Raw genomic sequence first — 252498 nt, 5'->3', positions numbered from 1 at the left:
CCTCTCTCTCTCTCTCTCTCTCCATTCTCTCTTCATCTGTATTTTTTAAACAATAGAAACAATAAAAACAAACCCCACAAATATGGGAAATAAGTAAAAGAAAAAAATTCACAATCCAACCACCCGAACATGTAATTACTTTAGTATCATTTAATTGTCATTTATTAGTTCTTTATGCACATACTAATTCTAGGTTACAGACATTTTTATTATTCCCCCTTTGAAGACAGACAAACGTATGTCTAGAAAAATCATGACATGTTTTCTCATTTTTTTTTCTTCGCAGGTCTCACTCACGGTTTTAATCACATGTTAAAAATTATGAAATTTAGTCCTTAAATTCGGAATCATGAGATACCCAACTTTATTTACTTTTTCCTGACTCAATATATCAATTTCTGCTTCAAACTTCATTATCTGGGTGTAATGGAAAAATAATTTTGGTCTATTTTCCATACCTCTCCCTCTCCTGGGTTGCATCTATGCTCTAGGGGACATGCATGGGATTCTCAGTGTCATCTAGCCACCCTGGCATCAGCTGAGGTGTATTATCACCCTGATTGTTCCTCGAGCACTGTTTAACCTCAGCCATTGAAGAGAGCCATGTAATAACCCACATAGTTCATGCCAATTTCGGGTGTAGGGGGCTCATGGTTAACACTCACACCATGGCAGTGCTGGAGACTTTCAGCCACCATTTCTTCCCTGGGGTCTTCCTCCTTTCCAGAGCTCAGCCTGTGGAGTCCCCTCTGATGCTTAGCAGTGTCTCTGCTTTTTGAGCTTCTCGACACTTCTTTCCTAATCTTTTCCTAGTCCGAGTCCTTTCTGTTCTCCTAAGGAACTAGACTCAGACATCTAAAAAGACTCCTTTTCTCCACTTGCTGCTATCCTGATCTTTTCCTGAGACAAAGAAGGTCTAATCTGGTGTTTGCACAGAGGGAAGGGTCAAGGCAGAAAAAGAATTACTGGGGAAAATAGATAATATTTCAAAATACTCTTCTGACACAATGGCATAGCTAAAAATGTTTTCTGCTTTTTTTTTTTTTTTTTAACTGGCCCTAATATGTTGCTTAAGGAGGGTGTGGGGTTTGTTCTTCTCTTGGTTATCAAGGACAGTTGAAGCTAGCTGCAGTAGGGCTGGCTTCATAGAAAAGGCTAGAGGACAGGGACTCTGTCTTGAAGATAACTTTAGGATCCTCAGCAGCTTCTTATTGCTGCTAGATATAGTACTTTAGAGATATGAACATAAATTGTACATATTTTATTTGGGTTTCCATCCCTGTTTATGTTGAACCAAGAAGCTCTATAGTTATGGGCTCCCCAAGAGACTGATGTTTCTGAAAGATCAATATATACCCCATATTCTAATGCAGTTCACAGTTGGATGGATAACATCAAATAAAAGCATTTTGGATCTATAGAAAGCTGGATAAAATAAATAAAAAGACTCTATGTGCTGTTTAAAATATTTAGTTGGCTGGCAATGATGCAATGAATACTAGGCTTTGAATCCAATGGTTTAAGTTCAAATTTTCATGGTACTTTATTTTGTTTGCATGTAATATGACATGTTGTAAAGCACTGTCATTCCTAGAATTTCTATATAGAATGACCTCAGATGTGGCAAACTTGTTGGAAGTGGGGTGAGGGGATCAAGCAAATTATTCTGAAACAGGGTATGCATAGCAAACTCAAGACTTTTCTTTCTTTAGATTGTGTATTTGGGTTGGTGGAGATCAAGAGTGTGGGGCAGAACTAAAGTCCCACCCCTAGCCACCCTAGGGCACAGACACTGGTGTTAGGTACAGCTTGGATTGTCTGACAGATGCTTCTTGTTATATTGTCTTAGGCAATATACTTAACTTCTTTAAATGTTAATTTTCTCATTTAAATATTGATAACCATATATACCTATTAAGGTTGCTGTAAGAATTAGAGGCAATGTAAAGTGTCTGGCACATAGTAGGCGCTCCATAAAGGGTAGGTATTTCTAGTACTGTTATTATCTGTGAAAGGGTCTACGAGCATAAACAGTATGATTAAAGAGGAAAGAAGAGGCTAAAAAAATTAGTACCAGCAACAGATCACTTAGCCTGTAATAGTCATCCTTTGGGGAGTTTTAAAAGCTGATCATTGCTTGATTTCATGATATTACCCTTCCCTAGGCCCCACAGAGTATTGTGTGACATGTTTATTAGTTTAAGTGATTTAGCTTTTTGAGACTTTAGATTTTGTAACACCTTTTGTGCTACTGAAGTTTCTCTGGGGAGTTACAAAATCAGGGACTTACAAAACAAGGATTGGGATTTCTTTTAAAATATTAGCAAGAAAAAAAGTAAATAAATACAGTATATTTTTCTTCCTAACACAGATAGGATCTTTCTCTTCCTAACATAACATCTAATAAATGGCTGGCTTCATATCTAGACTGACAACAGAATGCTATTAAATTACCCTGTTCCTTCCTTCCATCTTGCTTCCCCTGCCCCCCAAATAAGTGCTGGAAATGAAAAGCTGGAATTCCATCTTAAATCAATGGGTGTGGAGCAAAGATAGGACATTCCACAGTGCAGAGCAGAACGTGTGCCTAACATAAGAAAAGAAGAGAAACCAAAGAATAAGGACCATCAACCACAACATTTGAGTGTAGCTCTGAGAGAAGAGAGAGGAGTGACGAGTGGTGACATGGTCAAGGAAAAAGGATAACTGAATATACAACCCCGCTCGCCCTCCTGACACCCCTAGGGTGGTCAGCTTCACTCGGCCTCATCCTGAAAACTTTTTCTCTCAGTGATCTCTCCAAAAGCATGAACGTCAACTGAAGACACAACTTTTTTTATAAATGTTGATGATAACTCTTACCTGAGTATTCCAGCTGAAAGAAACCAGAATTTTCAGGAAACCTGAGTGATCAGCATAGTTCTTCTATTAAAGATTTGGGAGAGCTGTAGGAAATGACCTCTTTTGACCTCAAAGTCTTCATTTATATTCTTTTGCTTAACAAATTTTTATATTGCACCTTTCAGCTAGCTATCAGATAAATCCTGATGATAGAATGAAGAACAAGATGTGATCTTTGACTTTATGATGCTTATTGTGTAGTGGAAGTAGACCAAAAGCAAATAAACAACAAAAAGAAGTAATTCCAAATGACGTGCATCCAACAGAGAGGTGAAGAAAGAGCATTTAGGCCCAAGCAGCTTGATGGACAGAGAGGCCCTGAGGCTGGCAGGGTAGGTGAGCAAAAGGACTGACAACAGAGGGAATGCTGGGGGCGATAGAGGGAGGTGAAGTGGGAGAGGCTGCCCTGTGGGGTGATGCTGCAGGGACAGGTAGACTTGAGAAGGCCAGGCTAGGGTTCCATTTGAAGAGCAGTGGAAAGGCTTTGGAGGATTTTCAGCAGAATGAGGTGATCCATGTATGGTATATGTTCTGACTGTCCCCTCCAAGTACTTATGGCCCAAGTAGTCCTTTCAATATAAGAGAAAATTCCACATTCTGAAGAATAGTTCTTAGTTTAGAAAACTCCTATCTAGGTACCTGCTGATCCCCCTTCTCACCACTCTCTCATTTGCCTGGAATGTTAGCTTCTCTGCTACTGTAATACATCCCCACATCTAAAACTTCTTAGTATCTTCCTGCAAGTCCCACATAAGGTGTGTGACCTGAGCCTTCTTGACTTTTGACAAACTATGTTCCAACTTGCCTTTGATTCCCTGTAAATCTAGAATGCCGCCTGACTGAAGCCTCTAGCCTTAGAATTCTAAACCACAATAACTCTTCTCCATGAAATCATTAACTTTCCTAACAATTTTCTTAAGGACAGTTTGATAAGCTCCTTGTCAGAGAAGAGACAAGGAATCCAACAAACATTTGTATGTGTCCTGTGTCTCCCACAAAGATAAAGCTGTCCTCTCCAAATTACAGCCTCCAAAGACATCCTAAACCCTTTAGGCTTAAGTGTTTTAAGATATGCAGTGAGAACTCAGCAGACAGCATATGGCAAGGAACCATAACCACAATGTCTGCTTTTAAGCAATTTAACTCATGGGATCTGAGCAAAGAACTGATCTTTCAAGACTCCCTTTCTCACAGAAGTACATGTAATTTCTTCCTCATGCCTTAATTTAGTTTGGTAATAGAGTGCAGCCATTGTGCCCCTTTTGTATTTTACAGCTTGACATGAAAAAAGGAGAAGGGATGCTTCTAATACCTTTGGATTTTGTGTGGATCGATGGTTCCCAAAGTCGACCTTTTCCAGCAGCTGGTAAACAGCTTTAAGATTCAGCATCTCTTCTTCTTGCTTTCATTTGCCTAGAAAGCTATAAATGTCAGTCTTGTAACTTCCTCACAAACAAAGCCTATTGGTGAATAAAAGCAGGCGGGATGCATGCTCCTGAGGAGCATGTTAAGACACTTCATTACCTTTTCCTGGTGACAGCACAAAGACGGAGCACGGAAAAGAGCCTGCATAGCTTATGGATGAACTGTGTTTTTAAAGCTTAGTTGAAAGGTATACTTAGTATTCAACTGCAACATGCAAGTCAAATGAGAGCTATTTTCATCAGATTTTCCTATAGTTTGAACAATTTGGAATAATAAGGTTGAATTGTTAGGTCAGATATGAGGACAATTACAATGCATAAGCCATCTTCTTAGGATGGGTGTACTTACTGAGCAGGAATTAAAAAACAAAACCCCTTTCCTTGCCCTTTACATTTATTTTCTAAAAACTCCCACTCTACACGTTACCTTTTCCTGTAGGATTATGTCTAAGTTAAGATTATTTTGAAATTTCAATCTCTTCAGAAATATCTGTTAGTTTTTTTCTTTTTCTAGAGTACTGAGTTCTCCAGGCAAAGTCTTACAATCTGTTTTCCTTGAAACTATAAGAACTTTTGTTAACTGTGTGATATGGAGTAAACCAAACATTTGTGTAGTGTCTGTCTGCCTAGGAGATAAAGCTGTTCTTGCAATTAAAGTCCTGGAAGACATCAATAACCCCCTTTTGCTTTAGGCATTTCAGGAGAGTCGTCAGAAAAAAAAAAAAAAAAAAAGAAAGAAAGAAAGAAAAGACAGTTTTATAAACACTTCGGATGTATGGAGAATCTCAATGTTTTTCGGTAAGATAATAAGTATACTCAGGCAAATGAATGGATTGAAGAAAAGACTGACAAAGAAACGAACATGACTATTTTTATTCTTTAGCAGTAACATAGCAATAAAAATGCTTCAAAATAAATCATTTTGATCAGGCTTTTAACATAACAGTACTGCTTGAGCTAATTAAGCAATTTTTTGATTTTATAATTTTAGTTTCATACGTCGAATTTTTCTAAAAGAAAACTGCTAATTACCACAAATTAATAGTTAGAAAGGAACATTCATTGATAATGTCTGTAGATTTTGCCAAAGGGTATGGAAATGATAAGGCCTTATTTTAGCTTTTAATAGACTATTTTTTCAAATGTCACAAATCCAAGTGGCTAAAATTAAATTTTAAAGGTTTCTATACATCACTGAGTTTTGTTCTAAACTTTTCTCCAGGGTTATACTAGTTTGTAAACTGTCCTTAAAGCCACAATGACCACAAATCCCCCTTGAGAATTGTAAAGCTTTGTAAAAGGAACAAAGAATATCTTTTGTGAAAACTCTTAGATTGTGGAACACAATTATTATAACAGAATTATTACAAAAAGCAACTCATCTATTGTTTAGTGAATTCTAATGTTCTCTTATTCCAGGAATGAGTCTCAGTTTCTTCATTTTCTAGATTAGAATCTCCCATACATGTAATGTATAGTGATGGTGGTAGTCTGTGTGTGGTGGGAGGGAGGGCTTGAGGGAAACGGTTAGATAAAATATTATACGGTCAGTCAAGTCTAGGTAATTTGTTTTATTTGAAATGAAAAGAACATATTATGACTTGTGAGATTGTCAAACCTGGAAAAGCCAAACTATCATTCTCATAAATTAAATACTTGGCAAGTTGGTTTGGCTGTTATTTGTAAGTATAACATAACATGAATGTAAAATAAGCATATGGACACCCTGGCACCTCAACTTACTTCTTGGGTAGTTTTTTCAGGGGAGCCCTTATTTAAAAGCATTTCGTTCCTGCCTTTTTCTTTCTCTCCTGTTTCTCCTTGACGTCTACTGGACAGAATCAGGGAAGGCACTATAATGAATGTGGCTGGTTTCTGCTATTGGAGTGAAATTAAATCTTCAAATTAGTGCTATCAGCATTTTACCAAAATACTTTACTGATGTGTTATTACTCATTTAATACAAACAATGGGGGGAAATTTGGGGAAAAAAAATATCTATCACGAATGGAGAGACTTAGATCTAATTTCGAACCAGAGTAAGTTGAAGGATCCCAGAAAGTTATTTTTTTCTAACAGCATCAAAGCCTTATTAGGAGTGACCCAGAAAGTCATGTTAATTGTTTTCCAAAAGTGGCTTTTGAGCTCCTTTGTCAGTGGGATTCTGTGAATTTGAGAACTGGAAGCCTTGGAATTCCTCATAGTGCCTCAAGACAGTTGAAAGTGACCAGTCCTCAGCCAGTGACCACTAGTTAACTCTCATAACTGTGCTATTTTGTTCTGTTTATAGATTCTTAAAGAGATAAAGCATAGCAAATATATCTTTCTTTAAGGGAAGGGAGCTATTCCTGAAAAAGATTTCAAAAGGAAGTAAAAGACACTGTTAAAAATGTGACCCAAAACTTGAGAAAATACTAAAATAACGAGCTACATTTGTGACAATTAAAAAATAAATTTACTCTTTAATCCTAAGAAAAGTGTCCAGTACTCCAATTCATGATTAGATCAGGGTTAGATAACACTGAACAGATTAGGGTTAAAGGAAGAAGAAATAGAAAGAAAGAAGGAGAAAAGAGAGAGAGGGAAAGAAGGGGGGAGAAAAAACAAGGGCAACAGAAATTTGTTCAATATTTGAAGGCCAAAAAGTATGGTTAATGACCTGTCTGAGCACTTTCTCCCCTTATATTTTATGTGTATGTGTATGTGTGCACACACGTGTGAGAAAGGAGAGAGGAGAGGAGAGGACGATGGATATGATTGGCTTGTATTTTACTCTTCTTATGATTTACTTCACACAATCGGCTTTAAATTCCTTCTCCTTATTTCCCCCCACTGCCACCCCAATGCTCTAGAATCCAGCCAGCGCCTATCCTGCCTGTCCTCAGAAGCCTTCCCTGACTTCCCCAGCTGAGGGAAGCTCGTCCGCTTGGTCTCTCACTTATTATTTGAACTAGCCATTTGGCTCATATCTATGACAGCCTGGTGGTGCCACTTATCTCATCCCATGTACATTTCTTATCTGTCCAATTAAATTCAGAGCTTTTAAGAGCAAGAGTGACTATCTTTTGTTTTTGTTTTTGTTTTGTTTTTAAATTGTATCCTACACAGGAGCTGAGCACAGTGCTTTAAACATAGTAGGTGGTCAATAACTATTTGTTGGTTCATTAAACAGTTGGGAAAATAACATGTTTTTCAAGACCACCTTGTTAGCTAAAAGAACAACAAGGTTTAACGACCTTCCTGAGCAGGAAATTTTTCTTTATGGACAACTGGGCTCCTTCAAGGTTCAAATTTGTGTGACTTGGAGTTGAGGATAATTCTGCTTCTGCTCTTTTAGTAATGCCTTACATTTAACAGACAAAAACCCCCACTCTTACTGGAGTATCCATTTCAAGTTATATATTTTAACAGAGAATTTTTGGAGAGATGTATTGAACTGGTTAGAAGGAAAGAAATAAATCAGTTGCTAGAGTAGCTTTATTTGTGCTTTCAGATCTCCCTTCAATATATCAAAATTTCTTTCTTCAAATTTCTCTCCAGAAGCACCATTTTTCACGGTTGCAAAGGTCTATTTAGGACTAATTTTCCTTCCTGCTGTATTTTTGTCCAGATCGTACCGTTCAGCTTAGATTAGCAGTCAGGGGGTATTTTCTGGTATCCTGGACAGGTTTGAAAATAGAGTTTGTCACAACAAGCAGTAATTACAAAGCACTTAATATTTGTAAAGTGCTTTTCAATCTTTTACCAGCTTGCCTTTGAAATAGTATTGTTGATGTGGGCTACTTATCTTCTGAATTTCCAGATGGAGAAAGGGCAGAAAGGTTAAGTGGTTTGCCTGAAATTTAATAGTATGTTGCTAGTAGTGCTACAGTATTAATGCTCCACAGTTTCTGAATGAATAATGTTATCCATGTTTCCTTTCTAATTTTGAAAGAAAATATAATCCTAGAGCTACTCATTAGCCACTGGTTTGTAAGATGGCAGAAGTCTTTGATTTGTGGTTTTATTTGTTAAGAGACTAGAAGGAACTTTAACAAAATAAGACTAATTAAAGAAGTTCGAAGTCACATAGTAAATGAAAAAAAATCATTTTGTGATATAGAAGTGCATATAAAGCCACAATAGAACTTTTTTACCACAGTAGCCAAATAGTCAAAATCTCAATTTAAAAGCTAATGATAAACTTCTTTTTCTAAATACTCTTTAGGCATATACTTTCTGTTTTATTTGAGATAATTCTATGCCTTGAGAGAACTGGTGGATGGGGTCTGACTGCTGAGATGGGGTGGAGGGTATTAGTAAAGGTGACCAGCTCCTACATGATCTTGGTTTCCAGAGGCCAACATCAGGACTCCATCCTACTGACTTATCACTCCAAAACTCAGTGAATAATCTGGAATGACCTGGAGCCTTAGATTTTTTTCTTCCTTAAATCCATATAGGTGAATCACAGATGCTGCTTTGCTCACAACCAGAGAAAGCTGTCTTGGGTGCTCTTTTGCTCTGAGTAGGACTCTTGAGTTGTGATTGTTTTCCCTCTTGGACTGCAACAGAACAGGTGCAACTGTTAATAAAATGGATTTTTACCCAAGTTAATTGCTACCTCTGCTCATATATGCCTGTTTTCAGTTTGTTGTTTGCCTGCATAGGGAGCAGGGTTACATGGTTCTAACTTAAATGTCATTGATGAAGCATTATTGAGCTCCTGCCATTATTTAAATTCTTGTCCCACAAGCCAAGGAATACCTCACTTTCAAGCTCGCTAGCCAAGAATCAGCTCTACCAGGCATTAAAGAATACCGTCTGTGGCAGGGATCTGGAAAAGCTGGATGGAGAGTTACTCTTATCCTTCCTCTGCTTCTCAAGAAATGCTTTAGAAGGAAGAGAAATTTGCACACCTAGTAAGATCTGTACAGTTCAGATATTCTTGGCCTCCTCTTTGAAACTGCTTATCAGGTAGGCATTGTGAACCCTGATATATTTGGAGAAAAAAGATTAAATCAAGCAAACCAAAAAATCATTCAAAGTTACTTATAGGGAAGAGATAAGTGTACTTATTTGAAGTAGCCAATCTTCATTTTCTGAGGAAAGACTTAATGGCTACTTTATTTACTTAGTTAAATAAATTCATAGTAATTCCTAGATGCTATGTAGAAGAAAAAATAAAAGAAGTTGTCTTTAGCCCTTTTGGTAGCTACATTTATGTTATGTTTGCATACAACCTAATCTTTAGAAATATGGCCTTTAGTCCCCATTATTATTATATCAATTGAAATCTAAAAAACTTTATAATATTAATATTGACTTGTTTCTAATGACTATAATTATTTTCTCCCCTACATAGTATTATGGGCCTATTCAATCAGTGAAGACTTCCCTGCCCCAGGAGATTTAGAGTCAAATGAAAAAGTCATTTTGGAAGCAACACCCCAAACCAACATCACTATGATAATCCAAGAAGAATATAATCATAGAACACATTTTTTTTTTCATTTCACGGCTGGCATGTTTATTACCTATTTATTTCACTCAGTTTATCTCTGGAAAATCTTAACATTGAAGATATTTTTCCTTTTATCAAAGTATGTCTTTGGACTATGAGAAATAAACCTGACAACTTATGGTGGGGCATTTGGCTACATGTACACAAATGAAAACCATCAATTTCACTTCTTGGTATCATGTTTTTTTAACTCTCTTTTATAGAGGGCCTCTAGGATAACAATTAGTTAGTGGAGCTTCTGCATTAATAGCAGAAAATAATAATAGACAACATTTATCAGGCATGATCTATATGAGAGGTAGTGAGACAATGACTTTACATGTAATATTCTACACAACAATCTTATGAAATACTAATATAAAACTCATGGTAATACTAGAGAAATCTTATCCTGAGTGAGCAGATGAATGAGACTGAGTTCAGGATGGTTAAGGAAATTGCATGTGGTTTCACCATTCATGAGAAATAGAACTGGAATCAAAACCTAGGCAATTTTTTTCAGAGACAGGTCCTTGGCTCTTTCATGAGCTGCATCTAGTTGCTTGTAATGGGTCAACATTTGGTAAGGTAGGAGAACATCTTCCCATAGCTAATAGGCTGTGGTTTACTATTTGCTGAGTACTCACTCAATGTAGATTACGAGAACAAAATAATATGGCCACAAAATATTGTGGAATATAATGAAATTTCAATTATGGTAAAGAATATATGTATGCTGGTATCAAAAAAGAAGGGCAGAGTTTCTTTATTTTGATGAACAGAAATTATTGTTATTTCCTCAAAGCCTTGAAATTGCTGGTTAAGATCTCTAGGATAAGAAGGTATAATGGTCTATCCCCACCCCCCACCAGTAAAATGATCTCAGGAAACCATGAGGAGTTTTACTAGATCACCATCTTAAAGTTAATTATTTTGGAACCTCAAGAATGATATAATAACCTTAGGGAAGTTGAGCTTTGAGAAATAGTTAATCTGTTTAATAGATCAAATTATATTAAGATTCAGCGTTCTTATATGTACTGGATATATATGTGTGAAAAATGAATCTTGATCCCCATCACACGGCATACTAAAAAAGTAATTTCAGATGGATTATAGAATGAAATATGAAAGGAAAAACAATAGAGTGTTTAGAAAATAACATAAGAAAATATCTTTTTGACTTGGGAGCAGAAAAATATTTCTTAAGCAGGACACAAAAATATACTAACAATAAAGGAAAAGATTGGCATATTGAACTTTGATAAAATAAGAGCTTCTGTCATCAAAAGGCACTCTTAGGAGAATAAAGAGGCAAGCCACAAAATAGAACTCACAAATGACTCACAGCCAGAATATTCATAGAACTTCTATAGATCAGTAAGAAATAAAACAGATGATCCAGTAGAAATGTGTGCAAAAGACTAGAGCAGGGATGTCACAAAAGATTTTCAAATGGTCAATAAATATTATTAGCCATCAGAGAAATACTAATGCGATTCTACTACACCTTTACTAGAATGATTAAAATTGAGAGGATTGATAATTTCATAATTGGTATCTTACTCTATATCTTGATATAGAGTAACATACACTACTGGTAGGAATGTAAGTTGGTACAGTCACTCTAGACAACAATTTGGCAGTATCTAAAGCAAGACATATGTATATCCTATGACTTCACTTGAAATGCATTTGTGTGTTTACAACAGATACGTTCATAGCAACATTATTCATAATACACAAAACAACCCAATTGACTACCAACAGGAAAATGGAGAAATTACTTGACAGTTCATTTATACAATGGTATGCTACAGAGCAATAAAAAGGAATGTTCTACTAATTCATGTGGCAAAATGGAAGAATCTCATAAATGAAATGTGGAATGAGACAAACTATACGCAAAATAATACATACCATAAATTTTTATCTATATGAAGTTCAAAGATGAGTAAGACTTACTGATAGTAATGGTAATAGAAATCAAGATAATGGTTATGCAGCATATTCTCATCTACCCTGAATGGTATACTACCAAAAATGCCACCTTCTTTGTGACCATTTCTGAGTGAAAGCTCTACAGTTTAGTGAGATTGGCTATGTCAGTGGTTGCTCTGACAGTCTAGAGTAAAGATGCTGTGGACTAGAGCCCCCACTGAAACTATTATGGATAAGTAGGAGGATGAGAAATAAATGTAGGCTGTCTTTATGTAATAAAAAGTCTGACTCCATTTTCTTTTATTAGATTTAATTATTATTATTTGTTGTTATGATGACATTGGTTAACGAAATCCAGTAAGTTTCAGGTGTACTGACTCCATTTTTTGATGTTGGACTGCTGAGATTTTTTAAGTCTCACCTTCCAAAGCAAGTCACATGGCTCTGTGGGAAATACTTGATAAACCACACTGTTGTCTACCACAGGTGACTCTTAAAGGATAGGTAAGGTATTGATAGATAAAGAGAGAAAGCTGTTGAAATTGAAGGAATAACATGAGCAGAGTTGTGAAAGGGTGGTTAGTGCGACTGAACTAGAGAATACTTAACATGAACATTTGGGAGATGAGTTTAGAAAGAAGAATCGAGTTTAATAATAGAAAACCTTGAAAATTAAGAATTTTGGACTGATCACATGTGACAAAACCAATAATTTCATGAGTATTGGACATCTATTTTCAATATAATGGTTAAGATAAAATAAATAAGAAATTGGGAAGTCATCATGATAAGGAAGAGTGGATAAAGATCTGACCTAGGTCAGTGGCAGTGGGGATAGAAAAGTGGATGCTGAGGTCTTTGGAGATCTAATTGGATACAAGGTGAAAATAAATAGTGCAAGTTATCTTACTTTCTTCTATTCTAGATGGCTGAAAGAATGGTAGTGACATTTTATAGGGCACAGAGGACCACATGGGTTAAAATGACAAATTTGCTTCTGAAAATACCTAGTTCAAGATGATGGAAAGACATTACTATTTAACTGAATGTTTGTATTCTCCCCCAAATTCATATGCAGAAATTCTATTGCGGAAGATGATGGTATTAGGAGGTGAGGCCTTTGGGAGATGATTAGTTCATGAACATGGAGCCCTCATAAATGAGATTATAAAAGAGACTCCAGAGAGCTCCTTCACCCCTTCTGCCACGTGAGGATACAACAAGAAGGCTATCTATGAACTAGAAAATGGGTCTTTACCAGACTTAATCTGCTGACATTTTGATCTTAGAATTCCCAACCTCCAGAACTACTGTTTATAAGCAACTAAGTCTATGGTATTCTGTTATAGTAGCCTGAATGAATTAAGACAGACATCCAAGTGCAGAGGAACTCTCAAAATTATAGTCTAGCAGAGAGAAGACTAGATTTATAGATCCTAAAGTCAATATCAGAAACTGATTGAAGTTGCCTGATGAATGGCTATAAAATTAGAAGATAAGAAGAAAGACCAAACTTTGGAGAACATCTATTTTTAGGGAGCATGCCACATATAACAGACGGTAGTAAAGAAATCCAAGAAAAATCTATTGGAGACAAAGAACGAGCACAAGCTTCAGGAATAGAGAGATCCAAGAAAAAGGGGAGTGGCTCATAGTGTCTAATGCTGCCAAGAGGACAAGCTGAAGGAGCACCAAAAAGACACCAGTGGATTTGGCTATTGAGAGGTGAGAGTGATGTTTGGGAAAGCCATTTTAGTAGAGAAGTGGGATTAGACTTCCGGAGGAGTATAACAAAAAAGGGGAATAAAAAAATATAGATTAAGTTTTTGGTAAATTTGGGATTTTTTAAAAAGGCGAGATATGCATAGGAAAATCGCTTCAGAAAAAGGCAGCATTTCTGGAAGGCTTAGCTGTATAACTTGGCACGTCATACACTTTGTTTAGGGCAAGGTTTTAAGAATATATTAAGCTAAAATCTAACTACAGTTCTATGCAAATTCTACATCCTTAGTTCCTTATAGGTGTGGTCAAGGAGAATTACACAAGGGTGGGCACGTGACTCAAGAGGGACAAGACAGAATCAGCCCTAGGATGTGTCTGCAGTGATCTAGAATTCTGGTGGGTTTGGAATCTGCCCAAATGTAAGCTGAGAGCTGCCAGTGGCCATTTTCCATTACACGGGTTGAGCCTGCCTGAGAAAAGTGCCAATGCTGAGGAAAACAGAGTGAGCAAGACAGTCCGAAGGTAGAAACTCAGCCTCAATTTGCCTCCTCTTCTAGCTGTGCCCGAAGCAAGCTCTAAATTTGTACATTTCTGTTAGGTAAGCCAGTCAATTTCACTTTTTTGTTAAAACCAGTTTGAGTTGGGTGTTCTGCCTTTTGCACCTGGGAGAGTCTTAATACCTAACATCACTTCAAGCCCAGTACACACACCCTCCACAAGTACCCTCTATAACACGAGCGGGATTTTAAAGGATTAACGTTTGTTAAAATTTGTAAAGCTGCGCTTATGAGAAATCCTGAATAGAACTGATTTAAACATCAGTCTTTCCTTAGATTTTTGATGAGTTTCACTGTTGGAACAGGAAAAATGTAATAAGATAAGTATTAACTTGAGTCATCAGTGTGCCGTTTTCTTTGCGATACAGTTATGAAAAGCATATGCATTGGATTATCTAGTTGTTATTTTTCTCAAATGGAGTCTTTAAAAAAATGACATCGCTGCTAACAAAAGGATAATTAATATCTTTGATCTTTTTAAGGGAGAAATTTTCCATCTTTATGATATAATTGCAAAGTTTACAAATCTAAAAGAATCTTTTCCCAAACATGCTGCATGAGCCAGTCCTTATTTGTTTTTGGATTAGTTCCCAATTGCCATCAGACACAGCAGCACGACCCTTTTCTTTTTTGTGTGGTATCAGGCAGCATCAATTTGTGAGTTGTAAATACCCAACCCTCTCCCAAAGATTAGCCTTAACTAAATTGCCCTGGGGACAAGAGATGAGGAATTCTTCCTCCACTTGCAGAATTAAAAAAAAAAAAAAAAGAAAATCTAACTTTCAAAAGAAGCAGGAAGCAGCTTGTCCATAATAAATCACCAGCAAGCAAGTGTTCTAAGGAGGAAAAGGTTGATATTAATAGAGGAGGTATTTTTCTTTCAGCAGAAAAGATCATTCAGTGAATGTGGAATTGACAGCCTTGAAGACCTAGTTCACTAAGAATCCGAGTGCCACAAACTTAAGAAGAAATGTTTTAGTGTTTTATATATTTGAGCATGCTTGTTTCTCTAACTGGGAGATAGTTGTATTCAAATGTTCAAATCATCTACAGCAGTTGTAAGCTCCACACATGTAAGGCCACAGTTAACTTTTTTTGTTGTTGTTTATATTGTCAAGGAGATTGACTAACCCACTTAATTATCAAAGGGAATAAAGCTTCAATAAGGATAAAATTGTGGGATGACAAAGAGTTATTTGGACTCTGCACGTAATTGTACAGAAATTTTCTTAACTCATTATCATATATTAGAAAGGAAAAGGCAATGGTCTGGGGGTCAGAAAACTGATTCCTAAGTCTTGCTTTCTGCCACCAATTCAGAACCATGGATAAATTAGCTAGTTTCTCTGGATCTCAATTTCCTCAGCTGTAATTGGGGAGGATTCTGTTGAGACTTTGGTTAATGTCCAGTACTATTGCTATGTGTCAAATCATCCCAAATTTACTGGCATAAAGCAACAACCATTTTATTGTGCAAACATTCTTTGGGTTAGATATTTAGAGAGGACTCAGCTGGGCAATTCTTTTGCTTCCTAAGGCAATTACTGAGATCACTCAAAGGTGCTCAGCAGACAGATGAAATAAATGGTCTAGAGGGTTGAAGACAACTTCACTCACATTTTTGGGCAGAGATGAGCTCAGCCTCTCAACTGGAACATCTGCATTTGGCTTGTTCAGCATAGTGGCTTCTCCAGTCTGGTGGTCCCAAGACAAACTAGTTACATGGTAGCTGGCTTCTCCCCAAGCTAGCATAGCAAGAGAACCAAGTGGTTCCAACCTACCCTTAGAAATCACATATCGATAACTTTACTGTATTCTATTTGTCATAAAGTTTTCCAGATTAGGGAAAAGGATTAAAATCCCCCCTTTTGATGAAAGTAATGTCAAAGAATTTTGCAGCCGTATTTTAAAACCACTATACCTGTTTATAAAATCTCAATTATTTATCATTATTCTCTTTCAACAATGTATTCATTCCCTTCTGCTCCCTCCTTCCTCCCTTTCCTCCCTCTCTTCTCTCTCTCATCGAATATTTTAGTCCTTACTTTGGTCAGACATAATTGGATAGCCTACAGTAAAATCAAAGGGGAAAACAGAAACATAGTCTCTGTTCTAATTCAGTTTATAGTCCAATGAGGGACACACACATTAATCAAATGCAAGTAAGTATATAATTACAAACTTTGCTAAGTGCTACCAAGGAAAGGTACAAAGATCTCTGTGGTTCCACAGCAGAAAGGCATGCTTCAATCAAGATGCAGGGAGGCTTCCCTGAGGAAGAAATGTTCACTTCTGAGGTCTAAAGAACGTGTCGGAGTTCGCTAGGTGAAGGGTATCAATACATCCCCACTCAAGACTTCCTCTGGTTGCCCCATTGCCCCTATAGCTCTTCATTTAGAAAATCCTTTCTTTCTACCCTACTTGATTGCTCCTCAGCAATTGTTCATTTCAGAAGTGTCATGTTTGATATCAAACAAGTACCCAGCCTCCTATTTGTTGTTGCTCTTGTGAATCTCCACTGGCTCCTGACCATTAGCTGAATAGAATCAGTAGGTTTAATATGGCATTGGAGGCCCTCTGTGAGCTGGCTCCTTCCTACCTTCTTGGCCTCATCTCCCTTTACCCATTTTGGATTCCATGCTCCAACCACGCCACTCTACTTGCTATTTCCAGGGCATGCATTAATTTTTAGACTTCCAATCTTTAGTTCTCACTGATTTCTCTTTCTGAGATGATCTATCTTCCCCTTTGTCTCTACCCTTAAAATGCTTTTTATTTTTCCAGATCATTGTCAAAGGCCACCTCCACTATGAAGACTTTCCTAAACCCTGGGCATCATTACTCTATTCTGAGTGCTCTCGATAGCTTACTGATACTTCCTGTCCATTCTACTTTGTTAGGTGTTTCCTCACTCCCACTAAAATTTAAGATCCTTGAAGGCAGGAACCATTAAGAAATGATGTCTCTGTTTTCTAAAGTGCCTATATCAGTGATTTTCCCCATAATTGTTTGCAGAATGAATGAATGAATAAATTAATGAATGAATATACCATTTTGATCAGCTTATAGGCCTATAAAGTGCAGAGAATTTTGCTACCTTTTTGTGTACTCAGCATTTAGCATGGTAGGCAGTACCCAATATTGATTTTCACTGTAAAAAACTTGTAGTTTTCATAACTACATATATTCTGAATGTATCAAAATGTTTTACACACAATGTCGGTTACATTTTTAAGCCCTTTCACTAAATTATAAATTATTTGGAGCAGAAACTGTGCCCTCCCTATATTTGTGTATTTTCTATTCCCAGATACTTATTTTATATATAAATCGCTAATATGAAATTAAAATGCTTATAAACTATTTTCCTAGTTCAAAAGTTATTAGAACCTTTTTATGTTTTTTATACACACATCACTATGCTAAGCAAACGTAAATATGGGTGCATATAAACATACCTATTAAAACTTTGTGTAAACACAGTTCGCCATTGATTTGGATATGCTATGAAGGAAGTGATCCAGCTTGAAAAGGAACCACATTAGCAAGTCTTTGCTATAACTCAACAATCATTATGCAGGTCTCAATCATGTCCTTCAGTATTGCCATGACACAAGTTTTCCTACTGTACTTCTTTGCATATTGTTTTTTGTTACTTTCAATGAGGATGATAATGACTCTTTATATGGAGTGGTAGAACCAAAAAAGCTCTAAGTAAAATTGATAGTCATAAAATGACAAATGATTAGACTAGAATTGGCCAGACTAGTGAGTCCAGCTCCTTTATTCTATAGATGGGGAAACTGAAGTTCAGGTTCACACTCTTGCCTTTATACCCCACCATGCTCAATTTTGGGGAAACTAACTTGAAAAAGGAGACTTCACAGATTAAAGGAAGCACAAAATTTATTGACTTTTTCCAAACAGCACTGTTCTGGAACACACATATTGGATCCCAGCCAAAGCTTAGTAAGTGCATGCTTATTTGTACCACACACGACATCGGCCATCCATCTTGGAAGCCACAGTGCTCACCTTCACCGGTCCTCATCGGTTGCTAAGAAGTCCCCTGATTTTATTGACCTTTGTGTGTCCTAGAGTCTTGACCTGTAAGGCTCCCTGGTGCCAGAATGTCTGCAGCTATAGGATCAAAGACCCTCAGGGGAAAAATCCACTCTTAACTGAGATGAAGATGGGGCGAGTTATTAGGAAAACCAGCTATATGCCCCAGAACCCTTGTTCATCTGGCAAATGCTTGAACTGTAGCCCAAATATAAACATCAAGCCCTATGACTTAAATATAGCACAATCAAAGACAGAGTCTCCTGCCTGCCAGACCAGGCCACATTCCACCTGCCCTTCAAAAGGACTCATACATCTGGCACATAGTAAATGCTTAATAAATAATCTGTGAAGTAAATGAATGAATGGCGTAGCATGTAATGAAAGTTACAAAGATAGCAAAATTGTTAGGAGCAAAAGATCAAGTAAGAAGCTAAAACTATAAAAATAGGGTGTTAGATATTTAAATGTAAGTGCTAAAATTGAATCTAAATTCTGTTTCCAGCTTTCCTGGCAAGCAAGGGAAAAAGGGCCATGGAGTAGGTTTTACCTAGTTCTCATTGTGGAAGAGAACACAGCATTCCATGTTTTCAATTTCTGAGAGAAATGAGTTTGGTGGGAAACCTTTCTACTACAACATAGTCTCATTTATGTCTTGAGGACATGTGAAGATTCTTCCTTGATTCAGAGCCAAAGTGATTGTTTGCAACAGATTGGTAATACCCACCCCCAACCCCCAAATGGTGGTTGTCCAAAGTCTCTGCTTACAAAGAGTAACTGTATTTTCATTACCACTCCCTGGCTGCCTGTAACTGCTGTTTCTTTACAATCCTCAGCCAGGACCCACCGTTTGAAGCTGAACCTCAGAGCATTCTTAAAATATTTTCTAAGCCCTCTCTACTTACAAATGCCCTTCCTCCAATAGTCTTATAGAGCTAGATGCTAGGATATTTTCGCAGACTGCTATACTTAGCATGGCTCATAATCCTTGGCCATGTTATCTCAGGCGCCCCCTTAAGAATGCCTTAACAAATAAAGTAACCTGAGTAGAATAAAATCCTTGATGATTGATTGATCTGAGATTCGCAGTGCACTACAGCTCTCTGCTCTGTCTCCCTCCTGTCCAGTCTGTCCATTCTATTTAGATATTTTTCTCCTATTTACGGCTAAGCTCCATATTTTTTTTCTCCTGTTGTTTGCTATGTCTATAATAGCATTCATCTCCCTATCTGCAGTCATAATTCAAATTTGAGCTTATCTTCCTCGTGGTATTTGCCAAACAAAGCATGTGCAGGGTTGTGTAATTTAAATTCGATTTTAACACTGGCATGTATTTCTTTTTAGTCCCAGAATTTTAGAGCTAAAGAGACCTTACAATTAATTTTTTCTCCTTCATTTTACAGATGAGAAAACTGAAACCCCAAAGGTTAAACAATTCGCTTTGCAGTCCTCAACCCAGTAAGTATTGACCCATTCGAACTTTTTTACGGTATTTATTTCTGTATTACCTCTGTTTCGTGAATTAGAAGATTTCATTTCCCAATTCATTTTACCTTTCCCCTTGGCAGGCATTCTACATATTTTTAGTTGACAATAAATTAATGAACTAATTGAAATAATGTCAACATTCATTTTACATTCTATTTCAACCTCAAAAGAATTACTGAATTAATAAATAAACTAGGGTCACTTTAAAGTAAAAATAAAATATATAGTCTTTCAGTCATGTTATTTTATAGCAGAATTGATAACATGAGTTTTTCCATTGTTCTATATCAATTTTATCATTGTAGCATATCAGTTACAAATAACTTCTAAAAAATCAAATTCTGATGATTCTTTCTACTAAAAAATATCTGTTTTAATATTATAATTTAAAAAAACCATCATAATATAAAGACTCTTATCTATATAGGTACATTCTCTCTTCTAGGATGCAAAATGAGCAGTGAGGGTCTTCTGTATAAGAAGTAGATTTATAGAATAGAAAAACAATTCAGTCTTTGCAGAAGCTTCTACAAACAAGAGATGTGAGAAGTGTTCAGAACAAAGACGGGGTCATCCCTAAAAAACACAGGAAGCTTTGATCTTTTTCCTTGCCTAGAGCAAGGTGAAAGGGTAGAGTCTTAAACAATTCTGATCTGTGTATTTAAGTTAAATGACACTTTCAACATGTATGGGCAAGCGAAAGGGTTACTCAAATGGTGAAAAATACGGGCTCCAGATCTTGTGACTATACAAATATACCTAATGTAAAATAAATTCCTTTTTTAAATAGGCTTAACTGGAGAAAATAATCACCCTCAAGAAAGGGTGATTAGATAGCATAAAAATGCAAATTTGGCAGAGTAAAAAAACCCCAGTAATTTCGGACAGTTTATATTTTTGCTCATAAATTAAAGTTCTATTTTCTTTCTCGACTTGTTATGCTTCCTAGAGTTGTAATCACTGACACCTTTGACAGGCCTGGGAAAAGTGACTCATTTATGAAGACCCATACATTTGAGAGAACACCCACAGGATACTGAAGGAAAGGTATGAGGACTGTGCTTGTGTTTTGACTCATCCCAGGAAAATGTTAAGCCATTCAGATATTTGCCTATTTTTTCCAGAGAGGGCATATTTGCAAGGTCCATCCAGTTACTGTGTAATGATTTGTAGAAACACTCCCAATTTAAATGCTGTGTAAACAAGTGGCTGAGAGCATCCCTGACACCCACCAATTCAACTGCCAAAGAGAACTTGAATCTGTTTGGCAAACCTAGCACAATACCTACTAACATTGCTTCTAGGACATAAATCCATCATGGATACTAGGATTTTTACCTTTCTGAAGTTATTACTGTTTGATTGGTTTGTTGTTTTTTTTTTTTTTTACCCCCCTCTTTAGTTGCCCCCACCACACTTCCACTGCTAACCTATGGATATTGCCGTCTCCCTTTTAAGAACTGGGTCTCTAAAGGCAGTTACTGTATTTTCATTACCACTCCCTCATGCTCTTGCAGCACACACCTGGGCATGGTGCACTAGGCCCTGGCGTACCTGGGGCCTGGTGCATCTGCGGCCTAGTGCACCTGGGGCCTGTTCTGTGGCTCCACCTGGGACACAAACCCAGGACCTTCTGCATGTAGAGCAGACGTGCTAACAACCACTACAATATGGAGTCATCCCTGACTGTTGTTTTTAAAGTAAAAACTTCTCTCTCTTACTCACGTTCTTCTACTGACAGAAGAGTGACTTAGTATTAATTTTGTTTTGAAATGGGCAAATGAAGCATCAGGAAGCTGTTCCCTTCTGTCACATCTGTAGTCACAGTCATTGCTTAGCAGATTCTGCTAACTCCCAGAATACAAGTGAGACAACAAGAAGAAAAATGACAACAAATTTTAAGACTGGACCCCTCATTCCATTGTTAATGAGGTAGACATTTTGTCCCTAATGGTAACTGTTTTGTGAAGGAATAGATGTCTACCCCAAGGCAGCACTCACCAGGCACCTGAGCAGGTCTGTCTGCATGTGGAATCCAGAGCAGGATCTACTATTGTGAGGACTGGTAGTGCCACTACAAGTCATACAATTTGTCCACAAAATCACCTGACCAGGCTGAAACCTAGCCCATAGCTCATACTCAACAAGCCAAATGTTGGCTCCTTAGCAGAATCTATTTGTAAATCTCCAAAAGGCTCTCTTTATATGCTGTGGTGACCGTGTCAGGAGGCTCATCTGGCCCAGAACTCACAATCGGGCTGCTCTTCAAATTTACACTTCTGGAAATATCCCCCAACAAGTTATACCTACAGTTATTGAGACACCCAGAATTGAAAGTAGAAGACTGGGTCATCGTTTGACTTAAACCATGTGCCATTACAAGACCATCTATCTTGTCATGAGACATTCAAGTGAATCTGAAAAAGGCAGATACAGCCCTGAACCAGGAAGCATGGTTTGACAACTGGAGGGTGAGCCAGATTTTAATTTCCACTCTTTCTTTTGGTCAACCTGCACAATTACCCCTGTTGGCTCTGCCTATACATCACTTTAAAAAATATTTCTAGTGAATATAGTCAATAATATTGTGATAAGTTTGCATGGTGACAGATGATTACTAGAACTAGTGGGGTGATCACATTGTAAGGTATAAAAATGTTGAATCACTATATCAGATACCTAAAACTATTTTGTAAGTGGTAAAATTATATATTTTTTCCTTAAATTGTTAATTGCCTTAAAATTTAAAAGTTCTACATTTCTTTTTTGTAATTAAGTTTTAGCATACCTGCATTTTAAATATAGCAGGACTATCATAAAATAAAAGTGACCTGGGTCTCTCTCTCTCTTTCTCTCTCTCTCTCTCTCTCTCTCTCTGTCTCTCTGACCTCTGAGAAGCCCCAGCCAAGGAACAGGAGGGAGGGAGGCATGAGCTGGAGTAAGGCAGGCCTGCCACCTTTCTCTACAAACACTGCAGCTGAGGCTGCCTGTCTGCTCTAATCATTTTTCCTACAGGAAATGTCATTGCTTCATTGCATTGCAAGAAAATGATGTCATAGTGTGGGGCCCTGATCCATTTCCTGACTTTTAACCTGAGTCTTGTAACCTTTTTCAGCTGTACTGTACCCAGAGAAAATGAAACACATTGAAATGTAAAGGCCAGCATGTCTCATAAAGGCCTTTGAGGCCCCAGGGTGGGGTTAACTTCTGCGTATATATTAATGATCAAAATACAGTTTTGTTTGGGTGTCACATCCTGGATATGGCACGGACCCAGTACTTAGGGAAGTAAAGGGAAAGGAAATAGTTTTCAGGATGTGTCTGTAATTTCTTGGCAGAAACCTTTCCTTTCCTATAAGGTGTTTAATTAGTGGAGATAATCTTTAAATTAATTAGGACACCTTGCTTAGTTTTTGTTGTGGTGGTGGTTTTTGTTGCTAGATTATCTATGAAAATAAATAATGGTCCCCAAACTGATATTTTAAATCTTACATATTGCATTTGTGTCTCTATGTCTTAGGGTTCTTACAACCCCAGCCTAAATGACATTATTAAGCTATTTCCTGGAATGTCAAGGGCTGAAATTGCCCTGTCAAGAACGACTCTGTTCTTTTAGGGATTTCAGAGAGCAAGGGCTCAGATTGCATTCTTGCTCTGTTATTATAAGTTTTTCCCTGGCAGGAAACCACTGGGTCTCAGATAATTTGCATATATCCAATGAGAGTGATCTACTGTTCTATGGAGGTTTTCAAGATTGCATGACAACACCAGGGAAGAATCTCATATGGGGAAAGGGAAATTTTTTCCCCCTTCTTCTAAGCCCCATTTTAAATAGTTTCCTTCCCACAAGCTGATGTGTCCACATTCAAAGAATTATAAGTTACCCAGCCTATTTTCCTGACTTGGCCTCTGTCACTAGTCCAGTAATATCAACAGCCACATAAAACTGGAAACAGGCTGTTTAAACTGGCTGTTTAAAGTAAAGGTACCTTATTCCTTCCGGTCTATAAAGCAGACTTTTTGTCACGTGATTATTAATATAAAATATCCATTAACCATTTAGTTCTCCCAGGCAAGGGGATAGAAAAATGGCTGCTCATTTCTTTGTGAATGCAAATGCAAAGGCAAGAAATAACCCCCTATGTTTCTTCATATCTGTATATAACTTTGAACATGTTACACATGGGATTCCAGTTAACCTAAAGCACTCGATATTGGACCACTTCGCTTAGTATCCATTTGAGATCCTTGGAATTCTACACATTTTGCTGGGATCCTCTTGCTAAAGTTCTGGGAAGCAACTATTGGACTGCGCTGGTTTTACAGTTGGCACCACAGCAATGGGAACGCCAACTCTTGGTAAAATGCCAAACAGTCACCTTAAATCTTTTCAGAACAGAGCGGAATTTACTTAAGAAAACAAAATGTACATAAGAAAATAAATAGCAGGATGCCCAATACTAGATGGGAATGGTCAAATAATACTAAAATTAATTCAGACAGCGTACTGATAAATTTCAAATCTCTACTTATATAATCACCAGGCCCAGGACTAGATAACTTTTTGATGCGTTAAATGATAAATGTGTTGATTGGAAAGCTAAAGACTGGGAGGCACCGATAGGACTTCCAGATACCAATAGTTGAGCTGTGTCCTTCAACATGTCACTTAGCCTCTCTGAATATCATATTTTTTTGTGATATGTCTAAAGTATTTATGTATAAAACTTTTATTCTGTATTTGTCCATTCTCACTAATGAACTCTATATAGACTGATATTCAAAGGTATCTAATGAGTGTGTTGAATAGACACTATTTTTGAGTGCTTAAGATGTGTTAGATTTTCTGCTATGTGTTTTACCTATATAGTATTATCGAATTCTCTCAGTAGATCTGGGAATTAGTTACCTCCATCAGCTCTATTTGACCAGCGAGAAACTGAGGCTATTGCCTACAGTGACAGAGGGCCAGGATCTGAATCCAGAGGTTTCAAAGCCCCGCCAATTTTTCTGTTACACTATACCAGTGCTCCTCAAACTTTAGCATGCATCAGAAGCACGTGATGGAGGGCTTCCTAAAACAGATTATTGGGATCCAGCCCCAGAGTTTCCAGATTTTACAAGTTCTCAGGTAATGCTAATGATACTGGTCTGGGGATCACATTTCAGAGTTACTCTGCTGCTCTATTAAGAGCTACAGGTGGGACCAAGACAGCAAAGATGAGCAGATGTCTAGCCAAATTATGATAAATCTTTTACATTTAGAGACACTAGACAGCTGGATGGCGTTGCCTCTGGTTACTCTGTCAGAGGCATATAGATTTTGGGACATGTGAGGAGAAATTGGCCTAAAGGGCCTCTGAGTTTCCTTCTAACTATTAAACTGTTTGTCATAAGTGCCAAAGACAAGCTACAGAGAGACCAGGAGGGAGGGTCATACTCTCCCTGCAGGGGACCCTTCTCATTATGGCCACTACTCAATGTTTTAATTGTATTTAAAGATCTAAAGACACTTTAGTAATGACAATGAAGAAATGCTGAGAAAATTTTTTTTTTAATTTAAGTAATACAGAATTATAGTTTGATGAAACATCATACCGAGCAAGAAGAATTTAAAGAAAACATTAATTCACTGCCAATTTATATTTTAGATTTAAAAATTTCTATGCCAATAATGATAGAATTTCAATTTCAATTTCAATTTTTTTTTTTTTTTTAAGCCTACAGCACCTGGTATTTCTGAGTGGTCTCCCATCCAAGTACTAACCAGGCCTGACCCTGCTTAGCTTTTAAGATCCAACAAGATTGGGCAGAGTGGCATGGCTGTAGACGCAATTTTTTTTTTTATCATAACACATAAATCAGAAAAAAAAAACAAGATTAACAATCGAAAAGGGCTAAAATGTACAGTTACTTAAGTTTTTTATAAGAACAGAAAAAAATTTTAAAGATCGAAATTCTTTGGATAATATTTCAAAATAATGGCCACAAATATAACACATTTAAGAGAATCATTGCTTCAAATTTGTTGTCCATTCTTTTGACCCTAGGAAGAAAAGAAAAATAAAGTAGTGTTTATTTCTACAATTTATCAAAGAAAATAGAGTGTCACTTCTGACATTTAATTTAGCCTTTTTTATGTCACAGAAACCCAGTGAAGGATGACTCAAGTAACAGCATCATGGTACTACTTAAGGATTTAAGAGGAATCACCAGAGAGAACAAAATTGGTGATACTGGTGAAGGGGGATGGCAAAAAGATATAAAAAAGAAATATATTTGTAATAAAATATCTGGCATAAGCATAAAACAGTCAAGAAGAACCATTACTTTTGTGTGTAGGGGCTGTCTAAGGCAGTGGTGATCTCTCTGTCTACTATCTCTTTTGGTCATTTGCTGTTTGTTTTGTCTGGTTTGGATTGTTTTGAGGACTTTTTGAAAATTAACAGAAGAGTAAAAGGCACCTTCTGAAATCTTTGAATGAGAGCCAAGAATTTAAATTTGATTAGAAGAAAGGGGAAGATAGCCAACATTACTTGAGTACTTATCAAGTGCCAGTGCAAGGCTCTTAGTAGTAATTACATCATTTCATTTTGCAACATGTGTGGTAGGTGTTATCTCCATTTTACAAATGAGGAACATTAGGCTTAGAGAGGTTCAGTATTGATTTTCTCAAGGCTACTCAGATAGTAGATGATAGAGGAAACAATTACAGCTTAGACCGTCTGATTTCAAAAGTACCCTGGCATTATCAGTTTCTGCGTGTGTCATAAATCATGCTGAAAGCAATTTTTCTTCAAGAAACCCCTGTTCTTTGGTATGAAAATTCAAATCTACTCTTTCTCTCTATTCCTTCCTGGAGATTCTTCTTGAATTCCATGATTGTAGTAAATTCCCTCATGACATGTGTGTTGTTTTTAAATCGGAAATACTCCTGCTATAGGTTTAGATAAGATTTTAGCTATGGTTGGAAAGACAAAATGACAACTAGTATTGCAACATGCTGCTCTACTACTTTTGACTACCACATTCCTAGTCTTACCTTTCCTGCTTACCTTAGAGAGTTCCTATACTCAAGAAACTCATATTCTTAGAGAAGAGCTGAATGCCTGTGGATGTCACATGAAGGAGGCTGGCTGTAATCTCAGTATGAAGGGGAGCCACAGAAATATAATAATAAAAGCAGATTTGAACTCTAGAGAGCTCAAATTAGAGCCTGTGTGTAGGATACTTTTTAAGAATGACAAGACTGCAAGGGTGGAAGCAAAAAAGTCTGAGTGAGAGAAGATGGAGGGCCAAACCAGGGCCATCATGGTCAGTACGGAGAGAGGGGAACATGATGGAGAAATATTTAAGAGGTGCAGTTATCAGGTTATGGTGATTGACTCAGGTATGAGGAGTCCAGGATGACTCCAGACCTTAGGCTTGTACCAAATGTCCTGAGTACTGGCAACTGAGCTGGAAATATAAGAAGAGCAGGTATTGGGGACAAGGAGATCATCAGCTCCATTATGAACATCTTGAGTTTGATGTGTCTGAGGGACACCCAGAAGTGTCCAAAAAATGGTCAGATGTAGAGCTCAATAGAGCAGGAGAAGGAACTGGGCTATAGATATAGGTGTGTGAGGTACCAGCTCAAAGGTGGTAACTGAGGCCACCAGGCTTTAAGGGGTGAGCAGAACAAGGGAGTCTTCAGAGGAAACCAAGGAGGAACAACAAAGTAGGAGGAAGAGAACCAAAGCAAAAGGTGCATGAAATTCAAAGGAGAGAGGATTTCATGGGGAAAGTGGTCAATAGTTTCAAGGCTGTGGTAAGGTCAAGGAAGATGCAGATTGGAAAGAGTTCATCGGGCTTGGCAATCTACAGGTCATTTGTGGACAATCTTTGTCACAGGAGATTCAGTAGAAGAAAAGGAAAATTGTTAACTAAATATGGCCTAGATTGAAACTGTCTTATAGCCCATGCCCTTTGGCACTAGGTTTATTATGAATTCAAAGCAAGGTATCATTTGTATCTGATATGTGACCAGCGAAAGCCGTGGAATGGCCAATGGCAAGCTCTAGTAACTGGCTGGAATCTCATTGCTGCTCACGATGACTTTTCATCATTAATAATGAAATGTGAAACTGAATATTTCCTCTACGTGATAAGAGTAGAACTCACGCATTAAATCTAGTTGCTTTGTATTGTCTCTCATGGTCCAGAAACCCTTTCGCATCTTCCTGGGCTCCTCTCTTGTCCCATTGCCAACCGTTTACAAGTTCTGTTGATTCTACCTCTTAAATATCTCTCACATGTGTCACTTCTTCTCCATGCCCACTATCACTCTCTACTTTAGATCTTGTTAGTCCTCGTCTGAGCTCTGATCCTTCTTCTGGCTCAAGTTCCTATTAGTCAATAGAGAACTAGATTGTGTCTTGCTCATCTTTCTGTCTCTACCCTTTAGCCTTTAACATAATATTTGACACATAACATATGTTCAATAAATGTTAAGGAGCAAGTATAAATAATGAAAACTGTGTTCGGGGCTTTGGGCTCATACTCTTTGACACATAAGAGAAAAGCCATGTATAGTACTAGTGAACAGAAGACACTCCTCTTGTCAAATAGGTACTAATTACCGTCCAGCGCCTAGTAATTCGATTGCTTTAACCAGCAGCTTTCCTGTTCTTTTATGACATTAGGTTAGTTATGTGATGTAAGAGAAGAAAAACATTTAAAAACAATTTTTCTACAAATAAATTGGAGTTATAAGTTTCTTATTTATTCAATAATATAATGATAAGTTATAAAAATACAGCCAACGAGATAATTCTGCTTGGTTTCATATGTCAAATTGAATATTGAGTGAAGAAAGGCATTTTTCTAAAGTGGTTAAAGTGATCTGTGACAACTTTCATACCATCTCTTATGAGGAATATTGCTGGCGTATGTGAGTTCTTAAGCTCACACAGCAAGGCCATGTTGTCTACCCTAACAACACTTCAGAGAAGCACAGGACAGGTAAAGAGCCAGGCGTTGCTGCTCACACCCTTCCCTCCTGAATGTTAGTCTACTCAACTGGGATAAAGTTTTATTTCAAAATCAGACAGATCTGCAAAGGTCTTAGGAGGCTGAGTAGCCAATCCCTGTGGTCCTAGATATGAGGAAGTGCAAGTCCATGACTACTGACTTGTGCAAGGGTGAACTGCTGCCTTGTCCACAGTCCCTATGGCTCCTAGGACCAGTCTGGGAGGGAAAGTGTCACATGACCCCCATTGTTTTTCACCCTAATTACTTCCTCTGTTTCTCTCTCTTTTTTTTCCTATGAAGACTGAACTCAGGTATCCAATAATAGCTATCAAGTATTTTCCTTTTTAATTAATAAAATTTAAAGAAACCAACCAACATTGTTACATTTCTAAATGGTTTTGTACTCACATATTGCACCATTTAAATCATTCTGAAATATTTACTAGTATAAATTCAGTTTTCTTTGTTGAAAACTAAATATATATGGTTATAGAGAATGGAGGCTTCTGATTTCTACTCAAATTTCCTCCTTTTTATAAAACAAAAATTTCTTCTTTTTAAAAATATATTTCTTATTTGTTTTAAATATAACATTTAAAGTGTGTTTTAAAATATATTGATAATGATAACATTTCAGAATAAGAGTAAGGAGCAGGGAAAAAATCTACTAGGATATTTTATATTGAGAGACTAAATAGACTGCATGTCAAAAGGAAAATATGTTGAAAATAATTTATAAAGTAAAATTTGACAAAAAAAAAGTTTTCTGGTTACTTACCCCTTCCCACTTACTGCTCCCTCTCTGACAAAATATTGAGCTTATTTTAATATGTTATAATAGACACCTTAGTCTTATTTCCTCTCTTTATAAGTTGCTATCACCTTTGATGTGGTCCCACTGATTAAATAAAATAAAAATATCCTGGGAAAAAATAACTTCCATTTCTAAAATATGAGTTAATGTTTTAATTAATGAGAAACACTAGAAAGATTGTCCATGAAAAGCATGACTATGCAAGGTCACTCAGGATAGGTAGAACCTAAGAGGTGTGACCTAGTCGTGAGGAGCCTGGGCTCCAGACCCTGCAAGACCTGGGAGCAAATCCTGGCTCCACATGGCGATGTCGACATTCTCATTTGAGAAATGGGGATGATGAGTTGAGTGTTGTGAAGAATAAAGGAGGTAAAGCACTTGACAAATAGTAACTGCCCAATAAACAGCACCTACAATTATTTTTCTGTTATCCAGTTTAATGTCACTGCTATTATTATTCCAGAGAAAATAATGACATAAAAAGAATGGTAATGCCCTGACTGTGATTATTTTTTGAGAGTCTGATTTTTCTACTGACCAATTTAAATAGATTACATAATGGAATTTATGGGGAAGAAATACGGTAGATTTTTAATATTCCATCATCCTGCTTGAGTTTTTCTTGAGTCTAACACTAGGGGAAACACCAGAAAGATCTTACTATAGTTTAGGATGAGAGTCACAGGTACATTTGTCGCAAAACATATTTCTATTGCTAATGATGCAGTGTAGGTCCACTAGAAGTATATTGCTGCTTATTAATTCGCTCCAGTTTGGAAGAAGAGGGTCCTCTACTGAAAAATATTCTGTCCCTATATCTTTTAAAACTACATTTATAGATTTTACCTACATCTTTGATGGGAAGCGACATTTCTTAATTCATTAAAAAAATAATAACACCACTTTCTCATATAATTAGGGGAAAATATTTTTCTCTTTCATAAAAAGAAAAAAAGAAGAAGAAGAAAAGAAAAAAACCTAAACATAACAATGAATAATGAAAGGAAAACAAACTGAGCCATTCCATTCCGTGGAGGAGGGGCAGAGTAGCTGCGGGGGACAGCTGTAGTGCGTCTGGTGTCCCAGTTCTTTTCTTTCCCATCACTTTATTATTTTCCGAACCAAGAATGTAGACAATTCTGGCTAAGGTTGTTTCGCGTTTCAGTTTCTCGGCTTGAATTCTGTGTTGTGCTCATTTGCCTCCTGCACTGTGTCCTAAGTCAACAGGATCTTTCCAACCCTTGTGTGTGGAGCTACAGAAGAGGGAGGCTCTTACTCCTTTCCCAGCTCCACCCCTTCCCATGAGGCCCTTGAAATTTGGAAGTGCTCACTGTCTTAGTCAGTTTGGGCTGCTCTAACAGACTACCATAGTCTAGGTGGCTTAAACAACAAACATTTATTTCTCACAGTTCTGGAAGCTGGAAGTCCAAGATCAAGGTGTTGACAGATTCAGTGTCTGGTGAGAGCCCTTTAACTAGTTTTCAGATAACTGCCTTCAGAGAGATCTCTAGTCTCTTCATTTTCTTATAAGGGCGCTATTCCCATCATGGGGACTCTATCCTCGTGACCTCATCTAAACCTAATTACCTCTCAAAGGCCCTGCCTTCAAATAACATCACAGTGAGGTTAGGGCTCCAACATGAATTTGGGAGATGACACAGACATTTACTCTAGCACTCACACAAGGCCTTTGTGAGTGTTAATCAAAATCACCAAAACCTTTGTGGCTCTTTCAAACATTTCTCACCGTGGTTTTGGTTGGGAACGATTGACTGCACGCTCACATACCATTGCTGTTTGACCTTCAACAAGATAATAATAACTGTGTTCCCCCACCTCCCAAATCCATATGTTGAAGCCCTAATCCTTACTGCGATGATATCTGGAGGCGAATTATTTGAGAGGTAATAAAATTTAGATGAAGTCATGAGAATAAGCCCCCAATGGTGGGATTAGTGTCATTATAAGAAGAGAGAGATCTTCCTCTCTCCATGAGCAGGCATAGCAAAGGCCATGTAAGCAAAAGGTGAGAAAGTGACCATCCACAAAAAAGAGAGGTCACACCGAAAACCAGCCATGCTGGCACCTTCTTCTTGGACTTCCAGCCTTCAGAACTCTGAGAATAAATGTGTGTTGCTTAAGCCAGACTGCGTATAGTATTTTGTTATAGCAGCTTGAGTTGACTGGGATACAAGGTGACTTAAATTCCACTAACTGAAAGGCAGGAAAAAAATCATGAATGTGGTGTTTCCTAAGGGGGTGCTCAATTTATCTCTAAAAACATATTTTTGAACTTATAGATAAACTCTTAGAAGTAAATATTTTCCATCATAATATTGACTACTACATATGAATCTAAAAAAAATTATTTTGTTCTATAGTAAAATAAAGTACAACTACAATTTCCCTCAAATCTTCCTTCAAACCATAACTTTTTTAAAACAAATTTTCATAGCTCTCAAGCTTCCTAATATGTACTGTATTTATATAAGAGAATTTTAATTTTTAAGCAGACACTTAAAAGTACAGCTTTTAAAAGCATTTTAGTGTTTTGTTTATACATGAAAGAAGTGTGAACCAGCAGCACATTTTACAATATTTATTATAGTTTTTAATAAAATTTTAAAACATTATTTATCCCTTTTAGGATATGGGAAGTCTAACAATGTAACTACGTGGAGGTTTCTTAAATATAGAATCACTATGTAGTATTCTGTATTCCAACAAATGATCCATCTTTTCATCTAAGAAAGTTGTGCATTTTCTACAATTTTGATAATACATTTATCTCACTGTTTGAAATTGTGTCTAATATAGCTGAGATTTCTACATACCATAAAGGATTTGCTCAGGCTGCATATACTTGTTGTGGGCTTGGGGCAGAGGTGTATTTATTAATACGTAACATAATATCCCATCTTGTCAGTCACTCATCCTCCCTAATGAAACATGATCTGCCACCATTACAGACTAAGTGGTGTCACGTTATCCAAAAACACTCACCTGCTTATTAAACTTATTAAACTTATTAAATTTATCAGAAACTCTCATCCAAACTAGTGCTGCATTATATGCACACAGAAAAATTGAGATACTGTCCAGAAGTAACACAATGATAATCTTGTGCCAGGAAGAGAGTTTTCATCATAATCTCTTGAATCATGTGTTAAAAATGCACATTCCCCGCCTGCAACCGCAGAGCTCTTGACATAGTAGGAATGGTCTGGGACTGGCTCTGGAGATCTGGTTGAACAAGAATCCTGGGCGATTCTGATGTCATTGGTCACCTTGAGAAATATATACTAGTTGTGTTGGATCCGATACCTAGCTTAGGAATCACACAGCAAGAAACCATATTCTGAGCAAGATGGGCAAAGGCAAAATTCTGAAGTTAAAAAACTTTGCTTTGTTTTCAATTAATTTTCTCTTTCCCCAGGTAGTTTAAGTGGTCTCACTGTTGGGTCTCCATGGGGCTGGCATACCAAGTTCTGCACATATTTTTAATTTTTTTTTCTCGCTGCTTTCTATCCTGTGTTAAACCTAGATGTTATCAGTGGCATGCCTAAGATGAGAGCCAAATAAGTGTCTGATTAACTGTCCATGTTGAGGAACAAGTTATGACTGCCAGCACTTTAAGGTATGATTCTCCTAGGCATATGCTCCTTTTAACAAAGGGCTCTAGGAACTTAGGATGTTCATCATAAGGGAAAAATATCAAATAAGTAAACTTCTAGAAGTCTGGCAACATAATGGGGGAGGTAATTTTGATCTGCTCATCTAAACTCTTGGCAACCCTTATTGTAAAATCAACTCTGTTCCTAAGAATGTACAGAATCTTCTTTGCAGGCTTATGTAAAAGTTCAAGAGGACAAGATTGACCACAAAAGGTACTGAAAACATCAATTCTTATCCCCCAGCTTTGCTTGTTGGTGTTGACAAGATCAACTTGGAAAAAAAAAAAATGACTAACATTACTCAAACTCACCTGACCCTAATATAATACTGACTTGAATCATAAAATCAGTATAAGAGTTTGCAGTGGGAAATATCTCTTTCCAGAGGTAAGCTGTTTAACCCGCAAAGCAGTGACCTAATATCAATACCTGTAGGGATTTAGAATCAGAGATCACTTGTGCTCTTCTCCTAGTGACCTTGCTCTAATCCTCCTGGAGGTCAGAGCCATGTATATTAATGGCTGAGCAGAGGAGAAGAGGTTACAAGGTGGGTGGGAAAAAAAAGGCTCAGAAATCTGGCCTGATTAAGAGAAATGGGTTTGCTTTCTGAATCTGGACCTACTTACTCATTAGTTGTGCGATCTTGGGCAAGTTCTATAAAACTCTTTAGTCTCAGTTTGCTATCTGTAAATTGGAATGTACATGTACACGTAGTAAACATTCAGTTTCTATGTCTATTATTATATCATGAATATTATTACTAGCTCTCCTGGAAAAAGTTAGAAAATTAAATTTTGATGTTAGCCTACATCAGCCTCTCTGCTGGAGTAGGAGTAGAAAGAGTAAGAGAATTTTATGTATCTTTTCTAGCCAAGGAGCATGTATACCTTTCTGAATTCTGTATACCTTTCTGAATGGGATAGAAGCTAAACTAAGGTATCTGTAGTTGACTGATATTAAAAATACTATGTGCTACTTTTGATTTCCACAAAAAGCTCTTAGTATTTATCTCTATTAGTAATTTTTTTAAATTGTGAATTGGGATAAAAATTATCTGGTGTTACCTACAGCCATATCTTCAGTTATTACATCAACATATTAACATTCATGCATACAGAAACAATTATTGAGCACCTATTATGTACCAGGCACCGACTTGCATGGTTATACAGGATACGGTGGTGAATAAGAGAGACAGATTAAATATTAATATATCAGACTTTCCACTTCAGCATACAGGATAAAATAAGAACTGGCTCCCCCTTTCTTGGAACTTACATTTATATGTCCATTCCAGAAAAGTCTTGCACAGAACTTAAGAAATACTGTTAGGGATGCACAGAGCATGGCAAAGCTCAGGCACAGGTCAAAGGCTTGAAGCATCAGGTGGTACTCTTCATAGTGTGGTGGGTCCACGCAAACTGATCGGAATTTTGCATATGGAAAAGGAAAGGCAACTGCATAACCAAGGTAACCGGTCCCTGCAATCCCTGAAAATGAGTAAAAGCAATATGGGCCGAGAAGAGCCGATTCCAAGGCTAATGTAAAATGAAGTGGACATCCCATAAGACTCAGAATCACAAAGGTGAAACTAGCTTCCCACTGAAAATAAAGCAGAGACAAGATGTTACTTTAGGAACTAGATTTTTCGACTGCTTCTTAGAAATATAAAGAAAGAAAGAGATGCCTCGTATTAATCTCTCCTACTGGGAAATGAAGGAGAAACTGGTTTCGAACTTTTCCTTAGTTCCTTGGGTTCTCTTCTCCAATTTACAGTGTGGGAGAATAATGTTAGCCAACTGGGGCAACAATGAAATCAATTCCATTCAACAAATATTTATTTCCTGCTGAGAATCAGACTAGGATGGGAAAAACAGTTGAATAAACAGTATCCCAGCCTTATTCCAGGACCTTGCTAATCAGGATGTGGTCCAGAATCCAATGACATCCCCTAAGACATTGTTAGAAAGGTAGAATCTCTGCCTCACCAAGTTCTACTAAATCAGATCTGCATTTTAACCAGATCACCAGATAAAGCCCCCAAATTAAAGTGTGAGAAATACTGCTATACCCATGGAAGACAGATCGATAATCAAATCAAGATGGTCTATCTATATTGTGAGATTACTTGGCACTTTACCATTGAAATTCAAGATATCATGACTTACAATGATTTTTTAAGGGAGAGATAACAGGGAGATTGAAAAGAGATCCCAAACTGAGATGTTGAGACTTGAAAACGCATTATTAAAAGCGGAGGCATCTACCAATCCGTTTCTTCAAGATGAAATCCAGGAACACTAACATTGGCTCTATTCTTCCCAAATGACTTATAATAATCACAGAGACTTATAGAAAATGTTTAGATTAAAAAAATTTCATTGAAAACATGGTTTTATTACTGAAATCCATCATAGTAAGACATCAATTAAAATTCAATTATAATTGGAAATCACATTCCTTATGTTACATCTTAATCTAGTAGAGATTTAATCTTCAAACACACTCTACCAATCTTCCTCTACATTGTGGAGAAAAAAGAGGTTCTGTAATAAAACTGACAAGTCCAGTGATGGAGCTGTCACAAGGAGATCTGATTATAAATTCCTTATAGGTCATGGTGGGTAGTCACGGCCCAGGGATAGAACTTCTTTAGTAAAAGGTTTATCTTTGCCTTAAGCAAGCCCTGTCCATTGTTTCTGTGCATCTAGGTAAACACACCTTTGAAATATCTCTTTTCAGACTCCTCCTTCTAAAATGTAACCATCCTAAAGAGAGCAAACAATCTTAACTATCCTGTAATCCAATTCCCGCTTTACCTTCTCCTGCCTGGTAATCTTCCTTATGTTCCCTCCTTAATTTCGAATGCATAAGAAACTGCAAAACTGTCACTGTCTGAAGCATTTGAGATCTTGCTTTCCAGCAATTGTTGTCATTTTTGGCTCAGATAAAATCTTATAAAAATTCTTTACAGGTTTGGACTTTTCTTATGCTGACAACATCTACATATTTACCAAGCGTCTCTGGGCCCAGTCTTTGTGAGCCAACAGTAGGAGTGCACCAGCTGTGATGGCCTGTGAAAAGAAAATGGAAAAATAACACCCATGATAGAATGTACCTCTGGAAAGAGTTCAATCTGTCTCACAGTTTGACAACTTTATCGTGAACTAGAAGGAACAGCAAATGGCTCAGTGGATTTATGGCTCTGATCTCATTTGTGATGACAATGAGGAAAATAAGCCATCAGTGTCATAAAGACATGATTCATACAGCTCATTTTTTGATTTTCTGTGTTGCCTTTGCCGTCACAATTATAACCTTCACTACAGTAAGGTGTCAATAAAAGCTTGGCTTTAAAATCCTTGCCATATGTTTTATTTTGATTAGTTGTCTATTGTTCATCTTTCTTACAAATTGCTAAAATTGCCATTGGGAGAAACTGGAATGGAAATGTGTCACAGAACCCTAAAAACCCTCTCAGCAGCAGCAGCGCCTTTTACTATTTGCTTTCTCTGGGAAAGCCAGCTGGTGGGACACAAATACGTGATACCTGTTTCTCAAGTGACAATTATCATTAGAATGAATGCATGATGGTGCATTTATTGTTCTGGGTACAGTGGTGTCCGACTTTTCAAAAGAAAGTTATTTATACCCTTCATTGAAGGAAAAAAGCCCAAAGTACAGAATAAAAATAGTAAACAAAGGAGAGAATGGTGTCACCAGAATTGAGCAACGATAATGAAAAAAAAAAAAAATTCTGGGCTCATCTTTGATGCAGTACCGGGTCTGATAAAGGAGACCTTTGTGGTCATTGAGCCTGGAAATCACTTACTCCCAACCCATAATTCATTTGTTACTAGTTAAGAAATGTTTCTAGATTGAGAGAGAAAACAAGGAAGGGATGTGTGTGAAGTAAGATATAGAATGACAGGATTGAAAATAGTATTATTTAGGTTTCTGACAGAAATAAACATGACTGTATGTGTAGTATCAACAAATTTAAGGGGGAAATCAGAGCTTTAATCAATGTGGTTTTGTGGTAATTTACTTTTGTAGCTCTAGGTCTGGCATATTCATTGTTTTGAGACCTAGCTTTTCATTTTTCTGGCATATTTTATTTTGAATGTTGTATTTAGAGAATCTGAGAGAGGCGCGGAGAAGCACACACACATACACTCACACAAAACTTCCCATGTAGCTAAGCCTGAAATTCCAGACTTGGCATTGCCATACCATAAAACTCCTATGGATAAAAACAGAACCATCTGTAGTCAAAAGACGTTGGCTAGAGTCTGCAAGAGGAAAATTTTCAAGGGACCCTATGGAGGTCGAGCCAGCATAAATAGTATAACAAAAACAGGAGAATTATTAACAGAAACTGTAGCACTGCTGGCTAAGCCTGGGGCCAGTCTATGCTTTCAGAGGCAAGGTGCTCAAATGACACGTCACCGCTCTGCGAGAGAAACACTGAAGTGAAGGAGATAAAAGCAAAGGACACCCTTCTGCCGGTGTAACTCTAATTAGAATGCTGACATTACCAGACGCTTAGATTCCTGGTTGGCGTAACTACTTTGGCATGAACTGTTTCTTTCCTTTCAAAAGTTGAAAAATGCTGCAGAATTGCAGTTGCCTGTTATTTCTGTAGTAGCTGCCAGCTTGAATTTTGCTTTATTTACACAAAACTTTGAAAAAGATCTTTCATGGACTAGGCTGGCGTATGAATGCCAGTAACTCGTTAAATCCGCCGTACAGGGCGGTGTCTCAGGAGCCCAGTGCACCCATGGTTACCAGTGCCCAGCGCCATGCAAGGGAGATAGAGGGAGGGGTGTTCCGTCAGGAGTCACAGCCTTCTTCTTTTATTTCTTAAAAAAAATTTTTTTTTTTTGTTTTTAGATAGAGAGGGAAAAGAATAAAAAAGGAAGAGATTTGAGGGTAAGGGAGAGAGATCAAGTGGGAAAAGGAAATGTGAGGGCTGGAGTGTCTGAGAGGTGCGATGCTGGGCGCAGCGGGCGCAGCGGGCGCAGCGGGCGCAGCGGGCGCAGCGGGAAGGGCAGGTTTGAGGAAGGTCAGAGAGGGGCCTGCGCTTGGGGAGGGTGTGAGTGTGGAGGGGAGGAGGCCCAGCCATGAACAAGCGATGTCACAGGCACTGTGCAGATGATAACATTTATTGAGGGCTTACTACTTGCCGGGCACTATACCAAACACTTTACATGTGTTCACTCATTATGACCCTAAGATGTTGATCTTTTATTTTTTAAATGAGGCCCAGAGAGGCTAAATAAGATGAGCAAGCTCACCAAGTAATAATTATACAAATAATGGTTCCAACTCTCAATGGAGTTTGCAGCCCAGATGTGAAGGTAATGCACGTTTAAGAACAACCACAAAATTAGGCAAGAAGACTGAATGCTTTCTGTGTGTGAAGAGCTCAGCGACAAGATATCACTACCAGGGGTAACAAATGATGAAGCCACCGTGGAGGAAATAGGAGCTGAAGTAGGTTTGAAGGACAGATGTGATTTCTTTGGGTGATGGCTGACAGAAGGACAGTTCAGGCAGCCAGAGCACCATGTGCAAGTAATGTAGGGAGGAGGCAAGGGAAGTAAAATGTTAAATCAAGCTATATTCAGAGACTGCAATATGCTGATCAGCTCTGCAGCCAGGCCAAGAGGACACCTGCAGAACAAAGGAAGGTTTCTGCTGGGATTGCTAACAAACCATTTCCCACACCTGTGGAAGGGAAGACAGGAAAAACAAATTCTTTAAGTGGCTTCCTTATGCAAAATAATATCTTTCATTCCCTATGGCTAAAACCATAGGGAACCTAAGAATTAAAGGCTGGGAACTGCCAGCAGGCCTTTCACACTACATACAGCTTTCCCTTCCTCACTGTTTGTCCATATCAAAGGAAATGGATCAACAAAGTCTTAAAACTGTAACTCACAGGAACTAAAGAATATTATAAAAACTGAATTGCCCAACACTAGGGGTCCCGCTCACTGTCTTTACTCCATCTCTCTCACTATCCTCCTCTTCATTGTCTTTGTCTCTCTAAGTCTCTCTCAGGCTCTCACTCTCTGCCTCTGAGAGGAGACCACACTCTTTATGGAGCGTTACCCCTTCTCCAATAAACTTTCCTTTTGGCTCTAATTTTGGCGTGTGTGTTGAATTCTTTCTACACTCTCCGTCAAAGGACACTCTTCTTCTCTCAGTGGAGGGCTTGGTCTAGTCCCCGCCCCCACTTGGGGAAATTTGTCCTGTCCTGCATCACAAAGGTGATAAAATGGCAGTCATGCTTGGGAACCCATGTGAGAGGAAGCCCACGGTCCGTATTTGGCAGAAAAGAAGAGGAAATCAGGCTTGAAAGCCACAGGAGGCCAGGTTGTAGAGGTCCTCAAAATTCAGGCTAACGTGTCTGGACTCTGGACAATGAAGCAACACTAAAGTTTTTTGAAGAAGGAGCTAGATTGACACCGCAGAGGTTTAGAAAGATGAGCTGGTTGTTGCATGCATGCTTGATTGGAATGGAGTGAGGCCTCGAGGTCTCTGTAGGACCTTGGTCTTCAAACTTTTTTTTAAACCTCTACCCACATGAAAAAATACATTTCGCTTCATGGCCAAGTTATAAATATTTTTATATCTAACCAAAATAATAATACCTTTACTATGTGTAAGACACTCTAATATTCTCTATTCTATTTTGATTTGATTCATGTTTTATAAGTACTGTTAACTACTCAATAGATTAATTTTATAATCCACTACTGGAGAGATTCCAACAGTTGGGCTATGAAAGTTATCTAGGCATAAAACCTGGGTAGGGGTGGGAAGTGGTAAGGGGTGCATGGGTTGCACAATGAGAACAAGAGTAAGTAATGCATAGGGATATGCCTCATAAGAAAGATGTAACTGGTTGTGAAATTGAGGGTCCTCTGATTCTGATTTGATTTAAGATGTAGTTTTAAAACAATCATATTTTTCCTCTTCTTTTCCCAGCACACTTTACTGTCTTGAACTTAGCCTCTCCCCACGATGATGATCGTTGACCCCTGAGGTGGCAGAAGACAAATAGCCTAGTTCTGACTAATGGTCACAGGTTTAAGCCTCTGGAAGGCTAAAGATAACATCTTAATCTAAGTTACCTTTCAGCTCCTGTAAGGTGGAACTGACCCCTTTGACTACCTTTCCTTGAAATTTGTTCTGGACTCTGGAGCTGACTTCAGAGTTGTCCTCAAGATCTGAAGAAATGATATGGAATCTAAAGAATGATGTCAGTGAAGAAACAAAACAAAAACAGACTCGTAGATACAGAGAACAAACTGATGGCTGCCATTTGGGAGGGGGATTAGAGGGCAGGGTGAAAAAGGTAAAAGGATTAGGAAGTACACATTGGAAGTTACAAAATAGTTATGGGAATGTAAAAGACAGCATAGGGAATATAGTTGATAATACTGTACTAACTACGTACGGTGCCAGGCGGGTACTAGACTTAACAGGAGGATCACTTTGTGAATTATATAAATGTCTAACCACTATGCTCTACATTTGAAATTAACATATAATAATACTGGATATCAACTTTAATTGATAAAAAAACTGAAGAAATGATTTATTTCATTTCTTATATCAGCTCCTAATACAACCCTGAACCCCTAAACCCACAATGTCTTGTGGTTTTGCCTTATATAATCTGTAACCTATATGACATCAGGGGTTTAGGTCTTTCAGGTCACATACTTGCCTATCTCCGGATTGGCCAACTCTAATAAACTCTTTACTGCAAACACCTGCTCATGTATTTTTGGCCAGAGCGCTCAGGCAGAATGAACTTAATTATTGAGCTTCGGTAATAGTTGGATGTGGTGGGGTAGGAGTGGGGCTGAAGGTGGGCTGGTTTAAGGCAGTGCAGCCCAAAGCACAGTCCTAGGACACGCAGGATTGGCACCCTCGGGAACTTGCCAGACATGCAGAATCTCAGTTCTCACCCCAGATTTACTGAATCAGAGTTCGCTTTTAACAAGATCCCCAGGTGATTCTTGTGCGAATTATGGTTTGAGAAGCACTAAGAGGAAACGATTGAGTCAAACATCTCTCCAAGGTTTGAAACTGGGTTCAAAGACAAAGAAGTCAGGAGAAGAAATTGTTGCTTTTGGTGGTAAGATAATTAATTTTTTTTTTTTTGGCGGGGGTTGCAGGGAGGGACCAAGCTGAGCTTAAAGAAGCTTTGGATATCTAAGTAGAAAATTGACCATCAAGAGGTTCGAAATTACAGAACTGTTGATGCTGTAAGGGACTTGAGCGATACCGAAATCAAGTCTCTTCTCTAAAGAGAAGGAACCTGGGGCTGCAAGGGTAGGTCTAGCCTTACCTTTTTCCTAGCTTCCTGTCTCCAGGCAGGGTTCTGGCTGCAGTACTTTTGCTCACCATTGGCTAAGTCACTAGACCCTCTAGGCTTTAGATCTTGTGAAACTCACTGTACTTTGGTTTCTTCATCAGAGCTTGATCTACAGCCAGGTTTTCCAGGATTAAAGTAGAGCTAAGTCCTTAAGGCACTGTGATATCTCTGCTGCATACTTTCTAGCAGCTGATGCCTTTAAATAACTAGTTCAGAAATTCTAGGAAAACAGCTTATCATATGACTAGCAGAACAGAACTAAGAGGGTCTAAGGACCAATATTTGAAGAATTTAGAAAGCCTTCAATGAAATGCATTAAACAAATACAAAGCACTGTACCACTTGTAAAAATCTATCTCTTACAAGTCTCCAAAGAGGTATGGAGTCATTTGCAAAAAGCAATGTCAATATGATTGAAGTGTACAAATTATCTTTCCACTAGAGGAAGATACACTTTGCAGGCAAGTTGAGAAATGACTGGCAAGGATGGTTGTGAAATGAGTCAGAGATCTTTTGAAGTTGACCCTGATCAGACAGAGCTCTAGTTCACCAGGAAACTCACTAGAAAAAAAATTGTGTTTCAAATTTAAACCTTACTAAACGAGTGAGCATTCTTATTTTTCTTTTTCATGAGGGTTTTTTCCTCCTTTAGTATAAACACCAGCTTGACCTTTAGTCTTTGCAATCTAATCAGAGTTCAACTGTATAAGGAATTCTGTACCACCAGCATGGAGATCATGGGATTTATTCACTTATTCAACAATGTTTATTGAACAATATTTATTAAACATCTAGTTTGTGACTCACTCTGTTCCAAGTACAAAAAATAAGTAAATTACATAGTATATTAGATGATGATAAAGAATATGGGGAAAAATAGATCAGGGTATGAGAGACTGGGAATGCCAATTTGTGGGGGAGGTTTGCAATTTTAAATAGGATAATAAGGGAAGGCATCAGTGAGAAAGTGACATTTGTTCAAAAAACTGAAGGAGGTTAGGGAATGAGCCATGTGTAGAAAGAGGCTTCAGGCAGAGAACAGGCAATGCAAAAGCCCTTGGGGAGAAATATACCTTAGAATATTTGAAAATAACAAAGAACGAATGTGGTGGGAAATAATTGAGTTATTGGAGAGTGGTAGGAGGTGAAGTCTAGGAGGTAACAGGATGGGGGAGCGAGTCAGGTGGCAAGGGATTAGGAACAAAGAATTTGGACAGAGAGAGGGCACCAATGAAAGGCATGCTATTGACTAGCACTAAGGTCTTTAACACTGGCAAAGCTCTTTATTATACAGACTTTGTTCAAACTGTGTTCATTCTTTCTGAGCATCTTAGGGTTGGACATTTCACATAGACTCTCTTGATTTGTATAGACTCTCTTGATTTGTAAAATTCCCCATTTTATAGGCAAAGGCAATGGGGAACTGGCTGAGTGAGGGTTCTGCTCCTGACCATGTACCAAGAATGTCAAAGTCAGGACTTGAATGTATGCCCCACCTCCCCAAGTGCTACCTTTCCAACTCCAACTAGCTACATGCTGGAGACCTATAATATTATATCTTAGGGTCTAATTAGAAAACAGATATTTGTTCTATAAGAAGTATAAATTCAATACTTTGTGAACCTAATCAAATGACCGCTATCTCTTGACTGCATTATGATAAATTTTGCAGGGATAGGGAAAGAATTCTAAGAAAGTGACATAGAATTGGGCTATAATCAAGGTTTTGTTAAACTTTGGATAAGTCATGAAGTCAGAATTTTTAAAAAAATTAAATAGAATAGAAAATATCAAATTCATTTTACATAGAAGGCTAGGCAGGGGTTTTGTGAAAACTTTATTATATAGATCTAATTATTTGTATATATCAATATCTATCTATTTACCTAGAGAAGAACGTATATTCTTCTGTATATACAAATTATATATATTCCAGATGTAAAATTTTTTCTTATGGTGGGTCACCAACAAAACGTTTGGAAGCTGCTTAACTAAATGTAACTGCCATTTTTACATTCTTATAAATATTTTTTTCAATGAACATATGGTTTTGAGTAGGTGTTGGGGAGAAAAGCAAAGTGCCAAGATTAGGGTGGTAGATGTAAGAGAATGTATTAAAAAAAAAAAAAAAAAGAAAGAAAGAAAAAGAAAAATACCATCAAATGGTCTCCTCATTCAGTTCCGCCCACCCAGCATCCAGCTTGCCCCCATCTGCACTCCATCATTAAACCCCACTGGACCAAGTTCCGTTGACTTTGTTTTATTCTCCATTGTAACTCAAACATGTAGTAAGGTACAATACATATTTATTTAATAAATAGGTTAAAATTATATTTCCTAAGTTCTCACATTTAGGTACTATCCCAGTCTGATTTTTTTTTAAAGGCTTAAAATGTTGTCCCTCCCAAGAAAAACTTCCTTAACATCAAAAGGCTTTAAAATTGAATTCTCTAGTCTTCAGTGGCGAATGTCCGTTAACCTGAGAAACAATGAGAGAAAGATTTATTGTGCCCGTGGGCCTCTGTAACTTCTCTTAAGTCATACCACCTTGAAGCCACCTATTCACAGGGCTAGATGTGCTCACTTCTTTGATCCACGGAGCAGAAGTACCAGTTCGATACTTCATCTGTGCAATTATCCAGTGAGCAGACATGGAGCACCTACTTGATGCTGACTTGTACTTGACATATGCACACTTTCCTAGGGAACTGGGAAGTGGGTGAAGTCCACCACCCAGCTTCTTAAATTATTTTCAGGTTAAACAGTTGTGTACATAGAAAAAGGAGGGAAAACTAAGATTTGGGGCTTGCACATCTGGGTTGTGTTAGACACATATCAGCATTTCTAATGGAAGTGTTAGCCTGAAAGTTATTTTACTTTATTCTCCATTTTAAAATTATTTTTTGTGTTCGACATTTTATTCTAAATTCAAATGTCAAAAGAGATTCCAATTTCTCAGAATATCAAGGTGAGAAGATTAAAATAACCTTTAAAAAATTTCTTAAATAGCATTTCATGATAGCATATACATACATAATATACAGTACACATGATAGAATGATCTTTAAAAAGATCCTATATTTAAAATACAACTAAAAGAAATCAATATTCTAAGGTAAATGCTAATTTTCTGTACAATTTCAACTTTTTCTTATTATTAGAAAACTTTAAAAGGATATGTCATTCCATTTCGTCTTTCCTTTCTTCCTTCCTATATTTTCTTGACATGTGTAATAAAATCTGTTCCTACCAAAGCTCCATTCCAGATGGGACAAGCAATCCAGACACTCCATCCCGTAAACCAAAGCTTGTAAGAAAAGACTGGGAAGAAAGCAATAACTCCAGAAAAAACACTGAGAGCCCCCAGAGTAACAAGAATCCAGCCAGCAGCCTGGTATAGGCCCTGCATTTTCCTCTGTGACCTGGGTCCTTGGTCTCAAAGATGTTCTGTTACCAAAACATAGGGGTATGTCAGGGCTCAACACACATAAGTTTCTTAGAGACAGTAGCCATGACACATGTGGACTGTTGATTTACTTGGAAACAAGATTCTAGTTTGTTTGACCTGAGATAATAAAGTGTAACGAAATAATCCTTGACATAGAGTGGACAAAATAAATTCTCATACTAGTTTACTTCATAGAGAGAGAGAGAGAGAAATCGTTCCTCTTTTTGGGTTACTGCCTTCATTCCCTTCATTCTGCCCTGTTGTGGGGAGTGACCACTTCCTGGCTTAATCAGATTCAAAGGCTTGCTGACTGAGCTAATTGTTTCTCAACTCAACCTGCTTGGTGGTTCCAGCATAAAGCCAGCATCCTTTGTTCACAATAGATCCACATTCCCAGCACAATTTCCCACAAAACAAAGAAAAATAAGCACTCTGATCGCTTCTCATTGCATTTAATTTAAATGATTTAAAGCAAAAAAAAAACATGAACTCTCCCCTCTTCAAAGTTTAATTCTACTACGATTATTTTTGAAATCTTAATAAAGATTTTGATACAGACTTATCCTCAAATAGGCATAAGCTTCGTTACGAAGTTCTGCATTGTTTTCACTAAACCAGCTTCACCTTAGTTAATTAGTAATTCGATTATCAAGTAAAGTGTAAAGATAGAAATATATGCAGTTGTAAAATAAACTTGGAGGAGTAATTTATTAGTGGAATAAAATACTGATTTCCATTTATTCTTGAATCATAATTCAAATTTTAGAGGTCGGGCTTATGTACATTTAAGCAATTGAAAAATTCATCTCTTATACGCTCATGCATTTGGGGAAGTGGTGCATATTTGCTTTTGACTGATAGGACATGGTTGACTGTCTCTTCCAAGATAATATCTTGAAAACACAGACTATTTTTTGAAGCTTCTGAATAATTTTCTTGTTCAATATTAATATCTTTTTTCTTCTGTAAAATGATGAAAAATAATTTTATGGATCAAAATGCAGTGGTTTAGAACACAGATTTGGCATCAGACAGAGCTAGAATCCTATTCTCGTTCCACTACCTACCAGGTATGTCCTTAGACAAGTCGAGTTACTTAACTTTTTAGATTTGTTTCTTCATATGAAAAAATGGGAATAAAATTAGGGTTTCTCACCAGGCCACAACTGAGAGGATTAAATGAGACAATACATTTAAAATGCTCGGCAATGAGCTCTACGTAGCAAAGAAGCTCAGTTAGTTACCTGTTCCTATGTCGGGACATTTCCTCTTTGGTGTTGTTTCAGCACGCAGCAGAAGCACGGTCATTATTGTTGCTTTTACCCGTCATCTTATAAACATTAGGTTTGACTCTTCCTGATCAACCTGGTGAAAGCTCCCCAAAGACCCTCCCATCTGTAATGAGGGGTGAGGCTTCTCTCTGACTCTCTGCTTTTTTCTCTCTCCATCTTTCTGTCTTTAAAAGCCATTCCACGGTGTGACCCAGATTTCGAAGCAGTTTAATTCCTAGATATATGGAATCCTGGAAACCATCTGCTATAGCTGTTATTTCCCACCTTCTCTCAACCCGTTGGGAGTATACTCTATTTTTTTTTCGAAGTTCCACAAGGGCAGAGGCCTTCCAAGTCTTATACATCCCCTAGATGTATAAGACATTCCCAACACCTGAAATTGTGTCTGGCCCAGAGTAGTATACATTTGTTAAGTTAGTTAATTAATGCATCAGACTTTCCAGTCATGCATTTGGGGATACACGGGTCTGCCAAATGTGGATCTATCTTTGTGCGTCCACCATCACAAGGGCATGCTATTGCTAGTGTTTCTTTGTTACAGAGGGAAGGGGATCTGGACTGAAGAAAGGCTCATTTGTGTTAGTATTTGGTTTGAGCTGTTTTGACTTTTTTCTTTACTTTTATCTCAAGGTTATAGCTACATGGTATGTCAATATACTGTGGGTCAGATCACTTTCTGTTTGCATGTTTGGAAAATAAAGACTGTTGAAATACTCATGTTAAACAGTACAAAGATGGCAAATAAAGAGAATATTTTTTGTTTTAATTTGGGGGACTGTTTAGTGTTTGTAACACTGACAGGCTAACCCTGACACTGCCAGTGTGACTTGTAAACCTGAATTTATTAGTTATTAGAAGAGCTGTTGCCACTTAATATAACAAAGAAGGGACAGGTAGGACTAGGGCTTTCTCTCTCTGTTTTCCCAGCTGCACCTTCCTGCAGGGATCTTTTCACATGAATTTCCTTAAAGCAAGGAGCGTTTCAGGGAGGGCAGCTACTGGGAAAGAAGACAAAATGTAATTCTCACGTCTCTGCTCCCAGTGTCTGGCAGCTAGCAAGGTTCACAGGCTCCTCCCTCCCACTCCCATCCCCTCCCCCATCCCCTTCCAAGGCCCTTCCCTTCTATCTGTCACTAATTTATTGGAAGGTGGATCTTTCATCCCAGTGGAGGTGGTGGAGTCAAGGTCTTCGCAGGCTACTTTGCAGACCTTACCTTCCCCCCTCACTCAGGGGGATCCCACGATCATGGCTCAGGGAAGAAAGGTACAAGTCCCACCAAACTCTTCAATTCAATTCAACTTTGCCACTAAACAACAACAACAACAACAACAACAACAACAAACTAAAAAAAAAAAAAACCTAAAAAAACCCCCGATGTTTTAATTCCAACACTCACCTATCCACCCCCTGCAACAACAAAAAAATGTAACCTGGACTCCCAAAGAAGTGGGATAACATCAGAGATGCTGAGGGAGAGAAGCTGATTTGGACTTTCTCTTCCTCTTTAGATACATTCCTTCACATGTGAGCTCTAGAAATAACAGCTCTCTGTGTGCTATACTCTTGGTTTTCTTTTTTTTTTTAAGTAAGTTTTAAAGCTACAGAAGGGGCCCATTTTTTTTTCCAATAGAAAAGAAAATAAAGCTCTAAATGAGATAAAATTAAGATGCTTTATTTTCCCAGCAGCTTCATTTGTTTGCACATCAGAGAGGTTGTATCTGTAGCAGAAAGAGCATGAGCTTTGGCATCAGAAAGACCTGGGTTTGATACTGACAATTCCATCTGATATATACAAAAGGAATGAAAAAAAATTAGAAAATTAACACTCTGCTAACTCCAATGCAGTAACTGATTCGAGCGCAATGGAAAAGGATGTCTTTACGATGGCAAATATGGCAATATTACCACCTGAACAAGTGATGAGATTTAGATCACCAATACCAGGACGAACTAACATCATTGCCTCCTGATGCGATGCAATGGAAGTGCACACTATCACCCTTGTGGTGTTTTGGCAAAAATGTTGGGCCTGAATCCAATCACAAAGAAACAATCAGACAAATTCAGATTACAGAAATATTTTACAGAGCACTAAACTGGACTCCTCAAAACTGTCCATGACATGCCAGATAATAAAAAGGTTACTGGGATGATTGGGGAAATTTAACTATGGTGTTTATGTTAGATAATACTAGCGTATCAATGTTAGGTATCTTGGGAGCATGAATGACACTATAGTTCTATAAGAAAATGTTCTATTGGTGAAACTAGGTGAGTTAGTGTCCTTTAGGCTTTCTTTCCACTTTTCTGTAGGTTTACAATGTCATATTAAAAGACGGAAGGACAACAGGGGAAAAAAGATTTAGTTTTATAACCCGCATAAAATGAACAATCGAAGTTTTACTCAGACATACAGCCATGCTGGTTCAACAATCCTTGAGAATATTGATGAACATAGGTCATGGTGTAAGGAATGTAAGGCAAAAGCTGCTCTGCCCTCCAGCACCAGACAGAAATTGTCTTCCTAGAATAGGAACAATGAAACAGGTGTGTTAGATTATACTGTGCAGATAACCACTTATGCAGACATAAAGTTCTGTTTGTTTGTTTGTTTGTTTTGCTTTTTCAAATATTCCAGTTTCTTAAGTGGATGAAAAACCTTTCCAATGCTATTCATTAATGCACACTTTCCTCAGCATTTTATTAGCTGTTCAACTTCAACTTTGAGTGAACCCTCTCTTCTCATAATTACTTGGGGTTTAAGGAGAGCAAAGTTCAATTTTTATCATCCCTAACTGGGAATTGTCAGATTTAAAGCCTTCCAATCTGCAAGATGTTTGGACCCAAGTTGAGATTTGTGCATCAACTTGGACTTACCTAATTCAGATTTTATCTGCTTTTTGTATATCTGACCCTCAAAAGTGTTTTGAAATCATCTGGAATTTATCAGAATTTTCGCATGTTTTTGCAAAGCAAAACAACTTAAGTGTGTCACCGGCAAACTTGTGTAGCTAGCTGTCGGTTAGCTCTCCCAAGTCTGCAGCTGCAAGGAAATGCTCTTATTGGCAGACTGGACTGCACTAGGCAGCCTCCCACAGGCTACTGTGGAGATTGTCTGTCTTTTGGAAGAACTGCTCACTCTATCTTGTTTTATCATGTAGATAGAGGAGCCACAGATAAAACTGCGATTGTGACAGTGGCTGTGATTGATTGGTGCTTTGGCCACCAAGGAGAGGGGAAGAAACTAAGAAAACAGGAAGAGAGAAACAGTGGGGGTTTCTGGGGAAGAGAAGTGGAGAAAAGATGGAGAGGAAAGAAGGACAAGAGAGGAGTCAGAACACAGAGGAAAACATTTCCAAAGCCAAAAACAGCTTCTTGCGTCACTCACAAATCCAAAGCCCGAATCTGGACTGAGTTGATTCCGGGACAGAGGAGCAATGGAAGCTATGGGCTGTTCGTGTATATTTTACAAAAGATGTTTGTAGGGAGGACAAAAGAGAAATAAATTGAGGGGAAGGGGGGTGGGGAGGCAGAATGAGAAAGAAGCAGCTTTCAGTATCCCAAAATGTTCTCAGATTGTACTTATTTTAGTGACAAATATTTAAGTTTTCTTCAACAGAAAATGTATGTTCATTTAGTTCCTTCTCTGGGCACTTTTGAAAAAGAAAAGAACCAAAAGTTGCTTTCTTTCCACATTTTCATAGGTTTGAAAACTTCGAATTAAAAGGTGGAGGGACAAAAAGAAAAGAAAGATTACGCATTATTAACTGGATAAAATGAAAGGCCTGACTTTTACTCAGACATACAGCAGAGCAGCTCAATAATCCTTGAGAATTATTGACAACAATGGAGGCTGCCATTGTTCAGTGATCACACCTTTTGATCCAATTATGTAAAAGGCAAAGGAAGGGAAAATGGTGAGATGTGTTCACCAAAGCCCTCTACAGTTGTCATTATCATTACCATTTTACAGATGACAAAACAGGTTTTAAGATGTTAAACAACACAAGGTAACACAACTAATTAGTGCGGAACCCTGGTTCTGAATCTAGGAATGCTTGACTCCAAAGACTGTAATTTTTGTTTTTCTCTACTAGATCACTATACAGGTGTACTATGTCTTTTTAAACATATGTACATCTGAAAATTAAACTATGAAGTCTAGCAATGGATATAAGGCTGTGGTCAAACCAAGCACATAGTAGGAATGTTGATAGTGTCATATACACACAAAGACATCATTAGACCTGCTTGTTCTACTCGCAGTTACAAACAAAACAAAACGAAATGAAAACTAAACAGAGATTTCTTCTTTTGCTGCTGCTGCTGCTGCTTCTTCTTCTTCTTCTAACTAGAACAAGGGGAGAACTAAAACCAAAGTTAATTTCTGTGTGTTGGTGTAAAAATCCGAGAATTCCTATCAAGAGCACCGAGGTGGCTAGTTTTCCATTTTTCAGTGCTTCATATGTGGTCCCTTGCCTTAAATGTGCAGATGGACAGGGTAGGTGGTTGTCAGATGCTGAATGGCTGCTTTGCGGGGCGTGGGCTAAAACAAAATGAATAAGATGAGGAGCAGCCGGGTGCAGCACAAAGAGACCAGGCCTGTGTGACCTTGAGTAAATCAAAACCTCTCATAATCCTGTTGTTCTTCTCAGCAGCATGTGGACTTAGACTAGATGATTTCTAAGGCTCCTTCCATATCTACAATTCCATGACTTAAATCCCCAAAGAGCAAAAGTGCCTCTGTGGCCAAAATGCCTGTTCCTAAGAAGCCTTTATCAGCAGGAATGTTGTCTACTTGAGGCCTGGGAACCTCCAGCTAGATTCCTCTCTATCTGGGATAAGCAATGGGCTCATAATGAGCACCGGGCCCTGTGATTTGGCCAACTGGGATCTGCTGCAGAGATTTCACCTGGAGTGCCTCTAAGATGGCCTCATTTTGACGCTTCTGGCACACAAATAGGCAGTAACTAGAAGCTGGCAGTCACTGGGTAATTAACAGCCTCCGAATAACAAATTGGTGATTTCAGCTCAGCTCTACTGACTATGTCATAAAATAATTAAAATTTGTCAATAAACACACCAGAGGCCAAGGAGGGTAAGAATTAAAGGAACATAAAAATGACTCACTCTTCTTTCCCAGCTTCTTGAAAAGGGATGAAAAGCTGGGAGGTAACGGGTAACATTTGTAGGCATGGATCTGCTGGTGTAGATGAATGGAGAGGTGAGAATTCAGTGAGGATCTGGATGTGATGGAGAACTCACAGGCAAATAAATCCCCATCCCCCAGCCAGAAGTGGCTAGGTAGGGTGAACCTCTCTAAACCAGTTTCTGATTGGTCAGGAAACAAAGTCCTACTCTATGTTTTCCAAGCAACAGTTAAAATATCAGGGTCTTCAATTTTCTTTATATTTAAAATATAAGAAAGCAAGTTGAGCTAAGGATGGCACAAACGATTGATTCACTGCCTTACTTCATCTAGGTTTCTGCTCAAAAGGCCCTTGATCACAAACCTTCCCTTATCGATCCTTTTCTTTATCCCTTTATTGAGCTTACTTATTACCACATGACTTTATTCTTCATAGCTCTTGGCTTATTTGTTTACCGTATATCTTCCCAACTAGAACAAAAGCTCCATGAAGGCAAGGACTTTGTTTTGTTCATGACTGCATCCCAGAACCAAAAACAATGCCTAGCCCATAGTAGATGCATAGAAGTATTGATGAATGATTGGATGAATAAATAAATTGATGAGATCACTATTTATCACATATCAATAAACCTCTAGTTTATTCAGACTGTTTTGCTGTAAAAGCTAGCTTCTCAGGCCTTCACTGAGAAACATTTAATATTTTGGTACCTTAAATCTCTCCATCTCCTCTCTGTGAAATCCACACAGAAGTACAAGGAACATTTTCTAGGTTAGGATAACCAGACGTAGGATTGTATTAGAAATGCATGTGTATTGTGCGTAGATATACGGGAGAGGCGCTCCGAAATCACTCATTCTGGGATTATTTTAGTCTTGGTATACCGGCATGTGACATACTACCGTATGAACTTGTGTTAAGTAGAGGAAGACACCGGGTCACAGACTAAACACATGAGTCTAACAAGAATTTCCACTTTGGGAGAAAACTCTGATGTGTACCTTTTTAATCTACTGGTGATGCTGACTTTTAAAGTGGTTCATGTTCATGATGATCTGTTCATCATGTTCTAATAGTATTTTTTGTTTATCTCTGCATATATAAAGGTTTCATCTAATTCTTTATCTGACCATTTTCCATATATAAGTATTTTCCTTTAACCTATAGGAAAATGAAATAATAAAGATACTAAAATTTTTACTTGGGAGAACTTGGCTAGCAGACTATGCTCCTACTGTATTTCCATACAGATATTGTGATTTTTCCTGAGACAGAACAAATGATAAAACTAAGTGCATCCTTATGGCATAAGGAGCTGGGTAGCATAATATAAATATCATCTACTGTTAGCAGATAGATGGTATAATTTTACATACAAAGGCTCACACTTTCCTTTCCCTTTTCAACAATGCATATATCATGCCCTAGTTTTATTTACCCTTTTTTTTTTTTAAGAGCCATAATAGGAGAAAAGGGACTTTCTTGGGACTTCCCATCACATTGTCTTCGTACCCAAGCCTTTCTATTTCTTCCTCACAATCAACACAAAGTTAATTGACATAAAAGGTAAAAGTTAGGCCTAAGTAAGTTTCCTTCACCTAATGGTCAAGTTTACTAAAAAGAATGTGGGACAATGAGAATGAAAAGTACATAGTAATAACCCAACTGGAGAATTACAGACAAACAGAGCCAAAAAAAACCTTAGAGATCTGCCAGTCCATGCCCGTCATTTCACAGAATAATCTCATGGTTAATATGCCAAGTAAAAAAAGCCATTTAATTATAATATTAACCTAAAATTTAATAAGCTGGATGTGACCAGTGATCTCTCTGCTATATCTGCATTTAGCACTAGGTGCTGCTCTACTGCTATTTACAGACAAGCTTTTCTTTGATGTGCAACAAGAATTAAAGCACCTAATTTGAGTTCTATTCTGTAAATGCCGAGTTTTTAAGATTATATTTTGCCGGTATATAATATGTTACCTTGAATTAGCTTCGTTTAAATAGTGCAGGTATGGCATATTGAATCCATTGAAACAGCTGCTCTGGAATGAAGTGATCAATACATGACAGAGAAAGGCTACTCCAAAGTTAAATTTTTCAAATTGTCCTAATTCAAATATTTACTTAAACTCTGTTTTTATATTATGTGCAATACAAGGGGAATGACATTGTTAGCTGTGTGTTTCCTGGAACTGACTGTCCGCTACAAGGCCACAGATAAAGTTTGTTTATAGAAAAACAAAATATGAAAGAAAAAAAAAAGTTTAGCACTGTTGTATTGAGGTTTTAATACTCCCACACAGACCAAGTGGGAGAAAGGACAACTTCTAGAACCTTTCCTTTGCCATGGCAACAGAAGATGGAAATGCTTTAACCCCCTCTAGTGACAGAGGAGTCTGCACTTAGATTAGTTCAGTTGTTAACAATATAAATGATAATACCATAGGGAGAAACAAGTCTTGCTTCAAGAAGTTCATATTTTAGGAAGAGGGCAACTTTTCAATTCACCTTTAAGTTTACAGGGCATGAAATACAGCTATTAACTATAAATCTTGAATATCATTACTCAGTTCTTTCAATGTGGTTAAAATTCGGGATAAGCTCAGCATAAATGTCCAAGTTCTACAAGTCACATTATATAACCATCTATTGCTGCATTTAAAATCTTCTGGATATAGGTAACAAAACAATATCTAGTATGTTGCTGCTAAATGTGCTATTTTCTTTAGTTTTGATTATTTACCACCAGCTATTTGTAACACTGATAATCAGGCAATGATGCTTATAACAGACCTAAGCTTTTAGCAGAAAGGAAAGTGGAAGTCTAGAGTGAAAGCATCAAAATCACATTGCAGAGCTTTGAGTAAAGAGAGAGAAATAGTTCATGTAAAGTTAGCTGTTAGGATCCGTAATATAAACCCTTCAACCTGGTCCTAAAGTTAAGTTTTCTTCTAATATATATATATATTAATATATATATATATATTTGCCTCAGGCCAAAAAAGCTAAGTTCTTGGCTAAAGTTTGACTTTCTTACAAAGCGTTCTTTGCAGCTCTCTGCCCAGCACAAACACAGCCCTTCTTTTCTGAAGATTCTATTTCCTTTACATCCTTTGAGGATAAAACTATGCTTTGTGGGTTTTATACTGTATTCACTTAGAATATTTAAAAACAGAGTGAACTCTACTTTTTCTCCCAATTCTCTCTTCACAGAGGTTCTTCTTTCCCTTTCCCTTTCCCTGATAGCCTCAAGGACAACGTGAAGTGGTACCCACTATTATTTTGGCACTTCTTTTGTTAAGCTCTATATTAAAGATGGGCAACTTTTCAAAGGCAATAGGTCAAAGTCCTGATCCATGTTCTTGTAAACTTGGGGTGAGGTGTTTATGCATTAAGAGAATTGTTTATTTCTTATAAAAGGAAAGGGAAAGAATTTTTGAAAGACATCATTTTGAAAATCAATGTTTAGTGAATGGCAGGAAGCAGAAGTACAATGTAGTAGCTCTGAGGAAGTTTCTGGCATCTTTAATAAGAATCACTTCTATATGGACCATCCGTAGGTAAGTCTATGATCATATGTGAAGGGGTAAGACAAGCTTTGAAAATAGTCTTACCATTTATACACACATACAGATGTGCACACACAAATCATGAAATGCTTACCGTTTGTTTTTCTTAATGCTAAATTGACAAAAGTTGTTGCTTTTTGTCGTTGTTGTTTTGTTTTTAATATTGCTGTGTAGGGACTTCCAATGTCACCCATTAATCTTCTGCTTTTCTTTCTATACTCCAAGTAAGTTTCATTTGCACAGTTCTGAAACGTTGCATATGGTTTAAAAATTGTTTCCAGCCTAGCATAACAACTTCTATTTTTCAAGTTCATTCCAAGTAGGGACAAAATCACTCTACCAAAAGCAAAATAAAACCAAGTTTTTACACTTTTGCCTCATTTCATGTTTTATTATTCTATGTTTCCTAATAATACATTTGTAAATATTGATATGAGCACATATTTCGAGTACCAGAGACAAAGCTATGCAGTTAACGCAAGCAATGATCCCCAGAAGACGTCCATTTCCTACCATGTACAATTTGCATTTTTTATCCTTTCTTGATATGCAAAAAAGGAAAAAAAAAATAAAACAAAACTGGAGAACTCCAAATAGAACCCAATGATATGCATTTTGGGGCCAGTGATAAACCATGAGTTTTTGATGCCCATAGCAGGGTCAGAGGGGGCCCGAGTTGAAGCCTGGGGAAGCGCTCACTGATGTATAGATGTTATATCCACAAATTGGAAAACATAGTGATGAGTCATATCATATTATTACAAAGTGCTACTAAAAAGCTTATTAAACTCTAGCATTATTAAAGTACTAGAAATGTTTGCCTACGACCAGCTAAGTACACACACATTGTGAAGAATTCCTTTTATGTGTTTATAATAATAATAATAGCGATAAAAATTTCCCCCAAATCTGCTTACTTTGTTTCTTATTAATTCTGGATTATAGAAGACCGTAAGTATAAGAAAGTCATTTTAAAGAACACATACATTTTTGTGGAACATAAGAAGTATTGACAACATAGATTTAATTATGTTTTGAAAAATGTAATTATTTCAGGTAGGCAAACCTTGTGCTCTCCTTAGAGGAGAGATTTACAACAATTCTTTGGTGTACTTTCGGGGAGCAAAAGTCTTCCTTTTTAATATCCATATTAGAGTAACTGTAGAATAAGCAATAAGTATGTTTTCTCCAATCTAAATGTGTTGTTTGTAAACAGAGGACATTACTATAGCATTTATCAGCATTTCCTCATGAAGAATGAATAAGGAAATGTGCTCTTTGAATTACATCAGTTTTCTTTTCAAGTATTTTTTTTCAGATTTTTTTTTTTAGTTTAAAATATTCTGATTTCATAGATCACATCATTTTCCTCCAACTTTACTACCACCTGTAGAATTTTATGACTCAATCCCCAGTTCTCCAAGAGAAGGTCTCCTGTGTCCCTCTGGGTGTGAGCTATTTCGACAGCTTAGGCCCCCACACTCATTTCCTCCAGCTGCCTCTAGGTGGCCCTGTGCCCTGTGCCTTCCTCCAGCTGCTGAGTGTCTTTGGCAGACAGTCTGGTCTGGTCTAGCACATTATCTTTGGACAAATTCTCTGGCCTTGACTCTCCTTCCTTGGGAGGTTTCTTCCCTCAAGGGCCTCCTCAGCCTCATAAGATACAGCTGGCCCTGGAACCTCTCTACGCTTGTCTGAGTTTGCAGCAGTTTAGGCTAGCCCAGGCGCCTTAGTTATATAAAGACTGGGGCTATCACTATTAGTTACCAATTATTTTGTGCTTAGCATTATTTGACCTTACAGAAAAATGAAAAAGAAAGAAAGAGAGGGTGGTGGGGGGAGAGGGAAAGAGGGAGGGAGGAAGAAGAAAGAATGAGAAAGAGGGGAGAGAGAGAGAGAGAAGAGAAGGGAAGGGAAGGGAAGGGAAGGGAAGGGAAGGGAAGAGAAAAGATGGGAAGAGATGGGAGGGAGGCAAGGAAGGAAGGAAGGAAGGAAGGAAGGAAGGAAGGAAGGAAGGAAGGAAGGAAGGAAGGAAGGAAGGAAGGAAGGAAGGAAAAAATTTAAATGGTTAAAGAAAAGGACTGGAAATGACAACCTTAAATTGTAAATGTTTCCTGCCTGCAAGAAGTTTTTATCTACTTGATTATAATTATTTACAGCTAAATACACGGCAAATTTTGTGATGAGATGACTAAATCAAAGAGCATATCTAGATGCCAGCTGAAAGACTTAGCAAACCGTGTACCAATATCGATCAAGCCAGCCAGCAAGCTCCTCTTACAGGAGATGTCATTGCAGAGAACACCTTCTCTGTCTAGGACCAAATCCAAGTTCATGATTTTAGAGAATAAAAGTAGAAAACTTCTTCTGTCTATCAATCTTAAATTCAGTTGTGGCCTGGACTTCAAAAACAAACTTAGTGCTACAAATTTTGAACGTCTTTAGGCAATATATATATATTTTTACAAAAACTGTCATGAGAGAGGAAGTTACAAATTAGGGAAATTGCATAAAGTATCTGCTCTTTACCCAATCTAAGTATTGGGTCCAAAGAAGTATGCGAACCTCAAGAAAACCAGCAGCCATACTCTTGTTTTACTGGTGCTGAATGATAGCTCCAAAATTCCCTGGGATGAGAAAAATCTCTCCTCCCTTCTCACTCTCTCAATGCAATTGGGCCAATATTATACAAGTAATAAAGGATATCATCTAATCAGAGAATGGGCCAATATTCATTACCTTGTTCTAGGGATGACGTTTTTATTAATGCTGCCTAACATCACAGCAGCTTTAGGCCAGGCAGGCCATGCTCTTAGATCTTACTGAGCTTGCACTTAACTGAAGCTCTCAGGTTCTTTATTATATCAGCTCTCCCGTCGTCTCTCACCCACATATGTAGAGTTGACTTGTCCAACTGTATACTTGTCACTGCTTAACTTCTTGGTTAGAATACATTCTCTTGTTCCATTGAAATAATTGTGAATCTTGATTCTGGTATTTCTCTCAGTTTCTATCTGCAAATTTAATAAGTACAAATTTGTTATTTACATCTAAGTTATTAGGTAAAACTACCTGGAATCTCGTGGCAATTCATTAAAGGCATCGCTTCAAGTCGATAATCACATATTAAAATAAACATTTTTTGGATATGATTATTCAATCAATTTTGGTTTCATATAATAAAATAATAAAAAAAACATATATATGTATTCTCCTGATTTATCAGCCCAGTAGCTCTATGCAAATATTACATCAGTCTTGTTTATTTTAACTAATTACTAGGGCACTCTTTTTGGCTACTGTGATTCTTCCTTATCGAAGAAAAATGATAATATCCATGAGTTGTTTTCTGTTTTTAAAGTAATAAGTGGCTCTTTGTAAACAGGTTTTCAAAATAAATGCATTAAGAAGAAAGCAAAAGCCACACAGTATCTTACCACCTATCACTACAAACGGTTCAGTTAATTTCCTTTTATCTCTCTTCCTCTTTATGCTACTCTTCTCTCTCCCTCCCCTCCTATGCATACACCTTGTTCGATACCCTTCACTGTACACTTTGTGCCTTACCTTCCCCCAGTTCAAATAATTAAACAATAATCACCTGGCACTTTTAAGGGATATGGGAACACCAAAACCATACACACACAAAAGAGTGAGAAACTCTTTAAAGTCAAGAGCTGCAAGACTAACTGTAAAGTAGAAATGTCTGCACTCATACTTGTAGAGTGATTATTCTTGAAACAAGTCCGAAGAAACCAAGAAAGGCTAAGGTATAGACTTGGAGTTATCACTGCCAGGAGCAGCCAAGACCAAGAGAACACAACTTCAGCCAGTCATCTGTACCAGGGAGCCACATGGGTGTCAAGTCAGTGTCCAGTGGCCATGTTCAGTGGAAGCCATCGGTCAGTTATGACCAGCCAATTGTCTGGCAAGTTATACCCTTTCGTGTCCAAGGCTTTGCCCCCCTTAACACTGCCCTCTCTTCAGTGGACCCAAATAGTATCAAAGGAACACATAATTTTCATTAGCCTAAAGTCCTTCCTGTTTTGAATGAATTAGAGGCCCAAGTAAAACCACTGCCATCTGCCTTTGAACATAACCCCTCCAATGTTTGTATGAGGGTATATATACCTGTATACCTATAGTTGTGTCTATACAGCTATAACTATACACCTCTGCGTACCGTCATCCCAAGATTTTGCCAATGCAGCTGCCTGGTCTCTGACAAAGTGAGGCGTTGCCACCATCCCCACAGTTGGAAATCTACTGAGGCCCTCTCCAACCAACCTACCAAGGCTCCGCCCCTGAAGATCCTCTCACACTGCCCTGAGTCTTGATGCCTTCAGCCTACCCAGTACCTTCAGCTCAACACCTGCTCAAACATCATCAAGTTAGAGTACTGTTTTGTTCTATACAGCTTTTTTTTCTTCCTCAGGTCCACAGAAACTTCGATACCTTATAGTGCTTTGTTTTTATGATTTAAAACTCTCATTGAGGTAAAATACTTTTAATTTACTTTTTTGCCACTTAGACTTTTTTTTTTTTTTTTTTTGGCCAACAGATTGTGTAGCTCATTTTTCTCTTTGTTTTCTATATACCCCTAAATTATAAGCAAACACTTTTCTCAATTAGCTGGGAAACAATCCCTTTTGAGATCAGATGCCCTGAAGTCACTGAAAAGTCTTATCGATTCCCACATGGAATAAAAAAAAAATAAGTAGGTCTAACTTACATCTTCTCCTTAGCAGACTGCTTTTGGAATTTCTACTTTAAGCACTTTTCCACCAAAATTATGAAAACCTAATAAATCCTGAGGCTCTTTGTGGTTCAGTTCTCATAGTCATGGTCAAAGAATCACAGTTCAACAAACACAAACAGTAATTTTATAAGATTTCTGATATTTATAGATCATGGAACTGTAAAAGGGGATCCTATTCACACCCTGGCGACACACGGCTCAAGTCCCTTCCCGCAGCCACACCAGGCCCCCTCAGCCCCATGCTCTAACACTTTCCCTCTACCCTAGTCCCCACACAGATTTACTTCCTCTCTCTCTTCAACTCTCTCCTAGATCTTTATCCTGTAGATTGGCTCAGCCTCTCTGTCTGAGCCCTCTCCCCTTTTATATCTACCTTTCCTACCCAGTTCCTCCTACTCGTTCTCCACATAACAAAAAAACAAGTGTAAGGAAGTTGAAAAGGCACATTCACACCTTGATCATTCTATTCTTGTAAGATCTGGAACATTTGACAAAGCTCACTACAGCTTGCTAGCACTCACAGGCCACCAGTACTGCCAGGAGCCACGGTTTGTACCTGCACAGAAATAAATCTATACCAGTGAGTAAGTAATACTTCAGCCAATTAACTCCAACCTTGCCCTTGCCAATCCTCCCTATGAATGATGGCCAGCTCCCCAAATGCAAATGGATAAGTCATTCATTCTGTCATATGCTCTGTTTTGTCTGCTTTGCTTGCTTTGTCACCTCTTAGCACTGACCTGCCTCTGGAGCTTTCTTACTGTGCCCTGTTACCCTCTAAACAAACTTCTCATCCTGAAATGATTGCAGAACAATACCATGTGTCTTGCACTCCTGTGATGCTAGTCCATTCAATGCAGCTTCCTGCAAGGAGGCCACTGTGGGATTTGGAGAACAATCTTCAGATTATCAAAGTTTACCCCTCACAATTTTTTTTTTTTTTTTGGCCAACAACTCCTTGAAATAATTTTATCTTTGGTTTAGAAGTATTTGTGGCCCTCTTGTTTATGAGTATGGATTATGTGCAAAATTTACAAGGTGATAAAAAAAAAAGGCAACGCTTAATAAATATTTGTTAAATTAATAGAAATATTTGTATGAGCCAGACCAAGAATAGGTTATGAGCTTAGATGGGAACCATATCTATAACATCAAGGGAAGTCAGTGGACCAAGCAGGGTCCAGAGTATGCAGAAGGTGGGATGGGAGGGTCCTCTGATGTGTGAAAAGGGAAAACCCTCCACTTCCAGAATGGAGAAGGTTCTGAAAATAGACAACTGAAAAAGAGCTTCTGGCCTATATGTCAGACCAGACCCAATAGAGGGATTGAAAACCTCAAGTAAGCCCCTGAGCTTCCACTTTTGAACACCATGAAGAGTTTTCCTGCTGTCTGCTCGCCTACTGGTAACCCCAAGAGAGCTGTCCATGTTGTTCTTTCTTCCTCAAAGGTCCCTTAACACCCAACACACAAAGTGAGCTGCTTGTCCTTCCCCATCTCCTTTCTGTCCTGAGGGTAGGTAAAAAGAGATAAGGGGTCTATGTCTCTGCTTTTAGTTCTCAAAGATGTTTAGTGGAGAAACTGGCTGTTAAAGAGGAAGCAATAAATAAACTTCAGTAGGGCTTTAAAATTTAGATTCATCACAACCACGGGCCCTCCCATTTCCTACTTTATGTCTCTTCTTGTTTCGAACTTGACACCCCTTGCTATCCTAATACTGAAATTTTGTCCCTCCCCTTAGCCTCTTTAAATGAGCTCTCTGGTTTGATTATCTGTCAGTCTTGTGCTTTGGCTTCTTCCCCTATGCTACCTCAAAGATCAGATCGAGCTTCCAAGCTCTGCAATATTTAGAACAGCCCTGCCCCAGCCCTTGGCCAATCCAGTGCTGTGCAACCCAGTGTGAGCATCTGCTTAATCAGGAAGGTGCTGGAACAGTGCTAGGTGGTCTTGGGGCAGTGTAAGAATGATCCTAGACTCATACTCTTGCTTTCCAATGACTAGCTACCCTTTTAACCTTATTCTAAACCCCATGCTCCTTTGAGGTTCTTGCTACCTAACCACACCGCAATCTAGCCTCTTCTCACATTCAGTTCTTGACTTCTAGATTAATATTTCACTTTGAGTATGGGCTTTAGAACATGACTGGAAATTTCATAATGCCAACTCTCACCATTATCTTTAGCGCCTTCAGTATTTATGTGGATAACTCACCAAATACCCGAGCTTCATAGTTCTTCTATCTCTTCAGCTCTAATCAGCCTAAAGTCTTACTTGGCTCTAGCCACCCACCCTCATGGCCCAGGTTTATCTGTGGCCAGCTGGACCACGCCCCTTGTAAATCTGAAACAGTGCAAAGGGACATTAAAGAAAAGAGTGACAATGACAGTAGGTAAAAGAAGGTAGAGGTCATAGTCTGAGAAATAGCAAAACTTCACATCTAGGGAGCTAAAGGTATGGGCAAGAACACAGACAGCTGTTAAACTAAGAAATGAGGTATAATCATATTTATAGCTCTAGGGCAATGAACTCCAAGACATCGATGAAAATATATTTCTACATACACAGGTGTGAATGAAACTGCAAAGAGTTTATTGACCCTAGATTAAAGACTGTTGTCTTGATGGATAAAATTCAAAATAGTAGCATATATACAAGACATTTTGGTTATGGCTCTGCTCAGCCTTTCTTCCCTCTGCCCCCATTTTTTACAAGTGTTATTTTGATTTATTTGAAGTTTCCTGAATGTACCATGCTACTTCTCAATCTTTTTCTCTCTGCTTTCTCCTTATTCTTTTCTAGCATTTCCCTTCATCAGCTGGAGAATGTCACTCTCTTTATCTGCACCCAAGCCCTGCCTACCTCTCCAGTGGGGTTAGGCTGTCCCTCTCTGTGCTAACACTGTACCTATTTCCCGTCTCTACTGTAGAACTAATCTCTACTGTAGCATGGTATCTGTTCAGGTTCTCATCTGCCCCCCAACCCAACCCCAGCCCTGCAGAATGTAAGATAGGGATTCTATTTTCTTATCATTGTATTCCCCAAAACATGATCTATTTGGCATAAGTTAGGTGTTCAATAAATTATGGCTAGATAAATTTCATTAGTACATATTATCTAGAGTCATGTTTTCTTTCTTGTTGAACAGCTGGACATCAGTTTTTGTTTTCCAGTCTTCTGGTGATTTTTCATCTTCTCCATGACTCCTCAAATATTACCGACCACAGATTTTGCAATTGCATAAATGTTTTTAGTGTCAAATATGTTTGGAAACTAGAACTTAGAGAAGCCAAGCGTTCTCTTCCTAGCTGATTTTTCAGTTATTGTAGCCTTAATCTTTATGGCTGTTCTCAATTTTTTAAAGGCTTTTCCCTTGGATAAAGATAAGAGTTGTCTATAGCCATGCCACCCTAAACAAGCTCAATCCCATCTGATCTCGGAAGCTAGGCAGGGTTGGGCCTGGTTAGTACTTGGATGGGAGACCATCTAGGAAGACCAGGTGCTGTAGGTGTAAAAAAAAAAAAAAAAAAAAGACAAGACTAAAAGAGAAATTAAATACTTCTGCTTTCATTTTTTCCTATCTGACCCAGCAATGGTTCCATCTCTTGTTTTTCTAATTTCCTGCTCCAACTATTGCTTTATAAAATAGTTTTTAAACCCATTTCCCGTTTAGAAAAACAAAATGAAGCTCACTACCAGTGTTAACACTCTCTCTGAGGCTGAAGCAAATCTGACTGTTTTTCAATGTGAAAATAAAATATAAAAACTGTTTTTGGAGTTATTTCTAAACAGAACTTATCTCTAATCCTAATGTAACAGAAACATATATGACAACCAGTATTTGATAATTTTTTTCATATGCCACATTTCAAAGCACAGAACAACACAAGTGGAACATCACATTCTACACAAAAATATTGTGTTTCTTTCCAGATCTTCTTGCCATCCTTGTTGGGTGGGCAGCAAACTTTGTAGCCACCGGTTGGATTCTGTTTCCCTGCTGCTACTGTTTGCTCTTGGGGAAATGTCTTCCAGACAGGCGAAGAGGTGCGCCATCAACAGAGCACGGACAACCTCGGAGAAGTTGCTGCCCTGGCCTGTGGTGCTTTTCCAGCATTCTTTCAATCAGTGTCAGTCTGAAGTTCACATGGCCGATCGTGTGCTCAAGATTGTCCTTCTAGAACAGGGTATAGGAGTTAAGCACTGTAATGTTTAGAAGTTGGCAAAAGAATTTCTTGTACCAAAATTTGTCCCTTTTGCACTCAGTCAGATAAGAAGTGAGCATTTGATCAACCGAGTCCACTGCTCCCATATTCTCGTTGTAATCCACAGTGATACGTGGCTTCTTAATTTCTTTTGCCCCATGTCTGTTGTCTACTTCAATCACAGTATCATTGTGGCATGCTGACAACATTGTCACTTCCTTCTTGTCACACCATTTCAGTGCCATAAATTCACCACAGAATCTGGCTACAGTCATCCCCTTTGCAATCCTTTTCTTCAGATCACTTGGTATCTGTTTTCTGTTCAAACAAGCTGTTCCAATTGCACGGGGCCTGTTTCGATGTAATTCTCTGAAAAGCATGGGTGATGTATGGCAGACTTTGGGAGTAAGGTAAGGGCTGCAATCTATGAGATATCTTGGGGTAAATGCTGCGGCCCAAGCACTGCTGGTGAGTACTCTTGGGGCAAATGGGAAATGCATTAAATTTAAACTTAGTATTTGTCATGAATCTTTTCTTGTTCAGAGCTCGAGCCCATCTAATAAAACTCTTACTCTTTTGAATTTTGGGTTCCTTCCATTTTTTCTATCTGTACTTCAGAAGGCAAGGAAACTCCAAGAACATTCCTTGAAGCGCCTCTTGCTTTGTAACCAATGTCAAAATTTCTCTAAACAGTTTTTGAAATCTCCTTTTCTAATGTTTAGAGTTTGTATATAAGTAAACTCAGGGATCCCAGTTTTTAATTTTTTTAAATGCTTAGAAAAAATGGACACTTTCTGATCTTAAATCAAAAACCTATATTTACAACTTAAGGAACTAAAAAAAGAAGAACAAACTAAACCCAAATCTAGCAGAAGGAAAGAAAAAGAATAAAGGTTAGAACAGAGATGAGTGAAATAGAGAACAGAAAAACTAGAGAAAATCAATGAAACCAAGTTTTTTTTTTTTAAATTAAGTTTATTAGAATAGCATTGGTTAATACAATTATATAATTTACAGGCTTACATTATTATTTGACATCTATATATTCTATTGTGTGTTTACTACCCAAAGTAAGTTTGTTTTTAGAGAAGATAAACAAAATCGACAAACCTTCAGCTAGATGGGCAAATTAAGAAAACAAGGAATACTCAAATTACTAAAACAATAGATGAAAGTGGGGATATTATTGGTTCTACAAAAACATAAAAGAATTATAAGAGAGTACTGCAAACAATTGTATGCCAAAAAATTGGATGGCCTAGATGAAGTAGTAAATTGCTAGAAACACAATACTTACCAAGACTAAATCACAAAGAAACAAACAAAAAAACAAATCTGAATAGACTTATAACTAATAAGGAGATTGAATAAATAATCAAAAATTTCCCAACAAAGAAAAGTCTTGGACCTTCTGGCTTTACTGGTCAATTCTACCAAACATTTAAAGAGGAACTACTACAAATTTTTCTCAAACTCTTTCAGAAAATTGAAGAGGAAAGGATACTGCTTCACTCATTCTCTGAGGCAAGCATAACCTGGATACCAAAGCCAGACAAAACACTACAAGAAAACTACAGGACAACATTGTTAGAAAAATTCTTGATGAAATACTAGCAAACAGAATTCAGCAGCGTATTGTAAAGATTATGACCAAGTGGGGTTCCAAGTCAGACCAAGATATATGAATGGCCACTAAGCATATGAAAAGATGTACAACATCACTAATCATTAGGGAAATGCAAATCAAAACTAAAACTACAATGAGCTACCACCTCACACGCATTAGGACATTAGGATGGCTACTATCAAAAACACAAAAACAAAAACCAATAACAACAATAAAACAACAAAAACCAGAAAATAACAAGTGTTGGCTAAGATGTGGAGAAACTAGAACCCTGTGCTCTGTTGTTAGGAATGCAAAAATAGTATAACTGCTGTGGAAAACAGTATTATGAATAGTTCCTAAAATATTAAAAATAAAATTACCATACAATCCAGCAATTTTACTTTTGAGTATATACCCAGAAGAATTGAAAGAAGAGTCTCAAAAAGATATTTGTACAACCATGTTCATAGCAGCGTTATTCACAACAGCTAAAATGTGGAAGCAAGCCAACTGTCCACCCACTGATGAATGCATAAGCAAGATGCAGTATATACATACAATGGAATATTACTCAATCTTAAAAAGGAAGGAAATTCCATGATATGCTATAATATGTTGAAACCTTATGACATTATGTTAAGTGACTTAAGCCAGGCACAAAACAAAAACAAAAACAAAAACAAAAACAAATACCGTATGATTTCACTTATATGGGTTACTTAGAATAGTCAAAATCATAAAGTCAGGGCTGCGGGAAGAAGAGGAAGAGGAGTTATTTATTAGATATATTTAGAATTTCAGTTTTACAAGATGAAAAGAGTTGCAGGGATGGATGGTGGTAATGGCTGCACAACAATGTGAATGTGTTTACCACCACCGAATTGCACACGTAAAATAGTTAAGATGGTAAATTTTATGCTATGCATATTTTGCTACAATAAATAAAAAAGAAAGAAAATAGACTCTTTTTGCCAAGATTTTCCTCATTCATATTTCCCAAACAGTTCTTCTCATGGGTCAGAATTAAGTCTCGAATAGCAGAATTTTTCATTGCAAAGAAATTATGAGGAAGGCAAATTAACAATTTGTTTTCTATTACAGCTGACTAAGCTGTGGCCAACTGGCAAGAGAGAATGATGACATATTTTTACCAGAATTGCCAGGGATGTTGCCATTCTGTCTTGCGGGACACAGTTAGCCAGGTAATATGTAATTTACTCCTAAAACAATGGTTACTTCTTTATCTTTTTCTCCTTTTACCCTCAGCCCCTCTCTTTGGTTCAGGTACTCCATACAAGTGTATGGTTTCTTAACTTAGAGAGTTCAAGATTTAATCTTTCTATTCTCTTTATTTTTTTTGAACAGATTTTAACTCATTTATTGTTGTCTTCAATATTTATGTGCAAAATTTTGGTGATACATATGTAATTTGTATAAAACTACAAATCTGCATTGCTTACTATCCAAATGCTGTAATTGGTTTACAGCTAGCTGAATTGCGTGAAAACAAAATCCAAAGAGAAATAAAAAAGAAAATAAATTAGCATATTTCTCATTTACAATTACTGTATCTAAATTGTGTTTCAACTTTCACTACAAAAGTCAATCTCTCTAAAGTGCTAACCTAACAGATTTTCTTAAGTTTTAGTTTTGTAAACAAAGTTATAAGGAAAGATTCCTTGGTGTATATATTATATATTAATGGAACCTATTTGTATAAAATTCATGCCTATAGAAATTATTTTATTTTATAGTGGTTGACCAAAAGAATAGAATTAATGTCAGATACACACTGATCAGCATCAGAATCTCAAGCTTGCTAGAAGTGCTCTACTTCACATCTGTGAAATCAGAATCCACATTTTTAACAAGAGCCACAGGTGACTTGTATGCACTTGAAATTTGAGAAGCAATGGTGTGGACAATAGTTAGATGAAAACTTGCCTTAAAGAAAAAAACTGTATTCATTATAGGTAGTACAGACATCTGACCCCTTTATGTCTTCTAGTGTGGTTTGTTTGAGAATTTTACATAGTAAGAGGCATTCTATTTTATTAAAATTTACTCTCTTATTTCTCTTTTATTGTCAATATGTTACATGTAATTTTTGAAATTATTAATTAAATCCAATTTAGGATAGCAAAGGGGATGTTATCTTGAGTAGATATGAGTTAAGTGAGTTAAAATCTGTTCAAATATTATGTTTATTATATGTTTACAGCAAAAAGGACTGAGAGCTGCTGAATAAAGGATAAATGTATTGAAGAAGAAAAATATATTCCCATCCTATATGAATTCCATAACAAAAACAATGTCTATGGAAAGACTGTCAATGTAACTTAACCACTGATAGAAGAACATCTTTGGCTGGAATAAAATTCGGATTCTGAGATAAAGATACAGAGATAGATTCAAAATAAATTTATTCACTGCATCATTCAGAGCCAAGAAGCTCTTACAGCAAAAAGGTGAAGCTAGAAGTGTATCAATTATTACAAGATAAAGATAATAGTATAAAAGCCAGACCTTTAAACTACAGTGGACTATTCACTGTTCTTGGTAGAGTGGGTGACTAATGACGAAAACATTTGGTATCACGGACAAGGTCCCTGGTTCTATCATAGCTGAGTACCTTTCAGAGTTGTCAAATGTAAAGGAACTACACATACTTATTTTCTAAAAACACTAGTGTTCCACATTCTATCTTTTCTGTTGTAACAAGTGCCTATCGAGTGTGTGATAGTAAAGCAGAATTTTAAAATAGTTAACACTATCTTTTCAATATAAAAGTATCATTTTAATAACAAGTGGGAGAATCTCTCCTTTTGAGGGAGACTAGGGCTTATCGTAAGAGCCTAGTGAAGCAGGCCTAAGGAAATGCTTCCTTCTTAGCTGATTGACTTTAGAAAATATGTATCATCTATAAAAATTATCATGTCTGTTCACTTTTAAAAATTTGGAAATAAACATTTCTAATTCATTTAAAAAATCTTCCTCCAAATGACTGTCAAGTGTGTTTCGAATCTCTTTGTTAAATACAATTGTTAAAAATATAAAAATGCAAAAAAATAAATAAAAATGCAACATCTCTGATTAGTTGACAAAAAATGTGTTCTCTAAAATATTGAACAAATTAGTAAGGGTAAGAAAAGGCTTTTAAAGTGTTTTTCTTTGTCTGCAGAGTCTACTCAATTCTATTTTAAGTCAGGGCCATGAAGCCCTTTCTGCAACTCTAAAATCCAAAAAGCTCTGAAAACCAAAAGTTTTGTTCGTAACTCACTTGGCAGCAAAACCTGACCCGAATTGATTTAATGCTATTTACAGTCTTTATTCTTCCATACATTGTGCCTATTCACATTTTTTGTTGCAGAAATATGAGGATGTTTAATCATGGGGTGCTACCCAGGCTTCCATGGGGATGTTATATAATATAAGCTATATAAATTTTCCAAAATTCATAAAATTCTGAATATCCTAAATTCATCTGATCCTAAGGATTTTGGAGCTTGTGGATCTATGCAGATTCTCTGTAGGGAATATGAAATGAGTAAAAAATTGCAAAGTATTTTTGCTGATATACAGAGGTCTTTTCCATTGTATTTTAATATTAAGGATCTACAATTCTGAAATTTGTTTTCTAAGTTTTTGTTGTTATAAGGATAGTGGAGTTACATCTTTGGGCAGAGGATCTGTAATTCAAAGTTAGCATGGAAATCAAATAAATTGTCCCACCAATGAGATAATACACACACACACACACACACACACACACACACACACACATGCATACATAAAATATATACAAATAATATGTAACACATATAAATGCTGTGCATAAATGTATAACATGAATATAAGATATAACATAAATGTCATATAAAACATTTATGTTTTGTAATATATAACATATATAAATATAAAACATATATAACATTTATATTTTATAATATATGACATACATAAATGTAAAACACATATATTTTTTTCTTTTTTCCACTTCTTCCTTAGGGGGGTTTTGACTCCTTGGAACACTCTGAGCTGAACTGAAGCTGAGAGCTGAGAGGTTTCTGTGAGATGCTTTCACTATTTCTGGGGTATGAGAGTAGAGGTGTCTTGATTGGCCTTACAACTAGCCTAAGGAATGAGCTTGAAAGTGCACCTTTAATATGCCAGATGGTACAAGTGCAAAAACCTATACCATCAAAAATTCAGTAATAATGTCCATAAAATTACATTTCTACTGGAAAATGAAAAGTGATGCAAGGAGATGAAAATGTTTTTTCCAAACTCCTTGGTTGTTAGCAAATGTTTTCCAAGAAAACACTCCCATAATTCTCTGGAGGTTCTAAAAGATTAGAAGGCTTGTGGGCAGAGATCCAAGAGGCTCTCACCCTGAGAAATTTTGCCATTATTATTATCATTAAAGAAACCTTTTATATAGCAAGTCCTTCTATTGCTATTCTAAGTATAAACATCTGCTGGTATAAAATACACAGCTTTCTAAATCTAAACTGAAATAGGAAAGCATAAAACCAAACAAATGTTTGTAAAAACATTTTACTTGCAAAATGCAAATAATGCTAATGTGTAATGGAGTCTGAAGTTAAATGATTCTGAGACTAAAGGTGTAATATCTGATTTCAACCAGCACTACAGTTATGAACTAAAACTCTAAATTTAGGTGAAAGCTGAGTCAAAACTTGATGAGAAAGAAATCTGTCTTTAATTTTGAAATGAGAATATATGTTGTACAGGACCAGGTCTAAGGGTGGTAGAACAAAGTTCTACAGGGCATAATTGCAAGAGATCAAACTTACATTTCATCAACAAACAGAACATTTGCCTAGCTAAAGATAAAAAAAAAAAAATGCAACGGAGATGCAGCTAATTGGGCTCCACTCATGTCTTCACTAATTCATCTCTGCATGAACTTTATATTGTCAGAGTGTAACTAATGCCCTTGCTGAATAAGGCTCATCCTGAATATTGGGTTCTTCTGCCTTGGCTTTCCTGAATATTATCTTCTATCTATACCAAGATGCAGAATCCGACCCACTTTCAACACCAGTATGACTATCGCTTTAGTCCATTCTTGCTTAGATTATTTATTTGTCATCATGTTTCCACCCTCACTCCCATGCAGTCTATTCTCCATCTAGCAGTCAGCAGAATTCTTCTGACAAAGTCAGATTATGTCACTCATTGGCCCAAAGCTTTCCATATCAATTAACACTAAATTCAAACTCCTTCTTCTTAGGGACTTGCTCTCTGCCACCCCTCTAACCCATTTTCTATCACTTTGCTCCTTGCTCACCCCACTCTGTTCACCCTCGCGCCTTGCTTTCCCTTGAAACCACCAAGCACATTTCTACCTCATGACCTTCGCACTTCCTAGTCCCTCTGTCTTTCCCCAGACATCTATCTACAGGGCTTGCTCCTTCTGCTCCAATGTCACCTTTTCAGAGAAGTCATCTCTGTCAATCTCCCCAACTCCACCTCTTGTTTTTCTTTTATCCTGGTTTGTATTTCTTCATAGTACCCATTATCTCCTGACATATTTCAGATCTGTCCTCTTACAGAAAAGCAGAGGCTTCATCTGTTTTGTTCATGCAGTATCCCCAGACATGAAAAATGTACCTGTAATATACTGGGCTTTCATGATGTATGAATGAGTGTATTTGACATTAAATCTATGAGTTGATAATATGCAAATGTGTTTGGATAAAATACTTTAGCTTTGAAAAATGTTAGTTTTTCTTTATTATCTCTTTTAGAGCCTTTACACTCTTGAGATCATTTTTCCTATGTAATTTATAGATTTCTTTGGAAATTGAGTATAGTTGCTTTTATAGTGATTTTAATACAATTGTAGCAAGCAATTGATACACAATTGTTTTATTTTATTCTAAACAGCCATTCTTTTAAATGTTTTTACATATTCTCTTATTTATAATCATGCTAGTTGGTATGTATATATAAATCCATGAAAATGAAGGCAATTTAAAAAAGTTTGTAAACTTTGAAAATACAGAGATATTCTAAATAAGTTATTAGACTTATTTAATGATCATTGGGGCAACCGGACCCCTTTGGTCCTGTTGGATATGAAAATGCTTCAATGAGACTGGCCAAGGGTAATTGAGAAGACTCATCTCGGGTGTTCAGTTGGGGCGTTAGGCGTCAAGACAGCCCCTTTTTAAAGAGCCATGAAGTAAATAGCCCACAAACTGATCATTATTGGGAGAAATTGTGAAACATATGAATGGTCCACAGGAAGCTACAATGAAGGTATGGAAATGCAATGCTTCTGTATACCTTGGCAATATCCACTCTGTTTTTCATTCTCTTTTGAGATTTTTGATTCTAGCCACTGTCATGTATTTTTTTTTTTTATTTTAAGCTACATGAACCACATTGTTCTCATCTTTCATTCTGTCACTATTATGATGGCTGAAGGAATTTAGGTATGTCAGCAGGTGACCAAGGATAAAATATCTTGCTTTGTATTCTGTTTATAGAGTAGCATGTGTGGCATGGTTAATTAATTAACATTAATAATTAAATGTTTCCAAATGAAGAAATGAGATGAATGATTGCTAATCAGGGGACTGTTGAGTGTACTGAATGACAAAGAAGTCCCACAGGTTATTGGAAGAAAGCAGTGGCTGCAGACTTCTGGTGTCTGAAGGAAGAAAGCCCTAAGTTCCCACAGACTCAACGCAAAGTGTGGAGACAAAGCTGGGAATAGCAGATACCAAAGAAGCACCAGAAGGTTAAAAACAAACAAACAAACCAAGAAGTGGGAAATTGTCTCTGACTGGGCCACACGGATCAGGGCAAAACTTTTGCTGGAGCTGCTACTGTCTCTGTTAGAGAGCCCAATCCCAAATATTGCTGAGTCCCTTATTCCTTGAGATCCGGTGCACCTATCCTATGGGGTAACTGGAGTGGTAGTGGGAATAGAGAAGAAGGATCTGCTCTTTGCCATGGAGATTGCTGCCCCAAATTTCCCTCTTGCCAAGACTATGCATAATTGGGAGAGGTAATTCTCTATGAGAAAATGGAACTATCAAGAAAGATAATGAATCCTGGGCATCCCTAAAAGACCTAGGTGATTTGGATGGTAGTGTAAATATAAAACATACCAGATGGGAAAATTTAGGGGAACACTTTGGTATGCAAATTTTATAGAGTATTCTAAAAATAATAAACATATTACTATTTATTTTATAGATTATTCCATGAATACTATTTATATATACATTCAAATAATATGGCTCTATGACAAGCATTAATGCAAATTAACAAGAAAAGCAATAACACCACATAGAAAAAAACAAGCAACGGACATCAATAGATCATTCCAAATAAACAATAAACATGAAAAAATAGTATTCATTACTATGATCGTTGAAGAAATGCTGATGAAAACAAGATATGATTTTGGTCTATCACATTATTAAATTATGACTAAGATAATACTTAACATTGGAAGGTATTTTGCAGAATCTTGCAGAGCTTTAAAAATGTTTTTAAATGTTGATCCAGTAGTTCCACTTTTAGGACTCTATCCCAAGAACTTAGGATCTTAACAAAGATTGATTCCCATGGTGTTCATTCCAGCATGATTTATAAACTGCCAAAAAATCTGGAAACATCCTAAAAGCCATCGACAGATGAATAAATGTTTGGCATATTCTTCGTCCATTAAACGTTTATTTCAACAATTTAGTGACAGTAAAAAATATTCAATTTATAAATATTCAGTGAGATAGGCAGAATTCTAAATTATCTGTGCAGCATGATGGATGTTAATTTTGTAACAAACCTTTATTTATGTATAGAAAACAAACAAAAGGAAGATACGCCAAAAGGTTAACAATGGGTTGTTTGAAGGGGATTATAGGTAATTTTAATTTAGAAAAATGTGTTTTCTGTGGTCTTGAAAACTTTGTATTTTCATAACATACAAAAGTGAAAAGTATAAAAATGGGCATATGTTACTTTTATACTGAGAAGATAAAAATTAAAGAGAATTTAGAATATCACTTGTCTGGTAAAAACATTGTGTGATATATATATATATATATATATATATATATATATATATATAATAAACAGGATTTCTTAGTCATTGTTTCTTGACATTGTGGATGAAAAGGGGTTATGCAATAAAACTGACAAGTCCAGTGATGGAAAGTAACCTCACAAGGTGATCTGGTCATAAATTTCTAACTGGGCAGGTCACCGCGGGTAGTCACGTCCCAAGAATAAAACTTCTTTAGTGAAAGGTTTATCTTTGCCTTAAGCAAACCCTGTTCATTGTTTCTGTGCACCTAGGTTAACACACCGTTGAAATGCCTCTTTTCAAGAGAAACCACCCTCAAGAGACTACATACTCTTGTTAACTATCCTGTAATCTAATCCTCATCTTGCTTTTTCCCACCTTAAATGTAATCTTCCTTAAATTCTCACCTTAATTCCAAATGCATAAAAGAAGCGGCAAACTGCCGTTCTTAGAAGGATTTTCTAAGTCTGTTGCGATCTTCCTTTCAGGCCTATCCTCTGTTTGGCTCAAATAAATTTTTATTAAAATTCTCTCCAGGTTTGGACATACTTAGTGATAACATCTCGGAAGATATGAAAGATCTGGAAAAATTACAACCACCAACAATCAGCAAATCTCTCAGGGAACTAGAAATAATTACATACAGAATCATACTATATTTAAAACTTATCTATGGCAGTCCATAGCTTTAGCTTTTCTCTAAACAACATACGGCTTTTTTCTATTTTATTCTTCTAGCTCAAGAAAGTAGAAATTCAGTTATTGTGAGGACACTTAAATAATGACATTTCTAATTATAATTTTTAGAAAGACCTATTGTTGTAGGTTAGTGCCAAGTATTTTAATTATGACAGGAATTTGTGACACAGTTTTATAGCCTGCTGATTCTCAATCAAAAGCACGATAATTCCTGAAGACAAGCTTGTAAGAGTACAGTTACTTGTGTGTGTAATACTCACCAAATCATCTGTGATTAATAAAACTTGAGTAAGAAGGGGAGGAAGGGGCATTCGGCCATTCAGGAACATGCTTGTCTCACACTTGCCAAACTCCTCTTAGGCAATACTCTCTATGCTCAGAGGGCCATGTGTTTAATGGTAAAAATCTGTCAGTATCATAGGATTCAAAAGACATCAATCACATCTGTCAACAAGGAAAAAGTGACGGCTGTGTGACTCTGCTATCATTTGGAAAAGATGTGCTCAAGAGAAAAAAATGTAGTCCAGGGAGAGCTGAGCAACTATAGGTTACAGGAAAACAGAGTTTCAGACTATGAGTTCACCCACCCCACACACTTTGGACTGGACTATATTTTTCATTTCATGCAGTTCCATGTGTGTAGCAAGACATTATGTAACTTGGCCAATCTTGGCTGTGCAACATTCACCAAGCGAAGTGGCCATTGTTATTAGCGGTATGGTGTTTGTGGACGGGATTGCTTCCTTTGGCTCTAGCAGAACGCAACAGTGTGTAATGGGGCTGGAGCTGGCCTATATTCAAAACTGCATTCCAAAAGGGCTGCTAGTCAGGCCACATGACGGTTGGTTCTCTTTTTCTTAAGACTTTATTCTAAGTGGACTAAAAATATCAAAATTGTTGTATTTGGACAGTTCTGTGGGCGCAATGGGGGATTTTCCACGTTTGTTACTTTACGGTAAAATTTCTGAATCACACCTAGCTCGAGCTTTACAGAATCAAGATGCAAATTCTAGTGGCATTCTAAATTGGGTAACCTTAGGCTAGTAGTTACCGCACTTTTCTGACACTCAGGTTCCTTATTCTGTAAATTCGTGACAACACCTACTCTAGGGAGTTGGAAGGTTTATAGGTGACTTCAGCAAAGCTCTTCTTAACTGTGTACCTCAGACAAATCATTTCACCTTTGTGATCAGCTGTTTTCTCTACTTGTAAAATGGATTAATTGTGGCTATCAGCTGCAATAGATGAGAATTAGATAATAATAGGCAAAGCTCCCAAAACAGTTCCTGGGCACTTGGCGGTCAAGAGTACGTGATAATAATACTAATGCTAGTGATCATTTCTTAGGTTGATCCTGTTGATTTATTAAACTTTGGGAGAAGAGAGAAGGAACGAGGAGCAGGAGACAGGCCCAGCGGCCAGAGCCCTTCGGCCTGGCGGGGGTGGCAGCCTGCGCCGCGAGGCACCCGAACTTAATACCGCCTCGCCCCACCCCTGCCCGGGCGAATACAGGCGGCGAGTTCCGGGCGGTGGCGCAGCGCGGCCCCGGCTCACGCCCTTCCTTCTTCCCTCCGCCCGCGCTCCAGCTGTGCCAGCTGCGCCTGAGCCCGGATAATCCGCTGCCACCGCGCAGGTGCCCGCGGCCGCCCCGGCCCTTGAGGTAGGAGCCGCGCCGCGGCCCGGCTGCGAAGGGCTCCCGCGGGACCTGGTTTCCGCTGCCCTCGCCCTCTGTCCCTCCTCCCGCCAACCGCGGGCAGCGGGCCGCTCCCCGCCCAACTTGGACGGGACCCCGGCAGCGGCGGCGGGCGCCAGCGCCGCGCAGCCCGCGGGACCAGCCTTTCCTCCGCGCCTTCCTGTCCAACTCCTGCAGAGTGGACGCCGACAACTGCGCCGCGCACTTTTGCCGGGACGGGCGGCTGCCTGGAGCGCAGAGCCACGCTGGCTCCAGGCCGAGGTTGGGGCCTCCCTCGGCTGGGCGCACCCACCCACCCCGCCGCGGGGCCCCAGGTCATCTCACGCTCCCGGGGTTCTCGCGCTGTGGTGTGGCAGGGATGGCAGGGATGGCGGGCGTGCTGGGAAGTGCTGCGTTCCGAGGCCTGGAGCCCAGCCTGCCAGATAGATGGTCCGGGGACCCTGTGGCCACACAGCTGGTCACTGTGGCGCCAAGAGGTGATGACGCTGAGGTGGGGCAGGAGGCACGGGGGCCTGGAGCCCGGTGTGTGTTAAGGGGCTTGTTTTTCTCCCTCCATTTCAAAGTTACTGGGTACCTAGGTCTCAGATCCAGGAGCGTGGCGCACCAAGTCTTGGATAGGATTTTGTGACGCCCTTCAGAATTGCCCTTGTAGATTCTGTCCTGAGCTAACGCCACGCCTATGTTTGCTTCTTCTTCTAATCTCGTATTATTGCCTTCTTTTACTTCCTATGTGAAGTACTAAATTCAAGTACATTTTTAAGGACCACAAAGGTTTCGGTATATGGTCATCCCTATGTATTTCCCTAGAAGGGGGATTTCTGTTAACTTTATCTGCTAGGTCTTGTGGGCTTTGTGGCCCTTCAGAAAGTCTCTGGGATACTAGGTCCCCAGAGACTTCTGCACGGTGTTAAAAGGGCTAATTAAAGGTGGTGCGATGAAAGCCTGAAGAATGAGATGAGTCTACAGCGTGAGCTCTTAAGAGACACTACATTTACACACGGTCTATTTAAATAAGGATGTCTTTCAGTAGTGAATGTTTTGTAACATACATACAAGTGAATTTGTACACAAGCTTTTAGCTTGAATTTGTATGTAGCCTTTAAATGTTTGGGGACCTTCGAACTAATTGTTTGAACTACCAGTTTGTCTTCTTAGGATCCAGTGTAATTCACATTTCATGTAAAAAGTGTGAGTACTTGAGGCTTTGATGAAGATGTGCTTTTACCACGTTTGTCCTTGACATCAGAATATTTATGAACCATGGTAATAAGTGCTGTAATAACACTCATTTAAGTTTCTTGGGGGACCCTGCTCCTTGGAAATTGTCCGAATACTAAGTGTGTTTCTTAATAAAAAATTATTTGTTATAAATCTATTTACCTTTAATTCTTACAAGGATTTGAAAAAGTTATTTTTATTGTGGTAAAATACACATAACATAAAATTTGCCATTCTAACCATTTTTAAGTATACAGTTCAGCAGCATTAAGCACTTTCACCTTGTGTTGCCATCACCATCATCCTTCCGTAAAACTTTTTATCTTCTTGTGGGGTTTTAATAACATTGTAATGTTAATGACTGTGTTGCAGGCTTTATTTTTCTCACTATGCAGGGTTTGCATTCCTTCTCATAGCTTTAGAGAAATGCGCTTTTGAAGAGGAAAGGTGAAAAGCCATAACCGGACTGTTTAGTAATCTTATCTCCATTAGGAAAGTTCTATCTAATATATTACTATTTTAGGATAAGCTTGTGAACTATTTAAATTTGTGTATAAAGGTATTGTTAGGTTTAGCTATCCAGGGAGAAACAGGTAAGGGAGTTACTATTGTTGATAGTTTCCTCCCCTTAATATCTTACAGAAAACTGAAATTCTTTCGTCTCCTTTAGCAGTGCAGTAATACCTATTAATATTATGCTTGAGCTTAGGTTGTGGTACATATTAGTAACTAAAAGCAATTTAGATCTGGCTAGTTGGTGGGTGTAACAATTTCTTTACTCCAGATGTTTACTAAGGATTCATGCTAGGGGACGCTACACATAAGATATAACCCTTTAAACTTGCAGTTAGTCTAAGTCATTGTTTTTGTAAAAGAAGCATAGCTGTGCTAGGCCTGGTTTTATGTTTAAATTTTTTAAGGCTTAGCACCATAAAATAAAATATATTCTGCTGAGTGTGGTTAAATTTTGTTGTGAGGTTAAAATGAGAAACTCAGAATCTAAATTTCCCATAAGCCTATAACATTTCTGATTAGCAAAGGAATCATACAAATCATATCTTATGCTGCAGTAGGAACACATTCCAGAGTGTTAGTTTTCTTTAATTCACGGTGTAGTGTGAAGTCTGGATCCCAGATGTTTTAGTGTTGGGTTATCAAACAACAGTGTATGTTATATAAGAGTTTCATAGTGTCACAGTTTTTTTTTTTCCTTCTGTTGTGAACCTTTCTTAATTTTAAAATCATTAAATATTACAGCGATAGAATAAAACTATTTGTTTATTTAATCAACACTTATATGGTGCTTACTGTGTGCCAGGCACTATTCTAAGCAGTCATCCTCAAAACAACTCTGTGAAGTACATAATAGCGTCATTCCTATATTATGAATGAGGTAATTTGAGGCACAGTGAGATCATACAACTGGCACATGGCAGAGCTGGGGTTCCATTCCAGGCAGCCTGAACCCAGAGTTTTGGCACTGTTATCTCACCAGAAAATTATAACATGAGATTTCACTCTCCTAACAAATGAACTTTTTTTCAGGTTGTTTTATTCTTATCTTGTCCTTGTCCTTAGGGACACATAATTTGACATAATTGCAACCAGAGTACAACTTAATCAGTTCAACTCCCTTACTTTCAGAAGAGGAAATTAAGGTGGATGGAGTGTGGTTATGTCTGGGCTGGAAATGCTGGGGCAGGGTCCTGGAGACCATCTGTGAGGAGGCTGGCTGGGGCAGGGATCCTGGGAGGGTCTGGGGAGGTCAGGTGTTTATTCAGGAAGGGGGACAGTATTTGTCAGGAGGGAAACGTTAATATTTTAATAATCATTATGACCATCCTGGAGCTCACCTGCTGAAAGGTCAGATAGAGCAGAAGCTGGTGGCCATTTGTGGACCATGAGAAGTCTTGCTGCTTAGGGCTCTACAATCCCAGATTCCTTCCCCAAGGACTGGTCAGGCTACGACCCCTGGGCTCTGGATGAGGGCAATATTTTATTCTGTCATCAATCGTCTTTTGAGCTTTTGGGATCTAGAGTTGAGAACCTTTTGAAAGCCTCTGACGCACAAAAGGAAATCAGCCAAGAGCAACATGGAAATCAAAATAACTTCCTTTAGTTGGTTCTTTTGTTGAGAGAGAGAGAGAGAGAGAGAGAGAGAGAGAGAGAGAGAGACTTCTAAGGGCATAAACTGACAAATTTTTATTAAGAACAGGAAAATCAAAGTTCAATATTCAACGGAGATATTTTTTTCAGAGCAGGCTTTTACATACAGCATATTTGGGCGAAGGAGTATAAGGAACAAATGTGGGAAAAGTGTGGAAAGGGAGGGAGAAACCGTTGTGAGAGAGGAGGAAGAGGAAGGGGGAACGCTGAAGAAGTCAGGGCGCCAAAAACCTTGCTCAGTTCTTTATGCAAGTTTCCACGTGTGACTCACCAAGGCCCTTTGACAGCCAAACAAGGTGGAAAATGACCTGTTCTTCTGTTTATCTGGAAGTGATCTTAATGTTGTTGCTTAAACCCATTGCTAATCAACAGAGCCTGGAGGCAAGGAGATACAGGGAACTCAGGCCTTGCTTGGGATCTTCATAACCCTCTAGGCTATTTTTGTTTACACCACTTTTATATGAATGGATTTCCTATATAACGATATTAGGATCACTGGTTTGCAATTATTTTGTTTATCATCTGTCTTCCCTGTGAGAGGGTAAGGGCTTCGAGGTCACAGACTGTTTTTGTCATTGTGTCTGCAGTGTCCGTTGTAGTGTACAATAGACATGAGCTGAATGAAAGGGTGCATTGATGGATGAGGGAAGACGTTGTGATTCATTTTATTCAAAATATATAGACGTTTCCAGAAAAGGATGTTTTTATAGCTAATATTTTACTTCTTTATGAGTTCTGCTATGCTGTGTAATTATTCCTGCAAACAGATTTGTAGATATAGAGTGGACAGTCTGTGGCATTTTGATTAGCATCTGTATTCATTTCATTGTCCTTTTCCTGAAATGTTCTCTGCCCATGTTCTGATCAAGGAATCCTTTGAAAGAAAGAGGTTGGGGTGGTAGCAATGGCTTGGCATGAGGGTTCCAGGGCCTGGAGCTGGAGGACAATTCCAGATGTATGGGGGAGTGGTGGTATGAATATGCAGAACCCAAAGTGGGAAATTTGATAAAAGGGCTGGAGAGTAGAAGAAAAAATAAAAGATGACGCTTAGATATTGTTTTTTAAATCTCACCATTATTCCCACTTTGGAATAAAAACATAAGCTAAGGTTAAGTGTACAGGATTCGGGGATGAAATCGATTTTTGGTACTAACATGATTGCGCTGTCAGAAAGATTTATTTATTTTTTAGGCGTGGCAACCCTTGGTTGACCTCAGAGATTGCAAGGACCTTGTCAATTTACAAGCTCTTATTTTTAAAATTTTTACACCTACAGCACCTGATTTTCCTAGGTGGTCTCCCATCCAAGTACTAACCAGACCTGACCCTGCTTAGCTTTCAAGACCAAACGGGATCGGGTTTGTTCAGGGTGACACACCGTGAGTTTTATAAGGCACCATTGGGCTCCACAGGTCCTCACTTGAAGGAGTAATGACCATGGGCCCTGGCTTAGAAGACAGAGAGCTTAGATTCAGGTCCTGAGAGCTCTAGCATCCTGTGGCCTGTGATAACTAACTTAAAAATCCTCTATGCCTTGGTTTCCCTACCTGTAAAATGGGAGTAAAAATAGTACCTATCTCACAGGATGATTATGAGGACTGTAGGAAACAATGCCTGTAAAGAACAGAGCCTGGAGCATAGACATGACACGATATCAGGTTTCCATCTTTCACACATCACCCATCCCTCTCCACCCCAAATGTATGAGGAGTGACATCCATAAACAGCTAGGCAAACTGGAATTAGTGCCATAGTAGACATGGAGATGTGGCCCTGTGGGAGTACAGAGGAGGGAGACATGAATTTTGCCTGAGAGGAGTTCTTGGGTGAGAATGGGATTCCATGAGAGCCAAAGATGAGAAGCAGTAGGAAGACTTCTGGCAACAAAGCTGGTTACAACCAGAGAGAACGAACTCTACACCTATACTTTTTAGGGTGCGTGTTTTGACATTAGCTAGAAGTTTTGACTTTTCTTAATCTATAACCATCGCATAGCGTTTAATAGGAGCAGCATGATTCATTTAATGGGAGAAGCATAGCATTTAATAGGAGAAGCATGATTCATTGCTCTTTACCGATGTGTGTGTGTATGTGTGTGTGTGTGTGCGTGTGTGTGTATTTTACAAATGTAGTTAGAATTAAGGTAAGAGTAAACTAGCTCCTGCAGTGTTGGAAAAACACCACTCCCTCCACATTCTTTAGTTTTACATTAAATGGGAGAAGGGTGTCACTGGCATCAGCTTTATAGTGGTGTTGGTAATACATACCTTTGTGAATCATGGAGGGCAGTGTAGACCGTCAATAATCTAGACTAGCAGTTTTCACACTTAAAGATTGTGAACTGTGCTTACTCTTCTTCACCCCTAACCCCAAGAACTACTTTTCTAAATTAGCTCCTCTGTGAAATCCCAGTAGGCAACACCAGAGCTGTCCTCGACGATTCCTGGATGGAGTGAGCCAGCCGCTTCCTCCCATCTCCCCTCCCTGCCCACCTCGTGATATCAGCTGCCCCTCAGCTGCTGGCTGGAACTGTGGGGCTCCTGGGAACAGTTATGGGAGCACTGTCATACCCTTATTGTAGGGAAGAGAAAACTAACCCCGAAAAGGGGAAAGGAATGGAAAGGTAGTGAACTGTTTTTCAAACCTTTTGCCAGTGGTGTGCTAGAACTGGCTCATACTGAGAGCCAGTGTTTAAATTTCAGGAATTTCGTGAGCCAGTTGTTAAACATGCCATTATTAAAATTTAAAAGACCTTAAATTTAGATTTTAAACTTATATTAAATAACGTATTGAAAACAAAAATAATAACAAAGTCATCACTTGCTAATTATTTTACTAAATTTCCTGCTATGTATGCCCTTGAAGTTATTTGCATCTATTATTTCTATATGGCAAAAATATATATAAATGACTACTGCATATCTTTTCTTAAATTGCATGTTCAGTGACATCATGTTGGAAGCTTGAAAGAAGCCATGGTGGGAATATTTACACCATAGAAATTGGCAAACACTACAGTTGGGGCTTCTTTCCTGACGCCAGCTAATTGGTAAACATTCGTCAGCATACTACTGGCTTTGTCTTTATGGGTTATCAGAGCTTCTTCACTTTTTCCCCACTATGACCCATGAAATTTGCCCAATTCTTTTCTTTCAGCTGTCATTGTAGTTCTGAATTTGGAGATGTGGACAGGGGAAAAGGAAAATATGTAGTTATGTGTTGTCCTTGTCTCTTTTCCTAGTAGCTGGTACAGATTGGTTTCAAACATTTTTAGATCTCAACTGCATCTAGTTCTTGATTCCATTCTTTTATAGAGATAGGATTCTTCTGACTTTCTACCTCCTTCCCAAGAACTCTTCTCTCCAGTCACAGTAATTCTAAGGCCTGGCGAAACAAAATCACCTGGGTACTTATTTAAGTTTAGATTCCCAGGTTCTGTCACACACCTACTGTCAACTGATGGTTGGTGCCAATTCAATATCAACAGTAATCCCCAATTTGGGGTGCAGTGAAGAAGAAAACTTTAATTCGGATCTCACAGATCATTCACCCACAGAGCAAATAGGTGATTAATGGTGGAATAATTTTTACATCTTCCGCTCAAGTGTGATACAGCATGGCTATACAACAGCTCAATAGTGTTACAGCTCAATTGTGAACAGCACGGTTATGCAACATCATAGCTGGAGTTGGCTCTGGGGCAAAGCCCCTCTCCTGCTAGATAGCTCTGCTCTGCTTGTGCTGGTCAGCTCTCCAAGTGGGGACCCACGCCCGACACCTGCTGAGAGAAGGTTCTTGCTCCGCTCAGGAAAGAATTTAAAAGTGAGCTAGAGTTAGAGGCAAAAGTTTATTAGAGAAGGAATAATGCTCCTCTCAGAGTCAGAGAATGAGACCTCCAGTGTTTGAGGAATTGGGTTTATATCTTTTTTAGTTTCTGTGAAAAGTTACTGATTACAGGGAATAAGGAATGGAATGAATGGTGGGTTTATCTTTAACTTGTGCAAGGTACAGCTTAAAGTCTTTGTTTTTCTTTCATGGTATGGATAGCAGTTAGTAATCTCAGCAGGAATCTTCCTTTGTTCTGGAAGTTCCCCCTAGGTTTGCTTAGCTAGATCCCTGTGTCCAGCGGCATGTAGCAGGTTCCGAATTCTACTTAGTTTAATATTTAGTAAATCTGTGTAGTTCTGATGCCTCTTCCTTATATTATTTTCCCTGTAGAGGTTTTATTCCATTTTCTTGAATATCGAGTTTTCTACACGAGAATGTTAGCTCCATTGGATCAGGGGCTTGCCTGGAATATAGTAGGTGCTCACTAATTACACATTAAATGAATGCCTCTCCAAATTACTATATAAGTAGATGATAGTGTGTGAACCCAGGGTTCCCAGGTGATTCACCTGTTTCACTGGCCTCACAGATGTCACCATGTTCTGACAGTGATTCATTGCTGAGAAATTACTGTCCTTTGGAGCGAGGACTGCTCTCAACTTATGGCAAGTCAAATCTGTAACTTTTCGTGTGAATGTCACCTTTCATTTTCAGAGGGCTTATAAGGACTTGATTCAGCTGCACCTATTTATCCTGTGGGTGAATGATCTGTGATGGAATGGATCAATTAAACATGAAAGTAATGTATAATAAACCTGGTCAGTTTTGGGAAACTCCTGTTTCCCCCCCCTTTCCTCGAGTTCTGCCAGAGTTGTTTCTTGGTGGGGGAGATGCATCGCTCTGTAAGATACCAGGAGGCCAGATATGCATGTTGGAGATGTTTGTACTGTCTGATCTCACTGGAAGATACAGAATAGGCTTGATTAATGGTGAAATAATTTTTACAGATCTTTTGCAAGAAGGGCCTGTAGGAATGACAGTGAAAGCTGTTATCCAGTGTTCGCAGCGGTCCCTGGAGAGTTTATCAAGCAGAGTATCTTGGTGCCGCATCTGAGATGGGGTTTACCTGCACAAAGCTCATGGTCTAACGCATCCAGCTGAAGGCAGGACTGAATTGTGCAGCCGACTCCTGCTAGGCAGCCTGCAGTAGGCATGTATTTTGTAATGATAACATACTCCAGTTTTTCTTTATAGTGATTTTAAACTGCTCTGTCTTTCAGGGGCAGGCTAGAATTGGCGCAGAGGCTTGGCCCAGGGATATGGAGAGCAGAGTTCTGGAACTTCTCTAAACTCCACTTTCAACAAGAGCATCTCATTAAAAAAAAACACATAATTTTGTATATTTGCCTTATTACAATAAACTATTGTTTTAGATTTTTAGACAAGTCGTGAAACTAGAATACATGTATATAAACTATAGTTTCTTCTGTTATTAACATCTGACATTGGGATGGTACGTTGGTTACAATGAATGAACCATTATTGATACATTATTATTAATTAAAGCCCATAAATTATTTAAATTTTCTTAGTTTTCCTTTAATGTCTTTTTTTCTATTTAGTATCCCATCTAGGATACCACATTGCATTTAGTAGTTATATCTCCTTGTGCTCCTCTTGGCTGTGATAGATTCTCAGACTTCCCATATTTAAGATGACCTTGACTTAAAAGGCGTACTGGTTAGGTATTTTGTAGACTGTCCCTCAGAACTTTTATGATGTTTTTCTCATGATTAGACTGGGATTATGGGTTTGAGAGAGACTACAGAGGTAAAATACCATTCTCATCACATCATATCAAGGGTTCATACTATCAACATGACTTTCATCACAGCCTGGGTAGTGTTTGTAAAGTTTCTCCACTGTGAAGATACTCGCCCTTCTCCTCCCACCCCCCCCCAATATTGGAGTTTTTCGAGGGAAGTAATTACGGGTAGCCCGCACTAGTGAGATGGGAGTTATGCTGTGCCTCCTAGAGAGGGACAAGTAACCAAAATTATTGGGGTTCTTTTGCATGGGTGATTTAGCTTTTCATCTCTATTCAATTATTTACTTAGTGTGGATCTGGATATTTATCTTCTACTTTGGGTTATAATCCAATACCATGTTATTTACTTATATTTGGCTTTTTAAATATTTTATTCAAACACAAACATTCTGCTAGTTAAAAATGTTAGAAAACTATTAATATCTTAAAAAAACTTTTACTTTAAATATGTTACATATGCATTTATGTGGAGCAATAAAAAGCAAATTATTAATTTAGGATTTAATTATGTTTTCTTTATTTTTTGCAGGAGTCAATTTAAAATATAAATGTGAAGTTATTTTTTGAATGGTAGAGATCAAAGGCATTTTCCACCTATTGTTTCCTGAGTCTGTACTCAATACTTTCAGTTATTGCTGAGATCACCTGTAGGGAGATTTATAGTCATCCATCTTCCTAAAACTTCTTGGGAAGTGTAATAACATATAGGGGTTTAGGAATAACTTTTATCCTTCTTTTTTCCTTCAGATTTTCCTTAAATAGAAACTTTGCAAATACTACTCAATGTACTCTTAATTTTACTTGCTGGAAGAATGGTAGACTTGTTACAGGCATCCCCACATCAGTCTTCCTTGCTTCCTGTTTTCTAAAACAAGTTGTCTTTTGCAGTTTTTTTTCCTCTACCAAAGAATATAATTGAATGTGTATAAAATTATATTTCATCTTTTTTTTTTTTTTTAAAAAAAGCATCTACAAGTCTAACATATAGCAGATCCTGGCTTAAAATAGAAGGAAAACATCCTAAAATATTTCATTTCCTTTACTAATGTTATAGATTCTTTTTTTGTATTTTATTCATTTTCTTCTAAAATCCAGTGCTTTTAGGTATCCTTGTTTCTATGCCAGTTCAGACACACATAAATACTTCAGAGAGTGATTTTAGTTATGGGCAAGTCCCTCTTTTTTTTATCGAAGTTGTGAGTAGACAGTTAGAGACTAGATGACATGGCCATTTGGGCCAGAAAGATGCTTGTGACTCAGGTATCGGTTAGTGGTTTAGTGTGCGTGGGTGACATGTGCAGCTCTAGTGCTCTGATGCCCCACTGAGGACTCAATTCTAAAAGGAGGGTGAGGCTCATCCCAATGTGGCTGACTCCAAAAGTGTCCAAGTAAAACTCAGGCTGGTGGGTCCATCCCCAGGAGGATCAGGTTATATGGCCAGAGCTGGACCTGAAGAGTTTACTGTTGTTGTTCCATAAAGGATAATGGTGTTAATTTAGGAAGTGTTGAAAAGTCATTATTGTATTGCATGGTAATTAAGCACAAGTTAAGCATAAAGAATAAGTACTTAATTGATTGCAATTTGAATTATTTTGACATAGCCAGAGCAAACATTCAGTTCTCATTCTTTCCTAACAAACCAGTGCCCATATTGACATTGTCTCCTGATTCCATTCAGGGTTTTTTTTTTTCTCAATTTTTTTGTTTATTCTGTGGGGGGAGTTCCTCATATTTTTCCAAATTATTCAAGCTGGAATAATAATTAAACTAACATGAGATAGATTAATAGGAGAAAATGTCCAAATTTATTATGTATATACAATGAGGGTTTTATAAGAATATGAGCCCAAAGGACAGATAGGCAGTTAAGACGTATCTGCCATCATGAGCTAAAAAGGGGGCTGGGGGGCAGATGCTTTGGGATTTCAAAAGGAAGAGAGGCAATTCATATGGAGATTGAAAAGCAAATATTTGGTAAATGTTAGCCACCTTTGACAATGGAACATCAAAGGACTTCGATCAAATGGGCTTTGCTAGGTTCCTCCCTGTCTATCACTCCTAGTTCATATTAAACTATAGTTATCTATGATCCCTTCCTGGAGCAGGTCCTCCGCCTAAATTCTTTTAGGGAAGGTCAAAAGTTTTTTCTGAGTCTTTTCCTTAAACATAGCCACTTTGAAATAATATCCTAAAAGGCATATTTTGGGGTGGTAAACTCTGCTTCCCTTCAATTCATTAAATCATAGAAGACCCATAATCTGATGACTTCTATGCAGTAAAAGTGTCCTTACACCCTGATTTCCTAGGACCAAGGACTCAAAGAGTCTGTGAAATTTGTGCATAATTTAAAATGACCATATGTTTAATGAGCAGGAATGACCAGAAATGATGTATATAATTTCTCTTTGTCATGGCACACAAACCAGGCTGGGTCTGGGGCAGGGTCTGGGGCAGGGTCTGGGGCAGGGAGGGAGAAGCTGCTTTCAACAAGGCCTGGGTTTTGGCTTTGGTGTCCTCCTCTCCTCAGTCCCAGAGCTGATCTGGAGCTGGAGAGAGATCAGAGCTCTGGGGCAGAGTATATGGTAACCAAATCCCTCACCCCCAGCTGAGGGTCTTTAGGCCCTCACTTAGCCTCTGGGCTCAACAGTCACCCTGGAGCCACTTCTTCTCAGAGAGTGGGACTGAAGGACATGATTTCCCAAAACAGAGGTTTGGTTTTTTTCAAAGTGTAGGTCCACTGTTTAATGCTGCAAAGATGGGTTTAGAATTACATTAGTAGAGTACGTTTAAGTGATTGTAATTCACTGAGTGCACCCTCATCATTTGGCTCTTCTGTGCATCCCACAGCGTTTTAACAAGTTCACTTTGATCTTGTCCAAACCACTTTCCTGCCACTGCTGACTGTACAGCAATAGGACTATCTCTTAAGTCCGGGCGAGTGGTAGGTACCTGGATTCAGTGACCTAAGCATATTTTCTTTTCCTTGAAAGTTTCTCTAGGTTTCACATTTTAAGGGTCAGTGATACCTATATATATCTATTGTTTATTTTATAAATGACTCATAAAAAAATGGAAAATGGGTTTGAAAATTACTCTCACATGACAGCCATCAAGAAACTTACAAGGAAGAATGACACTTACGGAATAATAAGCCTCTAAAAATTCTAAAGACTGAGAGAAAAAAAAAAACCCTCAAAAAATTAAGTCAACTTTAGTCAATTTTAAATAGGTGGCTTAAAATAAGTGAGAAATTAAAAAACATTCACATCAGTACATACCAGCTTTTCTACATTATTAATATATTTGCATATGTTTTAGTCAAAAGCTGCTTATTTAAATATGCTTTCAAAAGAAAGACATCCACAATATGCTATAATATTTTTAAGAAGACAACCTTCTGAATTTGCCTATAAAACCATTTTGTGAGTATAACTGACTTTTTCATACTGAGTCTTGTAAGAAGTTTGAAGAACATAATTTGGTGGCCAATTTATTCTTCAGTTGCTGCAGGATCTCTCCTCTCAAACCAACAGGGCTTCTCTAAGGAAGCCTTGGTCAGCCCAAATAATTCATCCTTTTGAAGTTATTGATTGAAATGACCTGATTTGTTAATTGTATAATCTGTCATGTTAGGTAATTTCAGTGCATTTTGTACTCCACTTAGGTGTTTATGCATGAATGCAAATGGTCTAAATTGACTATTAGAAACTGTGGATATATTGGAAAAACTCTAGTGTGATATTTGGAATAACCTAAGTTCTGGTTTTGTCTTTGGAGCTAACTTAGTGTGGTCTTGGACAGTGTATTTCCAGAAATTCCACTAGTACCGTTCTGTTTCAGGCTTTGCTCTGGAGCTGGGATGAATTAATCTTAGTCTTTCTTAAATTAACTGTCCTTCTGGGATTTAAGGCAGAGGGCAGTGGTTCTTACACTCCGCTGTGCATCAGAATCCCCTGGAGGGCTCATCAGAACACAGAGTGCTGGGCCTCACCCTAGAGTTTCTGATTCAGTGGGTCTGCTCTGGGTGGAGAATTTGCATTTCTAACAAGTTCCCAGATGATGCTGATGCTGCTGGTTTGAGGACCACAATTTGAGAACCATAGTCTAATAGTTTAGCTGACACATCAGCAACCACAATTCAAAGATCAAATGCCGTGAAATAAGTAGAAGTAATGTGCAGTGGGCAACAGGGTGTGGAGAAATGGGTCAAAAGAACAAGTTGAAATCTGAGAAGCCCTAACAAGAGAGTATAAGTAGGATCTTGACAAGTGGATAACACCTTGACAGGGCATTTGGGGGAATGGCACCATCCCAGTCTCCTGAGGGAAGGGAGCGTGCAGAATGTAAACAGGAGTAGGGGTATAGTCTAGCATAGATGGAGTGGAGAGTTGGTGTAGGGGAAGGAGCGACTGGAAACAGGTGGAATTGAGAATGAGAGAGCTGGAAAGTCAAACTAAGTATTTTCTTGGGTTTTGACTTTTGGCATCACGGGAACAGCATGATCAGAGCCACACTGAAGGGGAGCAATTCTGGCACTGTGATGGATGGCTGGGTAAGAGAACAACTGCTTTTGGGAGAGCTAGTTAGGGATTATTGGGGCAGCTCAATCTGCAAGCAGGGGTAGCCTGAAGAAGAGACTGAAGGTGGGAAGGATACAGTTGTGGGATGGATCTGTGCAGAAGCCACAAATTTGGTAGTTGATAGGTTGCTGGGGAGAAGGGAAACGGAAAAGTCAAGAGAGTTTGAGGAGTCAAGTCTAAGTTGTTGGGGAGGAATGGTGGTAGCAGGGAAAATAGATTGGTTAAGAAAACGAACCTCATCAGGCCTTTGTTTCTTTAGGACCAGCTGCGCTTAAAGTCTCTTTCTGTATGGTTGTAATCAGTATTTTGACGGTCGTCTGAAATATTGAATATATTTGTATAATGAGTAAATGGCACATATATAACAGTCACTCATATTTGTTGATTGGTTGGTTGATTCAGGTTAATCATAAGTTCTGAAATATTAACATCCTTAATAGACTTCTTTTCGAGCTCTTCATTTTGCTTTTAGTTTTTCTTAGTATGTCCTCTTGCTCTGCCTCCCATTTTATATACTATGCATGTGAACAGCTTTTGGTTATGTCTTCTATGTATATATTTTAAATAGGTGTAGCAGATTTTTAAACCTCTTTGTCTATTCCATCGTAATAATCATACTGCGTATTGAGATATTAGTCTATAACCCTGTCTTTCCCCTGTATTATAAACTTTTGAATAAAGAACATATCTTATTCATGTTTGTCTTTCTCACTATACTCATCATAACTCCTTATATAATGTGGCCAGCCAATGTTTGAGGAAGTGGTTTGAATCATTCAGTAAAAGTCAATTACTATCTGGTCTTTAGTGAGAGACAAAATGGCTCAGGCAATAAAAAGTAACAGCTTAAAGGGAAATGGAGATCCATGTATCTTGGGAAATAGAAAGAGGAAACATTTAATTCAGTAGACTTTCAGGACTAAAATGAGACATTCATGAATATTTTAGAAAGCAGAAGGCCATCAAAACTAGGAGAGTGTGTTAAGCTCTGTCTTAAATTAGCTGTTAAAAACCTTGGGCCAGACCTTTCTACTCTGGGTCTCGGTTTCCTCATTTGTGGGGTTGTGGTAGTAAATTACGGATTTTTATAATTCTCTGCACACGTTTTTAGGGGAGAATTCCAAGCAGAGGGAACAGCATGAGGGAAGTATCAAAGATGGGAAGGAAAGGGGGTAAGAGGCTAGTTTCAGAGATCCATTTCTGCGAAGATAAGGAGCTTGGACTCTATCCTATAGGAGAGTCTTTTGCCAGGTAGTTTACTGAAGAATGCCATCTGAGGAAACAGAGTAAGGGCCGGGGAGAGTCATGTGGAGAAAGAGGCGTGATTGAGTTGATCATTGCTACAGGATTCTGCAGGATCTTCTCAGGGGTCTGACAAAATGTTACCTGGAGAAAAAAAGGGGAGAAGCTTTCTTATCTCCATTGATTAAAGGAAGCCCCACTTTTCTGATTGTGCATGTCTGACTGCCAGGCAGGTTCCCATGGGTACCATCTGAAGCAGTATCAGAGGAGCCTGGGCTAGAGAGTCCCAGTTAGGTAGCATTGGTGTGAAGCTGTCTGGATTCTTAATGTAACTGGCTACCATTGCAATGGCAGGAATGCAAGATGAATTTGAGAGAATTTCAAGTAGTGCATAAAAGGTGGCCAATATAGGGATCTTTTGAGGGATTTTTAACAAAGGAGCCACCTAATCAGATTTATACAATGGTGTGCTGGTAAATGTGTAATAACCAGTTCTTTAGAAAAATGAATGTGTATGTGGGTATACATACATATATAACAAGTCCTTGAATGATGTCATTTTGTTCAAAAGTTTTGTTATAATGTTGATGAGAAAAACCTATTTCCAGTGGGGGCCACCGTCTGTGGAGATTACACGTTGTCCCCATTCCTCTGGGTAGTCTGGTTTCTCCCCACATCCCAGTGATGTGCATGTGAGGTGAGTTGTGTCTATGTTGTCCCCGGCTGAGTGAGTGTGAGTGTGTGTGAGTGGTCCTGTGATGCAGGGCATCCTGTCCAGGGTGGGTTCCTGCCTTGTTCACTAAGCTGCCAACAGAGGCTCTGGCCACCCTTGACCCTGAATTAGAATAAATGAAGTGGGAAAGAATTCTCTTACTTGCTTTTATGAATCTTTCTTAAATGTATGTATAGCTCAGATTTATTTCAGCGTTTAATATTAGAAGTGTTTTGGGTCTTTATTTAGAAGTTCGGTGATGTTTTTGTGGCCAGAAATATGTTGTAGGAACTTAACTCTTGGTTGTACCAATTAGCTTTTAGAGAAATTGGTTTTGTTATACACTGTTTCACTTAACGTCAGTTTCCAAGAACCCGTTGATGACATTAATGAAGACTTACCACATATATATAGATTATAAATTTTACTGATATAAAGAATGTGTAGCACATAATTTACAAATAAGAACAAAATATACACTACTCTATCATAAATGGCTAACTGATTCTGACACTCTTCTGTCATGTTTTGCTGAACTCTTGCATTCATAACCAACCTGTGGTTACAATAGATGAAAGAGGGAAGTTGATATTTTACTGTTATAATGTGGACTAAAATGAAAATGAAACACTGAAGCCTCATGTCAGAACTTCATTTGTTCATTAAGCATCTTCTTTATGAATCAGATAATACTAGAAGAATATTCCTGCAACTTTTTATTCACAGTATAACCACTACAGGAACCACACATTTCATTAACATTTTTTCTCTATTACTTTCTTAAACCCAGACAATCACAACAAAAGTCAAACTATCATTTGTAGAGTTTCTTAGTTTCCACGAGAAAATAGTCTCATTATGTCTGATTTCAAGTTACAGGGAATTCGGAAAACAGACACAATAGTACAACATCATTCTGTATTTACACTTACAGACAGGTAAAAAAAAACCCTAAGAACTTCAGAACATAGATAGTACTAAAATGTACTAAAGTAATAAAGAAAGTGACTAATTTTGAGTAAGTATTATTTCTGGGTTTAATATAATTTCTTTAATTGAAGGTTTATATAATTTAAAGTAATTGCTATATTTAACAACTGGTTTCTAGAAGATCATTCTGGTAGCAGTCTATAGAAATGTTTCAAAGGGGAGTAGTCTGGAGGCAGGAAAAAAGTACCTGAGCTATGTTAGGGGTAAAAAGTCAAAGACAGGCTTAGGAAATGTCTGTAGGCCCTGCCAGCGTGAGGCTTCAAATGAAGTCAGGTTAATGGTTTGTGTTCAAACATGAATATGTAGACCTTTAATAAAAGTCTCCTCCAGGTACTCTTTGAGTCTCTGAGATATCTTACCTGTATTTGCAGAGCTCCACCCATTTTGTTGTCTTCTGCTTTGGTTTCCTTGTTGATAGGCCAAAGGGACTTGAAGGTGAGGCCCCACTTGCCACAGTGGCGGGTGCCTTCCTGGAGAACGGGCTCTGTGCCAAGGAGGCCGATTTCCAGGCCTCACTCTCCCAAGTTTGCAAATCCGGGGGAATGGAGTTCCAGAATGATGCTGGACCCTAGTATGTGCCCCATAGAAATTTGTCTACAGGAGCCTGAAATCACTGGGTTTGTTTTTCTGTGATTCACAGAGGCAAGGAGGAAGACGGCCCCTGACATTTTGTCTGGCTGCTGCTGCCTGCAGCAGCCTCAGGTCGCCTGGAGCTGGGCAGGGAAGCTGCCCCTCTTCCCTCTCTGGGCTTGGCCCCTGGAAGTCACATCGATCTCTGTCTCTAAGGGCTCCCTTCTCCCTATGCAGATCAGCTGGTGCAGATGAGTGAATGAAGGCCTGGAGTCCCCTGCTCATCTGCACTCCCAGAATGTATGAATTTAATTTGGGGGTTATCCAGCCCCCATTAGTCTTAGAAAAATAAAATGGAGTAGATAAAAGGGTAGATGTAGCCCCGAGGTGCATGGTGGAGGCAATAACTGAGGTAAGGGATGTGGGAGGGGGCGGGAAGGGGAAGGAGGACGGACTTGAAATGTGAGGCCGAGAAGTTTAATCATGTTCAGTTTTGAGCTTGATAAAATAGATGTCGGGGACAGTTCAGTGGGTTCTGGACATTCAGGACAAAACGGGGTAGGAGTGGTGGTACCGGGAATAGTAAAGTAGGTGAAAGCGTAATGACCATGAGACCTCCTCCCCATGAGGATGGAGAATGAGGGAGAGTCAACATGTAGAGTAGCTAGAGCTCAGAACCTCAAGGAGCAGCAGTGTTTAAGGGATAGTGTCAGGTTTAGGAGCCCCAGAACTGGATGGGGAGGAACCTCCAGGGATCTTGAAAAGGAAGGAAATGGCATGAACAAAGTTGCTGAGGCACAGCAATCGTGGCTTATACTGGAAACAGTTTGGCCCATTGTGTTTGCACTTATGGTTTCCCAAGTTTATTCAGAGTTATGATTGTGTCAACTTTGCCTCTCTTCCTCCTTCTGAGAGGTGTCAAGACACTGCAGTATCATAAACGACCCAGGATCAAGAAGATATCTGGCATTTTTGCACACTGTTAATACTTTGATCCAACCTTTTATAGTCAGTGTGAGGAGAAAACAAATTTACTTTAAACTAACTGTATGGGAAATGTCAACTTTTTTCTGTTTGATGTTTCTTACTGTGTTTTTCCATATTAATCACTTCATTTTCCCCTTGGTCATGGGCCTGATATTATTTTCTTTCCTAGTTGTCAGCTGCCTGGTGTGTCAGGCAGTTTTTCACCATGATATAGTGACGCAACACAGCTCAAGCTGGCAACGTGTGTGCCACAAGTGTGTGCCACTCTTGGTTATGTTCACGCACATCCAGAAACCCCAGTGTGCTGAATTGAATTATAGGCTTTGAGATGGCCACGTGGTTTGCGTTTAGCAAAAAATACAGCCCAGACATGTTCAAAGGTTGTTGCTGTGAGAGACATTAGATGACTCCAACGTGAAAAGACAGAGCCTATGTGAAGAGATAGTAGAGTGAATTTTCTACAGCACAAATGTGTTGAATAAGTGGATTTGGATATGACCACAGGCTTGTCATATGAAATTCTATTCCATGGGAATTAAAGTTAGTGGCTTTGTGAAGGCATTTTTTTTTTTTTTTCTTGTAGTCTTCTGCCAAAGCTTAGAAGCCTGGAGAATAAAGAGGGGCTTTTACTCTGTCTGCTCTAATCTTAAACACTTACTGTGTCCCCACGCACATAGCAGTGAAATTAAGTATAGCTATTGCTTATAATGTAGCAATTGAGGTGTATTAATCTATTGCTAAAGGAATAGGAAAACTAGAGAAAACATTCCTTATATCAATTAGGTGTTATGTTTAACTCTAAGTATCAGAGACCGATATCTAGATAGCAGCTTTATTTCTCATGTAAGAACAGTCTGGAAGTAGGCAGTTGTGAGCTGGTGTGAAAGCCACAGGAATCATTGGGTTCTCACTAGCTCCCTAATCTACCATCTCCAGGACATCTCTGTCTAAGATGGCTGCTGGAGCTCCTAACATCATATTTACATTATAGGCAAAGAGTGAAGAGGGAAGAAGGGCATGCCATCTTCTGGTAAAGGATCTGTCTCAAATTCCAACACTCTTACATCTCATTGGCCAGAGCTTGGCTATATAGCCATGCCTAGCTGTAGGCTTTGTTTTTAATCTCCAAATTTCTAAATTATTATGAATCTCAGTTTTGGAAAAATTAATTAACCCATAATTTTCTGTTCTCCTGTTCATTATTGCAAGAGATTGGGAGAAAGCTTGTACAAGAGTGAGATTCTTTGGTGTCTTTCACGACACTCTATGCTAGGAGGTCTTTCTCTGTGTTTTCTCAATAGTAATAACTGGAACAGCATGAATCAGTCAGGGTTTAGAGGCAAAGCAAGTAGGTTATATAGATTAAGGGATAATCTATTAAAGAATTGATTTACTCACTCGTGGGGCTGGTTTAGAATGCTTGAAATCCATAGGGCAAGCAGTTAAGAAATGAATATTATGGTCTGGCTGGAACCCCCAGGGCAGGACTAAAGCTTGGAGTTTCTGAATTCAGGGAGGGCCTAACCCCTCTTTTAAGGGCTTTACACTGATTTCATCAGTCTTGCTCAGTATAATTTTTTGATTAAAGTCAACTGATTAGATACCTTAATTACATCTGCCAAATTCCTTCACAACAGCACTAGATTAGTACTCCTCTGAATAACTGGTAAGAGGTGTGCGTATGCTGTGAAATGGCTGCTGCCCCCTTCTTCACTCCAACCCACAGGAGAGGATATCCCTGGTAGCCAACCCTGATAAGAAAGAAGAAAGGGACTTCTGGGGAATGTAGTTCAGCCTTGCCAAATTGACAGTCACAAAGCCGTCATATACTATTATTTAGTTGTCACCTAGAAAAACAGGGTAAAAACAAATTGGTGTTTCTTCATTTCTGATATTCTGGCAGATAGTGCACACGTGCTATGATTATTAGCTAAAATGGAGACCCGGTATTGTGCATTTTTAACTGTTTTTCTTTTCCCACTGTTTTGTTTTCTCTTTTTGTTTACCATAGATAGTTAAGGCTTTATTTTTGATGTTTTCATTATGTAAGTAAAAGCTTTGATGCTGAGCAGCCATTGTGAGCTCATTAAAATTAACAGAATTTAAAATCTGCTTTTAAACTCATGGTAAGGTGTCCAATTTTTTAATAATGCAAATATTTTTTCTCATTTTTACCTTTTTTTGTCTTGTTTATACAGAGGTGTTAATGGACCTGTTCCTTCTTTATTCAAACTAATAAAAGCTTTTATAATTAAAGCAAAAATTAGTAGCATTGTAAATCTGTTTTTGCCGATGAGACTCAGATGCTCATTAATCTTTTATTGAGAGTCGTCTTTCTTTAAACCTCTAACAAGTTTATTGAGATATAATTCATGTTCCATAAAATTCACCCTTTTAGAGTGTACAATTCAGTGATTTTTAGTATATTCACAAAGTTGTGCATAGATCATCACTAATTTCAGAACCTTTATTTTCTTTTATGTTAAATATAGATATGAATGTTGTAAAACAAGTGAAGAATTTGGAAATACTCAGTTCTGTTGTCTGATTTAAATTCTCTTGAAAAGAGAAATTGATGACTTTTGGTAAGTGCAGAGTTACAGATGTTTAGTCTTAATTTTGTGAGGAGAATACACATAAGGCCTTTACTGTGGGATTTTCTACCAGGTTTAAGTATATTATTATCTCAGATGTTATCGAAAATCAGGGTTTCCATTCATTTGTTTAGCAGGTATTTATCGAACCTTTACTATATGCCAAGCTTAGTGCTAGGCGCGGGCAGTCCCAAGTCAAATGAGACTCTCAGCAACCTTGTGGTCGGCAGGTAGAGTGACTGGTAAAATCATTCCGTTGGCCTTCATGATGCCATCTTGACTATAAGCTTGGGAAGCACGAAGCCATGGGTGCTAGCATACCCCATGTGCAGGGTTCCCATATCCATAAATTTGTGGGAGGAAAGTGACTGTATCTCTAAAGAAGGTTTTGAGAACACATCTAAACATTCCATGAGAGACCCAGGTTGTCTTAGGGATGGTTCCACAGCAGATGGGGGGAAATCGCTACACTCTTCTAAGAAGTGGATGCAGATCCTGAGGAGTGCAGTGAACGTCTCTGCAGCTAGTGAGATATAAATCGAAGGGGTCCCACTGCAGTGTGGTTTGCAGCCTCACTTCCTTCAGGTCTCTACTTAAATTTCACGTATCAGAGCGGCCCTTCCTGACCATCTCTAAAATGGCATCTCTCCAAAATAGAACCCTGTCCTGTTCCATCAGTTTGCTTTCTATCTCTTCTGAGCTTTCGTGTGTTGTATAGTTGTTATGGCGGCACCCCTCCCCCCACCCCATAACAGCAGATATTTTGTTTTGTTTGCTGCACTCTCCCCGGCACAGTGTCTTAGTACCATGCCTGGCCCCACAGTTTGTGCTAATAAAGATTCGTTGTGTGCGTGAATGAAAGTTCTAAAGCAGGAACAAATTATAGAGTTCTGTTTATGTGGCTCTTTGTGCAAGCAGAAATTAGTTTTCTTACTAAATACTTCAGATCTTTTCATATATATTTACACGTGGATAATTATTAGATGAGGCTGATTTCTCATTACAAAATCTCCTTGTTTAAGTAAGAAATGTGGCCATTTTTGACCCTCCCATCTCCCTGCCCCCTAACTCTGCTGGTTACCGAATTCTTTCTCAGTGCCTCCTTTCCATTCCCACTGTGGCCACTGCCCAGGTGGACTCTTCACTCGTGTAATACTGAAATATTGCTGATTCTCTGTCTCCTGCTTTATGGAGTAACTTTTCTAAAACACAGACTGGATTGTTATTCTACAGCTTAAATCCTTCTATGCTCCCCATCACCAAAGACCCCTTTAGTATGACATCGAAAATCTGTCTCAGTTTATTCAGGCTGTTATAACAAAGTACTGTTGACTGGGCAGCTTATAAAGAGAAATTTTATTGCTCACACTTCGGGAGGCAGGAAGTCTAAGGTTATGGCGCCAGCATGGTCACCTTCTGGTGAGGACCCTCTTCTGGTTCATAGCCATGTTCTTCTCACTGTGTGCTCACACTGCTGGGGAACTCTCTGGAGCCTCTTTTATAAATCACTAATCTCATCCATGAGAGAGGGCTCCACCCTTGTGATTTAGGCACCTCCTAAAGACCCTACCTTCTGATACAAAACCTTTGTGCCTTAGGATTTCAACATATGGATTTTGGGGAAACATAAACATTCAGATCACAGCAAGACTCTTCTCAATGTGGCTGTCACATGGTTTTTCAAATTCATTTGCGGCTTCCCCAGTATACATCCACATGTCTTTCTTATCTCTCCCTCCTTCCTGCCCTCCCTCTGGTTCCCTCTTTCATTCTCTCTCTGCAGGGGTTCTCAGTGCCAGAGCATACCAAGGCCTCTCCTGCTCTTAGGCTCTGAATAGGACGCCCTCCCTCCCTTGTCCACTCACAGAGAGAAACACTGTATACTGCTCTGACGTCTTCCCTGACTCCCACTTTTCCTGCATGCAAGTCACTCTGCCCCTCCATGTTCTCCTGGCACTTCCATGCATAGCATGGTTTGTATACAGTATATTTTTATTGGTGAGCCATGAAAGCTTCCTCTTCCATGAGTTTGCCAGCTTTCTGAGGACAGTGTCTGTTTTATTCATTCCTGAATTCTCAGTTCCTAGCCATGCATCACAGATAGTAGATATTCAGTAGATATTGGAATGAAGGAATAAAATTCCAATAAGCGGTCTTATTAATGGATGCAAACCATCCCCTGTAATGGTAGCAGGGAATTTAAGTGCAAACACGTCATTAAACTTGACAATAGAAGTGTATAAACAGAAGCGTAATAAGTGCTCTTATTTGTCTTCTTAAACTATCTTCGGCAGTGATGTGTTTTAATAAATGCGGAGAACCACAGGTCGGCAAACATGTCAAAGCTCTTTGGTCCAGGACTGAACTGAGTTTCTTCCTCTTAATAGTGCTTTCCTGGGTCAGCGTTCAAAGACATAAAAAGTTTTTAGAACAATTCAAAGAATGTGTAATACAAGTTTATTTTGTTTTATTTGTTGCTGTATTGTTTTTGCCTATTGGATTTGGTTTTTATTTGGAAAGCTAATGAGAGACAGGTTATTAGAAAATCAGAGGCAAGCTGTTTACTGACGTAGCAGCTGGATGGTTTCAGCTGTGTGAGTGATCCAGGAATCCGACGCCTTAGGAAAATTCCATCCCTACCACCTCCTTGGTGTTGTTGGTTTGTGAACCAGGCCTGGTTGTCTCAGCAGTTGGTAAACTGACAATCCTGTTTCTCTTTCTATACCCCATCTCATCTCATCACTTTATAGGTCCACGTGGCCTCTTTTCAGTTCTTACAAAGAGAAAATGCAAGTGTACTCACAAGCACAAGGTTCATTTTGTTCTTGAGGCTCACAACCAAGGACTTAAATTTTTTTTTCGCTTTTTAAAAAGCTGTTTATTCTCATGTTATTGGAATTTCATTATATTATCAGGAAGAAGATATTCCCTTTTCCCAAATGAGAATGTCGGCACAGTGTACATGGCTGCTTCATAGGAGGCTCTGCCCTTTACTTACAGCCTGTCTTGTTTATACCTGCCCCTTATATATGTACCACACTGTGAACATTAAAAAAGGAACAAATGTCCTTAATTTTATTTTCTAGGTATGCTGCTATCTAAGTGAGTTATAACATATGCCAGTAACTTTAGATTCCTTTTCTGATACATAAATTCATAACATTTTCTCTTAGGTAAATATGGTTGTGAGGTTTTTCTCGGGTGCTACATATCGTACAACCATCTTGCACTGTGAGAGAAGCATCGGTCACTTGGGGTCACCCCAGTATTTAATGAAAAAATTGAAGGAGTTGCCAGGGAAAGTAATTTAATCTCAAGGAAGGAGTAAATACTGAGTGCAGACAGGTCATTTCAGTATGAGTCTAGAAAGCATATCTGTGCTAAACATAGATTACCATATCTTAAGGAAGGAAATTCACCAGACAGACTAATATTCTGTACAGTCAGTAAAAGCCCAGACAGGTTCCTGTTTTGTTAGTGGGCACTTCTGCATAGGCACACAGCCTTGTGGGGATCTTAGGGGGACGCTTAGCGGTGGAAACGCAGAATGAGCAGTGATTGGCAAGAGAATTCAACTGTAAGCTTCCTCAGGGCCAAAACCATGTTTTCTCATCCTCGGTTGTGTGCTGGGTGCCTAGCACTCTGTTGGAAATGTGCACTAAATAAATATTTAATGATTGGCTAGATGAATGAATACAGTGAATATAAAAGGAACTAACAAAGAATGGGTATAGGTAGACAGAGGCTTAAAGCAATGATGAGTGAAAGAACTTAAACGAAAGAATACATGCTGTATGATTCAATTTTGAAAATCTTCGAGAAGAATAAAAAATATGTGGTGGGAAAAACCAGAACAGTGGTTCCTTCTGTCAGGAGACAGGAGGGTGGGCTGGAGATTGACTGAGAAGGAACATGAGGGAACCGTAGGTGGTAATGGTCATATTCCCCATCTTGTTAAGGCTCTGCATTGCAGAGGAGGTGTATGCATTTGTCAGAACTCTGGATGAGTCATTTATGATTCGTGCATTTTAATATGTACAGATTTTACCTCAACACTGAACTAAACACAGCTATGCAGGAGAGAGTGTACTGGTGCTTGCAACTTAGTTTAAAATGTATTTAAAACATAAGATGAGTAGATGAAAGCATAGAGGGATGGGTAGATGACAAAGTATGTGTTAAAGCAAATAAAAGCAAACATTAATTGTAGAGTCTAGCTTGTGGTTCTATGGGTGTTCACTTTAAAATTCTTTCCACATTTCTGTATGCCTGAAATGTACATAATCAAATGTTGGGTGGGCTGATTAGTGTGAGGAAAGGAATTGAAGGCAGCAAAAACAGACAACTCTTTCAAAGAGTTTCGCTTTAACCCATTTCCTGTTTGTCCTGAGAATACCTGCCAGCAGCGCTTGTGGCTGCAGCGTTTACCCCGAGATAACTCGCGGCTTATAGTCCTAACCTTACGCCCCGAGTTTGCCATGAAATATCTCGCTTTTATTATTTTTTTCACATTGCTCTAGTATGTAGATAGTCTTTGGAAACAAATGCTATTATTCTGTTTATAGCATTCTGTTTTTAGTAGAGGTATTTCCATTTACAAAATATAGTAATTCTTGATCGCTGTAGATGTCAAATTCTAGAAAATGTAGCATTCCTACGTGTGATGTTAACATCATTCTCAAACAGTTGTTAGCTGAATATTCCTTCGATGAATTCAATTTATGTATACATTTCTGTTACATTAGGATTAGAAATAAGTTCTGTTTAGAAATAACTCCAAGAACAGTTTTTATAGTTTATTTTCATATTGAAAACCAGATTTACTTCAGCCTCAAAGAGCGTGTTTATGTAAAATTAAATTAATGCTGGCAGCGAACTGCACTTGTTTTCCCTAAATGGGAAATGGGTTAAAGAGGAACAGAGAGGTGAGTCTAAGCTAGTGGGATGACCTGTTAATGAAGAGAGTTAATTGTCATGAGCATAACTACAAGGCATTGCACTTATCATAAGATATATTTGCTTGGCTAGACATTTGCATGACAGGAGAATTGGTAGAGAAATTCCCATGTTACCTATACTTTCACTCAGCATGATGTTTTTGAGATTGGGCCATATCTTGTGTATTAGTAATTCATGCCTTTCAATTGCTAAGTATCACTCCATTGTTTGACTATGTAGCAGTTTGTTTGTTCATTTTCCTGTTGCTGGATACCTGGGCTGATTCTAGTTTGGGGCTATTGTGAATAAACTTGCCCTGAACAAATACAAAAGTCTTTTTGTGGATATCTATTTTCTTTTCTCTTGGCTAAATCCTTAGAAGTGAAATTATTGGGTCATAGGGTAGGTGTATGTTTACTTTTATAAGAAACTGCTAGAAATTTTTCTAAAATGGTTGTACTGTTTTACACTCTGAGCAACAGAATATCAGAGTTCCATTTGTTCTACATTCTTGCCAGCATTTGGTTTGCCAGTTTTTTTAATGTTTATACCTTCCAGTGGGTATGTGGTGAATCTCATTCTGTTTTTTATTTATTCTGTTCTGACGAATATTAACATTAAGTACTTTTTCTTGTTCTTATTGATCATCAGTTTATCTTCCTCTTTGAAGTTTCTGGCCAAATGTTTTTCTCTCTATTGAATTGTAGGTATTCATGATATATCCTAGTTATCAGTTCCTCGTCAGATATATGACTTGCAGGTAAGTTCTCCGAGACTATGGGTTACCTATTCATTTTCTTAATGGGTATCTTTTGATGAGCCCCAATTTTTCCCTTTATGCTTACTGCTCTCTGTATCATACCTAAAATCTTTATAGTTTTAGCTTTTACATTTTAGATCTACGATCTATCTCAAATTAATTTTTGTGTATGGTGTGAGATTGTAGTTGAGATTTATTTTTACTGTATAGATATTTAGTTGCTTGATATCATGTTATAAAATCTTTTCTTTCTTTATTGGATTTCTCTGTCAACTTGTGAAAATTCAGATGACCACATAAGTGTGGGTTTGTTTCTAAGCTCTCCATTCTGTTTCATTAATCTATTTGTTGATCTCATGACAATATCAGACTGTCTTGATTACTGGACTTTCTAGTTAATATCTTAATATCAGGTAGTGTAAGTTCACCAACTTCCGTCTTATTTCTATGATTACTTTGGATATTCTAGAGGTCATTTGCATTTCTGTACACATTTTAGAATTGACATGTGAATTTCTACAGAAAAGCCCAATGAGATTAAATCACCACTGACCTCTGTGTCGCTATAGCCAATGGTCAGTGCAGTCTTCCTCGTTTTTCATCTCTCAGCTGTCTTCGACATAATCGATCACTCTATCCATGAAGCATTTTGTTCATCTGGCTTCTGTCTCACCACACTGTTCTGGTTTTTCCTCTTTATCTCACTGGCAGAACTCTTTTTTGCCTCCTTTGCTGGATCCTTTTCTTCTTCCTGAAATTTAGATGCTAGAAAACCCAGAGCCTCAGTCCTCACACTTCTGTTCTTTATTCATTCTCAGACCATCTCATGGTGGAAATATGTTATTGAAAGCCAGCTACCAGGTTTAAAGTCATCAGACTTTCAACTTTGTATCTCAGTCCTAAATCCCAGACTTTTATATCCAAACCCCATACTTGTGTATCCGACTTTCTACTGATCCTCATTTAGGTATCTAAAATATTCTCAAACTTAAACCATCCAAAATGGAATCCTTGATTTGCCCCTAAAACATACTGCTTGTCCTCACTCCCCAGCACCCACCGCATTCCACAGCTCAATAATTTGACTTTTCTCCCTGTTGCTCACATGCCAGTCTTAGAGTTTTCCTTGACACCTCTTTTTCTTTTACATTCCACATCTGAAAATCTTGTCTCTGTCTTCACAATATATCTTGGTTCTGTCTACTTCTTAGCCATCACTCTAGTCCAAGCTACACGTCATTTTCCAACTGGCCTACTGCAGTATTCTTCTAAGTTATCTGCTTTCTCTCAGTCTATCCTTTAGCTACACAGCCGGAGTACTTTCTGAATGTCACAGCATTTCATTCCGTGGATTAAAACCTTCCAGGGCCTGTTATGTTTAGAGAAAACAAACAAACAAACAAACAAACAAACAAGCCTGTGCAGTGGTTTACAAAGTTTTACTCGATCAGATCAGACTGCTCTGTCCCTGTTTGCTCTCTGCCTTCATCCTCTTCTGTTGCTTGCTTTCATGTTCTGACTTCACTGAACTTTTTGTTGTTTTTGAACTCACCAGCTCGGTTTAGCCTCAGGCCTTTTGCAATTTCCCTTTCCTCTGCCTGGAATCTTTCCACCAGATAAATACCTTGCTTTACTCAGGTCACTGCTTAAGTGTTGTCTCCCCAGAGTGGCCTTTTCTGATCACCCTAAGGAATGTGCCCCTCCCCCCATCACCCTGTCCCTTTCCTTTGCTCTCAGTATAATCTATCTGATTTGATTTGTTTTACTTGTTGATAGTCTGTCTCCTTTAATAGAGTATAAACTCTCTGAGGATTTCAACTTTGAATCATCAACGCTATTAACAATATTAGGTGCTCAATAAGTATATGTCAAATGAATGAGTGGGCAAGTAAGTTAACCTTGCTGGCACCATTTTCTTCATCTGAGAAATGGGGAAAATAATGGTATTTACCTCATAGGACATATGCGAATGCCAAATAAGGTATTGGGTAATAAGATATGTTGGCTGTTCTTATTGTACTTACTATTAAATAATATAAATGATTTAAATTTCTTGTAATCAACCAACAGATAGATGTGAATGCTATGTCAGGTGGACTTTGCCTGTTATAAATTAGTTGTCGAATGCTTTTGACGATGATATTTTTTCTGGGTGTGAGAAATAAAAGCGATTTTTTTAAAAAAAAACCAGGGTTGTTGTGAGAAAGCTTTATGGAGGAAATGTGTCTGGGGCTGTTCCTAGAAATTCTGGAGAGGATTTTCATCATTCTTGGCCATGCATTGCAGGTAGGGCAATGGAACAGACCCAAAGGGGAGGGAAAACTAGAGGGTTTGTTACGGGAGAATGGTAGCAAAGACTTCAGGGTTTTTATCCCTTTTTGCTGTGGGTGGTTACTTTTCCTAGAGGAATGAGCTTCCTTAATCGACAGGACTCAGTGATTCATCATTTTGCTTTCTGCACATGTTCGTTCCCAGAATTCAGTCTGTTATAATGATATTAATGAATTCTGGACATATGCATTATATTATAATGATGGTATAATGAGACTCAGGTGAGTTGAAGGTCGTTGGGGTCTTCATTGCGCAGGTGTGATTGACTGGCTTAAACTGGTACCTAAATCTCTGCCTACTGGTTTCTTTGTGTGAGTTAAAAAATGCCTTCTGGCTTGCTTAATTGTGAGCAGATTAGGGCAGACCCTTTCTAAGATAGGATGACCTCAGCGTCTTTGCAGGCAGACCTGAAACCCCCTAACTTTCCTGCCTACTTCTTTTCTAAGAGCCATGAACCCTTTTATTATTAGTATGAATGTTGAGGGACAGAAGGTCTCTTCTTCTGTATCTGCTTCCTGCTGAGAATGGCCGTAGTCCATGCCTACAGGGGTTTCATGGAGCTCTTTCCCTTTCTGCCTCATTCAGGGTGGGGTCTTGGGTTTCCTGCTGAAGTGCCACCTCAGTCCCTAGACAAGGAAAATAAGATACAAACTCTTTATTTAAATCATACATTTATTAATTTCTGTTACTGATTTGCCTATTAAGTGAGTAAAGAGAAACAGGGTTGGTTAATACCGTTTCTTAAAGAGTGAAAAGAAAGACCTTTGGCTTAAACTGTCCCCCACCCCCATACTCTAAGGGCCCGGCCTGGCTTAACACTATTTCTGCTTAACAATGGGCTGATGACCCTTATCAATAGCCAGAGGATCTGAATAGCCAGGGTAATTATCAGGATTTGAGGGAGGGGACCATTTTCCAAAGAAAGGAGAGAAGAAAACTTAACTAGGTTTACTAAAAAGATTAACTCTGCAAGAGATGTCCCATTTCATTTCCTGCTAAAAAATTAATAATTTTACAAGTGATGTCCTGTCTCTGAAAATGGATTAAACCAGTTTTGCTGGAGGGAGCAGTCTTGTGAGGAAGCAGTTTGAGAGCAGAGCAAAGAAAACAGAGTAGAAAAGAAAGCAAATGGCTTCAGGCTATAAGAACTGCCCGAGTGACAAGAAGCCCTTCCTGAGATTGGGCAAGCGAGGAAGGAAGTGCTTCTGGGTGGTTAGGAAAGAAGGTAACCTATTTTGGGCTCGTTGCTGCAGCTTTAGACGCTTCTCCCCCTCAGCGTAAGGTGACTAGGTCGTTACCCTCTGCTGCACATTCAGTGCATGGGTGTGTTGAGTCCATGTGTCCATGTGTCCGTTTGTCCAGATAGTCAAGAAGAGGAAATGGAAGGAGGGTCCCTCCTTCTGATCTGGAGGCCTGGAAACCAGTTTTGAACTTTCTTTTTTACCTGTAAGAATTCTCTCTCTAATTTTTAGGTGGCTGTGACTAGAGGCAAGTGACAATTTTCACTATGGCTCTTTATTTAAAAAAAGAATAAAGAAACTTGGGAATCCAAGGCCAATTAAAAAACACAATAGTTTACATTTTAATACGCATATTAAGAAATACTCGACTTGTTTTTCAGAAGAGCATATTATGTCAGTCCTATAAAGCCATATTCTCATTATTGAATAAAAGGAAAACATGTGTTTTATTGAGAGAGGAGAGGAGGCATCTGAAAGTAAAAACAGATGCAGAGGAAAGGGCCTTCAGAAATAACTGACTCAGCTGGTTACAACTGCTCTCTCTTCCCCCATTCTGCCCTATGCTCTTCAGTTAACATGTTTTCCACAGCTGCATCCCTCACCTCAGGGATTCTCCAGCCCCTTCCCTATCTCTGTAGTTGTATAGGCATGTCAAGACTATGGAACTGTTTGCTATGTTAACAGTGAGAGCTCAGCCTTTGGATAAGGAACCCTCTGAGCAGGTGCAGATATCAATGAATGCTGCTCCCTGCCTGTAAGCCTAGGAGTGCCATCTCTTTGTTCAAGAATCCGATAAAGGTGTTGATAACACGGAGGGTCTGGAAATTCCTCCCCTGCAGCCCCCCACCCGAAGCTGCCCCGCCCCACTCTGAGTAAGGAAGGACATGTAAAACCTCAAAGGAATCATGCGCCCCTTGCATGGACACTGTGAGGGTATATAAGCTGTAAGGAATCTAACCAAGGGGAGATCGTGCTTTGGGTTTGTTGAATGCCCCGTGCTCTCTGAGAGCCGGCATTAAATTCTCCTTCCTCTAACAAAGTTGTCTGAGCATCTGAATTCCTCCATTGGGTGTCGTTTCCTTCAACATTATGAAAAGGGGCCAAAGTAATCTGTGAACTGATCAGGTTATAAAAAATGTTATCTAGCCAATTATGAGATAAAGTTTTATATAATTTTATGTAAATTTGAATTTACCTAAAAGGGCGTCTGGGTGTGTACCTGAAGTTTCTTGTTATTACTAAGTTACAAAATGTTACTTTTTGGAGAACTAGAATAGGTTTCAGAGCAATTGGTAGTAAGTAAGAAAATGACCTTGTAAAAGTAAGAACAAAATAAAACAAATATACAGATATGAGCCATGACAGATGTTACAGAATAGGGAGTAGATATGAAAACAATAAGCAACATTGTCATTAACGCAGCCCTGGCAACACGCGTCACAGATTAAATAATGAATGCCAGTTGGTGGGCACAGCGGGGAGGGAACAGAGAGCGCCTTGTTTCAGTTTGCCTAATTTCAAACTAATTGCTTAAGTACAGGCTTCTGTTCTACTTATAGCCAAAGGAAAATTAAACAGTTGAAATATTGTAAATCTTATAATTCACCCTGAATCACCAATCAGAACTAAATAAAAGAGCTTTAAGCAAAGAATTCAAATGACTTGTTGCCTTGCCTATATAAATGGAAGCCTGATGAGAAGCAGAGTTCACTCGTTAGGGTCTTCACTCACCGTCTCTTCCTCTCCTGATCAGGTTCTAGCTCGTGATATAAGGGACTGGCGGCTCTTCATTGCACTCTTCTGACTATGGCTCCGTTGTGTGGGGTGGCAGATGCCATGGTCCACTCCCCAGGACTGGCACAGTGCTCAGGCCCCAGTGACGGGTGTCTTTTTAGGCGGTGGCTTCTCCGAGGTCTTAAGCAGGTTGGCGCCCACCTTGTCCTGCTTTGGGTCTTTGTGATGAACTAATGAGCTGATCCATGTGAATGCACTTTGTTGACACAAATGAAGAGGTTAGTATTTTTATTATTTTAGGATATGGAATTGGTAGAGGAAAGATCCTAAGTCAGAAGTTCTGGGTCATTTCATTGTGGGTCATTTCATCCTAGGTCCTTCCTTTTCTGAATGCATTTTAAAAAATGTCTTCCTATGGGTTTTTCTCCTCCCCCTTAAATAAGATGTTCTTTACATTTTGTGTGTGTGCCATGGGATGCCTTTGGCATTCTGGTAAAGCTAATGAATCCCTCTTTGGAATAATGTTTAATGTGTAAATTTAAATGCATAAATTTAAATGCATAAAGTTAGAATGCAATTATACTGATAGACATGTCCATATACCAAAAAATATACTATACTATATATCCATCCTTTATTAATGCATTATGTATCAAGAGCTTGGCGAGTCTCATAACTACTGTAATTTTGAAGCAGTAATGAGTAGAAATGATACTTTGAGATATTTTCAATAACTGTAATGTGATATGAAGATACCTTTAATTTCTATTTGTGACAAGTTACAGGTCTGGCTAATATTACTGTGGCTTGTTGCCTACATTAGCAATTGAAGGAAATGCTAAATTTCAGGTAGAGGTTAGTAAAAATTAAAATAAAGATTTTCCCCATCTATGTCTTGAATTCAGTCTGAGGTCCTGAGAAACGCCTTGCTTTAAAACTTTACCCTTTCCTCTTCTGCTGTGTGCTCTCCAGGGGCGGTCACACTTTGTGTGCACTGACTCTAGATGTGGACCTCCAGTCCAGGCAGGGGACTGGAGCGCTGGACCTGTATGTATCTTCTGCCATCAGCGGCATATCTACCCTGGAATGGCTCACAGGACCTCACACGCAGTCTCGAAAGCAAGGTCTTTGACTTGGCCATCCCACCCTACTCTTCCTACCAGCCTACTCTTCCATCTGTGTTTCCGGCTCTGGATGGCATTCATAATGTCTGCATGTCTCAGGCCCCCAACCCAGCTTGAGCAAGGGGACTAGTGAGTACTGCTGTCCCAGCCTCCTGGATAAAGATCGTGAATGTAAAGCACTGGTCCACCACTTACCTGGAATGTCTTCTAAATTTCTACTCACCCTATGAGGCCTAGTTCCTTCTTACTATTCTTTCCAACATGCGCATCTCGTCACTTTTTGGTTTAATAGCTCTTGGTGATGCTTTTTTGCCTCCATGATGTGACATCAGATGATCCTGCCTCCTTTGCAGTGTTTTTTTTTTTTCTCTCTCTCTCTCTCTGCAGATCCTCCAGCCTCCACAAGTTCCCTATGGTCCCTCCAGTGGCCTGCTCCCCATTTCCCCCTTTGCCTTAGCAGGCCCAGTGAGTGCCCTTTACCTGCAAGTCCCTTACCTTCCATATTACCTCGAGGTCTCAGTTCTGTGGCTACTTTGATGGAAAGCCTTTGCCAGCCTGCACCATTATGAAGATTGTCCAGAGAGCAGTTTTTGTCCAACCATCTCCCCCTCCCTTGCATATGCCCAGAGTCTGGCAAGGTTTTACACCTGGTATGCACTCAGGGGACAGAACATGTAAGTCCATGGTTAGAAGCACTGATTTCAGAGCCGGACTGCTTGGTTCTAATCCCAGCTCTACCGCTAGCTTTTTGATCTTGGCAAAGTCCTTATCGTTTCGGTGCCTCTATTTTCTCTTCTATAAAACTGGTACAATAATAGTGGTGGGCTTTAAGTGAGTTGATACTTGTAAAGCACTTTAGAACCAGGCTTAAGTTATACTAAGAGCTTAGATATTAGCTACAATTATTAGTTTTAGTTTCAGTTTTAGTTTGGACTCATTTAAAAGATACTTTTATTTTTGCTGGAGTTTTATTAAAGACTAGTATACTTTGAAACCCAATACTTAACAGTTCTTTATCTCTATTGAGGTTGGTATTGGACATTGATTTTAGCAGAAATAATTTATATATGACAAAAGGAAATACTTTTTGACAGAAAGGTAGGAAAACTTCTGGGGATACAGCCTTTTAACAGAATGTTGGAGACATTGTCCTATCACTAGTTAGCTAGTTGATTTGGGGATATTTCCATATTTCTTCCATTTCAGAGATTATATTGACCTCACAGGAATTTTTCTTTGGGTAAAGAACAGATCACTACATATCAAGATTCTTCTTTGAATGCAAATCATCATGTATGTTGGCAAACCAAATCCACATAAAAGAGATGGTTTTGAGTGTAATTACATTTTTTGCATGAGTATTTTAATATCTTCTAGAAATATTCTGGTCTTGTGGGAAAAAACTTCTCATGATCCTTACCACACATTGAATTTGACATTAATGTGCTCTTATAATTGATTCATTTCTTCTTTTTTTGTTTTTCTTCCAGCATCAAAGTAATATTCCCCTGGGGTTTAACAGTTCCAGCCTTTTCTTGGTTTCGCCACCAGGTGGGAGTACTGGCTCCTTTTTAAAGGCATGGACTCTATACCTTGAGACTAGTTTTTCTCACTGAGGTGACTGTCTTGCCCCTTTCATTCGAAAGTGACCCCTTGTGAAACTGTTGAGCTCTTACCCAGGAATGGCTTGGAGAGGCAGGTGGGGTGAGTGTTAGATCTGAGAGAGTCTCGGGGTTTTTCTTGCCTGATCTTCTTGAACTGATATGCTAATGGCTTATGTTTTGTAGATTCTGAGAAACTTAAATTTTACCAGAAATATATGGAAATCTACTTGTCAACAAGGGAGTCAAGTTTTTCTTGGAATATTTGGTCTGATCTTATGGCTCAGAAGAAACAATAAAATTAGGTAAACTTGACCATTATGTTAAATAGGTCTTATTTAAATAAAATAGAAATCAAGTTGTTAGAATTAAAATTGTTCTTGGAGTTGAGAACTAGGGGAAAATTATGTGTTCTGTGAATGCATTATGTTAAAAAGTAGAGTGTGGATTCTTATTCTTTCTTAAGCGAGATGCTGGAACATTATTGGCTGTTTTAAGAAATAAATGCTTTAAAGAAATTGTTAATTACATTTTTCTAGAATAAAAAGCAAATTTAAATTTCTTACTTTGAAACCATAGCGAGTCATATTAAGTTCCATTTTAAACTATAAAAAAACTAGAGAACAATCTTTTTTATCTTATAACGAATGTAAATATAGGTGGTCACACTGAATTATGAGTGATTTTCAGATTTACAGACACCAAATCAGAATCAGAAGATTCTTTGATAAATTTTCCCCTTGAACGTAAATTAAGTTTTAGATTTTAATGATTACTGAGGTTTTAGACTTTTTAAATATGATCCCCCCCCAAAAAAAAAAAAACCCAACCTGAAAATACTAATAGTATGGAATTTGATTCTCAGAAACAGTAACTTCATGTGTCCCTCTTACGCAATGTGAAATTGCAACCCAACGTAGATAACATAAAACTCGTTTCACGGCACCAACGAAGGGCAGACTGTATTCCTCTTGTTTAAATAAATGGGTCGCTTTAATGCAGTATCTGAAGGAAGACAAAGGAGTGAGAGTTTTCTTTAAGTTTATGTGTTACAGTCTTCTTGGGTAGCAGGTACAAAAAGCCTGAAGCCTCAGCTCATGCTGTCTGTGGGTTTTATTTCTCACTGCAGCCCAGTGTCTAGTTAACATATGGGTGTGGTTTCAAGTTCATTACTAGAGCTTATAGGCTAACATGCTTTGTGGGCTTGGCTATGACTTAAGTTGCCTTTAGGGAGGCAGCCAAAAACAGGGCTTGGGAGCAGACTGCGTTCCCTGTGCATGTGGATTCCCTAAGCAGTCAGTTTTTTTTTTTTTTTTCCCCCTCTCAGCTATCAGCTGCTTTGGATATTAGTTTCATAGTAAGGATTCTGTCATTAAGGCAATATGAAGCATCTGTTTTCACAGGGGCACCAGGTTAGTACACAATGTTTTGAACTTTCTGCTGCATATGTCAGATTTTCTTTCTGTGCTTATGGGGCGATGATATGACAGCGTAGTATTTGTGCTGTTGCCGCATTCTTTTAGAAAATAATGTGAGTTCTTAGATCCTATGGAGGTTTGGGAGTTATGATTCTCCTTATATGCATTGTCTGATACTCTTAAATGAAAGTGGAAGCCAAGAAGAAATGACAAATATGTGTTGGATTTGTACTCTAGAGATTTGTACTTGTTGGCATTTTTAGTTCCCTTTTCAGAAGTACTTTCTTTGTGGTCCTCGCATTGAAACTTCTGGGCGCAGCTATGATTTTACATACGGTTGATTTTACTTTGTTTTTTTAACAGCAGGCAGCAGCGTGTTGCGCCTCAGCTAGCGGCGTTGACCCTCCCACACTTTTATGCTTGCCCGATGCATGGTTTTCCCTTGGGCCTACTCCTTATAGTTACAATGAACCAGAATATCATGTTTATTTTCTCTTTGAAAAGTCTGGCATTTTTCTAGAATGCCTTATAAAATATTTATATGACAGCTGATGTGGGCAGACCGTACAGGTGGATTAAGCTAGACTGAATTCCTTCCTTCATTGTCACTGTTTTTATTCTTAAGTAATTCCTCAGAATCTGAGGTTACTCTAAAAGTAAACATGACTGTGAAAATGAAATGTGCCTTGTTAGACATAAAAGTACTGCTAATAGTAATAAAATGAAATCAAGTCAATAAAACGAAGTGTCATGAGACTATCTTCTTTATTTTCATTAACTTGCAATCCGACATGAAATTGCTGTATAAGAGGGATTCAAATTTGATGAGGTTTTAACATTTAAAACACTTTATAAAATATGCTTGATTTTATGTTATGTTAAGTATGCTTTAGTTCAAGGTAATGTACTAGTGTTTTAAAATATACTTGTCTGCTTCTATGATTGCCATTTTAAGTCGCCTCTTTTTTTTCCCCACTGAGAAGTACTGTGTTTCAGAAAGGGTCTGCTCTCTCATGTTCTCTGTTTAAAAAAATAAAATCGAGGGAGAAAGGAGACAGATGGAAATAGGTACTTAAAAAAAGACTTCGAAGTGATTGGCTAAATTTAAAGGATCTCAGTTCTCATTTCTGCTGTGGCTGAAGTTGTAACGTGATGGCTGCATGCCCTTTCAGGATCATAAAACTGTACTTTAGACTTCCAAGACACAGTTGTGTGGTCACACTATTGCCCCTGCCTTTGCAGGTGTTTTCTTTAATGGCGAATCTGCTAGGTCATTTTAGCTTTCCCCGCCCCCCAAAAAACCCAATATTGTTATGATTTGCTTAATATATGCTATTACTCCATTCATGTGCTATTAATTATTAAATGCTATTAATTTAAAATTTAAAGGAAGACTCCTGCCAATCTGATTGTAGCTGCCCCATGATTATAAAGAACAATGTTATGACATTTTACTCATTATTTGTTTGTGCTTATCTTGCACAGATGGAAGTCTTAAAAAGGTCACATAAAGCTAGTTTATATATGGTAGATCTCGGTTTCTGTGTCCCCAGTGCTTCATGGCCTTTTCTTGTAGAGGTATTAACAAAACAAAATACCACTGGTTAGAAGCAGAAATAAACAATGAGACAAAGGATAGAATAAGAGGGGAAATGCCCTAAAAAACCAAATTTTTAGGGTTTTTCCAAAGACTGTTCATTAAAATAAGTTTCCTCCAAACATGAAGTGAAAAAAAGACTGCACAGTAGAGGGTTCAAAATCTGTAGTTTTTGGATAAACTAAGCAAATCTTATTCCCGATTCTAGATTTAGAACACACATTACTATTCTTGTTCTTATCTTGTCAGACTGGTTTAGTTTTGTCACATCTCTGCCTTTTGGCAAAAATAAAATAGAGCCGGACATTTTCTCAATTTCTCTAATTTTAACTTAAGCTTTGAGTTGATTAATTTTTATCTAACAGACTTTCTCGTTAATGTTCAAAACACTCTAGAAGTCTCATTAATCTCAGGAGGTTTGTGACCCTGGATGATGATCCAGAAGTATGTGATCTTTATTTTCTTTTAAAATGAATCTGAGTTTTGACTTTGGAGATAAATCCTTAGGCAAACTATTTCTACATGAATTGGCTCAAACTTGAAACATCAGCAAAATTGAATGGCAAGTAGAAGATAAAGCTCTCTGAAGAAAGAAGTGAATAAGTAGGAGTAATTGTGATACTAGAAGTGATTTTCTGACCACTGAACCTTGATAAGTTTTCACCTATTGGCCAGTTCCACTCTTACCCCAGATCACTCGCATTCCCTCCCATGGTCTTGATCTTCACTGTGTATGTTTTGGAAGGTGTCGGCTCTTGACCTGCAGTTTCTGCCTTGTCAGATTTATGAAATGGGTCTACAGCCGTGCCACCTTAAACAAGCTCGATCCCGTCTGATCTTGGAAACTAAGCAGAGTTGGGCCTGGTTAGTACTTAGATGGGAAACCACCTGGGAAGACCAGGTGCTGTAGGCATAAAAAATAAAATATAAATATAATAAAGGATTGTAAGCTGAGAAGGCCCTTGCAATCTGCGAGATCGAACCACGGGTTGCTTCGCCTCAAAAAATAATAATAAATAGGTTTATGGAATGGTTACGGTGAGCAGTGCTACCTGGGTATTTTCTCGCCTAACCCCTAGGTTCTTGCTCTTGACCCTACTCACTGAAGGTGCCAGTGTGCATGCACCTTGTGCTTATGTCTCAGGAAGTGGGGACAGAAAGCGGGGGAGATTATGATGTTATCTACATCAGAAATTCACTGTTAGTCAGACAGTAAATGCTAACTTCCCAGTGGGGCTGCCGAGGCTGAGGACAGACTTTACTCTAGGACTGATTTGATCACAAACCTCCATGGTTCCTTCTTTCATTCCGAAGAACCCAAATTAAGTTTTATCTTCTGGCATTTCTGGGGGCGATGGTCACAGTAGTTATGGCAGGAGTAGCAGAGACAGTGGGAATAATAATAATAAGAGTAATAATAACTAGCGCTCAAAAAACATTTCCTAAGGGCAGTGCTGTTGTAAGCTTGTTACTTAATCCACAACAACCCTAAGAAGTCAATTGTCTTTATTATCCTCATTTTACAGTTGAGGAAACTGTCCCAGAAAGGTTATGTAATTTGTCCCTGAGTCCTAGCCACTAGAAAGCAACAGTGCCTCGGTGGGGTGCTCTGGTGGGGGAAAAAAATGACAAGAGAAGTTGATGTTCTTGGGAAATATAATATGATGTTTATTATTAATGAGAAGCAGCCATGTAAATACTGACGTCTGTGCCGTTCTTTGTACTCAAAGTTGCTTCCGTTGCCTTACTGGCAACTGGTAAGTAAGGCACATCCTTTGTGTTCTTGGTGCATTGGGTGAGTAGCGAGTTTGTGCTCTGCTTTCTCACCTAATCTGCTGGTGACCAATGGCAAGAACCTGGTGAACGAAGGCAGGATATGGAGGTTGCCCATTCTCAGTAAATGAGACCAATGGTGATCAGTCCACATGGAGAATAAGCCCATCGCATTGAAAACTCTTAACTACTAGATAAGCTAAACTTGGAACTTTTGAGACTTTTTAAGGCAAACGTAATAAAACCGCTAAGGCTGGGAACTTGGACCTTCTGATTGTTTAGCTTGAATTTGGCCCGTGTGTGTGCCCTCTTTATTTCTGCTCAGCATGATTTCCTGCTGATAATCAAAGCTCCGGTGATGTTGTCAGTCCTGAAGGCTTTCTGACACTTAGTGGAAAGCCAAAAATATGAGGCATGTATTTTCTTTAAAAATATAAATGTGCATTTGAAAATGTTGGGCAGATAACGTACTCTAGTTTTGGCTAAAACTTGAACATGTGACAAATAAGTTTGGAATCTTTAATAGTATATAAAAAGGAAGTCCACAGATAAGGAGCTAAATCAAAAAAAAAAAAAAAAAAGGAAAGAAAAGAAATCAAAGTAAATTCTGATCTTTGGATGGGGAAGCACTTTCTCTTTCTCAAACCAATAGAAGACGTCACAAAAGGAATAGGGCAATATGTTGAAATTTTCTAGGCAGGAGTATAAAACTTTAAGTACAAAAATTATTAATTGAAGCATCATTTATTATCATGAAAAGTTGGATGTTATCAAAACATATGGTAGTAGAGGAAGATTGCATGATGGACCATTATGCAAACATTATGATTTTACTTATGACAAATTACCATAGGATATGGTGACTATAGATCTTTGAGTTAAAACACTGGATATCAAACTATTTGTACATCAGAGACTTGGCCATGTTTAAAATACACCTATTTCTGTGTGTGCTATGCTTAGCAAGGTAGCTGAAAGGATTGTCACCTTGAGTTAACATGGGTTTAAGGAATAAGATGTACCCAAGTTTAATAGTAGATTAATATAACACCTATAATCTATTTAAGGTGATAGCTCTAAAAATGATTTTAATTTCCTCAAATAGTTTGTAAATTTGAGGTTTCCTTTAAGAAGAATTTATTATTTTTATAATAAAAATTAAATCAGAAGCATCAGGTTAGAGTTGAGGCAAGATCAATTTTGATAAAGAAGATATTTTTACTTTGGACAACAATTATTTTGCTGAATTTATGCCTTATTTTAGGAAATTGTCTTGATTTTTATGTATCAGATTGAAAATTTTAGTCAAATGTCATAGCTAATCAAATTATAAGGTAGATGGTTTATTTAATAAGAGATGTAGGAGGAAGCTCACTTAAATACTTGAAACATCGGTCCAGGAAAGATACTTCTGTGGATTTCCAGTGGATCTTGGGAATGCTTTCTTGGACTAAGCAGTTGATGATGTTTAGAAAGTCAGCCTATTGCGACAGTCCTTAGGAGAGATGATTTGACTGGAATAATGAAAATGGAAGAGAACCTAAGAGTGGTTGACTTTATTCTTTCCCCTCCTTATTTTATAGATGAAGCCCAGAATGATTGTGTCCCCAGGGCTATAGGTTTCTAGTTGATCCAGTTTGAGCCTTTTGGACTTTTTAAGGTCTTTTGACTCCTCCATTGCTAATATTTCTAACATTCCATTCTGTTCATTTAAAAATATTTTAGTAGTGATGGGAAAAAAATGTAAAAAAATAAGAAAAAACAATTTAGTGATGAATAAAATTATATTTCTATTTTTCCTGTGTTGGTAAAAATCAAAAGCTATTACCATTTCAACTAATAAATTTGCTGAAGGCCTATTTCTGCTTCCACGGAAAACTTCCAGCTTTACACGCATGGTCTTTCTTCTCATCATTGTTGTTCGAACATTTTGTTCTTTGGTATAGTCTTATTTATTGCACATCTGGTTTCCATGTTTGTTCTGTAAGACAGTAGCCATGTGGATCGACTAGAGCTCACATGATACTGTACCCTGGAAATTGTTTTTTAATAGCTTTATTGATATTCTATAATTTACATATCACAAAGTTAATCCCTTTAAAGTGCACAATTCAGTGGTTTTTAGTGTACCTACAGAGTTGAGTAACCCATCACCATAATATAATTGTAGAACATTTTCATTACCCCCAAAAGAAATCTGTATCCACTCTCCCATTTTCCATTTCTTTTTGTCCTCAAGCCCTATGCAACCACTATTCTATTTTCTGTCTAATCCCCATTTTACAGATAAGGAAATGAAGTCTTAGAAATGTCAAGTGATTTGCTTATGGTCACAAATAAGCCTGTGCTAAACATTTCAGGTGAATAGAATCATACGTGAGGTGAAAAAAACTGGAAATTTTAATTTGATGCTTAAAGACCACTTAGTCGAGCATGATCCGATTATAGTGCAGGCCCCTCCTTCTCAACAGCATCCAAAAGTATAAGATTAAGACAAAACAAACTCAGTGTGTTCATCTGTTTATTAGATTAAGTGGCTTATTTTTATTTTCTGGAGTCCCTATATTTAAGATTTAAATAAAAATACTCAATATTCAAATTAAAAAACTACGTGGGGGTACATACCCATTAATACGAGATTGTTGTAGATATATTGCAAAATTGTTAGGTTAGAGCACTACTTATTTGGGACTTTAAGTGAATTACTTAACTTTTTAAGACTTCATTTCCTCATCTCTAAAATGGGGATTATAATATTAGTACTTATGTCATATGGTTCTTGTATGAATTAATTAGGTAATGAATATAAAATGCCTACCACAGTGTTTGATTGATGCTTAATAGCTGTTAAGTGAATGTTAACTATTGTTGTTATTAGTGTCATTTGTAATAAACTATAGAATGTTATTTGATTTCTATTTTTATAACTTTATTTTGCCCTACTAAGAATTTGAGTTGGCTTCAAGACTATTTACGTACCATTAAATACACGTATACACACACACATAAACAGGAATAAAGCAAAACTAGGAGTGATAAAGTTAGTTAAAATGTAGTATCAGAGGAAAGTATAATAACAATAGTAATGATTTCTAATATTTATATAGCAAATTTTCAATAGACATTTAAGTGTCTTTCCTATTGAGCTGAGGGAATAATGCCAGATCAGAAATGGGCAGAGACGATCAAATGAGAACCCCAGGCTCAGAGGGACCTCTGATGGTCTCTAGTTATCTTCCTACTCTGTGGCAGGAGACATTACCACAGATGACAGCTAGTGTGGTGTTAGAACTCACAATGTGAAGGTGAGTTCGACATCTCACAATATGTATAACTACTATTTATTAAGCACTTTCCATGACCTGAGCTAATTAAAACCCACCTACAAAGCTATATAATTATAATGTAAACATGCCCGCTCAAGGCAACAATTTCCTTGTTAATAGTTGTGTTTTCCAGGATGTTCTTATACCTATTGAACTGAAATGTACACTCATGGAAGTACCCCTCCCTTCTTGAGAAGCAAATGTCTAGTCAGAGAGTCCCCAGATATCTGAAGACAATTATCATGGCCCTCATCCTACTTTGCTCCCTTGCTCAAACATCAGGGTTGTTTTTTATTATTCTTTAGATTACATAGTCTAACACACTGTAGTTATTTCTTTTTCCTGGAATACGCTTTTATTTCAAGTGTGCCCAGTGGACTCCTACATGGTCTTCAAGATTCCTTTTCAGTGTGCTTTTCCAGTTGCAATTTTCTCCAATCCGCAGATTGAGCACTTCCTCCTCTAGGCTTCCACTTCACTTCTCTTCATGCTCTGAGAATTAATTGTTAAAAGCCTCTTTCTTCCCCCGGACTATGAGCACCTGATGGAGAACTATTGACCTTTTTGTTCCTAAACTGCATCCCTAACACCTAACAAATGATAATTGCTTAGTGTATAGAAGAGAGAATTTTGATCTTACTTCATGTGGATTCCTAACTATATCTTGTTTTACAGAAGTATCAGTTATAAGAAATGTCTTTGGACAAAAATGTGTAGTAAACCTCGATTAACTGAGGACCAAAAATAGCATCATCTGGGGATAAGACAGTGAAGGTCTTTTATTTGGTTACTATGCCATTCATTTTTACTTGGTAAATTTATCCACTAATCACCTGATATAGATGAACAAGGTGCTTGTCTATTGGGCAAGGCTGATACCCATCACCTTCAGAGAGATTTAGATAAAATGCTTATAACATTAATGTGGTTGAATCACAAAGTTCACAGTAAGCTTAGTTTCAGTATTCAAATGAATGCCGATAGAAAGGTACAGTCCGAAGTTATGCTTCTGTTTAAATTTGAGATCTTAGCAGTTTTTCATAAAGTATGGATAGTGTTTTTTCCTTAATGCATGGATAGAGGGTTAATTTAAGAAACAGTATATAACTAGAGCAATAGGGAGCTGGTCTACATCTGAAGGAAAGAATGTGGTTCTCGCCAAGGGCTTGCTGTAATTCATAAAACTGGTCAGCATCTTAAAGAGATTCACTAGGTCCCAGCTGGAACTTTCTCCATGGAGTAGATCAGGCGCTGGTGATGTTAAGTGTCTCAGGACCTACAAAGTTCCTACTGCGAGGGCTGGGCCTCATACTTCTCCAGGCCATGGACCCCAGGGTTGCTGCTTCTTTCCACTTGAATTTGAATTTGCCAGTTTTCTCCATCCAAACTGAGTCTTTATCTTCCATATGAGTTGTTACAGACACCCCAGTGAATCCATTTTCTTCTCCCTTCACTTTTTGCTGGTTTAGTGCCAGCTTTTCCCTCCCATCAGCATGTGCTGATGGAAGCCGAAGGGGACACTTCTGCTCTGAGCGAGGTCTAGCCTGGGTCTGGAGGAGGAAGAGTCAGGTGTGGAATTTTGAAGTGGACACAGGGTGCAGCCTCTGAGACCAAGAAGGAGGCTTTTCTGGAGAGTGCCAACACGGTGCCCTCCAGGTGCTGTTGATGTGCTTCCTGTTTCAGGAAGCTCTGCATTTCCCAGGGCTCTTTCACTCCTAGAGTGCTTAGTGTTAGAAAGTTCTCCTTTATGCTAAAGTGACATGGGCCTTTCTAGAGTATCTATCCCTGTGTTCCAGCTCCAACCCCTGAAACCATAGAGGAAACATCTACTTACACCCGTAGGTCTTGATATGTTTGAAAGGCCTCTCATTTTTGTTCAGCCTAAGAATTCCAAATTTTTTCAACGGTTTCTCATAATGGTATGTTTTTCAGCCTTTTCTCCACCTGGTTCCTATTCTCTGATTGTCTGTGGTTTGTCTAGTTGTTACTGTGGTCCTCAGACTAAACATAGTACTCCAAGTGTAGACGGGCTACCAAGCTGCGATTCCCAGCTGCTTTCCTGGATGCTGCTCTCCTGACAATGTGCCCCAAGAGTGCATGAGATCTTTAAAGATAATATTCACATGTGCCACTTTTTGGACAGTTATCATCTTCAAGGAATTTCGCCAAAGTGCCTTATATATGGTATGTCATTTAATCTTTACAACGATACCGAAGTGGGTATTACTATTGTATTTCCTTGATTCTATAGTTAGTGGGAAGACAGACCATCAATTGAATTTTAGCTTCTTGAGGGAAATAGAGGAAGGAAAATGCCATCACATTAAATGTTGACATAAAGTGCAATAGTCATGTCAGTTTCTGAAAAGCTAAAATATGTGTGTGTGTGTATGTGTTTGGGGAAGGGGACAGAAAGTACCTTTCAGATTCTTAGGAATATAATATCTTCATTCTACAGATGAGGAAATCAAGCTTAAGGAATTTGAGTACTATGTAGAAGGTAGAACCCGATTCAGACCCAACATTGCCGACTACAGTGTGCATTCCCACTATTCACTCTACTACCTCCCAGGGAGGCCTAAAGTCAGGTCAGCTCATCCTGAATTCCTAGGACTTTCTCATAAAACAGCCTGTACTTGTGTGTTTAAACCTAAATGCAAATGTCTACATACATCCTTGGCAGTGAACAACTTTCTGTATGTCCCTTTCTTCATCTTTTTAGAGAGTTATTACTAGATAAAAGAGTATAAATGTTTTTATGGCTCTACAAACATATTACTACTATATTATGCCTGAAAGTGGTGTATTCATTAACAATGCTGCCAGCATTGAAGTTGGTTTAGCACACTTGTTGCAATTTCTTAATACACTCCATTCCTGGCTTCATTCAGATTGGGAATTTGGGTCTGTTGTGGGAAACTTCTGCATTTGATTCTCTCCTGGGATTCCTTGGGCCCCCTGCATCCCCCTTCCTGGGCTGCTGACTCAGGCGGGGTGGGTGAGGGGTGACTGTCAGTGTTCCTTTGTAGTTAGTATGCATCCTGTTTCTGTGGCCTCTGGACCCAGCTCTGAGTCAGAATTCTTAAGGCCGCACTACCCTAAACGTCACTCTGCTTCCTGCTTGCCCTCTGACTTTGAGCAGTTCCACGTCTTTCCTTTTCCTTTCTGGTAAAACCCTGGGTTATTTGATGCAGTGTATAGAAAAAGCGCTGAATCCAGAGGACAATTCATGACAGTAACACAACGAGTAGGTTGTGAATTAAAAGCAGTTCCCTTTTTAGATCTATTGTGGTTGAAGGCAAACCTTCTCGGGGATAACTGGATGATTAATTAGCAAGAAATGCATTCTATTTGTTCTCCCTGGATGAAGACAGGGAAGAAATAGAAAGTGTCAAGAATGTGTAATTGAAGGTTTTAAAGAGAGGAACCTGCCCAGTAGATTTCAAGTGACAGGAAGGATAGACCTGAAGAGGAAAAAGAATTCCCACATATGTGCAATACTTTTTCGTAGCCTCAGGAAGCATAGACTAGTGAGTAGGAAATAAATTATTTTACTTTTTATTTTTTAAATGGGAATAAAGGAAAAAGTCAAATATGCATCTTACCTTCTACTAAGACCACATTCAGTTATCTGCATGACTTTTGTAGAGTTATTGGATTTTATAATTCTATTTAAACAGGTAAGAAATACTGAGTAAAAATTAACCCCATCTGACCCTTCTTTAGATTCTGACTCATAGCCCAATATAACTCATATCTCTTGTGAGAGAATGGTTACGGTCCTAAACTTCTTGGCTAAAAATATAGGCCACTTCTATCTTAAAATGTATGTGTGCCACATACACTTTTGAGATAGAAAGTGACGTTAGTGTTATATTGTGATTTAAAAATATGTGTTAATATTCAAAAGGATAAAGTTACCTTGATAAGAAGTGACTCCTGGATTGTGAGCGGAAGTGGTACTATCATACAGATCTTGAATTTTATCAATCCATATCTACTCTTTGCCTGATGAGCGATTCGGTATTTGCCAAAGACTTAATATATTTTCATGTGCTAGCTACATGATACATGCTTCTAAAGACACAGGTTTGGACATTTTAGAAGGGAGTGGAACTATGGATATATTCCCTAGAGATTGAGCTATTGTCTCCATTATCAGTACCCTGGTGACTTTTTTTTATAGATCCTTTGTAAATATCTGCGTGCCATTATCTAGGTGAAGTAAGGTCCTGATACAGCCATAGCAAGCTGGTTTTGTTTTCACTGTCATATTTTCTGTCTCAAACCTTTCTTCTTGTCATTAAAGCAAGTTTATCATTTTGGAGCTAGTCCAAGCCAGTGCCTTTCAAACTGATGTCCATGTGCATCACCTAGGTATCTTGATAAAATGCAGATTTTGTTTCTGAGATGTGGCCAAGCTTCAGAATGATATCAATGTTCCAGGTACACAGACCATGCTTTGAATAATAAAGATCTCAAGGTTTTTACTATCAATGCTGCCAGGGAGACAGATGGTGAGAAAAGGTGAGCAATAAAGCAAATATTAATTGGAGGAGCCTCACATGTTTCTTGATTGCTATGGTTACTTTGGCAGGTGCCCAGTTGAGTGCAGAGAGACAGGAGTGCACATTGATTAAAAACCTTGATCCCTGAAGTCCTCTCTGTACCACCCCAGCAGTTGAGTCACATGGGCACATTACTAATCTCTCTAAACCTCAGTTTCTGAATTTGTGACATGCAGATAATTTAAAAACCTACTTTATAAGGTTATTGTGATGATTAAATGATTTAATGCATATAAAGTATTCAGTAAGTGCTTGCTAGATGTTAGCTATTAAGAGTAATAATTCAGAAAACATTTACTGAACACCAGCTGCATGCCTGGCATGTTAAGGTGGTATGTAAAGATTAAAAGGCAATGCTTTAATTTCCTTTTCTTTTTTGATATTTAAAGCAAAGTTTTATAAATACATTTTAAGTGCGCACAGATAAGCTTAATTTGTAAAGAAACCATATGTTATATATTCCAAACAGTCCAAATGACTAGAGTAATTTCTTTTTTTAAATCTTTTCAGATTATTGCTTTATTATTTTTTTCTTAAATATTTAGCCTACATTCACTCTTTCACTATAGAAGTTTATTACATTTAGTTATCTAGAGGCATATATATTTTTTAATTAATTTATTTTTTAAATTGAAGAAATGGTTAAAAAAAATTTTTCCCCGTCTACCTACCCCCAACTCTTTAATTTCAACAGGGATCAGATTGATGTATTTGGAGGGCCCCGGAGTCAAGATTAAATCTAAAAATTTTAACTCCAAGGCCAGCGCCCTTCCTGCCTAATTCTTTCAATGTGCTCTTTGGCTGTTTCCTATGATATGTATCCATATTAAAGCAAACCTGGTTTCAGACGACTTTAAGTAAGTGAAGCCCATGTGCTGAGTCACTGTGGATTTAACATGTTCTAACCTTTAAAACCAAAGGGAGTTATGTTTTGTTTCTTGGGTTTGTGTGAATTATCTCCAAGGATAGAAATTAAAGTATAGGGTTTTTTGTTTGTTTGTTTTTTTAAATTTATTTTTATTTTTTTACCAGGTGAATTATTTTGTTTGATCATCGAGATCTAGGTGATATCAAAGGATAGACATAATCATTTTCTATTTTGGTGGATCAAATTCTGAGCATACACCTGCCTTCCACTTTGGCATCTACCTTTTTAAAGTGAGTTCGAAAGGACTGTCTTTGCATGAACTCGTTTTCCTAAAACAGACTCAAAAATTTGCACTCTGCTTCTTTTCAAACGCGTGTGCCTGCGAAGAGCTGAGCCTTCCTACTTTTCTTCCCTCTCTTGTGCCTTTCTTTGGAACCCTGTCTTGGAAATGATCACTGACCCAGAATTCATCTTTTCTTTATCTAATTATTTTCCTAGTTATAGAGACTTGTGTGCTTTCTGAGCTTACAATAGTTCTCTTTGTGATACCTACTTTTGTAATTTTAAAACAAGGTACTAGTTTGGTGGAAACACCCCACTATGACTGTTGTGTTTGTGAAAACATAAACATCTCACTGAGAAGAGTTCAGATAGTGAAAACAGTGGAATTTAAGCAATATTCAATTCAGGCATTGACAGATTGCTTTCTTTAAGTACTCTGACAATGTTTTTTCCCCTTGTTTTTGGTTATAAGTAGCAATTGTCTATTTTTGTTATGATTTTTACCACTGGTTTTTTTTCTATAGAATCAAAGAAAATTACCTGCTGTTCCTTTGAATATTGACATATGTCGATTGATTTTTACAATACTGCTTATTATTCCTGTATTCACAAATTTTTTTAAAAATCAGCTTCATTGAGATATAATTCACACATAAAAAAATTCACCCATGTAAAATGTATAATTCAAAAGTTTTTAATATATTCGCTAAATTGTCTTTGCAGATTTTGCCAGTACACGTTTCTCTTTCTACTGTGTGTGTGTGCCCAAATCCCTCCATATTAACATTCATTAATGACTTTCATCACTACCTATAGTTTTGGAGAAATATAGTGCCATAACAATGAATTCTTAGAGGCTACTAACAGGGCACTTCCTGATTACACTGTGGCTTTTCATTAACCTTATATTAGTGCTGTATTAATGATGAATCAATAATCTGTCGACTATGTTATTAAGCCTGGCATGTTTCTTATGAGTCCTCTACCCCTTGTTTCCCCTAACGCTCACCCGCCTTGCATAGCCAGTTTCGCTTGTTTACCTGAAACAAGCGTTGTTTCTCAAATGTGACAGAACCGAACTCTGATGGTCCCATTGGGGCGGCACCTCACACAGCTGAAACTCATCTGGAGATCATTGTTTTCTGTAGTGACTGTATAAAGAGACCAGAGCCAGTTTTCTATTTAGCCTGGCATCTTTTTAATTCATGAAAGAACGCCATTGTTTAGCTGGGTGATAATAAAATAACCAACTGAAAGTGATGTTACTTATTCTCCGAAATCTCATTTTGGGCAGCCCAAACCTATTGTTATTAAAAGCTTTGTAGCTCTAGCCTTCCAGCATCAAGAGCAGGAGTGGGAGGGAGTGGGTGGAAACTTTGAGTTAAAGTCAAAATGCCTTCACATCACTTGCCCTGTATTGTATGCACAGCTACACTGCACCTTTTTTTGTATGTTTGTTTCCTCAAATTTGCCATGGTTATAGAGATAAAATACAGTGGTCACACTGAAGAGAGATTTAGAATTTGGCAGGACTTAATGATTAGATACAGAGAGTTAGGGAAAGACAATTGCTAAGGATGAGTTTCAGCATTTGGTTTATGCAGCTGGTAGAGGATGTTTTCAATTCATTCAAGAAGGAAAACACAGGAAGTATTTCATTTTGGGCTTTGGAAGATGATGAATTCTATTTTGAGCATATTAAGTGCACCTAATGGGGAAGTTCATAGGCAGTGGGTTATATAGATCTGAAGCTTAGGAAAAAGAACAATGCTGGAAACAGTTACTGAGAGCCCAGTAGAACTAGTGGTTGGGAATACAGAGATGGCTCTGACTTCAGGGAGTCCCCAGTTTTCCAGGGGAAACAGGGGCCAAGTAGAAGAGAAGGTACTCAACAGCGATATCACTGGGAGCCATAGAAACACTGGGGGAAAGAAATGTCAGTATGTATTGTTACCATTAGCATGAATGAGATCACTGAGAGGTGAGTAGAATGGGAAAGAATGATCCTGGGACCCTAAAAATTCTGGTGTGTACACGTTGAGCAGAACAGCCTCAAAGATTTTATGTCAGTGACTGGAGAGGGAGTAGGAAAACTAGAAGAATGTGGGAACATGAAAGTCAAGAGAGGAGACTCTTAAAAAAAGAATGGAGTCAAGAGTTATGCAGCAGAAAGTTTAAGTGAGGTATTGGTGAGACATCCTTGGGATTGCACAATATACAGGTAGTTATGAACTTTGGGAAAGCTGATAGAGTGAAGAGCTGGGAGCCAGTTGAGTGGGTTAAGAATGAGGGAGGAGTGATTAAACATAAGGAGGAAGCAGACAACTTTCATAAGAAGTTGGCCTTGAAAAAGGGATAGATAGACAGGGTCAGCTGAGGTTGGAGTCCATGAACACTAGTCCATGCAATCGAATGCTTTTTCTGCACCCATGTTTAGAAATCTTGGGGTAGAGGCCAAGAAGGCAGATAGTTGGATTAGCCCGGGATTGAGTTTTTCCAGATGACTGCAATGGAGGGACAATGGGACGAGCGAGTAGAGGTTTTCAGCAAGAGAGGAGTTAGAGTGATGGATCATGTGCTGTCAGCTGGATGAACAGGGGCGTGAGGCCTGGAAGGGGCTGAGGGAGTGCTAACAGCTTGTTGGACATGTAGGAGTTGCTGCCTTTCTAAGGTGTTCTTGGGTAAAAATTGCCTTCACTGCTGTTCCATCAGATAGGAAGATGATTTTCTGGTTTTAATAATGAGTGAGTCACAAGGCAGATCTATAGCCATTTCATCATGAGCCCTAAATTTGAGATATTTTGCAGGTTTGGTGGGACTGTATAATACCACCAATCATTTATGTTCATCCATCCCATCGAAGTGGTACCTCTGTTATTTTGGCTGTATTATTTTCTATTTTAGATTTACTTGTTTTGTTAAAATCAAACAGAATCCATTTGTGTTCCTTTCTAATAAGTAGTTTGGTTTGGCACAAGGCAAGCAGATGAGTTTCCAATATAAGGTTTTGATGAGGAGAGTTTGTATTCTGTACATCTGAGTAGGAGGAGAGTAGTTTATAGGGAATGGAGAAAGTAGGGAATGTGAAATTCAAGGGTCAGAATTTGAGTCTCATACCTACCTCTTACAGAGAATGACCCTGGTTAGACCTCTTAATCATTTTGAATCATTGCTTCTTCAGCTGCAAAGAGGGTTAAAAATAATGCTGTTTGCCTTGCAGGATTAGAAGAATCAAATAAAATGTACATATGAAAAATGTTTTGTAATCTAGATGGCATTATGCACATGTTGTTCTCTGTTTTGCCCATGTCATGAACTGTTCTAGGTCTTACTTGTATTCATTCATTCCTCATTTGGGTCACAGACAGTTACTGAGAGCCCAGTAGACACTAGGAGCTAAGGATCTAGAGATGACCTCTCCTTTCAGGGAACTTAGACTCTTTTAGAGGAGACAGAGGCCAAGTGGAAAGAAAGGTTCTCAACGAACTCTCATAGATGCTGTAGAAGCACTGAGGAAAGGCACCTAAACCAGCCTGAGAAGTCAGGAGAGGCATTCTGGAGGACGTGACCCCTGAGATGAACCTGAATGAATGATAGGAGTTAATCAGGCAAAGAAGGAAATTGGAGGAAGGCAATGCTGAGAGGGAGCAGCCTGTTGGAAGGCTGAGAGGTCAGAGAGCATGGAGCATGTTTGGTTCAGTGCAGCTGAGCAGGGAAATATAATACCATCAAAAGCTTGACTATAAAGTCACAGCAAGAGAGGTGAGAGGTAGAGGAGAACATACATGTAATTGAGATGCTTGAGAATGTTTTAATGGAAATAGGAAAAAAAACACTACAGGAGTAGGAGAGGTTGATAAGGGAGTTGATTAATGAAGTGTTGAGAGGAGAGTTGGAAATAGACACAGGTGGGAGACAGGAGACGTGGAGGAGGGGCCCTCTTTTGGGGTTTTGGTGGCGAAAGAGGCAAATACACAGGGTAAGGTGAGGAGTAATGAGAGAGTTTTTCCCGAAAGCCCCTGTTTTCATGGTGCAGTAAAATGCATGAGGTCATTTTTTACCCCCAGAGCCTACCTAGCATGGTGCTCACTCAGCACATGGTGGTTGCTCTGGAAATACCTGTCGAGTGATTTACTGTCATCAGGAGTTGCGCGAGAAGCCCGACAATGCAGCACGACTGGAAAACAAGCTGGCGTGCCGGTCGGCCCGGTACACGCCACCTCTCTCCAGTTCACTGAAGTTTGGCAGGCTGTCTTTCAGTTTGCCATTTTTTGTTTGCATTGATGCAATCCAGATGCTTCTGACCCTCAGGGATGTCACAGAGTCTGGTGTCACTAGAACAGCTCTTTTCCTTAGTAACCGTCCTGGGAGTGGTGGTTTCTTGCACAAGGACCAAACTAATTCTTTCCCAGTGAGGCTGGCAGCCTGTCCACACCTGCCGAGCAGAGTCTGGCTGCAACTGAGACAAAAGTGGTTTATCTTGCTTGTCTGATCATCCTTCTTATGCATTTTGGATATGGTTCAAATCTGCATTATAAAGAAAAAGTCTCCTAAAACAGACTTGCGTGAGCATGCACGGTATGAAAGAGTTCTCGTCTTCCCTCTGCTTTTCTGTGTGACTCTGAGCCTGTTTTTTCAGTGCATTGAAGGGGATTGGCCCCAACGAATACTGAGATTATCAAGTGTAATAGGTGTTACTGACCAGGTGCGTCCTGGTTTCACTAGTCTAAAGATTGTATCCTCAGTTTTTACCCAGTATCTGCTACCAAATGTATTTGCCATAGAGGTTTATTGAATAGGATTGCATTAGCTTCTGTTCTCCCACTCCTCCTCCTCCTCCTCCTTCTCTTTTTCTCCCCGCTCCCCCCCCCCCACTCTCTTTCTCTCCATTTCTCTCTCTCCTCTCAGTTCTTAACTGGTGTCTGTCACCAAATACATGTGCCATACAGATTTGTTGAATTGGATTACATTAGCTTCTGTTCTTTCTTTCCCTCTCCCTTCTCCTCTCTCTCTCTCTTTATCTCTCTCTCTGTCCCCCTCTCTCTCTTTTTCTCTACCCCCTTCCCTCTCCCTTTCTCTCTCTCCCCGCCTCTCCCTCCCCTCCCCTCTCACACACACTCACACTCACACAGTAAAATAGTGCCCTTTGATGGTGTCATTCATTTTCTTTATTTAATTAATATTTAGCAAATGTTAAAGATATGTGATAGATCAGGCTTGATTTCTTTCTTTCAGAGACAGCAAGGAGCTTTAAGCTCCTGAAGTGCAGCGGTTAAAAGAATTAGGAGGCCTCAGAGGAGAAAGTGGGCTGTGATCACATAGTGATGCTAGTCATGGACATAGGATTGGAGAGTCTGGACACAAGTTCAAACCATTCATTCTGGGTTCATTCTGGGTTCCCAAGGAGCTCACAGTTTCTATAAGAGTGAAAGAGATGCAAACAGATTACTTTAGCAAACAAAATTTGGATTCGTATAATGGAGACTAAAGAAATGACATATACATTGAGTTCCCTTCTTTTCACAATTATTTTGGCATTTAGTAAACATGCCTGTTACCAGGTTTTATTTTTTCACTTTACTTGGCTAGAGTGTCAGTGCTTGATAATTGAGGTATCTTTCCTATTAATGATATTAATAGTAATATTTATAATATCAACTAGGTATTAAAACTGAGGCTCAGAAAGGCCCAGAGTAATGTAAGTAAAGTAAGAGGTTGCTAGTTCTAAGACTAATAAGAGGCAGAACCGGGATTAAACACCCATGTTCTCAACCCAGGTGGATACTCAAGGTCTGTTTGGAGATGAACCAATGGAATATAAAGGGATTGGGGGGTGGTGCTGAAGAGGCAGGTCTTATAACAGGATAAACCCAGTAGATTCAAAGTTCTCACCTAATTTTTAATTGACTAGTATTTTTTTTTTTAACCAGCGATGAGTTTGGAGTGTTTACTCTGTATATCTGTGGGGATGATCCAGCTTCCTGTTCCCAAAAGTTTATGGTGTCACAGAGGACATGAAGTATGGCCTCAAGCATCCGAGATACAAGAGCCACCAAAGACTTAGAAACCAGATGCTGCAAAGCTTTGTGTTACCTCTGCCTTCAGGGGATGTGTACAGGAGAGCCAGGAAAGTTTCAGGGGTGTAGAAGGTCTCATTAGGCAGATGAGTGGAGGAAGAGGTGTTTACAGTGACAGGAGAAGATGGTATGGGCGGGGAGGCCAGGGCCAATTGTACAGCTTAGAGCATAATCATAAGTCAAACACTCACGAAACCTCTACCCAGGTCAAGAAACGGACCTGTGCCAGCCACTCCAGAAGCCAGTGCCACCGGTCCTGTCACAGTGCCCACCCCGTCGTCATCACTGCCCTTGTGCTTCTTCTTGTTTGATCACCTGAGTCTACGTCCCTAGACACTAGAGTTTAATCTCATTTGTTTTATCATTTTCTTATTTGATATGTATGTTTACCTACTTTTAATCTACAGGTTCCCTTGTATCCTTTTCTTTTCCTTATAATTTGTCTGTTGAAAAACTCACGTTGTTTGACCTGTAGAGTTGCCCAAGGTCGAGGTTTTGCTGATTGCATCCCCACGATGCAGTTCATTGTGTCCCTCTGTCCTCTGTATTTCCTGTGAATTGGAGGCCTGATCCCTGGGACTGGTTTGCCAAACAGTAGTGATTGAGCAGAACTTGAGCAGGAGGTTGGACTGTAAAGGCATTTTAAGGCCAGATTGGAAAGTACCTTGAATGCTTGTGAGCTTGGACTATGGTCTAGTCATTGTGTGTGTGTGTGTGTGTGTGTGTGTGTGTAAGTGTCATGGGGTGGGGGAGGCTCGAGAGGGCCAACTTTGTAGGTTTTTGAGCCAAGGAACAGCATTTTCATAGGTATCCTTTCCAGCTACATACCTGTGTAGGAGTGACTCTATGTCATAATGTTAAAAGAGCAAATTAATAAGTGTGAAATCTCGAAATAATATGCAGATGGTTGGATGTCATTTTCTATAGTACTATATTATAAAGTTGCTAAGAATTTCCTATAAATACTTCAAAAGTGAAACTATGTAATAAGGAATGGTATGTTCTTAGTATAAACTCTTTTGTGAGTAGCATAAGTATTACCAGAATAAATCTAGCAAGAAACACAAATCTTAAGAAGTGTAGAAGGAAGCAATCTAAGTAAAAGGAAGAAATCAAAGAAGGTTGTCTGTTGAAAGAGAGGGAGAATTGTACTTACTTTGCTCAAGGAAATAGAAAAAAACACTCAGTATTTTCCAAATGGCTTATTGAAAACTGCCTCCATCAGTAGAATTTAAATAGGTGTCACAAGTACTGTTTCTTAGAGTCTCGAAGAACTTCTTGGCCTCATTTTTCACCTTGTGTTGCTTCTAAAAAGTAAGGCCAGTTTCTAATTACAGCTGACATGTACATGGCACTTACTTTGGGTTAGGTATTATTTTTAACATTTTCTATGCTAACGAACTAACAACCCATTAAGGTGGACATTATTACTCTCCCCATTTTATAGATAAAGAAATTGAGGCACAGAGAGGGTATATTACTTGTCTAGGTTTACACAGCTAGTAAGTGGTAGAATGGATAAAAACTCACGTAGCCATATGACTCTACTACATGGCCTCTCAACTTGACGTCACATGGTAGCTGGGGCCAGTGGCCCAGGTGTTTCCTTCATAGGGAGGCTACATATCTGTTTTCAGGTGTTCAGAAATATCTGTTCTTTCATTTCACTAGAATTTGAGTCTGAGCCCTGGCCCTACTTGTACAACACAGCCGAATGACCCATCCCTGGACCCCTCTCCTCTCTTCTTTGAGCCTCAGTTTACTCACCTCTGCTGTGGACATGCCAATAATACCTCCTTTATAAAATATTCCTAAGGTCAAATGAGATCAAGTACAGGAGAATGTGTTAAAGGAGTAAAATGCTATGTTTGGGTTATAATTTTAATAATATTATTATCTGTACTTCTGTATCTTGAGGAATTTGTGAAATGAGCTTTGTTATATTTTAAATGCTTGGATTCTTAGGACAAGGAAATGGGCTTCCTAACTTGAATTAAGTTACCTGGTGGCATAGAGAGGAAGTTTTTAAAATGAGTATATTAAGGCTTTCTTGTTTTAAAAGTTTAATTGAAGCCATTGTGACAGCTCTTCCAGGAAGGCAAAAGCAACTACATCTTCAGTTTTGATGACTGTTTTCCCCTTGCCTGGCCATCACTGTCATTAATAGCGGGAATCCCAACCTTGTAGGTAAGAACCATGGAGCACTAACCACTTGGAAAATTAATTTAGTTGTCTCAAAAGAGGTCATGTTTACTTTCAGTTCCAGTATGGGCCCATTTAACTTTACCTTTTAACTGGGTATTGAACTAACCCCCAAGCCTGGTCAGATTTGTGTATGTCAACTTTTGATGGTAAGGGGGATCAAATTTGAGTTAGGTGAGTTTGGGGAAAGCAATATGTATTCATGTATTTAGTTGCAAATTTATTGAATGTTGTTTCACTGTCTGTGATGGTTATTTCTGATGAGAGTTTAATGGTCAAACATTTTTTTTTCTGCCTCATTTTCTCTCTAGCCTGTCTTCTTGAGACCAAATTACATGAATGTTAAATCTTTTGATGTTGCATAGCTAACTGAGGCTCTCTTCATTTTTTAGAGATCTTTACTTCCCCTTTATTCTTCAGGTTGGATCATCAATAGAAATGATGCTTTTGGTTGTTCTGTGGTTCTTCACTGGCTCTTTTTGTCATTGACATTTGATGTTATTATTTTTTCTTTTTTTTTTTGCTGAGATTTTCTATTTTTTTCATCAAAAAACGTATTTTCCTTTACACACTTGAACATGTTATAATAGTTGCTTTAAAATCCTTGTCAGATAAATTCAACATCTCAGGATGGGTCTCCACTGATAGCTATTTCTCTTCACATTTTTCTCTTTTTAGACGACATTGTGATTGATATGTTTTAGAGACACTGGATTCATTCATGTTCAAGAGTTTTTGTGTGTGTGTATGTCTTTTTTCAAGTAGGTAGTTAACTTGTCTGGCGTCATACTACAAACTCTATTTCCTGTGGTGGGCAGTGGCAGAAATCTCTGTCAAGTCATTTTAGTACTATCTGAGTTGCCTTGGAGCATACCCCATGCCTGCATGATTTGAGGGTCAGCATACGCAGAATTTGGCATTCCCCCTGTGTGGCTCTCTCCTTTCCAGGATTTCCTACTTCACTTTTTGCTGTCGTGATTGCCATGAAACCTGTTCTGTGGTTCTTCAAGCCAGTAAGTGTGTGAATTTTCTCTCTGAGTTTTAGTCTCCTAACTTGGCATGGACTGGGTCTGCCTTAGATAAAAACAGTGACATTCCTTTCTCCCAAATATTGATTCCTTTTCAGTTTCTGCTTGCTTTTGGTAGTTCTTCAGGCAGGGTTTTTGTTTTGTTTTGTTTTGTTTTTAATATTTTGTTTGGAATTATAGTCATTATCTGTGGGATGGCTGATCTAATAGGAGGAACGCCTCCAGTACTGAAAGCCAGAAGTTGCAATCCTGGATAATTTTTACGTCGTTTCTCATTTTATAGTTGCCACAGTTCTATGCAGTATCTTCCCAGGGCTGCTGGGTATACACTTCTTCTGGTTTCCTTTAAACAGATAATATAGCTCTTTGAGGCTCTAGGTTTTTCGTAGGAGTCTCACTTCTAGGGCCCTGCCTCCCATGGTCCTGGGAACATGTTGGGTAACAGTCACATGGGGACAGAAATGTAATCCCAGACACTTTATCCAAGATAAAAACGCTTTGGGCCTCTTCAGCTTTAGTTTCAGTATATCCATCTGACTTTAATTTGTTCCTTCATTCTTGGAAACTAAAAGCTTTCTTTCATCATTATTAATATTTTTTTGGTCTTTACATGTGGCATCAGAGGGCTATGACACTTAGCTGGATTTCACAAAGATATACAGTATCGTCTTTAATGCTAGTGAAGAATATAGTTTTTGTCATATTTATATTTTTCAGCTTTGAAATTTTGATTCTGTTTTGAGGATTAAATGAAACATAAACTTTATTATTATTTTTGTTGCTGCTGCCTCTGCTTTTTCCAAAAACAATTACAATTTATTTGGCAGTTCTGTGTTTGTAGTGGAAAAGAGGCACTTATATTAGCTAAATCTATTTTGTTTCCAGACGTTTGTAGCAGTGTTTTTTTTGTTTGTTTTTGTTTTTTGTAGTGGGCAGCATCAGACTATTCCCATAATGCAACTCTGGCTGTTACTTCCTGTACTCAGGAGGGGTCTGAGTTCTGTTATGGATGCATGGACTTTGGACAGAGGTCTCGTAACTCTTAGAATAGCTGAGGACATAGGAGCAACTTAGCATTATTTCATCACCTACTATAGCCCAAGCTCTACACCGCTCACTTTATATCATTTAATTTTTACCCTTGTTTATTTTAATAGTATTACCTTCATTTTATACATTAGGAAACTGAGACTTAAGAGCTGTAAATAACATTTCAGCATAAGGAGAGTCAGAATTCAGGCTTTGTAACTTAAAATCACATACCTTCTGTGGTACTCTGCTGCCTTAACAAATATTTTGCAATTACATACATGGGTAAAAAAATGAGACCTTGCTATGTTTACCAGCAATCATGACAAAATTTGAGAGCTTATTAGTACTGGAGAATGTCTGGAGGAGTTTATATATGTGTTTGCCAGTTTCATTCTTTTCATAGGTGAAATTCATGGATTATCATTGAAGATGTTCTCTATGTTGCCTAAACTTACTAATGGAGGTTGTTTACCCATTCCCTTGGAGGGAAGTGAAAAAAATGAATCAGAACTTAAACTTAAAATTGGAAAGAATTTTAATGATGAACAGAGTCTAGATGAGGGAATGTAGCTGCTATTAGCTAAAGCTAAATGGGACTGCAATCATAAGATGCAAATATCAGTTTTAAGAAAAGGAAGCAACAATAGTAGAAATTATATTAAAACCCTTGAATTAATATCTATAGCTTTGTGATCAACATGTGTTCTTATCAAAAGCAACATTGTGTTCAATAAAAAAAATCTTTCATATTTGAAGCCAGTGAAAGAAGGTTTTTCTTTAGAGTCATTTTAATAGAGATTAACTCTATCCTGGAAAAAATATTTTGTTCATATATTGCTCACCCACTTAATCATTGGTGGTCTAAGTTTCCCTTAGTGAGAAAAATGTTTATATCACTTTACTTAGCATAATTTGTCATCCAGAATAAAGTGAAGAGAGGCAGGGATTCATGCAAGGTGGTGCATCACTAGGCTGGCCGTAGCATCATAAAAATTAGCCAGTTGCTTGGACACATTCCAGATTAACTGTGTGGTACCAGTGTGTTCAGTACAGTCAGGTGAGGAGGAGAAGGGAGAGGCATACGTATGCCAGCTCCTTAACACCCCATTCTCACAGATTGTATGGCTTGGTTCTCTATACCCCTCCTCCACCACACTGCCCACACCTCAACTCCCAAGAAAGCCAGCTTCCAAGCCTTGGTTGCCACATCCTCTGAATTCACAAATTCTAAAATTTATATAGAATCATAAAAGACCCTGAATAGCTATGGCAATCTTGAGAAAGAACAAAGTTAGAGGTATCACACTACCTGAGATCAAACTTTACTACAAGGCAACAGTAATCAAAACAGCATGATACTGGCATGAAAACAGATACATTGATCAATGGAACAGAATAGAGAGACCAGAAATAAACCTATGCCTGTACGGTCACTTAATATATGACAAAGGAGGTAAGAATATACAATGGGTTAAAGGCAGTCTCTTCAATAAATGGTTTTGGGGAAACTGGACAGATACATGCAAAAAGAAAAAAAGAAAAAGATGAAAAGGTGGACCACCTCCTTAAACCATATACAAGAATGGATTCAAAATGGATTAAAGATTTAAATGTAAGACCTGAAACCATAAAACTTCTAGAAGAAAATATAGGCAGTAAACTCTCTGATATTGTTAACAGTAATTTCTTTTTGGATATAGCTCCCTGGGAAAGAGAGACAAAAGAAAAAATATACAAATGTAACTACATCAAACTAAAAAGTTTTTATATAGCAAAGTAAACCGTTAACAAAACAAAAAGACAACAGACTGACTGGGAGACAATATTCACTAATGATACGTCTGATAAGTGGTTAATATCCATAATATAGAAAGAGCACATACAACTCAACAATAACAAAAAAAATCCAGTTAAAAAATGCTCAGAAGACCTGAACAGATACTTCTCCAAAGAGGAAATACAAATGGCCAATAGACATATGAAAAAATGCTCAAGCTCACTAATCATCAGGGAAATGCAAATTAAAACTACAATGAGATATCACCTGACACTTGTTAGAATGGCTATCATCAATAAATCAAAGAACGAGTGTTGGTGAGGATGTGGAAAAAAGGGAACCCTCATACATTGTTGATGGAATTTCAAATTGGTACAGCCGCTATGGAAAACAGTTTGGAGGTTTCTCAAAAATTTAAAAATGGATATACCTTTTGACTGAGCAATTGCACTTCTGGGCATTTATTCAAAGAAAACCAAAATAATAATTCGTAAAGATCCATGCACCCCAATATTCATGGCAGCACAATTTACAATAGCCAAGATATGGAAGCAACCTAAATGCCCATCAAAAGATGATTGGATAAAGAAGTTATGGTTAATATACAGTGAAATATTACTCAGCCATTAAAAAAAATGAAATCCTACCATTTGCAATGACATGGATGGACCTAGAGGTTATTATGCTGAGCGAAATAAGTCAGACTGAGAAAGATAAATACCACATGATTTCACTTATATGTGGAATTTAAGGAACAAAAAGAACAAACTAATCAAAATAGACTGAGAAATGTAGAGGACAATTTGGTGACAGAGGGGAGGTGGGGTTGGGAGGCTGGGAGAATGGGGTGGAGGGTTAAAGAAGTAAAAATCAGTAGTGGATAGATGGTCACGGGAATGGAGAGCACGACATAGGAAATACAGTTAGCATTAATACATTGGCTGGGTGGAAAATCAGAGGAGAGAAGGAGCAATTAGGGGCATGGTTTTATAACCTATATAAATGTCTAACCAATGTACTATGTATTTGAAACTAAAATTAAAAAAAAAAATGAAGAAGCAGCAGCCTCAGGATGAGCTAGGCCTCTGTGGGGTCTGGCCAGAGGTGGCTGGGAGCTGGGTGCTGGAGCTACAGTAGCTCCTCCCGGGCTATGTCATGGAGGATGTGCCCAAGCCCTGCCCTCAGCCAGGAGGAAGCCAAGGTGGCAGGTAGTATTAGGAGAAAACTTGAGAGTGGCAGTGACAGGGATCTCCACTGAACCAGTGGCAGAGGCCAGGGAGGCAGGTGGGATGGAGCTCTCTGGGTGGCCCACTCACTGGGACCAGCCCTGCCACTCACTGCTGGGCAGCCTCGGGAAGCTGCTGTGGCTCAATGTCCTTGATTCTAAATGAGATTGTCATGAGGATTGTCATGAGAAGTGACACATGTAATGTGGGTTTAGTGACTAGATCAGAGTAGGTACTCAATAAATAACAGAGAGTATTTTCCTATCCACCCATACTAGAAATAGACATCAATTTCCCTTAACACTTGGATTTGCCTCTGGAAATAAAACATCTGTTTGAATTCAAAGATATGACTGAGACGAACTAGAAGAAGCTGGTTATTACTGCACAGAGAGTAATATTTAACTCTAAGACACTTCCAAGGAAATGACTAAGAAAGTTTATGGCAGAGAACAAAGACCAACCAAGGAGGTCAGAAAGGATTTAAGGAAGATCATGAGAACTGAGAAATGATTTCATGCTAGAAATTGCTTTATGTAATTGTAGATTTTTGTTTTTAGCTAGGGAAAAGAAAGAACATGGTTTTGATTCCTGTTCTGAGAACCTGGAGAGTCCAGATTATTTAGCACTGTCGTCTTCAATCTTGACACCACAGGGAGAAAAGCAGTGTCAGCGTTTGGCCAAATGGAGGCTTTGACAGGAAACCAGGAAAGAAGGATAAGACGTGGGAGTTGCCTGGGCTCTGGGGGCTTTAAGATCAGATTAGATGTGAAGCTCAGAGGGAGGGTAGTGTTTGCAAATCAAACTTCTACTTCTTGGAACCTTATAGCAAGTCTACACTGTTTCCATTTTATAGAGGGGAGGCTGAAACCCTGGAGGCTGTTAGTTGTCCAGCTTACACTGATAATAAAGATAGAAGAATCTAGGTCATCTGACCTTTCCCCTACATCACTGACGTTTTATTATCTGTCCAAGGCTCGTAGTAAGCCCTCCATTGATATTTGTGGAATTGACGTTCTTTTTAGAACATTCAAAGATCTAAGTAAACATCAAGAGTCATTTTTTCTGTGTGTTATTTTCTCAAAATATATAATCTGGAATGTAAAATGTGATAATATCATTTACTTTATTCAAAGTCAGCTAAACTCAAAGTATTTAAGCAAGGCTTACTGCGTCACTAGAGATGGAGTTTAGAACTTGAATCCACATTTATGATTTTTGCATTTCAGGCATCAAGTCAGTTCTGTATAAATCATTACTGTATAATATGTTTTGAGAGGTTATGTAGTATGGATCCGCTAATTAATTTCATCATAATGGAAAACGGGAAAACAAGAAATCCCCACAACTCAGTTTGGTTTTGAATGATCTAGTTATAATTCATTTCACATTTATACATTAAGATATGATTTTTGATTTAGAAATCCATTGCATTTGTATCCCTTGGTAAGCACAAATAACATTGAAAAGACTTGGAGGATCTTTGCATGCTACTATTTAGAAAAGGAAGCAAGAAGTAAGTCAGTTATTTTCTGAGAATGAATGTTGAATCTTGTTGTTGTTCCATTTTGAATTTTTTTATTCTAGGGTATGTAAAGTGAGGAGTAAAAGTCTCCTAGTTTGCATTTCTCCTGCCACCCCCGGTTCCACCTCTGGCTAGATAAATACTGGAGTTTGGAGTCAGGTCAACCAGGGGCTGGTCCAGCTCTAAAGCATCCCAGCCGAGTAGCCCTTGGGCAAGCTGCCCACCCTCTCTAAGCTTCTCATCTTAAAAATGGGGGTGACAATGAGACCCAAACCCTAGGGTTGTTGTGAGGATTCAATGAGATCATGCAATTAATCTTTTTGAATAGTGCCTGGCATATAGTACATACTCAGCCAATATTAGCTAATGCTAATATTTATTTTCATATTAAATAGTCGTAGTTGATAATATCATTATTGTGTTTTGGGTAAGGCAATGTTTATATATGTACGATCTGGAAAGAAAAATATCTGCTCTCTGCAATCGTTTTGAAAATTAAGATCAGAAGACAACTTTAGATTTCTCTGATTTCACCACAGAATAACGAGGTAATTAAGTGTTCCCTGAAAACATTTTAAATTCTAGTATTCAGCAGCAGGAAAAAAAAAAAAAAAAAAAGATTTACTTCCTGAATACAGATACAAACAGAAATAAAACACAGCTGCTATTATCGCCCCATGGGCACCATCTCTACTTGGTACCAAAAGAGATAATGATCTTGCAGTATAATTTTCTAAGGAGGTAACAAAATCAATTACATTATCCCAAGTATAAACACTGAAGCCCTTATCTTGTTGCTGGTTAAGATAAGCTGTAACTGTGGCAGCTGCTCACCCACCATTATAGATTATTTTAGATGAAAAAACATGGGCTAATTAATGAAGATCTGACAGCATAAGAGTATAGATGGCCTTAGAGCTTGATATTTAAGAATTAGACCAGCAATACAATTTTTGAATGAATGGTCAACACAAAGTGAGCGTGGATACAAGTGAAGGCAGTGATGGACAAATAATTGGGATCATTTTCCATTATTAAATGGTAACGTCTTCACAAAGGTATGAGCAAATCTGCAAAACCTCTGGGTTCACTGAAATTCCATGTAATCTTATAAAATATTATGAACCATAAAAATAAAAGGCCAGGAAGAAATTTAGGAGGCTGTAGGGATATATTGTTTCCATAATTGTTAACGATTGTGGGGCCACTAGGGTCTTTTTCAAGGTATGGTGATTAAAGTAGAGAAAATCTTTTTATGGAATTTAAACTTCATATAAAAGGTTAATTTATAGACATTCAAGCTTATAACATGAAATCAATAGTTATGAACCCCTTAAGCAGGTTCATGAGATTTCACAGCCAGACAAATCTGCTTTATAAACTCAATACGGACACAAGTCGAGTGATTTTGGACAAGTTACTTAACTAAATCTTTCAGAATAAGCGTAAATACCAGGTCTGATTATTGTGAATATTAAATAAAATAACTGTGCTAAAATTGTACTTAGCATGTAGAAAACACTTGAAGATAAATAAGACTTCTTTGTTTCTTTTCTAAGTTTTCATATATTTATGTTTCTTATATCTTCATCTGAAATAGGATATTTATTTTAGCTTGATCCAGTGATCTGTACTATTTATTTCAATTGCAACATGTAGATTACTCTGGTTTCTGTATATCTTAAATTTAACATTCATTTTTAAAATTAACACTCTGTCCAAAGAGGAAGTCATTTGGAGTATTTCTTGTCTTCCTTTGCTAAGCTCAGAAACTTGGCAGAGTTAACCTAAGACTATTTAATCAATAGAAAATACTTAAAGACTTTCAAATCCACAAGTAGCAATGATATGATGTAATTTCTTCCTTGTTTTTCCTTCTCATTTCCTCTAAAAGTTTTTCATTACCTTATAGTTTAAATAAAGTAAAAACTGGCTCATGGTTGGCATCTAATAAGTGTTTGTTGAATTGAGAGGGAAGGAAATAAATATTTTAATTGTGACTAGAGGCTATTGCTCCTCAATGGAGGACAAACAGACTTTGACTAAATTACTCAGGTTAGAGAATATTCTCCCACTTGCTTCTTATATTCTTATGAAAACTACTTGAATAAATTTTATGGGATAGGAGAAGGGTTACATTAATTACCTTGTAAGGGGAGGCTGAACAATTTATATTTTATCTACAGTTAGGGTTTTAGTGTTAAAAGGACCAAAGAGATGAAATGGCTCAACATCCTTAATTTATAGAGGAGGAAACCAAGTCCCCAATTGTTTAAATGGCTTTTATCCTGTAGTGCTGAGCTGCAAGAGGAATTCATTTCCTGTTTTTTACATTTGAGTCAGCTCCTTACCTCAGAGCACTTGTTTGACTAAAACTTTCATCTATTCTAAGAGCACTTATAGATCTACAAAAAAATATTCAGGGAAATAAAGACTAAGGTTGAGAATATGGGCTTTTGGATCAGAGAGATCTGGTTTCAAATCCCTTCTCCATCACCTATGTGACCTTGGCCAGGTTGTCCAAAGTATTTGTCAAGTTAACCTAATCTCTCCATGCCTCAGTTTTCTTATCTATAAAGAAGAGATGGCAAATTGTTGTCATCTTCAAAGTGGAAATAACAAAACTTCATATATTTCTTATTGATGATAAATGTAAAAATGTATATAAAAGATTATCACCAAATCAGGTGCATACTAAGTGATCAATACATGTTAATTGTTATTACAATATAAATTAGAAGTGAGAAAAAAAGTTGAAGGGAAGTGAGGTAGGCGAGGATAATCCTATGTTTTGTTAACAGTAGGCCACAAATTTGGCTCTAAGCTTCCTTTCAACTCACACAGAGAAAGAAACATGACTGATTACATAGCTCACAGAGAATATAGTTGTCTGGCCAAACCAGAACCACCCTTTTCTCTCCCATCTTTGAATTTCCACACACGATCTTTTTCTACCAAACATAGCAGTGTACATTTTACAGGCTTGTTGAGTTTAAGGGTTGTTCAAGTTTGCCTGACTGTCTCAGTATTTTCTACAGAGCCTCTCCCCCAGCTTTTTGATAGCACCTGTAGGAGAGAACCCAGCTAAGTGTCTTTCACTTAGCATATGCCATTCTCAGGAAGGCCAAAACCTTGGAAGAGGCCAGGGATGAATTCTGAGTTACATAGCTTCTTTACCTCACCCACAACAAGCATGCTTTAATCACAGGGACCAGCCTTATCTTTACACGTTCACTCATTGCATCTTACAGTGAGTGAGTAATGGATGCTCAGTAAATGTTTATGATTTGCAGTAATAAATGAACACGTATGGAGGAGTTGCTAGTGTGAAAGCCCTCCTGTTTTAGGGCCTGGTTGTAACAGAAGGGTTATTTCAGGCAATACAAATTTTTTTTTTATCTAACTCCTATGCTAGTGCTCAGGGCTTAAATCTGAGTATTTTAAATGAAAAATAAAATCTATATGAACTCTTCTCCCTGGGTACTGATGTGCAGCGACTTGTGTTATTAAATGTCGAAATGAAATAGAACCAGTTTTCTTAAAAAAAAAAAGAGAAGTATAATTCTAGCACCTCTGGTATCTTTCGGAATGTGTATACTAATCAATTACCTTTCAAGACATGTACATTATTATAACTCTTGTAAAGTCATGGTCAGAACCTCTTATCTCAAAAAGACAGTATACTTCTGTCACCTAGAGGAAAAGTAGAAAGATTATGCTACCATAAAAATATTTTTAAATCTGCATATTGAAATTATATAAAAGGACCTAAATTTTCTTTAGATAATGTTTAAAGTTGCTTATTTTATGTACTTTCATTTCCATGTATCTATTACAAATAAGAATCAATTTGTTTTCTCTGAATAATCATTCCTAAACCAATCTTCCTTGAGATTCTCCTCACTTACCCAAGTTAATAAAATTGAATGAGAGATATATTAACATTTATTCAATATGTTGTTTTTTTTCCTTGCCTGTTTACAATTAATTATCTTCAGTTTAATTTACAAGCTGGGAATCCTTTAAATGTTAAACAAGAAAATAAATTGAGAGGTTCTTTGAGATAACTGGGGCTCACATAGAACTAGCTGACTTGTTTCCATATGCCATATTTAAGCCTGGATTCAAATTTAGAATAAGGTTTTATTTGACCAAGACAATAAGTCCTCGTAACTCTTTTCTTCTTTCCCAGCCCCTTTACTTTTACTCTGTCCGAAGCCAACATGTCACTGAAAAATGAGCCAAGTGTAAATACCTCTGCACTGAAGAAAATCGCTGCTGACATGAGTAATTTGATAGAACACCTGGACACTCGGGAGCTCCACTTTGAGGGAGACGAGTTGGAATGTGATGTGGCTCCTGGCGATCCTAAGATACAGGAAGGTAAAGACTAATGGTCTTAGTGAGGAGGGGAGAGTTTTTCAGGATTGCTTGGCAGAGCACAGATTTGAAACAACCAACAAATGATTGATGTTTCTTTTTTGATGTCATTACACTGGGCTCAGACTGTTTCATGAATTGTTTTCTTGTTGCATGTCATGATTCTTAAAAAAAGATGCCTGTGAAGGGTGTTATACTAATACCATATATTGCAATAACTTTATTTATTTGTTTTTTAGTGTATATTCCTTTCTCTGCTATTTATAAGACTCAAGGATTTAAGGAGCCTGATATACAGACGTACCTCTCTGGCTATCCTATAAAAGCCCAAGTTCTGGAAGTGGAGCGCTTCACGTCGACGACAAGGGTCAGCACATTTATGGACTCACCTTGTGTTAGTTAATAGATACGAATTAACACGCAGAGTTCCGTTTTCCCTCCTGCTAGCTATGCCTATGTTTTAAGCTTTGTGTTTGTTTTTTGTTGCTGTTTTTGCTGTTGTTTATCACTTCCTAGCTCCCATCACTTCTCCAGGTTTTGCTACCTTCACATTTAGTGTTTATTCTCATATGCCTCTTTCCCCATTTTGGAAAATGCTTTTATAAAAAAACATTTAATGCAGTTTAGAAGTTTAATAAATTGCAAAGTGGCTCTCCTAGTCCTGCTCTCTCCTCAGTTTTCTGTTCAATGTGGACTCCTGGAGCATGGCCATTCCACCTAGAATGCCAGATACAGGACCAGGAAAAGTTTAGCTTTCCTAGTGCCTGTTTAATAAGAATATAATGACGCTACCTGGCTCTTGAAAGAAAAAAAGCCAGAGTACTGGATTGGCTGCTGCCATGACACAAAAGTACTGCCGAGAGACTTCTGCTGGCATGCTCCACCTCTCTGATTTGTTCCTGGCACCTGTCCTTTAGGCCCCATTCACATATTTTTCCCTTTGAGTGCTGGAATGGCACTGGGAGTAAAACGCCTTCATCAAGCAAAGCTGCACCCTTTGAAATGAACTGGACTAGGAGAAACATTTGCTGCGATTGCCTGGTTTTGCAGTTGTCAGGTCTGATGGATAGGGAGTGTTGCTGCAGGGTAGTGGCCTTTGTCCCTTCAGGATAAGCTCTGGCCACCAGAGTAGGCCACCATTTTCTCCTGCCTCAGGGGAAGTTTAGTGTAACCTTTCTGCCTGGACAGGCTTTGCCTTTCCTTCCTCCTTGTCTTTTGGAGGGTGGCATGTGCTGCCTGGATCCTGATAACTTTGCCTAGTGCTCTCTCCTGACCAGTCCGTGCATATGTTGACTCCTAGTTTACACCCATGTTGGTGTCCTGCCTTTCCTTTAGGCTCTTCCTGTGTGTTGGGTCCATATCTCCCTGTATACCGTTGAGTACCATCATCTAGAAATGTCTCTAAGATGACCTTTGCCTTCTTATTCTGCCTACCAGCTTTTAGAGTGAGAGGTGGTGACATGTGGGGGTTAAATGCACAGACTCCAGAGCCAGACTGCTGGTTTAAGTCCTGTATTTGCATTGTGATCTCCTGCAAGTTACTTAACCTCTCTGTTTCTCATTTTCCTCATCCGAATAAATAGTGCCTACCTTATAGGTTTGTTATGAAGACTCAATAATACTAATACATAGTATTATACTTATATAACTATATTATATATTGTATTATAAAAATATATACTATATAATACTATATATGATTACTAGGTATCTCCTAAAGTTATTAATGAAGCTAAATATTTAAGCAATCAAACCATAGACTTCTCTTTGCATATACTCTTCTCTTAGTCAAGTGAGTTTGGTTTAGTTCTGTTTTAAATCAGTCTGCGCGAGAAAGCTAAGGGTCGTCTTTATCCCACTTAGAGTTTCATTTACTAAAAAATATGAACTAAATCCATGCAGTTAGAATGTGATTCCAGGTAAATAAAAAGAACCCCTTTCCTGATGACTGAATACATTCTATGCGCTAGCTCATGGCCGAGGACTTCTCAGTTCACTCTTGTGACAACCCCATGATAACGGATGTCATCTCCCGCTCTCCCAGGCGAGAGATCTTCCACTTGCTCCTCCAGCTCCTCTGTACACCCTGCTTCACCCTGGTCTTTGCCTTTGTCCTGTGATAACACTTAGATGCTTGAGAGCCCAGATAGGAGATTGAGGTCACCTGGGCTGACCGTGTCCCTTGACCAAAGGTACCCCTCTTCCAGCCACAGCAGCCCTTTTTGCATGGCTCTCTCCTTCCTGTGCTAGCTCTTTATCCTGCCACTTGGCCTTTCAGGACTAGGGACGCCTCCACAAGTCCCAGGTAAAGGGGACTCTCTTTGTGGTTTTCTTATCCTATCACACCTTCATAGTCTGTTTATTAAAACTCCTCGAATTGTTCCAGTTCCCAAGAATTCCAGTAATTCTGCTGGGATGTTTTCTAACAGAAGTGACACTTGGCTGAGGCTTCACAGCTGGTAGGCTGCACCACAGGGTTTCAAACTTTTACAATCTTAAAAATGATGTGGCAGCCTGTTTCCATTGTATCACAGCCTGCCTCACAATTGCTAAGAAATTTAGTTTACAAAATTTCGGGTTTCTGTGTGAGGAATAAAACTTGGCATTTGCAATGTTTGGTAGCTATTCAGTTTTCTCAGACTGGGAAATATTCTGGGAAATGTGGCAGCTTGCCCCATTATGTAATTTTTCTCATTTATCTTAAATTAAGAATTCTTCACTTGAATGTACAGTTTCTGACCATTTTGAGTTTTTCTGCATCTTTTTCTGTGAAACGATGCAAGATGATGCTTATATGTTAGCCAAGGTGAAAGACAGCATATAATATTGAACCCAAGAACTCAATTTCTTCAGCTTCTGGTTGTAGTAACTGTCATGAATCCTAACTAAGAACAAAGCAAGTGCTAGATTTGAATGTTTATCCACAATATGGTTGGATTCCAAATTTAAGAGCTCAAGTTATATTGACTCTTGTGCTCTTGTTTTATAAACTATATACACAGAGTGATCATGATTTAAAATTTTGCAACATATGCCAAACATTGGTAATGAATGGCCCCAGGCTAGGAATCACCATGGGGCTGCTGATCCCAGATCCTGGATGAACCAGCAGAGTAGGAGACATTTACTTTCACCCACCTCCAACATCTGTGGTGCCTAAATCCTCCCCAGCTCCCCTCCCCCAGACACACCATGAGAGCTTCCTTCAGTACCTCTTATGCATTATAAATCTCTCTGTCTACTGACACCTTCTACTATGTTAAAACTCCCATCTCCCCAGTCCGTTAGCTCTTCTGTTTGAAATAATTCATTAGTCACCAAGATATATTGGCATTTTAATAAGAAATATTCATTTATTTTTTTATTCTCCAATTTCATTTATTTATTTATTTATTTATTTATTTATTTATTTATTTATTTTTTATTTCTGTTTTTAAATTTTTAAATGGAGATTCATTTTAGTTAAGTTGTTAGGGAAATATTTTGTGTGTAGAAAGATCTTTTCCTCCTTTCTTCTAATAGCCTGTACCTGTACCTTCAAGGTCACTGGTGGTGTTTTAGGACAGGGCTGTTTTGTAGACAAAGATGGGCCTTAGAATGCATTTCAGAAGAAGATATAATGTCATGTGTGAAGGGCAAGAAGTGGGCTGAGAGGGTGCTCTTGGAATCCATTTACTCCAGCTTCTCTTTCTCCCCGTCCAGCTGTCTTCTCACTGCTTATACTTTTGGAATCCCCTGATGGTTCATTAGGGCCTTTACTCATTGTCTCCTTTACTTGGTTTTTTATTTCAAGTGTGCATGCATGAGAAAGAGAGAGAGAAAGAGAAAGAGAGAGAGAGAGAGAGAGAGAGAGAGAGAGAGAGAGAGAGAGAGAGAGAGAGAGAGAGAAAGTGTGTGTGTGTGTGTGTGTGTGTGTGTGGAGCAATGGGATTTGTGAGAGTTTGTCTTTGGTGTGATTCTGAGTTTGTCTTTTGTATATTATAAGGTGAACATTTAAGAGACCATTATTCTGTAATTGATTGATTTTGAAAACATTTTACTGACACATAATAAAGTAGGCTGGATTTAAGGGTACTTCCATGTTACTTATTAGCTATTGTTCATGAAGAGATTTCAGAATCTTTGTTGTTATCTAAAACACTAACCGTTTTTATTTATCACTATAGGTACGAAGCATCAACCTTTACACTATTGAATTGACACATGGGGAATTTAAATGGCAAGTTAAAAGGAAATTCAAGCACTTTCAAGAATTTCACAGAGAGCTGCTCAAGTACAAAGCCTTTATCCGAATCCCCATTCCCACCAAAAGGTAACTGTTTCAGAATTAATTATAAAGTTATTTTAGTGTCCAAGTTGGGTGGAAAGAGTATTTTATTCATATCATGGGTTAACTAGTTCACTGTTGGTGGATATTTTCTATTAGGCTCTTCTAACAATGAGCTATCTCATGAAAGATACTACAGAGTCATGGCTCAAAGTCTATTCTAATAATGTTTGCATTGTGTGTGTGTGCATGTGTATGTTTTAGACACACAGTTAGAAGACAGAATGTCAAAGAAGAGCCTCGAGAGATGCCAAGTTTGCCCAGTTCTTCTGAAAACACGATAAGAGAAGAACAATTTTTTGGTAGAAGGGTAAGTCCTTCACTGTTCTGTTGTTCTGAACATCATTTGCACCGCTGTAGAAACATAGTATCTGCAGAGGGTTCAGGTGGGTCCGGCTGCAATTTCTCTCTCCCACTGAGCCTCACCTAGGCTGGTTTTGCTTCTCTGGAGCTAGTTAGGCAGCCTCTTCTTCTCTGAGCGATTCTGACCCTGCATTTTTCCAGAAGAGGGAGAGTATCTTTGTTAGGAGTCATATGATGAAGAAGCCGTCCTACCGGCAGGAACCTGTTTGAGCTCGTTATGAGTCAAGATTGAACTCCTAATTGAGGGTTTTGAGATCCAGTCTTTTAAAATTGTGTATTTCTATATGTTTGCTTCAGAATTTTCAGTAGCTTGTCTTAAATATATGTAAAATCTCATTTCTCAACTATAGATGGAGCAGTTGGGTCTGAAGGGTAAGACAGAGACACAGACATGCACAACAATAGGACAGAAGCCTGAGGAGGAGTGACACTACTGCCTGCTCGGCTGCAGTAATACATTGTTACATAGAAGACTAATTTTTTTTACTAGAAAATTAACAAACGTCAGTTCTCTTTTGTAATGTGGAAATTCTATGTTGTGAAGGAGATGCTTGATTTCTACTTTGTTGTTGTCATCTTGTTTGAAATCTTTTTAGGGATCTGGAATACAAATTTCCAAAGATACCTAGATAAATAAAATTGTATAGTGTGGAGTTACTTGTGTATATATGTAAGCGCAGTTGAAAATGATACACTGTGGCTTTAACAGTTAGTGCTTCAGAGTGGATCACAGTCAGTAGTTGACATCTTTCCCTCACATGTTGACATATTTGAAATCAGGGTACAACTTACTAGAAAGTCTTTTTTAACTTAACCTCCCTCCTTTTTTCCTCCTGAAAATCTATTTTAAAAATTGCAGTATATATTCCAGTAAATTCAGTGTTGGAAGTGAGGAAATGCAGTTCTTTGATAAAATTAACAAATGCTTTAAAACCACTTACTATGGCCAAGTCCTGTCCTAGTAACTATAGAATAATCAGCTGGGCCCTTGTCAGCAGTTTATAAAAAACCCAAGCGTGTGAAAAATTAAATAGCAAGAAGAGATTTAAATAATGGTTCAAGGGAACTGTGGAAATAACTTCTTAACTCTATTCAGGATTACTTATCCAGTGACAATATTAAAAAGTCATTGAATAACTTACAGAAGTTAAGATGGACTGATCATATTATTGTCATTAACTTTAGAATTTTTCTCTAAGTGTGATATTATCTCTTACCTAAAATATTTGCATTGCAGAAACAGCTGGAAGATTACTTGACAAAATTACTAAAAATGCCCATGTATAGAAACTATCATGCAACAGTAAGTACTATTTAGTTATTTTAATTTTGAAGTAATTTATAAAATCATAAATTGTCAGCTAAATTTTGGATCATTTTATTAGCACAAGCGCTTATATCCACTTCAGCATAATTCCTTGCTTTAAAGTAAATGCAATGAATACAAAATTTATTTGACAGTAAGGATTTAAGTTATGGTGATGCTATTTTAAAAATAGTAAATATAATAATATATTTATAACAATAGATTTAAATGAACTTGAAATGCTGCTACAGGCTAGATTGCCTAGAAATCAACCTCCTTTTTTCTTTATGCTTCCAGAATAATGTCCCAGAGCATTTCTAAGCCTGCAGAAAAAAACATTAAGTAGGAAGTGTTGAAAACAGTTGAGCAGAGTTGAATACCCAAAGATTGTACAGATCATACTGCCATTGCCATCTGATTGGCTTGTGATGCTTATAAAAGGCGTGTCTTTTCATGTGAAAGTGAGACGCATGGGAAAAGCTAGGGAGAAAAGAAAGTCTTGGGCAATAAGAGGTGGTGGGGCTTTGAAGCCGCTGGGAGGCACACAGCAGCACAAACAGGAGTGAGCGGGCTTCACAGACAATGAACTCTGCTTCCTTAGAGGCCCTTGAAGATGCAGTGTTTCGAAAGGGTTAGGATTCAATTATTTAAATGTCCAGATATCTGAGAATGCAGTGGATTATTATAGTTTGTGTCCGTGTTTGTATGAACTGTGTAGCTGCAGGGTTGAATATGTCATGTCTGTGCAGAACCTAAGAGTAGGAGCAGTTGTGACTTGGCCTCCAGTTTAGAGAATAGTGTCACATAAATACTAAACAGAGAGAGGGAAGCCCGCTATATATTTAGGAGAGGAAGCAAGAGCACCTTGACTCTGGAGTATTTCGGTGACTTGCTGCTGCTCCCTTGCCACCTGCCCACATATTATTTGCAGGCTGGGGCATGCACCCAGCAGGTCTCCTTTTATGCACAAATGACCCGGGTTGACCATGGCCCACTTTCTTGGCCAGCTTGCCCTGTGATGTTTGATGGACTTGAGGGAGCTTCTATGGTTTCATAATTCTGGATGGGAGTTTTCTAGGGAAACCCAATATTTGGATCCAACCAGGGGATCTCAAGAGAAGCACGATAGGATTTCTTCCCATTTAGGTCTCAGGAATGTGCAACTTTGGAAGATTGTAACAAATAAGATATTACTGCTCTTATTACTAAAAATACTGCTTCCTGTCGTGTTCTCTGAAATCAGATATGCTGTTTTCTTTAATAGGGAATTATTCAGATATGTACTAGTACCACTATGCAATAATTTTCTATTTGTTTCACTTTTCTGCCTTCCTGTGACTTTACTTTTCCTATTTCTTTTGGCTCTAGAACAGTACTTTCTGAGTTAGTCTTCTCTTTCTATGTACATTATTACATTTTGGATTCTGATGTTGATTAAAGAATGTTTACATTTTAAAAAATGTTTATTTTGATTTCTTTCCCAATCATAAAAAATTTTCCAAAGTTGACCCATGTTGTATTTAGAAATTTCAGAATGTCTTCCAAATATTTCATAGTACTGGAATCTATGTTACTCCTAGTTTTTGATGGCTGCTTAAATTATTCCCAACAGTGGAACTCTCCAAAATGATTTAAGCATAGGATACAGTTTGATCTGTCTTAATTCTCTAACATTATTTTCCTTTTATACCAAATATAATCTGGCCTAGAGACAAGATTTACAAGCTACTGTCTCATTTATGAAATTAGGTTGGCTCTATGTATATCCCTTGATAATTGTGAGAAGTATTAAAACTCCTGTCTGTAAAAAGCATATTAAAAGTTACTTTTATATAATCACGTGTAATTGATTTATATTTTTGTAAGTGTGAAACAGATCTATTGGAAAGGAATTTAGGTCCTTAGGCCATTAGGATCATGGCTTGTAGGTCAAGGGATCACATAGGATCATGTCCCTAATTTTAGTAAAATTTTAATGAAATTAGACACGGACAGCTTTCTCTTCCTACTTTTATATTGTCAATGGTTGTGTTAGAAACTTCCTTTTCCTCCAAGAGTATGAAGACTTCCTTTATTTTTATTCCTTTTCGCCTCCTTGAGGTTCTGAAAAGCAAGGCCTTATAGTGTTTTAGTAGATTTAACATCAGATCGTTTCCCCAGAGATTATTGGTTATTTATTCTGTTTTCCATTCTCATTTGTCAAATGGGAATAAATGTATTTGGCCTCTTCTCAAGGCATAAGCATGTTTTTAAAAAGAAATATTATTCAATTGTACGGTATCATATAACATCCCAAACAGGATTTCTTTCGTGTTCTGAATTGTACTACTAGCTGGGCACTTATATTACTAACTGGAAAATGCTTGTTATCTTCCAGGGAATTTAAGGAGGAGTCATTAGAAACAATAAATGCACTTCTTTCCTGACTGAAAATTCAAATCTAGAAATGGAACAAAATGCATAATTTCTAAGAGAAGGGCCCTAAGCCAATAGGATGATATTGCTAACTTCACGTAAATCATCTGACTCCTATAACTCAAATTCCTTATCTCCAAGATAGTAATTAACTTGAAATCTCCATCTTGGAGGTAAGGAACCTGAGGATAAACATCCTACAGATAAGTAACACTAAGTTCACCTCTCTCTTGCTTTGTAAGATGAATAAATTTAGCTCAAGGGGAAGAGTGGGTAAAGATAATAAAGACACCAGCAGAGGAAAGCTGTACCGATTTAAACAACAACATCTGCAAATTAAGGGAAGTGTTACCATTCTCATGATTGAGTCTTAGAGCTGGGAAAGTCCACAGGCCTTGTTCCAGCCTCTACGGTTTTCTCCACAGATTAGCTGTCTTTGTTTTCTCCGGAGCTGTGTTGTTTTATCTGTAAGGCAGCCTTTCCCAGAGTAGTTGAGCCCATCTCCTGTTCTTACTACAAGGGCACCACCCAACTCCATGTTCTTGTTTTCCTTGCTTCTGATTCAAGCCACTTGTTTGAATTTTTGCTACCTCAGGAATTAAGGGGATGCCTCCTCTGTTACCAAGATGGGGTAGGAAAGTGGTGTGTATGTGATTGCCAGGTAATTTCCAGGACTTCCTGTTGCTTGTTCCTTGGCATAGGAACCCTTTGCTTCCCTGTTTCCCTAACATTTAATTGTACTTTTTACAAGTTCCTTTGGGGGAAATAAAAAGGTATTCATTAGCACATTATTCGAGAGATCAATAAGCCTTATGAAATATTGTCAGGCTAAATTAATCATTAAATTCTTATTGCTGAGAATCACTTGCCCAAACGGAGAACAGAATTCTTATCAGTAAAGGTGCACCGAAATGTCTGGATAACACAATCTTTGTTAAATTTCATATCGCATTATTTAGGTTTGCTTCTAAATTGACCTTGCCACATTTATTTGCAATCTGATAAATCTGTATTAGAACATTTATTGCCAGATATTCGTCATTTTCTCTAAAATAGAGCCAGTTTTTTCTTGAAATCTCTCTTTAGTCAAACTTTACTAAACCATTAGGATAATATAATTTTATAGTAATGCACTCCTTAAAATTTTCTGCATTGTCAATGTGTAGTATTTTTGTTTGTTTGTTTTTGTTTTTTTATGCGAGGCAACCCTTGATCGACCTCACAGATTGCAAGGACCTTGTCAGCTGACAATCCCTTATTTTTTAATTTTTTCACCTACAACACTTGGTCTTCCAAGGTGGTCTTCCATCCAAGTACGACCCTCTTAGCTTCCAAGATCGGATGGGATCAGGCTTGTTCAGGGTAGCATGGCCGTTCACTGTACTTTTTAATTTGCATGAAATTCTTTACACTTAGCAGTTTTGTTATGGTGTTCTAAAGTTATGCTTTCTGAATTATTTCAAAGAATATTTCTGTTGTCAACTTTCTAATGATAAGAGCTACGTGAACAAAAAAAAAAGTCCAGGTGTTAGATAAGTGGTTTCTTTGATATTTGCTTTTTATTTCCTAGTCTTCAATTCAATTGTTCCTTGACTTTGCATAAATTAGTCACACCTCTGTAGTGGTTTCTTCCATTGTAAACTAGAGATGACATTTTCTCTTTGCTCCCTAGAGATAAAATGAGAGCTGTGGCTTAGGATTTTAGAACATTTTGGGTTCTGTGGCTCGGAGTCTGCAGTGTCGCTTCTAGTATGTGTTACTACATTTTCCAATTAGAAAGCATTTCCACAACCCAGATAAAAAATGCATGGTACTAAATCACTATGTTTTATATAAGAAATGAAATGTAAAGACCCTGACTTTTAAAATCCTTATAAAGAATTTAGTGTGAAGATACGTTTTATTTGGGATTTTAAAATCTTTTTGAAATTTGAATACTTCCTCAAATAATTCTAAGAAAGAAATGCAAGCATTTAATTAAAATGCTTGCAAGGACTGACAGGTCTGAAAGATTTGTAGTTTTTTTCTTACAAAGTTAATATGAAATATTTCCAATCATGTGTAAAGCTTAAAGGAAAACTGTTGTGTTTCATTTTTATTAATTCCATTTACAAGCCTCTGAGATGTCACATCAACTAGGAAGTAGTCACTCTATCTCTATAACTTCTCTCATTTGTAACTGCTATGGTTCTTCCCGTAGGACTTTGTTGATGGTGAGTGTTTTCCATGTCTTGTTTTCTTGATGCCAGGAACAGATATTTTTTGTCTTTGATTTTTCTAGTATGGCTATTATTGACATGGTCTAAGACCATTGGCAGATCCAGGCTTTCTGTGGCTATTTAAAAAAAAAATTCTGTGAACTAAGAGCAAAATAATTTCTTTTTATACAAAATGATGTCTAATAACTACAACTATAGTTGTTTCAAGGTGCACATGAGGTAAAACTTCTGACTATGCTAAGAATTACATAATGTTTATTGGTTTTCCCCTCTGTGCCTCCATGTTTGCATCTAGCCCTCACCCAGCTTAGAATAAAGTTGCTCACTTTGAGTAAGATAAATGTTGAATGACTTTTTGCTTTTGTAGCTTAGGTTTGGGGATACTGACTGGTCTAACATATTCTTAATCTACCTCTTGCTAATTTTGTGATCTTGGACAATTTCGTTAACTTTTCTAAACAGAAGTTGGTGAACTATGGCCCATGGATCAAATCTAACACATAGCTTGTTTTTTTATGGTCCATGAGCTAAGAATAGTTTTTACATTTTTAAGTATAGAAAAAAATCAAAAGAAGAATACTATTTCATGACATAAAAATTATATTAACTTCATATTTTAATATAATTTAGTAAAATTTAATGAATTTGCAGTATTTTTAATATAAAATATTGTATTAAATTCATAAAGTTTTTATGGAATACAACCATGCTTATTAATTTATGTATTCTCTATGACTGCTTTCCTGCTACAGTAGTTTAACTACATGGTTCACAAAGCTTGAAACATTTACTGTCTCTTTGCCTACCCCTGCTCTAAACCTCAGTTTCCTCTTTTGTACAGTATGAAAAATAGCAGCTATTTCAGAGAAGTTTGAGATAAACAGTGAAAAATGCCTAGTACAGAACAAACAGATATTAAGCTCTCAGTAAATGTTAGCCATTGATGTTGTTATTATAATTTTTATAGTTTTTAATCTCATAATTCATATAGTGATGGTAGACTGAAAATTCTCTTCCTTTACACTCAATAAAAATAATTATTTTTACATTATACCTACATATAATTTAATGTTTGTATTAGAGTATTCTGGTATTGCTGATGTTCAAAGGCCTCTCTCCTCACTTTACTTTGCTATTTAATTTTCTGTTACTCTCCTTCATCTTTCACTCTAGCCCAATGGTGTATCCAATGACCTCGTTATACCTTTCCTGTTCTGTGTCCCCTTTCATCTCTTATTTCCACATGGCAAGTCTAGTTTATTTTCCAAATCTGGCACCAACATCACTGCCTTCTCACAGGCTTTAATTGTTTGTGTGTACACTGAGCCACACAATTCTCTTCCCCAGCAACAAAAACAAACAAACACAAACAAATTTTGGGAGTAAACTCTATCTCCACCACCTCTTGAGCATTTTGTCGCTACATCTTAGAGTACACATCACATTCTTGGTTGTGTTTTAATTACATACTTTTTAATCTGTACTCTTTAGGGCAATACCATTGTCATTGATCTATGTCATCTGTAGAGTATCCCAGATGTGTTTACACATAGCGGTACCTAATGTATGGTTTTTTGAAGGCATAAATTTCTTTTTTCTGACTTTTTAAAGTATGGATTTTTGGCCTCTTTTCAGACAGAATTCCTTGATATAAGCCAGCTGTCTTTCATCCATGATTTGGGACCAAAGGGCATGTAAGTTCCTGTGTTGGATCTTTAGAGAGAAGTATAAAAGTTGATAAGCATTAATATTTATTGTCATGCTGTGATGATAGAACTCACCTGGTTTCACTGCTAGTTTCTTTTGTCCCCCTAACAGAGTCAGAGCAACAGAGAGGATCTCTTTATACAAAACAAAGTATCTCACTACATTAAACAACAGTAGTAACTGCTCCAGCCTGTGTCTTGAAAGTGCATACAGCACTGGTCTTCTCTAACCCAGCAGTTGGAATGTTAATACAGGTAGCAGATATGATGTGTGAAAGAAAGCATTAAAAATCAAACATACCGTATTATATATTTTGAAAGCATTAGAAATCAAACATACTATGTTATATATCTGAAAGAGAGTAGATCATAAAAGTTCTCATCACAAGAAAAAAATTGTAACTGTGTCATGATGGATGTTAACTAGAGTTATTGTGGTGATTATTTCCCATTTAGTGTAAAAATGTTGGATCAATATTATACCTGAAACTAATGTAATGTTATATGTCAATTATATCTCATTTAAAAAAAAATCTCTTCTTCTAATCACATATGAAAGCCGTTTATCACTTGTTTTCATGACTAAAAACAATACTGTGTAAAATGTATGTTATGTAACAGGATTCTAATTTACTTAATGATTTCAAGTATTCATTTTAATGAAAATATGAGATCCTGATATTACAAAGAGCTTAACTTTTTTACTAAAAATTACTGTTAGTGGTTGTTTTAAAATATTTCTTTTGTTTAGCCATTATTATAGTTATTTCTTTTCACATCTTTCAAAATCAAGATCTTTCTCTTTCCAAAGCTCAGAGTTTTGCTTTACTGTCTTTGCATGGCTTGGTTCTAGAACTGTAGGTGAAGTGGTGCAGAAATGCTTTGGCATTTGTGGGTGAGCACCTTCAAGGTTTCAGCAGCAGCTGAACTATCCCCATGCAGGTGTTCGACAATGTGTGGGGTCTCTTTGAGTCTATTACAATGACGAGGAAAAACTCCGTGTTTATAACCAAAAGCCAAGATGCTTAAGGTCCTGCAGTGCGCACAACAGAATTATTCTGCCCCCATTGCCAACAGGTCTCCATTTGACCAGAGTGCTTTAAAGATTAGCTGCTGGAGTACTCATCCTAGCCAATATGGTCCTGAGCTATTTGAGGGTGAAGGAGGAAAGAGTGGGGAGGAAAGTCATTTGAGAATGGAACAGTTTATTTAGCCCCAAGTTGGAAGGCTGTATTAGCTAAGAGTGAGTTGGAAATTTGAAGATGATGGGTTAACTTGATGTCTTTTTCAGAGAAGGCATGATAATGAAAAGATCCGGGGGACACAGGATACCAGGCTTGAATTGCTGTGGTCAGGGAAGAGCCTGCTACCGGTGGTCTAAAAGGTAGGATTTAGGAGTCTTGTGTTTTTGTTTTAATAAACTGGATATTTAGGGAGATTTACAGACTAGTTTTAAATTTAACTTAATTTAAATTATAAATTATAAATCCTTTGAAAGTCATAGAGAAAACTTTAAATTATCTTAAGTTCAAAGTTTCAACATTTATTTAAACATTCTTCTGAAACCTGTAGGCAGAGTATGCAAATTACATTATATACATCAAAAACCCAGTGGACCATAGGACTCAAAAGTTGGTCAACTAAAGAACGTATATAATAGCCAATAAACACAAGTAAATATGGTTGGCATCACTAGTCATTAGGGAAATATAAATCAAAACCATAGTAAGATAAAATTTCACACCCACTAGATGGCTAGAGTAAATAAGATGGATGATGATAAGTGTTAACAAAGATTTAGAGAAATTGAAACCCTCATACATTGCTAGTAATGTAAAATGGTACAGCCACTTTGTAAAACAGTATGCTGGTTCCTTAAAATGTTAAACATTGAGTACCATATGCCCCAGCAATTCTACTATGTATTCACCCAAGAGAAATGAAAGATATGTTTATAGCAAAACTTACGTGTGAGTGTTCATAGTAGCATCATTCAATACAGCCAAAAAGTGAGAACAGCGCAAATGTCCATCAACTGATGAGTGGTTAAACAAAAGGTGATTTATACAGTAGAATATTATTTGGCTATAAAAAAGAATGAAGACTACTAATGGGTATGGGCTTTCTTTCTGGGTTGAAGAAAATATATGGAAATAAATAGCTATGGTGGTTGCACAATTTTGGGACTATACTACAAACCATTGAATTGTATACTTTTAAAGGGTGACTTTTATGTTATATGAATTTTACCTGAATAACACTTTAAAACTTTTAATAAAAAAAAGAGAAATATTGATATATGCTATTTCATGAACGAACCTTGAACATGTTGCAAATAATAATTTACTGAGATCTTGAAAAAATATTTAAAAATATGTATTATTTGAAAATAAACCTTGAAAAAGATAATATGAGCTTATGTGTTAACATGAAACTAAGCTATGTGTGTATTAAAAATATATAAACTTAAACCCGAGATCTATCTTTAAACATGTTTAAGACACACTACCAACAACAAAAACACCATTAAGTTGGGCTCTTATTTCTTGGGTTTTGAAAGGGTAAAAGAGATTAGAAAGAAAAGACATAAGATTAGACTAGAGAAAATTAAAAATTTCTGTTATAAGACAATTATACTAAAATAAAAAGAGAAATAATATACTACAAAATATTTGCTTTTAAATAAGTTTTCTGAAACTTATATAAATGTTCGCTTAAACCTGGGGTATAAGTAACATCACAGGAAATTCACAGACTCCCACTTGAGGACTCTTCCCCAGGGTTTCGGACCCGGGGGAGTAGACCAAATGCCAAGCCGGGAGAAGAGTGGCGTATACATCAGGCTGCCCCTGCCACTGCTTCAAGCTGCCCCAAATCGCCTCTCTCTGGGAGGCCGGTCTTCCCAACCCACTGGGGCCCTGGTGCAGATTCCTCCCGAGCACTCCTCCCAGTCTTTAACTTTGCCTAACGTGTAGCTACTGCATGCCAACCACAAAGTTTTGGACTGCAAGTACCTGTGAGTCTTTGAAAACTTGCTCTGGGCTGCCGGTGTACAAAGGAGGCCGAAAGTGTTCATAGCTCCCAGGAGCAGCCCTCACCCGAGGGCTGCCAGGAGTCCGGCCTCCTCACCCCTCGGGTGGGATGATCCTGCCGCAAGCTCTGCACTGTCTCCCGGAGCTCCCTGGCGGGTTTGCAGCCTGATTGCCCACAATGAAGTGCATGGAAACACATCCTTCATGGCTCACTTCCTGCTCTTCGTTCCTGTTCTTCCTTACCCATGCTCCTAATAGGCTCCCTAATCGGCCACTTTGAAAACTACTTTCACTTATATCCTCGTCTCAGAGTTGACTTCTGTGGTAACCCAACCTAAGACATCTGCTCAAGAAATGGAAGACTTGGTCTGGTTCATTAAGTCATTTACGTAAAGTCTGATGTTTGCCAGGTTGTATGCTTGCTGCTGGGAAAACAGCATGAACACGACAAAGCCCCTGCCCTGACCCAGGTCTGTTAGAGGGGAATGCAGGCCATGAGGAAGCGGACAAGCAGTGAGAGAGCTTTGAAGGAAAAGAAGGCAGTGGGGGTAGTGAGGGACTTGAGGACAGGAGAGTATGGCTTTAGCTCCACAAGTCAAGAAACTTGACATTTGTTATACAAAAGGAATATACCTATTCCTGACATTTCAATTTTGGATTAAATCAAGCTTCGTCCAGGATGACCTAAGAATATATGATATTCTTCCCTGTAGTACCATGCATCATCATTTGAAAGTGCATAAATCTTCCTATGAAGACTTGAAGTCTTGGTTCTATATTAATTATATTTCCTGAGTCAAATTTGTGGTATATGAAATATTGTTACCAAATAAAGATAAGATATAGCTGACAAAATTGGTTTAGAAAGTTTCCTTCAGTAGAAGACTATTGGTGTCTAAATGGGAGTTACTTTTTAAGGGTGACACCCATTCATAATTCTCTGTTAGTTTTGTATAAAATAAAAACATTCTGATTACTTTCTATTTATTTTATATTGATAAATTGAGATAAGGCAAACAGGGGCAAACCCTTGTCTTAGGGTTGTTGTAAAAGTAAAAGGAGAAAAAAAGAAAAGGCAAACAGCTAACATTTCTTCCCATGATTTTAAACATCTGCTTAAACAGCAGATTTGTCAAGCAACTTCTCTGCACTTGGTAGTGAACTAGATAATTTTCTTATCTCAAATAAAGAGACATATAGATTTTAAGAAATAAAGTTAGCATTTACTGAACTATGAGGTATCCCAGGAATTTAAATTTTTAGACAGTGACAATGTCTAAATGATTTCATTTACACTGAGACCCATTTGTGCAACTATTATTTAGGTGAGAGCGTTGCTTTGCCTGAAGTCTTGCCCTGAGCTGCTGGTTAGGTGCCAGTGAACATGACATAGTCCCTGCTCTCATACACCTTACTTTCTAGTGGAGGAGACAGTCAATAAACAAACAGACAAATAAATAATTCCGAATAGTGGTAAGTGCTATGAATAAGGTAAACACAAGGGATTAGAGGGATGGGAGACAGATTTTTTAGATTGAATAGCCAAGGAAAGCCTTCTAGAGGAGGAACATTTAAGCAGAAGGTTGATTGACAGGAAGGGATCATCCATCTGGAAGAAACGATTTCTAGGCAGATGAATAGCAAATGTAGGAGCCTAAAGAAGAACAAGTTTGGTGAGTCTGAGGAATAGTCAGACTAGGGTGGTGGGAGAGAACAGTAGGAGATGAGGCTGAAAAGGTGATGGCTGGCTCATGCTGACCCATCTGCATTTTAATGACACGGCAAGTAACACAGGCAGGAGGCATTTAGTTAGAACAGACTGTAATCTCACCTGGTTTAAAACAAGAATATTTATAAAACCTTAGATTTACTGGTGCCAGACACTATGCTAAGCAATGTGCATGAGTCAGCTCAGATAATCCTCACAAACATGTAAGAGCTGGGCATTACTGTTACCCTTGTTTAATGGATTTAGACTTCAGGCTCAGTTGCCTAAGTTCACACAATCAGACTGGTGGCATGGCTGGAGTGAGAGCCTAGGGAGGCTGACCTGAAGGCAGACGCTTGGCTGGTTGATGGAGTCCTTTGTTGATGCATATCCTCTTGCTAGAGAGAGAAAAAAAAATCTATTGACAAAAGAGAGAAAGGGAAGAAGCGTTCAAATAAAGACCAGGAGTCAGTTTACCCTGATAGCTAATGACTTAAAAAGAACAACTCATCATTGTCAAAACAGAAACCATTATCTTTCGTTTATCCAGCTGTCACTACTAAACAAGGCCATATATCTAGACTGCCACATCTTGGAGGGCAAGAGAGGAACCATTTACATAGATACCCCGTGAATGTCACTCCCTAGAGTTGAGCAGTGCCCGGGCCGTGCAACACACACAGCCATGTCATTTCCGTTGCTGAACAAGGCCATTTATAGCCTATTCAGAACCAGTTTGCAGATTAGAGAAAAGCGCCCATTCCTGCACGACGATGCCGCCTACACCAGTGCCCTCCTTCAGCAGGCATCCTTGTGCAGGGCATATCTGCACAGTGAGTGGTACCTCGTGGCCTATTCCTGAGGATGTTTTGTAGCTGTTGGGCCTGGTGGTTATGCCTTAAGCCTGTGCTCTCAGGAGCATTTCTGGGATTTGTTTTGTGATGGCAATGATGGGATATGTACCTGGATATGGGTCATTCCACTGTCACTCCACACTGTTGCCTCTAGTGCAGAGCTCTGGCAGGAACTGTCTCTGGTGCTGGTCAGGTGTCTTTGACTTTCAGGCAGGCAAGTTCACAAGTCTGGTATGTTTGACTTCTCAGACTGGCAAACCTGCCAGCTGTGGTTTTCAAAGCCTGTGATTTCTTCCAGTCAGACAGCCGACCAGTGTGCTGGGCCTGTGCCGCACTGTCTGCTCTCTAGCTTGCATTGAAATCGAGCTGAGAGATGAGACAGCAGCTAAAGAAAGAACTTAGAGAGATATGTGCCCAATCTACTCTCTTTTAGCCTTAACCAAGTTTTGTCAATAGGCAGCTGCGTGTCTGGACTCATAACTCACCCATGGCCATCACTGAGTTACCATTTGGTATCATGGCCTTAGCGTTTATAGTGAGCAATGTTATGACAATTCTTATAAAATATATAATTTTTGCATTTGCTGAAAATTATTGAGAAGTTTATCCATTATATTGTTTAGCTGCCTTATGTTAGGTCCCAAATGAGAAACTTCCTTTGGAATTTAATTTGGGCGGAAGGGAGACCTCTTTGTTTCTTTAATTTATTCATTTGATAAGAAAAACCAGGAAGCTCAAACCCATATTGGTGTGCCATTTTCAGAATTATAATTGCACTGTGGTTAGGTATTTTTCTGTTACCTTGATGTTTTGCTTTATTCAACCTTATCACATGTATATCCTTTACTTTAAGTTATCCTAAGTTCATCCCATCCCCTTTATTGGGAAGGAGATAGCCTATAATATATTACATATATATATATTTTTACTGAAATGAAACTGTGGAAATCAATATAGATTTGTATCTATTAAATCTCAAATTATAAAGCCACTGAAACATAATGTGATTAATAATTTTAGTAAATATTCATTATAGGTTTCTTTTAAATGCTGAGTTCCCTTGTTACATTTACAGTAGTACTTCATTTATGTTCATTTATTCTGGTCTTACCTATTTCATAATGTGCTTTACTTTGCTTAATATGTGATGTAATATGCCCATTGTTACTTTATTTGGTTATCGACTAAGTCGATGTATCACTCACTGCACAGTTGCAGGCAAATACGAATTTATGGTGCTATGTTGCCATTTGTTATCACTTTATATCTCTCTTTCTTGCTCTTCCCACTGTCAGCGTCATGCTTCTCATCTACCTCCTTACTAATCAAAGAGTGGTTCTAGCATGGGCATCACCTCTGAGCTTGTTAGAAATGTCGAAGCTCATACCCTGCCTCAGACCTACTGAATCTGAACCTGGAGTTTGACAGGACCCCCAGGTGATGCATATCACAGTAAAGTGTTGTGAGAAGAGCTGTTCTGTATTGTTGCAGTAGCTTGCTAACCTGCCACACCACATCTCCCTTTCTCCTTCGTAGCCTTTTTTCTGAAACATAGTTACAAGGATGTTATTGCCCTGTTGCCTCTGTAGGGCGTAAGGATTTCCTTATTTACTAAGCATTGGGTGTTTTGTTAAAAACACAGATTGCCAGGCCTTTTCGATGGGTCTTTGGTGGGACCTGGGAATCTATTATTGTTAACAAGCACCTGAAGAGATCCTGATGCTCGGGCAAATTTAGGAAGCACTGGTTCCATGATATAAATCACCTTTCTCAGCATAGCCTTCAGACTTTCCTCAGTGTGTGGCCTTTGCCCATTTCCCTTTCCTTCTCTCCCTGAGACCCAGCCCTCACCAAACTTTTTCTCAATACAAGCAGAATTTCTACATTTTAGAGTCTTTGCTAACTCTTCCATGTGATATACACACCTTGACCACCAACTTTGGGCTATATGTGCTAGGATCCTTCCTGGCCTTGCTCATATACCACTTCTTTGGTGAGCCACTAGCTCATTCTCTTGGTCAGAACTGAGGCCTTTCTATTTCTTGCAACCATCACTGTTTGCTTTTCTCATCTAATACCTATTCCATTCAGTTTAAAATTATCATCGTTTGTGCCCCACTAGCCTAGTAAGGTCCTTTGAGAACATGTGTGATTTATCTTTGTACTGTTTCTACCTCTATCCTAACTCCTAGCTTATCACCGAACTTTCCCATTATGACGCTCTTAAATATATATTGAATCGAATGGAAATATACCTCTGAGAGATCATATCCCATTGAGCATTATTTATTAATGGTCTCTAAAACCACAAATAATTTGAAATAAACAACAGACTATGTGGAGTGTCAGATGCTTACTAGATTTTTTTTTAAGGGAGATTTTACTAATAAACATATTTGCTTCTTCTATGATAGTTTATTTAGCAAACATCAACCCATTTCGTTTTTCCAACAGCTGGGGCTCCTGCTATACAACCTGCGAGTGCTACCTGACAATATCAGGGGCATTTGTCCAGGCTTTATCATTAGTGTTTAAAAAACTAATGTTATTTGGAGTTGCTTGGTGCCAATACTTCTTAGAAAAACATAATAGAAAGGTTTGGGGTAGTTTTTGGTTTGTTTCACAGTGATTAAAAAAATAAATCCCCCATGTAAAAAATAAAATTACGAATAAAATTATGCTCACCATCTGCTAGTTGTTTTCTTCAGACTTGTCATATAATTTATTCTTTTTGTTTAAGTAATTCAGTGCAACTTAAATCCTTATTATCTTCTCACAGGTGGTTGATAGTGAAAGACTCCTTTTTGCTTTATATGAAACCGGACAGTGGTGCTATTGCCTTCGTCCTGCTGGTGGATAAAGAATTCAGAATTAAGGTGGGGAGGAAGGAAACAGAGACGAAATATGGACTCCGAATTGATAACCTTTCAAGGTAGACATTTCAAATATTTTTAAAAGAGTAAATATTTTTTGGTAAAAAGCATTTTTACCAAAAACCCTGAAAAACAAAGTTTTTCTCTCAACCTTAAATGAAGAAGGATGTAAAACAAATGTTTGAAAATTTTTATTTAGAACTCATTCTCAATTAAAAGTAATGAAACTACTTTTTCCTTGTAATAAATTTTTAAGAATAGACTATCTATGTGCAACAGTCAGAATAAACTATCTTGTGTGTTGATATGTGCCTACCTTAACAAAATTGACTACTCAATACCATTTTGTGAAACAGATAAGTTAAGGAGTCATAGTTCATATATTTAAAAAATAAAATTTTACTTTATGAATTGATATCCTTTAATTAACAAGACACTTAAACAGTGATTTGATTTAGAAAAATTCTGTTTACAGACAGATTTTAAGAAAGATACCTTGAAAGGATACTCAAGTATACATTCACTATAGATTTTATTAGTGAGTATGTATATGTTGATGTATATGTTTTTTTTTTTTTTTCTGGAAGATTGTAGTTATACAATATCTGTGTGTGTTTCTCTCTATATGCATTTGTCTCTATAAAGTTCATCCTCATGTTACGTTGACTGATGTGTGTGTGTGTGTATATATATATATATCTTTGCTAATATACATTTGCATGTGTGTGCGTGAGTACATAAAAAGATTTGGAGCTTCCTTATCAATGAACCTTCCTCTGACAATGGAAGGTTCAGGATTGGTTATTAGAAATGCAGGGGTGCTGCCCTTAAAGCTTCCTCCTGGTACTGCATTTTTGTTTTATGGAGGGCTATAGAAATCAGGCCACAATTGTCACTGGTCCCTACAACAGATCCCTGAACCAGTCTTTGGGATCTGGGGGCCGGAATGTGCCATTTTAATTGGCCCTGGTGGCCTCAGAGTAGGGAAGGGATCAGGATGGTGTTTCCAGAAGTGAAGGGAATGGGCACCACAAGGCAGCACAAAAGGAAATGACCTCTACAGGAGCCCACAACTCTAACACTGAGACACAGACCTCACCTTATACCTCTTCTGTGATCCTCCTCACAGCCTCGCGCAGCTCCAGGCCTATAGAAAGTACCTTCACACATGTTTGCATGAATGAATAAGTAACCTGAACACTTATCTTTGGTTCATTGATTATATTTTTAAATCTTTCCAAGAGTTTTTAGAAGTCTGCTTTTTTGATATAAGTAAGATGCTGTTTGCTTAAAAATTTTTTAACTTATGTCTGCACTACCAAAACGAAACTGGGCATGTTTAATCCTTAAATTAAGAGACAGAATACTGAGTGATCATTCTTTTCCACATTTCACTTTTCTTTGAAGGACACTTATTTTAAAATGCAACAGCTATAGACATGCTCGGTGGTGGGCAGGGGCTATAGAAGAATTCATCCAGAAACATGGTGCCAACTTTCTCAAAGATCATCGATTTGGGTCATATGCTGCTGTCCAAGAGAACTCTTTAGCCAAATGGTAAGATTTTTTTTGCTCTAAGACTGTTAGAGTAATCATAGCACCTAACATTACAGTGGTCTAAATTCACAGGGAATTAGTTTTCAAAGCTGTGGAAAGATAAAATGCTTTATCCTTAACAAAGGCCTTTCTTTATTGAACTACCTGAGTATCAATTAGTTTTCTAGTTTTTGTTTTCAAGAGTTTTTACAGTGAGCTTTAGATAGCTAGCTTTAGATTTTGAAGTTTGATTTTGAAAGCTAACTTTATACATTGTCTTAAGTCAATTCAAAAGAATTTACTTGCTAGATATTTCTTTAAAAAAAAAAAAATCATGCTTAGCATGTTTTTCTATCCCTGGATTGGAAACTGGTCTGTTTTCTGTCTCAGAAGAACAACCGTGTTTGAGTTCAACAGGAGGGGAGAATTCAGCTGACCCCATACGATAATGAGACCAATCAATTTGTTGTTCTCTCAGCAGAAACAAACTGGCTGCTTACCTACTTATTCTACCTTCCTGTGTAACAGGTGGAAGATTGTATTTTCTGTTCTTTTTTTCCCAGTTACACAAAGTAAATTGGTGGCCGTGTAGGGACTCTGGGCAGTGGCTTCCATCTTTAGCTTTGCCATAAGATATGTGTCTTTTCTTTTTTGTTTTTGTAAAATAAAAATGAAAAAAACCTGTCTTCCAGGTATGTTAATGCCAAAGGATATTTTGAAGATGTTGCAAATGCAATGGAAGAGGCAGAAGAAGAAATTTTTATCACAGATTGGTGGTTAGTATTCATCCTTGGGGATTGCGTGGGTGGGGGGTCTCTGTGTTTAAGAATGTACTACAGTGTTGTGTTGTTCCAGCTTCATAAGTCATGAAGACTAGCCGTAGCTGCAGGTGATTTGGCCAGAGTCTTGACCAGTTATCTCTAATAGCCAGTGAAAGGTCTTTTCAAAATACTAGGCATCCAAATATTTCTTAAAATATTTAGCTCGAACAATTTTGTATTTGTCTTTCTGTTTGGAAGCAGACATCTATTATTCATGTTAGTAAAGGTTATGTTGCAAAGCAAATATAGTGGTAGAGATAATGCAAAATAATCTTCCTTGGATGGTCTTCCTCATTTTGGTATGTTTGTCACCAGGTCTAGTGAATATACTTTTTCTGAATTGTCCCTTTGAAATTAGAATGTTTCCATTTGCTCATTAATGTTAAAATGTCCTTGGTAATGACTAAGCCTGGTGAGCTTTTTTGGAGATACAGCAGGTTTCAACTTTCTGACCCCCTTTAAAAACATCCATGAGCATTAGGATACTTATTAAAACCCAAGAAATCTTATATCTAAAACTCATTCAGCTACTAGGAAATCTTACTCCTGGAGTTAGGGTAGGCTTTGTAGTTGGACTTTAGTTTCATTTACCCATCTGCCTGGACAGTTAAAAACCATTACAGATGCCAGCACTGACTACGATGGAGATGAAAATGTTTAAAATGTGTTTTCCTTCTAAGAACTTAGTTGCTTGAAATGCCCCTATATTTCTCTATCCTGTTTCTTTCTGCATACTGCCTTATATATGAACTGGAAAAATGTCATCAAAATTTATCTCCTTCTCATTCTAGATTTTTTAGGGGTGGCAGAGGGAGAATAGTTAATAATGTGAACTCGTTTTCTTTTCTTTTGCGTTACTGATATGAAGCGTATTCTCGGGCATGCTTTTTCAACCAGGGACCTACTGGCATTTTGGGCCAGATGACTCTTCGTTGTGGAGTATTGTTCTGTGCATCATAAGGTGTTTAGTACCATCAGTATCCCTGGCTTTTATCCATTAAATGCCAATAGCAAGATCCTAGTGATGATAACCAAAATGTCTTCAGACACTGCCAGATGTCCCCTGGAGGCAAAGTCTCTCTTGGTTACAGTCATTATCTAGAGCAATAGATAAGGTATGTGGTGACCAGCACATCTACAAATCAATTTATTCTCATGTTTATGGAGGACTTTAATCTCGACCTTTACATTCTTACCAAATTTATCTCTTCAGTCAGTTATGAGGAATAAAATAAAGTTTCCAACTTAGGCACTATTTATTTGGTTGAATACTTTCTAAATACTTATGAAAATAAATGTAAGTTTAGTGTTGTACTATATGTCTTTAAAATATTTCTGGAAGTTTGATGAAGTCATGAGAGAGAATGAAAATAGTTTTTCCATTGAGCCCAGGTTTTTCTGTTTTATGCAAGAAAATAATATTCCCTTTGAAGATTCTGAACACTAAAATACAGACTCACATATAAACATCTAAAGAGATGGAACCCTGAATGCTTTCTACTGTCATAAAAATGAATCAAGTTATTTCTTTTTCCTGACTAAGATAACATCTTATTACAACACTCTCTTTGAAATAAAAGCTTTGCAGTAACTTCCCTCATAACAAGTCAAGAAAATTCTTGTCATGCAAGTATATTGTGAAAGAGTATTCAAAAACTTAACCAAACCCTGTTAATTTTGATCTGAAAGAGTGATAATAAGCATAGATAGAAAATGTGCATGCCCCTTAGAAACTTCTAATGCAATTCAAGAGACATCATATATTAAGTGAAAATGATGTTAATGTGTTTCCAACACAATTATTATGCAAGCACAGGCAAATATAGTGAAAGGAGAAACAACTTGGGACCTAGAAATGCTTTGTTCCTTTGTTCATTAATTTTACTACCTAGTCATTCATTTGTAAGTTTGTTCACTCATTCATTTTCCAGAGCTATTTAGTGAGCCCACACTCTGTGACAGGTATTGAACCAGGCCATGTACTTATAAAGATGAGTGGGAAGCAGCCCCTACCCTGGAACAATCTAGAGTCGGGAAGTCATACATAAAACAGTGGATTGAGGAAAACTCAGTGAGGAGGATCACCGTAGCAGAAGGCCTGATGGGAGCACAGAGGAAGGGGTGGTAGCTGAGCCTGCAGGAGGGGGCTGTGGAAGCTTCACGGAAAAGAATGCTGGCCTGGGTCCCAGCCATGGAGTTGGCTAGATGAAGACATGTGAATGTTTTAGGTAAAGGGATAGCCAGGACCAAGGCATAGAGGTGTGAGAGAGCACAGCAATCTTGGAGGAGGGTAGAGGTTATACACAGCTGAAGCATAGTATTCGTAGGGATGGTGGTTGGAGATGACACTCAAAAGATGAGTTAGGACCAAATTGTGAATGCAGTGGGCGAGCTGCTCAGGAGTTTGCAGTTAATCCTTTGAACATTGGGAACCACGTTCCCCCATTCCCACGTTCCCAGTGTGGGCTTTTTGATCAAATGTGTTTTCTGAAAAAGACCACTCTGGTAATAGTACAGAAGTTGAATTGAACAGTGGTTGTCGAGGCCATTTAGCAAGCTATTGTGGTGGTACAGGAGAGAAATGGTGAAGGTCTCCGCACAGACCACTTTAGGAGCCTATTAGTAACTTGGAGCAAGTTGCGTTGACTTTTCCAAAGTGTAGTTTCTAGGGCATAGTTGAAGTAACATTAACAATAATAGCTACTATTTGTCGAATTCTTACTAGATGCCAAGACCGTGATATAGAGGAGTCAAGTGAGAGTTAACGAGGCAGATTAGGGAACTGCCCACAATCACACAGTTAGGACATGCCGGTGCTGGCTTGGATCCAAGTGTGTCTGCTCCAGGGCCTGCATATCATGGGGCCGCCTCTCAGAGGAAGGGCACTGCCTGCTGTCTGAAGTTCTTGTTAGCTCTGAGGTTCTTTAAGAGAAGATTAAAGTGTTTTTAAGGTTCCGGATAGAGTAGTAATCAGATTAGAGTAGATTTATTCAGGAGAAATTTTCTGAAGCAGTAAATCCTAAAGTAGGCTGTCAAGTTAGAAGAGAGAATGATTTCTTAACCAGCTCAGACTATCTGTGAATTCAGGAGATGAGTACAATCTAGCTAGATATTTAAAGTACTAAAAGAGGTAGTGTCTTTATAAACACCAGTGAGTATTTATCACTTGTCTATCTGGATCAACCAGAAGAACATGTATTTTAGGTCTTTCTGGGCTTGCTACTATTTCACATCACCCGTGAACTAAATATCCAGTGTTTGCTGGAGTGAGTCCTAAAATGAGGTAGGAGACCAAGATGAGACTTCCAGCTCCATTGATAAGTTGCTGCAACTTAGGACAGACCAAAAAGCATGGCTTAGCTCAGCTTTCCTCTTGATGATGGTGGTTCTGATTAGCACTGTCCAACAAGGATGTGTGGAGCAAGTATGTTAGTTTTTGTCCAGACTGGTTCTCTGTCTGGCCTTTCGAGGGGTGGGTGTGGTGGGGAGGTGGTGCCTGTGGGGTGCGCCACAACTTTTGTACCTAATCTGTGCATTAAACAGTTTAGGTCAGAGATATATAGGACTAATAAAATTGGAGAAGAAAAAACAATAAGCACATATTATTAAAGGGAGTGGTTTATAAGAGGAAGAGAGATAAGCAACTGGGCTAGAGACAAAGGTTATAATGTAAATAACACAATCAACATTTCGATTTTGACTGGTGCACAAGCTAAGACTATTCTAAGTAAGAGAATACATTTAAGTTGATTTTAATGTTGTGAGTGTTTCTCAAATGGTAGGTTGCAACTCTATAGTAATTATTTATTAAAATAATTCAGTGGGTTACATTCAGGATTTTTTTAAAGAATAGGATAGGATAGGTGTAACTTAAGTGGTAGTAGGGTCATTATTTTGTGCAATTTTTATGTCAATAGTAAATGATTGATAGATAGATAGACAGACAGATGAAGTTATTGGGATGGATGTATGATATATTCCTGTGGATCATGATCCAAAATGTTTGAAAGCCACTGACTTTCAACAGTGGTGGCAAACTTTTTCTGTAAAGGGCTGAATAGTAAATATTTTAGGTTTTTCGGGTTACAGACAGTCTGTGACACGTGTGTGTGTGTGTGTGTGTGTGTGTGTGTGTATGTGTTTAATAATCCTTTAAAATTATAACAATCATTCTTAGCTCATGGGTCACACTAAAACTAAAACAGGCTATGGGCCAGATTTGGCTCATTGATCATAGTTTGCCAACCCTTGTCTTCGAAAGTAGCTTTAAGCTACTGTATTATATCAATACTAATAAGAGCTAAGTACATGGTTAACTTTTAAGAGCCTGTTGATCTTGTTTTCTGAAGTGGTTGTACCATTTAAAATTCCACCAGCAGTATATGAGAGTTCCAGTTCCTCCTCCTCATTGCTAGATTTTGGTGGTGTTGTGTTTGTTAATGTTGGCCATTCCAAAGGCTTTGTAGTTGTGTCTTATTGTAGTTTTAACTTGCATTAACAACATATTTTCATGTAAAGCGTATTTTCTTGTGATTTTTGGATGTTTATTTGGCTTTTTAAGAAACAAATGTTCAAATATTTTTTTCCTTTTTATTGGCTTTTCTCTTTATTATTGAGCTGCGTGAGATCTTTATACATTCTAGTCGCAGGTTGTTCCATTTCATTCTGGCCTTCATGGTTTCTGGTGAGAAATTTATAATCATTTGGGTCATTGTTTCCCTCTAAATAACACGTTGTTTTTCTTCTGAGTGCTTTCAACATTTTCTCTGTTTTTAGTTTTCAGCAGTTGAATTATGATGTTTCAGTTTTCCCATTTGGAGTTCACTGAGCTTCTTAAATCTAGGTTTATGTCATTCACCAAATATGAGGAATTTTTGGCCTTTATTTCTTCAAACTTTTTTTGTGAACTTCCTTATTTCTCTTTTCCTTTTGAATTTCCAAAGACACAGATAGTGTCTTAGTGTTTTTCCACAGGTCTCTGAGGCTCTGTTAATTTTTTTTCAATCTTTTTTTCTCTTTGTTATTCAGATATGATGATGTCTTTCAGTTCTCTGATTCTTTCCTTTGTCACTTTCATTTTGGTATTGAGTCTATTCAGGGAGAGTTTGTATGTTTTTTGTAGTTATATTTTTCGGTTTGAAAATTTCTCTTTGGTTCTTATTTATATCTTTTCTTTGCTGAGACTGTCTTTCCATTTATTTTAAAAGTGTTCACCCTTAATTGTCAAAACTTTTTTATAATATCTGACAAAGAATTAAAGTAACTAATTTCAAAATCTGTCATTTTGTCATTGGAATCTGTTGATTGTCTTCCTGAAACTTAAGGTTTTTTTAAATTCTTTTTCATATCAAGTAATTTTTTATTCCATCTGGAGTTTCCAAATGTTATGACTTTGGATCTTATTTACATCTTATAGAGAATGTTGATATTTTTGTATTAGCATGCAATTACCTCACTTATTCCAACTAAAGTCTTCTTTGTGATTTTAATGTCGCTTTTGTTTTCAAACCCTTTGTGGTGTTGTTCAGTTTTGTCCCCCATGTGCTCCATCTAGTGGCCAGTTGGGGCAGCGCTCTATTTCTTAGTTCTGTTCTCAAACTCCGGTATAATATTTAGGGTCAAATCTATGCATGAGCAGCTTGGGAAGTCATAAACAACTTTATAGGGTTTCTTTCTCTAGTTCTTCCCTCTCTGTGATCTCCCCACTAGTTTTGAGTTCTCTGTGGCTTCTGTTTTTCGGTCCTCTAACTGGAAAGGTGGGGCTTTATTTACTGTTTTGCCAACACATTTTCCGCAATGACTATTGTGTCCAGAACCAAGCGATGGATATTTACATTGCCTTCTTGGAACCAAAGCTTTTCCAGTTGGGGAGGAAAGTTCCACTCCCTCAGAGTTTTTGGAGCCTGCAGACCTCTCTCTACCACCTCTATCACTGCCAAAAGATCCCACTCTTTCTCCTCAAGCCCAAACTATAGGACTTCACCTGGAGTTCTCTCTACTTGTGCCAGTGACCTTTTCCCAGGTTCTCCTGCCAGGCGAAGGAATCAGAGGGGAGAAAAAAACAAACAGTAAAATTGCCACTGGTTAGATGGAATGTCAAATTCTTCTTCCTCAATGTTGAGTCTTCCAACTCGTGAATAGTGTATACCTCTCCATTTATTTTGTTCTTATTTAATTTTTCTCAACAATGTTTTATACTTTTTATATACACATCTTGCACACATTTTGTTAAGTTTATCACTAAGCAATTCATGTTTTTGGATGCTATTGTAAGTGGTATTTTTAAAAATCCATGTTTCAATTGTTCATTGCAGGTATATAGAAAGAAATATAATTGATTTTTTTCATGTTGATTTTATATACTGCAACCTTGCTTAATTTACTTATTAGTGCTAGTAGCTTTTCTTATAGATACCTTAGGATCTTCTGCAAAGATGATCATGTGATGAGTGAGTAACAGCAGTTTTACTTTTTCCTTTCTAATCTATATCCCTTTTATTTGATTTATTGCATTGGCTAGGATTATCAGTAAAATGTAGACTAGAAGTAATGAGGATGGACATCTTTGCCTTGTTCTCAGTTTTAAGAGAAAAGCATTTAGTCTTTCATTATTATGCATTAGGTAGATATTTTTTATAGGTGCCTTTTATTACTTTGAGGAAAGTCCTTTTTCCTTATAATTATGGAGAGTTTTTGTTATGAATGGGTATTAAGTTTTATCAAAACTTTTATCTACATTTATTAAAATGAACATATTTCTTTTTCTGTTAATGTGATGAATTGCCCTGATTTTCAACTTTTAACTCAACCTTTCATTCTTAGGATAACTTCGCTTTTTTATGATCTATTATCCTTTTTGTAAGTTGTGGGATTTTGGTAAAGATTTTTACCTCGATGACCATAAGATGTGTTGTTCTTTATTTTTTTCTTTTCTTAAATTGTCTATGTTTGGTTTTGATATTTGGATAATGCTAGAGCCTCTTCGCGTGAGTTAGTGAGGGTTCCCCTTCCTTTGTTTCCTGAAAGAGTTTGAGTAGGATTGATATTATTTTTTATGTATTATATAGAATTTTCCTATAAAGTTATTGGGGTCTGTAGTTTTCTTTATGGAAAAGTTTTAAATTATGATTTCATTTTTTAAATAGCTATAAGGCTAGAGTCTTGAATTATTTTTGCTTCATTTTGATACCTTTTTTCCCCCAGGAAATTTTCCATTTTATCTAAATTATCATATTTATTCATGTGATGTTATTTATATTTTATTATTGATTTAATATTATTTTAATGTCTGCAGGCTTGTAGTGATTTCTCTCTTACACTCATTTTTTTTATATTGATAATTGTGCTTCTCCCTCTTTCTTTTTTTTAACCAAGTTAACATTTTTATTTTTTATCTTCCAATCCTTGTATATAAGCATACATATATTTTATAAAGTTGATATAATAGCATATGTAAAATTATATATTTCTCCATCTGACATTATATTAAATAGTTTTCAATGGCAATGTATTTGTTTAATCATTTTAAAAAATACTTTATTGAGGTATGATTGACTTTCAAAAAGCTGTATATGTTTAATGTATAAAATTTGATGAGTATTTAAAGTTAATGGAATTATTCAGCCTTAAAAAAAAAAAAAGGAAATCCTGCCATTTTAACAACTTGGATGAACCCGGAGGACATTATGCTAAGTGAAATAACCAGACACAGAAGAACAAATCATACACAATCCCATTTATATGAGAAATCTAAAATAGTCAAACTCCCTTTTTAAAAAAAAATCTGGCTAAAAGTTTATCAATTTTATTAATCTTTTCAAAGAACTAGCTTTTGCTTTCATTGTTTTCTCTACTGTTTTTCTGTTTAATATTGTATTGAGTTCCACTCACCTATTATTATTCCCTTCTTCTTACATTAGGTTTAATCTGTTCCTTTTTCTGTCTTCTTAAGACAGAAGCTCTGATCATTGATTTTAAACTTTGTCTTTCTCATATAAGCATTTACAGCTATAAATCTTCTAAGAGGAAAGTTTACTTGGAGGTCCATGTTAACATATCTGAAATCAGGGTAGATCTTAGCCTCAGTAACATCTTACAGTTATAACTGTTATCATTTTGTTCTTACTTAGTGGTCACATAGTAATGATGTATCTTGGTGTCCTAAATTCAATGAAATGCAATATTATACAACTCTTTTGAACTTTGTGTATCTAATAATTACTTAGTAAAGATCCTGACACAATGATGCTTGTGTGTCATAGCTGCTCTCTCCTTGCTATTGTTTATATTTTATTTGTAACATGATTATCAGCTTTTCATCTTTTTATTACCCTGAAAATTGAGGGCTCCTTGAGAGCTGTCTTAACATCCTCCAAAGTTTCTAGCAGAATGTTCTACATATAGGGTACTCATTGCTTGTGTATTAAATAAAGGGTAAGAAAGACTTAATTGCTGAGCATAGCATTGGAAGTGGCCCCAAACTGAAGCCCTGTGAACCCATAATTAACATGTACATCAAAAAATTGCTAGTATGTATTCGTTGTTGGATATATCTCATTTCTTTGAGCTAGCAGTGCAGAGTGATGTACTCTTCTATTAAAACAGAACTTTTTAATTCATCTTAAATCTTTTCCTATCAATTGCTACATTTTTGTTTGTTTGTTTAGACATAGATTACCTAATGTTTTCTATTTGGAATTTAATATACAAATATTCATACTGTACATATGCCACCATTTGTCTGTTTTCTTATTTATCTTACCTAATATGTGTTTCCTTTGGATATTTTATGTCTAGTTTTTTTTAAAAAAAAACTGAATTAAATACAGCATCGAATTATTGCTTTTAGTCTCTTTAGCTCCTTAAAACCCTGTTGTTTTCACATGCTTAGAGCGCTCCAGAGCAAGGCAATATTATAGGCTTTATACTTACACAGTCTCCTCCTGCTCCTCCAGGTGTAGCATTTCAGCAGATGAAGTTTTCTTTATTGTTTTTTTTCCTCATTATGGGAGAGTTATATTGCATAAAGATTTAACTCAGACACTAACTGTAGAACTCAACCCAAGGGAAAAAGTGACTCAACTGTATGCTTACCTGCCTATGGCACTCCTAAAGAGAAGAGCCTGGGGGTCCATGCTCACATTGGAAAAACTGCATCTATTGGCAAACCTGCCTCCTTCCTAGCTCAGGAAGACCCAGGTTCCACAGACACTGCTCCTTGGTATAGGAAGCCACTATTTATGTTTATCAATCAGAACACTTACTCATCTAAAGGTGGCTTAACCAATGAGAATTTATGTGTCTCAGTAAGGACTCCAAAGTTAGGCAATTCTAAGGTTGGTGGAGTGGCCTAGTGATATCAGGGTTCTGGTCTTCCTCTTAGAATTTCAACATGGCTGCACCTTTCTAAGCAGCATAGCCCCACACAACATAGATCCTAAAGCCACTTTTCCTGTTTTGAGTGAATGTACCTCCCTCTCATCAAAGAGGGAAATCTTTTCCATCAACCCCACATGTACCTCCTCGTATATGTCATTGTCCAGGATTGCGTCACATTGTGCTCCAGCTGCACAGGAGTCTGGGGAATCAAGTCTGTAGAATAGTCACACTCTTTAGTGGGAGGTAGGCTCTGACTACGAGGAAGTAGGTGAGTGGCTGCTGGCTGGGCAACCAATAGTATCTGCTTGTGAATGTGTATGTGCGCATGTGTGGGTAAGGTACATATAGAGAGAAATCTAGACCGGAACCCTGAAATCACTAGGCCACTCCACCAACCTTAGAATTGCCTAACTTTTTGTTTGGGTTAAGTCTCTCATTCCCATATGAACTTGTATGAGGACTCAGAGCAGAACTATGGATGACCCACCACAGTGGAGGATGATGGTGGCATTTGGGCTAAAGTTGCCTTTGCTTTCTATGACATAATCAGAACTTCACGTTTTTAGTTACTTGAAATTTTGTGATTTCAGGTTGAGTCCAGAAATCTTTCTGAAACGCCCAGTGGTTGAAGGAAATCGTTGGAGGCTGGACTACGTTCTTAAACGAAAAGCAGTATGTACTTTCCAAACAAATTCTGATGTGATTTCTTAAATGTGCATTGCCTCAAAAGTACCTTTTCTTTTCTAAAGTCTTTCATGTGTATAATAGCTTTTTTCTTTAGAGTTTGACAAAAAGTAGAATATTTATTGTTTTCATGTTCATTTGGTTATGATTTTTTTCCTGTTACTTTTGGCTACATAATATTTTAGCCTAATTTACAGCATGGATTATTTTAGTAATTTTAATTTTTGGTTTTTGATCAGTTATGAGCAGTTAATTTTATGGGCAAAACTTGTAATGATGTTTCATCATTGAATAATAAACGATGAAATGGAACATAGCATTTCATTTTGTTTTATTTACTGTTCCATTATTTGAGCAAAAAAACCCAGTCATCTGACATTTCAGTCAGATGAGGTCAAGCTGATCTTGAAAACTATCAAAGAGGAGGGACATTAAGAATTAGTGCTGTTTCGGTTCCAATTTTGGGACAGTTCACAGTAATAATGTGGAATTGTTTCTTGTGCAGTTGACCCTGTAGATTTGGGGTAAGCATTGAGTGTGCACTTTTTGTTATAAAAAGTAAATAACTGAAGCAGTTATAGGTTTGCGGATGACTACTTTACATTCATATTTCTGATGAATTTTTTAAATATAGTTGGTCCTAAACCAACTTAAATTATGTTCAATTAGAATAGATCTGAATTTATTATTAATCATGTCCAAATTGGGGAGTGCTAGCCTTTTCACTATTATTTGAGACTATCTTCATCCTTTTTTATTCTGTCATTAAACATTCTAGCAGATCCTAAGTCCCGGGGCAGCATTTTCCTATTTCTCACAGCCTCATTCATCTCTTTTTTCCCATCCTTGACATTCCCTACCCTTTTCCGCATTCACTTTTACCTTTCCTTTCAATGTCTTTTCCCCATGCCTTTACTTTAGGATTTCTGCAGATATCCATAATATAGTCAGAACTCATTGCTAATATCGATGGCAGAAGTCGATAATCTTTATTTCAGATCCATGTTTTGCCAAACAGCATCATTTTCGTGGCTAGTTTAATTTGTTTTAACAAAATTCTTTTCGTAAAATTGGAAATTCTGGTCTTGATAAAGCATTATTTGCATATTTATTGAATAATTCACATACAGTTACTGAGTGTCTCCTGTGAGCCAGGTACCACACTAATTACTAAAGATGCCGTGTATGTGAACAGGACTCCATCTCTGCCTGTGGATGGCTTGCTAAAGGACTCATGTCCTGAGCTCAGTCCTAGCCTTACTAAACTTCTTTCTGTATTTTGAATGGCTGTAGCTTTCTCCCTGTTTCTCTCTATGAAATGGCACCTTTCCCATTTCTCTTTAAGATTTCATTTTAAAGTTTCTTCAGTCTTGCCTCACAACGATCAGTTATACTAGTTAAACCTCTCCTCATAGTGCTTATCCAATACTTTACTGTTTTAGGTTTCAATCAACATGTTCGATGCATGCCTACCATGTGCCAGGCTTTTGGCTAATCATATGGGGATGCACATAAATAACAAACTTGATTCTCGATCCGAAAGAGCTTAAAAATCTACACAAGAGTCAGTTGGGTACAGAGACGAGCCAAGATTCAAAGGCAGGTGGGAGAGTATTGGGCAGGTCTGGTTGGGAAGCCCCTCATGACATGAGGAGTTTAGGGCATTTAGGATGGGGGAAAAAAATTAAAAGAAGACGTTTCTAGGTGCAGGAAATATGGTGAAGAAACATTCTGGACTCAGGAATTCAGAAGGCTTTGTCAGTCACAGTATGGTTACAAGGTTGATTACACCTGAGTGTTAGCTTAGGTAGGATGGCAATCAAGCTGGAAAGGTGGCTACAGCTAGGATATGGAGGCTTTGTAAGCCAAGCCAGTGGTTTGGACTTTATGGAGTACAGTGGGAGCTACTGTGAGGGGGGTGGGTGTGATGGATGAAGGATGATCTGATTGAAACGATGTGTCAGGAAGGTGAATTTGGTAGTGGTAGTGGGAGGAAGTGGGAAGAACTCAGATTCAGAGAGCTAAATTTTAGATCACTTGAGTCTGAGATGCCTGCAGGACATCTAAGTAAACTCCAGACAGCTAGTCAATGCCAGAACAGGGCTCGGGAGGAAGATCCCGCAGGCCTGGCTCTCCACCTCATGTTAGCCAAGAAAACATTATTGCCTATAATGGTGCTTCGTTATTTACTTCCTGAAACTCGGTGTTCACCTGGGACCTCACCAGGGCTATTGCCCATAAAAGCAAAGAGAAGCCATGCTAGTGATAGAATAGGCAACTGGACAGCTACACAAAGGGAAATAAACAAACACATGACAGCAACTCTTAAATTGCACATAATGATTTTTAAAATGTCCTAAGGGAAAGTAATACTATGAACTAATAATTTCTCAGTGGTACATAGAGCAAAATTGCTCTCCCTTAATCTAACTACACCATATTATTATTTTGGTCATAAATTTTTAACATTCAGATCATTCCAGGTTGACGTTTCAAATGCTCATAAATGCTACTTCATAAAAATGATTTAGTTTCCGAAAGCTACTATCTTTACGAGGTAGCGGGTTGATAATAACAATTTTTCTTGTATTAGTGGGTCCCAGAGGTCCACAATGTTGATTAAAATAAATTATTATTTTTTCTTCTATCTTATTATACAGATTTTTTGGGAAAGAATTTAGTGTCTCTGCCTCATAGCCAACACATAGAGAAACATCTCTTATAATGGCTCTTTCTTAAGGGAAAAAATGTAAATTTTGTTTCTCTGGTTATAACCAAGTAGATATTTTCCTGTTTCTTTGGCCTTCTGAGATGCAGTATCATCATTTAAAATAGTATAAACCAACCTTGAGAAACAGAGTGTGTGCAGCTCTAATCAGCATCAGGGTTTTCTACAGTCTGGCATTTACTGCAATAAGAGGTGAGATAATTTCTACTGTAGTTATGGTAACTCTTTCCCTGTACCTAGTTTGTATATTTCATCCTTAGCAATATGTGATACTTTTCAATGAGACTTACACCAAAAGAATCTTCAAGTGCAGCAACCTGTAGACTGACAGAAAAAGATTTAGGTCCCCAGGGGGATTTTGTCATCAGGTCAATTTCTTACTGTCCTGGACCACAAGGCACATTCTACCATTGCCATCAGTGAATAATATAAGAGAAAGATGTCCAGGTTTGTCAAATGAAATGAATAATCACATCTCCATGCAGAAAAATCAAAGGCAATCTTATCAAAGTGGGGGCCTAGAAAGGACATGGTAGGGAAGGGGAGAAGGGATCTTCAACCTTGAAGACTGCTTTAAACAGAATGGTTAAAAAAAAAAAAAAAAGGCACATGAGCATCTGTGCTCTTACATCCCAATCCTGCCAACATTTAAATGGTGAGGATATGATTTCTTTTTAGGCTTTACTATTTATTTTCCTGAAATATTGCACCCCCTGAGGAAGCCGTTCACAAGTGATAAAATTAGTGATTATCCTGTTGATGTGTGCTCTATACTGTCTCCAAGCAGTGGACAAACTTGACTGCCTCTGGAAAATATTTTGACCACAGTACTTTGAACAATCAGAGAAAAAGTTGGCTCAGAAACAGTCTCTTCATTTCAACTATGAAAAAGTTTTATTTTTCTGGTCTTCACATGTATTATGTATACGCAATTGTGTCTGTTTTCCTTGATTAAAAACTAGTTAGAAAAGAAAATAGAACTTTCGTCGTTGGAAATTCAGGTTCCATGAAGTTTATTCTATAGAACCTTCAGGTTGATTTCAACACGGATAAGAAGCATGGCATTGCATAGTGAACTCCACGCCATCCCTGTTGCTACTTCCCCTGTTAATACTTTCGTTTCCCCTCTCTAAGCAAAAGTAATTTCCCCTAGGGTCTCTAAAAGGCATTGGTAAAACATTTGATGTTTCAAAGTGTACTTTTAAAATTACAGAATTAACATCAGTTCGTTGTTGTTGTTTTCTAATTTGGCTTTTATTTTGCACATTTGTCTAAGTCTTCACTATTATGACCCAGCAAATGCCTTCATTCCCAAGGAACACTTTTTCCTTTGCCCTTTATAGTTTAGAGTTTATGATAGTGTTATAATCCTTGCCTAAAAGAAGAGGAGTTTATTGCTTTATTATCACAGAAATCTTGTCACTAATTAACTATATATTGTAGACATGGATGTAAGTAAATAATTGTAAACTGGACTGCATGAAAATGAAAATTTCATTTTTAACTACTTCCTTATTAGTCATTTGTATTTAAGCTAAAAAGACTTAAAAAGTCTTTACTCTGTTTCCTTTAGAGTTAATTTATTTCAATGAAAAAAGATACAGTATAGAAGACAATGTCAGGTATTAATAGATGGAGGGTAATAATGTAACCATTAGCATTAACATGTCATTTCAAAAATCCATTAGTTATGCAGGTAAATGAAAAATTGTAAAATTCAGGCCAATTCCTAATATGCAACTACTGTTCTTTATGAGTAATTATCTCATAAGCTCAAGAAGTAGAATTTCATCTATTTAAAAAAATGAGCCATGATAAAAGATGTGAGGTGTAATGTTCTGTAATTTAGGTTGAAATTTCAGATTTTAAACTTTATATCTTTTAATGGGAGGCTATTTGTGTGTGTGTGTGTGTGTGTGTGTGTGTGTGTGTGTGTGTGTGTGTGTGTTAGCCAGTGCACAATTCCAGAATATTCAAATAGCAATGTAAATATGAACAGTAGAGGAGAAAAAATAATGTTCTCGTTTTCATTAGAACGCTCAGTCAGTGGTTCATTGCAAATCACTCACTGGCTATTAGACATTAATCTGTTTACTTCCTGTCTACACTTTCCTTATTTCTCTACTCAAGTAATAGTTACATAATTATAATAAATAATCAACAGGTTCCAAAAGTCGGCTGTTAATCAGAGAAATGGAATGACATATATACATTTTTATCCATTTTTTTTCAAGCAAGAATGGGTCTTCTAGTACTCACATTTTCTTAATGCAGCCCAGAATGTAAATCTTGGTTTCCTTCCAAATATATATACACTTTTCGGATATTACTAATAATAAGAAAGTTCCTATTTTGAAGTGATGTGTTATTATAAAGCTTTAGAGGCCAAAATAATGCTTCTTAGTGCCAGCAGAGCAGTATTGGGGAATTGTGCATGTGGTTTGGTTTACTCTAATATTTTATATTCTACAACCTAAGAATATTAACATCAATGTTATTTCACATTTTTATAACACTGCGAAAATTTTTAGTTCTTATAAATTAGGTGTACTCAACCCAGTAAGTTTTCTTAAATTGGTAACATAGATTTCCATTATGAACATGCCCACTTACCATGGATTATTCACTTAAACTGCAACTAAATTATTCTTTGTCACTGTAATTTATTAGGTATGCCTGCATCTCTAATACTCTAGAAAGTATTATGGAAAAATTCTTGCCTTTAATCTCTGGGATATTAAATGCCTAGGTGTAGATACATAATCAGATATGTATGCAGTATGTTTCAGAATGCTTTCAGAGTTCCTAGGCACAGAGAATGTAAATTTAAATGTTACAGAGCACACAGCAATACTGAGGATGCAGACCTTAAAAAAAAAAAAGATGCCGTAAGTAGGGGCAAATTAGACAGTTTCCTGAAAGAATACATTCCGAACTATATGTTGGAGAAGGAGCCCTCTGAAAGGGAGAAGAAAGGGAGAAGAGGAGGGACATGCAGGGGAGGGGCAATTTAGCATAGGCCAAACCCTTGTTACCACCCAGAACTAGAAGAGAAAATACTAGTACATTTCTATACTACTAGCTGTTGGACATTTTCTTTTTGATGGTTAATAATAACAATAAGTGTTGTTTGTATAACATGTTAAAGTTTACCGGGCGCTTTTGATTTAATTTGGCTCTCGCAATGGCTTTCTCTATTTTCTTTTAGGCCCAAGTTCTAAGGATGTCAATGTGTGCACTGGTGCTAAAAATTAGGGCTTTTACAATGTTAGAGATGTTGACTTTTGAAGAAGTCATTTCACTAGCGAAATAAGCATAAATGATTTAATTATAGGTTAAGAATGTGAACCAACACCTTTATCTTTGAAGATTAAGAAAGGTCTTTTCCAAGCAAATGATCCAATCAAAAAAATGGGTGGAGGACCTGAATAGATACTTCTCCCTAGAGGACATACAAATGGCCAACAAATATTTGAAAAGATGCTCAACATCACTAGCTATTAGGGTAGAGGATAGGGGAGGAGATGGGTAGGTAGATGGAGTCAAGGGGGTCAAATATAGGTGGGTTGGGGGAGTGTGAAGTGGGTAAAGGGGATCAAATATATGGTAGCTGAAGCAAACTGGACTTTGGGTGGCAAACACACAATAGAATATACAGATGTCAAATTATAATGTACACCTGAAAATTATATACTTGTATTAACCAATGTTACCCCAATCAACTTAATTTTTTAAAAAAGGTGGTTTTCCATTTAAATAATTTTTTTAATAAAGAAAAATTCTATACAAAACACTCAGAAACATTTAAGGGATATTTATATAACTTATTGCTTCAGAGTTTCTCAATGCTGTTTCAATAATTATAGTATAATAAAAATAAACGAACAAACAAACAATACTAAATCTGTAACATGAATTGGTCAGAGCTTTCCTCAGTAAGTGTTTGGAAATGTTCACAGATGTAGCACCATCAGATACTTCAAGTTTCAATCTTCTGGCTGTAATTAGTCAAGTAGTGACACTCTTGGTATGACAGGTCATAGGAATGGAAAGGAGATACATTTTTATTTTTGATAATTTAATGTACATTTATAGTTACCTCTTTTTATTGTGTTTTAAATTAATACTCTATTATACTTGTATATAGAAGAAAGTTTTAGAAAGTACAATGCACTGAAAGAAAACAAAAATCATAACTTACCTGCAGAAATTCTCATTCCTCTCTGTGTTGTCTCTTGTGATAGCAACAAGGTGTAAGGATCTTCATTATGCTCTACAAAGAGGTGGAACTTGCTCTTGGAATCAACAGTGAATACAGCAAGAGGACTTTAATGCGTCTACACCCCAACATAAAGGTATTAAGACTCATCTTGATGAATAATGTTTTTTCTTGATTATTCTAATATAATATAAAAATAATATGTAATATATAATAGAATATATAAATTTTATAATGTTACATAAGCTACAATATATTCTAATAACATTTTTCAAAGATGTTTTGCCTTGAGCAGTAGTAATCTGTAGAATTCCCTAATGTATATTTTCAATATATAATATGTTTTTCACAGAAATAAAACAAAATAGTATACTTTCTTATACGTCCGGTGTTGTCAGAGTCAGCAGAATTGACATTTCTGCTTCTCTTAACCCTGATAATTTAGCCAAAAACACATTTCCCAGGGTTGTTTTAATATTTAAGAGGCCTGTAAAGATCCCATACTCTTCATTAAGATTATCCTGGAACCTCTTAGCTGTGATCTCCCCATGGAACCCCTTGAATACTACAAAGAGAGTTCCTCTAGGATTTAAGGTGCTTTTCTTAATAGCACCTTGTATAAAATCCTAATAAAGTAAATAAGCGTGATAAACAATTTGAAAAAAGCTATTTGATGTTTTACTGAAGACCTGAAACTTATCAATAAATATTGCCCCGTTATTGAGATACATCCAGACAATGAATCTGTAAATCTCCAGGAGGCTTAAAGTATATAACAATTATATATTTCAGTTGATTAAAAAAAGATATTCCATGGAAATAGTAACCGAAAGAGAGCAGGAGTGGCTATACTATTAGTCAAAAAGGGTAACAAAAGTTTCAGTGCAGCAAGACATAACATTATAAACATGTACATACCTAATAATGACCATCAAAATAGATAAAGCAAACATTGACAGAATCGAAGGGAAAACTAGTTTTACAATAATAGTTGGACACTTTAATATCCCACTCACAATAATGTATTGATATATACATAGAATGCAATATTATTCAGTCTTAAGAAGGAAGGAAATTCTGACATGCTAAAACATGGATGAACCTTAAAGGCATTATTCTAAGGGAATAAGCCAGTCACAAAAAGACAAGTATTGTATGATTTCATTTATATGAGATGCCTAGAGTGGTCAAATTCACAGAGATAGAAAGTATAATGGTGATTGCTGGGGATTGGGGATGGGGGGATTTAATGAGTATAGAATTTCAGTTTTGTAACATGAAGAATTCTGGAGATGGATTATGGTGATGATTATACAATATGAATGAACTTAATACCACTGATCCATGCACTTAAAAATAGTGAATATGCTTAATTTTATGTTATGTATAAAGAAATACAGAAGTGTATTATTTAAAAAAGTACTCTGCAAAGCTTTCGGAATGTTTCTACTTAAGGATGTAACAAAATAAGATGGGTCAGTCTGGGTTCATTTAGAGAGAATTCTATTTGAAAGCGGGAAGTTAATAACTCCTCAAAGTACCTTTCAAATCAAGAGCTGCCAAAATGTCAGTGTCCCTATATCCATATGCTTACTATTTCAGCTCAGTGGTTGCCAAAATATCAATATGCTTATTAAAAATCTTGCCAGAGGTAGATGTTGATTAAAATTCTTTGGATTTTTTAAAAATAATACCAGATATGATTCTTTTAGGGGAAAAGGGGAATCAGCTATTTCATTGAGCTGACTTTTATTGAAATATGTGACCAGACTTTAAGCTAAATGGCAGCTGCTCCAAAATGGAGTATGAGCAGGGGCAGGGGGGGCTTGAGACATACCTAGGAGTCTTTCTCTGTTAAATAGTGAAAATAAAATTAGAAGTTTGGGGATTTTCTTTGGTATATACAGAGCCCATTTTGATATTTGAATTCTAGAAAATGCTATTTAAAGGAGGAAACAAACCTATTTTATTATAATATGAAGGACATTTAAAAAATCACTTTGTATGTGGAATTTTTTTTCCTCTCAAGGTGATGAGGCACCCAGACCATGTATCTTCCAGCGTATATCTGTGGGCTCATCATGAGAAACTTGTCATCATCGACCAGTCAGTGGCCTTTGTGGGCGGGATCGACCTGGCCTATGGAAGGTGGGATGACCATGAGCACAGACTCACGGACGTGGGCAGCGTGAAGCGTGTCACCACGGGACCATCTCTGAGTTCCCTCACAGTAAGTGATTTCAGACCTTTACATAACAGCCTAACAGAAACACAGGTTGTATAAGTATGTATTGTAGAGAGATTGATTGACTGAGAAAGGAACACTGAGTCGAGCATAGACAGCTCTGGTTTCAAATAAATACCATCTAGTGAGTCTAGAACTCTGCATCTTGTAGTCTCAGTTTTTTCTCTTGTGAGAAAAGAAAACAGATCCAATAGAGCATTTGGTATCACATGGTCAGCTCTTTTATTTCCCATGTAAATTAAAAGGTTATTTCCTACTTGGAAAAATGTTCATAAATACAAATGTGGCAATTGAACTTTAAGTTAAATAAGCAGGCTTATTACGAATAGCTGCCAAAGTTTTTGGAATCTTCCTACTTAAAAACATAAAAATAGGATAGGTCAGGCTGGAGTCATCTAGGGAATTCTATTTGAAAGCAGTAGGTTAATAATGTCTCAAATTACCTTTCAAAGCAGCTCTGCCAACTTATCTATATGCCTATAATCACATACTTATTATTTCAACTCAAGTGGTTGCCAAAATATCAGTACACTTATTAAAAAAATTGATGGACTTCATCTTATTTTACTGGATATGTTGGTGACTTTTCTGGGAAAATGGAGATTTAGTGAATAGGTAACAGGGAGAATAATTGACAGAAAAAGTGTTGCTTACTTAATGTTTATCAGAGGAAGAAGTTCAGTAGCTCCACAGTGAAAGTACCTTATATAAGATAAAAAGGTTAATTGGTTTGAAATGTTAAGAATTTGCCCTACTGAAGGAAGAATGCCCGGAATGCCTTTGGTAGTATTTAAATAGCTCACAAGAATCCCCCACTGCCCTGTGGCCGACTGCACACATTATTGTGTGTCTGTTAGGGAGCTTCTATCATGTGCCAGCTTTACACCTCCCCTGACTGGAATTAAAGAGCCACACTGCAGTGTATTTATGGAGTGTCTTTCTTTCTTTCTTTCTTTCTTTCTTTCTTTCTTTCTTTCTTTCTTTCTTTCTTTCTTTCTTTCTTTCTTTCTTTCTTTCTTTCTTTCTTTCTTTCTTCTTTTTTTAAAATAATTTTCTCAGGCTGAAACAACGGAATCTATGGAATCCTTAAGCCTCAAAGATAAAAATGAATCTACTAAAAATCTGCCCATGGTAAAGAGTGGTAATGATACAGATTCAAAACTGAAAGGAATAGGAAAGTCCAGAAAGTTCTCCAAATTCAGCCTGTATCGGCAGCTGCATAGGCACCACCTGCACAACGCAGACAGCATCAGCAGCATTGAAAGCGCCTCCAGTAAGTCCTTGTCTTTGCTGCAGTTCTTCTTGACTACACCCTGTTCCTCCATTGCCAGACACCATATACTTGCTTTATAACCTGTCTTTCTGTAATGGAGTAAAAGGAACGATGCCGAAAGGTCACTAGGTCATCTCATTCAATATCATGCCATCTCATGGCTTTGTTGGGTTTGTGTGGCCTCATTTTAGAACACATTTATTATTTTATTCACAAGTCGTCATATCAACTGCAATTCATGCTTCCGCTGGTAGCATTTATAAAATAATGCTAAGCATTTATAAAATAATTCTAAGTTATAAAGGAAAAGAAAAGCATGTGGTATACTTTATGAATTTTTTTATAGAAGAAATTTCATTTCTCTTCCCATCCAGAAATACATCAAGCTTTATCCTCAAACATCAGATTTTCTACATCTTGTAAATTTCCTGTTCTTTTAAAATCTGTCTTAAAGCTCTGCAATTTTTCCATTGTACAGAATTTGTGACTAATTTTATAGATTTACCTAGTGTTAAAAATGATCAAACCTGCTTTCTAGTTTAGACAACCCGATATATTTTATATGCTTATTTCTTTGTAAAAAAAGAACTCTCAACTTTCCCCAGGTTATTGTAATCACTGTAGAAGTCATCAGAATTTAATCTATGGTTTAAAACCCCACTTGAAACTCTTTCGCTCTTCCAGTGATTCTGAGCAGGGACTCACTAGACCTAACATTGGTAAGTGATGTGCGAAGTGGCAGAACCTTCCTAGGCTTCAGCTTTTGCTGCATGAGCAGAGTGAGTGTGTTTCTGGATTGGCTTTCTGTTCACACCACATACATTATTGAGAGCAAAGCATGGGGAAGCACATGAGATTCCTGCTTCCCAAGAACCTGCACTCCAACACTAAGGTAAAATATAACCTACTAACGGTACCGGTGCATATGGCAGCTGCAGTTCAGGAGCGTTGTAGAAGTCCTGTGGAAGGTGGAAGTCTTCTCTGTGATGAGCCAGAAAGACTTTCTTGAGGAGGGGACACTGGAGTTAGTTTTGGAAGTACTTTGATTGGGTAGATGAGGATAGGAAGACATTGCAGGTGAAGTAAATGATATGAGCAAAGGAGCTGGAATGGGAAAGCACCAAGTGCTTTGAACTGTTAGAAAATACATCATTCAGTTGAGATCTAAAGTATAAGACAAGTAAGATATACAATAGTTACATTCGGATTCCCCCACATAAAGAAGGGAGTTGGACCTTTATTTAGCTAAGTATCTCAAAGACCACTGAATGGGAGGCATCATGCTAAATGTGAATTTTTTAGAAATTATAATCTGGTAACCTCTTGTTAGAAGACCCACATTGCTGAGGAATAGATTAATCAGGCCTAATTTGTGGTTGTAGGAATGAAGAAGATTTGGCAGTGGATCAGATATAAGGACAGGGAATCATAATAATGAATAGTAGCCATGGTAGAATTGCAAACTCGCAGTTATAGTGTGCAGACTGCCGGCCATGGCCCGGGCCCTTGCGGTGCTTGGCAGTAGCCCCTGCAATCTCCTTTGCAAAGAGGAGGTAACTCAGGCATAGAGGTGTAAGTGACTGCGTAATGAAGTTCCATTTTATCAGCCTCCCAGAGCTCAGGATATAGGTTTGTGACTTAGCAGAAGTGCAGACTACTACATCACGACCTTTTGTTTTGGCATACCATTTAGAAGGTGGCTGAGTTAGAGCCCAGCTAACATGGCTAGACGTGAGCCGCTTTTGGAGCTACTGAACCTAATAGAGTAACCTGGTCCTTGAGCAGTGGTTCCCAGCATTCTTTAGTCTAGAAATCATAACATTGACATACGTTAACAAATAGAGATTATATATATGAGGAGACATTTTATTTACTTAGCATATGGCTGTTACTTGATGCATATGTGGACCCAGGGACAACTCACAGTAATTCCTATGCTTGACAGAGCTGCAAAGCTCTGGGACACGGAACTGGGAGACCTCTGGGAAGTCCAAAGAGCCAGGTCAGGGGCAAATGCAGGGGCAGAGACTAAAGGTAAAGAGTTGGAGACAGGTCCAGGTCATTTCGTATGTGGCTTTGCTGCTTGAGGACTGAACTTAAAAATGAAATGGAGGACTGAGGTTGCCAAATCATGATGTTGGGGGGTCTGATTTATGACCGAGTGGTTGTGTTGCTGACAGGGCAAGTGGAAAAGCAGATGCGAGCCCGGTGCTGAATGCATTAAGTAGCCAAGGCCAGCGTCAGGCTGAGCAAGGTGATACCCACAGTGGTGCTCTGAGGATACTGATGTGGGTGGTTTTCAGGTGCTGATGGAAACCTCCTCCCTAACAAACTGGATACGTGTCTGGTGCAGCATTGTTTTATTAAGATAGGGAGAGAGAAAAGTAAACAGCCTAAATATCCAAGAGTTGGGAAATGGTGAAGAACACGAGTGGCTCATCCTTTTGAGGGAATTGTGCAGTCGTTAAAAAGTGTAAGGGGAGATTTAGAAATAAATGTGTGTGATTCATTTGTTTCATTAAATAAGTATTTATTGAGCTCCTAAATAGGCCAATCATTATTACGTTGCTAGTACCTAGTTCTACGTACTAGGAATATAGTGAACAGAACAGGTGAAGTTCAGTTAACTAGTTGGAGGATGAGGATGGAAACTATATATATTATATATATATATATAAATAGCTCATCAAACTCAATATATCATGTGTTGGGAATTATCATGGAGAACAGTAGAACAGGAGAATGGGGAAGGATGGAGGGGAGGAGTTACTGTTATATTAGATCATCAGAGAACACTTCTCTAATGAGGTGAGTTTTCAACAGCAATCAGAAGGAAGAGAAGATCGAGGATAAGAAAAGGTCTGGGTGAGGGTGTCCCAGCCAGGAGGATTAGCAAGGGTAAGGGCTGTGAGGCAGGAGGAGACGGTGTGTTCCAGGAGTGTGTCTGGAATGGAGTGGGCTGGTGGAGAGCCAAAGCAGCAAAGTCTGAGAGGGCTAGGTAGATTATGTAAGGTCTTGTGGACCTTGTAAGGATTTTAGCTTTTATAACTGAGTGAGATAGAAAGTCACGTGATGGGCTTGAGCTAAGGACAAACCAAGTTCCAAATTGCATTTTTACAAGCTCATTCTTCAGAGCAGACCAGGGCGGCAAGTAGTGGCCAGACAGGTACTGAATCCATCTCGAGATGGAGCTCACGGCATTTGTTGATGCACGGTGTATGGGATGTGAGAGGTGGAGAGGCCTCTTTCCATTAACTGTGCTAAATCACAAATTTAATTTTTTGATATAAAGAAACAAATTTATGTAGAAAGGGAAGCCAAAGGATAATTGAGTCCTTCTGGAGCAGCGCTTTGCAAAGTCTGTTCTGTGGACCCTGGTGTTTCTCAGGGACTATGAGGAGGGGACTAAGCAGGCTGGCCCTGGACCCTCCCATCTCTTTTGGTATCTGATTCAACCAGAACAGTCCTGCTTGTATTGTTTTATATATCGGAGTTCCGTGTGAATTTGCATTGGAAAAAAAAATGTAAGGTTCTACTATTAATAATGGAAGTTTAAGGTGCATAGCTCTACATTTAAGTTATGACTTGAAACTCAAATTAAGCTTAGAATGAGTCTTCATTAGAAATTCGAAATTGAATGTTTGCTTGAGTTAATAATTTTCTTTCCTGGGGATATTTAGTGGAGTAGCTTCTCTGCAATGTCAGTTTCACTTGAATGGAAAAGGCCGTGATGAATCGGGCTTCTAGTGAACCGTACTGGCGGTGGATGGAAATCATTATGGAGTGTGCATGCAAGATCACTGTGGGTTTCTAAGTAGAAAAACTGCACTAAAATCAGTTCATCCTAAATGTAATTGGAAATTATGATAGATTTCTGTAGTATATATTTTAATTCAAAACTACTCAACCATCCTCCATAGTTTTTTTCTTTCAAGAGAATTTCAAATTGACATTGCTTTGCTTGAAACAATGTTATTTTTAAAAGATTGAATTTTACTCTTATATTCAGTGACCATTTGCTGGTATTTTCCTTTTAAACAAGGTTAAGTAGATGACTGAGTGGGGAGAATTAATTTTGCAATTTAATGGAGACAGGTGTTTCAAATTCAGATATTAATCATAAGGAATAACAAATAGTAGGTTAGGTTGTTTCCAGACTCTGTTCTCAGAGATGCAATGGTATAAGATGTATAAGAATTATTTTCTGTTGTCAAAGAGCTTATTATCTAAGAAGCATCAGTTTTAAATATTTTACTAACCTGGTGCTTTAGCAGTTCATCACGGGGACATACCCCTACCAATGAGAGTCGGTGAAGCCTTCTCCACAAATGTAAATCCTGATGCACAATTCGAAAATCCAAAAAGTTTCAAAAACCAAAAGATTTTTTAAAAAATCTAACTCATTGAGGACCTGTTTTGGAACTGGTCTTCAATATAGGCAGAAATTCAGTAGAGACTGATAAGGGGAAAAATAGGCACTCCAGGTATGTGTTATATCTTAAGGGGACAGTATTTATTTCAGAAGTATGCCAAAAGTCTTTATTTCAGACCTAGGTGTGGAATGTGGCAAATACATAGAGGTCTACCATTGCAAAATCCTGAAGATCATATGTGCTTCAAAAATTAGAAGATTCTGGATTTTAGAAAGATAATACAATACCTATACTCCATATTACGTTACATTCCTTGCAGGGTCCAAGAAATACCTTGTTAGTAAATCGTTTATATTTGTGTAACACCAAGAGAGATAAATACAGGTAATAACTTCTTTTCAGTCCAGGTCAGGTTTTGGTAACAAATGAGCTGTGAAAAAAACCTTTGGATTTTCAGAGCTTTGGGCTTTTGGAATTGTGGTAAAGAGTTAATTAATTTGTGTAGATTGGGCTGGTGGGCTATATCTGTACCAATATATGTAGGGTCTTGAAAGTTAGGCTGAGGCAGTGAACTTCACCAACTAAATGTTGGAAAGTCCCTGGTGGGTAGGGGGAAGGGGTGGGATTTGGAGAGGATGAAATGGGGGTGGGGTGGGTGTTGGTGGTTAAGGGTCCTGTTTTACTAAGACTAGAGACTGTGGGAGTCAGACTAGTTTGTTCCAGTGGGTCTGTGAATGAAATGAAGGGGATAAGCTTTTCCAAAAGAACAGTCAGCAGAATTTTGATGGAACTTAGGAAGTGGTAATTGGGAGATGGGAAGAGAAAATAGAGAAGAAAGAAGAGCCAGAGGTCATTCTGAGGTTTGAATTTGAGTAACTACAGAGAAAAGAAACCTCATGAGAAGGCTCGATTTTGTGGGGATAATAGTGATTCCAAGTGTCGCATGTGATTTTGAAGTTCTGGTGGGACAGTTAGGTAGAGAAAATCAAACGAGGCACTGAGAGTGGCTGTAGAGCCCAAAAGAGAAACCAGGGCTAGTGGGATACATTTAGGAGAAATTTTGAGGAACTGTGTTAGGGAAGAGGAGCTAGGGAAGATCAAGAGGGTAGGTCGGAGTAATGGTAGGGGAATACAGCTTTGGAAGCCAAGAGGTGAGAGAAAAAGTGCCAAAACCAGAAGACACTGGGTGAGGAGCCAGGAGACACTCTTCCCATGAACTTTTAGCAGTCAGAGTCTGAGCCATTGATGAATGATTGCAGAAAATGGGCATGAAACCCCTAGCCAAAAGCCAAGGCAGGTGTGGTTATAAAATCAATTGTGAGCCAGATATAGACTATGAGAACCCCACAAGTCAGCATTGCTGATGTAAAAAGTCGTCTCTTTTATACAGGCGCTCGTGTGATTCTGAGCAATAATCATAGAAACTAGCAGTATGTAGCTCTTTTGCTTTGATATCTTATTTTTTCTTAGGAGGGCCCTGGTTTATTTGGAATAGTTTAGGTCATGAATAAAACCAAAAAATAATTTGAATTATGAGCATTGAATTCAGTTAGTACCAAGATAATTTTTTGAGACTAAGAATTTGCTTGTTTTATTTCTCTTATAACTGATTGTTAGGTAAAAGTTAATTGTTAAACAAGTATATGTTATATATATGTAAAACTTTAGCTTAGAGTTTCTCATTTGATGAAAACAAATTTTATATACATATATTCTTTAAATTTGGAATCTGAGCCATTATTTATCTCAACCTTTGTCTTTTTTTTCTTTCATTTACTTTTTATTTACTTATTTATTTTTTAAACAAAGTGCCATGCTTACTATAAAGAGCCTACAGGTGAGCAAACAGATCTATCAGTACTTTGGCCTCTCAGCCTTTTAGAGCAGGAAAATAAGTCACTGGGAGAAGTCGATAGAATTCTATTTTTAATATTATTTAGTTTTGTTAATCTTTAGCACCTTAAGACATTTTTCTTTAAAAGAAAATTTTAATTACCTTTCAAGGTTGATTTTTCAGTATGAGATAGACTATTAGTAGTGTGTGCGGTGAAGGTTTAAAAACTTTTGCTCCGCAAATACTTATTGATTGCCTGTTGAATGCCAAGACCTACACCAGGCAGTGAGGGTACACACTCCCTACCTGTGAGCAGTTTATAGACAAGTAGGGGGCCGGCAGGGAGCATCCTTACACCGTTATGTCACAGAGTCAGAGGTACTGGGGTGTGCAATTCTTAATGGTTCTGTACCAGTGCTAGTGACAGCTTGTCCCTACTGGGATCTGGGAGGAGTCTCTGGGGCAGGTGACAGCTAATGTGGCTCTTGAAGGATGATGAGGCGATCAGGCCAAGAGGGAGGGGAAGAGCATTCCAGGCAGAAGAAACAATGTGCCACTGCATGGAGACATGGCAGACCAGGCCCGTCACGACACAGTTAGAAGTGGGGTGCTCGTGGGACCTGGATCGGATGGAGGAAAGCAAGGAGCAGAGAGAGACTGGCATTAGGTTGGGAAAAGCCTCTTGTGTTCACTAAACCCTTAGGATTTGGCTCTGGTAGGCAGTAGGTGATCTTAGAAGGCTTTTAAGCAAGGAGTCTCCATTTCAGAAAGACGGTTCTGGGACAGCGTGGTAGTAGGGGGGCCGGTTCAGTACTCTCACTGGCTACTGCACATGGTACCATTTATTCATTCAACAGATACTTTGCATCCAGTGTCTATTTGTTAAGTGCTTCTTTTGTGCCAAGCGCTGCATTTGTGGTCTGTAGTTCTGCTAGTCGTCCTGCTTAGTCACCTCTCTGGTCAATATAAACATATAAATGATTTAAGTCAAAGTATTTACCCATAAGTAAAATCGTCCTGGCAAAGCTCTGTGAAATATTGCATAGATAGCTGCTTTTGCACCTGTATAGTCATAAGCTTCTGCCTGTTGTGATAATTTTTATGGATGTTATTTATAATTTTAGGAATGTGGAATGTTAGAGCCCAAAAGATCTTAGACCTCATCCAGGCCAAATCCTTCCTTTTACACAAAAAGGATTTCTGATCCAAAATGGTGAAGTTCAATGTCACTTATTTGATCAATTTCAGGGCTGTCCGGAATGTGGACAGTCTGCAAAGTTGAGGTTTTTGCTTTTTAAAATGCAAAAGACAAGAATTATGTATTAGATGTTTGCCATATTGGTTGAGGAAAGAGAGGGCCTGACTTCTGTATGGCCTCTGTGTCTCGTTTCTCTACCCGACCTGGCTTCACTGCTCTCACAATCCCTCCTAGCAAGTTCTATCATCCATTCTTCCAGGATCTGCTGGATGATAAGAATGAGAATGTTAAAGTTCATTGTCACATGATGAACACGGTTATAGCCCCAACTGGCCACTAATAATAAACTTAAGGGTTATAAAACTTCTCAGTCTATAGCCTCAGATGAAATAGACATATGCCGCCACAGTTATGAATCTCAAGAAGAATAGCTAAGAAGCCTTTAGATATTTTATAAGTGGGACTTGAGCCTCCACCCTGGGGTCCCCCTGACCCACAGTCTCTGAGCAGGTCTTACTGTGTTCACAGAAACAGGCTCCATTCGCAGTTTACAGACAGGTATAGGAGAGCTGCACGGGGAAACCAGATTCTGGCATGGAAAGGACTACTGCAATTTCGTCTTCAAAGACTGGGTTCAACTTGATAAACCTTTTGCTGGTGAGTATCAGGGTCGTGGATGACTGCTTATATTTTGTCTTTTACTTCTCAACATCTCAACAAGTATACAAGTGCATGATCTAATGTCTTTTGTTTTCCTTTGTTTTGTTTCAAATATATGCTAAAAGTTTGGAGAATATGATTCAAACATATAATGAAGGACTTCTCTTAGTTATAGTAAGAAAACAATGTGACATAGAGCTTACTTGTTTGAAGCTTCCAGATTTTAAGTAGGCATATTTTTGGAGTAATAATCTGTAATTTTACAAAAGATGGTATCCTTCCTTTGATCATCTCCAATCTGCTTATCATCTTCATTTTCCATCATTTAAATGACACATTTTCAAATTATCACTGTTTTTCTATGTCTAAGAGGAGATAGAAATGGCTCTGCATATGTAGCCTGACATTATTCCAACAACATAAGAAAGAAAAATGTAATTTTAAGTTCACAGCCTTAGATAATTTGTCCCAACTTATCGCCTAGTGGTTAATAATACTAAGTGAAATGGAAACATATTTGGGGAGGAGCATGGGGGACTGTATTCCTCAGTGTGACATCTATGTTTCCCTGAGTTATAAGATATTGTTCCACTCAAGCCAAGAAATATACACATAGTGAACATTTCCATGTTTCCTTTTACTTGTGATAGTCGGGGTCAGCTCTGGGGTCAGATGGCTTCTGTCCTTGGCACAGAATTTAGCAATAATCCCTGCCTGGGGCACCTGGGCAGATTTCATTGACAGGCACTCCACTCCCCGGATGCCGTGGCATGACATTGCCTCTGTGGTGCACGGGAAGGCCGCTCGGGACGTGGCGCGGCACTTCATCCAGCGCTGGAACTTCACGAAGGTGCGCGGTTGGTTTTTCATGAATCAGTCCACATAAAGAGAGAGAGGCCTGGAAGAGGAGAAACCTAGAGGGTTGGCAAGAAGGGCATGCGGTGGCCACCACTGTGCCATTCATCTGCCGTTGTGTGCCTGGTTGTCATGGCACCTGGGCTGATGGGCAAAGGAAAAAGAAAATGTCCCTAAATTTCTGCACCAGACAGTTCAGAGCGCAGAGGGATAGATGCTACTATCAGGGTGGTGATTTTAGCCCTTTTAACATCGTGGACGCTCAGCGCTGGCCTGGGCTGTCAGTCACCTGGAAGCTGTTGCAGGGGGGCAGGAGTCTTGTTTTACCCAGAGAGCTCGAACTTCCAGGCCTTTCGGTCCTGGCATGGCACTGGGTTCATGTTGGTCCAGGCTTCTGAGAGGTGCTTCTGAGCAAAATGTGCAATATGAGAAGATGTAGCTGTTTTTCTTTTCTCCAGATTATACCTTCTTCAGTGTGTCTTCATTAACTCTTAAGAATTTGACTTAACATGCATAGGTTAAGTACCTATTATCCAGGTGTTGTTAAGGTTCCATTTTATTTACTCTAAATGATAATGAGGCGTTATTCCCCCTGATAATTTGGGAAAAGACTAAGTTTTATCAACAACTCAGGGTCTCACCTTGTTTTTCATTTACATGGTAGCATTATGAACAATGAGAGATCTTAGAAATAAAGGAAATATCTTTAACAAAAAGATATTTATAAAATAATTTTAACAAAAAGTTAGGGGGCATGAATGAATAAATAAAGTGATATTACTAGATAAAGATAAAAAAAAAAAAACACTGCTAATACCTGCATTTGGGTTCGTGATTTTTGATGTTCTTATACTCTGTTTCTGGGGGGTAAATTGTTACAATTCCAAAGAGATGTTTTAAAAAAGTATACAACCTTTGACTCACAAAATCTTTTTCTGTTTAAGTTTAAGAAGTAATCCAATAAAGTGATTTATTTTGACATTGCTTTCAATAATTCAAATAAAATGAGAAATAACTCAAAGGAATTTATTAAATAAATTATGATTTTTCCATACCATTTTACTATGAAGTTATTAAAATGATGTATAGTGCTATATTGCTCTGGCACGATATCTACAACAAAGTAAAATATCAGTTTATAAAAGAATAACCTCATTTTTGTAATTATATACCTCTTTAACGCCAGATTATATTTAATCTTTCTTTAAAAAGACAAAGTAATATGTTTCCACTTCAAAAGGTAAAAGAAGAAAAAGAGTTCTGTGTTTTTGGAAAATAGAAAGAAAACAAAAATAATCTATTACCTCTTCACCTAGAAACACGCACTATTAACATTTTTTTTTCTATCTCAAATGAACTTGAATTTTGTTCGTAATCACAAAGTAGAGAAGAATGGAACTGATTTCTCATTTGAATTTTTAACCTGTTTTTCTTTGTTTTAGATTATGAAATCAAAATATCGATCTCTTTCTTATCCTTTTCTGCTTCCAAAATCTCAAACAACAGCCCATGAGTTGAAATATCAAGTGCCTGGATCCATCCATGCTAATGTACAGGTCAGTATGGCTTTTTTTTTTTTTTTTTTTTTTTTTTTTTTTTGCAAAGTGTAACTGGGTAAAATCACTATTACTGCCTATTCACTGGCTTCACATTTTTCAATTAAGGACAACTGCAAAGGAAATCTGAATGGACTTTTTAAAAGCTAGTATTATATTTCCTATTTAAAATGTATCCAATTTATGCTCTTTTAAAAACTCTTTTATAAATATAATAAATGCACACCCTTAGAAAAGGCCAGTCAAGGAAAGGCTTGTACTGTAATTTCTCTGGAAGTGACCCTAGCAACATGATCCACAGTAAACTTGGGACCGATGTTAATTAAGTACCAGGAATGTGGCTGAAACTTTGCATCTAGGAAGCTAGTTATAGTTCAATCTAGTTTTAGTTCCTAATTAACCAAATGTCTTTTAAAGGGTCTTTAATAGAAAAAAAAATTAATTTAATAGAGTCACAGAATTTTACTACATTCAGTTCAACCATATCATATTACAAATGAGAAAATTAAGACCCAGCATGGCCACTAGACTTGTCCAGGGTCACCTAGACGGTTATCAACAGTGGTGGAGCTTGGAATCCTACACTAGTCCATTGTTAGCTGACCTGTTCCTTCTACCAACTTAAATATCTCGAGATCATGCAGGGACAGAACTGGGTGGGTCACTTTTGGCATTGCCTTTTGTTCAAAGCCATCGCTGTCAGCATCAACAGTATTGTTTAAGTAGAGATCCAGCAGTCTGCTCCTGACATCACTAATATGCATTTACATAATTTAGACATGGATTCTGGGGAATACTGTTATATAAATGAAATGCCTAATTCAGTTACTTTATAATGTATACAAGTAGAGGTGTGTGAACATAAATGAAAAGACATTTCAGACCATAAATCAAATAATAGAACAATCAAAAAGATAAACCACTTAAGAGAAGTAACTATAACAAATACTTAGTTTTCCAGGCTAAAGGAAACAACTAATTTAAACTAAAAAGCACAGGCATATATGTATTCATATGTAAGTTAATGAGTATTTTATAAAGCTGTTTAATTTTTTTCTACTTAAAGGGAAACATTACTCATGTTGTAAGATAAAATAGGAAACTTGATATTAAAAAAGAAGAGAATTTAAGATTTGAGGTGGCATTAAAATTGACTTGCTGATCAACTTATCAAAGTTAGCAGATACTAATTAATCATTGCATGTTGAAAAGGCATCACTGGGAATTATGTATTTTTATAATCAGCAAAGGATGTTTTATCTCAGTGTTACATGTACATAAATCTTCTAAAGCCTGTTGGTAAAGTTTTGTTTTGCACAGTGCCATCTTTCCACCCTGGTAAGGCAGGTGGATATGCTGCATGTCCACTCTACAAAATGCCTCCCTTGATTCACCTTCTCCACATTGTGGATTTTGTGTTAGAGATGGGGCTAGATTAGTGATCTCTCCTGTGTGCTCATAAGTTCATCTTTGACATGCTCAGGTGGACTAGACTCAGAAATCTACAAGGCCAATTAATTCGAAAGGAAGTTTACCAAGATTCACTCACTCATTAATTCATTTATTCAGTCCACATATGTTTATTAAGTGCCATCTGTTTGCACAGTGAAGTCATCATTGCATACCTGGATGCTGAGGAGCCAGACAGAAAAGAGGTTCTTTGTCTCTGAAAATGTAGTTAGCTGAGAGAGAGAAAGTTGTGATGTTAAAGAATTCAGTTAAGTCTATGGCCATGCCACCCTGAACGTGCCCGATTTCATCTGAGCTCGGAAGCTAAGGAGGGTCGGGCCTGGTTAGTACTTGGATGGAAGACCACTTAGCAATACCAGGTGCTGTAGGCTTAAAAAACAAAAAAAAAGAAAAAAGAATTCAGTTAACAATGTAATGTAAGGTGTGGGCTAGGACTAAATGCCAGTGTGAAAGTACACACCACCACACTGTGAGACCTTGGCAAACGAGAGGGATAAAACTGGGTGTCCCTCTGAGAGTAAGCCTGCCTGTTCAGATGATGGTAGAACAGACTGCAGTAGACCGTTTGCTCTTGAAGAAGGTGGCATAAGGTCCTGGAGTGCTGGCTTGGTTAATTTAGACCTGATCTGGGAGGTGTTAGTGAACTTTGGAACTTATTTTTTTTTTTTTTATCCAGTAAGACATACAGTTCAAGAATGTTTTATGAAGATTAACCTAGATCAGAGTTCCCCAAATTGAATTTTGTCTGTAAAATGCTAATAGCTATTTTACAAAAAAAGATTTCCGTGGACAGATATGTTTTTTGCAGATTTTTTAAAAATGGGATTTCTTAGTGCCTTTGTAATGCAATATGTATCATGAAATCGCTAAGTGAATATGCTATGAGAATTTTCCAAGTTTAAATGATCGAAGATCTCTCGTTTTGTCACATGTCTGTTTGCATCTTTCTGAACAAATCTACTTTGGAACCTAAAGTTTAGACGTATGAAGAACTTAGACTAGCATGAGAACGAAAGCAGGAAGACAAGAGGCTGTTACAGTAATTCTAGCATATAGTAATTTCGTATTTGCAAATTAGTATTTTTTTTTTCTTAGTGAGAATTCCCCTGCAATTTAAAAAGTGTTGACTTCACAAAACCCAGATTTCTCCTGGTTACCAGTTGATGTTTTTCAGAACTGCTGAGATAACTCCAGTTGTAAAAACAATGGGGACAGCCAGACAGCGTGTGCATCCATTTAAAGGAAAGTCTGAGATGAACAGAAACTGAAAAAAGAACTCTGTTTCATTTCTCCCTTTTCGTAAAGTTCTGACTGTAATTTTGTTTCACTTCACATTATTTACCGATTCTAAAATTCATCTTATTCTAGACATTACTGTTTTCAAGTGGTGAAATATAGTGTTTAGAAGGCAAAAACAATAATCTGGCCCAATCTCTGTTTTTCCAGAGAATCCAGAAGTGAGCAGGGAGCTAGGACCTAGCTTAATTTTTAAAGGGGTTATTGTCATATTCTCAAACCTTTAACTCTATCAGCCTTTATGTGGCAAATAGCCAAATAACTGTTACACACATTGGTTATGAAATAAAATTCTTTCTTAGATTTACTCTTTTTAACATGGTTTTTAACATAGTTTATTGTTCATAACATAATTTAAAGACTATAAACTTCGTGAACTGAAAAGTAGCAATATAGTGTTGCAAGGGAAAGAGGCATATTCTAGAGTCAGACTGTTCAAATCCCAGCTTTGCTACACACTATCTGTGTAACATTGGGAAATTCACCTCTCTGTGCATTTCTTTCATCTACAAGCTGTTTGAGAATCATCAGGGATCATGATAGTGTCTGTCTATAGTGTTATGATGAAGGTTAAGCAAAGCACTTGGGAAAGTACACTAATCTGCATTATGTCAATATTAACTACAACCTTCAAGCTTTCCCTAGTGTTTTCAAAAGTTTGCAACAAAGAAGCTAACATTTTTCAGGATGAGTCAATAGACTAGCTCTGGATACAAAATCTTTATACCATATATTTATTGAAACGGAGAGAAAGAACATTTCTTAAAGTTAATTATAGATAAAATTCATGTTATTCTTTCATCTGCAGAAAGAAACCCAATTGTTTAATTTTTTAAATATAAAAACATTGGGCCCAATGATCCTTGATCACATACTGCTAGTACTTCCACACCAGCTGTTAGACACAACTGTTGTAAAAGGCTGACAGAGCCAGCCAAGGAGACTAAAGCTATGGCAGATGCAAAGGGGGCCTGCCCCCATTGACATAATTTCTGCTTCTCAAAATGTCATCTAAACCTGAGGGCTTAATTCAGCAGCTTCCACTGACACTTTAAAAATAATCTTGATGTTTCCCGTCAGTGCTGGGCGTTCTCAGAAACCTTCCAAGAGCACTCGGAGACGATGGCAGGAGAAAGGTGTGGGGAAGGGAGTTGGAGGAAAGATGATTCTGAAACTAGTTATACACAGAATATGTTTTTTTAAAAGAACAACTTATCTCCCTAAAAAGAACAAACTGAATTCTTGAATGCTATCATTACTACTTAAGATAAATGACCTAGACAGAAGACATTTGACATGCCTATTAAAGTAAAAGAAAATTACTGATGCCAAAATAGCATCAATTTAGAATTAATACATGGGAATAATTCTTTTTGTTAAATTGGGAAGCTTTTAGTAGAAAAGCCATTCCTTAGAAAATCATTGCTAGGAAGGCCTACCAAACTGAGGGAAATAGTCATGTCTTCAATCTCTTCATTTAAAAAGAAAAGAAAATATGTAAGCAATTGTGAATGACATTTAAATTATACTACTGGAAAAATTTTTTCCTATGCTTGGGAAAAATGTCCAAATGACACTCCAGAAGATGTTAATGTAGGAATCAATGTAGATTTCAAAGGACAGCCAAATATTTTATATTGTGGTAGAATAAGCAGGTAGGTAAGGGTGAGAGAAAGCCACTTAACTTATTCCTAAGAAGTTTCTTAACAAGGAAGCTATTTTCCTTTTATGGACCAGGTCTTTGTGTGGTAAGACTTCCTGTGTCCTACTGTGGGTCTTGGCTGGCAGAAGCCACATGAAAGGGGAGTGTTTGCTCTGTGTCCCATACTGTACTAAGCTTTTTGTGGATTATCTCATTTAATATTTACCAGTCTATAAATTGTACATTTTTTAACCCCTTTTTGTTATAGATGAGGAAACTAGAACTTTGTGAGGTTAAAATAACACAGTAAGTAAGTAGTGGGGATGAGACTGATTTTAAGCAGTCTGAGTCCAGTGCCCGAGGTCATAATTGTTCAGCAGAGAGAGTGTTGCAAATAAGACCCAAGGTGTTTGCAAGTACAAAGGCTCTAGCAAGGTACAACTGCATGTCAGGATTGCCTTTCGGTATCGTCTTCTGTTGCCATGGTCCCGTATTCATCCCCAGCAATCACGCTTCTTTCTGGCTCCCCAGAGCCCTTAACTATCCCTTTTTTTCCCTAGTACTACACATCCCTTAAGTCTTAGTCTTCAAAAGTTATATTTTCTCCTTCTCCTTCAGCCTTAAGGTTAACTTTTTCCTTTCGTACAGGCAAAGGGATCAAACTATTAGAATAATTGCATACTGTGATATGAATGGATGACACTCAACTCTAGAAAAATGGTTATTACAAGGAAGATCATGATAATATATGGCAGATTCTTGAACGAACTCCATTTCTTGGTTCTTCTTGCCTGCTGTGCCACTGAATTCGAATGGAAAGACTAAGGCCCAGCACTTCTAAGCACTTCCCCACTCTCCCCAGCCCTTGCGACCTGAGCTTCCTTGTGGATGCCAACTTCTGCTCGAGAGACATATAAAAGGCACTCTTCTCCTAATAGTCTTTGTTCCCTCATTGACTTGGGAGCTAAGGGAAATAAAAAGAATTAAGATACGTGCTGAATTTATAGGGAATACAAGCATTACGGTAAGAGAAAAAGAACTTGGAACGAATACTAAGAAAGTTTTGAAAGTTTTCCTTAAGGAAGAGATTTCTGAATTTCAGTCTATATATTCAACTTGGGTCCACTGTATGTTATGGTCCAAGAGAAGACTATCTTTTAATTTAAAGAATAGGACACCATACAAGGAAAATGACTGGTTCTCATTGCAATTTTGAGGCTAAAACATAAGATCAGAAATATTCCCTTTTTATATATACTTTAAAGTTGTGTATTCAAACTTGAGGTTTGAAAAGTATGGGTTAGATTTGATTCTCAGTATACTTGGGTCAGTAACATAAGCCACACTTCTGCGTGTGAAAGGAGGCATTTGAGGTTGCCTCAGTTTCACTGGTTTAAAACAGAAATTCAAGACAAGTTGGTCAGACCAGTTAAGAAAAAGGAGAGTGTAAATCTTAAATTTTAAACAAAAGAAAGTCAATCAAAATGTGTTTGACATATTTGGACGTTTACAAACTTTCTAGACCATCAGGCATTTAAAGCAACTCAGGGTTCAGTGGTTCCGGGGTGAAGGCAGGGTAAAAAGCAAATTTATATTTTCAATTACGTTGATAGATTTAAAATAATTAGAATAATAGTAAATGAATAATAATCCTAAGTGATTTTTTTCTGTATTACTTGAAAGATAGTGTTCAAGGTTAATCAAAAATGATGACTTTTAAAATAACATTAAGTTTTCATTGTGAGAAAGCGATATAGGTTTAGACTCAGACAGTGGGATAGATAATGTCCATTCTCCTTCAGATGTGGGCGACCTCCCACAGTCTAGGGTTTTATAGGCATCATGGGGGAGGCAGGGCTCCTGTCCCCTTGGCCCTTGGCTTATGCTCGCCCACCGGCTTGTAATAACATGTTTTTCTTTTGGCTTACAAATGTACTTTAAACTTTTAAATGCCTATGTAAAGGAAAAACATTTACTGTTATACAGGAAAGATGGTAAATATATGACCTTCGTGCTTTCCCTGTCAAGACAACCATTGGACATCAGTCTTAGTTTCTAATCCACTGTGTCTAGTTCCAACAATCTTCTCTACAATGGAGCTAGCTGTGCAGGATGCACTTCTAATCAATTGGACTTGACTTGCAAGTTGAAACCTATTTTAAAACCCTAATTTATATCTAATGTGAGTGAGTTTATTAAACCTTTGAGTCCACAAATTTCGAGAGCGAGAAAGGAAAGGAAGTATATGGTTTCTGGATCTGAGGAGAAGACTAAAAAATTACCACCAAGGTGATATATAAACTTTGCCTATGACTTTTGCAGAGCTAGACACTCATATAGCAAACACCTCCTAAGTGCCACATATCATAGCTCTTTGTGTTTGGTATGCCATTTTTTTCTTCATTGCATCTGTATGGGGCTGGGGGTGGGGCAGGCAAGCAGGCAGACTGGAAGAGATCTTAGTTGTACAGTGGAGGAAACTGAGCCTGATATTAAAATTACTCGTTCAAGGTAAAAGAGCTAGTATGTGCTATGACTTACTATGACACAGATCTCAAGAGTTCCTATCTTTTCTGAACACTCTGCAATTTTATGTATTGTATCCAGAGTTATATAAGAGTACATCAGTATGTGTGGTACAAGGATCTTTTCAAGGTAGTCTGCGTTTTCAGGGCTGTGTACCTTAGCAACAAAATGCAGCATTAACTTGGACTACAAATTAAACCTTCTATTTGTTCAACCTTTGTTATTTCTACTAATGAATAATAATGCAGTTCTTTGGACGTGATGTGAAATTAATATTTTTTCCCAGTATTGCTCATATTTATCTAAACTTTCCTTATGAGTTTTTTCTGAGACACTTGACTATTCGCATTCACAATTAAAATTTCCAATTTCGTCGCACATATTCATCTGATAAAAGTAAATAAAATGCTTTGAGAGGAGCGATGTTGTAATATATACCTTATACTGAATAAAGAAATAACATTTGGAGGATGACACAATCAATAATTTTAGTGTTATGTTTGAATTTCAGTAGCCTTATATGCAATTTTTAAGTTATTGATTAGAGCCAGAATATGCCAGATCTTTTATATATAACAGGCATAAAACTGATTGTGTATTGGACCACTTTGTATATTCCTAATATGTATGGACCATTCTTTTATTTTCAAATTCTATTGACCTCATGAAGAACAGCTTCAACATTCATTTCAAGTCAGGAATAGCAAATCTATTTTTATAGTGATTCATGTGATGTGTTGCTATTACTTAAGGAAAGTCATTTAATAAGTGTTTATTGAGCACCTGCTATATGCCCTGCATGTTATTGTAATGCTAGTTAGAATCCTGAAGAAAATTACGGTCAATGGTTTCTTAGTGTTGAAAAATTTTTCCATGTTATCTAGTTCCCCCTCCTATGGTCAGTCATGGTCTGCTCGCCAGTGTTGCTGACATGATCTGCCACCACTCAAATGCATCCTCTAATGTTCTCAATAATAGCAAACACTTATATGGCATTTACTAGGTTCTAGACCTCCTTCTGCACAGTAATTATCGAGTCCTCTCTGCAGCCCTATAGAATAGATACTCCATTTTATAGAGAGAAATCTGAGGTACAAAGAGGTTAAGAAACTTGACCAAGATCAAAGTCACTAAGTGATTGAGCTAAGCTTTAAGCTTAGGCAGTCCAGTTCTGTATTAGTGTATTTAACATACTCAGGTATCTGAGCTGGAAGCTGTTAATCTAATCCAGATGGGAGCAGGTGAATGTATAAATAGAGAGAGGCAGTATGAGTGAGACAATTGAGTTGAAGTGACATGCTGAGGATTAGACAGGTGGAATCAATGAATCTATTTGTCTTTTAGAATATGTTAATCTGAACAATATCTATTTGGAGGAAAAAGAACAATCACGTGATCAAGTAAGAGCTAGGGTGGCCATATCATGTGGTCCATACCTGGACACTTTGAGGAGTAAAATTGGTACTAGTAATAAATACCCCAGAACAAGTCATTGGGGCGTAACTGTGGAACTATCATGGAGAGAGTCCACATGGTTACCCAACTCATAGCCACCAGAAAAGATACTTCTGAAGTACTCCTGATATAAACACCTTATGGCTTCCAATTTTGAATGAAAATTATACTGCATGGAAGAGGGCATATTCAGGACTTGATTTCCAGCTGGGCTTATTCAGTATGGGTTATGTCTAATGACCAGTTCCCTACCTACCTGCTCTCCCTTGGCCCACATGTGACACTCACGCCACTGTAATCACTCAGTTGTTTTAAAGAAAAAAGGATAGATTTCATTTTATTAATATATCTGGCATCATCTCCATTGTCTTATCTTTGCTCATTTCTGTTTGCTGCCTTGCAGTTACTCCGCTCTGCCGCTGATTGGTCTGCTGGTATAAAGTACTGTGAAGGCTCCATCCACACTGCTTACATCCATGTGATAGAGAACAGCAAGCACTATATCTATATAGAAGTAAGTTTTGCTCGTGTAAATTTGTATGACAACCTGCCTTCCAATAAATACCGTGCAGAGTCTGCAGGTCTCCGAACTCAGGACCTTCTACGTTAATAAGTATATGTTGAGTTGTGAAGAGGCTTTGGGTTGCCTGAATTTTGACCTCCCTGGCATACTTAACATTTGCTTTGCATTTTCATTAACTCATGACTCTAGTAAGGCACCTCAAGTCCTTGTTATTAAAATATATCAAGTCATTGTAATATTGTTAGCCAGAAATATCTCAACATGGGTGTACATGCTTTGATTCAACTTGAGTTGGATACTGTAAGCGTGAGGCATGTGCTACTTCAGAAGAGCACACACAGGGCCAAGTTGTTAAAACAGAGATCACCAGATGCCACCGTCTTGGGGATGTTGGAGTAGTGCGGGGATAGGAACGCAGAAAAGGAAGATGTAAGAATATTGAGGACAGGTATGACCTTCTTCAATCCTGCATGAATGACTATTCATTGAAAGCTTTTACAGATTGCAGAGTTTGTGTTCAGAGAGGAATAGAACATCTAGGGACACTGGATTTACCTTGGAAACCTTAATTGCACTTCAGAGTAGATCTAAAGCTACCTTAGAGTACTTGGACAATCCTGAAAAAGTAAAAAGTCATGATGATAAATAAATCAGAGCACATCTCCCTTATTTATTTCAGTCTCCCCTGTCCCCCGCCCCACTAATTTTTCATTAATGTATAGAGAGAGATGGGTGGCTGGAGCAAATCATTCTAGCCCTACTTTCCTTCTCCTTGAGTGCTGGCCCTCTCCTTTCACACAGTGAATTCATTAAAGGCAAGTAGGAAAGAACTGGAGCTTTATTGATTTCATAGACTTACAGAAAGAGAAGTCTGATTGAAAATATTGGCAGGCTAAATGCAATGTGGTATCCTGGATGGGATCATGCAACAGAAAAAGGATATTAGTGGAATAATTAGTGAACTCTGAATAAAGTCTGGAGTTTAGTGATACTAATATGATTTGTATTATTAATTTCAACAGTTATACCATAATAATGTGAGATGTTAATAGCTGGCCCACCCATTACCCAGAATTCTTTTGATTGATCTCTTTTTGATAAAAAATATTTGTTATTAATGCTACTACAGTGCTAAATGAGGTCAGTAATGCCATGTCGATACACATGACTGTGTACAGTAACCTGGTCGACATAGTTATTACCTCTAGGAGAAGTAAGTGGCTCTCCTTCATCCTGCTTGCACCCTAAAAGGAGAAAGAAGTAAAGGACATGATATGTGGCCAGTGTGTTATAGCTGCTGAGGAATGTTAATCTTCTCTGTAATGTGAATTCAGAAAAACAAACATGGTTTGGTTGCCACTGAGATTTTGATTGTTTGATGCCGTAAGGGGAAACACATTCTCAAATGAGTTTCTGCACAATGTCTTGTAAGTTTGTCTTCTGAAGGCAGTTTACAGATTAATGCACTTAAAGTGTAAAAACATGTATATTAATAAACATGATAATGTCACAAAGGGATGAAAATCATATATTGACTCATTGCTTATATATCTCTTTAAGATGATTAGCAAAGGTTACTTTGTGATGATCATATTTATAAGTTACAGGTGTATTATAACAATTTGTATGAATAGAACATATGATAGTGATAATATTTGTATCCAATTTTTAATATTCCTTTATACAGTTACTAAGTTTTTTATATTATGATGATAATAATGTTGTATCTTGGTTTTTTAGTAATAGTGTTAAAGAATGTTTTATAGATGCATGAATAGCAGAAGTACTTAAAGAAAAAAAAGAATATTTCTCTTTCCATTTTGTTGGTTTATTTACATATATGCAACATATAAAATAAATTCGAAGCTACTTAAAATTAAGTTCAGGAACAATAGGAGACCCAAACAAATGAGATAAGGCCAAAGCAGATACTAGCCAATAATGAAGAGAAGTTAGAGAAACTTAGACAAGGATTCTACCATTTATCCTGTTTAAAAAGTAAAACTTTGTATGAGATAGAATGTTTGCCAATATAGAATTTTTAATCCTAAGAATTTACACAATGTATGAATCTGAAGAAAAATGATTTTCCTATTGATTAAATTGGGAATGTTTTTACCATTTTAAGAATGTACCCTACAAGGAATTTGCAAGATGAAATAATAGTTTAGCCTACACTTCACAAAGATGTTATGCCTATTATTACCTGGGAATGCATGAAATCCAGAGTGACATGAGGCTTCTTTTATTCTGTGTCTTTTATTCAGTAGGTGATTTCAGGGATCAGAACATGTCTGCCATGTAAAACACTTTTTTAAAATATCAAAGTAGATTTTGTTATATACCACATTTTCCTTACCTACTAGTAAGATAAGACTTATGTGATTATCCTATTCATTTCTCATAGAACCAATTTTTTATAAGCTGCTCCGATGACAAGGTTGTGTTCAATAAGATAGGTGATGCCATTGCCCAGAGGATACTGAAGGCTCACAGGTAAAGTTTTTGACATTTTGGTAGGAGTCATGACTGCACATGTTCTTGAGTTTACTGCTAAAGTGACTTTGAAAGGCCCACTTTTTAAATACTGTCTTTTCCGAGTAGGCATGATTTGGTTCAGCTGGCAATAGGTTATTGATGCCTTAAATGTGAGTCAGTTGCTGAGAATTTTTGAGTCCATTTTTGAAGGCACAGTCATTTTTTCCTGGCCAGTTTCTTTCCCATGCAGAATTGTGATTTGATTTACTTCATAGCAGACAGTGAGCTGTGTTCAGTTAAAAACCAAAGCAAAAGAGTAATAATGTTTTTTAATGGGTTATATTTAGGTTCTTGTTACCATCTGTCTTATTTCTTTAGATAATAGGATTATTTGTTTAATAACACTTTTATTAAGATATTACTTACATATCATAGAATCTACCCACTTAAAGTGTACAATTCAGTGATTTTTAGTATATTCACAGAGCTGTGCAACCATCACCTAATAAATTTTAGAACATTTTCATCACCCTAGAAAGAAATCCATACCTTAGTTACAATCCAGTACCCCCTACCCCCACACCCTGCCCACCCCTCGCCCGACAACCACTAATCTACTTTCTTTTCTGCAAGCTATGCCTAGTCTGGACATTTCATACAAATGGAATCATTTTATTTAGCCAATAATCAGGTTGGTGGATATTTGAGTTCTTTCCACTTTTTGGCTATATGAATAATGCTGCTGTAAATATGCTGAACTAGATTTTATGCAGACATGTCTTCATTACTCTAGGGGTAGAATTACTGGATCACATGGTCATTTGTTTAACATTATGAGGAACTGCCAGGATGTTTTCAAAAGTGGCTATACCATTTTACATTCCCATACTATATGATGGCTTCAATTTCTCTACATCGTTGCCAATATTTATCTCTTTTTTATTACAGCCATCCCAATAGGTATGAAATGGTATCTCGTTGTGGTTTTGATTTGAATTTCCCTCATGACTCCTGATGCTGAGGATTTTTTTCATTTAGTTATTAGTCTTTCTTGTGTTATCTTTGGAGAAATGTCCATTCAAATCTCTTGTCCATTTTTCAGTTAGGTTGTCCTTTTATTGTTGAGTCATAATCTTTCTTTATATAGTGTGGAAACAAGTTCCATATTGGATTTACAATTTTCAGATATCTTCCTCCATTCAGTGTGTGTTCTTTTTTCTTTCTTGATAGTGTCCTTTGAAACACAAAAGTTTTTAATTTTGGTAAAGTCCAATTTGTCTGTTTTTTCTTTTATTGCTTGTGCTTTCGTATTATAGCTGCCAAATTCAAAATTATGAAGATTCATTCCTCTTTTCTTCTAAGAATTTTATACCTTTAGCTCTAACACTTAGGTCTTTGACCCATTTTGAGTTCTTCTTCGTATATGATGTGAGATAGAGGTCCAACTTCATTCTTTTGCATGTGTATATCCAGTTGTTCATTTGTTGAAAAGACTCTACTTTTCCTGCCAAATTATCTTGGCACCCATGACTACCTCTTTTTATGGCTTATTTTATCTCAGTGTTAAAAGCAGCCTAACAAACAAATGAAACCATTACATTATATTATTTGAATTCACTGAACAAATGCAGTGGAGAATGTTTATACATACACATTTGGGGATTAAAACATTTTTTGACTTTCAGTGTCATGTGGTACTTAATTTTTTCTTCACATAATATGTGGGGATTTTTAGACCTAAGGACATTTTATGACTAACTATGAGCACTTTATATGATTCACAGTTTATATCTACAGATTCTTACTTAATCTTCTTACTACCCTTGAAAGTAGACTGTATAGTTTTTGTTGTTGTTGTTGTTGCTGTCCCCATTTTTGGAGTTAAAAAGTGAGATTCAAGAGGTGGTCTGACTTGTCAAGGGCTCTAACACTAACAGGTGAGAGGCTTTGAGCTCAAGTCTTTGATTTCCACCACAATGTCACCCCCTTATCACATAACTCTGATTCATTGATGAGTAGAATTAAAGACCCTTTCAGGATTGCCCCAAATTAAAGCAAGAGAGTTGGGCTTTTGTTGTCCCCTCCTGACTGGTTACTGGATGCAGACTGACTCCAGGAAAAGGGCATGACCTTGGCTGAGGTAGGTCCCTTTGACCTGTGGAGGGCAATTCCTGAAGAAGGACTTCACTGTGAGTGAGTAGCCAGGGGCCTATGCTTGCAGTGGCTGAGGTAATTGTTGTCTCAGTCCCACAGTGAGAGCATCTGGTCAGTGTACGATAATACCCACCACATCCTGCAGGGCGTACAACGCATCTTAATCTTTACTACACATCAAAATCACCTTTGGACCTTGACAAAATACAGAGAGCTGCATTCAGCTCCACACTTACTGGATTAGAATTTCCTGGAGTGGGGCTCAAGCACCTGCATTTTATACTATTCCACAGGTAACTTCAGGGCACAGCCAGGTTTTTGCTTAGTATTTACCTAGAACAGCCTATATGGCCATAAATATTAAGGATGGTCTGTGCTTTTATAGGTGACTTTTGTCCTTTGCTTTCTATGCTCTTTTTAAGAAAGTCACCATAGGATCTGTTTCTGAGATGACTTTTAAAAAGTCTTGTTTACAGTTAAACATATGTGTATATACAGACAGTTCTTGCATCCTGGCCAGCCTTCCAATTCTATGAGTCAGTTTGTGTCTCCTTTACAAAACTGCATTATCTTTCCGTCAATTCTTGAGAAAGGAGTGTCTACTTTATCTATAAAGCACATTTGACAAAAGAGAAAAATAATTTTTTCATAAAATTGGAATAAGTCACAGAAATACATTAAGGTGACAAATGAGCTCATTGGGCTAAGCAGTGAATCTTGAATTTTGGAACTATGATCAGCTAATATGGACTGTAGCTTGTACACCTTCAATCTCAACTTTACTAATCTCAGTTAGTTCCATGTAGTACATGGTTTCATAAGTACCTGTAAGATTTGTTTTTAAGTGGGAGCCTGAAAGAATATTTTTCTTTAATATATTAATGTGTCTTTAAAAATCTGGATTCCTTCTAAAATCATAGTAGTGGGGCTGGAAGGTACTTAAAGACGTTTTCTAGTTGAACATTTTCCAGTGATCCTATGAGCTGCTCCTGAAGGGAAAAGGGATCCATGGAAAGAGTTAATGGTAAGGCAGCATCACCTGTCGCAGATTGTATCTCATGCGTAGAGGTTCGCAGAGCACATTAAAGACTAGCGACTTCAAGCTCACTTTGTAGAATGTGGGAAACAAGTCCATCAGATTTCAAATGAACTGTGAGCTCTGTATCTCTGATTGCTCAGTAGTCTCACTTTATTCACACTTCAGAGTGGCACGTCTATCACATGTTCAAAGTTTTAGTTGATACATATTTCCTGGAAACATTTTTTTACATTTTTACATTTTCCCCCCTTCTCTGTATCTCCACATTATTGCTCGTCACCTGTGTTAATTGCAACTATAAAACATATTTTTATTTAATAATTTCAAATCTGTGAGCTTGTATTCTTAGAAAAGGTAGAATTAAAAAGCTCATCTTGCAGGCTGCCTGCAGTGGGACTCCTCCTTTCCACTGAGGACCATGATGTGCCACCCCAAGTTTACCCTTCTCTTTTCCTTTGTGGATTTTTCTGCTCTCCACTCTTTTGAGGCTCAGAAATTCTCTGCCCAAGTCGTGTGCCTAGTAAGTATAATTTTGGCTGTCGGGGAAAAAAAATAGAATATAGCACAAAGCAGATGGAGGGAAATGACAGCATTTGGCCAGCCTGACCAAGGACCACAGACTCTCTTCCAGGTCCCTCCCACCCTAGAGAGATTGGAGTCTTTAAATTGCCAAGTTCTTCAATTGGGCTGAGCAGTTATAGTTCTGCCAGTGTTGGAATTGGCCCTGCACCGATTCCCCGAAGTGAGTTCTGTTTCCCTCACTTCCTCCTGGTTCCTTCTCAACAGCCATAATTCTTTATAGAAACAGGTTTTTGCAAAGCCTTCCTGTTCTGATCCATGACCTAGAGTCTCAGAATATTATTCACTCCATGCTGAACTAAGAATAGCTGTAGGAATCTCTGCAGAAAACAAAACCTCTGCTCTAATAAGTAAAACTATCTTAGAGTTGAGAGCAGCTCGCAACCCACTTGAAGCCTGTCTTTGACAACTCAAATCTGACGAGAGATCAGGGAGAAGAAATCATAACCCACAGTCTAAAATTGACTGGTTTATGCTATGTTTGAATAAGCCAAAAGATAGAGTAGGACCAGCTGATCCATTCAGGAAACATTTTAAAATACTGTGTGCCATGAATGAATGCTTTCTGAGGATGAAACCATTTTGCTTATGGAAACTAACACACACGTAATTTTGCTGCCTTGGTAAAAAGTAAGGAAGTGAGAATGCATTTTGTACTACTGTCACCACAAAGTTGACACATACAATGAAAAGAGTCAGTTGATTTAATGCCTCTGTATCTTAATATTAAATTGCATTGAAAAATACACCACTTTGAAAACTGCTCAAACTCTTCATGCATCTTCTAACTATAGAACAGTGCCAGATAGGATTTGCAGTTTGCCCCTGAGTGGGTGGTATGGGGAAAGCTCCCCTGGGAATCTGAAATTAATTGGGGACCAAGTGTCTGGAGACTTGTGTTATTTCCAACTCTGTAATTTACAAGTATGTGACCTTTTAAGTTTATCAATTTGCCTTTCTGACACTGCTTTTTCGCCAACAAAGAAAATAATAATATCTGCCCTACCTAGCTCGTATGAATGGATGTTGGAGTGGGGGCGGGGGGTGGGCGGAGGACCTGAAAACTGTAAAGAGCCAGTTCATGTAAGAAATTATTGTTATTTCCAGGAAATTTAATTATTGTTATTTCCAGGAAATTTATCATCTAGAAATATACTAGCTCACAGTAAATTTGAGCGATCATGAAGAAGGACAATACTCAAATAAACTGTTTTAGAATTAACATTTATGTTAGAAACAGAAATGTTTTAATTAAAGAGGTGTTTAGTGTGCCTTATTTTAAATTATTAGATGGCTACTCCTGGACAAGTGAAATTTACTTTGGTTTCCTACCACTGGTGCTCATTTGTCCTGAGACAAATAGAGGCACATTATTGAAACACTGTCTAGAGGTGTCCTGCCTGAAATCTGTAGCCAACACTGCCTGGAAATCAATTTTTGGATTCCCCGGTAATGGTTTCATAGCACTCTCCCCCAAAATGTAAAGCAAAATAAAAGGAATTCTGAAGCATAATGTAAGTTCAATTTTGCCTTTTTTGTTGTTGTTGTTTTAATTTTAGGCACTATTTACTTCATTCTTCTTTGAAGGTGTACAAAGAATTTTTCATTGAAATCACTGGTTGTTAATTGAATGATACTATTACCAAATTTCAGGGTTGTTCCACATCCACGGTGCTTTATTTGCATTGCTTTTTTCAGTTCTCACATCACCCTTATGAAGTGGATGTACAGTTATCCCCATTCTACAGCTGTGGCAACTGAGGCCAAATGAGCTTAGGCAGCTTGCCCAAACCCTACAGCTATGGATGAGTGGAACTAAGACTCAAGCCATATCTTTAGGATTTGCGCTCGTCTCTGCTCAGCTACACAGCTTCCCTCATCTCGGGGAAGTAGAAATGTTCCAATGTTAAGCCTTCCCGAAATCTACGCGAGATACTTTATTCTCTATGAGATTAGTATCTCATAGATACTAATAAAATCAGATGAACTTTTTATTTTTTAAAGTAATTGCTTCATAGATAAAAGTTACTAAGACTTAAAGAAAAATCTACGTCTTATAATTACCATAATCTCTAATTTGTATACCAGGCTGAAAGGACATGTTGGACACTGTCTTAAAGAAATTTAAACTGAATAAATTTGTTAGAAAATATATTGAAAAAAAAAAAGCATTTAAATTAAGTATACCATTGGCTGGTTTCATATTTTTTTTCTTGTGGGATAATCTCCAAGCTCTATAAAATTTCTGGAGAAGAGGTTACATTGGGGCAGCGACAGCAACCTATCATGGCAGGAAAAATTTTGATTTAAATCATTTAATTGCTTTTGCTCAATTCCAAAAATTATATAAATGGTAATCTCAGCAGATAGATGTAAAGATTAGCACAGGGAAGAGGCCAGCAACCATTCGGAGCCTGAGCATGTGCCCTAGCAGAGGAAGGGAGACTCTTTCTAAAAAAATAAGGATGAAAATGTCTGGACCATAGAGAGAACAGTTGAATAAAGGTTTTGTATAATCTTATTTGGGGGCCACTGCCAAAGGCTACCAAGTCCACAATGAACCCTACATACTGAGCTAACCCTGAAGATTCTTACATTTAAGAGCTTACTGTTATCAAAACATAATCACTGAAAAACATTGTGTGTACGCACTACAATATATAACACGTCATAATATATAAAATCACACATATAATATTCAAACTCACTGCTAAATAGAGTCAGCATTGCTAGTAGGCTAGCAATGATTTTAGATAACTTTCTCCTTTACCGATGAGAAAACTGAAGCCCAGAAAGGTCTGCTGTATTTTAAAAGACTTTCCACAGTAAAATAGGTTATGTCTCAAACCACTGAGAAGTGACAGATCCAGTTCTTACATAACTGATACCACAATAGTATAAATTTCCCTTCACACAAAACACTAAGCCCCATCCACAATTCTTCTCATTTCTGGAAACATTCACTGCTGCAAAGTCTACAACAATAGATTTTGATAGGACTTATAACCAGCTCTTGATGTTTAAGACAATGAAATATGACCTATAAATCACAAATTCTTAAAAAATAGAGTGTCTTGTCACTGGAGAAGCACAATGACCTCCTTTGGAGACTTTGTGCAGATCCTGAGACCCTGCTCTGAGCAGACCCCACTTCTCCCGATTGCTTCCATGCTGAGGATGGAGCACGGGGTGCAAGAGGAGGGAGTTTTACAGGAGAGAAGAAAAAGGAGGGAAACAAAGTAGAGGAAAGCCGCTACTACAGCCCATCTACGTAGTGAATTAGTACTGTTTTTAAAGGTACAAAGAGCGTTACGGCAATCACAAATCTTAAAAATGTTAAAAATCTCCTTGTCACCCTAAAAATTTGCTTTTTATTTTGCTATTTCCTTTTTTGTTCATATTAATATACATATATTCTGTTGAATTGTAACTTGTTTCCTTTTCCCATAACTCACCTGAATTTATCTCAAGTCCCATTTCCACACAATAGAAGGAAATTTAGTTTAGTCACTTCCTGATAAATGTGGCCAAATTCAGTGATTTCTGGTTATTTCTGCTCTGTATTCAGCCAGTCAAGGTGACACACACCCTATTTTTGGTATAGATGCTAAAGGGACCTTGTGTCTTTGGGAAGGGACTTTTAGCTCTCAGCATTGATCTATCTCAGGCCTATTCTGGCATCTGCCTACTGTATCTTGAGGCCTCAGCCTTCTTTCAACCCTGCCTTCAGTCAGTTCTCCTCTGTTGCTGCTACATCGCACGGGCTGGAGGAAGTTTCCCTGGATTTCCTGTAGAAATAAAGCTCAGATCCTCATCGCCCCCATATCCTCATGTTTGAAAGGTAACGGGATGAGTCCTATTTTCCTTGGAATTCTGCTTGAAGGCAAAGGACAAGAGTCCCTGCACTGAGTCTCATTTTTATTTCTTTATACTCCCACATCAGCTCAAATTTTTTTTTATCTAGTTCCCCAAATCTAAGAAGCCCTCATTTCTTTATGCCCTGGTTCCTTTGTGATAGTGCCACCCTAGGAGCAAAGCCTGCTTCATGTCACAGAGTGGAGGAAGTTAACACATTTAAGGGGAAAATTACTTAATATATCATAGTTTCAGCCTGCCTCATCTGTAATTGTTTTGAAAGTGTAACTTTACATTGGGGCCATTTGAACACAGTATCAGAGTATTTTGCTAGTAAGTCATCACAGCGGTCATTTTTAGTGGCTGCAAAAGTTATATCCATTGAATGGCTGTAGCATAATTTTGTGAACCAGTCCCCTATTATTGAACATTTATTTCCAATTTTTAGCTGTTGTACATAGCACTGTTATAAGAATTAGTGAGTTTCGAAAGAAAAACTTTTTTTAACAAAAAGCCTAGAATTCAGTTTTACAAAATTGTTTGAACTAAAGTGGATGGAGCCATTGCTTTCATGACAGCTCGCTGCCCACTAACTTTTATCTGGTTTTTAGGATCATAAATAATTCTGCACATTAGGGGCTCCGGTTCATTAGGGGCTCTGGTTCTTGCCCTACGCTAATTGCTATCATTTGTAACACCCCAGTGTGCTGAGGGTGCAATGTTTCAGAAGAGATTAGAATCCCCGGCAGCTGGCAACTGTTGTTTCCTGTGGATGGGATCAAAGAAGGAGATTGGGCATACTCTCGAATAGAATTTTCTCTTCATTGGATTAAACTTAACTCAATTTTATGTTTTGAAATTCTAGAGCCCTTTTTTCTACAGCAGTGAAAATCTAAGTTGTTTCTGCTAATTTGCTGAACACAGTTTAAAATTTTCATCATTCAGGAAATTCAAGAACAAGTGCATTGTGAAAAAGCAAAGGCCTTGATATGGAGCCAACAGAGTCCCAAGAACAAGAAACTGTGAATATTCTGATTCCTATAAAAGTAAATTTACAAGAATGTTTTGTCTAAAGCTATAGAATTTTTATGGGACATTTTTCTTTAAAAAAATTTTTTTTTCAATTACAGTTGACATTCAATATTATTTTATATTAGTTTCAGATGTTCGGCATAGTGGTTAGACATTTATATGATTTACTAACTGACCCTTCTGATTATAGGGCATTTCTCAATATCTTAATATGAAGTCTCCATTTTGAAGTCATTTTTATTTTTACAAAACTCAGAGATAAAAGGGAACTGTATTTTACAAACAGAATCACAAACACTAGTGTTTAAGACCAGCAATACCACTTCTAAGATTCTTTCAACAAATATGAAAAATGACTTATGTGGGTCAGAATACATAGCAAAATAATTATTTTGAAATAGTAAAAAATTAGAAATGATTTAAATGCCCACCAATAGAGAACTGGTTTAACTATTATAGTGCAAATGTGTGGTGGAATACCATGTTGCTGTTAAAAAAAATAGGCAACTCTATGTTCAAAGAATTTCCAGGATACACTGGTAGATGATAAAAAAAAATTCAGAAAAGTGTTTCTAGTGTTTCTAGTATTCTAATATTTGCGTAGAAGGAAAGAATACATATATATGCTTATATATTCATAGACTGTTTCTGAAAGAATATAGAAGGTAATATAGAGTCGCTTCTGGGAAAGGAAGGTGGAGCTACAGACAAAGGAATGAAAGAATTTTTTTTATATAATCTTATACCACTCTTAAATTTTGTACTGTGAGCACATGTTACCCACTGGAAAATGTAATTTATTTTGTGGTTCCTTAAAAAGCTAAACATAGAATAACTGTGTGGCCCGGCAGTGCCATTCCTGGGTGTGTGCCCAAAAGGACTAACACCGGGGATGTGGACACTGTATGCCGATGTTCATCGCGGCGTTATTCACAGTAGCCGAAAGGTGGAAACGACCAAATGCCCATCAGCAAACGACTGGACAAGCAAAACGTGGTCTCTGCATACAGCGGAGTATTATTTAGCCATAAGAAGGAAGGAAATTCTGACACATGCTACAACATAAATAATGAGGACATTATTTTAAGTGAAATAAGTCAGACACAAAAGGACAAATGATTCCACTTAGGTGAACTCTCTAGAATAGGCAAATTCATGGCGACAGAGAGTAGATTAGAGGCTTACCAGGAATTGCAGGGAGAGGAAATGTGGGAATCATTGCTTAATTATCACACAATTTCTGTTTGGGGTCATGAAAACATTTTGGAAATAGATATCATGATGGTTGGCAGAACATGTGAGTGTAATTAATATCACTGGATAGTACACTTAAGAATGGTTAAAATGACAAATTTTGTGTTGTGTTTTACCACAATAAAACATTTACATAAAATGTAATTCAATTAAAAAAAAAGAAAGAAACATCCTGTGCAGCTTAACCTCTTCTCTACTAGAGCCTTCCTAGAAACATTCTTCCAACCTGACCTCATCCTCCCAAAGTAAATACTGTTGAGTGCAGACCACGTGCAAGGATCCTTTATTGAGCACTGACAAAAATAGAAAGGCACGTGGACATACATTCTGTGTTTCAAAAGTGCTTATCACATTAGCCTAGACAGCAGACTTGTGTATTGCTGCGTCTAAAGCCAAAAGGGCGTGAGTAGACCACCCAGCATTGTGCCATGGGAGCACAGAGACAGGAGCAGACCACTTTTGACTGGAAAATCCAGGATGGCTTGACCGCAGAAGGAGCCTTTCTGCCCTGGAAGGAGGAGTAGGATCCTGAGAGGTGGAAAATGGCATCCCAGACTCAGCAGATGTGCCAACCCTCCTTGGTAGGGAGGCGCTCCCCTGCACAAAGGGACAGTGGGTCTGGGGGTCATACTGAAGCTGATTTACTATTTAGGAATATGAGACTCTTACCCTTATCAGGTAGAGAACTGTAACAGTTTGCATTTTTTAAATGGTTTATTTTCCACCTCAAACTATGTTTGCCATCTAGTGATTAATCCATGCCATTACAACAACCTACTTTGAATTCGTTGTTTCTCAGCACTGCAGTTAAGGGCAACAGGCTCCCAGAGTCCTGTTGGCTGTTGCTTCTGCCCTGAACTTCACTTTCCAAATGTCTTATACATACACTGGCATTTAGAGACATCAGTAATGAAATCTGACCCTTCAGAGAGTAGTGATAACATTCACATGGAAGAAAAATGTAGCTGTTTAGAAGAAAAGGAACTTTAGAAATTAAGTATTATGAAAAGTTCAAGTAGGATCTGATTCGAAAATTAGTCAGTAGCAGCACCTTTGTGTGACTCTAAATCTCTCAAATGTATGACTGGGGTTCTCACCCCAGTGGGTACCACAGTCATTGCAGGCTTTCTCTTCTTCCTGCGTATCCTCTAAACGGAGACAAGGACTTGTAACAGCTTTGTCTCCAAATAGGCGATATTTAGTCAAACATAATTCTCCGAATTTCCAGCTTTCTGAATGCAGATCAGAGTAAGGAGCCGCATGTAATTTGTTCCGTCACAGAATACTCAAAGGCTACTCAGAGGCTTTTCTCTCAAAGGCGGCTATTAATCAGTTGCGAGAGTGGGCCAAAAATTCTTGTGTTATATTTATGCAGGGATTTAAAAACCATCAGTCACTCAGAATTCTCGAAGGGCCTGGGGTAACATTTTGCTTCTGAACCAGAGTTTTCAGAGCCGAATGAGAGTTTCTAAACAGTGATGATTTCTGCATTGGAAGGAATACTGGGTCCAATATGTCTTTTTGTCCCTAGACTGTGAAAATTACTTTATTCAAAAATTATTAGCTGATTGCCTACCATTTGTCAGGCTCTGATTTAGGTACAATGGATGTAACTTGTTATCCATAAAACTATTATGATAAAGTCTTTTTGAAAACTTTATCGTAACCCCTTCACCTTCCATGGGATACGAGCAAGGCTTTCTTAAAATGAATTTTGCCCTACGAAGGATTATACTGTAAAAAGAGAGAGTGGGGACAGTCCCCACGTTACTGCCAAGTTCAGCTCATTTTTCAGGTTGTTATGAACTGTTAGCCTGGAACATAACTTCTGGCTCCAATGCAGTAGTACCCCAAAGCCCTGAAATGTGATAGAATTTATTGTAGGGAGCCATTCACTCAATCTCTAAGCCCATGTGAACAGCTTGGCTGTCATGTTAAACTGTTACTGTATGTACTTTTGTGTGAGTGTGTGAATCTTTCTGCATCTGACCTTTGCAGGGAAAGCAAGAGATACCGGGTATATGTTGTGATACCACTTCTGCCAGGGTTTGAAGGAGACATTTCAACTGGTGGAGGAAATGCTCTACAGGCAATAATGCACTTCAACTACAGGTGACAGAACTCTAAAATCTCCTGTTTGCAGCTTTCAATCAGTTATATACATAAGTTGCTGAAAGGAATGGAAATGTTTGTCCACATCTATTCTGTATTGTACTGTATTCTATCTGTATTGTACTTTTGAATCTTGGCCTGTTTACAAGTTGGTAAGATTTCATATAGAACCTAAAATTGTAAATGGTAAGCCTAGGACACATGGCAAATATAAAAGAACTAAAATATTAGTCTCTTTTGTATTCAAAGCCTAGTGTAGGTGTGGTTTTTAAATAATATATAAAAATATATAGATATATACATGTAAAATATATTATATAAAATACAAAATAATATATGTTAAAAGTTCTTGTCTCCATTTATAATATTTGTATGTATATTTACATATATACCAAACTAAAATATTAGTCTCATGTTCGCACATATTACATATGAATATATATAGTATACATATAGATATTATAAATGGAGACAAGGACTTATATGTATATGTATAACATATATGTATAAAATAAATATTTTACATTACATTATATTTTACATGACTTTTACATTATCATTAAGCTATGAAATAGTTATTGACTTTTTCATATTCTTTGCAGTAAGAAAAAAACCCAAAATACTTAAAATGCTATGATTTGTACATGTTTATGATTTAGGAAGCAAACTCTTTAAAAAGATTGGTAATAGCAGCCTCTGCTAGTTAGTGAACTTGGAGATTCTGTTCTATCTCCTGGAATTTGAATTCTGTTTTCTCTACTACATCTTTGTTAAAATTGTAGGGAAAGTATTAAGTCCTCTTTTTGAAATTTTAAACAGCAGAGTTTCCATATTCACCCAAAAAGGCCCTCGAGGCTTCAGCCTTGTCCAGTAGAGCATTGTGAAGAAAGTTGAGAGGTAGTGGCTGGTGAGCAGGTATAGAGACATAGGGTTGAAAGTGATAAAAGCTGATTTTTAGGGGGGCCACTTAGCCAGGAAGGAGCCTGAGCATGAAGCCGGCTCCTAGCTATGAACTCTGTGATCAGAGATACGAAAGAGTCTGAGTCAGGATCACACTCTTATAAGTCAAAGCACGGACCAGAACCGAGCCGTTTGCTTTTAATACCCCTTGTTTTTCAGAGCTCCCTGTAGTTTCCCACTTTTCTAATCAAACCCTTTTTTGGGTGGGAAGGGAAAGGACAAAGGAGACCTTACCCACAGCTTCCAGTGTATAAAGCAAATTCAGGCCCAGGGCCCCAGTCAAATTGGGGGTGGGGGCTTAGATGCCCTCCTGCTGGGGTCTCCCACCCCAGAGATACCCCTTGCAGGACCTGTGTACAGTTTGAGCACTCCGTTGTGGCAGAAATATTTTTATTTTTTAATCCTCTTGTTTTTTTCTGACTTTTCTATGTCTGTCTATCTGTCATGGTTTCAAGTAAAGATTTTTGTTGTTGCTTCCTCTTGGGTAATTTTGCCTGATGCCACTAGGGGAGAACTCTAACTGTGCTTTGGACCATACGCTTGGATTGAAATGTGCCCATTTCTATTATTATTTGATAGTACATGACAAACAAAGCTTTTCAAGTATTTAAGGCACTGACATAATGTTTAATTGGATTTTATCCACTTTATTTGCCATTCTAATATTATTTTTGGAATATTATCAATTGTAATTATTTTCTGTGACGATTTTCTTGGGTTTGAACCAGCTGAATGAAATAACATGTTTGGCTTTTGTTCAGCAACCAAAACTATAATCTTTTATTCTGCAAATAAATCTCTATTTGCTGGCATCATCTTTAATAATATCAGCATTTCCCATATATAAGTGTATTTTTAATTACTTTCATAGAACAGCAGATGGTCCATAAAATTTTTTGTTTTGTCAGCCTTAATAATTCATTGACTATTATCAGAGTCTTGAGAAACAAATCATTAGTAGAGTCAGTTATTTGAGAATATATTTTTACTTTTAAGGGGTTTACCAACTTTACAGAGTCAATCCAAGAATAATAGTTTCTTTAATTCCGACATTACTCTGCTAAGTGTTTGCCCTTTTCACCTCTGAAAGCAATGTGATTTCTGTAAGTATTCTTATCTATTGAGGCATTCTAAATTTATCTTTGCTGTCACTAAATATTCTGAGAGGGAAAGTTCATTCATAATCCATCTTTTAAAAATAATGTCTCTTTCTGAAATCTAACATCAATTTTATAACTTTGCCAGTTACCCACCACCTCAAAACAACTACCTTGTCTTATCAGTAACAATACAAAGTGATCATCTGGTGGTTTTTTAGCTTCTAAAAAGATCTATGTGGCATCTTCCATACAAGCACTCTTCTGCTTTTACTTGGATTAGGACCAAACCCCACAGATATTGTTTTTGGAATTGATTCCTTTGAAACCTCCATAATTATTTCTTTCCTTTACATATGTTCAGAACCATGTGCAGAGGAGAAAATTCCATCCTTGGACAGTTGAAAGCAGAGAGTAAGTAACTACTTTTTTTCCCTCCATGGTTGTTTTGGTGACACATCAGTAATTATTAATGTTTTCACAATGTGATTATAGAATTCTGTTCACAAAAGGTATCTTATGAAATGCTTAACAGAGATAAATTACTTATTCCCATTAAATTGTCCAAATCAGTTTTCAAATGATGGCTTGAGATGCATAGGTCACAAAAATAAGAGTACTTTTATAATTTATTTTTATTTATTTATAATTATTTTCTCAATAATGAGTGGGATTTATAAGGCACTTCACAAAGACCCTACATACATCTTCCACTGTGATTCTTCACCATAGTCCTGGATGGTAAGCAGGACAGGTGTCATTTCTGCTTTAAAGATGAGGACATAGATGCTTTGAGGTTAATAGTATTTACCTGGCCTCCTATAAATGTAGAAGTCCCAGAGTCTAAATCTTTGAGAATATTAGACTGGAGGTAAATAAATAAGAAAAAAACACAGTAATACCTTTCATTTTTGTAGTTTTTTTTTTTAATTTTCAAAGGCACTTCCTCATATATTTTTTTAATTGATTGATCTACCAAGTTCTTAACTATAATATATTGTGACTGCGTGTTTACTTATTTATGTCTCTGCAAACTGACTCTAAGTTCATCAAATAGTGGGTGCTCGATAATATTTTATACCCTGTATAATAGGTATGAAAGATTCCACAAAAAATAAGCTGGAGTCAGAACCTAAGTTTTCTGACACCCAGTTCTAGTTGGGTTCAGAATGTGAAAACTTTGAGGACCACATTAAAAAGAATAGCTTTTATCCAGAATAAGAAAAGATGAAGTTGATGGAAACCTCTGACCCCTGGAATGAACTCATGAAAGAGAGTTTATATGAAGATTTATTTACTATTGGTAAACAGAGTAGAGAGAGACTTGTGGCAGTTAGAGATAATGGTCCATTGGTAGTGGAAAGAAAGTTTAAGTGTCAATAAGACTGTGAAGGAAGACTCGAAGGGATGTGGGAGCAGAAGAGTAAGGGAAATACCAGGTAAGCATAAGAGTTTCAACTCAACTGACCAGGAGGTCTAGAAAAGTCTGGAGGAGCCATCACAAACATATGATGCCATGTGGTATGGGCTTCATATATGCTAATCACCTCAGCTGAGTTTTTTGAAGATTTCGTATACCGGATAATGTATCAGAATATGGAGAGAAAATATTAGTCCTTCCATATATGTATATATTTCACTTAAAAATAAAGAATTAAGACATCAGTAAGAATAACATATTAAGGATCTCCAAAAATTCACTCCTACATAAAAGCAACAAAAACACTGACAAAAATGGTCAAAGTCATCTTTTTCAGAACTCTGGAAATTAATCAAAGGCTTGTAACAATCTGAGGAGTGTTTGTTTATTCAAGAAAGACAGTAGAACCTTGGTAGAACCGTCAAGCTTGTGGCGTTTTAATTTGCCACCTACCCATCCCTCTCTCCTCATTTCCACGGTAGACTTGAAAACCAGCTCAGCACTTTGAAAACCAGCAGCCTACCAACCACTGGAAGGAGCCAAATGGGTCTGAAATTCCCATCCCCTGAGAATTCTGAGAATTGTCATAATTGGACCTGACAGTTTGAAAACTCTTTAAAACAGCTAGTTTAACTATGGTCAAAGAACTAAAGGAAATGATATCTAAAGAGGAGCTCAGTATCAGATTGGAGCAGGCAGAAGAATTAACAGACTTTAAGAGAGGTCCATTGAGAGCATCCAGTCTGAGGAACAGAAAGAAAAAGAATGGAGAAAAATGAACAAAGCCTCGGAGACCTATAAAACATCATCAAGCACACTGACATACACATAATGGGAGTGCCAGAAGAAGAGGAAAGAGAAAAATAAATGCAGATAGAATATTTAAAGAAATAACAACTGAAAACTTCCAAAATTTGATGAAAAACATGAATCTACACATCCAAGAAGCTCAGCAGAATCCAATTAAGATGAACTTAAAGAGATTCACACCAAAACATATCATAATCAAACTAGCAAAACACAAAGACAAAAAGAGAATCTTGAAAGCAGCAGTGGAGAAGCAAATCATCCAGTGTAAGAGCTCTTCAAGAAGATTAATAGCCAATTTCTCATCAGAAACCATTCTGTCATTTTCCCCTTGATAATGTTCATTGGAGTAAAAAACTTTTATGTTTAATGAAATCCAACTTATCTATTTTTATGTTTTTGTTTTTGACATAAAATTCAAGAAACCATTGCTTAATCTAATATGGGAGAAAATGTTGCAAACCATATATCTGATTGGTATCCTGAAAATATAAAGAACAATCTAATTTTTAAAATGGGCTAAGGATATAAGATGACCAATAAGCACATGAAAAAGATGCTCAACATCATTAGTCATTACAGAGATTCAAAAAGAAAGCACAAGATACAACTTCATACCCACCAGGATGGCTGTAATTTAAAAAATAAAAACAGTATTGACAAGAATGTGATGATATTAGAACCCTCACACACTGCTGCTGGGAATTCACAGTGGTGAGGGCTCTTTGGAAAGCAATGTGGCCATTCTTCAGAAATTAAACAGAGTTCCCGTGTAGCCCAGCAATTCTGCTCCATAGCATATACCCAAGAGAGTGGAAAACATATGTCCACACAAAAACTTGCAGATGAATGTTCATAGCAGCATTATTTATAATAGCCAAAAGGTAGAAACAACCCAAATATCCATTAACTGATGAATGTAGAAACAAAATGTATATATCTTTACAATGGAATATTATTCAGATATATAAAGGAAGGTATTGATACATGCTGCAACCCGAACGAACCTGGAACATTTTATGCTAAGTGAAAAGAAGCCAGACACACAAAAGGCCACATGTTGTATAATTTTATTTTTGTGAAAATTTTTAACAGGCAAACCCATAGAGACAGGAAAGTAGATTAGTGATTGCCAGGTTCTGGGGAGAGAGAGGAATGGAGACTGACTGCTAGAGAGTATGATGTTTCTTTTGGGGGAAATAAAGTGTCTCAAAATTAGATAGTGGTGATGATTATACAGCTTTGTGGATATAGTTTTAAGAAACACTGAATTGTCCACTTTACAGGAGTGAATTTTATGTTATATGGATTTTTAAATGATTTGGAAGCTTTAAAATAATGAATTAAGCTTTTAGTAACTGTATATAATTGTGCGTGTGTGTATGTGTATGTGCATTGGGTGTTCAACAATTTTTTTACTCTTAGTCTGCTCAGTGTGAAAACTTTAGAAACAACTTTCAGCGTAAGACATGTACATCACCAATAAATACTTTCAAAAGTTGTATCTGATTGCATCCAGGACAGAGAAGAAGATTTACCAGAGCATAATCCCTATCTCGATTTTCTAATGGCTTAAAATGAAGCTGATAGTGAATGAATAAGTTTCTAAAAGATATATCGATAAAACAAAATCAGGAAAGCCATTCAATGCTGACTGTGACTAGTAAAATGCGAAGGTGAGGTTTTAGGAGAATAAAAGGTCAGAACAAGCCTATTTAGCTTCTCAACCATAAAAATGGCCTGAGTTTATTATAAAGCATTTCCTTTAGCTCTGGACTCTTTTTCTGCCTTTGCCTATTCAGGGGAAAAATTGGATTTTAACACAAGAAGTAATTTTAGTATTAAGCCCTTTTATGAAAAGATTTCCAAGTACCCTGGGAACAAGTCAAAATCAGGCATGTCAGTGGGGAAAATGTTCGTACTCTAAACAGGGAAGCACAGATTAATTACATAATGCCCCTTTTTGAGGTACAATGTTCTGTTATTGGTTTTGTTTTTGTCAATGCTTAGTGGGTTTTAAATACATGAACTAGCTAATCTCTAATTGGATAAAGAACTATAGTTCTCTACTGTTTCAATTCTTTAGAAATAACAAAATTGCTTCTGTGAACGTAACAATTCCTGAAGAGAAAACCAGCAGCTATTAGTGTATAATTATCTGATGTTCCAATCTACAGGGATTTAGTGTTTAAGGTTTTTCTTTATCATTTTTATAATTTTTGTGAATTATGACATTTTAGTAGCCAATGTAGTATAATCTAACAGAAAGTCTAGGAGTATTCAATCAGGATTAGAAATGTATGTACATGAAATGCTACAAGTTTTTAAGTAACAAAAGCCTGTAACAACTCTTGAAGTCCTTTCACAAAATTTCCTTTTAAACATCAGGAGTTTAATATATTGAATTTCTCATTTTTTGAGATACGTGTGTGTGTGTGTGTGTATATATATATATATATATATATATATATATATATATATATATATATATACACACACACACCAGTCTTCATAACAGACATGTCCCAGGGCATATATAAACCTCTAGATTCTCAAATACCTCCATGACTTGTAATTTGGAAAATCTCTCTGATACTTTTCTAGCTATCGCTTCATATCAGTGCTTGCACATGCTCATGGATTTCTTGTATTTTCTTCAAAAGGCACTTGTTTCTTCAGTATATCCTCACACCACAAGTTAGCATCACTCACTTGGTATTATTACTTGTTGAGCCTGTTTTCTTCACCAAATAAAGTACTGTCTGAAATAGTTTCTCAACTTCCTTTTTCTTCTTTTCACGTAGAGTGCATGTTGGAATTAGTCACTTCATAAATGAGCACCTCCACTGCATGTGACAGGCCACACTTGAAATCATCTAAAATGTCCACTTTCTAGCAAGGAACCCTTATCTTTCTTTTGGGTCCTGTTATTGGTACTAACCCTTAGCTTTCTTCTTAAAGGCAGTTTTCACAAAGAAATAAAGTTTTTACCATCTTCATAAGAGTTATTTCATAGTCAAGGATGAATGGGAAGGAGGTTGAACTGTGAGGTTCTTCAGCTAATTGGTAGGCTGCTGATACTCTCTCTTCAGCCTTCCTGTGGAATGGCACATATCTGTGCTTTAGAAAATTACGAATTATTACATATCTTAAACCTTCAGGCTGCTAATACCTAGTCGGTATTACTAATTTTTAGAAAGCATTTAAAAATAATTTTAGACTTATAGAGAGTTTCCAGAATTGCCATATACCCTTTATCCTGATTTCTCAAATATTGACATTTTACCTTCTCTGCTTTATCATTCTCCCGTAATAGATAGATATGAATAGATAGGTATATTTTTCCCCTGGACCATTTGGGAATAAGTTACAGCTAGGATGCCTATTTATCTACAAATACATAAGTATGTGTTTCTGGGGAAAAAAATGACATTTTTAAACCAGCTGTATTTCAGTTATTCAAATAAATGAAATTAACATTGGTGTCATATTATTATTTCGTTTGTAGACCTAACTGAAATTTCACCAGTTGTCTTACTAATGTCCTTTATAGCAAAAGGGGAGAAAATGTTTCTTTGTGACCCAGGATTCAGTCAGCAATCATGTCATGTATTTAGTCATCGTGTATCATTATTTTCTTTTAATCTGAAATAATCCCTCCATCATTTGTTTTTTTTTTTTTTTTGGAGGGTGAGAAGACTTTAATGATCTTGATATTTTTGCAGTGTTGTTTTGACCAGTTATGTATAATTGGTCTCAATTTGGGTATATATATGGTATGCTCATGATTAAATTCAGGTTATGCATCTCAGCAGGAACATGACAGGGTGATGTGTTCTTCTTCATGCCCCAAATCAGGAGGGACACAGAGTTGATGTGCCCCAACACTGGTTGCATTAACTGAATACTTAGTGAAGGTGGTATCTGCCAGGTTTCTCCACTTAAAAATTACTATTTTTCTTTTTGTAATAAGTACTGAGTCTATATAAATATTCTGTTTCTCATCGAACATTCACCCATTGATTTTAGCAAACATTAATAATTTCTTCTTGAACCAATTATTACCACTATGACTTAATTATTATTACTATGATAGTTGTTAAATGCTGATTTTCCAATTCTCCTATATTTATTACTTTCTTCTCAACTTCTTAGTTAGAATGCTATAAGCAAAGCTTTTCCTTCTTTCCTATTTATGTATTTATTCTAATATTTATATTGGTATGGACTTAAGAATTCTTATTTTATTCAATGAGTTATAATTTTGATGCTCAGCTCACATAGATTTGGCCAGTGAGGGCCTTTTAAAGGGGGTTTTATGTGTTTTTGACATCTCCATCAGCCTTTTTTCTTTTACTGACCCAACAGGAGTTCTAGACTCGTCTTGTACATTCCCAGAACGAGGCCTGATTCGGCCATTTCTCCAAGGAACTTAGGTTCTTTTAGTGGAAAATGGAATTTAGAAACCAAAATCTAGGTGATAGATATAATCATTGCTACTGGGATATCACTGCTTTAGGTCTTTCGTATGTATATCATCTCTCTGTCTGTCTGTCCGTCCGTCCGTCCATCCATCCATCCAATCTATCGCCATATTAGTACTTCCAATTCCAGTCGCATAATGCAAGACTCCTTCTGGCCATCTCTCTACTTTTATAACTCCTTTCCCTTCCAGTGAGAAACCTGGTTCCTATCATCTACAATATATGTATTCATTTCCTAGAATACAAAAAAAAAATAGTTTCAGGATTGCTAGCCTATGCTACTATGAAAAATAAATCTACTCACTAGAATTCAATATTTGTTTATAGTTCCTTTTTTGTCTTTAGCCTAAGCATTTCCAATAGCATTTCTATTATTATGAGTGAGGATGAATATCTTTTCAATGATTATATCTAGCACCTAGCTTTTCGTATACTTAAAAGTCCGTATTCAAAATTTACTTGGATTATGTTATTAATTTGAAATACAGTTAGGTTCATTTGCTTCAGTTTGTATTCCATTTTAGGGGTTTTAAAATATCTTTCTTGATTTTTTTTTGAGTGTATACAATATACTTCCAATAGTCAGAACTATAAAAAAGGCATACTTAGGTAAGTGTTATTTCCCTATATAGTTTCTTTCAGTTTCTTCCCCATCCATCTTTTCCACTCTAGTCCCAACCTACCCTCTATTGGTAACAATTTTGTCAGGTTCTAAATTGTTCTTACTGTGTTTCCTTTTGCACAAATGAGCAGATATATGCATATTTTCTGATTTCTTCCAATCTCTTTCATAAGAATAGCATACCACATATTATTATATGTACTTTGCTTTTTTCATTTAACAATAGAGCCAGAAAAATTTCTCTACATTATTCCAAAGAGCTCTTCCTGCATTTTTACGTCTGTGGAATTTTTCATGTATAGATTGGCCATAATTAATTCAATTACTTTCCTATGCATGGAAAGGTTTTTCAATATTTTTAATTATAATTATGCAATGAATAACCTATTGCATATATGTTCTTATTTTGGGAATTATGTATTTAGGGTAAATTTCTAGAGTGGAATTGCTAGTTCAATAAGTAAACACATAGGTACTTTTGCTAGAAATTACCAAATTTCCCTCCAAAAAGCTGTACCAATTTTTATTCTCACCACTGATATATGAGAGAGCCTGCTTCAACAGCCTTACCAATAGAATGTGTTATCTTGTTTTTTCTTGCCAACATCATAAGAAATAACTTTCAGTGTAGTTTTAATTTGCATTTCTATTATTATGAGTGATGATGAATATTTTTTCAAATATATATTTTTGAGTGTGTTAATTGTCTGTTCATGTCTTTTGCCCATTTTTCTATCAAAATTTTGATCCTTTTCTTCCTTCAGTTATTAAGAGTTCTTTATATGTTAAAACTCTTAGCTCTTTATCTGCAATATATACTGTGAATAGTTCCTCCCACTTTGTCATTTGTCTGTTGTTTTTGCTTGTGGTGTTTTGTGGCATGAAAATGTGTGTGTTTTTTTTTTTAATTGAGCCAAAGTAATGATATCTTCTTTTATTGCTTCTGGACAGTTACGAGCCTTCCCTACACTCAGATCGTATAGGAATTTACCACTTTCTTCTAACACTTGTATGATTTCACATGCTTCCATTTCTATCTCTGATTCATTTGGAGCATATTTTTGTGATTAGTGCTAGGTAAATATATAATTTTTATCTTTTTCAAATACTCATACAATTGTACAAGCACCTTTTATTTAAAAGTCCTAGTCCTTTATGTAAAAGTTCTTTTTCTAGTCATGTGAGATGCTGCCTTTATCATATGCAAAATTTTCATATATTCTTGGGTCTATTTCTGGACTTTGTGTACCATTCCCAGAGTTAATTGTCTATTTATGTGCCAGTTCTACACTATGTTATACAGACTTTCTAGTATGTGTTAATATCAGGTAGGGCCAATGACCTCTCATAGTTTTCCAGTTTTATTAATAATCATTTTAAAATGATTATTTTTTCATATGAACTGTAATATCAGGTTTTCTAGCTCCATAAAAACTTGTTGGTATTTCTACTGAGATTATATTAAATTTATAAAATAATCTGAAGAGAATTGGCATTTTTTTAAATGTTGAATTGTTCTGTTCTAGAGCAAGGGGTATCTTTTCATTTGCTCAAGTCTATTCTTGTGTCTTTCAGTAGCATTTTCTTCATAAAAATTTTACACATTTATTGTCCAGTTTAAGTGTTTTATCTTGTCATTGTAGGTGAGGTTTTGTCTATGGTTATATCCTCTAAATGGTTATTGTTTGTGTACATGAAACTTATTGATTGGTATATGTTAATTTATATACTATCATACTTATTCTTTTACCGTTTGTGATAGATTTTTCATTGATTCCCTAAATATACTATTATCTACAAATGGAGGTGGTTTTGCTTCTGCGTGATTTCTTTTGTCTAAATGCATTGGCTGATACCTCCAAAGCAATATTAAATAGTGTTGAAGGTATTACACACATACCTACACACATATATACATATATATTATACATATATAGTATATGTATTATATATATTTTAAGCATGTTACTAAAGTACTCATTATTTCCTTTCTTTAGTGTTTTTATCAGGAATAGGTGCTGAATTGTGTCAAAACCTTTTTAGTACCTATCGAGATAATCATATGATTTTTCTTTGTAGATTGATCAATATTATATCATATATTAATGGATTTCTTCATATTGAGCAGACTTGTACCCCTGGGATGCATCTCACTTGGTCATGCTGTATTATTTTCTGAGTGTGTACCACTAATCTTAAATTTATAAATACTAAGACTCTATGGCAGTGTCATTGAAATAATGCTATCCCCTAGGGCACTTACTGAATTATAGATTTCTATTGAACGTCTGAGGAGGATCCCAGAATTCTACTTCCAACAGGTCCCCACAGAAGTGGTTCTTATGCACAGTGAGAACTAGTGGTCTACTGTGTTATTCGATGTGGATGTTTATGGGAAATTATTGCAACTATGTGTATTTTATCACACAATTTACTTCCTGATTTTTTTTAAAAACTGTTAACCAATGTTATCATAATAAAAAAAAAATTTTAAACTGCTTTATGTTTTAAAATTTTAGATTCTAAAGTATGAGCCAGCTGCAGAAAAGTAGATACAGAGAAACCAAAAGCTAAAATATTAGCTACCACTTGAATATCCATTCATTCATTTACTCACTTATTCAACTTTTTTTAGCAATATGCAAAGATATATGAAGATGTATAAGACCTCTGCAACAGTAAGAGAAATAGAAGATTAATAAATGTTTATAAAATAATATATTAAGCATTACATTAGAAATATTTTCCAGTAATTTTATGGACATTGAGGTCTTTAAAAAAAGACATGCTCCTCCCTTCTGGATCAAGGAAGAGGTGATATTTTGTATGGAACATCTTTCTAACATAATATTAGCAAATGGAGAAAAAAATTATTTGGCAAACTCTCCTTCATATGAAACTGTTAAAGATGCAGCTCTTATACATGATACACCAGTACACTAGCACGTCAACTCTTGGCAAATGCAGCTACAAAGATCACTATATATATGAGGGAAGGGTTTATCTATAAATGGAGTACCTGCTGTATATAACCTATGAATGAATTTCTTTCCAAGATACCCATATTTAATAGAAACATTGAATAATGTCAATGGTAAAATAGAAAACATTAGTAATACATGGAAACTTCAGTAAATGGAACATGAACTATATTGGTTCTATTAACGTGCTTCAGATTCTCTTAAAGAAAAAAAGATTTGTATTCTCTATTTGAATTTGTGATGGGTTGGGTCTATTTCATTTATTTTAATGTCGGACTTTCCTTATCCAAGACAACTACTATGTGGGAGAGGGACCGTAAACTTGTGACTAACACTCATGTCAGGGTAGTGATTATGGGTTGGCTTGGTATGGAATGCATTTCTTCTTATCACATAAATGACCCTCATATGGTGAGAGGACAACAAAGTACCAACCTAGTACTGCCTCCTCTGAAGAACATTCTCCAAAGTCAAATGTAGTCAGGATTCTTTCATTTTCTAGTTTTAATAATTTAGAAGGAGGAGTGTTATTTAATTGACAGCATTTTTATTTACCTCAAAATCTGTAAAATGTAGCTGCTGCTTTGTGCTGAATATGCTATAAAAGATGCATACATCAGGTAGTTCGGACACACATCTTGCATTTGATTTAAACTGCAGCAGGTGTCAACCAAGAAAGATACCAATGTCCCACTGAAGTCTTGGGTTATTTACTCTGCCTCAGCTTTAATTATCACTCTTCAGCAGTTACTCACCAAATCGCTAAAATAAAATGTTCATACTGAATATATTTTTGGCTTGCCTCAGCAAAGGGAAAGCATAAAAAGCACTTCAATATGATTTTTTAAAAATGTGTATTCATCCAGATCAACAGCATAAAACTCTTTAGGTAGCAAAAATAGATCCTTGGTCAGTTCTCACACATACATTATACTATCTACCCTTAACAACCTGTTTAAGTAGTATATTTGTTTTGATAAAATTTAGTGTGCCTTTATTGAGCTTAGTCATATTAATTTTAGTAATTTCTTTTGAAATTGACAGTTGGCAATCGGTGGATAAATTACATATCATTCTGTGGTCTTCGGACACATGCAGAGCTTGAAGGAAGCCTGGTCACTGAGCTTATCTACGTCCACAGCAAGTTACTGATTGCTGATGACAACACTGTTATTATTGGTAAGTAGATGGTCTCTAATCGCACTCCATGCAAAAATCTTTCTTTCTAGTTGAGAGGAACAGTAACACAATATCTAGATCATTTCTGAAGCAATCTCTTTCACTTACAACCTTTCTAATCCTGGTTTTGATCTAAGAAGAAAGTGAGACACAGAGCAATTAAGTAGCCATCTTCCTAGGTGGTCTCCCATCCAAGTACTAACCAGGCCCAACCCTGCTTAGCTTCCGAGATCAGACAGGATCGGGCTTTTTTTTGCCTTCTACTATTACGTTACACACACACTGAAAGGCCGAGATGAAAAACAGAGTATTCATAAGCAGGCAGACAACTACATAGTCAAGGGTGGGGAGATGTTACCTAGAGATACAACATGCCCCGTTGTTGGGGATCCTGCTCATCTGTTTTATAGGAAATGTAGTTTTTCAGCTATTATAAGATCCTCCCCTCTTCTTTAAGAAATTAAATGACGTGGGGTGCTTTGAAAGTTTTTGGCAGTAAATGTGCCTTTTCCATCTCTTTCCTCCACTGAGAAAAGAAAAAAACTTATATCTAGGAGTAATGAGACTGTCATCTTATCTGGAACATGATTTGAAAAGAAAGAAAAAGTAGTTTTGAAGCCAGAAAATGTGTAGACTAAAGTGTAGTGTCTCTCTTTCTCTCGCTAGCACGCACGCTCTGTCTCTGTCTCTGTCTCTGTCTCTCTCTCTCTGTCTCTCTCTCTCTTACACACACACACACACACACACACACACACACTTTTAATAGTTGTACAGGGCATTTAAGAAAATATTGTATGCCTTTGATCTCTTGCTCATAGGGATCAAAGCTCTTTAGAGATTTCTTTACTCCCCCATCTTCCCCCTAATAACAGATTTTCTCTTATTTCCCCCAAGCTACTCTGGCCTTGCTCTTCAGAAGCTAATCACAGAATAGTTTTATATTAAATTTGGCAATGACAGTAGGTATGAGAAAATATTAATGTTTTCTGAAATGGAAAAACAAAGCACAATAAAATTCACTTGATCTCTTTAGCAAGATTTCAGAACTCTTGAAGTAAAAATTGACAGATGTAAATATTTTCCTTTTAAAGGTCATTTTGACTTTCAGCTGGCTTCACTTTACATAAAGTATAAATGCAAAGTAGTTTTCAATAATGGAGCTAACAGTTAAATAAAGGCGTTGAGTTTTTTAATTGACTTATTTTCTAGAACGGTATCTAGATACTCAAAGGCTACAATTTATTTGGTCTAGTAATAATCAATTTTGCCCCTAATTTTTATTCACTCTTTTAAAACTAAAGATGTGGAAGTACAAAGAGGTCTTGCTTTAGTCTTTAGCAGCTGGATCTCTTTTTGTCCTTCCTCAAGGGCACCACAGATTTTCCCCACGGAAAATTTCAAAAGTGCTTTCATTCTTTTTATCTCAGTGGAAACTCTTAACAGTAAGCAAGTTTGTCGTTGCTGGTCTCACATATCAACCCTGTTTATGTTCGTAACAGAGAACAATGTCTAAACTTCTCAGAGGAGTTTGAGAAGTTAGACTAAGCATATTTTACAGACTTTAAGCAAGTACCTAAAAGCTTAAAAGAGGTTAAAATAACGTGTGATTAATTTTTGTAATGTGGGAAACTTATGCCAGAACTATTGAATAACTGACATAAGAAAACCAAGTAATTATTTATCTTCATTTTTTTCCTCATAAAGAAATACTCGTTTTCTGACATTGAAGGTCTCTTTTGTGGATAGCTTTTGTGACCTGTTGGCCTGGTGGCCCTGCTAGTCATGATATCTGTGGCCAAATCTAGTTTTCTAATTCATCTTAGTACTGGCACTTTGCCAAGCTAACATTTCTTTGCTTTCTTAAACAAAACAAAGCTCTCTTTAAGTAGAATTTAAATCTATCCTGTTGACTAAATGAAATGATTTTTTTAATGTTCACTAGTTCACTGCAAAGCACAATAGGGAGATATAAAACAGTGCCTCTGCCCTACAGAGCTCCTGGGCTGGAGATAAAGGAGGTATTCTTTCTACTCGACACCACAAACAACGGCATACATATTGCAGAACTGGAACAAGAAGGTCCAGAGGCAGTCAGCGAGGTTGGGCGTGTGAGAAACTATGCAGGCTTGCGAATAGAGTAGCTCATGAGAGTCCGTAGTTGAAGGGCTGTCCCAGTAAAGAGGGGTTAAACTTGATCTCGCCTCCTGGGTCTCAACCTTGGCTGCATTAGAATTGCCTGGGGAGCTGTAAAAATATATCATTTAGGGGGAAGTTTATTCAGGTCTGTAATTTACTTTAGACAAGATCCCCCCAAAAGATGGATTGGTAGATAGATAAAGGGGTGGAGTGGTATTGGAAAATACCAATGTCCGATTTCTACTTGAAGAAATTCTGACTAACTGGTCTGGTTTAAGGGCCCAGGCATCAAGGAATTTTTTTGTTCGTTTGTTTGTTTTTGGAACCGGTATTTTTAAAAAGCTTTTTCGGTTATACACACATTCGGAGCTGAGAACTTCTGAACTGGAGGCACAGGGAACACAAGTGGGTGGAAAGTACAGAGTAGCCGATGTGGGCTCAGCAGAAGAATCAGTTTTCCTTTAATAAAGTAAAACAGGGTACAGATGGTGTATTAGTTGTCTATGACTGTTATAACACATGGCCACAAACTTTAGTGGCTTAAAACAGCACAAATCTATTCTAACATGGCTCTCACTGGGCTATCATGAGGGTGTCAGCAGGGCTGCCCTCTTTTCTGCAAGCTCTGAGGAAGAATTCATTTCCTTGTCTTCTCCGGCTTTTAGAGGCTGCCACACGCAGGGCTCCCTTCTCTAGCTTTGAAGGAGCAATGTTACATCTCTGACAGTTCCGAAAGTCTCAACTCATTCTTCTGTAATCTCCTTTACTTTTAAGGACTCTTGTGATTCCCCAGATAATCCAGGATCATCTCCCTATTTTAAGGTCAGTTGATTAGCAACTTTAATTCTATCTGCAGCCTAATCCTCCATTACATTGTAACATTACAAATCCACAGGCCTTAGAGATTAGAACATGGTCGTCTTGCAGGAAGCATTATTCTGCCCACCATAAAAGGATTCACAATTTCTGAAACAAGACATAAACACAAAGGAAAAGATAGAATTCAACTTCATTAAAATTCAGAACTGTGGACATGGTTCCATAGTGTAGCAGTTAGCACATATGCTTTACACGCAGAAGGTCCTGGGTTCATGCCCCAGTGGAGCCATGGTCCATGCTCTACAGCCATGCCACCCTGAACAAGCCCGATGTCTGATCTTAGAAGCTAAGCAGAGCTGGGCCTGGTTAGTACTTGGATGGGAGACCACCTAGGAAGATCAGGTACTGTAGGCATAAAGAGAATAAAAAGATAAACCACAAACTGAAAAAAAAACATTTACAACCCATTTAGTCTTCAAAACACATAAAGAACTCTTTACAAATTAATAAAAGACAATATCCTAGGAAAAGTGGGCAAAGACACTAAGAACATTTCCAAAGAGGACTTACCTGAGGCTCATACACATATGAAAGATGTTCATTCTCATCAATATAACAATGAGACAAGGAACAGTTTTTAAAAATACCAATTGTCAATAATTAAAAAGTTGAACAATCCAAGTATTGCCAAGGCTGTGGAGCACCAGGGCCTGCACTACTGCATAGAGAGCCCGGGTAAACGCCTACGTGTGTACGCCAGGAAACATACGACTGTGTAAAGAGTAGTTATGCATCACAACAAAACTGAAAACAATCCAAACATCCATCAGCAGTAGGATGAATAAGTAAACCTGGTGTGCTCCTTCAAGGAAAATAATATATTACAATTATGTACAGATAAATCCCAAAGGTATAATATCAAATAAAAGAACCAAGCCCCAAAAGATTATGTATGATTTCATTTATATAAATTAAAAACAAGTCAAAAGTAAATTATTTGTTTAGGAAAACATGTAGCACATGATGAACTCAACATTCTTTGTGGTCTCCCTCTTGAGCAGGGAAGGACATGCATGGAAGATGCCTGAGGGCTTCTGGGATGTGGTAATATTCTGTTTTCAGCCTGTGTATTAAATTCAGTAACGTTTATTATCCCCTAACACACACACACACACACACACACACACACACACACGTTTTCATATGCCCTTTTGTATTTTGCTATATTTCAGTGTTTTAACAGTTCTCTAATATTAGCAGACTTAGAAAAGGTCATTTTCTAAAAATTAACTGGTTTTAAATTAGTAAGTTCCTAATAAAAATAAGAGATTGCAGTGACCATAAAAAGTAATATATGAATACAAAGCATATTTGTTGTACACGATTCAAATTCTAAGAGCACTCTTCCCTCTTAACAGTTCAGTGTATATCTTTCTAGAACCCTTAGTCTCTCTTCTTCTTCACATGTTATATAGAAATAGGATAATACTATGTCTGCTGTTCTGAATTTGGTTTTCAGAATCTGGGAATGTGTAACAACAAGAATGGAGGTAGCATTTATATCCATCAGTGTCTCATTTTTAATATCTCATTAAATTGGTCTGAAATTTTCTCAGCCATTTCTTCACATTCCTATTAAATAGTGGCCAACACTCATTCAGTGTGGTTGAGAGCATCCTAGATAACTCCAAATCGGCTCTTGAAGTGGAAGAACTGTTCCCTCTCAGGATTCCAGCTCAGAATGCCAAGAATGTATTTCTCTGATTGAGAGTGGGGCCCCCCTTGTAGGAAGGAGACTGGGGGACTGGTGTGAAAGCGTGTGTGTGTGAGGAGGCTTCCCATCCCGGTTCCCTGACAGTGAAGAGCGGTGATGGCCACCCTGTCCAGCAGCCCACAGCCCAAGAGCAGCCTCTGCCGGGGGCCTGCGGTGAAGTCCCAAAGCAGCACTGCGAGAACTTCGTTCCTACCCTCCTACAGTTAATGCACAGGGTGTGGGGTGATTTACCCAGAGAAGAGGCTTCTTTGGCACAAATGCTACTTAGCAGCATATTATCCCTTCCTACAGCAATGATCTCTGGTGCAGATATAGAGTTAACAGGTATTTAATAACAGGGCCAGTAACTAACATTTGTAGAGCAGTTTATAGATCAGTAAGTGCTTTCACACGATCTTACTTAATTCTTACAATACTACAAGGTCTGTATTATGATCTCAGTTTATACAAGAGCAAATTAAAGCTGAGAATGATGAAATGACTTTGCCCAAATTAATGCTGGGCCAGTTGTCCAACCCAAAGATACGGCTGCGAATTTTATAGCGTGATTGAATTATAAGTGTATATAGGAAGCACTATCTGTTGCTAACAAAATAAAGTGTGTCAAACTTCCCACCTAACAATCCTCTAATAGTGGTTCCAAATGTCTGTGAGGTGTTTCATCCTTTTTCTGTCACCCAGGGTCACAGTAGGACACCATTCACATCCTTAGTTGTCAGAGATTTGTGTATTAACCATATGACAATATTGTGGCAAATAACAGTAAAGCCTCTTCAGGAAGGGTGAGCTTCTTCTCATGTACAATATCCTTCCATTTAGGCTCAGGGCAGGGGTGCTATCAACTCACACTCTGACTTTCCCCAGCAGAGAGCGTAGCCAGCGCCCCTGCTCAGCCCAAACCCTCCACTCCAGTCTGCAGAAGCAGTGGAATGTGTGCCTAGGGTAAGAGAAACAATAAGAAACAAGAATAAGTCAGGTCCCTTCTGTACTTTGTGGAACTCAGGATTCAAAAGAATGAATCGGCAGTGATTAATGCAGAAAATGTGATGAATTTCTGAATACGCAATAGAGGAGCACAGAAAGCACAGGTTGAACTCGTGTTAAAATACTTGCCCTTCACATGTGAGAGTCGACATTCTCAGCTCCTTTGGTTTTAAAAATAGAATGGAGGAAAGTTAATATGTAAGCTGTTGGCATGCCACATAACTGAAGCAAGAGAATGGAAAACTCAAAGCTGCTAATGACAGTTTGCATTTGAGAGTGAACTCTATTGATTGTAAAGGTACTCTTGGGTTTTGACACTCCTAATTATATGACCATGAGTTAAAGTTTATGGAATTTGATCCTTAAACCTAGAAACTGACTAAACTGAACTGGTAGTGTGCCGTGTGTGTGTGTGTGTGTGTGTGTGTGTAATGATTATATCAGCTAGAATTGTTTGAGCCACAAAACAGAGAATTCAGCTAGAAGTATGTGAAACAATAAGGAAAATGTATTATTTCTCATAACAGAAGTAAGAAAGTTTTAGTGTTGGCTAGCGACTTAAAGACCCAGAGTCTTTCTTCTTTCTGCTCTGCCAAGCTCAGCTTGTCTGTCTCCTAGTGGTTAACCAAATGGCTGCCGTACCCTCGAGGTCTTGTCCTCATCCAACTGCTCAAGCTGAAAAGTCCAAAGGCTGGAAGAGACAGCGTCCTGTTCTTATGTCTGTTTGTAAGAAGGAGAACTTTCACAGAAGCCCCTAGCAGACTCTCCTTCATGTCGCCCTGGCTAGAATCATGTCAAGTGCCCATTCGTAAGCCAGTCGCTGCCCAAAAAAATCTTGAAATTAACAAACTGGCTTAGATTGATCGAGAAGCACCTCTGGGTTGCGGAGGGCTCTGCCCCCCTAAAGCACAGCATCTCTTGATAACCTGAACAAAATTAGGGTTTTGTTAGCAGGGAAGAATTGAATGGGAGGGCAGCCAACAGGGTCTGCTACGACAAGAAGACTGTTCAGTTGCACTGTTTCTCCTCATAGGCTCTGCCAACATCAATGACCGAAGCATGCTGGGAAAGCGTGATAGTGAAATGGCTGTCATTGTGCAGGACACGGAGACAGTCCCTTCGGTAATGGATGGTGAAGAGTACCAAGCTGGCCGGTTTGCCCAAGGACTTCGGCTGCAGTGCTTTAGGTGGGGCCTCTAAAGCTGTGTCTCTCTCCCCTAGTTCCACCACAGGACGTGCTGGTACCCCAGCCCAGCCTCGTGCCTGTAGCACAAATGTCATTATCTCTAGGTTCTTGGTCTAATACAGTGTCTCCCAGCATACAGGATGTGCATGCACTACCAGAAGTATGCAAAATGACTTGATGTGGGACACAAACATTTTCTATTTTAATTGTTTTTATTATGTTTATGCATAATAGAGAAAGCTAGCATTTTAAATTTATTAATGGATTTAGGACCAGATCCAGGCAAGCCATCTAGTGTCTCTTTTAAGTTTTTTATAGTGAGTCCACTTTTAGAAATTGAAATAGTTCCAGTAATACAAGGATATAAAAAAAATTAAAGGAGAATGCCAGAGACTAACAGGGTTCAATTTAAATATGGACACTAGTTCTCAGATTTAAGATGACTCCAGACATGGAGGATTCCTGATCTCCTGGAAGAAGATGTGACTTTTAAAAAAATCTGTACTCAGGGAGAGAGAACACAAAATTAAGAAGCAAAGGCTGTGTGGCCCTAAGTGAGTCCTTCATTTAATTGTGACTGGGAACTTTCTAGGTCTGGGCTCTAGCTGGCCCCGCACCAGCCCTAGTCATCTAGTCTCAGCCGTCTGTGATCCCTCAAGGACCTAATTCTGCTTATGCTCTTCAGTGGCTTCTTATCTCATATGGGTTCACGCTCCCCCTCGCTCACTGCAGATGCGTGCTGAGCTCCCACTGCCTGTTAACCTCTCCCACCTCTCGTCTATACCTGTGAGTCCACAGGTCTATGATCCTAGAACTGCATTTGCCAGCATGGTATTTCAGTGTGGCCTCTACAGCAGATGCCGATTGAGGGCGGTGCTTTAAACTATTTGGGGAAAGGCACTGCACTGATACACGTGGCTGTGCTGTTGCTTTAACCTTTTTCATGTTAAAGGTCTCATTTGGAAACTGGTTCGCTCACAGATTGCACGTAATGAGCACTTCCCTTCCTGCAAATGCCATGGCTGTTCCCCTTATTCGCAACTCCAAACTAAGCATCAGTTCAGAGAGGGTTCAGGCTGCTCTCTCTGCTCCGGGAGCTCAGCAAATCCATCCCCCCAAATCTGATAGTCGATACCTTCTCACAGTTGTTATTGCTGTATTTATTGCCTTTGTTACTAATTGTTTTGCCAGTAAGATTTTTTTTTAAATCTTTGATATTTTAATTAGCTTCTAATGTGTTTTGTTTATTAGGGGGGAGTTTAAAATTAGTACCCTGTCAATCAACCCATTGATAGCCTACAGCAGCATATATATAAGGAAACAAGTATTTCTTCATGTAAACTAGAAATAAATGTCATCTTTTCAGTTCCATGAGAACTGAAGTGTTTAAAGTAGTGAGGTCTTTTTAACTATGTAAATGCATAATAATTACAGAGGAAGAAAGTTGTGAGTGCAGCATTTTTTTATTGTAGGAAACTTGGCAAACACTGAAAAGCAATTAAAAACAAATTTATCTCTAATTCCACCACCCAGTGCTAACGATTTTAACATTTGATGTATATCATTCTACTTTTTTTCTATACATATATGTATTACTATACCGTATTTCTTTTTTAAAAACAAAATTAAAATCTTAACAGTTCTACAAAGTTCTTTATTATTTAAATAATGTTAAATACACTTTTCCATGTCATTAAGTATACTATAACATTTGATGGCTGCATTTTTTATATCCTATGAGTATGCTATAATTCCTGTAACTAACACCTCACTGATAAGCAGCTTTTTCACTGATATAAAAACTGGGTATGTTTGTAGATAGCATCTTGTTTTACCTTCTTGTTCCCTTAACAAAATCCTAATTGTAGACTTTCTGGTCAAAGGAATTGCTCAGTGTCCTTTGCCCTCTAACTCCCTATTGTACCACTAACAATGTTTTAGAGGGCTTATTTCTTCTGTCTTTTCTGAGTTCTATTATTCTATTTAGTCTTTGCCAATTTGTTGGATTTCAAGTGGAATTTCATTATTTTAACATGAACTTTTTGGTTTCAAAAATGTATTCATTAGCCATACATAATTTTCTTTTATAAATTGTCTAGCCTATTCATGTTTTTTGCCCAGCTGAAACATTTCATTTTCTTTTAATGATTTATAAGTAATTTAAGAATACAAGAGACTAATTCCTATATCACATTTGTTTTAAATCTGATTTGTCAATTGCCTTTAATCATATTTAAAGTATTTGGGGAAAACTTCAATCCTTATTAATCAAATCTATTAGTTTTTTCTCCCTCCCCCTTTATACACTTAGAATAGCTTTCTCAGCCCAAGATCACATATTTACTTATATTTTCTTATACTGTTTACTTGGTCTTACTTTTTACATTTAATATCTGCAATTTATTTTAATGTAAGGAAAACTCTATTGTTTTCCCTAACCAGCAATGGATCCAGAACGGCATGACATGCAGTACCCTTTGCCTCTCTAACCTGTAGTGCCTCTTTATGATACACTGAATGGCCATGTCCTAACTTATCTCTAGTCTCTCACTTATGTTCTGCTGAAAGTCCGTTTATTGGCAGTGTGATACCATTTTAATTGCTTTAGTTGTACATTTTAATACTACTTCTTGACATACGTCCCCATATTAGTATTCTTTTCCAGAATAATCTTAAATATTCATTCTTCCACATGAAATTTTGAATCATTTATTCAAGTTCTCTCATTAGTTTTTTTTTTTTATTGGCATTATAGTGGATTTTTAGATTAATATAAATAGAATTGGCACCTTTATAATATTGAGTCATCCTGTTAAAGTACAAGGTATAGGCTTCAATTTATTCAATTTTTTTTTGTTTGTTCTTCAATAAAGCTTTATGGTTTTTATTATTGGGGGCAGGGGTTGTTCTTAAGTAATCATTAGGGTTTTACTATTTTTTTTTATGCTGATCTTATTTGTTTCATACTAAGTTTATTCCTAGGTACTTTTATTTTCCTGGCAATTTTCAAACTCTCTTAAAGAGGCAGTTGTTCTTGAACAATTATTTTCACTTTGCCGCAATGACAAACACAGATAATATATTTTAAAGTACCACAAAAACCTTGTGTCAATTTTAGCATTTTTTTTTATTAGGAAATAATTCCCAGAGATAAATATTGTGGTCTAGAACACAGCCACTTTTTTTCCCTTAAAAAAATGCAACTTTAATCCATTTTCCATCTGGACAATTTTTGAATAAATATAGACACATTTTAATCTGAAATCAATTCTAAATAGAATCAACCATCAGGGTACTGCACTGAGTGTCACAACTATGTGCCAAACAGTTCGTTGAGTCCTAGAAAATTATCCAAGCTTTACAGATGTAACCGTCGCTCAACAGAAACCATTATCCACACAAGTAGAGTCAGAATCATTTAAAGTGGAAAGAACAGAAACCAATTTCTGCAGTTTTCCTACTGTCCCACTGATGTGTAATCAATTAGACATTAAATACCATTAATATGTCAACATAAAATCAAACTAGTTTTCTCTTAACCTTAGTCCTCAAAAGTTAATACCCAGAGTACTTCATATTGTTTTTAATGTGCATTTTAATGTAAGTTTCTTCTAATTAAACTGACAGGAAAAATAGTCTATTACTAGAAATTGTCCGTAATGGATTTATTTAAGTACTTTTTCTACATATAAGCTCTTAACTGATGATTTGATACATTGACTTACTTCTTATTCTAATTTAAAAGCAAAGTCACAGAAATATTATTTCACTCAGTTTTTAGATAGTTAGACCTGACCCAAATCAAAGGTATTATTATAATTGACATATTGTTATAATTTATACTGTGGTTTCTTTTATGCTATGTACTCTGGGGATGTGAATGTAGACAGGTCATATTCTCTCAAAGAATTTACAAGCTAAAAGTGTGAGTTGGGCCAGTTAAAAACAAAAGTGCATAAAGTGTTATAGGTGCTCTGATAAAAACAAAGCATATATGAATTACAGTGGGAACAAAGGAAGAACGTTCAGATCTCCAAGGAATGACAGTGAGAAAAGGGAGACTAGAGAAGGGGGAGCCATAAAAAAAAGTTTTATAGAGATGAGCTTGTATTAAACCCTAAAAGGTGGGAGGTGGGGTTAGGCAAACAGACAGGAGAAGGAAAACCCTCCCTTAATACTCCCATCTCATACTCTTAAAGCACACCTGGTGTTTATCAAAATCTTAATTAATTTATTTGAGGGTGATTATGTATTAGTTGTTTATCTCACTCACCAAATTTAAAGCTACTCAGAGAGGTTGCATGTCTTTTGTATTCATTTCTCTACCCTAGAGTTCAGCATAGTTCTTGGCCTGGAGGAAGGAAGGAAAGGGGAGGAGAAAGAAGGGAGAGAGGTCAAGTTACGGTTAAGAGAATGGGTTTGGGAATCAGATTGTCCTGGTTGGAGTCCCACATCTACAGTTTATCAGCTGAATGACCTTGAATAAGTTACTAAACTTCTCTGTGCCTTAATTCCCTTACCTGTAAAATGAAGATAATAATAGTTGCTTTTTCATAAGGTTATCGAGGATTTACTGAGATAGCTCTTAAAAAGGGCTCAGCACTTTTGCTGCCAAATGTTGTGAATGCTAATCTTGTCCCCCAAGGTTCTCACCCCCGCAGGCCAGATTACAGGAACACTCTTAGAACAAATGAAGGCCTTTCTCTCTGTCCAACAATTAAAATTTCCAAGCATCCTAACGGCTTCGGTTTTTTGTTTGTTTTGCTTTGATTGCCACTTAGGTTTTTTATATACAAACACAGACACACATATACAGTTTTAATAGCTTCCTTTGATTTCCATTTTTTTTAAAAAAAGCCTGCTTGCCTAAATGACCTTACCAATAGTCACGATGCCTGCAGCAAACTGTTGTATCTCAGTTACTCAGTTTGGAGGGCTCTTGTATTTCAGGGTTGTCCTTGGCTATCTTTCTGATCCAAGTGAGGACATTCAGGATCCAGTGAGTGACAAATTCTTCAAGGAGGTGTGGGTTTCAACAGCAGCTCGAAATGCTACAATATATGACAAGGTAAGTCTTGCATATACTCCCCCCCTTTTTTTCATTGTGTCTCATCACAAAGACACATCATTATTTCTGCATATTATTGATAGAGTATTCTTAATGGGTGTAAAAATGATTCACCTCCAAGTTGTAATAAAATACCTCTTTGTAGGCATTAGAAAACAAAGAGTCAAAAAACATCATGGATAATGGTCTAGAGGAGACTTTACAGGCATTTTGATCTCTCATCTGATTCAGAATTCCCATCACAAGCATTCTTAGCAGGTGGTTACCCAGCCTTTGTACAAGTCTAGTGACAAAGAAAAGAGGCAGATGGGATCGAAGAATGAACCAGACCTGGGTTTAACCCAGCTCACCCAGTTGCTGGTGATAAAACTTTGTGTATAATGACGACATGCCGAGCCCTCTGTACAAGATTTAAGAGCTGTCCAGCAGTGGAACAGGTTATTTCATGAAGTAGCCAGCTCTCCATCATAGCAAATATTTACGCTGAGATCTCTTGACCATCTATCAGATATTGGTTAAGAGTGTGTTCTTCTTCATGACTTCCAGAGTCCCTTCCATATGGAGGCTTTATCATTCTTAATGAAACATGACAGCCATCTATATAGCCTTATTTCATACTGAGGACTCAAGGCCAGGATCAAATAAGTCATATGCATGGTCTTTTAAAATGTAATTTTAAGAATGCAGTACACAGCTTTGTTTGGATCCTAGATTTGGGAGGGGGGGAGTAGATAATAACTATAAAAGATATTTGGAGGACAATAGGATAAATCTGAATATGGACTATATCTTAAATGACATGCAATTGGTTTTCTGGGGTGTGAGAGTGGTATAGGCACATGTTCTTTTTCTTAAAAAACATGCTGAAGTATTCAGGAGTGAAGCGTTAATGATGTCTGTAACTTATTTTCAACTAGCAAAATAAGTATGTATTGATAACTCTAAATATACAGTTATGAACATTTTTCTAAATAAAAAGTTAGAGAAAATTATACAATTTTTCTCTTAGGCTAGACCCTCCAGTGAAACTAAGGCATGATTATTATCCAGCAAATTGCCCTTAATGTGGAATAACACCATTGAAATTTTTTTATCACAAGCTTGAATTTATCATGGGGTTAATGATTTGTGTAGAAGAGGTATAAGGATCTAGTTATGATTTTTTTTTAGATAGAAGCCAATCTAGCAGTTTCTTGATAGCAAATAAGAGAAGCAACTCTTCAATCAGGTCGGTGCTATACCAAAAATAATGTTTATAAAGTAAAAATTGTTTGTTGGGATGAGTATTTTCCAAAAAGGGGATATGCTTTCTTTTAAACTTATCACTCAGTTTCCGCTTTGTGTTTTAATCAGGTGTTCCGGTGCCTTCCCAATGATGAAGTACACAATTTAATTCAACTGAGAGACTTTATAACCAAGCCCGTATTAGCAAAGGAAGATCCCAGTAGAGCTGAAGAAGAACTGAAAAAGATCCGTGGGTTCTTGGTGCAATTCCCTTTTTATTTCTTGTCTGAAGAAAGCCTACTGCCTGCTGTCGGAACCAAAGAAGCCATAGTACCCATGGAGGTTTGGACTTAAGAGTTATATTCTCTTGCGTCTCAAGGACTTACACTCTAAAGAGTACACTGCACACAGTGACTTTCTGGAGACCGAACAGCCTAAGGCAGCCCAATGCACTCTTATATGCAACCCATGGACCCTATGGGTTGGCAGGAAAGGGCTTCAGTCACACTGATATAAGGACTCTGAACATCAGCAATACTTTATCATTCCTCCTGCCTTTCCTTATGGAAAAGACTGCATTCTTATTGGCAGCACATACTCAAGTTAAACTCATCCTCAAATTCTATGATGTACACCAAAGTGCATTTCCTTTACTAACAAGAATGTACTTATAACTGTGGTCTAGGTTGCCAAAAGTTGTCTGAACCTCCTTATTCTTTTCTGACCCTCATTTATGCAACTGGACCTGCTTCATTTCACAGTCCATACAGGCGCTGTTCGAGATCTTGTTTATTGCTAGAAGAGACCATGATGCTGCTTCAAAGCTCTTCAGGGTCACATGGAAGTCCATCTAGGCATGAAGTAATAATGTTCTCCCAAGCAAGGGTCTGGTCATTATTTCTTTTCAGTGACCAACAGGACAGGACAGACTTTAGTGTACACAGTACCGTGTGGTAGGGACTTTGGATAACATCGACACTGTATAATATATACCGGCACCACAGAGCAACAGGAAGGAATTAAATTCAGTTGCTGAGGCAGAGATTTCACTTTGCCTCCAAAGGCACTGACAAGATGTATCCTTCTGGTAGGGCTCACCCGATCAAATTTGAAAACGTAGGTAGGATATGTGCTTGCACAGCATCTGATAAAACTCAAAGACAGAGTGTGCAGCCTTTAGAAACCTCCAAGGTGTCTGATCCACCAAAAAGAAGATTCCTTAGAGTCCTGTAAAATTTCCTGTCATTCGTAGCTGCTGGATTGATTGAAATTTTAGTTTTTATGTTTTAAAATCAAACCAGTGAATACAATTTGTCTTTCTAGAAAACTAGTGCCTTTATAAGTTCTACCTAGTTAATAAGAGCCTAACCTTATTTGACATTCAGCTCTCTATGTTAGCTTCTTAAAGAAAAATTAATCGATGACAAAATATATGCTATTTCACTTGCATTATTAAATATACATTAACATTCCACCAGGGCTTCTGAAGAGATTACGGTAGTTATTAATTCACATTGTCCTAGTTCGTGAATTGTTCTGGAAACTCGTTTTTCTTTTTTGGATGTTAGAATACTCTTTGCTACGTCATAGCTCTAATTTTACTAAGTGGAAGTATTCTTATAGCCTGAAGACCTAATGTGGGTCCCCTAAAGTCCTGTGCCCATAAAACATGGGATAGGTGCAATGCTTACACCTCTATGGATTACCTGGACAGACTCTCACTTGGGTTGTTCAGAGAAGCAAGGATCCAATCCCTGTTTTCATGGAGCTAAAAGTCCAGTGGAAAAGGTTAAATAGGAGCACAAAGTCAGTGATCTGGGTTAGTAGGAGAAAGAGTGTCACACCTAGGAGAGGATTACACAGCTAGAAAACATTTCACGAATGAGGTGAGACTATGTAACCAACAATGGAAATGAGAATGCTTTTATGAATAAATAACTTTTTTTCTTAGAGAGCTGAAGATGGTAAAATGACTTCATTCTCTAGCAATTATAAGAGGGGACATTTGCTATTTATGAAGTTTAGATTGGCATTTAAAGTTTTGAACGTAAGTGGAATGGTCTTAGGATTTCTTATATTTTATTTTTAAATATTTTTTAAATGATAGAACAGTCAATAAACTGGCTCTTGATTTTGTGCAATAGTCTCCCATAAAACCATGAAAAATAAGAACTTGAAAGAGACCTTTTCCTTTTAAAAAAATCACTTAATTCAACATCTTCCCATTTTATAGATGAGGAAACTGAGGCCCAGACTAGTTGAAGGACTCACTTAAATTTACTTAACTTAGAGATAGTGAATTGGGAACTAGTAAAATTGCTACACTCCATTATTGGCCTGTTCTTTCATTTTATCATTACTCCTAAATGAGGAGCTGCAGTAAATAGATTTCAGACAGGATATTTCTAAGCTATTCCGAACCCTACGATATTATATATTTAGGTGTTTATCTGTTTCCCCAGAGCCAGGAATAGTGTCTGGCACATAGGAAGTGCTTAATAAATGTTTGTTAAGTGAATAAACAAAGTGGAGGAGATAACTAATGAAATGAAAAACTTAGACCAGAAATCTTACTGCTAGTTCCTGTGGCAAGTCATTTTGTTATTGTTTGTATTTTTGTTTTTTGTTTTGTTTTGTTTTGTTTTTTTGTACTGTATCTTCTCAAAGGCAAGATGTTCATCTGCAAAGAGAAGAGGCCACAAGATTTACTTGGATGGATTTTATGGAAAATTCAGTGCAATAATTACCTATTTTGTAATAACAGTTTACATAGTGCAGCATTCTGCAAAAATCAAATGGAATGTGGACACAAGTGTACAATATGGCCGAATTATCCATTATTCTCTAACACCATTACTACCGAACTGCAAATAATTTATCTTTAATATTGCAATATCTGATATAAGCTTTAAAATGCAAATGATTCAAAGCCTTAAAAAACTATTATGAATCAGTTTAACACTTCAACTTGACTGTAATCTTTTGAAACATCTATAAATGCTGTACCTGACACTCTGCTAGTCTCTGTAATAATTTTTGTTTCCAAGAAGGAAAATTGTAGGATTAGAAGAAAAGAAAGGTATAAAGTGATCATGTCCTATTAAAGCTATTTGGATTGCGCGAGCTTAGTTGTTGGGGATACTCAACCCAGCAGGTCTGGTGTAGGCATTTGCTCTGTGTCAAGTGTCCTCTCGGTGACTCACCCTTTAGTGGCATGTTCTGAATTCTCAGCTGTAGTGCTTCACAGAGAGGGTTGGAGAGCTGGTCATTAGGTAAGTTGTGTGGCATATTATAAAACAAAATATTGGTTTTATCACCAGCTTTCGAAGAAAATTTTTTCTACAGGTAGTCAAAACAAAGCAGTTATTCTCTTATGTAATAACTTGTAAACTTGTAAATATATCATGAGTGTTAACAGTCTTCTAGATGAAAACAGCAAGCCAAGAAGTCTTTTGTAGGACTACGGGCAGAACAGCTTTTCTTTACTGCACGTCATGAAGAGCTTGTGCTGCTTTCAGCATCTCATTTCTTACTCCTTCAACCTCTCCCCCAACCAGAGTGCCTCTGTATTACGTAAACCATTTTAGAGGACAAGAAAGTTTTCTGGAAAACACAAAATTGGGCCTTGACAATAAATCTTCAGTTTAACTTACACTTTTAAGTGACTGTCAAAATATTTTTTAACAGAGGTAATCATTCTTTTTAACATCCCTGATCTGATGTGACACTTGCGCATTTTTGGATTCCTGTCACCTTGTGTAGCAGGGGGTAAAGACACTTGATTTTTCATCCTTTTTTATTCTTTCTTTATATAAAGTGAGCAAAATGCTAAAGGATTTTAAGTATGCGTTGGAATACATTTTTATTTCCTTGGAAGATCCTCAGAGGCCAATTACTACTGGTAGTTTGGAGGTTTAAAACGGGTTTCACTAGGCATAGACCTTGAGAAATTCTCGCATTTAGAAATTCACTGGTAAAGGAATTTGTCAACATCTATCAAAAAATTTGTGAGTGAAGAATCAATGGAGTGTGTGTGTGTGTGTGTGTGTGTGTGTGTGTGTTTGGTGGGGGCAGGTACCATAATATGATTCCTAATGGCATTTAATTCACACGTGAGATATTTCTGGCTTTGACTTGAGAATTCATTAAAGGCACCAAACATTTTAAGTTATTTTAATTTTATACCAATTTTAATTTTTAACATAAAACCAAAAAGTAATCAAACATAAGATAAATGAAAATTTGTCACATTAACTTCAAACTTTAAAGTTTTAAAGTTGGAAACTAGATGGCAATCCAACCAAAATGTGGGCTCAGTTCCCTAGCAGCTACAATTGTTCACTTTATTCTAGGTAAATGAGCTTAAGTGAATTTCATCCTAGTTCAGTTGGATGCTAGGAAAAATAACCTCCTAATGTGTATCCCACTTGAATTCTTCACATAAAATGGTCTGGCCCAAAAGAAGTGATATTCTTTTCAACCATTCTAAAAATTCATACCAAAGTATTACAGTTGGAGCACAATGTCTCTCTGACACAAAAACCAAATACTTGATAATGAATATCCATTCAGAACATTCAAATATTCTGGACAGAACTTGGGCTCCTAGCCTCACCTTTATGACAGTGTTTGGTAAACTAAGGCTGGGTTTCCTGTTTTTGTAAATAACATTTTACTTGAACAGAGCCATGTCC

At 37.5% G+C, this 252498-nt stretch overlaps 2 protein-coding genes, 1 long non-coding RNA gene and 3 pseudogenes across 11 annotated transcripts; 5 read left to right on the top strand and 1 right to left on the bottom strand.

The window, feature by feature from the left end:
* Positions 1–19240: 19240 nt before the first annotated feature.
* Positions 19241–36423, top strand: LOC107516042. 3 transcript variants are annotated; one of them, XR_004950564.1, is made up of 6 exons: positions 19241–19384; positions 19493–19547; positions 20527–20624; positions 32948–33040; positions 33250–33290; positions 36052–36423. It is a non-coding gene; the product is annotated as an uncharacterized LOC107516042 (long non-coding RNA). The 3 variants fall into 3 exon arrangements; XR_001598181.2 differs by lacking the exon at positions 19241–19384 and having other exon boundaries at positions 19393–19547; XR_004950565.1 differs by lacking the exons at positions 19241–19384; positions 32948–33040; positions 33250–33290 and having other exon boundaries at positions 19393–19547.
* On the bottom strand, positions 25493–45612 carry TMEM212 (transmembrane protein 212). 2 transcript variants are annotated; one of them, XM_036219746.1, is made up of 4 exons: positions 44723–45612; positions 36092–36151; positions 34356–34679; positions 25493–25623 (listed from the first exon to the last, which is right to left on the bottom strand). In XM_036219746.1, the coding sequence occupies exons 1-4, from the start codon at positions 44879–44881 to the stop codon at positions 25597–25599; spliced, it is 570 nt and encodes a 189-aa protein (XP_036075639.1). In that variant the 5' UTR covers positions 44882–45612; the 3' UTR covers positions 25493–25596. The 2 variants fall into 2 exon arrangements, with proteins under 2 accessions (XP_036075639.1, XP_036075638.1); XM_036219745.1 differs by lacking the exon at positions 25493–25623 and having other exon boundaries at positions 34136–34679.
* A 17468-nt stretch (positions 45613–63080) lies between these two features.
* LOC118602484 lies at positions 63081–63199 on the top strand (annotated as a pseudogene).
* A 12615-nt stretch (positions 63200–75814) lies between these two features.
* PLD1 (phospholipase D1) lies at positions 75815–251649 on the top strand. 6 transcript variants are annotated; one of them, XM_036218563.1, is made up of 27 exons: positions 75815–75929; positions 143298–143488; positions 143725–143852; positions 147652–147797; positions 148017–148122; positions 149413–149478; positions 155751–155809; positions 157113–157205; positions 164195–164347; positions 165696–165845; positions 166517–166600; positions 176614–176695; positions 183680–183790; positions 185684–185884; positions 186959–187172; positions 187778–187891; positions 195106–195234; positions 195969–196087; positions 197535–197648; positions 206441–206551; positions 208968–209056; positions 220950–221063; positions 223485–223534; positions 234479–234613; positions 241360–241513; positions 246463–246580; positions 247934–251649. In XM_036218563.1, exons 2-27 carry the CDS (start codon positions 143329–143331, stop codon positions 248156–248158), a joined length of 3225 nt encoding a protein of 1074 aa, XP_036074456.1. In that variant the 5' UTR covers positions 75815–75929; positions 143298–143328; the 3' UTR covers positions 248159–251649. The 6 variants fall into 6 exon arrangements, with proteins under 6 accessions (XP_036074456.1, XP_036074453.1, XP_036074459.1 ...); XM_036218560.1 differs by lacking the exon at positions 75815–75929 and adding an exon at positions 76345–76438; XM_036218562.1 differs by lacking the exon at positions 75815–75929 and adding an exon at positions 110120–111818.
* On the top strand, positions 114216–114334 carry LOC118602441 (annotated as a pseudogene).
* On the top strand, positions 199371–199489 carry LOC118602440 (annotated as a pseudogene).
* Positions 251650–252498: the final 849 nt, after the last annotated feature.

Source organism: Rousettus aegyptiacus, unplaced genomic scaffold, assembly GCF_014176215.1.
Source record: "Rousettus aegyptiacus isolate mRouAeg1 unplaced genomic scaffold, mRouAeg1.p scaffold_m13_p_4, whole genome shotgun sequence".
In the NCBI taxonomy this organism is placed as follows: Eukaryota; Metazoa; Chordata; class Mammalia; order Chiroptera; family Pteropodidae; genus Rousettus; species Rousettus aegyptiacus.
The sequence above is the reverse complement of the archived record's forward strand: the minus strand, read 5'-3'. Positions and strand labels throughout refer to the sequence as shown.

What these genes read in the sequence shown, in the direction of transcription:
- PLD1 (XM_036218560.1), top strand. Translation starts at nt 76,389, where the DNA reads ATGGTCCGGGGACCCTGTGGCCACACAGCTGGTCACTGTGGCGCCAAG. An exon ending in TGACAACACTGTTATTATTG is followed by an intron (nt 234,614 to 241,359) that starts GTAAGTAGATGG and finishes TTCTCCTCATAG; the next exon opens with GCTCTGCCAACATCAATGAC. An exon ending in CTTCGGCTGCAGTGCTTTAG is followed by an intron (nt 241,514 to 246,462) that starts GTGGGGCCTCTA and finishes CTTGTATTTCAG; the next exon opens with GGTTGTCCTTGGCTATCTTT.
- TMEM212 (XM_036219745.1), bottom strand. Translation starts at nt 44,881, where the DNA reads ATGCAGGGCCTATACCAGGCTGCTGGCTGGATTCTTGTTACTCTGGGG. An exon ending in CCATCTGGAATGGAGCTTTG is followed by an intron (nt 36,152 to 44,722) that starts GTAGGAACAGAT and finishes TTCTTTTCACAG; the next exon opens with GCCATCACAGCTGGTGCACT. An exon ending in ACTGGGCCCAGAGACGCTTG is followed by an intron (nt 34,680 to 36,091) that starts GTAAATATGTAG and finishes CTTTATTTTCAG; the next exon opens with TGGGAAGCTAGTTTCACCTT.